Source organism: Polistes dominula, unplaced genomic scaffold (assembly GCF_049000335.1).
Source record: "Polistes dominula isolate Pdom_NZ unplaced genomic scaffold, Pdom_raw_medaka scaffold_35, whole genome shotgun sequence".
In the NCBI taxonomy this organism is placed as follows: Eukaryota; Metazoa; Arthropoda; class Insecta; order Hymenoptera; family Vespidae; genus Polistes; species Polistes dominula.
This window is the reverse complement of record NW_028300968.1, coordinates 813,785-1,095,710: the sequence shown is the minus strand read 5'-3', so window position 1 is coordinate 1,095,710 and position 281,926 is coordinate 813,785. Positions and strand designations below refer to the sequence as shown.

General features: G+C 28.6%; 30 protein-coding genes and 6 long non-coding RNA genes across 77 annotated transcripts; 18 read left to right on the top strand and 18 right to left on the bottom strand.

The window, feature by feature from the left end:
• Positions 1–688: 688 nt before the first annotated feature.
• LOC149032349 (uncharacterized) lies at positions 689–2,922 on the bottom strand. The gene is made up of 3 exons (XR_016176756.1): positions 2,641–2,922; positions 2,264–2,549; positions 689–2,163 (listed from the first exon to the last, which is right to left on the bottom strand). It is a non-coding gene; the product is annotated as an uncharacterized LOC149032349 (long non-coding RNA).
• Positions 2,923–2,935: 13 nt separating this feature from the next.
• LOC149032348 (uncharacterized) lies at positions 2,936–4,506 on the bottom strand. The gene is made up of 5 exons (XR_016176755.1): positions 4,359–4,506; positions 4,133–4,220; positions 3,498–3,980; positions 3,176–3,401; positions 2,936–3,081 (listed from the first exon to the last, which is right to left on the bottom strand). It is a non-coding gene; the product is annotated as an uncharacterized LOC149032348 (long non-coding RNA).
• Positions 4,507–22,314: 17,808 nt separating this feature from the next.
• Positions 22,315–38,998, top strand: wgn (Tumor necrosis factor receptor superfamily member wengen). 4 transcript variants are annotated; one of them, XM_015333180.2, is made up of 7 exons: positions 22,315–22,406; positions 22,539–22,655; positions 23,448–23,596; positions 27,746–28,234; positions 28,373–28,556; positions 30,370–30,498; positions 32,665–33,454. In XM_015333180.2, exons 4-7 carry the CDS (start codon positions 27,749–27,751, stop codon positions 32,823–32,825), a joined length of 960 nt encoding a protein of 319 aa, XP_015188666.2. In that variant the 5' UTR covers positions 22,315–22,406; positions 22,539–22,655; positions 23,448–23,596; positions 27,746–27,748; the 3' UTR covers positions 32,826–33,454. The 4 variants fall into 4 exon arrangements, with proteins under 4 accessions (XP_015188666.2, XP_089029374.1, XP_015188665.2 ...); XM_089173248.1 differs by lacking the exons at positions 22,315–22,406; positions 22,539–22,655; positions 32,665–33,454 and adding an exon at positions 38,866–38,998 and having other exon boundaries at positions 23,073–23,596; XM_015333179.2 differs by lacking the exons at positions 22,315–22,406; positions 22,539–22,655 and having other exon boundaries at positions 23,073–23,596.
• Positions 35,513–40,338, bottom strand: LOC107072877 (uncharacterized). Of its 3 annotated transcripts, none has more exons than XM_015333172.2 (6): positions 40,137–40,338; positions 38,895–39,110; positions 38,525–38,756; positions 38,146–38,414; positions 37,687–38,022; positions 35,513–37,592 (listed from the first exon to the last, which is right to left on the bottom strand). In XM_015333172.2, coding segments are annotated over exons 1-6 (1,515 nt in total). In that variant the 5' UTR covers positions 40,139–40,338; the 3' UTR covers positions 35,513–37,132. The 3 variants fall into 3 exon arrangements, with proteins under 3 accessions (XP_015188658.1, XP_015188659.1, XP_015188660.1); XM_015333173.2 differs by having other exon boundaries at positions 40,133–40,337; XM_015333174.2 differs by lacking the exon at positions 40,137–40,338 and adding an exon at positions 39,664–40,124.
• Positions 39,114–39,929, top strand: LOC149032347 (uncharacterized). The gene is made up of 2 exons (XR_016176780.1): positions 39,114–39,530; positions 39,602–39,929. It is a non-coding gene; the product is annotated as an uncharacterized LOC149032347 (long non-coding RNA).
• Positions 40,339–40,685: 347 nt separating the features above from the next.
• Liprin-beta (liprin-beta 1) lies at positions 40,686–49,874 on the top strand. Of its 3 annotated transcripts, none has more exons than XM_015333170.2 (12): positions 40,686–40,921; positions 41,120–41,326; positions 43,146–43,284; positions 43,432–43,592; positions 46,489–46,650; positions 46,754–46,888; positions 46,980–47,154; positions 47,394–47,689; positions 47,770–47,946; positions 48,016–48,387; positions 48,477–48,677; positions 49,301–49,874. In XM_015333170.2, exons 3-11 carry the CDS (start codon positions 43,155–43,157, stop codon positions 48,633–48,635), a joined length of 1,767 nt encoding a protein of 588 aa, XP_015188656.2. In that variant the 5' UTR covers positions 40,686–40,921; positions 41,120–41,326; positions 43,146–43,154; the 3' UTR covers positions 48,636–48,677; positions 49,301–49,874. The 3 variants fall into 3 exon arrangements, with proteins under 3 accessions (XP_015188656.2, XP_015188657.2, XP_015188654.2); XM_015333168.2 differs by lacking the exons at positions 40,686–40,921; positions 41,120–41,326; positions 43,146–43,284; positions 43,432–43,592 and adding exons at positions 43,650–45,207; positions 45,479–45,690; positions 45,793–45,926; positions 46,014–46,374; XM_015333171.2 differs by lacking the exons at positions 40,686–40,921; positions 41,120–41,326 and adding an exon at positions 41,420–42,120.
• Positions 49,875–50,120: 246 nt separating this feature from the next.
• Positions 50,121–66,853, bottom strand: LOC107072878 (uncharacterized). Of its 6 annotated transcripts, none has more exons than XM_089173243.1 (17): positions 66,773–66,853; positions 66,199–66,266; positions 60,586–60,718; positions 56,290–56,427; positions 55,776–56,115; positions 55,562–55,606; positions 55,142–55,267; positions 54,888–55,022; positions 54,634–54,762; positions 53,435–53,616; positions 53,239–53,347; positions 52,913–53,134; positions 52,401–52,618; positions 52,102–52,315; positions 50,867–51,050; positions 50,646–50,748; positions 50,121–50,553 (listed from the first exon to the last, which is right to left on the bottom strand). In XM_089173243.1, the coding sequence occupies exons 1-17, from the start codon at positions 66,836–66,838 to the stop codon at positions 50,446–50,448; spliced, it is 2,520 nt and encodes an 839-aa protein (XP_089029369.1). In that variant the 5' UTR covers positions 66,839–66,853; the 3' UTR covers positions 50,121–50,445. The 6 variants fall into 6 exon arrangements, with proteins under 6 accessions (XP_089029369.1, XP_089029371.1, XP_089029372.1 ...); XM_089173245.1 differs by having other exon boundaries at positions 60,586–60,900; positions 66,108–66,359; positions 66,773–66,832; XM_089173246.1 differs by lacking the exon at positions 66,773–66,853 and adding an exon at positions 66,438–66,749 and having other exon boundaries at positions 60,586–60,900; positions 66,108–66,266.
• On the top strand, positions 56,589–58,636 carry LOC149032346 (ATP-dependent DNA helicase PIF6-like). 4 transcript variants are annotated; one of them, XM_089173252.1, is made up of 3 exons: positions 56,589–57,270; positions 57,354–57,402; positions 57,511–58,636. In XM_089173252.1, the coding sequence occupies exon 3, from the start codon at positions 57,888–57,890 to the stop codon at positions 58,551–58,553; it is 666 nt and encodes a 221-aa protein (XP_089029378.1). In that variant the 5' UTR covers positions 56,589–57,270; positions 57,354–57,402; positions 57,511–57,887; the 3' UTR covers positions 58,554–58,636. The 4 variants fall into 4 exon arrangements, with proteins under 4 accessions (XP_089029378.1, XP_089029379.1, XP_089029377.1 ...); XM_089173253.1 differs by having other exon boundaries at positions 57,504–58,636; XM_089173251.1 differs by lacking the exon at positions 57,354–57,402.
• A 5-nt stretch (positions 66,854–66,858) lies between the features above and the next one.
• On the top strand, positions 66,859–74,234 carry LOC149032345 (uncharacterized). Its single transcript, XR_016176779.1, has 3 exons — positions 66,859–67,199; positions 72,301–72,384; positions 73,019–74,234. It is a non-coding gene; the product is annotated as an uncharacterized LOC149032345 (long non-coding RNA).
• A 1,758-nt stretch (positions 74,235–75,992) lies between these two features.
• Positions 75,993–83,333, top strand: LOC107072879 (testis-specific serine/threonine-protein kinase 3). Its single transcript, XM_015333177.2, has 6 exons — positions 75,993–77,372; positions 78,877–79,180; positions 80,040–80,593; positions 80,692–80,784; positions 80,859–81,004; positions 81,079–83,333. Exons 1-6 carry the CDS (start codon positions 77,277–77,279, stop codon positions 81,107–81,109), a joined length of 1,224 nt encoding a protein of 407 aa, XP_015188663.2. The 5' UTR covers positions 75,993–77,276; the 3' UTR covers positions 81,110–83,333.
• A 141-nt stretch (positions 83,334–83,474) lies between these two features.
• LOC107072855 (uncharacterized) lies at positions 83,475–91,219 on the bottom strand. 2 transcript variants are annotated; one of them, XM_089173241.1, is made up of 16 exons: positions 91,084–91,219; positions 90,901–91,023; positions 89,102–89,253; positions 88,074–89,021; positions 87,536–87,947; positions 86,989–87,434; positions 86,764–86,906; positions 86,439–86,686; positions 86,107–86,355; positions 85,838–86,020; positions 85,583–85,743; positions 85,254–85,506; positions 84,924–85,161; positions 84,458–84,831; positions 84,090–84,377; positions 83,475–84,009 (listed from the first exon to the last, which is right to left on the bottom strand). In XM_089173241.1, the coding sequence occupies exons 1-16, from the start codon at positions 91,214–91,216 to the stop codon at positions 83,651–83,653; spliced, it is 4,710 nt and encodes a 1,569-aa protein (XP_089029367.1). In that variant the 5' UTR covers positions 91,217–91,219; the 3' UTR covers positions 83,475–83,650. The 2 variants fall into 2 exon arrangements, with proteins under 2 accessions (XP_089029367.1, XP_089029368.1); XM_089173242.1 differs by having other exon boundaries at positions 84,743–84,831.
• LOC107072873 (RWD domain-containing protein 2A) lies at positions 89,567–91,462 on the top strand. Of its 2 annotated transcripts, XM_015333163.2 has the most exons (4): positions 89,567–89,951; positions 90,013–90,459; positions 90,574–90,805; positions 91,348–91,462. In XM_015333163.2, exons 1-3 carry the CDS (start codon positions 89,760–89,762, stop codon positions 90,802–90,804), a joined length of 870 nt encoding a protein of 289 aa, XP_015188649.2. In that variant the 5' UTR covers positions 89,567–89,759; the 3' UTR covers position 90,805; positions 91,348–91,462. The 2 variants fall into 2 exon arrangements, with proteins under 2 accessions (XP_015188649.2, XP_015188648.2); XM_015333162.2 differs by lacking the exon at positions 91,348–91,462 and having other exon boundaries at positions 89,578–89,951; positions 90,574–90,895.
• Positions 91,358–92,323, bottom strand: APC10 (anaphase-promoting complex subunit 10). Its single transcript, XM_015333164.2, is given in 4 exon segments — positions 91,358–91,761; positions 91,842–91,915; positions 91,917–92,095; positions 92,165–92,323. Coding segments are annotated over 4 exon segments (570 nt in total). The 5' UTR covers positions 92,190–92,323; the 3' UTR covers positions 91,358–91,469.
• Positions 92,324–92,852: 529 nt separating this feature from the next.
• Positions 92,853–109,883, top strand: LOC107072872 (F-BAR domain only protein 2). 2 transcript variants are annotated; one of them, XM_015333159.2, is made up of 13 exons: positions 92,853–93,147; positions 95,790–96,101; positions 96,561–96,818; positions 96,920–97,115; positions 97,205–97,531; positions 98,662–98,775; positions 106,156–106,255; positions 106,587–106,848; positions 107,059–107,326; positions 107,430–107,910; positions 108,048–108,264; positions 108,346–108,694; positions 109,271–109,883. In XM_015333159.2, exons 1-13 carry the CDS (start codon positions 93,118–93,120, stop codon positions 109,342–109,344), a joined length of 2,988 nt encoding a protein of 995 aa, XP_015188645.1. In that variant the 5' UTR covers positions 92,853–93,117; the 3' UTR covers positions 109,345–109,883. The 2 variants fall into 2 exon arrangements, with proteins under 2 accessions (XP_015188645.1, XP_015188647.1); XM_015333161.2 differs by lacking the exon at positions 98,662–98,775 and having other exon boundaries at positions 92,855–93,147; positions 97,205–97,330.
• Positions 109,884–113,332: 3,449 nt separating this feature from the next.
• Positions 113,333–116,008, bottom strand: LOC107072857 (prolyl 3-hydroxylase 1). 2 transcript variants are annotated; one of them, XM_015333129.2, is made up of 7 exons: positions 115,783–116,008; positions 115,612–115,732; positions 114,877–115,141; positions 114,447–114,771; positions 114,112–114,237; positions 113,903–114,039; positions 113,333–113,609 (listed from the first exon to the last, which is right to left on the bottom strand). In XM_015333129.2, the coding sequence occupies exons 1-7, from the start codon at positions 115,862–115,864 to the stop codon at positions 113,469–113,471; spliced, it is 1,197 nt and encodes a 398-aa protein (XP_015188615.2). In that variant the 5' UTR covers positions 115,865–116,008; the 3' UTR covers positions 113,333–113,468. The 2 variants fall into 2 exon arrangements, with proteins under 2 accessions (XP_015188615.2, XP_015188616.2); XM_015333130.2 differs by having other exon boundaries at positions 115,612–115,714.
• A 1,382-nt stretch (positions 116,009–117,390) lies between these two features.
• dop (microtubule-associated serine/threonine (MAST) protein kinase dop) lies at positions 117,391–126,797 on the bottom strand. Of its 3 annotated transcripts, none has more exons than XM_015333131.2 (22): positions 126,472–126,796; positions 125,510–125,733; positions 125,348–125,427; positions 125,164–125,266; positions 124,811–124,892; positions 124,545–124,644; positions 124,247–124,449; positions 124,045–124,120; positions 123,730–123,960; positions 123,411–123,642; positions 122,986–123,320; positions 122,714–122,886; positions 122,547–122,617; positions 122,230–122,457; positions 121,932–122,159; positions 121,269–121,836; positions 120,828–121,009; positions 120,503–120,723; positions 120,087–120,419; positions 119,770–119,835; positions 118,985–119,465; positions 117,391–118,902 (listed from the first exon to the last, which is right to left on the bottom strand). In XM_015333131.2, exons 2-22 carry the CDS (start codon positions 125,688–125,690, stop codon positions 117,929–117,931), a joined length of 5,148 nt encoding a protein of 1,715 aa, XP_015188617.2. In that variant the 5' UTR covers positions 125,691–125,733; positions 126,472–126,796; the 3' UTR covers positions 117,391–117,928. The 3 variants fall into 3 exon arrangements, with proteins under 3 accessions (XP_015188617.2, XP_015188618.2, XP_015188619.2); XM_015333132.2 differs by having other exon boundaries at positions 121,299–121,836; XM_015333133.2 differs by lacking the exon at positions 119,770–119,835 and having other exon boundaries at positions 126,472–126,797.
• A 134-nt stretch (positions 126,798–126,931) lies between these two features.
• LOC107072860 (metalloendopeptidase OMA1, mitochondrial) lies at positions 126,932–130,296 on the top strand. The gene is made up of 8 exons (XM_015333135.2): positions 126,932–127,936; positions 128,154–128,519; positions 128,587–128,726; positions 128,829–129,002; positions 129,087–129,194; positions 129,293–129,493; positions 129,818–129,994; positions 130,102–130,296. The coding sequence occupies exons 1-8, from the start codon at positions 127,834–127,836 to the stop codon at positions 130,201–130,203; spliced, it is 1,371 nt and encodes a 456-aa protein (XP_015188621.2). The 5' UTR covers positions 126,932–127,833; the 3' UTR covers positions 130,204–130,296.
• Positions 130,297–131,177: 881 nt separating this feature from the next.
• LOC107072859 (nuclear RNA export factor 1) lies at positions 131,178–139,101 on the bottom strand. The gene is made up of 10 exons (XM_015333134.2): positions 138,839–139,101; positions 138,219–138,550; positions 137,870–137,956; positions 137,341–137,584; positions 137,061–137,254; positions 136,856–136,968; positions 135,845–135,881; positions 135,097–135,332; positions 134,818–134,986; positions 131,178–134,747 (listed from the first exon to the last, which is right to left on the bottom strand). Exons 1-10 carry the CDS (start codon positions 138,915–138,917, stop codon positions 134,277–134,279), a joined length of 1,962 nt encoding a protein of 653 aa, XP_015188620.2. The 5' UTR covers positions 138,918–139,101; the 3' UTR covers positions 131,178–134,276.
• Positions 139,102–141,268: 2,167 nt separating this feature from the next.
• On the top strand, positions 141,269–152,224 carry mon2 (Mon2 homolog, regulator of endosome-to-Golgi trafficking). 4 transcript variants are annotated; one of them, XM_089173184.1, is made up of 25 exons: positions 141,269–141,600; positions 141,822–141,953; positions 142,059–142,241; positions 142,345–142,581; positions 142,659–142,784; positions 142,862–143,059; positions 143,138–143,390; positions 143,470–143,623; positions 143,926–144,165; positions 144,261–144,547; positions 144,763–145,133; positions 145,216–145,428; positions 145,551–145,726; positions 145,990–146,152; positions 146,247–146,394; positions 146,502–146,755; positions 146,839–146,973; positions 147,061–147,311; positions 147,589–147,751; positions 147,837–147,980; positions 148,057–148,211; positions 148,468–148,652; positions 148,734–148,977; positions 149,117–149,199; positions 149,326–152,224. In XM_089173184.1, exons 1-25 carry the CDS (start codon positions 141,481–141,483, stop codon positions 149,493–149,495), a joined length of 4,785 nt encoding a protein of 1,594 aa, XP_089029310.1. In that variant the 5' UTR covers positions 141,269–141,480; the 3' UTR covers positions 149,496–152,224. The 4 variants fall into 4 exon arrangements, with proteins under 4 accessions (XP_089029310.1, XP_015188624.1, XP_015188623.1 ...); XM_015333138.2 differs by having other exon boundaries at positions 148,057–148,370; positions 149,123–149,199; XM_015333137.2 differs by having other exon boundaries at positions 141,270–141,600; positions 143,473–143,623; positions 148,057–148,370.
• Positions 152,225–154,893: 2,669 nt separating this feature from the next.
• LOC107072863 (uncharacterized) lies at positions 154,894–173,152 on the bottom strand. Of its 9 annotated transcripts, none has more exons than XM_089173157.1 (9): positions 172,942–173,152; positions 172,515–172,619; positions 172,139–172,373; positions 171,824–172,022; positions 164,839–164,956; positions 162,792–163,095; positions 159,439–159,734; positions 158,953–159,126; positions 154,894–157,977 (listed from the first exon to the last, which is right to left on the bottom strand). In XM_089173157.1, the coding sequence occupies exons 6-9, from the start codon at positions 163,090–163,092 to the stop codon at positions 157,939–157,941; spliced, it is 810 nt and encodes a 269-aa protein (XP_089029283.1). In that variant the 5' UTR covers positions 163,093–163,095; positions 164,839–164,956; positions 171,824–172,022; positions 172,139–172,373; positions 172,515–172,619; positions 172,942–173,152; the 3' UTR covers positions 154,894–157,938. The 9 variants fall into 9 exon arrangements, with proteins under 9 accessions (XP_089029283.1, XP_089029286.1, XP_089029288.1 ...); XM_089173160.1 differs by having other exon boundaries at positions 171,930–172,022; XM_089173162.1 differs by having other exon boundaries at positions 171,930–172,022; positions 172,214–172,373.
• An 819-nt stretch (positions 173,153–173,971) lies between these two features.
• On the top strand, positions 173,972–178,614 carry Duba (Deubiquitinating enzyme A). 3 transcript variants are annotated; one of them, XM_015333139.2, is made up of 12 exons: positions 173,972–174,718; positions 174,846–174,938; positions 175,203–175,294; positions 175,377–175,504; positions 175,677–175,822; positions 175,899–176,054; positions 176,175–176,331; positions 176,421–176,632; positions 176,695–176,838; positions 176,966–177,121; positions 177,250–177,439; positions 177,559–178,614. In XM_015333139.2, the coding sequence occupies exons 1-12, from the start codon at positions 174,581–174,583 to the stop codon at positions 177,693–177,695; spliced, it is 1,749 nt and encodes a 582-aa protein (XP_015188625.2). In that variant the 5' UTR covers positions 173,972–174,580; the 3' UTR covers positions 177,696–178,614. The 3 variants fall into 3 exon arrangements, with proteins under 3 accessions (XP_015188625.2, XP_015188626.2, XP_015188627.2); XM_015333140.2 differs by having other exon boundaries at positions 173,973–174,718; positions 176,719–176,838; XM_015333141.2 differs by lacking the exon at positions 173,972–174,718 and having other exon boundaries at positions 174,883–175,023.
• A 363-nt stretch (positions 178,615–178,977) lies between these two features.
• On the top strand, positions 178,978–181,593 carry LOC107072856 (serine/threonine-protein kinase Nek5). The gene is made up of 6 exons (XM_089173293.1): positions 178,978–179,286; positions 179,368–179,458; positions 179,539–179,706; positions 180,380–180,540; positions 180,964–181,108; positions 181,195–181,593. The coding sequence occupies exons 1-6, from the start codon at positions 179,228–179,230 to the stop codon at positions 181,474–181,476; spliced, it is 906 nt and encodes a 301-aa protein (XP_089029419.1). The 5' UTR covers positions 178,978–179,227; the 3' UTR covers positions 181,477–181,593.
• LOC107072864 (MAM and LDL-receptor class A domain-containing protein 1) lies at positions 181,521–187,071 on the top strand. Its single transcript, XM_015333143.2, has 7 exons — positions 181,521–182,898; positions 183,057–183,414; positions 183,490–183,666; positions 183,737–184,163; positions 184,242–184,802; positions 184,891–185,291; positions 185,435–187,071. The coding sequence occupies exons 1-7, from the start codon at positions 182,735–182,737 to the stop codon at positions 185,612–185,614; spliced, it is 2,268 nt and encodes a 755-aa protein (XP_015188629.2). The 5' UTR covers positions 181,521–182,734; the 3' UTR covers positions 185,615–187,071.
• On the bottom strand, positions 186,028–208,621 carry nuf (rab11 family-interacting protein nuf). Of its 2 annotated transcripts, none has more exons than XM_015333151.2 (10): positions 208,520–208,621; positions 200,668–201,525; positions 197,824–197,898; positions 196,988–197,026; positions 195,810–195,927; positions 188,460–188,624; positions 187,990–188,359; positions 187,745–187,890; positions 187,395–187,445; positions 186,028–187,313 (listed from the first exon to the last, which is right to left on the bottom strand). In XM_015333151.2, exons 2-10 carry the CDS (start codon positions 201,492–201,494, stop codon positions 187,191–187,193), a joined length of 1,914 nt encoding a protein of 637 aa, XP_015188637.2. In that variant the 5' UTR covers positions 201,495–201,525; positions 208,520–208,621; the 3' UTR covers positions 186,028–187,190. The 2 variants fall into 2 exon arrangements, with proteins under 2 accessions (XP_015188637.2, XP_089029416.1); XM_089173290.1 differs by lacking the exon at positions 208,520–208,621 and adding an exon at positions 207,890–208,030.
• On the bottom strand, positions 192,170–194,392 carry LOC149032344 (uncharacterized). Its single transcript, XM_089173292.1, has 2 exons — positions 193,728–194,392; positions 192,170–193,129 (listed from the first exon to the last, which is right to left on the bottom strand). The coding sequence occupies exons 1-2, from the start codon at positions 194,154–194,156 to the stop codon at positions 192,830–192,832; spliced, it is 729 nt and encodes a 242-aa protein (XP_089029418.1). The 5' UTR covers positions 194,157–194,392; the 3' UTR covers positions 192,170–192,829.
• LOC107072868 (uncharacterized) lies at positions 204,300–212,182 on the bottom strand. The gene is made up of 2 exons (XM_015333152.2): positions 212,032–212,182; positions 204,300–210,641 (listed from the first exon to the last, which is right to left on the bottom strand). Exons 1-2 carry the CDS (start codon positions 212,180–212,182, stop codon positions 209,965–209,967), a joined length of 828 nt encoding a protein of 275 aa, XP_015188638.1. The 3' UTR covers positions 204,300–209,964.
• Positions 210,560–215,616, bottom strand: LOC107072870 (GEL complex subunit OPTI). The gene is made up of 5 exons (XM_015333158.2): positions 215,298–215,616; positions 215,106–215,209; positions 214,890–215,019; positions 214,718–214,808; positions 210,560–210,641 (listed from the first exon to the last, which is right to left on the bottom strand). The coding sequence occupies exons 1-4, from the start codon at positions 215,394–215,396 to the stop codon at positions 214,767–214,769; spliced, it is 375 nt and encodes a 124-aa protein (XP_015188644.1). The 5' UTR covers positions 215,397–215,616; the 3' UTR covers positions 210,560–210,641; positions 214,718–214,766.
• On the top strand, positions 211,108–214,809 carry Prpk (TP53 regulating kinase). 5 transcript variants are annotated; one of them, XM_015333154.2, is made up of 4 exons: positions 211,108–211,299; positions 213,313–213,533; positions 213,600–213,869; positions 213,968–214,809. In XM_015333154.2, exons 1-4 carry the CDS (start codon positions 211,211–211,213, stop codon positions 214,213–214,215), a joined length of 828 nt encoding a protein of 275 aa, XP_015188640.2. In that variant the 5' UTR covers positions 211,108–211,210; the 3' UTR covers positions 214,216–214,809. The 5 variants fall into 5 exon arrangements, with proteins under 5 accessions (XP_015188640.2, XP_015188643.2, XP_015188641.2 ...); XM_015333157.2 differs by having other exon boundaries at positions 211,153–211,507; XM_015333155.2 differs by lacking the exon at positions 211,108–211,299 and adding an exon at positions 211,933–212,071.
• A 1,928-nt stretch (positions 215,617–217,544) lies between the features above and the next one.
• On the bottom strand, positions 217,545–226,413 carry LRR (capping protein regulator and myosin 1 linker 1 leucine rich repeat protein). 2 transcript variants are annotated; one of them, XM_015333145.2, is made up of 24 exons: positions 226,139–226,412; positions 225,669–225,766; positions 225,545–225,595; positions 225,281–225,474; positions 225,019–225,196; positions 224,685–224,923; positions 224,513–224,607; positions 224,338–224,379; positions 223,756–223,943; positions 223,602–223,679; positions 223,167–223,500; positions 222,685–223,081; positions 222,287–222,605; positions 222,103–222,216; positions 221,813–222,018; positions 221,616–221,703; positions 221,333–221,557; positions 221,198–221,218; positions 220,921–221,062; positions 220,596–220,845; positions 219,818–220,509; positions 219,483–219,722; positions 219,230–219,294; positions 217,545–218,849 (listed from the first exon to the last, which is right to left on the bottom strand). In XM_015333145.2, exons 1-24 carry the CDS (start codon positions 226,173–226,175, stop codon positions 218,736–218,738), a joined length of 4,407 nt encoding a protein of 1,468 aa, XP_015188631.1. In that variant the 5' UTR covers positions 226,176–226,412; the 3' UTR covers positions 217,545–218,735. The 2 variants fall into 2 exon arrangements, with proteins under 2 accessions (XP_015188631.1, XP_015188632.1); XM_015333146.2 differs by lacking the exon at positions 221,198–221,218 and having other exon boundaries at positions 226,139–226,413.
• A 3,877-nt stretch (positions 226,414–230,290) lies between these two features.
• Positions 230,291–232,476, bottom strand: LOC149032343 (uncharacterized). Its single transcript, XR_016176812.1, has 6 exons — positions 232,396–232,476; positions 232,086–232,246; positions 231,821–231,908; positions 231,193–231,675; positions 230,870–231,096; positions 230,291–230,775 (listed from the first exon to the last, which is right to left on the bottom strand). It is a non-coding gene; the product is annotated as an uncharacterized LOC149032343 (long non-coding RNA).
• An 8,249-nt stretch (positions 232,477–240,725) lies between these two features.
• Positions 240,726–243,266, top strand: LOC149032342 (uncharacterized). Its single transcript, XR_016176825.1, has 5 exons — positions 240,726–241,039; positions 241,136–241,362; positions 241,457–241,897; positions 241,989–242,274; positions 242,375–243,266. It is a non-coding gene; the product is annotated as an uncharacterized LOC149032342 (long non-coding RNA).
• A 2,404-nt stretch (positions 243,267–245,670) lies between these two features.
• On the top strand, positions 245,671–253,089 carry Mtp (microsomal triacylglycerol transfer protein). Its single transcript, XM_015331458.2, has 6 exons — positions 245,671–246,026; positions 246,756–246,936; positions 247,678–247,701; positions 249,491–249,684; positions 250,288–250,938; positions 251,016–253,089. Exons 2-6 carry the CDS (start codon positions 246,867–246,869, stop codon positions 252,762–252,764), a joined length of 2,688 nt encoding a protein of 895 aa, XP_015186944.2. The 5' UTR covers positions 245,671–246,026; positions 246,756–246,866; the 3' UTR covers positions 252,765–253,089.
• On the bottom strand, positions 252,761–254,520 carry LOC107071957 (uncharacterized). The gene has a single exon (XM_015331455.2). The coding sequence runs from the start codon at positions 254,228–254,230 to the stop codon at positions 253,154–253,156; it is 1,077 nt and encodes a 358-aa protein (XP_015186941.2). The 5' UTR covers positions 254,231–254,520; the 3' UTR covers positions 252,761–253,153.
• A 214-nt stretch (positions 254,521–254,734) lies between these two features.
• LOC107071956 (long-chain-fatty-acid--CoA ligase 5) lies at positions 254,735–265,890 on the top strand. 2 transcript variants are annotated; one of them, XM_015331453.2, is made up of 9 exons: positions 254,735–255,220; positions 256,941–257,089; positions 259,182–259,305; positions 260,275–260,611; positions 260,678–261,146; positions 262,802–263,092; positions 264,822–265,043; positions 265,158–265,475; positions 265,651–265,890. In XM_015331453.2, coding segments are annotated over exons 1-9 (2,049 nt in total). In that variant the 5' UTR covers positions 254,735–255,219; the 3' UTR covers positions 265,789–265,890. The 2 variants fall into 2 exon arrangements, with proteins under 2 accessions (XP_015186939.1, XP_015186940.1); XM_015331454.2 differs by lacking the exons at positions 254,735–255,220; positions 256,941–257,089 and adding an exon at positions 258,153–258,763.
• A 47-nt stretch (positions 265,891–265,937) lies between these two features.
• Positions 265,938–268,602, bottom strand: Vti1a (Vesicle transport through interaction with t-SNAREs 1a). Its single transcript, XM_015331465.2, has 4 exons — positions 268,470–268,602; positions 268,271–268,329; positions 267,490–267,837; positions 265,938–267,322 (listed from the first exon to the last, which is right to left on the bottom strand). Exons 1-4 carry the CDS (start codon positions 268,561–268,563, stop codon positions 267,164–267,166), a joined length of 660 nt encoding a protein of 219 aa, XP_015186951.1. The 5' UTR covers positions 268,564–268,602; the 3' UTR covers positions 265,938–267,163.
• A 409-nt stretch (positions 268,603–269,011) lies between these two features.
• ergic53 (lectin, mannose binding protein ergic53) lies at positions 269,012–274,211 on the top strand. Its single transcript, XM_015331464.2, has 10 exons — positions 269,012–269,567; positions 269,866–269,922; positions 270,004–270,274; positions 270,365–270,464; positions 270,583–270,694; positions 270,778–270,949; positions 271,107–271,303; positions 271,388–271,584; positions 271,699–271,889; positions 271,976–274,211. The coding sequence occupies exons 1-10, from the start codon at positions 269,399–269,401 to the stop codon at positions 272,010–272,012; spliced, it is 1,503 nt and encodes a 500-aa protein (XP_015186950.1). The 5' UTR covers positions 269,012–269,398; the 3' UTR covers positions 272,013–274,211.
• Positions 274,212–281,926: the final 7,715 nt, after the last annotated feature.

Genomic DNA, 281,926 nt, shown 5'->3' with positions numbered 1-281,926 from the left:
TTACATTTCGCGTTTACTTTTCTAGCTCGTGGACCATCAAAGAACTTAGAGTTCATTGACCATACACGAGAACAATTAATCGAATGTCCAAGCAGATAATATCCCTCGATGACCTAATAACACTTCGCACTTCTAACGTCGAGTAATAAAATGGAATTGAAATAAAAAGTGCAATAAATGCAATGTATTTTCTTGCAATACTTTCAGTTCAATAATATGTTATATTTAATTATATCATATATTTCTAGCTGTAAGACAAAATCGCGATAGTGCGTAGTGCTAATCCTGAAATACTTAAAACTAAGTATCAAATGCATCAAAGAATTTGCGAATTTGATTCGACTCTATCTCGTTCGAGATAAAATCGAAGTAGAAATGAATCTTTCAAATGGTTGCAAATACCTTTGAATCATGATACATAATAAAGATCACAGAATAGTTACAAAATAAATTAACAAATCAAGCATAATATAGAATGAGATGATAAAATTTTGTAACAATTCTGTATAAACCAGGAGGCGGAATTTCCACTCCGGAGTGGAAGCAAGAAGTCTAATGCCTTTCCTGGATCCTACCTACTTAAAATTAAAGTTTTCACATTCATTCAGAGAAGTATGCTACCTGCCTGCCTATTATCCATATTTTTACCCATTTTAAGAAAAACCATACGTACCCACCCACTCACTCCACGGTTCTCACACATACCACCAGGGTGCAAAAGCCTAAACTAGAGAGCATGCCCCGGGGCACCTCCGACACCCTAGTTCAACCACGTTTTCTAAACTTATATGCTAATGGGTATACGTACGTTTTGCTGAAATCGACTGCCAAGGCTAATGATTATTGCATACAAAACTAAAGCAAAAATACAAGTATACACTAGTATATATGTATGCATACTAGTAATATACAAGTATATCAAAGTTTCCACAAATAAATGCAGTAACTCTACTATGCAAACGATTATCAAAAAAATGAGAAATATTTAATATAAATATAAGAATGAAGATAGATATGTAGAAGTAATTCTTTAAGTATTTAATGATGTATTAAATGAATAAAAACATATCGCGTAACGATGTACAATACACACTACCTAATACGCACACACAGGTGTAAAGTACATCGTGCAATCACTAGCACAATAACAGCCGCCAATAGGGGAAAAAACTAAAACTAAACCCACGCTAACTGTTTCTCACCCATTCGTGTAACACCTGGGCACACGCATAGATGAGAACGCAGAAAGTATGGGGGGGGAGAAACGGGAGATTAGTATATTAGAAGCTGAAAATCCTGATCTAAAAAATATGATTAAGACATAAACACATAAATACATTTGTATAAAAATTCATCTAAGCGACTAAGGACTCTACAAGTCATTTGGTGAATAATGACTTAAACAAGCGAATGAAAAAAAAAGTTACCCCATATGAAACAATTATAGTTTCGAGGTAAGGATGTATTAAAAGACTCTACAATAATGATGGATATTTTTTGCAAACCTCGGACGACTCCTTTCATTAAGTTGGCTGTTCTAATTAAAGAACTGGGCTTTGAGCCGCCACTTAACTGCCAAAGTCTATCCGTCGCGAATGAGTTTGTCTTCTTGCTCATTTATTTAAAATATCAAAGTATTGATATATCAAAATTAATTTCGATTAGATAAACTATGTACGAAGCAATGCATGTAAGACATTTATTACATGCTTTTAACACGTAATAAAAAAGAGAGTGCATTTATTAATTGCATTATGAATTAAATGAATTTAACCGATGAGACAAGAAAACCTATCCTAAACTAATAATAAAACATACAATAAAATATACAATTTTCATGAGTAGCACCTAAAAAGGAATTACTCATGTGCTCGTCAATAATTTATTTAAATAATTACAACCAGTAACTCGTGCCGATTTGGACCTTTCATCCTCGGCATGATTGAGCACTGGAGGGACTTTAAATAAAAACTCATGGTTTAAGAAGTTCTGCGATGGCTCCAAAACACTCCTACTTCGCAGCAAGTATTGTAGTCTGACGATGGAAGACGATACTCGATTTGCCATTGAAGAAGATCCATCGAAGATCCATCGAAGATCCATCGAAGATCCATCGAGGAATTCATCCAACATCTTTGAAAGGAAGAGAATCCATGGTTATATCTGTAAAATTAAATAGAACAAAACGATAAATTATCTGGAATATTATTCAAAATCATATAAAATAAAATTGAATAAAATGTAAATACAAATGAATACTTACAATGCATTTCAAGAAGATGCAGCTCTATTGCACCATGGTGATGCACCTCGCGTGAATCTAAAAACGCGGTATAAACGAAAATAAGAAACTATAGATGAGTTTCTTATCGCGAAACCGATATTTTATTATACGACGAACAACACTGACTCTAATTCGCGTTTGATTTTAACTTATTACTCGCCCGATCACTGATTCTACAACTAATTCAAAGACTGCATTGCACGCAGTTTGATGATACCACCATAAACACTGCACATATTGCTTCGCTCACTGTTGCAATCTGAAACTGAAATAAAAAACAATACTATTAATATCATTACTATTACAGAAAAACATTAAAATTTTGGAGGAATTATTTAATACAAAAATATACTCACTTTAAATCTTTATTGATGAATGCACAATAGATCTCTTATCCTTAGGATGATGATGCCAATGCACAAATAATGACTATAAAACTGCATTAAATGTAATTAATTCAATTAACACTAGATTTATGGACCGAGCAAATGTGATTCATTTCAAACTTTTTTGTTACATATATATAAAATAGAAATATTTTAATTAATTGTAATTTAATAAAATTTAAATTTAATTACTTTTAAAATAGAATATTTTTTAAAAATATATATTAATTTTTAATGCTGTAATGAAATATGCATAAATATTAATTCCTCTCCTCTACCCACTTTTTCATTTAAACAATGTTTGTAAATTTTAAGTAAATAGTGAACAAAACAATAGTGAAATAATCTAGTGTTAAACGAATTTCTAAATGAATTTAATTAATAAAATATGAATACCATTCCAACGATGATCTGAAACACAAATAAAAACAAAATAATATAAATTGTTGTTATATAAAAATTACAATAATTATTGAGAACATGTTTAATATAAAAATTGACTTACGTTTTTTCTTCATTGATGAATGCACGATGGGTCTCCTACCCTTAGGATGACGATGAGCACACGTTTAAACTTAATAAAAGAAACTTGCGAGTTTCTTAACCGAGCAAACGAAACTTTAACATGCGACGATCAACACTGAATCTACTTGTCGACTTTTTATATTTTATTTTAACACGATGCAACACACGAGAACCTCATTGCCTACGCGCTCGATTGCAATGATTTTCTGAAACAGAAAAAGAAAAAGAACAATTAATATTATTGTTGTAATAAAAATCAATTGAAATTTTCATAGATATGTTTGATAGTAAAGTATACTTACTTTTAGTCTTCGTTGATGATTGCAGGATGGGTATCCTACCCTTAGGATGACGATGTATAAAATAAAATTAAATAAAAAGTCTGAAAAGCTGAAACATACTAAAGACCATATTACAATATTTCCTGTAAATCATTTCTGAAGGCAGGGCACACATTAAAACCATTGAATATTTCTGATTAAATATTCAATATAATCAGAAAACTCAATAAAGAGTAACTTAAAAAATAAACCAGTTTTTATACCATTCTATGCAATGAAAAACTTTTTAAACTATTAAAATCAAAACGATAACTTTAGAAATAAAATTATTAAATAATTTAATACGTCTCTTTTTCGTTTATGTTGTCTCGTCGAAGGATAGAAGACGAATACGAGATACGTTGCTACGTAACCTTGGTAGAGGAGATCTTGGGAATGTCGAACGTTCGGCTACTATACCTATGTTATCGGCTGTTTACGTTTTGTCGTCGACTCGAGAAATACCTACAAATATAAATACACATTTAAATAATAGCTTATATGTAGAGTGTATTGTTTTCTTATTCTTCCTCTCTCTCACACACTCCTTCTCTCTCACTCTTTCTGTAGTATTTCTATATGATTATATGCTTATACTTAAAAAAAATAATGCTCACCTCGCCGTATATGGAGTAGATAAAAAAAGTTGCCACAAGATTAAAAGGTTAGTGAATTCGTGTTGCAACTATCCCCATGCTCAGAAAGCTAAAAAAAAAGTAAAATATGAAAAAACTCACGTATAAAAATTATGCATGTAGTATGCATTTGATATATAACATTCGTTATATATCATTTAATATATAACAGGAAGGTGTACATTAAAATATTAATTGAAACAATTACCTGAAATTAACGGGATAACCAAATCCGCTGCAACAAGTATACAGATCGCAGATTAAAAAATTCGAAAGATTCGCCATATTGCAGTGCATAAAGCAGGCGCATAAGACTGGCGCGAAAATACTGCATGCGCGAAAATGATGCGCAGAATATCTTCCTTCCACCTATATTAAAGAAAAATTTTGAATGATTAAAAATACGATATAGAAGCATAAAAATTGTCAAAATATACTCAAAAAATCAAAATTGATCCTTACATCCTTTATATATTATAATAGGAAGATGTAAACTTTATAAAATATCTTTTAATTACCTGATCTTAACGGGACGATGACACTCCGATGTGTTCTCCACGAATGACGCCATGAAACTGAAGAATTCGGACGAAAGCTTGGCTGTGATTGGCTAATTCATTTTTTTGAACAAGAAAAGGGTCATCACAGCTTCTTACACGGACAGAATCTGACCTTCCTCATGACCACGCTGGTCAAACTACATATGATAATTTATTTATTAAATAAATTAAAAATCATTTCTATTTTTCTAATAAATGTACACAATACTTATAAATATTCTAAAAATAATGAATAGAATAAAGACAATGTAGACATTAAGAGATCTTTGTCGTTTTGCACAAAAGAACAATGTCGTATAGAAGACAATTGTCGATAGAAAAATGTCTAATATGAAATGCAGCATATGAAAGAATAAATTCCCAAAATCTGTATCGATAAAGAATCCTCACAATTGGAATACTTTCAGAGATGCATAATTGTTTTTAAAATATTTACAATAACGTTTATACACGATTCACACACAAAGATTATTCCACATGATTTTCTATGCTATAAGATACTATATTCTCTTTATTCTATTCATTATTTTTAGAATAATTATGAATAACGTGTACATTTTATTTCTAATCGAAAAAAGAAACATAAATTTATAACATATCAAAATTATTCTCCTCTATTTAATGTATGTTAAAACATATGAAATGTTTAAACCAATGTATATGCATAGAAACAATCTGAAATGTAATTAGAGTATATTAGAATAATAAAATAATTGTTAATTAAAGAATGAGATTCCCTATTTTTATTTAAAAGCTTATATATGATATATGTACCTTTCTCTTAAAGATTCACCTTTTAACTGAGGCATTATCCTCTATGAAAATGCTTTTATTCAATGTTGGTTATGTTATTTTCCAAATTTGCCCATGTATGCAACGCAAATAACATTCCAGTTACACAGAGATTCACATTATAACTCTTTAATTTTTACACTATTTTTACTTTACACAATACTTTACACACTTTAATTGTATACATTATAAAAATAATGAATAAAATAAAAAAAGAATACATATTAAAAACATTATCTCATTGCATACGAGAAAATAATCATGGAGAAGAGAAACTTTTTCAATGAAATTTGTAAAACAATTGACAATCTATCGCTTGCCAACAGTATAAAAATAAATCCTCATCATAAAGGCGCGTTTTTACTTTATCGATATTGATAATAGGGACTTTTATACTGTTGGCAAGCGATAGATTGTCAACTGTTTTGCCAATTTCGTTGACAAAGTTTCTTTTCTATATGATTGTTCTCTCGTGTGTAATGAGATAATGTTTCTATTATGGATTCTTTTTACTATATTCCTTATTTTTATAATGTTTAGAAGGGACATATGCATTTAATAAAAATAGTAATAACATAATAGTGATAAGAATGTAAAAATAAGAGAATTGTAATCTGTAATTCTGTTTAATTGGAATGTTATTTGCGTTGCATACATGGGCAAATTTGGAAAATAACATAACCAACATTGAATAAAAGCATTTTCACAGAGGATAATGCCTCAGTTAAAAGGTAAATCTTGAAGAGAAAGGTACATATATCATATGTAATAAGTTATTAGATAACAAAATGCACTTATATTAATTATTTAACAATTATTTTATCATTCTAATATTCTCTAATTACATTTCAGATTGTTTCTATACATATACATTGGTTTAAACATTTCATATGTTTTAACATACATTAAATAGAGGAGAATAATTTTGATATGTTATAAATTTATGTTTCTTTTTTCGATTAGAAATAAAATTAACACTTATTGCTTATAATTATTCTAAAAATAATGAATAGAATAAAGAGAATATAGTATCTTATAGCATAGAAAATCATGTGGAATAATCTTCGTGTGTGAATCGTGTATAAACGTTATTGTGAATATTTTTAAAACAATTATGCATCTCTAAAAGTATTTCAATTGTGAGGATTCTTTATCGATACAGATTTTGGGAATTTATTCTTTCATATGCTGCATTTCATATTAGTCATTTTTCTATCGACAATTGTCTTCTATACGACATTGTTCTTTTGTGCAAAACGACAAAGATCTCTTAATGTCTACATTGTCTTTATTCTATTCATTATTTTTAGAATATTTATAAGTATTGTGTACATTTATTAGAAAAATAGAAATGATTTTTAATTTATTTAATAAATAAATTATCATATGTAGTTTGACCAGCGTGGTCATGAGGAAGGTCAGATTCTGTCCGTGTAAGAAGCTGTGATGACCCTTTTCTTGTTCAAAAAAATGAATTAGCCAATCACAGCCAAGCTTTCGTCCGAATTCTTCAGTTTCATGGCGTCATTCGTGGAGAACACATCGGAGTGTCATCGTCCCGTTAAGATCAGGTAATTAAAAGATATTTTGTATAGTTTACATCTTCCTATTATAATATATAAAGGATGTAAGGATCAATTTTGATTTTTTAAGTATATTTTGAAAGTTTTTGTGGTCCTATATCGTATTTTTAATCATTCAAAATTTTTCTTTAATATAGGTGGAAGGAAGATATACTGCGCATCATTTTCGCGCATGCAGTATTTTCGCGCCAGTCTTATGCGCCTGCTTTATGCACTGCAATATGGCGAATCTTTCGAATTTTTTAATCTGCGATCTGTATACTTGTTGCAGCGGATTTGGTTATCCCGTTAATTTCAGGTAATTGTTTCAAATAATTTTCTAAATTATACCTTCCTATTATCAAATGATGTTATATATCAAATGAAATGATATATAATGTTATATAATCAAATGCTATATAATAAATGTTATATACCAAATACTACATGCAAGATTTGTATACGTGAGTTTTTTCATATTTTACTTTTTTTTAGCTTTCTGAGCATAGGGAGAGTTTTAAGTAATTCCTTTTTAAGAGTTATTCATGAAAATTGTATATTTACTATATGTTTTATTATTAGTTCAGGATAGGTTTTCTTGCCTCATCGATTAAATTCACTTAATTAATAATGCATTTAATGAATGTTTTGTTATAAAGAAGAACGGCTCAGTCTATAGGTGAATTTCGAAGAAGAAGGTACTCCAATAATTTATCTCTTAATTTTAAACAATAATCGATACTTCTATCAATTAATTAACAATTGTTTAAATATTCTAATACACCCTTCTTATATTACAGCATAATTAAACACTCGAAGTTATCACTGCGCATGAACAATAAAATAATTATTTTAGAATAAATAAAATAATAAAATCTGTACGTTATAATATTACATTTTCTTTATTAGAATTATTATTACCGTTGCAGAAATAATCAACATAAGAAAAATCATAAACAACTTTCTAATTAATGTTTTGTTTTAGAGAACAATGGGTCAGTCTGCAAGTGAATTTCGAAGAGGAAGGTACTCCAATAATATATCTCGTACTTTTAAACAATAATTAATACTTTTATCGATTAATTAACAATTAATATAATATTCTTATACACTGTACTTATATTACAGGACAATTAAACACTCGAAGTCATCACTGCGCAGGAACAATAAAATAATTACGTTAGAATAGATAAAATAATAAAATCTGTACGTTATAATATTGAATTTTCTTTATTAGAATTTTAATAACCGTTGCAGAAATAATCAACATAAGAAAAATCATAAACAACTTTCTAATCAAAGTTTTGTTTTAGAGAACATTGGGTCAGTCTATAAGTGAATTTCGAAGAGGAAGGTACTCCAATAATTTATCTCGTACTTTTAAACAATAATCGATACTTCTATCGATTAATTAACAATTATTTTAATACTCTAATACACTCTACTTATATTACAGCATAATTAAACACTCGAAGTCATCACTGCGCATGAACAATAAATTAATTACGTTAGAATGAATAAAATAATAAAATTGGAACGTTATAATATTGAATTTTCTTTATTAGAAATATAATTACCGTTGCAGAAATAATCAACATAAGAAAAATCATAAACAACTTTCTAATCAAAGTTTTGTTTTAGAGAACAATGGGTCAGTCTGCAAGTGAATTTCGAAGAGGAAGGTACTCCAATAATATATCTCGTACTTTTAAACAATAATTAATACTTTTATCGATTAATTAACAATTAATATAATATTCTTATACACTGTACTTATATTACAGGACAATTAAACACTCGAAGTCATCACTGCGCAGGAACAATAAAATAATTACGTTAGAATAGATAAAATAATAAAATCTGTACGTTATAATATTGAATTTTCTTTATTAGAATTTTAATTACCGTTGCACACATGATCAACATATTTGAAGTCATATAAACAACTTTCTAATCAATGTTTTGTTTTAGAGAACAACAGCTCAGTCTATTAGTGCATTTCGAAGAGGAAGGTACTCCGAAAATATATTCCGTACTTTTAAATAATAATCGATACTTCTATCGATTGTTTAACAATTATACTAATACTCTAATACACTCTACTTATATTACAGCATAATTTAACACTCGAAGTCATCACTGCGCATGAACAATAAATTAATCACATTAGAATAAAAATAATGTTTAAATGCGAACGTTATAATCTTGAATTTTCATTATTAGAATTATTATTACTGTTGCAGAAATAATCAACATAAGAAAAATCATAAACAACTTTCTTATCAAAGTTTTGTTTTAGAGAACAATGGGTCAGTCTATAAGTGAATTTCGAAGAGGAAGGTACTCCAATAATTTATCTCGTACTTTTAAACAATAATCGATACTTCTATCAATTAATTAACAATTGTTTAAATATTCTAATACACCCTTCTTATATTACAGCATAATTAAACACTTGAAGTCATCACTGCGCATGAACAATAAAATAATTACGTTAGAATGAATAAAATAATAAAATTTGAACGTTATAATATTGAATTTTCTTTATTAGAATTACAATTACCGTTGCACACATGATCAACATATATGAAGTCATATAAACAACTTTCTAATTAATGTTTTGTTTTAGAGAACAACGGCTCAGTCTATAAGTGAATTTCGAAGAAGAAGGTACTCCAATAATTTCTCTCGTACTTTTAAACAATAATCGATACTTTTATCGATTATTTAACAATTATTTAAATATTCTAATACACCCTTCTTATATTACAGCATAATTAAACACTTGAAGTCATCACTGCGCATGAACAATAAAATAATTACGTTAGAATGAATAAAATAATAAAATTTGAACGTTATAATATTGAATTTTCTTTATTAGAATTTTAATTACCGTTACAGAAATAATCAACATAAGAAAAATCATAAACAACTTTCTAATCAAAGTTTTGTTTTAGAGAACAATAGGTCAGTCTATAAGTGAATTTCGAAGAGGAAGGTACTCCAATAATTTATCTCGTACTTTTAAACAATAATCGATACTTCTCTCCATTAATTAACAATTATTTTATTATTCTGATACACCCCTCCTATATTACAGCATAATTTAACACTCGAAGTCATCACTGCTCATGAACAATAAAATAATTACGTTAGAATGAATAAAATAATAAAATTTGAACGTTATAATATTACTTTTTGTTTTATTAGAATTATTATTACCGTTGCACACATGATCAACATATGAAAAGTCATATAAACAACTTTCTAATTAATGTTTTGTTTTAGAGAACAACGTCTCAGTCTATTAGTGAATTTCGAAGAGGAAGGTACTCCGAAAATATATTCCGTACTTTTAAACAATAATCGATACTTCTATCCATTAATTAACAATTATTTTAATATTCTAATACACCCTTCTTATATTACAGCATAATTTAACACTCGATGTCATCACTGCGCATGAACAATAAAATAATTACGTTAGAATGAATAAAATAATAAAATTTGAACGTTATAATATTACTTTTTGTTTTATTAGAATTATTATTAACGTTGCACACATGATCAACATATGAAAAGTCATATAAACAACTTTCTAATTAATGTTTTGTTTTAGAGAACAACGGCTCAGTCTATAAGTGAATTTCGAAGAGGAAGGTACTCCAATAATTTATCTCGTACTTTTAAACAATAATCGATACTTCTATCAATTAATTAACAATTGTTTAAATATTCTAATACACTTTACTTATATTACAGCATAATTAAACACTCGAAGTCATCACTGCGCATGACCAATAAAATAATTACGTTAGAATGAATAAAATAATAAAATTTGAACGTTATAATCTTGAATTTTCATTATTAGAATTATTATTACCGTTGCAGAAATAATCAACATAAGAAAAATCATAAACAACTTTCTAATCAAAGTTTTGTTTTAGAGAACAATGGGTCAGTCTGCAAGTGAATTTCGAAGAGGAAGGTACTCCAATAATTTATCTCGTACTTTTAAACAATAATCGATACTTCTATCAATTAATTAACAATTGTTTAAATATTCTAATACACTTTACTTATATTACAGCATAATTAAACACTCGAAGTCATCACTGCGCATGACCAATAAAATAATTACGTTAGAATGAATAAAATAATAAAATTTGAACGTTATAATATTGAATTTTCTTTATTAGAATTACAATTACCGTTGCACACATGATCAACATATGAAAAGTCATATAAACAACTTTCTAATTAATGTTTTGTTTTAGAGAACAACGTCTCAGTCTATAAGTGAATTTCGAAGAGGAAGGTACTCCAATAATTTATCTCGTACTTTTAAACAATAATCGATACTTCTATCAATTAATTAACAATTGTTTAAATATTCTAATACACCCTTCTTATATTACAGCATAATTAAACACTTGAAGTCATCACTGCGCATGAACAATAAAATAATTACGTTAGAATGAATAAAATAATAAAATTTGAACGTTATAATATTACTTTTTGTTTTATTAGAATTATTATTAACGTTGCACACATGATCAACATATGAAAAGTCATATAAACAACTTTCTAATTAATGTTTTGTTTTAGAGAACAACGTCTCAGTCTATTAGTGAATTTCGAAGAGGAAGGTACTCCGAAAATATATTCCGTACTTTTAAACAATAATCGATACTTCTATCGATTGTTTAACAATTATACTAATATTCTAATACACCCTTCTTATATTACAGCATAATTTAACACTCGATGTCATCACTGCTCATGAACAATACGAATTCTTTTCGATTATTCAACGATTATTTTAATATTCTAATACACTTTAATTATTTTTCAGATTGTTTCAATGCATATACATTGGTTTTAATGTTACATACACATTAACGTACTTTGAATAGAAAATAATTTTAATATGAATTTATTTCTTCAGTTTATCAGATGACTGTCTTTACTTTGATTGCATTCCCGGATCGAAAGGTAATATAAAATTCTCCAATTACTTACATTGCAAATAAAATTGTATTAATATTCATTAAAATTTCTGTTTCAGAAGCGGTTTAATGGGTAGCGGGTAAATTTTTTGTTCGTAAAGGGTGGTACCATTTACGAATAAATAATTTACTTCAGGTATGCGACCCTGCCCACGCGAGCCATGATTCCATCTTACTCCCAAAGATAGAATCATGTTTATTTAACTTTTAAATTGGAACTACCGTCTTTTTTTTTCTTTTTTTCTTTTTGATATGCATAGATAGATATGCATGTAGCATGGGAAACTGAAGCTTCATTGTAAGGGAAGGCATCTTCCGCTAATTGTTAGACGGACCCAAGGATTTTTTTCCGTAAGTTCGCAATAGTATACGGTGTTGGACTGAACATTTAGTGTAGGTTTCTCCTAAATTTAGAGTCAGTGGACTAGTCCAATCGGGGGGAAACCACTTAAAAAAAAATCGTGAAAAGTTCCGCTTTAAAAGTTATACCCATCCCCCTTTTCTCCTATCCCTTTTATTTTTTAACTCTTTTTTATCCCTTTGTTTTCTGTTGCAGATTGGACTATGTTAAGGAAACGACTACAGGTGGACCAAAGGAGGACCATAAAGGAACAAGAAGTGGACTTGGTAATGTAAGATAGTATAAAATAATTATTTGCATAAATAAAATGAAAATTTTTGTATCTTTATATAATTCTCTTTGTAGCATCTCACATGTGTGATCATTATTTTTAATGTATTTTCTTTATTTATAGGTTCCATGGAACAACTCATAATTGTATACTCTTTTTAATTATTATACTTTATTTTATGGAGATTGAAAATTATGTATATAAATGTATATAGATTGTATTTCTATAAGTTGAAGTTATTCTAGGGTGTGTTAGTTTTAAGTATCATCGATGATTCTATTGAATTTCTTTTCAGATTACACTCATTGCTTATCTCATTCTGTATTTTTTAGTATTGAAATTTTTCTCTGGTATTTTCGATAATAATTTTAACGATTTTTCGGATGGTACTCTTATGGTGGGGCCTAAGAGTTAGGTTCATTCTTTTGAATGATATTCGGATGGTGGCATCTTTAGGATGCACATCCCTCGTGGGTCTTCAGAAGCGGTTACCTCCTCGTGGTTAGACCCGGGCAATGGATATTGCTTTCCGTGTAATGTTTATCATATTTTTATATGCTCTACATTCCATGGCAAGTGAAATCTAGCTAAAGACCGCTTATCATTAATATTATAATAATAATTAGTTTCTTTCATTTTCCTTATTAATATCATATTCACATTCCTCTCATTACTTTCCCTTAAATATTCACCTTCATATTATATTTCACATAATAATACTCGATTTATTTTGTAGTAACTTTAATCATGTACATTCTTTCAGTCGATTTTTTGACGTGTAGTGCGGTCGGTTTAAACACGTCTCGGTCGCGATCGCGTTCGCGTTCGCGTTTGTAATAAAAAACTTTATTATAGTTTTTTATTTTCGTTACCGTCTACTGGTCAACGTCATCTTAAGGGTAGGAGACCTATCGGGCATTCATCACAGAAGACTACAAGTAAGTATAAATTTTCTATCAAACATTTTAATGATAATTCTAATGTATCTTTTATATTATGACGATGATATTAATAGTTCTTTTTCATTTTTCTGTTTCAGATTACCATTGCAATCGTGCGTGTTGGCAATGAAGGGATCGTTTGTTTGCATCGTTCAACAAAATCGCGAATTAGAGTCAGTGTTTGTTCGCCGTATATAAAAATTTCGGTTTTGTTCGGGTAAAGAAACTCCGATAGTTTCTTTTATTCGATTTAAACGCGCGCCCATCGTCATCCTAAGGGTAGGAGACCCATCGGGCATTCATCACTGAAGATAGAAGGTAAATTAAAATTTCTATTAAACATTTACTTTAATAATAACTTATAATTTTGAAATGATAATAATGATTCTAATCGTTTTGTACTTTTTTCTTATTTCAGAAGGGTAAGCAGTGTGAGTGTTTGAATTTTTTGACTGCGTGCAATGCAGTTGTAAAAATTAGAGTCAGTGTTTGTTCGAATAATTAAAGTCAAATTGAATCGCGAAGTAGAGTCAGTGCCGTGTTCGCGATAAGAAACACGTAAAGTTTCTCCGTCGTTTGAACCGTCTACAGCATCGTCATCTTTAAAGGTGGGATACCTGTCGGGCATCATCTAAAAAGATGAAAAGGTAAGTTAACTTTTCTATTAAACATTTCTTCAATAATTTTATATGATTTTTGAAATAATAACAATGATTCTAATCGTTTCGTTTTGCTTTTTCTATTCACAGGTAAGACGTGTGTCGGGTTTTGATATTTCAACTGTCCGGTATGCAGTTGTAAAAGTAGAGTCAGTGTTTGTTCGAATAATTAAAATCAAATCTTTTATCGCGAAATAGAGTCAGTATTTGTTCGTTTATATTATATAATTTTAATATCACGGATTTAGAATCATCAATAACTGCGAGCAATGCAGTTAATTACAATAGTGTATTTGTTCGTATAAAGTTGTTTTTTTTTATTTATAACAGTCGTACAGACTGTTCGCGAAAGTAGAGTCAGTGAAGTGAAGTGACCGGGAGTGAAATTTTCGTGTGTTTGCATTTGACTGCGTGCAATGCAGTTTTTTTTTAAAGTAGAGTCAGTGTTTTTGTTCGATTAATTAAAAAGTACAATTTTGATCGCGAAGTAGAGTCAGTGATCGGGCGGGCGTATAAATTCAATTTAAATCATACGCGTATGTAGAGTCAGTGTTGTTCGCCGTATCAGAAAAATTTCGGTTTCGCGATAAGAAACTCATCTATAGTTTCTTATATTCGTTTATCGCGTTATTAGAGTCACGCGTGTGAGTGAGTGAGTGGAAGGAAAAGTGCATCAAGAAATTCTCCGATGGACCTGGTGGACGAGGGATGCAGCTGGGACCATTTTCTACGAAGTAGGAGTGTTTTGGAGCCATCGCAGAACTTCTTAAATCATGAGTTTTTATTTAAAGTCCCTCCGGTGCTCAATCATGCCGAGGATGAAAGGTCCCAATCGGCACGAGCTACTGGTTGTAATTTTTACCAAAAAAATTATTGACGAGCACATGAGTTTATTCCAAAAAAGGATTATTCCTTTTTTGGAATGGCTCATGAAACTGTATATTTCATTGTATGTATGTTTTATTAGTTTAGGATAGGTCTTCTTGTCTTATCGGTTAAATTCATTTAATTTACAGTGCAAATTACTTAAATGCACTTTTATTTTTTATTACGTGTTTGATTCGCGTTTTAGTAGTGGTGAAATCGAGTATTAATTTACTCGATTTCGTACCAATAAAGCATGTAATAAATGTCTTACATGCATTGCTTCGTATTTAGTTTATTTAATCGCGATTCATTTCGATATTATAAATAAATGAGCAAGAAGACAAAACCCTTTCGCGAACGGATAGACTTTGGCAGTTAAGTGGCGGCTAAAAAAGCCCAGTTCTTTAATTAGAACAGCCAACTTAATCAAAGGAGTCGTCCGAGGTTTTTTAATTATTTTCAATTTTTAATATCTAATATATTTTTTTTTTGAAAGTCTTAAAGACTTGTAGAGTCATAGTCCGCTTAGATTTATTTGAGAATATTTGATTGTATTAATCAATTTTTAGATTAGGATTTTCAGCAACTAATGTACTAATACCCCCTTTTCTCCCCCCTATGCACGCTTCGTTCTCATCTATGCGTGTTACCCAGGTGTTACACGTATGGGTGAGAAAAAGATTGCATGGGTTATTAGTTTTTAAGTTTTCCTTTGGCGGCTGTCATTGTGCTAGTGATTGCACGGTGTACATTGCACCTGTGTGTGCGTGATAGGTGGTGCATTGTACATCGTTCGCGATTACGTGAAATACCGCGCATTTTTGAAAAAGTTATTCAAATAAAAATAACTTGTAGAGTCACGCGTACGATACGAATTTTTTTTTTTTTTAATAATCGTTTTGCATAGTAGAGTCACCCACATTTATTAGTGGAAACATACACGTATATAACTAGTATGCACATATACTAGTGTATACTTGTATTTTTGCAGTAGTTTTATTTGCAATAATCACTAGCCTTGACAGACGATTACAGCAACTGGTACGTAACCTATTAGCATGTAAGTTTAGAAATACGCGGTTGAACTAGGGTGACGGAGGTGCCCCGGGGCATGCTCTCTAGTGTAGGCTTTTGCACCCTGGTGGTATGTGTGAGAACCGTGGAGTGAGTGGGTGGGTATGCGTGTATTCTCTGAGTGAATGTGAAACTTTAATTTTAAGTAGTTAGGACCCCGGAAAAGCACATGGTACACTTGCACTTTGAAAGTGCAAGTCCCATCTCCGGGTTTTTTTATATAGAATTGTCACAAAATGTTATCTTTTTATTTTATCATGCTTACTTAGTAAATTTATTTTGTGACAATTCTATCATTTTTCATATGTATCATGATTCAAAGGTATTTGCAACCATTTGAAAGATTTATTTATCGATTCTATCTCGTTCGAGATAGAATCGAAATTAAATTCGCAAAATCTTTGATGAATTTGATACTTAGTTTTAAGTATAACAGGTTTAACACTTCGCACTATCGCGATTTTAACTTTGAAATGTTTGATATAATTCAATATAAATTCAATAAAAATATTGCAAAGTAATGCATTACACATTTTTAGTATTATTTTTATTTCAATTCGTTTTTATTATTTGATAATAATAGTGCGAAGTGTCATGGATTAGCTCAATTAACTGCTCGGACATTCGATTAAATGTGCTCGTGTAACATGTGCACAGTCGATGAACTCTAAGTTCATCGATTGTCCACGAGCTAGGATAGCTAACGGTAAACGCGAATTTCTTTTGTAATAATTATTTAACAGAGTTATACAACGAACATCGGAATTATTTTGCAAAATGGTATGTATGATAGAAAAATAAATGAAATTATTTCATAGGTATTGTAATATGAAATGTATTTCATTTATATTAGTTTTATAAGCAGTTGAGAATAATTGGGTGAAAATGTCTTGAAGTCGTTTCTAAATTGTAGGACCATAATTTGGCATGTTACAACGATATGGTATTAGAATAGAATCGATAATTTACATGGTTAATAATATTCCTTTCGACGAAGAGATATCTCTCGATCAAAAGGTAATAATTATTTTCTATGTAAAAAAAAGCTCAGGATGTTTTACTAATCACATTTTTATTTTCAGGGTTGTGTTAGGGTTGGTTAGGTCGGGTTTTCTTTTCATTTTATAATTTAGAATCAGGGACGATTCTGATTCTATATCATTGATCGTTGTAACATGTTAAATTATGAGAATACTTTTTGGGAACGATTGACGTTTTTGGTCAATGATTCTTTTCATGCTCGCACGTAGGGAATGTCCGACAGTAGGCATCAAGAAAGAAGAGGCTCATTGCCGAAGAGGCCCCCACTTAATTGTGGCTCAAGAGGGCAACTATGGACTCAATGAGTTATTTGCAAATTCAACAGCATGGTTGAATTTTTGCGAATAGTTCGTTGGTCATTTGATATTTTGATGGTTTTATTATTTTGCTCGTCAATAATTTATAGTGGTTTTTTAAGAATGGAAGTAATTAATATAGTTTTCTTTCTGTTATAGGTGAACATCGTTGGAATTACCACCACCAACTCTATCAGAGATTTTTATTGCCAAAAATAAATCGAGTATTTGATAAATTTGATTTTATAGAGTACAATCCCATTTAGAATCCCCCCTCACTTTAATATCATATCATTTTTTCATTTCCAATTACCCCACACCTTTCTTCATTCTTCATTTTATTCATAGAAACTAATTATTTTATAGTATTTTTTAATATATCTTTTTTTTCTAGGTATAAGAAACTTAATTTTCATTTTATTTTGTTTCAGAATATGATTCATTCTAATGCACTTGTAAGTGCATCGAGTTTTTCATCGGGAACTTGCCCTTCGATGCATTCATTGCATCTTTTCAGACCCCCAAAATAATCTTTTCTTTTTCAGATTCGTTTTCAGTTTCTTGTTTCCATGGGTAGCGGGTAGATTCTTTCTTTGGTTTCTTCGCAAAGAAAGGGTCTACTTCAGGGATGCGACCCTGCCCTACGCGAGCCATGATTTTCTCCTACCTCCAATAATTGGGAAAAAATCATGTCCTTACCTTGAATTTCACTCCACCAACCATCACTCCTTCCTTACTTCTTGATTTTTCTTTTTGTTTTAGATATCTTCTTGTTCTAGATTTCTTATAATATTGGAGTATTCAAGAGGAGAAGGATATGGACCAGAAGAGGACTGAGTTATGGTAAACAAGTTGCATTTTAATTTATTTATTACTTTTTTTATTCACAGGATGAATTGTAAAGACGATGCAATATTCCATCCAAGAATAATAGGAAACAGATAAGAAGAGGACTATAATTATAATAAAGGGTAATATTAAATAATTACTTGTAAAAATAATTACAGTATTTTAATTCTTTTGATTTTATTCTTTCTAGCATCAGATATGTATGATAATTATTTGTAATGTATCTTCTTGTTTTTTACAGATACCATCTAATATTATATACATTTATTTTTATTATACTATATTTTAGGTAGATTAAAAATTATTAAATATAGATTATTCATAACTTGTAATTTCCGTATGTACATATATTGGAATTATTCTAGGGTGTGTTAGCTTTAAGTATCATCGATGATTCTATTGAATTTTTTTTCAGGTTACACTCCTTATTTATGATTTTGTATTTTTTGGTATTTAAATTTTTCTCTGATATTTTCGATAATAATTTTAACGATTTTTCGAATGGTACTCTTATGGTGGGGCCTAAGAGTTAGGTTCATTCCTTTAAATTGTATTCGGATGTGAGCATCTTTAGGATGCACATCCCTCTTGGGTCTTCAGAAGCGGTTACCTCCTCGTGGTTAGACCCGGGCAATGGTATTTTACTTTCAATGTAATGTTTAACATATTTTTATATGTTTTATATTCCATTGCAAGGGAAATCCAGCCAAAGACCGCTTTTTACTTACATTGCAAATAAAATTGTATTAATATTCATTAAAAATTTCTGTTTCAGAAGCGGTTTAATGGGTAGCGGGTAAATTTTTTGTTCGTAATGGGTGGTACCATTTACGAATAAAGAATTTACTTCAGGCATGCGACCCTGCCCACGCGAGCCATGATTCCATCTTACTCCCAAAGATAGAATCATGTTCATTTTACTTTTAAACTGGAGCTACCGTCTTTTTTTTTTCTTTTTTTACTTTTTGATATGCATAGATAGATATGCATGTAGCATGGGAAACTGAAGCTTCATTGTAAGGGAAAACATCTTCCGCTAATTGTTAGACGGACCCAAGGATTTTTTTCCGTAAGTTCGCAATAGTATACGGTGTTGGACTGAACATTTAGTGTAGGTTTCTCCTAAATTTAGAGTCAGTGGACTAGTCCAATCGGGGGGAAACCACTTAAAAAAAAAATCGTGAAAAGTTCCGCTTTAAAAGTTATACCTATCCCCCCTTTTCTCCTATCCTTTTTATTTTTAAACTCTTTTTTATCCCTTTGTTTTCTGTTGCAGATTGGACTATGGCAAGGAAACGACCACAGGTGGACCAAAGGAGGACCATAAAGGAACAAGAAGTGGACTTGGTAATGTAAGATAGTATAAAATAATTATTTGTATAAATAAAATGAAAATTTTTGTATCTTTATATAATTCTCTTTGTAGCATCTCACATGTGTGATCATTATTTTTAATGTATTTTCTTTATTTATAGGTTCCATGGAACAACTCATAATTGTGTATACTCTTTTTAATTATTATACTTGATTTTATGTAGATTGAAAATTATGTATATAAATGTATATAGATTGTATTTCTATAAATTGAAGTTATTCTAGGGTGTGTTAGTTTTAAGTAACATCGATGATTCTATTGAATTTCTTTTCAGATTACACTCCTTGTTTATCTCATTCTGTATTTTTTAGTATCGAAATTTTTCTCTGGTATTTTCGATAATAATTTTAACGATTTTTCGGATGGTACTCTTATGGTGGGGCCTAAGAGTTAGGTTCATTCCTTTGAATAATATTCGGATGTGAGCATCTTTAGGATGCCCATCCCTCTTGGGTCTTCAGAAGCGGTTACCTCCTCGTGGTTAGACCTGGGCAATGGATATTACTTTCCGTGTAATGTTTATCATATTTTTATATGCTCTACATTCCATTGCAAGTAAAATCCAGCCAAAGACCGCTTACCATAAACATTATAATTGTAATTAGTTTCTTTTTATTTTCCAATGAACATATTTTTATTCCTTTCCTTGGCTCCTTCTATCCATTTCATCTTCAGAAACTAATTACACTTATAATGTATTTTAATAACTTTTATATTCTTACAGACATTACACCGAATTAACAAGAAATCTTTTATTGTATAATACTTATTTTATTTTATTTCAGAATAGAATTATTTTTTTTTTATAATGCATATTTTATTTTTTAATGCAGGTTTCTATATTATCTCACAATATGTCGATTTCAATCAAGTCTGCAATTGAAAAGGAATATCATACCTTTCTAAAGATAAATTTGTTACAGAGAACAACGGCTCAGTCTTTAAGTGAATTTCGAAGAGGAAAGTATTCTAGAAATATATTTAATACTTTTAATTATACGAGAGTTTTTTCATATTTTACATTTTTCTTTTTAGCTTTCTGAGCATGGGGAGAATTGCAACACGAATTCACTAACGTTTTAATCTTGTGGCAACTTTTATTATCTTCTCCATATATGTCGAGGTGAGCACTATTTCTTTTAAGTATAAGCATATAAGCATATAGAAATACTACAGAAAGAGTGAGAGAGAAGGAGTGAGAGAGAGAGAGAGAGAAGAAAAATAAGAAAACAATACTAATATATAGGTTATTATAAATGTGTATTTTTATTTCCAGAAGTTTCTCGAGCCGAAGACAAAACGTAAACAGCCGATTAACATAGGTATAATAGCCGAACGTTCGACACTACCGAGATCTCCTTTACCAAGGTTACGTAGCAACGTATCTCGTATTCGTCTTCTATCCTTCGACGAGACAACATAAACGAAAAAGAGACGTATTAAATTATTTAATAATTTTATTTCTAACGTTATCGTTTTGATTTTAATAGTTTAAAAAGCTTTTCATTGCATAGAATGGTATAAAATCTGGTTTATTTTTTATGTTACTCTTTATTGAGTTTGCTAATACAATTATTGTTTGTATTTAGAAAGATTTAAAGATTTTTAATTAATATTTTTATTAACATTACATACTTGGTATGTAATTTAACAAGCAAATAGTTGCATACTTTGATAAATTTCACAAATATTTAATAACTTTAACTTTTAATTATGTCAATTCTTATTGATTATTAAATTATTTCTTTCTATTTATACCATTGAATATTTTATCAAAAATATATAATATATAATATATTTCATTGCAACATTAAAAATTAATATATATTTAAAAAAATATAACATTTCTTTTTTATACGTAAATATATATATATATATATATATATATAATACGTCGGATTATTATGAAAGATTTAAAAACAAATCGTTAATACATTTTTCATCGCTGTTTGATCTTAAGCGCATTGTTACTGCGATTATGAGATATAGACAGTTATTAGGATGACGAGATGTTTATCTTTGTTTTAACAAAATTCCAGTCACGTACGATGAAAGGTCGTCACGAGATGCAGAAAGGAGATGGCCGACGGAACGTCGAGCAAGCGCGAGAGAAAGAAAGAAGGGAATAAAATTCTTTTACAACGAAGATCACATAGCGAGGACAAACCAGCATACCAAAGACAGACCAAGTCCAGATGCTGTCTCTTGCACTAAATGTGGCTGGCTTGGAGAGTACTTTGGTATATCCTGTCTCGGGGAAATGGTTCGAAATGAAACAGGAAGTGGAGACAGATCCTGTGCGAAGTCATACTTTGGAATCCCAGGGGTTAAAACGTTCTACATTACATGCCTGTATATCGTCACTGTTGACTTCTTCTTACTATTTTTTTATAATCTTCTATATGTGAGTTCATTCATGATCTTATCATTTATTTTTATCAATTCATATGATTCGTTAGAAGCTAAAATGAAGAAATTAATTCCTTTTTATTTTTCCTTTTTTCAGAATATATATTTTGAATATATTGCTCGTATACACATTCTATTGTAATCGATTGAATTGAAATTCTTTTTACAATTCAAGTACAATAATAATAAGGTATTTATATATATATCTGTTATATAAATATTAAATATTTTTTAATTTATAAGTATATCCATTTTAATGGTATAATATTTCTTCTTTCAAAAAAAAAATAAGATGAATGCATCCAAGATATTATCTCTCTAGATTCAAGCACGTAGACGATTTAGAAACTGGTTGCTCCCTCGTTATACTCGGAGTTGCATCGGTCAGCCTATGAAAGGAATGGTGGTCACTTAAGAAGAAGTAGGGTTGATTGTCCAGGTAAGAATCATGTATATATATATATATATACATACATATATATGATACTAGCTGGAGAACCCGTCGAGAAACTACTTCAACTTCCAAGTTTTCTATCTCTTTTTTCTCTCTCTCTCTCTCTCTCTCTCTCTTTCTTTTGCCCCTATCCCCACCCCTTTCTCTTTTCACCGACAGAGATTTCCTCTCCTACAATCTCTCCCCTCCACCCCACCGACCTGGGTTACTACCATCTCCCTTTTTCTCTCTTTCTTTTATTCTTTTTACTCTTTCTCTCTCTCTCTTTCTTTCGTATACGCTCTTGCCTCGTCTCTTCTAGTCTCTATCTTCGTCTCTCTCTTTCTCTCTCTCTCTCTCTCTCACTCACTCACTCACTCTAGACTCTCGCGGTTATGTCGTGGGCGGAAATTAGTATAACTCGTCGGACTAGTCGCGTTGCGACCGCGCGTTAGTACGCACGTACTTCGAAATAAACGACGAGAAAATATACGACGAGATAAGAAGAAAAATATCATCACACATCTTTATATTTGAAAAAGAAATTTCCTTTTGCCCCTTTTTTTTCTCCCCTACTTCCTTTCCTTATCGTCTTATCTATTTATCTATTGGACCAGCGGTAATCGTGTGTGACGCTATAAGAACGAATTAATTTTCTTTTCTTTTTGTTTTTTTTGTTTATTTGTGTGCACGAATTATTACAACCTGATATATCAACATTAAATTAATTATCAAGAAAAAACTTATAACGGGTTATTCCTTAGTGATACGTGAATTTGTATTTTTCGTTTTTTTTAGACTTTACATTCAATTTCGGTGTGTTCAATTGGTGCCGTGATAAAACAAGAAAATTATAAGGAATAAAGTAAAGAACATTTGTTAAACTTTTTCAACGATGAATGCAAGGATTACATCATGACAGATCAACAGAAACAACTTAAGGCAGCGTAAGTATTTTTAACAATTGATCATTAATTGATCAAAAAAAAATATACTATAGATTTGTATTAGAATTTTCATCAAACTTATTATAAGATTACAGTTAGATTTAATGTAATTTATAAGTCATTAATATTTTTGTACTTTATTGTTATCATCGTTATCATATGTAAAAGAATGTTAACATTATAACCGATACCTTTTTAATCATGTTTTAATAGAACTCTAGAAAACTATATATAATTTATAACGAATAATTTAATAGTTCATTAGTTGGCAGAGTTTATGTGTAAAAACTTGTGTGTCGAATATTTTCTATTATTAAATTTTAGAATGTATATATTAGTAATATAAACATCTCTTTTTTCTTTTTTTTTATCAATGATTGCGAAAAGGTTTACTGTTTATATGATGGCAGAGAGACAAGCGACGACAACGTGCGTTTATGAATTATGCAAGTAGTACACGTGTTTGCTCTTCCGTATACTATACGCCGTATATTTCACCGAATTCACACAACACTCATGGAATTATTTTGCGGATCCTCATACAATATGGACTCGAGCAAACTGTACAATGAATAGTATTGTGCAACGATGCAACTCGAATGAATTTTTCATTAGAATGTTATAATTCGATGTAATCTTATTGATTCATTAGCGATTATTTAATATTCTTTATTCTTCTAAGTTCTCATTTGTTAGATTTTTTAAATAATTGATATTTATTTGAATAATTTTTATTAAAAAAAAAAAAAAGTATTGTAAATAGTATGTAGTATTTGAGAGAACAACATTTAGTGCATTATAGTATTAAAGTATATTAAAGTAATTTAATATAATTAAACTGTTTAAAGTATTTAGGTATAAATGACTTTTTATAATATACTACATTATTATAGAATAATTAACTAAATAATTAAAGTGCATTATAGTATCATATATAAAATACAGTGTACAAGTAAATTCATATATTTAAAATATAGTATTAAAAGTACTATTATAGTAATAAAATAATTCAAATAAATATCGACTATTCTACGATATTTCGACGAAGTAAGATTTGCATTAGATTGAAAAATGGATTTGAATAATTTTAATATCACAAATGTTTTTTCGAACTATAGATATAAAACGATTTTGTTAAGTGACCGATCAGCAAAATAAAGTATCGAAAGAAAATTCAAAATAGACATCTCAAGCGTGAGATTGCACAGGCATTATTTTCAAAACGAATGCCAACGAAATGAACTCCTAGTCTGTGTTTATCGCGTTAAATTCAAATTCCTCGATCGTATCCTACGTGGTGGTTTAACGTGCACGAAACACGTGGCTATGGCTCGAGCTAACGTAGAGTTATTTTTTTGTCGATGTTTATTGAAGGCTCGTTTGAAAATAAACAATGCCAGACACTGTAGAAAAGCAAGATGAAAAATTCTTTCCAATCTCTTTTGCATCGTCGTGTCAATAAAAAGCAAACTGAGTGTGCCCACTCCTTCCGAATCTCATTCATCGAGTTTCATCTTTAATGGATGTTCAATATTTCTTCACTCTCTTTTGCTTTCAAAATTAATGAACAATCAGATACATTGAATTTTTATCGCATACATATATATTTTTGATATTTAATATTGAATGGAATTCGAAGTATGAATCTTGTCAATAGAGGACACACACATACATACATACGCAAGTATTTAACGGTTTCTCTTATCGATGATATTAAGCATGCGTGTCGTGCAATCTGCGATAGAATAATACAGATTATATTAACGGGGGGGGGGGGAAAGAAAGAAATAAAGAAGGAGAAGAAAAGAAAAGAAAAGAAAATAAATTTCTTCGCCAAGGTTCGCAATGTTTACATCGTTTTCGTGTAAAAAGAGATATTACGTCGTTCGTAACGAAGATTGTTGTTAGTCGGAGCATGACTTTAACACAAGAACCTTCGATAATCCATAAATAAAATAAACAGAGAGATTGAAATACACATCACGAAGAGACGAATTCGGCGGAGGTATTGCATTTGCATCGTCGACTCTCACGAGCGAGCGAATCGAAGCGTTGCATTTTGATTGTGCTTCGGCTGTCCGCACACGCGCATTGAGTTTTTGTTCGCGAGACAGCGAACTAGCCAGCGAATACTTATTGTAAGCATAGAACAACGACGACAATGATCGACTATATATATATACATATATATTATATGTATTTATGTGTGTGTTATATGAATATATATATATATATGTATGTGCGCCCTCAAGAAATATGACACGTGTGCACAGGCAATTTTAAGTAGGCGAAGAGAAACTACTTTACAATGAGTACCATACATGGCGAAGTAACATTGTATTTTCTTCAGCTACTTTCGTTTCTATTTCATATTTGCTTTCGTGACTGCACAAACCGGATAACAACTTACGACGAGAAGGAATAGATCGTTCTAGCATATCCTAGCAAATCTAATGCTTCCTTATTTTTTGTCTATAACGTTACATTTTAAAATTGAAAATTAAATTACGTACAAACCTTTTTTTTTTATATATAATTCGATGTATAAACATATACAAATGATTGTAACGAGTCGATACAAATTGTTATTGATTTAATTTTGTTTCTTCTTTTTTCTTCTTCTTTTTTAAATTTCGATAAATCCCTTTGTAATTTATTCAAAGCGAGAAGCAAATTTTGAGAGAAGGTTTTTTTTACAATAGGCACGAATGCATTTGTAAAGTAAGTACTTGTAATGTACGCGCATTAAAGCACAGACTCGTGTATCAGCGATGACGTAGATGGATTGCGATTCAACTGCGGATGTAATTACATCGGGAACGAGCCGGAAGTGGAAACGGTCCGAACGCTTTTGCCGCTTAAAGAGAGCCTTTATACGGAAGAGTTACGTCGATCGGTTGCGATCGACGTTTGGCTTTCAACATTCTCTCACTCTTTCTCTCTTTCTCTCTTTCTCTTTCTTTTTTTGCTATCTCAATGGGGTTAAAAACTCCCTGTGGAGATTGGATGATGTGCAGTTTATAATTCACAAATCAAACACATAAGATCTGCTATTCGTCTCTCATCTCTCATGAATATATCTCAATGCATCTGTGTATATGTATATATCTGTTGAATTTTATTTTAAGAACAAAATATCTTCAATTTGCAATAACTTTTATTGATTTTCTTTTTCTTTTTCTTTTTCTTTTTCTATACATATATCGGAGAAATTTCATTTTGATCGTAGAACAAAGTCAATTCGTAGAAGTTGTATTTGTGCTTTACGTGCGAACACGAACGTGACTTCAATACTTTGGAAAGTACTACTCGAAGTCTTCCAAGACAAGGTACGATAAGAATACTTCAGCGTTCCCACTTTACACGTCGCCATGAATCTTTAAAATTCTTAGAGAACGGCGATTTCTCTGAACTATGCAACGATTCAAACATTGTTGAAGTTTCTACGAGAAAAAAAAAGGTAAAAAGAGAAAAAAAGGAGAAAGATAGAAAGATAGAAAGAGACAAGCTTATTTATTTGCATGAAACGTTTGAAATACGCGAAAAGAGCTCGTGCTAACGTAATCTTTACATCGAGGCATGTACCGGCTACTTGCATCGATTAATTTGAATAATGGCAAACCATTTGCTTTAAGTTTATGTTCACATATGTAATCTGACCACGCATGCATAAAATTCGAAAACGAGAAACAAAGGGACAAACAAAAGTACTTTATAATGCATCGATTTCAAATGGTACATGTATGCTTACGTGTCTCTGCCTATGCATAAATCATTTTTTATTCATAAGAATATAACAATAAGTTATTAAAAGAAGAGTCTGAGCAAGGACTATGTAATGTAATTCGATGCTAGTGTATTCGTTGATTAACCACATGTGTAGTAATCAATGATTACAAGTGGCACGATCATATAACGCCAAACTGGTACGCCGTCTGCCAACAATAGCGATTCATTACGCATTATAATGACAACAACGGTTTTATAATCGTTGTATGGGATGATAGATCCTTGTCACGTGGTATAGGTCAAAGGAATAAACGAATTTCAATGTATTAATCATCATTTTAACACAAACATTCAATTGACGTGTGATATGCTACTTGTTTTATTTCAACAACAACAAAATATATTGTAATGCATTTTCAGGTGATGCCAAAGGAATCTTGTTGGGGGTTACTGCTAACCCTAGTGCCGTTATTCGTCGGTGTCTGTGATCTCGCCGGCGCAATATCCGGTTCTCAGTATCCGGTGTGTAAGCCAGGTCTAGAATTCTGGTCCACCGAACGTGCATCTTGCTGGCCCTGTACGAGATGCGCTCCCGAATTCACATTGAGCCCTTGCGCAGTGCATAAAGACGCAATTTGTGGACCACTCTCAGCTTTGGAGCTTGACTGGTCTTTTCTTTCAACGAGAAAAAGGCCTGAGAACGGACAGAGACGTCTGGAAGCGGTAACATCAAAGATGCTTTGGCGATTTCCGGAATTAGATCAACAACAACAACAGCAACAACAACAGTCACAGGAGGAACGACAGCAAGAGAAGTTAAAACAGGAAACGAGGAGTCTCGTCGATGCTACTTATGACGACGAAATAAACGTGGGACACGTTGACGAGTTCTCTTCTCAAGAACAAAAAGTAAAGAATGAAGAATCGTAACTGCGCGTATATAGACTTTTAAAGTTTCTCTTTTTTAGTTTCGATAACTGTCGGTTAGTATAATATACGAGAGTTTTATAGGCATAGATTTTACAGACATATGTTTTATTTTCACAGAGGCCATATGACCCTAGAGAAAGGAGAAAATCTAACATCCACGAAGGAACTCTTTTGTGGGATTGGCAGACCGCCGCCCTTGTACTAGCGGTATGTGCCTGTGTGGTCTTCTTTTTGGTAGCGGGTTGTTCGGCCTTGGTTTATGCGAGACAGTGGCGAAGGATGAAAAAAAATTTTGAACCAGGTATATATGTATATATAAATGTATCGTTCATCATATTCTTACTAACTCATATTTTTCCAAATAAATGCAACATTTAAAATCGTCTTGCCTCGAAGGATAAACGAAGATTCACGGCTTCTTCTTCTTCCTCTCTTATCGCCATTGGAAATCGACATCAAGCATGTTGGTCATTAAACGTTATCCTTCCTACTCTCTAAAGAAGGACCGACATCTTATGCGGCAAGGCTAAAGGGCTCGCCTTTGAGCCCTGGGGAAGTACGCGTAAAACATATACTCCGCGAGTCCTTTAAAATGCAAGACAAGATTTTCTTCATTAGAGGGCTGATCACGGCCTCTCCTCACCTTGGCTCGACCTACCGCGCCCGGATATGACGTCTCCACGTCCAACGCGCTCAACGTACCATCGCCCACGCTGTCACTATCGTGTACACCGTTCCGCGTTTACTATATCTACTTATAACCAGGGCCGTATTTAGTACGATCGAATGATGATCGAATTATCAATTTATATATTTATTTCATGATCGACACTATCATTTTTTCTTTTCTTTTTATTATTAATACAATAGTTAAACGACAATCATTGAATTTCTAAACTTTCTCTTACGAATACTGAATAGATAATTTTGATTTAATTATCTTGTCTAGTTTCTTTCAATTTATCTAAGATTAACTTTGATATAATAATTTGTAATTTTTTTTAATAATTATAAATTATAATGTATATAAAGTTAATCAAAGGTAATTCTATATATAGAATGTTGATGTTAAAGTCTTCTTATCTGATTGAGTAATATTTCAAATTGATGTTAAAAGTGAGATTGTATGCAAAATAATACTCTTAAAAAACATTTATCCTTTAAAGTCGTTACTACATAGAATAAAAAAGAAAGAAAAAAGGAATACAAAGAGAAGTAAGTGTAAGTCGCGTAACGTTCTTATGATCTATGGTGCACGTGTGTACGAGGAGGTTACTATATGCATTTGCATAACGAGCATTACGCAGAACTCTTTCTCGCCGGAACACCTTCCTCCCCACTATTGAAGTCGTGTATCGTACCACGTATCGCGTGCACGTTTGTGGGAACCGATTCAAGCACGATTCGTTAATGAAGTTCGCATGAATGGAGCTTCGTTACCGGCGTCCTTTCTACTATCAAACGTGTAGAACTTAAAATCGGTGACACGTAAACTATTATAAACGTGATAATATAAAATATGGCGTATGAATTAGAATATCACGTCTCTATAATGATCTTTCTCTCTATATAAATATAATTAATACAAATAATTAGATAGAATTGTATCCGATTGAAAATTATATTTGAAATGTGATCATGAAATGAATTGAAACTAACACGCAATAATTATGTGACATTTTAATAGGATATAGAAATTGATTCTTCCTAGCGGATTCGATCATAGGTAATAAGTATTCGTTTAGTAATCAGTACCGTTTCATTACGTTTAATGGTCGGCCCACCCGGAGTTACTGATTCTGATTAGATACAATATGGAGAGGACTTATAAAAGACGTCCCGCTTAAGTCTCGACCTATTAGAAGTAACCAGCTGTCCAAAATGGGTCTTGAGAAAGCTAAGTCACGCATTCCATGGCCATTCATGCCACATTCCACCTTGACTAAACTCGATGCAATCGAAGATTATATATCTGAGCAATTCTTTCTACGATTTCAAAAGCATTCCTTATAAAAAACATACATTTTGCAATACCTAATCATTCTTTCTTCATTATTATTATTATTATTATTATTAAGTTATTATATGAATTATGAATTATTTGTATTTTTCAGTCGGTCTCGAAGAAATCTCTGCCCGATTAAATGTTATGGTGAAGGCAGAATTGGCTGAACTCGTTGCAGGTGCACCGATGAGTCCAGGTGATCCAGAAACTAGATGTCAGTACCTTGAGAAATTATTAGGTAAGCGTTTAAACAAATTATACGAGTTGCATAATATTTGTTTAATCCAATTAAGCTATCCATCGGTGAAATTTTATCTCTAGAAAATTAGAAACACCGAATACAATAAATGATTTGTCTTAATTATTGTAATATTAATTGATTTTAATATTATTTGTGTATACACTTATTGGTATTTTATTTCCTTATTTTATTTTCGATAAAAATAAAAAGTAAAATATATCATGGATAGAAAATTTCACTGGTGATAGCTATTTATTTATTTTTTCTTATCTTAATGATAAATTCAAAATCTCGTAGAAAAATAGTAGACTTTTCTAAGATATATATATATATATATGTATACATGTACACGAGTAGAAATATTACATGGTACATATATATATCATTCATGTTTATTCGTTCACTAAGTGCACATTACATTAATCTAAAGCCCCATTTTGATTCTGACCCTCAGTGTAGATATAGTTGCGTACGCATTCGCGACGAACGTTTTGCGAAGAATGATCGAGCTGAGTATACCAGAGATAAATGGATGGAATAAGGGTAGGGATGGGATAGGGTAAAGTAGAATAGAATAGAGTAAAGTAGAGTAGAGTAGAGTAGAGTAGGGAAGTGGGAGGGTAAGGGATTTCAAAGAGGGCGTAAATAACAAATTCATTTGATTCTAACCGTGGTTGAATGTGCTGCTTCACGCCACGTATACGTCACGTACGTTGTGAGTGAGAACATGTAAAGAACTTTATCCTCGATAATGATCCTTGACTAGGACCGACCACCACCTTTTACGAATTTCATTCAATCGATCGTTTCCTGCAACTTGATCCTACCAACTGAATAAAATTCATTGCTTGAATTAAATATATATTCAAAATTATTAATATTACATTATAGTTTTATTACAGTGAATGAAATCTTCCAAAGTTAACAGATTAATTGAAGAACACTTTGAATGTAAATCATCTGATTTATTAATTGAAAATATTTAGAGTATGTCAAAATAAAACTGATATAAAACAATGATTTTATTAATTGTTACAAGAACAAATTAATTGAAGATAATATATCAGAATGAAATTGTAAGTTGTCATCAATAGAAACAAATCAAATTGAAAATACAAATACTTATTGAAGTAGTAGAGGACAATAAACGAAAATCTGATGATTATACGATCTAGCAGGACGCGATGTTTGACTTAAAAGCTTACGTTACTGGTATATTTCAGGAAATAGTTGGGGTTGTTTGTAAGTACTAGTAAAATAGACGAGACAAGACGATGGGGCAACATTGTGGCTAAGTGCCATGGCCTTTGGTAATTTCTCTCTTATGTATTTACTTGGCCTTTAAAAGGGATAACTCATACAGCTTCTTACTTAATTATTTATCACGTGATAAAAACAAAATGACGTGATTGTTCCCCTAACGTTTTATCTGCTTTCATTCATTCTCAACCGGGATTTCGTAGTTCTAACTTTAGAATCTTCATCGTTAAGAGAGAACATGCGTCAGTTTGCATTTTCGAGATTGACGCGCGTGATGCTGAAAATCAAGCCTAGCGTCCAATTTTAGGCTCAACATTAGACGATATATCACACATATGTTCATGTACACATATATACATACATACTTTTCGTACATATATCTCTTTATGCATATGTATAAGTGCATGTACATTGATTCGATCGTTCGAGAACTACGAATACGTTTAACGAATTTGATTAGAAATAAAAGAGAAACACACAGGAAGTATAATATCGTTAGATAAATATCAATTGAGTGAGAATTAAAAATAACGAAAGAGGGTGGTGGGAGAGGAAAAAGAGAGTTCTTATATATATATATATATGTATGTACGAAACGTGTGTATCTATATACATACATAAATTAATTCGATCAATGTCAATAATCAAATCGTTCGATAAATTCTATCACGTTTATCGAATCAATTTGAAATAAAAGAGTTTTAACAGGAAGTATATATCGTTAGATAAATATCGATTGAGAAAGAAAGAGGTAGATAAAGATAAAGATAGATAAAGGGAAAAGGAAAGAGAGAGAGAGAGAGAGAGAGATAAAGAAAGCCCTTGAACAACGTAGGTGAATTGGGGAAGTACTCGGTTTGGTTGATTGGTCGGTCGATCGCACTTGTTTCCTCTTGCTTACAGACCGGAAACGCGAAACTCCGGTGGTGGCTGGTTGGCCGGAAGTGGGTGGGAACCTCTACATCGAGGAAGGGGAGACACCGAGAAGTAAACGTTCACAAATCGCGCGGATTCATCGAAACATCGAAACGATTCTCAGCCACAAGACGAACGTCATTGACTGATCTAACTAAATGCAAAAGAAAGAAAGAGTAAAAAGAAACCGAGAGAAAGAGAGAGAGAGAGAGAGAGAGAGAGAATAATAATAATAATAAAAAAAAAAAATCTTCAAAGGAATTATTCTCTCGCATCTCACCGGATGCTGGAAGAACGATGATGTTGTATGGAAGATTCTTGTTACGGTGCATATAATATTTAGTACACAATTATAGAAAGGTATTATATATATATATCGTTCTTCTTACCCTCCTTCTCCTCTTTCCCCTCATCATCTGTCCTCTTCTCGATCGATAACACGAGAATATATTTTCTAAAGAATTATTTGTAAGATTTAATTCTTCTTTATTGCCATTTTGTAAAAGTAAAAAAAAAACGACGCTTGTTGTTGGTCTGTTAAGATTACGAATGTGTGTGATGTGTATTACGTGTATTATTATCCACCTTTTTATTTCTATACCTGGTTCCTGATAATTTAATTGTAAGAAAATTATCGATGAAAATTTCATAATATTATATCCTTCCTTCTTTATTGTATTATTATTATTATTAATATTATTATTAATGGTCCCCGATACTCGAGTAAAATTCGAGCAACGAGAGAGACCATTAAAACGCTCTTATCTCAATCCACAAATTTATTTTTTTTTTTTCTTTCTTTCTTTTTCATTAACTTTAACACATAAGGAATTTAAAAAATAATAATAATAATAATAATAAGGAAAAGAAAGAGAAATAAAATATACAAAAACAAAAAAAAACAAAGTGGACATTTTGTAATATAACACACGAGCCTTTGTATTCATACAAGTTTCAAAAAATTATTAAAAAAAAAAAAAAACAAATAAAATTTATAAAATGTTTAGAGGTAATCCTTGTTCAATATTATAACACTACTCTCTCTCTTTTTTCTAATCCTTTTATTTGTCCACAAGTTGTACGATTGTTATAGAAGAAATAATTAAATTTATTCTAAGACATTATTTGATTCTTTTTTTTTTTTTTTTAAATATTTCATTTGTTTCATCTTTAAATCTTAACATTAAAGGAACAATATTAGGGATATTGGAGAATTGAAAAATACGTGTCTGATGTGAGAGAGTCTTTCGATATCTATTACTTATATATACATGTAAGAATTATGTATTTAAATTGTACCCATTACACCGTAGTAACATCAACAATATATTTGTTTGTTTTTTTTTTTCCCATTTTTTTTTTCTTTTTTATAGAATTAAATATATTTATAATTTTTATTCATATAAATTAAGAGGGACAGAGGGCGGGCGGGCTGCACCTAAGGCTTTGTTTTTTTTCTTTTCTTTTTTTTTTTTTTTATTCGAAATTGTGTTCATCATATTTTCGTATACTTCTAAATACCTTTACTTCTATCTTCTAGGTTTAAGACTAATTTCTTTGTAAACGTGATCACAGTTGTAAAGGCATTGCTATTCTAAGCACGTGTGGTAAATGCGGGCACGCTTCTGGTCCATATATAGATATATATATACATATAATATATAATATATATATACATATATCTTTCTCTAAATATGGGATTGGATAAAAATCTTTTTTTTTTTTTTTTTCTTTTCTTTTATAATTCTACAAACCGATATCTGAATCAGTTTCCATATTTTTCTTTTTTCTTCTTTTTTCTTATTTTCTTTTACTTCATGACACAAATCAATCATCAAATTGAAGAAAGATAATCATTTAAATCAGGCACTTATTTTCACAATACCATAAAAAAATTCACGACGAACTAATATGATGAACACACAGTGTTGTTGTAAAGGTATCTAAAAAAATTTATACGTTAATGATGCTTCAATAAAGATTGACAGTGCTATTAACAAATACAATAAACACTTGCATATTATTATACAGGTTCTTTATCAAGATACGATATTTTTAAATAATTATATTTAAACTGTTTCAACTTCTTTCAGATATTATTTAATACCAAAATCATCGATGTATGTAATAATGTTAACAGATTAAATATAATCATTTAAAAGTCTTTTATATATATATATATATATATATATATCTCTTTTTAAAGATCCAGTATATAAAATATATAGAATTTCTTCATAGATTTGTTGTTTGATTTTGAAATAAAAATGATTGATCAATAATTTGTCATTAACTTTGAAGATTCTTTATATATACTAATTATTAATTTACGAAGATAATCCCATTGAATTTCTAAAGAAACAAACAAAATTAAAACAAAAAAAAGCACCGTTAACGCTGATCATATTAGTTTACAATAATATACTCTACTTTATCTCTTGGAATGCAAAGCAATAATAAATTACTTATATGCTAATAAATAATATTGATCATATTAAATACTATGCTGAGATATACAGAACAATTATTAAATAACTACAACCATTTACAGCAGTGTCTTGTGTGTGTATCTATCTTTCATTCTCTCTTTCTTTCTCTCTCTCTCTCTCTCTCTCTCTATCTCTATCTCTCTATCTCTTTCTCTCCAAATGTGTATATATAATCGTGTATATTATCCGTGTGTCTCTATTCTTTTCCTTATATAAATATATATATATATATTTTTTTGTTTTTTTTTATTTATCTGTGCATAATATTAATTATTATGCGCTTGCCATGTAACGCAGTAATCACTATTTCGATTTTCTCTTTTCATATCGAATTTGTCTCTTAATAATTTGTTTTTTGTTTTTTTCTTTTCTTTTCTTTTCTTTTCTTTTCTCTGTACAAATATTTATATATAAAATAATCTTCGAAGTAAAGGCAAAGCAGAGAATATGACCCTGTTGTGTTGTAAGTAGTACGGCATATATATATATGTACCGTAAAATAACACACATCTGTAAAACTCTGTTCTTATTTGTCCTCCTTTTTTGTCCTTTTTTAATTTCATGTCAAGGTCAAATCCCCATACCTGCCTTTTATATAGTACATGCCTGGTGGCTTGTGCCCTGTACATGTGTTATCCTCATTTAATCGGTTGTACCGATAATATAACATTCCTACCTAAAACAGGTGAATCAGCAATACGCATCAACTTGCTAATGAAATTTTTAGCTAAGTCAAGTATATTTTGTCCACCTGTTAAAACCCACATATCACCATGAATTAGTAGGATAAACGGCAAATGCTTTTAACTAACCCGATGTTATTGTTGTGTTTATTCTGATGTGTTAAATATGAATGTGTGCAAGAAAGTGCAAGAAAAGGCAAAGTTTAATATATATATATTAAATACATACATATGTATATATGTATATGTTTTATTTTCTGTTATTATTAATATATTAAATTCATATGTGAGTTATATTTAAAGATAATTCGATTAAGAAGTTAATTCAAAAAATACATCGTGTCTGTTTGAAAGCATTTAAGCCGCATTAATAACTAAATAAGATAATCTAATAGAAATGTTCTTCATTTTTCTTGGTAATCTATCTATGTTAACTCTGTTCATTTTTTTTTTTTTTTTTTTTAACAGTCTAAGACTGTTCTAATGTGTTTAATCTGTAAAATATATCGGATGAGTCAGCTAACATTGAAATTGAATTTAATATGTCGCTTAATTTCTCTAAAGAAATACGTTTCATTGAAAATGGATTCCAATATACAGCAATTACAAAATAATATCAATTCAGATTGACAAGCAAATTACAATTTGATCATTTTTAGATAAATGTTATCTACTTAAATTGTATTAATCTTTTCGACTTTAAACATATTTTCAAAATATTCGCAGATTTAGTTTTAGATGTCTCATCCAATATACATATATATATCTAATTGTAAGTTAATACTACTTATAGAGCTTGGAATAATTCTGTAAAGCTCTATGGACGGATCGTTCGCATGATGACAATATGATGGACGAGTAAAAGTCGGCAAATTTGAAAAAAGGCACAAATCCTCCCATTACGCGCAGAATTTTTTAAAGGGGGAAGGCAGCACATGGCTATTACCAAAATTCACAATTTAAAATAACTACGTATTGGGATAAATATATGTATATATATGTGTGTGTGTGTATTTTCTTGTTAAAAGTACTTCGTTGGGGATCGAGTTTTTATATTTGAGTGTGTGAAAATATAAATATATCTATATATATATATTAAATATATAATCTCTCTTTCTTTCTCTCTCTCTATATATATATGCATATATTTATATTTTCGTGGCACATGCTCTTCTCATATATGGGAATATTATTTTACATATAATTTTACGTACCCTTTTTGGATAAGTTGGTTTTAAATAAAGAGTGAAAAATGATATGCCATTGCATATTTTTTGTTCGCTGCTACTGATGACTTTTGCTCAATAAATGCGAATTAAATTGGTACAAGTTACAGCACTGCTCACCACATATGTTGCACTTCCATGGATTGCTCTCACTGTGACAACCCTTATGAAGAAAGTACAATGTCTGATCTGGAAAAGTAATTCTACAGTGCATACACTGTAAACCACTGCTTCGTGGATCGGGTCTCGTCGATGTTGGGGGTTCACCCCTCGAATGTAAATTGGAATTTGAACCATTATTGTTATTAGTGTTATTATTGTTACTGCAACTTGTTGAAAGTTTACGACATAGATCATCTCGCAATAATGTCTTCAATGGTGAAACCTTGATTAACGATGGCAATGACAGATTACTGGATGTTGCTCCACTATCTTCCATACCATTGCTATTTGGCTCTTGTTTAATAGGAATTAAAGAGATTGAAGGTGTGATAGCTTCTTCTCCGCCACCCACACTCCTTGTAATATAAGATTATTTTATTCATATTTTTTAATATGAACAAACAAGTTAAGTGTGTCTCATGAAATATTTTTAAATAATAGTATACTTACCTATGAATGCCACTACTGTTAATGGGTAATTGATGATGACTACTGCTTGGAGCGTTACTATTGCTATCAGCACTTTGTGGACTATTTGGACTATCACCATTTAGTGGAGCAGGACTTGAATTTCGTTGGTTGGTAGTTTGTTCCGGGTAAGGAATGGATATTTCAACGTGAGGAGTAAGAAAGTGCATTGGAGGAGTTGCATTGTCCGCTGATCTATTGCCAGTACTGTCACCACTGTCGGATAGGGGAGCAGATGGCATGGCTTCCCCAGGTGTGCAACTATTTAATATTGAAGTTGAACTGTTTGGTCCTGGATTATCTAAATCTATTCCATGTCTAAACACAAACACGAATATATCTGAATGAAGGTATTCTTTGGATTATAATTATATTTGCACACAAATATAGTAAAAAAAAAAAACAAACAAACAAACGTATTATTTACGATAACTAATATACCTGTTAAAAAAGTGCAACCTAAGACATTTCATTGTAGTCGCTCGATAACTACACAATGGACATGATTTGACCATATCCTGTTGTCCTACATGTTCATTTTGGAAATGTGCCCTCATGGCAATTTGTCTTTGGAAACCTCTATTACATATTGGACAATGATATGGTAAAGTTTTAGAATGAGTGGTAAAATGTTCTGCAAGATGATCTTTGCGAAAAAATCTTTTCTGACATACACGACACTCATATGGTTTTACACCTGTATGCCTCATCTAGAAATGAAAATAATATAAAAAACGAACAACAAATGAATACAATACATACATGTAAGATCATCACTATTTTGTCTTTTGTACAACTATCATTATGTATAGTTTTATACCTTGTGTCTTCTCATATTAGCCCCATTAGAAAATTTCATGTTGCAAACATCGCACTCAAATATTTTTCTATGGGTTCGCAAGCCTGAATGACCCTCGTCTCCATCTCCATCATTTTCAGGTCCATCAATACCCTCTGTGCTTTCTCCTGGTTCACCGTTTCCAATACATTGATCTTGATGAGCACAAAATGCTGTCTTATTTATAGTTTCATAATTGTCACACCTATCACATCTGTAAAAGCGTCAAAGTAATGTATAAAAAATAAAAAAAAACATATTATATTATAGATCAATGTACTGCCACTTCATGTTAATAAATATATTCTTTTTATTTTAATTAGCATCTAAAGGATTTGAAAACTAATCAAACCTAAATGCTGGAACGGCTCCATCGCTACTATCATAATTAGTATTAAGAGCAGCTTCGTTGTCTGGATCCAGTGCTTCTTCTTCTCTGTGATTAGAAGAATCACCAGCCTCTGCATGCGAAGAGGAATGAGAGTCTACCTCGTTTTCCCCGCCGCCACCATCGACTCCATCTGACATGATACCAAACGGTGGAACTATCTTGAATCCTTCATCTAACCTGCACCATTAAGAGTGTCTTTGTAACAAATTACCATTGGAATTTTTATTACAATATAAGATATGTGGCATCTTATATATTACGATTAAATATGACAACACGTCATTAACTAAAAATGACAATAAATATTTATATATATCATTTAATGATATAATTTTACTATTTTAGAAAGGACAAACTTGAAGAGAAACGCCCATGAGATATTTATCATTTATCGATGTTTCGATCTAACATGAATTTCGTCTTTACCAGTATTAAAAAAAATATATATATATACCACACGTACATATACTTACATATATATAGATATAGATATATACATACATACGTATACTCGTATAGTAGGACACGTATCCTTTTTGAATTGAGATCGAAGAGATATAAGAAAATATATTGTAAAGGAGAGAGAGTAAAATACACGTAGGTATTTAAAACGTAGAATACAACCGAATCACATAGTAGACACGACGATAGTACACGTATTATTACAGGTCGAATTTCACGCATACAATTAACTCGTCCAAAAGAGACAATGACGAATGTAAACCTTTACCTGTCAGTCTATGGTACCTAGTTGTGTGTCAAGTCTCTCGTATCGGAGATTGAGCAGGTATTCGAGAGCAAGGTGCAACGGTATGAGTATTACCCAATCCTGAGAAGATTACGGCATAGAAACACCTGGTGGGTAAAGCGCAATGCCAGAGTGCACTGCACTTTGTCCCAGTTTTGACCGAATCCGTCACTCGTGACGTAGTTTTCGCGGCTTTTCCGCGGAAAGACAGCGCCGTTGAAAGCGATAGAGAGAGAGAGAGAGAGAGAGAGAGAAGAAAAAAAAGGGAGAGATAATGATAGAGATAGAGACGAAGAGAGAGAGAGAGAGAGAGAGTGTGCAAAAGACCTAGAGAATGATTGGAGAAGGAGAAAAAGCAAGAGAGAGATAGACAGATAAAAAGAGAAACAGAAAGAGAGAGAGAGAGAGAGAGAAAAGAAAAGAGGTCGGGACACGCGTCTTATTTACTTACTCACATTCCTCAAAGGTGGGTTGACAAGACCTGTTTCAACCCACGGAATTTTTCTTTTCTGTTTCACGACACCACGCTCATCCTCCACAATGTTTATTTCTTTTATTTGTATTTTTCCTCCTTCTTTTAACGACAGACAGGCGAGTGAAACGTAACGGAAGTATACCGAGTCTCCATATCCTCGCTTACCGACATCTGTGAGCATTGCTACCAATCCATTTCTGATAACTACTTCATATATTCAGGTATCTTCTCTATCTCTTTCTTTTGATCTTCTATCGATTTCCCTGCACGTTAAATCGACGATCAAATACATTTTAATCGTTTGAAAATAAATTAGAAAAATCAATTAAAAACAATGATTGAATTCATTCGAATGTACCGCCATTCGTTCTTCGGCTGTTTTCGTATATTTTCGCGCGAAATCTTTCTTTTAAATGGCAGGAACATAACCTAGCTCTTCTCGTTTCTATATTTCTCGACCAATCAAAGGTTGGTAATGCGTATAATCAATTTTAACTTCACGTCGTTGTCGTCGTTGTCGTCGTCGTTCTGTCGTGTCGTCAAACGTCACGCGCAATCTCAACTTTTTCGTTAATTATATTATTTGTATAAGTTTCATTTGGATTTGATAATAACGAAAGAAGAAAGGTTAATAGGATCATTTCAAATAAGCGCGTGACATATCGCGGTATGATCGAAATCGAGCGAATCGAGAGTATGAGATTCGAATCGAATGACGCCAAATCGATCCACCGTGTTAAAGAAAGTGGCGAAGATCTCAAATCGGTACGTGCTTTTTTATTATTATTTTAAAAATAAAAATATATTTCTCAATAATTTCATTAAGTGTCAGAATTATGAAGTATGAAAATATATAACATTATTAATTTTTTTTTTATTTTTTTTTATTAAATTTGGCTTGTTTAATAGTACGCATCCATATAGTACATTTATCGCGCGTTCTAAACTTCAATTTTATTTCAGGAACACCATCGTCGATAACAACGATAGTTCATCTTAATAAAGATAAAACGCTTTTTTCTATGGGCCTATGATCGATGATAAAAAAGGACAAGAAATACATTATTTTTCTTTACAATCGGATACATAAATGTTTCGTTGGAGAAACATACAATAAAAAGGATCATAAAGTTTCATTCATCATTAAGGACATCGAATTTTCATGAAAAGGTAACTTCACGAGATTCATTCGAGATTCAAAAATCGAGATAAGTAATCGATTATCGTATAATCGAATATTAAAAACAATAGGTATTCGTTTATCTTAACAGCGACGCGTAGCGTCAATATCAGAAAACACAAAACACACTTCTCCCATATGTTTTTAATCGGTCATTCGAATAATAATAAATCTACATATATATCGCCAGACATTTTTGCAAATAAAATCATCAAATCAACTGTATAAATAAAGATAAAATTCACGCGCTAGTATTTCAACATTATTATTTACTTTTTGTCTTTCTTTCTTTTTGACATATTATCAAAAATATAACGTTCTTTTTCAGTTATTCATAAGATAATATTCATTGAATATTATTTCTAATTATAATTAGTGATTATTTATATTTTTACGTAATGATAGCATGATCAAAGGTTATAAAAAAATAAGATATGCTTTCGATTGAGAAATGTGTATATAAATATATATATATGTATACATACATAAACAAGTTTATTAGAATGATCTTACGTTAGAATGGAAAATGAGTGTAGTTATAGAGTGGGAGAGGGACAGAGATAGAATAAGATAGAAAGAGAAAGAAAGTGAAAAAGAGACAGAGACAATGTGAAGGCAGAATACGTTATGGTGGCGTAGCCATTGGGCGTTGCTCTTTAGTACCTGTTGACCGTTCGCACAATATTTGCTTATTCACGTTAATATTTATATTTAAATTAAATTAACTAATAATATAATAGATACGTTTAATCATCGATCCAAATGAAAATCATGAAACGACACGGTAAGATTAATCTGTCATTTTGGATTCTACAGATAAGATTGATTGATAATGATCATTTGTTATTGTTGTTGTTTTTTTTTTAAATAACTCTTACTTAGATTATAGATTTATTTAATATCTTTATGCACGTTAGATTAAATACAAACTCTGTCAGATTTAATTGCATTTTATTTTTTCATATGAAATTAATGGGAAATTTGATTTGATATTGTTGATAATGTTGATTAATTACAAGTGAAAGTAGTTTCATTTTGTTAAATCAATGATAATTTGGAGGATGAAGAAAATGATTTCTTGAATGTTTGTTTATTTTTATTTTTAGTTTCTTTGGTCTCACTCGGTAAATATTAGGAATGTGCATCGTTGAAATAAAATCCCTATGACTCATTCCTTTGACAGTCGCGTGCAATGTGTCAATTAGAAACTGATCTGTTTTTAATGTTCTTATCACATTGTTGACCGGTCAAGAATTTATTCTTGTTTGCATAATGCATCCATAATGCATGAAAATTATGTAATTATGAAATAATTATCAAATCTTTTATTAACTTTTGTTTATCACCTTTTCGGTAGTAACACGCTTACCACACCCGGGTCCAAAGGACCTTTAATACTTATATAATACTTTAATACTTATTTAAAAACACTATATAGGTTTTATAGCTTTAAATTAAATTTAAATATGTTTAAAAAAATTACCATAATTGAACAATTGAGATAAATGACTCAAGTTGCAAAAAAGGTCGTCTGGGTCCTTTGGACCAAGTGTGATAAGCAAAAGTTAAGTCGTTATTGTAATATTGTTTGAGATTTATTTTTATATTAATGAACTTGAAATATTTCAAATAACAATTTATATTTTGTAATTATTAAATGATCATCTTTATTTCTTTTTTGGATTTAACAATCGATCAACAATGTGTTATCAAAAAAAAAAAAAAGAATTGAATAACAAAACGATGAAATAATCATTTGTTTAATAAGATTGTTATCATTTACATTAATATTATTTTGTTATTTTTCAGTGATAAGTAATGGGAAAAAGTGAGGAGAGAAACGACACTACGGTGCAGGTGAACGAGTCGAATTTCTTAACGAAAAATTCGAGTGAAGCTAGTAAAATGTTGGAGGCTGCACTATTACAAATGGATGGAATAATATCTGGTAATAATCTTTTAAAATTATACATAAGATATTATCTAATTTTCCTTTTTTTTTCTTAATAATTTTACAAGAATAACATAGAGTTAATCAACGAATTTCTAATTTTTCAAATGAACATTATTTTTAATTCTATTTATTGAATTGTAGGAGCGTGTGCAGAAGGCGTCGTCGAAGGGAACAACACAGAATGGAAGGATTCCGTGAAAGAAGCAACAAGAAATCTCGTAGCAGCGATAAAAAGTGCACCTACACCACCTCCCCCGCCGGATGCAAGCACCATTGAAATTTTCATGCAGTGGATGCAGCCGGTAAGAAGAAGTCATCGTTATCATCTCAATGTTTACTTTCAGCAGCAGCAGCAATAGTAGTAGTAGTAGTAGTAGTAATAACAGCAATAATAACATTAGTAGTAGCTGACACGTTCTGATGTGATTGCAAATTCAAAAAGGAAAAGTTCAGTACCTTAAACAATAGAAGGGAAAACGATGATACATGTCTCTTTCTCTCTTCTTATATATTATTCTCTTTTTTACGTTATCGTTGTTATTATTAATGGCCCATTTCCGGATATACTTATCTTTCGCAATCAGCGCAGATGTCAATGAAAACACGTGGTGCGCATATCCGGACTGATTTCCGGCACGCGCACGTCTCTTTCTACGCACGTGTTACATGTGCTGTGTTTATCCCAGTCAAATGCTTCTCACGTATGTTAGTCTACATCCGGATGTTCTTAGTAGAAGAGACATGCTACTAACGATCTATGATGATACGTGTTTTGTTTATTTTGTAAACAAGAACGTCATATGTAGACATTTTTTTTTTTATATATATATAACTAGGGATGCCTCGCCACACTTTGCTGTGGCTCACAATTAGTCCGATACACACGTCTTTAAGTCATAATTCGCAATAAAATAATATTGCGAATTATAAATTGAGATATAAACAATCCTATCTTTCAAGTTGGATGAAACTGCACACAGTGTGGAAAATTTTATTCAAATCAGTTCAGTAGTTTAGGAGTTCATTGTGGATAAACAACGTGACACGTAATTTATATATTATAATAATTTAATATTTTTATCAAAGGCTGTGATTCAGGTTCATCCTTTCATTGATTAATTTTATACCAAGAGAAATACGTATCTTTCAGGTGCATCCATTCAAAAAAACCATAAAGAGTATAGTTCTTAATCGAACCCCTTCATACAGATATCGTTGATTGATAATATACATGTGTTATCCCTCACATTGTTCACCACTTATATATGTATTTATCTTCATCCTTGATCTCTCATCATTATTGAGAAGAAGGGGCAGCGATCCCGACTAATAAAGAGGGAGAATACACTTGCTCTATTTATAAGTTACAATCTCTCTTTCTTTCTTTCTCTTACTCTTCTTCTTCTTCTTCTTCTTCGTCTTCTTCTTCTTCGTTTTCGTCTTCGTCTTCTTCCTCCTCACCACGATAAATTTTGTGATGTTAAATTTAGTTTCGATGTAGACGAAGTTGAGCTTAGCATATGAGACTGAGTTTCATCTATATTCAATGTGCCGAATAATTTGAAAATTTTCAACCGATATAAAATACTTTCGTCAAAAGTTCTAGACCAGTTATTTTATTCGTTATTTCATTCTTTGTTTGTTTTTTTTTTTTCATACTCTAAAAAGTTTCTAAATACTTGTAGAGAAGTTTCTTTTTTTCAATATTATTTTCTCGTGTTTTATGTGACATACATTTATGCATGATTATTCAGTTCAAGAGTTTAGATTATACGTTTCAATAATGTGGTGCAATCATGATATTTTAAAAGAAGATGTTATTTTTCTAAAAAATGGATAATACGTGGAATAATTATTCTAAAGAATTTAAGAATTTAATTGCTACCATGGAAGAAGATAATAAACTACATAGAAAAGGTCTTTAATTTATGTATTTTTCACAAGTATTATATTTATTCTTATTTCGTTTTTTTTCTTTTATATGATTTAGTTAAATAATTACTAATAGTCATTAATTTCTTTACGATGATACGAATGATACAAAAATAAAATCTTTATCAGTTAAGTAGAAACACTTGGTACTAAATATAGATTAACTGATTTTAGAAGAGAAATTTGAAGAGTAAACCATTCAGTAGTCTTATCTTATGTTAGTAATAGTAAAAACAGTCGTTCGAATTTAATTTAGATTCACAGTCGGATTCGTCAGATGCTGCTTCAACTATAAAACACTGGGATAGTCAATGGACACCCTCAGAAGGATATGATTCTTCTGAAACATCTAATTCAGGTTGTGGTGAGGATTATACTGAAGATTATCAACACAGAATAGCAATTGATCCTTCTAGATTTGTTGAAGATTGTCATAGTGGTTGTAGGTCTCAAACTTGTCTTTGTCAGGTATTATTTGGAAGAATATATTTTATGATATTGTTGTGTTCGTATCTGATATCAACATTTCATTTTCACAAATTAACGTGTACTTGTAATATCACACTTTAGGGTTGTCTATTCGAATACAATAGGATGATAAATCTTCAAGGGAGTGTGTCCAATATTTGTGGAACACCAATAACTAAAACTAATCCAAATCATTTATCAACGATTCCATCTTTGTATAGTACACCATGTCCAAGGTTTATGCGTTTGTTAATTTTTTGACAATATATAAAATAGTAGAACATGCAAAACTAATTTCGTAATGATCTATTTATGTAAATTAGTATCCAGAGTGAGCTGCCACGTCATTATAACAAGGATCATCTTCCTTTAAATTGCAATTGTCATGCAATGTATCCTTGTCATATGCAACAAATTTCATTGCCTTTGAAGGAATGTCATTTACATTCCAGTGACAAAACAAATAGCACTACTTCTCTTTCTGGAAATTCAGTAGGTCGTTCTGGTGCTGGTTCATTGGATAGAAGAAGACGAAGATTTAAAAGTAAAACTGATCATAATCAGAGGACTAAATCCCATAGTGATTTAATATGCTGCCCTAAAGATAGACCACATTACTGTTCTTTACAGCAATTTCAATGTGGCAATAATCCACACATGTATAACTACTATAATAAAACTGAGGTATATGAAATGCACTAAAGAATTCATAATTAATAACAAATTGTTGTTTCATTTCAAGAATGAAGAGTATCAAATTATTTCTAAAATTTTAATGTGTTTGTTTTCTATTCATAGGAACGTCTTCAAAAATTAGAAAATGAACGTGGTGCACTTCACATGGAGGTATCAGTTCTATCAGAGCAAGTCGATGCACAATCTAGCAAAATTCAAGAATTGGAAAATATGCTTAAAGAAAAAAAGCATTCTCTCAGACAAATGGAAGAAGCTTTACAAGAGGTTAAATATTATATTTTATTTAATTTTAATTTACATGTGAAATTTAGTAATGCAACTTTAATGTTTTTTTATTATTATTATTATTATTATTATTATTTTAAAGGAAGTGTTATCAAGAAGTGCATTGGAGACAGAAAAACTCGAGCTTCTTAGTTCTCTTTCCGAACTGAAACTCAAACAGGCTAGCTTAGAATATGAAAATTTAACATTAAGAAAAACAAGTTCATCATTATCCAATGTAAGTATTGTAATTAAAGATTATTTATTTATATATTTGTCTTAAGTATAAATTTACAGTTAATTTTTTTTTTTTTTATATATATATATAGGGGGAGAGATTCAGTAGACATGCCGGTCAATATAGCAGTCTTCCAAGGCCACCAACATCTTCAAAGAAAGGAGTAGCGTTTGGTAAGGTTTCCAATTTAATCTCTGGGGAACACACAACAGTACCATTGGCTGTTAGAGGAATTTCTGCGAGATGTCTATCAGCTCCTATTCTAGGTTCTTAAATGAATCTTTACTTAAGCATGCTTATGTCATGTTTGCTTGTTTCTAAAAACCCAAATTTGTTTAATAACCACATGTTGAACATAGGAGAACTCAATTATTAAAATATAAGCCCAATAGTAATATATTTCAATGTTAAAATGATAATGCCATAAACCAAGATGGTACTTTAAAATATAATATTAAAATGAAATAAATATATATTTCTGTTATTTTGTTTTATTTGTATTCAGCGGAAGAAGAAAAAACGGTAATTGGAGAGTCAAGTTTTCAACCAGAATCAACACCACCAAAGCCCCTTGCAGAATTGTCTATACAAGAAGTTGGTGATTGGTTATCCCGTATTGGTCTGGAATGTTATACAGCAGAATTAAAACGATGGGGTGCTACCGGTGTAAAATTAGTTGATGCAACACCAAATCAAATTGAAAAGGAACTTGATATCAAAAATGTATTACACAGAAAGAAATTATTATATGCAATTGAATCTGAGAGATCTAATGCAGAGGGTTTTCTTGGTTCGGAGAAGGTTGTGTAAATAATGTTTTGATTAATTACTTTTCATGTATTTGATGTATTTTTCATAAATATTGTTGATTTTCATTGTAGATGGACAGTGCTGCGGTATTACGATGGTTAGATGATATTGGATTACCCCAACATAAAGAAGCTTTTCATAATGCCAAAGTTGATGGTAGAGTATTACATAGATTAACAACAGAAGACTTATTGAATCTCGGAGTGACAGCTCAGTTACATGCAGCTAGTTTACGACGAGGAATTCAGGTAATATTAAGTTTAATAACAAAAGTGATAATAAATTAACATTGTATTTTGTGTGCAATATAATTATAGATTTTGAGGGAATTGAATTTTGAATTTGATAATTTGGAGAGAAGAGCAGCAAGTGGGAACGGTGCAGATGGAAGTAACGTTACATTATGGACTAATCACAGAGTAATGGATTGGTTAAGAGTAGTTGACCTAGCAGAATATGCACCCAATATGAGAGGCTCAGGAGTGCATGGTGGATTAATGATCCATGAAGGTCGTTTCACATCAGAGTTGTTAGCAACCATATTAAGCATTCCACCTTCAAAAACTTTATTAAGAAGGCATCTGACAACTCACTTTAATCAAATTCTTGGTAGAGAAGTTGTGCAGCATAAAAGAGAGATGGAAAGTACACTTGGATTCGTACCTCTAACTCTTACGGCTAGATTGAAGGTTGATATATATCAATTATAGTATTAAAAAAAGCAAATTATATTATATGGGAAACATATATTATTATTATTATTATGGTATTATTACAGGCACCAAAGAAGTCTCAGTTCACGTTGAAACGTAAAAAGAGTAAAAACGAAGTGGATTATGGAAATCTGGTTTGTCCTTTGGAAACATCACCACCAGGTACACCATCAACATCTTCGTCAACACCGGGCAGTCCTAATTTGAACTCACCTTCATTCTAACCACATTCACAGATTCATTCAAGCAGTCATCTTAACTAACTCGTAAGTCTAACTCGACTAATATTTCAATATCGCATTGCTTCTTATGATTCAATTTATAAAGGTGCAGGTATTATGTTGTTTTTCTTATTTATAGGAACAAACAAGTTGTATAATTGATTATTGGGCATAGTTGTCTTTATCAAATTCCTTATTTCTTTCAAAGTAATCTATTACTATTCTTTTCTGTTTTACTATTTACTAAATATTTCGCTTGTATTTTATTTTGACTATTTTTAACACATTGCCAGCCGGCAACCTAAGAAACATTTAAAGACTGAGCACCGGCAACGTATCGGCCACTTAAACCCCAAACGCCCCAGCCTTATTCGCTTGTTTCTCTGATCACTGAATAGTCAAAACAATAGCAAGTAAATACAAATCGATGTGTAAGACACTCATATACCAGCAAAAAACAAAAATCCACATCATCGTGGGGCAGCTTACTCAAACGACACAGTCTCAGAAATCCGCGTTTTCGTGGGGCCGGAATTCTGTCAATGTGTTAATATTACCCTTTTTAGGTTTGCTTATTAATTTCTGCATATAATTCATCTCATCATATCTACATGATTAAAATTAAAAAAATGATTTCTACATTTCTAAAAATTGATGATTATTTTCAGATCTAGAGGATACCGGACAAAAGAAAGTAATTGGTTGTATATGAGGAGAAAATTAACGTAACATTTATTTTCTACAATGAATATTATATTATAGGCAATTATTTCATTTTTATACCAAAAAAAAAAAAAACAAAAATTTGTGCTTTTATTAAAATTTGACTTACAGACAATTTATTAGCAAAGAGAATGGTGATATAAAAAAACATAAAATAATGTAAATCACGGATAAACAAACGGGGACCATTTTTTTTGTTTTTAACGAAACGAACGTATATTAACAATTTTTCTAATCAAAATAAAATAACAGGACAGTATAATAGGTGCCTTGCTATGTATAACGTGTTTAGATTATGTCATGTATTTTTCAATACAGATTTGTAATAACCTTATCAAAATATTAATAATAATAATAATTGTTCAATAATAAATGATTGACGCGCTACAAAATTTCTATTTTCATATATATATATATATACAGTAAAATAATTCGTGCATATTATATATACATACGTAGACTTGATTAATTTGTTATTAGAAATAATGATATAATATAATTAATTTAATTGTTAGTATAGATTTTTTTTCGATACTTTTGTATTATAAATAATACATGTATATCGAAAAAATATTTTACTAAAAAAGAAGAAAAAAAACAACAACAACAACAACGAAACATAATTAACCAGTTAAGCGTGTTTGACGACTATATCCGACATCGCTTGATTATCGCGACACACACCAGAGAGCGCACTCTGCGCACAGATCATCGCCACACTTAACTGGTTAATCAAAAATGCTTTACTGTTGCTGCTGCTGCTGCTGCTATATTTGTAATCTTTAAAATGACATATTTATTTTGTGTCTTCTTTGGTTTTTCTTTTTTTTTTTTTTGTTATGTTTACATATAATACGTGATGATCAAAGTAAATACACAAATAATATAAAAAAAAAAGACGTATCGAGAGTACAATTACTCATTTTAGTTTGTATGTTTTTCACAGATGATTTATTTTACACTTGGAGATCATGGTAGAGAGAGGATAAAATATTAAATACGATTTATATTAGTAAATACAGTAAATTAGTATAAGGTGGTGATATCGATCGAAGGTGAACTATCACAGATGATATTTAAAATCAATTTATTAGGCGTTGTCCGTATCTTTGAGCTCCTCTCTTAATGTAACATTAATGAGACCTTGATATTTTACAGGATAAGCTAATAGATTTCCCTTGTTCCATGTATACAGCTCCTGTAAATAATTTTCTTATTTATCTAAGACAAACAACAATTTTATATAATTGAAATATATCATGTCTATTCATTAATTTCAATATTACAAACCTTCGTTTTGTGATTATAGCTGACAGCTGTAGTTTTATGATATGGATTGGAGAATGACAAATGTACATCAACTGTTGAATTTTTGTACAAATCTAAGGCTAATCTAAAGAAAATAATTATTTATTTAGTAGACAATTAAAATATCCGGTCTTTTTTTTATTCTGCGTGCATAAGGATTGTTTTATCTATTCTATGTAAATATATTTATTCGAAATGTTTACCGAATTTTCATAGTTTCATCGGTTACGCTATGAACTGCGTATAAAATTCCACCAGCAATAAACATCTCTCCAAATTTATGGTGATCAATACTGATGTTCCATGCATATTGAAGACTGAGATCAGTAGCGCCCACTTTCATCACGATCGTATTATTTGATGGTAATCCATAAATTACCCATAAACCTATAAAATACAATTTATAGATAATTTTCATAATATATATTGAATATTCTAATTACTAGCACATAATACTGTATTATAATTTAATATTATACTAATATAAATAGTATAATATTAAACCAAACTATATTTTACAAAATACTATAATATAACAATAATAATAATAATAAAAACAATAAGGAATATATATTTTATAATAATAAATTTTATAACACACTTATATCTATATAACTTCTATTATATTTTTCTAATAAAAAAAATATATTAAAAATAATATAAAAATAATATAAAAATAAATCACAACGCCTATATTCATAAATGTGAATTGCATATATGAAAATGAAAGTATAAAAAAAAAAAAAAAAAAAAAAACAGATTTCTTTTAAAAATATCCATCAATGGTACATTATTAAAAATACCAATAGAGATCAAAGGGTGAAAGTATAAACATCATATATGTATAATAGAAAACTCGTTGATATTTATGGCATACGCATATTACTACTTGCTTTCATACACGTGTGTTTCATAACGCGTTATTAGCTGATCTCTATCGGCTTTAGAATATGTGCCGTCTGACCACACAATCCCCGTCCTTTATGTACCCATGGACCGCAAATGCATGTGCGATGCATACCATCTTCGAGGCATAGTAAATCGTGGCTTACCAGACAGATATGTAGACAGACAGACATACATACATACGTACATACATAAATACATACACACAAACAGACAGACATATGGCTTTTATCATGTACACACATAGATCTTTGAAAAACCCATAAGAATTCTTAAGAAAATCTGTAGACACATATTTAACATTAGATTTATAGACTGAGAGATAATTAAATTCATTTAAAATTTCATTATTATATATATATATATATATAGTAATGTACAGTAATATACTGTATACTGTATAGTAATATAATATTCTATATACATATATATAAAACCTCACTAACTTTTTGGAATAAACCTTTAAATAAAACCTTTTTAAATCTAGTGTTAATGAATAAATTGTTATAAACTATTATTTAAATCAGCATACCATTTTCGTCAACGTTGAAGTCCACGTAATTATAATTATGATTAGGCGTGTAAAGATAATTATTAGTGTTAACGTATAAACCAGGTAATTTTAATTCGCATTTGGAAAAAAATATATCACATCCTTGACCATGATAAAGATCGAATCGAAAGATCGATGATCGATTTTTTGGATTGTAAAAAAATGATCCATTATATATTATATGTCCATTTCCCTGTAACACGAGAAAATATTGATGATTTATTAATAATTATAAATATAGAACGAATATTTATTATTATAATCATTTATGTACAAACCTGAAATGGATATGGTAATTCGATTTTTTGTGGTGTCTTTGATTTAAAATGTTCTTTAGATTTATATTCCAATATATATGATGTTTCATTTTTTCTTGTAACCCAATATTTATCTGAAATACCATCGGACCTTGGAGATGGATCATGCATCCAACTACCATAATGATCGTCCATAGTTCCCTTTAATACTGGTTTACCTACTGCTTCTATTACACCATCTATACGTTTACGGATATATATATATATATATATAGTAACTAATAATATTAATATATTATATTATAGTATATATATTAAGTATTTATATATATTTTAAGTAATATACTAGTATATATTATATTATATTATTCTACTATATTATAGTATATATTATTTAGTTACTATAATAAATAATTTATATTATATATATATATAGTAACGGATATATGTATAATACGGATATTATATTATATTATATATATAAAAGTTATTTATATTGGATCAGATAAATATGACGATGAAAAACCACTTACCCACTAATCTTGACGGCAATCCTGTGAAATTGACGTTCCGTAATGGTTGAACATTTACGTAACCATCGATATCAGTGTAAAGACATTTCATGGGATGACATGTAGGACATGCTTCTTGGTGCGGACATAATTCTTCCAAGTCGATATTTTGTGGCATTGGTTCACCATAAACAACATTTTGTTGCTTACCAAATCTAAATCTATCCATGTGTTTCATATCATCTAAATAATATGAACAATATAAACAATTTGTTACATGTTGTTAATATACATAAATAAATGGAATAAATTAATAATGACAAATGTTATAGGTATTGGACACGAACCATCGATTATCAGAGAACCTTTTGTAACATCAATTTCATTTCTTACAACACAATGATAGATACCATGATCATTCGGCATAACTCGAGATATCTTTAAACGCATTTTAAACTGTAAATCAATATTGACAATCCTATCAATTGTTGATTTATTTTTATATATAATATTATATTGATTTTATTATTTATCATATACTACCTTGAAATCCTTTTTATCCGAAATTTCCGTACGATATTTGTCGGGTGTTTTCAAACGACGACCATCCCCACGTTCCCAATGTACCGTTGGTTCTGGAAATGCTTCAACTTCGCATTCTAAAATTGCTGAACTTTGACCTCGTACGAGTATCATTTGATTTCGTATACGAATAAAGGGTGTAACTATAAATAAAGTGAATGGTTTTTTATTTTTCTTCTTTTTTTTTTTATTCTAAGAAATCAAATAATCAGAGATTTAAATTTGATTAAAGTTTAGATTATATGTTTGACTATTATATTCCCTAGTCTGACGACTGTATAAATTCTTTACTACTTAAACAAAAGATTGACTGTAAATTCATGCTAATAAAATTCCATGTAAATATAGTTAATGTAATCGATACAAAAAAAAAATAAAATAAAATAAAATAATTGTTTGTTAGACAGATTAGACGAACGACAATCCTATTACATATTCTGAGATGATAGAGAAGACAAATAGAATCGATAGGATAGTGTATACAGATTATAATAACATATTTGAATTCAGAACACGTGCACGTTTATGGGAAATGTGTTCGTCATATGCAGGATATATAAGCAGGGTGTATACATATGCATGAAATCGATAACATAGTACGTATGTGTGTATTCATAAATATGAATTATTCAATTCATTAATTTATATTTCAATAGAGAATATAATCAAACATTTAGATTTATATTATTTCATATTAATTTCTTAATATAAAATATATACATATATATATATATTATATTAAGTTCATATAATAATAATAATAATAATAATAATAATAATAATAATAATAATATATAATATAATAAATATTGTATTAATAATAATATATTATTATATAATAAATAATGTATATATTATCTTTTATATAATTACATAATATATATATATTATAATTATATTAACTTAATATAATATATATATATATATATATATATATATATATATATATATATATACTATACATATACAGTATTTATATATACAGTATATAATCCAGTAAATAAATATATATTTTAAATATATATTTAAATAATATATATATATATATAAATTTAATACAATACTTTAGAGATATTAATAATAACTGCATTATCATTCGTTTGATAAAGAAAATAAATATCAATATAATGATTAAAATAGAATAAAAATAATATACTTACATCTAATTTGAAGTTTAAAATTTTTTAATGCTCGTGGTGGTATTCCATTGTCTGCAGTGCACGTATATTCACCCATGTGTTCCCTATTCACTACGCTTATATTAAACGTGCTGCCAATTACGGAAGTTACTGTATAACACGAGTTATGCTATTATTTCATTGCTACAAATAACTTATTTTATTTAGACTACAAAGTACATACAGTAGAAGTATATATATATATATAGATATATACTAGTACTTGATGCTCTTACCATGCCAAGATCCTAGATGTATTAAGGTACCATCTTTCTTAGTCCATTGAACAACAGGTGGTGGACTTCCACTCGTTGCACATCTCAATCTTACATTGCTTCCTTCTCTTAATGTAATCACTTCAGTTACATTATCTATTGCAGAATGATTTCTTTTATAAAGTTACATGCCAAAAAAATATGAAAGTAGAACAAATATATATATATATAGAAATACCTTTTTTCATTATAAATGAAAACTTAAGAGATTTTACCTAAAATAGATGGTGGTATTAATAAATCATTAACATTGTCATCATTTGTAGTAAATTTCCAAGTATTTATTCCAGGCTTTCCATCTTTTCCAGGTATTCCTGGCTTTCCTGGTGGACCAACATCTCCTACAATTTATAAATGATACGTTATGTTTCTTTTTTCTTCATCATCTACTACACATTTAATTGAATCTTTTCAAATTAATTGAAGAGTATTATACTTCAACTGAATAAGATGAGATGATATTAAATGAGATCTCTTATTTCTTTTTTTTTTTTCTTCTTTTTTTAGATACCTACGTTCATCAAGAACAGACACTTGAAGAAATTAATAATAATATTGAAGAGAGATTATAATCGTGCTTAAACGAATTTTGAAGATACACTTTTATACAATGACCTATTCAACGCGTAACTTACCGCGCGGTCCCGGTGGCCCTTGAGGACCTGGTTGACCTGGTCTACCTAAAAAAAAAAAAGGGGTTCACAAAGTTAAACGAGATGTTATTAGGTTGGTGCAAATTATTAATAATAATAGGAAAGAATATATTTTGTGAAATAGCATGAATACACCACACTTTGATAGAAGTTAAAGTTTATTTTGAAGTTTAGTTTAATTAAACAAATTCCGTACCATCTGTTCCATTTCTTCCAGGATATCCTGGTATACCATCCTCTCCTGGTTTACCATTCAATCCAGGCAATCCATCGAGACCACTACGTCCAGGTATACCATCCAAACCTGGTTCACCTGGTATACCATCCCTTCCATCTATACCAGGTGGTCCTATTTCACCTTTTGGTCCTCTGATACCAGGAAACCCTGCTTCTCCTGGAGGTCCTTCTGGTCCAGGTGTTCCCGGTACGCCAGGTAAACCAGGTAAACCAGATTGGCCAGGATTTCCTGGTGAGCCAGGTAGACCCGGTGGACAATATTTTGTCGAGGAACGACAAAAGTTTTCTATTGCATCAAACTGTAATCATATTTGACAAGGATTTGTGTCGATTTACGATTTGATCTTTCTCGTTTTTAGAAAAGAATACAATGAAAATAGAAGAAGAAAAAGAAATCAAATGATATAAGGTAAATACGTCGGGAACAATGCATTTCGTTAGCCAATACATGCCATTGTTGCAAGCTAACTGACCTGTATACGAGTGTCAGCATTCAACCAAACCCAATCTTGGCCGCCAGGAGCAGTCGGGGAAGATGAAGAGCCTGATAATGCAATCGGTGGCGCGGTTACCTTTTTCGATTCCTTCGCTAGCTCTTTATCCTCTCGAATCTGATACAAGGGAGCAGAATTGCGATTACACCGGTACTTTTATCAGATTAAATCCTTCGTCGAACGAGCCGTCACGAACGAAAGTTTCTTCTTGAACAAAACGGCTAAAATAATGTGTGTGTATATATATATATATATATCTATCTTCTATCTATCTATATATATATAAAAATCTCGTGTCACAGTTTTCGTTCCCATACTCCTCCGAAACGGCTTGACCGATTTTGATGAAATTTTTTGTGCTTATCCGGTATCTATGAGAATCGGCCAACATCTATTTTTCATCCCCCTAAATGTTAGGGGTAGTCCACCCCTAAACTTTTTTTTTCATTTTTTAGACAAAATTTGTAATTTCTATTTTTTTATGATACAGCATACAAAAATACATACAATCCTTAATTTTCACCCTTCTACGATCAACCCTTATTTTTTAATAGCTATTTTAGTAATTTAATCATTTTTCCTCTCCGGTCGATAACTGATCAATCGTCATTTATTTAGTTATTATTATCCCCGCCAGATGTTTATAGGTGTCACTTCTGACCCAGTAAACAGCACGGAGTAGGGATGAGAACGAAGCCGGTTTCCTTTATTTTTTACTCCCTACACAGTTGTCGGCCATCATTATTGTTTATGCATCAAGTGTAGTAGTAACGTTGACAATTATTATTTTGCTATCTCAGTGTAACTCTTATATTAACTTTTAATCATTCCTATTTTATCAATAATAATTAAATTATCAATTTTGAGTGTATTTTGCACGATTAGTTAATCAAGTGATTTTATAACCTCAAAAGTACTCAACACGTGACACGAGCTTCCAATAACAACGGATTTTGTGTTGTAAGTATACTTTTTTTTATTTATGTTGTTGATCTTATAAAAATGTAATTTTAATTTAATTTTATTAAATTATCAATTTTGAGTTCAAGTGATTACGTGACACGAGCTTCCAATAACAACGGATTTTGTGTTGTAAGTATACTTTTTTTTATTTATGTTGTTGATCTTATAAAAATGTAATTTTAATTTAATTTTATTAAAAAAATGTAATTGAACAATTAAGATTTTCATAGTTTCCAGAAAATCACAATGCCAAGAAAACGCAAAGGGGCTGATTTGAGCCGCAGTACAAGTAAAGCTCGAAAGTTGCGAAATAGCAGATCCGAAAGAACAGAAGAACAAATCCAGCAACAAAATACTGATGCACGTGTCAGAATGGCGCAATTGCATCAAGAAGAGCCAGAAGATACACGAGCTGAACGCAATGAAGTCAGAAGATTAGAACAACGAAAATCACGCCGTTTCACAGTCAATAGACGAAGAACAAGTGACCAACAACGACAACAGGTACATCGAGCATTTATATCTGATTCATTCCTGCGTCTAGCATTCCAGTATGAGCCCGATATTGAATATTATGCTCATTCAAAAGTGGTAATTGGTGCTATGGACAAGGAATGTCCGCATTGTCATGCTCTGAAAAGCACACACAGTACATAAATCATGAATGGCTTGCCGAAAGAGCGATTTTAGCGGCAAAAAATGTAGACGTTGACAATTTAAATCTGAAGATACAAATGTTGTTGCCAGGGAACTTGGTATCATATAAATCTATTGATACAGTTTGCGACGACAGCGAAGCAGTAAATTTTCCCACAGAGTTTTTGAACTCACTGGATTTGCCAGGCATGCCACCGCATAATTTACAATTAAAGGTTGGATCTCCAATTATCTTGCTTCGTAATTTGAACCCGCCCAGGCTGTGCAACGGTACGCGATTAGTCATTCACAAATTAATGAAAAACGTGATCGAAGCCAGGATTTTAAATGGCAAGTTCAGAGGTGAAAATATACTCATACCACGGATTCCTATTATACCTACAGATGTGCCAATTCAATTCAAACGTATTCAGTTTCCGATTAGATTGGCATTTGCAATGACTATCAACAAATCCCAAGGTCAAACAATGTCTGTTTGTGGATTAGATTTGAGAACACCATGTTTTTCACACGGACAATTATACGTGGCATGCTCTCGAGTGGGTAAACCATCCAGTTTGTTTGTGTTAGCTAAAGATGGACTAACAAAAAATATTGTTCACGCTATAGCATTAAGAGATTGATATTGTTTAATAGTGTTACTGTCGTAATTGTTTAATTAATGATATATAATTTTAAGGAATAAATTATAATAACTTAAAAATAATGTTTGCCTTTTGTTATTTTTATATTCCCTCATCATTCACAGCGCTCCATGCTTATTTCACGCATATACCACATTCTTACATACATACAATATACACACTCTAACATACATACATACTTACAAGGAGTAAGCTATTTTTTGTCTGGAATAAAAAATTATATACTGAATTTTATTAATTAATAAATTATCTTTGTTTTATCAGTTTTACGTTCTTTCATTTAACGATTTTTAAATCGATCTGATTATGAAAAAGTTTTCACCTCAAAAAAAGCCACAGCAACGCGTGGCCGGGGCACCCTAGTATATATATAGGTATATATATATATACATACGTGCTTATGTGTACGTACATACGTTTGAAAACGGACGTGTATATGTGTAGGTTGGTTTCGATAGAAAATCGAAGTCAGAAAGAAGAAAATTGATGTCACTGTATTGGAAAACCTAGTTTGCAGTAAATAAGCATCTCCATTCGTCTCTTTCGTGATGGGATAAAATGAGAATGAGAATGAGAAAAAGAAAAAATAAAGGAAACGGTTCTTTTTTTCTTTTTTCTTTTTTTTTTTTATATCCAAAAAGTAACATACGAAAATATAAACTTTCATTTGTTGCTTATCAAAATACTGTGGTTGTTACAATCTGTACTAACGATATAAATGAATGAAGTTGATATGTGTGTAGTAAATTTATATTTAACGTGCACATACACACACACACACACACAGACATATATATATATATATACAAGCACGTCGTCGATTAAAATGAAAATTTGAAATCATATTACTGTAAGTAAATATTAATTTACTGCTAGTAAATTTTCCAATATAGAGTTTTGTGTGTATAGAAATAATGAATGCCGAATGTCAGCTTGCTCTCTCGAATCGCGAAACTCGAACGTCTCTCTACATGATTTCATCAAATTCTCGTGCTTCGTGCAAAAGCAAAAAGCCTTTTTTTATTGTATGGCATTTTCTAAAAAAAAAAGAAAACAAAAAAAAACAAGAAAAAAAAATTCAAATTCGTCGTTCGAGCATGAGATGACGAAAATTAGCGATGCTGCTTTGATTCGTTCGTATTTTATTTATATTTATATATGATTTTTCATTAAATATAATATTATTTATATTTTTATATAATAAAAAGCAAAGCTTTTTTTTTTTCTTTTTTTATGAAGACAAATATTTGAAATATTCATCACGAAATTGCGATCGTCCTTTTTTTATCTTTCCAAATGCTTGTTTTTTTTTTTACAAACAGTGTTTTTTTCTGACATACGTCAGATTTCATTTGAAATAGTTGATTTAAAATACTTGAAGAACAAAACAAATTATTTGTTGAATTTTATCACGTAACGAGAAATTTCATTTAACTCTTTGGGGCACGGTGGGATTAAAAATGTCCCACCTATTTGATACATTCATTTGAACATTTTTAATCCCACCTTGAAATATTATTGCAATAGCTACACATTGCTTATAAGTTCTATATTTCGTCTTATTTATTCAAAACAATTGGTTATTAACTTTTTTTTTATATATTTTTACATTATTACATTATGCAATACCTTTATTAATAAAAAAATATACCAATTGTGTTTAATTTAAAACGTAAATTTTCAAATCGTCTTATTTATGAAAAACAATTAGTTATTAACTCTTTTTTTTTATGTTTCTATACTATTACATTATTTATTACCTTTATTAATAAAAAAATATACCAATTGTGTTTAATTTAAAACGTAAATTTTTCAATTTCTCTATGCAACATAGAACTATTTTATTATTTCAAATTCTGTGCCGCAAAGATTTAAATTCGTGCCACTTTTGCGCGATGGCTGGTTTAATTAGGATTATCTAAGGTTCTATTTGTAATATATTATTATTCGAAAGGGAGGAGGAGGGAGGGTAGGGGAAGGGAGAAGGGGGTTTGGTGTTTGATTAACGTACCCTGGATATGTCTGAAACCGCATTGTCTCCCGCAGTTGGTAACGCGCTGCTTCTCCTTCGTCGAATAAACTTTTCATTTTGTTGAGATCCCTCGCACTCACCACTTCGTATTATTCGAAGCTCCCTTTCAACACTTACCACGTACGTGTAAAGGTATACGGAGGTAAATAATTGTAAGAAAAATTGTGCGAGAATGAGATAAAGTAACATACGTGGTTGTAGCATTCCGTTATCTAACTTTACCATCCTATTTTTCTCATTCATGATTTAATTATCTGTTTTTTTTTTTTTTTTTTCTTAAACTTCTTTTTATTCCTACGAACAATTGTGCACTTGGTTTTTTTCTTTTTCTTTTTCTTTTTCTTTTTCTTTTTCTTTTTTACAGAGATCAATCTTTCGTCTCGTTTCACAACGAATATTTTATTAGATGAAAAACGGAAACGTTTAAATGGATCTTATTTTGTTTTTTTTCTCAAACGTGATCTTTCTTATCCTTTATTTTGTTCTTTCATTCATTCATTCATTCATTCATTCATTCATTTATTTATTTATTTATTTATTTTACCAATTCTTTGTCTATTTCAAACGCAATTTGTTTCACTTTTATTTTTCATTATCTTCTCATATTGTATTTTCAAAACGTAAAAATACGTAAATTGAATTTAATTTATTAATTACACGTTCTTTTGCATTAGATCGAGTTATAAATAACTTCCAATACGACTATGTAGAATCTATTTTTCGTATTTACCTATTATAAGTCACCGAAACAAACAAATTTTTGATATCACTGTATAAATGAGGATTCAGGTTAGTCTTCTGTCAACTTTTTCATGTAATCAATGTTACATTTAACCGTTTTTTCTTAACCATTGAAATGGATAGTAAAGATCAACACGTGTTAGAAGTGAAATCTTGAAAAAAAAACTAAATTTCGAGAGAATTAGACGAATACAAAATAAAAATATCTGCTGTAGGATAATTGTATTCACTTCTTATTTAGTATCGCGACCGTTTCATCGCCTCCCACCGCTTCGTTACATAGCCGCCTACAACTCCGTTACATTTTTTCAAATCACACCCATTCTAAAGAAGTTTTCACTTGAAAAAGTGCATATTCAACATGTAATGCTTTAAGAATTGAAACAAGACAATGCCATTAAAGTGGCAACTGAAAAAATATGCAGCGTATACAGTGCAGAACTGATAACTGATAGGGCAGTCAGAAATTGGTTTGTAAAATTCCGTTCTGAAGATATGATCTTAAAAGATGAACCGAGTTTGCAGGGACATATTTCCAACTTTGATGAACCTTTTAAAGGTAATATTGAAGCAAAATCTAATAGATACGTTGAACAATTGCAAAGAGTGCAAAAAGAAAACACCATGAAAGGTGTCTTACACTTATCAGTGACAGAAACACCATTCTTTGTCTCATAAGAAAACGGAAGTTATTTATGACTCGACCTAATGTATTCTTATCCTTGTTTTTTTTTTTTTTTTTTTTTTACAGTAAGCTTCCATTAAAATCAAACTTTAGCCGCCGCCCCCCCCCCAACACCATTTTTATATATATATACTAGATTTCGTTATGAAAATATTAAGTTATTTCGTCGTAACGTTAAGATCGATAAGTCACCGACAAGTTTCGATATTTTCAAGCTCCCTTTACTTTTCCCTTTTTTTTTTCTTCCCCTTTGCACCTTAAACTTTATCGAATATTTATTTTTAATGAGCTATCGTTGCCATCGTCGACGCCGTTGTCGCTTGTAAAACAAAAAATTTCGAAGAAAGTTTATCTTTCGTTTGGTAAGTGAAAACTTTTACGAATATTCTGCCACTACCCCCCTTCCCCCCCCCCCGCCTCCCCCCATCTCAACAACCCCTTTCCACTTTTCACTCTTAGAAAAGTTTCGATCTAAGCGCAAGTGTTATAAAAAAGAAAGAGAGAGAGAGAGAGAAAGAGATAAAGTGCTTGCAACTTCTATCATCTCGCTGGATCATTAAGGTACCTTTTTTTTTTTTTTTCATTCCATGAAAATTAAGAATTTAAAAAGTTCCATAAATAATAGGATCATTAATAAAATAATTATTTAGGAATATTTTTGTTTTTTCATTAAGTGGATCGAAAAGTAATGGAGCTTTTTAACCTTAAAATTTTAACGAATCAATTCTTCAAACAATTATAATATTATAATATTATTAATAAAATAATAATATAATATATTAATATTAATAATAATAATAATAATAATATATTAATAATATATATATATATATTACAAATATATATTATATATTAAATATATATTAAATAATAATGTATTAGGTTGTCCCAAAAGTTTCTTCCTTTGTTTGATAATAAGTTGAACAATATTGTATGCGTAATATAATATTTTTTTTGTATTTGTATTTTACGATATTTTACTAAAAATAATATTCTACTTTATTTTACATTTTACTATACTTTAAATTATTCAACATAAAAAATATGGTACCTGTAGAATTACTAAAAAGGAAGAAACTTTTGGGACAACCTTAATATTTATAAATATAAATAATATCATTAATAAAATTATAATATTATTAATTAATAAAATTGTAATATTATTAATTAGTAATTAAAATATTTCATTTAAATTAATTAATCACGTTATCAACAATCTTTTTTTCTATCTGTTATGCAAATTGTTACAATTGTAACAATAAAAATCATCAATCAGTTGTTTAATATAAAATATTAATATAAAAAATTTGACGTGCGTAATACAACGACATTACTTTTCGATCCTCCCTCTTACACATTTATCTTTCATTTGAATTAAATGATTATTTAAACGACATATATAAACTTTAATAATAAAAAATAAAAATACTGATGCAATTGACTGGAACAATTCACGCACGAATTGCATCGTATGTTTTTATTAATCCTTTTTGTGTTTTTTTCTTTCTTTCTTTCTTTCTCTTTTTATTTATTTATTTTTTTTTTTGTTATATATTGTGTTTTTGTTTTTTTTTTTCACGTTTAATTAGATTTCCTTTCAATTTGAAATTATCCATCGATGAAACACAAATTGCATACAGAATATTACGTGCATTATTAAATCTATGGGACTCGCGTATAAATAGAAAAAAAATAGAAGAAAAAAAGAAACAATAGAATTTATTCAAAATAAGGTAAAATATCAGTCGCGACATAACAGGTATACATACATACACACACACACCCCGTATAGTTTTTTGGTTGGACGAACTCGAATTAATTCTGGCTGGCCGATTTCCAACAATAAAGCAAATCCGAGTGCAAAGGGTCAGAAAAAAGGGTGGGGGGAGAGGGTGGGAGGGGGAGAGGACAGAAGAGAGACACGTTTAACGCGTGGATAATCCTATGAATATTTTCCGCGGTTGATTTTTCCCCATGCCAAGGATCAAAGGCTTAACGAGTCGTCCCATTCTCTGGAATTCATTCTCTACGAAATAGAAGAATGAGAAGGGAAGAGTGAGAGAGAGAGAGAGAGAGAGAGAGAGAGAGAGAGAGAGAGAGAGGTGAAGAAACTGATAGATATACGATAAAGAGATAATGAGACTGAGAGAGAGAGAGAGAGAGAGAGAGAGAGAGAGTGAGAAATAAAATAGAGAAACATGTTTATTCTATGTAACAGTTGACAGAAATATTTTCTTCAAAATTTAAATAAGAAAACATGCTAAATATTTCGTATGATTTATGAGAAAGAGAGAGAGAGAGAGAGAGAGAGAGAAAGAGATAGAGAGAAAGGGAATGAACAAGGGAAAGGGAAAGGGGGAAGATTTTTGTTTGATTCGAAAATCTGAATATAATATTATCTTCAAATTACTGTAAAATATAAACTCGTTAAATAATTCTAATGATTTATGTAACAACGAATCATCTCTCTCTCTCTCGAGAGAGAGATATATTATTATTAATAATTTAAGAAATTTGAAATAATTTATTAATATATTATTAATATTATTTAATATTATATATATATTTATATATTATCTAATATATAAATTATTATTTTGTATATAAATATGTCAATATATATATATATATAATATATATAATTATATTTATAAAATATAATATAATTTATATATTATTTAATATTACATATATATATTTATATATTATCAAATATATAAATTATTATTCTGTATATATAAATATGACGAGAGATAATATACATAAATATATTAATTTATATATTAAATATATATTTAATAAATACAACATAAATATATAAATATATATATATATATTTATATAGATAGATTGCGTCCAAAAAAAAAAAAAAAAAATAGAAAAGGTTTATAATAAAACTCTCAATGTCCTTACTTCGAATTTTTCAAAGATAATATCATCACACCCAAGCTATTTTCTAATGATTTACGATTCTAATTCGCACCATGATTTCATCTTCCCCCTTTTTCTTATCCTCTCTCTCTCTCTTTCTCTCTCTTTCTCTTTCTCTCTCTTACTCTCTACATATTTCTCCCCTCCATCCCAATTCTTTTCTTTCAAGAAGATTACCGGTTAACCCCCTTGGTATGATTTTTATAACGCGATAAATCTCGTCGTATAATCGCGAATATGTAAATTAGCAGCTACGAATTTGCATAGGGATCTTCGTGCTTACCCTCAACTTTCTCCCCCCCTCCTCCTCCTCCTTCCTCTCTCTCTCTCTCTCTGCCACCCCCTTGTCTTCCCCTTTTTTTCTTCATTTTGTTTGTTTGTTTTTTTTTTCTTTTTTCAAAGCGATCGCGTTATAGATATTCCCAAGTAAATTTGTTGATGTAGTTGAGAAAATTTAAGGTCTTACGAGATTTATTTATATATGTTTATATATATATATATACACACACACATACACATACGCATGTATATATGTTATATATATAAAAGGGGGAATAGATCTTGGTGGATCTGAGTCGATTTTTGGTGTAGTTGAGAAAATTTGAGGTTTTACGAGATTTATTTATATATGTTTATATATATATATATATACACACATACATATACGCATGTATATATGTTATATATATATATATATATATATATAAAAAAGGGGGAATAGAGAGCTTGGTGGATCTGGGTCGATTGATTGATCGTCACGACGACGGAATTGAATTCTCCGTTGTCGTTTATATTCTTCCGTCGACTCTTGCCGTTACTTCTAGTCAACTTGTACTACCAAAGTAAAAAAGAAAAAACAAAAAATGAAAAAAAAAATAATAATAAAGTCATACATACGATAAAGATGAAAAAAAAAAAGAAAAAAAAAAAATCTGATGGAATAAAGAAAAAATACGAGGGGAAAAGAAAAGATCACATCACAGAATTAACATAATCATCAACACTACCACTACAACCATCACTACCATCACCATCACCACAGGGGGTTAGGAGGGAGGGTTAGTTTCTTTTAATCGTTTCCATTTCTTTTAATCGTTTCCGTTTCTTAACCAATTTTCAATAGTATTATACAATTCGTGTTTACCTTAGCGTAGTATTGTAACTCGCGCGGGAAATGGAGGAAAATTCAAAAAAAGAAAAACAATTGTTTCTTTGATAACAAAAAAAAAACCAACCAATCTCTCGTTCGAGAATGATTTCTATATCGATTGTCGATCTTTCCAATTCCACATTTTTCAACGATCTATTATAAGATTATATCTATATATATATATATATCACTTCACTGTTATATTTATATCATTGTGCGCGTAAGTAAAATACCCCGTTGTGAACACTTTTCGTCAAAATCAAATCAAAAAATCAAAAGTAAGAATATTATCAATGAACCAAACAATATATATTTTTGACGTACAAGTTATCGAATGATGTTTCAAATGAAATGATGAATCATTTCAACAACAACAACAACAACAACAAAAATATATCCAATTGTTTTTATCTGAAATTTTTCTTTTTATTTTATAGGATGACAAAAATACAAAAATGGAAGTTAATTCAAAAGAAGAAGAAGAAGAAGAAGAAGATGGAAAAAGAATACGCGAGATAAATCCAATAAATGAATGAAAGTTAATAATAAAAATAATAATAATAATAATAATAATAATAATAATGATGATGATGATGATGATGATGATGATGAAGAAGAAGAAGAAGAGAATGATATTTATTCGTAAACGATGAACGCACGAGCAAAACGCGACTGTCCAAGATAATCGTTCTAACGTAAACTGACGTCCGAGCGGGTGGCTTCATTCAGTACCGCGCATGCGTGTCACTATTCTTGCATTGTATACATCCGTTTACACGGGCGTGCATGCACGGCTTGGAAATAGAAGAAGAGAGAAAAAAGAGAAAGAGAGTAAGAGAGAGAGAGAGAGAAAGAAAGAGAGAGAAAGAGATTGGGTAACTTTCTTTAACCACCCACCCCTCTCTTTTCCCCCGTGTGTGAACGACGCTTGCAAGCCTTGTTTCGTAGGAGCTTTAAAGTGCACTTCGGGTGAAAGAGTGATGGTGGGGGGGAGATTAGTATGAGGGAAGGAAGGGTTTTATGACAGTAGCAAGAGTGCAGTAGCTCTAGCAGCAGCAGCAGTAGCAGCAATAGCACGCGCGTTAAGTGCGTATTTCTATCTTGAAGATAAAACCATTATTTTAAATCGCTTCTATGTACTCCTCGAGTCAAATTATCTACCAAGCAATTTTATCCTATATATATATATATATATATATAACTAGGTACTAGTTAAATTTAACCAACAACAACAACAAGAAGTCCTATTTACTTCTTCATACTGTAGTAATGCAAAATATTGAATACATGTTTATTTAATATTAAAAAGAGATTCTCAATGTCTTTTATAATAATATATTTATTTATTATATTTATAAATATAATTTATTAATAATATTTTAATATTATTCAATATTATTCATTGTTTTGTGCTACTAGGGAATATTAGAAATAATTTGACACGCGTAGATAACGACATTACTTTTCAATTCCCCTAATACATAGTTTTATTTTTATTATGTACAAATTGTTTGATTTGTTTTTGTTTTTTATTTAATTTATATTTATTAATCGTCAATTACAATATTAAAATTAATTATTACTTAAATGTAAGAATTTATTTACAAATTTTGATTAATAATTGTCGACAATCTTCTTGATATTAATAATTAATATTACAAAGAGATATTCAATGTTTTGTTAACACTAGATTTACGGATGTTTTGTTCAATATTTTTTAATGACTTACAAACATTGTTTAAATGAAAGATTTTGAATAGAGGGTAGGATTAATATTTAAATATATTTCATTAGGTAACTTAAGAACAACATGTATTTTAAAAAAATAATATGTAAGTTTTGTATATATGTATTAAAAAAATTGGAGATGAGTCAAATTGGCTCAGTTCGTAAATCTAGTGTTAATATTAAATAGAAATGTTTTGTCCTTACTCTAGGGTAATTTTGTGTTTCACATTTTTTTTTTTTTTTTGTTAAATTTATTTGTTATTACTTTTTTTCTTCCCCCCCCCTTTAATATATATCAAAAATCAGATTAGATTCCTTTGATCATCGTTCTACTCGTTGTTGTTGTAGCTGTTGTCATCGTCCTTGTTATTTTTTTCTATTTTTTTCTTTTTCTTTTTTTTTTTTTATAGGAGTTTGTCATAAAACTCTTTGGCATGATTCTCGAACAATGTGTATATATGTATTTTAGTATATAAGTATGATGTATAATATGGGATGTGTATATGAGTGTGTGTCTACTTATATGTTGTATATAAAGTACAACGTGTAATGATTCTCTCGCGTTTGGTATACAATCTAACCGAGATTGCAATTTCTTCCATATTTTTTTTCTTTCAATTTATAAAATCGTCTTTATTATAATTATAAATATTTTATCTTTTTAAGTTTATTTTTTTTTTGTTTTTCTTTTTTAGAAAAAAAATCCTATTCGTTATCTTCAGTTATTGTGTATGATGAAAAATAGATATTATAGAAAATAAATGAGATAATAGGAATAAAATATAAAAAAGAAACAAAGAGAATAACCAAATAGAAAAGAAAAAAAAAAAAACCAAATGGAGGAAAGAAATAAAAAAAAATGGAGATTAGAGATGATGAAGAAATGTCAAAAGTGTAAATGAAATACGTAAAGATTTGAATCGTAATCTTTCTTGGTCTCGCAAGTAGAACGATTTTAATATCACAAATGTTGAAAGCAAATTTCAAAAGCTATGGGCTGAGGGTGGTGATGGGGGGGGGGGGTAGGGCTAGGGGTTCCATTTTACGAATGGTAATCCTTTTAACGGAACCTTTTGAGCCTTATCGAATATTTCACCAAAACGTACGTTTCATTTTTTCTGATTTTTTTTTCTTCTTCTTCTTCTTTTTTTTTTTTGGTGCTTACTTTAAACGCGATAAAGTCACCAACGTCGAAGTTCATTGGTATTTTCATTCTATTTTCTGTTTTTTCTGTTTTTTTTTTTTTTTTGGTTTTTTTATTCTTTCGCATACTTTCTCGCATTTTTCAACCTTTTTCTTCTTTCATTATTTTTTTTTCTTATTTTCTCATTTCTCTTATTATACCATTTTCTCTCGTTTCTTAAGAGAAACAATCGTTAGAAAAGGAATTCTTTGCTAGGTCGAGATAAGTTCGAGATGAATGGGGGGATATCTCGATGGGGAAGGTCGTTAATTTTCGATGAATAAATCCGTTCTATAAGGACGAGCCTTTGAAAGACTCGCAAGCAACTTCTTGGATTGAGGAAGTTTAGAATGTAGGGGTGAATTTATATTTTAACCTTTCTATCAGAAGATCTCTCTCTCTCTCTCTCTCGCTCTCTTTTTATTTTCTTTTCTTTTGTTTGATTTTTTATAAAATCTAAAAAAGAATTTATTTGTAGATAACAATTTGTTTGGTTATCTCACCAATTAAATGATAAATCACAATGTTACATATGTGTATAAAAATAATAAGAAAGAGAATGACAGAGAGTGATAATAAAATAATAACATTAATTATTATATTAATTAATTAATAATACAATATAATATAATATTATTATAATATTAATATAATAACTATATAATATAATATATAATATATTAGTATAATATTAAAATAAAATAATATATTATTAATATAATTATATTATATCAATTATAATTAGGAATTACAAAATATGTGTATATATATATATATAATACATTCTTTTATTATTTTATTATCACTCTCTGTCTTTCTTTTCAGTTATTATTTTTTGTTCTTCCCTTATTCTAAGCTTCGTTCAATGAATGGGACGTACCCAAGAGTATTGTCATCGAGAAACTGTGAACAGTGGAAACGGAAATGAGAATTCAGGCCGTTCGCGGTCTACTAAAGGTTTACAGAAAACGCTTAGAGACATTAGAAGAGAGATGTACATTACATACATATATATAAATATATATATATATATATTCCTTATCTATCTATATTGGAAACATACATATGTATATATGCATGTGTATATTTAAATATGTATATGACGAAGAAGGCCTTGCAAAAGCAAGCTTTTCTATCTTTTTTTTCTTTTATTATTTTTTTTTTTTCTTTCACTCTGCTACCTTTTTATACATTTACATACCTGTATACATATATAAGTACGTATTAACGTCGATGCATTTTGTTTCTCTTAAACCAGACGCAACTCTACGGTTCTGAACTCTTCCTCTCTCTCTCTCTCTCGCTCGCTCATTTCTTTTTTTTTTTTTTCAATTCGACCTAAGCGTCTTGCTTTAATAAAAATTCCAAGGTAAATGGCAGGTAGATCGATAAAACATCCACCATTCAACATTTCGCATAGAAGACATTTTTACGTTGGACTATCTTCGTTAACTACGTCTCCTATAGCTATTTTCAAACACTATCTTTTTATCTTTATCTTTATCTGTGTGTTTGTGTGTGTGTCTCTCTCTCTTTCTCTCTCTCTCTCTCTCTCTCTCTCTCTCTCTCTCTCTCTCTGTTTTTCTGTATCTTGCTTTATGATTTACAGTTTTTTGAAGAAAAAATAAACCATGTGTGTATATCACACAAGTTAGAAGTGAAAAACGTTCAAATAAACAAATTTCGAGAATAATTTATTATATAATATTATTTGTACTTTTAATTTGTAATTATTTATTTAATTATTAATTTAATTATAAAAAATGCGCGCCTGTTCTTATGCAACCCTCCAGACACAGTTTGAAAATGTTGCTTGCGAGCGACATCTACTGGGACGTAATTTTTTTTCACTCAAAACTGTTTATACACGTATGTATGACGGGTTGCCTATCTTTCGGGCAGCAAAAAAAAAATTCCGTCCCGACAGATGGCGCTCGCAAGCAACATTTTCAAAGTGTGTCTGGAGGGTTGCATTCATACAGGCGCACATTTTTACAATAATTACGAAGAAAGTAAATAATAAAACATTTTAAAAAATGTTTGCAAATTAAATATTTTGATAAATAATGATGATTTATAAATAATTATATATTTGTCTCTTTTTCTCTTTTTATGTAGTGTTAAAGCCGTTTCTTTTTCCCACTACATCACCGCGTTTCATTTTTTCAAATTACACCCATTCTAAAGAAGTTTTCACTTGAAAAATGAGAAATTTAAAAAATAGCTAACAAACATAACTACGTTTGGTATATGTATACATGTATATATATATATATATATATATATATACATCGGGTACATTAATGCGTTTGGTTTATTGCGCTCTGAACTGTGGTTCGAGATAACACGAGTAAACTCGTTTCTACAATGTTAACTCTTCTGCATGGTCCTACCCGAATACCGGACAAATCTGCTTGCTCGCTTCTACGTAACAACGAGTTTTAATCAGGATCGTGTGTTTTCCCTAAATTAACCTTAATGCAGCGTTTCGATGACAATGCCGTTTTCGTGTTGATCGCTTGTATGCTCATACAAATATATACTACCTATATATATATATATATATATATATATATATATATATATTTGTATACGTACATGAGTATGTACATACGTGTACGTACTTATATAAACTTCCCATGAATGAAAATATAAAAATGTTAATTAGAACTTTAATGAAATTCGATAGATAATGAATAGAAATAAAATATAAATTGATTAATTAATTAGAACGTTGATTAGGTAATTAGTACCAAAGTTTTACATATTTGTATAGAGTTGAGATAACATTTTACTCTTTGATGTTTTTATTTATAATTAATAAAAAAAAAAAAAACATTATTTGTTTTATCAATTTTTCTACTTGCATGATTTTTTTTTATAATAAATGAATGTTCGATTATTAAATGAAATTAAAAAAAAAAAATATATATAAATCGTGTCGCTGGTACATAATATATACATATATTATATGGACATATGTTATTCATATGCATGCTCATGTATTCAACGTGATGATGAATTTATTTTAACAGCGTATAGCAATTTCTACGATAAACGATATCGGAATTCGTTATAAACGTTGGACTCATATTGAAAAGGTTGCAATGATTATATTAAAAAAAAAAAAAAAAATTGGAACATCATTTGAGACGAAGCTGTTTGTTTGAAATACGACAAAAAAAAAAAGAAGAAAAAAGAAGTTTTATACAGTCTTCCTTTTTAATACGAGATTAATTATTTCTATATTTTTAACATTTTTGTTTTTTATTACAGAAACAGAGAGAGAAAGAGTTCTGGAAATTAAAACAAGTTATTGAATAAATTTTACAAAAGAAGAAAACAAGGATGTTATGAAAGGTATAGTTAGAACTATAAATATAAACAAATTCTAAAGCTTGTGATTTTACAAACCGAATGGTAAATAATTTATATTATTTTTGTATTTTTAACATTTTTGTTTTTTGTTACAGAAACAGAAACAGAGAGAGAGAGAGAGTTCTGGAAATTAAAACAAGTTATTAACGTAAACGTATAAATTTTACAAAAGAAAAAAAAACCAAGGATGGTATAAACGGTATAGTTTGAACTATAAACAAAGGATGTTAAATTTGATAAAAATAATCAAATTGTAAAGCTTGTAATTTGACAAACTGAACTGTAGTAAGTCATTCTTTTTTATTTCTATATTTTTAACATTTATTTTTTGTTACAGAAACAGAGAGAGAGAGAGAGAGACAGTTCTGGAAATTAAAACAAGTTATTAAATAAATTTTACAAAAGAAGAAAACAAGGATGCTATAAACATACAATTCGAACTATAAACACAGAATGTAATCAAATTCTCAAAATAATCAAATTCTAAAGCTTGCAATTGTACAAACCAAACGATAAGTAATTTTCCAAAAAAATCTTTAATAATAATAATAATAATAATAATAATAATAATAATAATAAAACAAGAAAATGATTAATCGATTTTGAAATATCATAGAAGTCGAAAACCTGTGAACGATGGGGAATATGCCGCATTTGAGTTATATAAAAAAGCTGCAGTGATAGAAGAAGTGGTAAAGGACCAGGAAAACGGTGAAGAGTAAGAGGAGGAGGAGGAGGAGGGGGGGCGGAGGAAGGGTTAGAGGGGGAGGGACCTAGGTGATGTATAAAAGAGAGAAGCGCCAGGGGCTCCGGTTCATTTCTCTCTGAAACGTCAAGGTAAAAATAGGTATCTAGAAATTTGTATTTTTATTTTTATTATTTTTTTTTGTTTTTTTGTTTTTTTGTTCTCTTTTTTCTCTCTTTTTTTTTTTCAGTATTCCCCTCATAATATTCACGTAATTAGCAGGATTATAGGTGGGGAATGAAGGAAGAGAAAGAAGAGAAAAGAGAATTTAACAGGAAAAAAAGACCCAAAAAAAAAAAAAAAGGAAAACCATTTTTAGTCGACTATACATACACACACACATACACTGCAGAAATTAACTTCTTAATAATATTATATTATTTACAACGAATTTAATTCGTTAATTATATTTTGTAAACGATGAAATAATTATTTATTTATTTTTATTTAAAAAAAAAATAATAATGATAAAACAGACAAATAATACAAGAGATAGAGAGAGAGAGAGAGAGAGAGAGAAACTTTGAATAGCCAACGATTGGATATCGGAAATATTCATATATCAACGAATCGTCATTAGAAATGTTAAACGTTAGTTTAGAGAATCAATAATTAATACATATGAAAGCTGAAACCATGCCTATACTAATGATTCACGTTTTGGAATTGTTAACAATAAAGCTATCGATGCATTTCGTGTATACCAATTTCTACTTTAATGTAGAATGAGATTTTAATCAATTGAATAGTAGTGAACAGTATATATTTTCTTTTATTTATAATAATATATATTTAAGTAGTCTATAGTATCTTAATTCCCAGATAAAGGGATGGGAGGATTTGAGGGTGAGGCTAGCAATCTAACTTTAATAAAATACAAAAATAATTGCTCTCGTAACTAACAAAATAGCTTCTTTAGGTTATTTAGTTAAGGATAATAGGATAAAGTTCTAATAAGAAGAAGAAGTATATTATTTTATACTATATTATATACTATATTATGAACTAGACTATATAAATACTATATTATATATATTATAGTATTTTCTATTATAATACAATAAATATTATCTACTGTAATATAGTATATTTTATATTTTATAGAATAATATTATATACACAATATAGTATTCTATATTTTATAGAAAATATTATATATAATATAGTATAGTATATTGTAATATTATAATAATATTATATGTAATATAGTATTGTATATTTTATAGAAAATATTATATATAATATAGTATAGTATAGTATATTGTAATATTAGAATAATATTATATACACACACACACAATATAGTATTCCATATTTTATAGAAAATACTATATAGAATATAATATAATATAATATACAGTATATATAGAATTTTTTAGTATAGTATACAGTAGTATACAGTATTTAGTATATAGAAAATAATGTACATTTTATTTTACTTTCACTGCATTTATTTTTGATACAAATTACCAAATATTAACAAATTAATTATGAACGATAATTTAATCTTAGATGATAATTAAGTTCAGTGTAAACTATTCCATTAGATATTTCTACAAGAATTTCTATTTATTATTCATCTTATACAGTCATAGTTCAACTAAAATATTGTGTATATATATATATAATAAACCCTAAAGTTTATAGAGAGGAAGGGTAAAATGATAGCGTGAAAGTATCGAGAAAGTATCGTTTTCGTAAAAAAAACTTTCGGTATGATAGTGTAATCTGAGAAGCGATCTGAAGTAATCGATAGTTCGATAAAAAGATAGGGTTGAAATTTTTACCGAGGTAAAAAGGAAATAACAAAAAAACAAAAAAAAAACAAAAAATATAGAGAAGAGGTTGGTTTTGGTAGGATGGGGAAGGAATTGATAGGAACATCATTTAATGGTAAAATAAATAGATCCTCTTACATGAGGTATTGACAACAATAACGAGAACTAAATCACAAAGGGATGGAATAGGAAATGGAGAAAGGGAAATTGATGAATGTTCGTGTATATAGACGAATATGAAGAGCATAACACAAAGAGAGAGAGAGAGAGAGAGAGAAGGGGTTGGTTGGTTGTTGAAGAAGGGGATAGTATAGTAGGAAGATTTAACACATGCATACCTACATACGCACGTATACAGAACAACCATCTACCCAGCATCCATAAAACTGCGGAACGCGGACGCTTTGAGTCCAGCGGGGCTCTTCATGAATCGTGCTCGAGGTGACAGAGCCCTTCCCGTTGTCAAACCCGCATGGAATGAGATGAGGATTATGCTCGCACTCGGCTCAGGGTGTACACGATTACCTTTGAGTGCCTGCACCGTAGTAGTTTCGTCGCATGGCAACGCGTATTCGACCGCGGTTAAGACCTAGATTTTAACACGCAGTCGTTGTAATCCAAAATTACACGCTTACTTCGGTAAACTTTGCAAAAAGAACGGAGAACGATGGAGGGTCGGTGTGTTAGTTCACTATTTATACTCGTTAAATCTTATGTTTTAAGCTTTCAATGAAGATACCACCATCCCACAATCATCTACAATTATTATTATTATTATTATTATTATTATTATTATTATAATAAATAATGTATATACATTTTTTTGGTAATGTCTTTGAAATGAGTGAAGACAAAATATGTTTTAAGCTTTCAATGAAGATACCATCATCCCACAAAATTGTCTATCTAATATTATTATTATTACAAGATATATTATATATAATCACATGAATATAAATTATATATTATTATTATTATTATAAATATATATATATATATATAGATTTTTGTTTTAATTCTTTTTTCTTTTTAGGTAAATTTATTTGTTGGTTATATCTTGTATTCATTTACATCATTGCATTGACGTAATTGCAATGATTTTTATTGTTAGTTTTTCTTCTTTTATTTTTTTTATTTTTAAATTCACTTTTATATAAGAAGAATTATTATTGAATGTAAAATATTTCACGTTTTGAGAGTAACTAAAATGAAAACGCGGTGGTAGTCATTAAATATAGCAGTTGCACAGTCTAGTTATTAATATGAAGACAATGGGAAAAGACGATAAATGAAAAGCCGTGTAAGAGCTTCCCTAAGCTGTTTCAGCGTTCATTGTCAATCTCGTATCTCAACGTTAAGCAGTTCCTTTATAAGAGTATATTATATATATATATATATATCATCTTTACAAAAGCTTGCAAAGTTATGCTCTCATGAAAAGATTCTTTTGCGGTAATTAATAAGTTTCTATTGCAAGAGTGATTTTCTTTTTTCCACTGTGTGGTGGTATAGAATTTTGCTTTTGAAATTTACTTGGAAGTTTACCAATTCGTTGAATGACGAAGCATTCGTTTTATGGTTTCAATCATGAACCAGAGAGAGAGAGAGAGAGAGAGAATCTCTGGCAGTGACATATTCGTTATTAATTTCGTCATTTCTCTTTCGAACAAAAAAAAAAAAACAGAAATACTCATCTTCCATTAGAAATTGTCTATTTCAATCAATTTCAAATGAAAGTGTAATTAAGTGTATTAAGTATATTTACATATTAACAATGGCGGGAATTTGGTATTTGCTGCAATGAACTTTCGAGTTCCTAACGTCAATTAATAATAATAATAATTATTATTATTATTATTATTACACGTTGATTTTTAATAATGTGAATAAGATTACCTATTTTAAAACGATCCAAATTCTATTGAATTGTCTTTCTTTTATATTTCATTGGATAAAACGATTATACGTAGATTTCTATTGAAACTTTTTACATCTTGTTTTCGAATGTTTCAATTTAATTAATTAATAATACGATAATAAAAAAAATCAAATTCGATATACGTATTACTATATTGATTTAACGATTATTCGTTATGAAAAATTATTCAATTCGATATCGAATTTTTCATATTGCACATTTAACATAGCAACCCATGAAATATAATCTCTCTTCTCTCTCTCATGGATTTATTAACATATTAACCTCTAACATTATCAAGTTACACGCGTTATATACAAACAAGATAAACTAACGTGAGTTCGTTTAAAGTTTAGGATTAAAGATAGTTACAATTCCTAGTTAATTATGATAACGGAGCAGGTACGATGCAATCTCTTGTTCGTCAAGTCTCATGTCAGATCTGGGTCAAACAGCGTCCGAGGAAGCCATTTTATTAGAACGTGGTTATAAATTATCGAAAAAAATCGGCGAAGGTTCTTATGCTAAGGTGTTTCACTAATCCCAAATCTTATTTTTAATTTATTATTGATATTAAGGATGATTTTATTTAAAAGAGTCAAAGAAAACACACGTACTTTTTATTTAACACTAGATATACCACCATTTTCTACCACACTAGTCAAAATGACTGGTGTACATATAGAAATGCTTTTTGAGACTTCCAGTCTTAATTTATTCTTAAAAAATAACCAAAAATGTTGAACAATAATAATTTTAATAGTTAAATGTATTTATAGACATTTTTCAATTATTTACAGAAATCAAATTGTTACATGAACATAGAAATTGTGAATTAAAATGGCGTCAACTAGACAAAATGACTAGTCTGATATATCTAGTGTTAACGAATGAATGAATAAAAAAAAACTTCGACGAGAAACCAACGGATGATTCGTTAAAGTTTTATCAAAGTTATAAATTAAAGAAAATATACGAATAAATATAAATGATCGATTTGGTCATAGGTTTGTTTTCAACGCGACAATTGAAAATGTCGTATAATTTTGTTTGAAAATTAACGTGTTGCAATAGAAAAAAAAAAAAAAGAAAAAAAAGGTTTCATCGAAAACAATCGTCGATTTTTCATCCCCTTTTTCTCCCAACTCCCTTTGCCTTCAGGAAAATCGATGAAAGTTGGTCCGCTGCATATGACATCGAAGAACAATCACGCGAACACGATGATTAAACGTTTCGGTAAACGAATTTATTGCGATCGTATGATAGAAATAAAGTTTATTTTGAGAAAAACATGAAAGCTCTCGTACGTTCGTTTGTTCGTTCGATGAAATTTTTGTTGTTAATTTATTCGCAATTTTTTACTCGTTTATTTTCTATCTATTCTATATATTTCTTGTTCTTTTTAGCATTAACACTGTAATGGCCGCACGTCTATGCAATCAAACGTCGCCTATGGGGCCAGTAATATTCTTGGAAAAAAAAAAATTAATTTTAACCCTTAAAGTGCACATGGGATGTTTGACATCCTCAACAAATTTGTGATCTCTCGAAAAGGGTACTGAATTCTCGAAAAAAAAATGGGTTATTTGTCTAATGCCATCTAGTGTTAATTTAGATGAATATAAAACCTATTCTATTTTTAAAAAAAGATATATCAAAGTACTTTGACAAAAATTGCGAGGTGTAAATATTAAATAGCGGCTTCAGGAGACGCGTTCAAACACGTTGGGGTGTCAAACACCCCACAGTGCACTTTAACTGATTTTTACCAAGTGTGCACTTTAAGGGTTAAAAAACAAAACTGAAATTAAATTAACGAACAAATTAACATAAAACAACAACAACAAATATAATTTTGTATAATTGTAAATATATCAAAAATTATAAATAAATAACGTCCATTGTTCCGGTTATCATACACATACAACATGGCCGTTGTGGAAGCGGCCATTAAAATGTTAAGAAGAAAAAAATACATTTTATCAGATTGTTTAAAAATATAATATCTTTTTTTTTTGTTTTTGTTTATATAGGTTTACCAAGCCGATTACAAATCACAATTTCGTTCAGTAAAGGATTGCACGTTGGCTTGCAAGATCATCGACACGTCAAAAGCACCGAAAGATTTCGTTCGTAAATTTTTACCAAGGGAACTTGATATTTTAGTTAAATTGAATCATCCCCACGTGGTACATATACACAGTATCTTTCAAAGACGAACTAAATATTTTATATTCATGCGTTTTGCCGAGAACGGTGATCTTCTTGATTATATCCTCAAAAATGGTGCAGTTTCAGAGAATCAAGCTCGCATATGGCTTCGACAACTGGCTCTTGGTATACACACACACACACACACACATCACATCACACATACACACACATATTCTAAAACTTTTTAATCCAACGATAGAGTCCACAAAATTTTAAGAGAAATTCTCTTTGATATTCGTGCTTGATCCTTCAAAAAAGGATTACATTCGTCTGTAAATATTAGATGGTTCGAAAAATCATTTCATTATTCTTTTGTAAAAATGAAGATAATTTTTGCTTCGAGGTTAAACCTAAACCTTTCAAGTGGTCATAAATAAGTTGAATTTGATCAATTTAATCTCTCATCGATCTCATGTTTTACTATTTATCGATTTGCATCAATTAATGCCATTTATTGCGTCAGCAAAAAACGATACGATTTTCCGAACCACCTAATATATTTAAAGGAGGAATAAAAATCCAAAAAAAAAATAAGGAAAAACAATTCACATTTTCTAAAGAAAAATATTTTTTATGAATAAAATAAAATCGTATAGATTAAACATTAATAATCGATATACGTTCGAGAATACAGAACGTGCAAATAACGACATACTCGACAATTCAATTATTGAGAAACACTAACGAACGATTACGTCCTGTTTTATATCATTTTTATCAATCGATAATTTTCCTCCTCCTCCTCCTCCTCCTCCTCCTCCTCCTCCTCCTCCTCCAACTCCTCTTCTCTTTTTCCTTTTTTTTTTCTTTCAACCCTTCAGGAATGTTGTTACGTATAAAGCTAAACGATGTAGTACGTATCTTTCGTGTGTGTATTCGAAACGATTAAAACAATGTACAAATTTCAAATTTAACCAACACGTAAATTGCATTTTATTGTATTTTGGATTTATTTGATTCTTTTGTTTGTTTTATTTTGTAGGTCTTCAATATCTTCACGAAATGGAAATTGCACATCGTGATATGAAATGTGAAAATGTATTATTAACAACGAATTACAATGTCAAATTAGCTGATTTTGGATTTTCACGATACATGATTGATAATCGTGGTAAACGTGTATTAAGTGACACATATTGTGGTTCTTTGTCATATGCTGCACCGGAAGTCCTACGTGGTGCACCTTATAATCCAAAATGTTCAGACATATGGTCCTTGGGTGTAATTCTTTATATCATATTGAACAAAGCCATGCCATTTGACGAAACCAATATAAAAATACTCTACGAACAACAGTTAGCACGTAAATGGAAATTTCGACGAAAAGTAGACGAAACAATAAGTGAAAATGCTAAGACCACTGTTAGCAATCTTTTGGAACCTGACACAAAAAAACGTTGGCAAGTTGATCAGATATTATATTGCGATTGGATAGCAATGGATCCAAGATTATTAATTTTGACGCCTGCTGAACAAAGTGCACTTAATAACGCGATAGAGGAACGTAAAAGAAACGAAGAGAAATTTTCTAAAAAGGTGTATAAACTTTTCTTTGAAAATATTATCAATTATTAATACAAAGTATGGTTTGTTATATTTTATTGTTTTTGTTTTATATATATATATATATATAGAAATCTTCGAAAATCGAAAAGAAGAGTGAAAAGCAGCACGATAATATTATAGATGATCCTGAACATATCCATATTTTAAAGGGTGCTACAAAGGTATTGACGTTATTCTTACAAACTATACAAAATGTATTTTTTTATACGACAATTTGTTCTCATTTCTTTTCTAGGCTAGAGTATCATCTCTTTTACCAACTGCCAGTCTTTTAAAAACCTCGGAACGTAATCGAATATCGTATAGTATATACAGGTACAATTGTAGTATGGTTCTTAATTGCATTATACATATCCCCATATCTTTGGACCTCTTACTATTGTAAGTAAACCCATTTGAATGAGAATAATACGATTTAAACGCAATATCCATTTTTTACGTATAAAACATTTAAGGTATCCATTTTTACTTCGAAGAGTAAGCTAACTGAACAATGGAAAACTGAGGATGCAATTAAATTAGAACGACGATATTGGATAGAAACGTGTATTACGTATCCAACCTGGAATTGTTTTGGACGATGAGTTGAGTTTTCTAGTAATCGGAAAACGATTAAAGTTACGGTGCAAATTCTTCCTAGTAAATTGGTCTTTCTTTCAAGATCTAAACGATCGATTTGATCGTCTTAATTATTATTACTGCAGCAAACCTAATTCATCTTCGTTTTTTTTTTCAAATCTATCCTTTTTCGTTGGCACGTTGTATTTAATTGTAAGAGATCTCACATAAATATATATATATATATGTGCTTAAGGATAGTTTACACGATAACTCAATGATTCTATTCCAGTTTCATTAGTTGGTAGAAATCTGGTAAAAGAACAATAATTCAAAGGGAAACACATTTATATTATATAAAGGCAATTATGAAACGGACTCGTGAACGCGCGCGCGCGCACTTTCCCAATCCCCTTTTCGAACTTCACATTTTGTTTGAAAGTTCGTTATTGCGTTGCCCATGAACCTTCTCTCGTGTAACGAAGTACCTTTTCGTGTAAGGGTAAAAGGTGTTTCCATAAAGTTGTATCGCGTATCGTGCGACCTGCACATTGCAGTAAAAGACTGTTGTGGTGGTAGTAGTAGTGGTGAGTTAACTTGGCATCGCATAGTCATCCTTCGTAATGAGAACCTTCGTAATGTCCTAACGTTATCCGGAAATTAACGTCGTTTGAATCTCACAATCAGCCTTGCCAGGAAACCTGGAACATTTTCAACGATCGAAACATTAAGGATATGAACACCCTTAGCAAATCTACTTACCTACTACCTTTAAACAAAAAGAACAGAAAAGATAAGATATAAGATGAAAAATATAGAATAATACTAGGGGTGCCCCGCCACGTTAGAATCCCGCCCCATCTGTTAGAATCTTATCGAACTAACAAAGATAATCATGACTCTTTGTTAATAAACAAATAATTCGCAATAAAATAATATTGCGATTATATATTGAGATATAAACTATACTATCTTTCAAGTTGAATGAAACTGCACACAGTGTGCAAAATTTGATTAAAATCGGTTCAGTAGTTTAGGAGTCCATTGCGGACAAACAACGTGATACGTAATTTATATATATATTAAGAAGATAAAAGAATTGAAAAAAAAAGCAAAGGGTTGAATTTAGAACAAATAATGCGTGGGTTCTTTTCAAACGTCCAATCAAATTCATGTTGATGAACGAATGAAATGGAAAATAAATCATTACTGTAATAGTTTTATTTAATTTTCGTTGCTTTTGTCCTCGTTTTGTCGAACCAATGTTGAAAAATTCTTTTGTTCTTTTTTTTTTTGGTTTTATTTTATTTTTCCCTTTCATCGATTCAACTCTATAGAAGATGAAAAACACGGAGAAATGTGTATAAATACGTGAGAATTCATAGAAATGTAGAGTACGATTTGAAAAACCATTCGATAAGAGAATAGAAAGGTTTTATAATCAGAGCGGTGGTCCCAGGAGATGATCAATAACCATTCATCTAAAGATAAAAAAACAAATTCGATTGCAAAATTAATAAAACAAGGAAAAATGTTTATTACGTTCCTTTTATTCGTCTTCTTCTTCGTTCTTTTCCTTTTCCTTTATTTTCTCTTCTTTTTTTGTTCTATTTAATTTTCAAAACAATCTGGTGCGTTTGTCCTTAACATTAATTTATAATGAATATTTTATATGCATTTTATTTAGTTAATAATAATCTTTTTTTTCTAAAAGAAAATTGAACTATTTAGTTGATTACATGAAAGTAATTTAATTCAAATTTGGTATTTCGAAAATAAATTTGAAAAATCGCGGGTATAGTATCGACCGATAATATCGTTTATCGTTGTCACGTGACTCTTTCAGAAAACTTCTCATTGATACTTTCCCGCGAAACGATCCATGTAATGAACCGTTTGTTATGAAACAAAAAATTCCTTCTAAATTCTTTATGCTGTAAGTAAAAACTTTCTTATTTTAAAATATATACTTAACTGAATGAAAAACTTTAATAAGAAAATATTTATTCAAAAATAGCAAGACTTCTGAGTTATCGGCGCATGCGCATTAGACTTGTGCTTATCGTACTCGTATGTATACGATACATATATATACCTCTACTAGCAGACTAATGCGCATGCGCCGCTCAGCGCAAGTTAGAGAGAGACAACATCAGCCTTCCATGTTCTATCTCTTTTTATTTCACCGACAGGTTTTATGCTGACTTGTTTGTTCTATGTGTAGTATTTCTATGGTTTTTTAAATAATTTGAATAATAAATGAAAAATGATAATTAAATTGTCACGTATAAAGTGATTTACTAAAATTTATTCTAACATTAACAACATAAATTAATTAGACAAAAACAAATGAATGAATTAACATATGTTTACATCTAAATAGTATTTCTCTCTATAATATTAATAGAATAACGTTTATACATATTACAGATAAATATGTAATATTTTTCATTTAATCTTCGATGCAATTTAATTACCAACGTATACAGGTTTCATGAAAATAGTACCATCATTGATAATATTTTTAAAATAATATTCGTTATCGTAAAAAAATGTTTCTATTGTTCCTGTTAAATTAGTTTGAAATATGTGTCGTGGCCTTCCAAGTTCATTAATATTCCAAACACCATCTGATCGAAGCATTAATAATTCTTTATTTGGTGATATAATGGTGAGAAGCATATTTGAAGGTGGTAAAGTATACTGTTTGACATTATCCCATGAAACATAATGAAATGCTAACATTTCTAATGGTAATTGTAAAATAATCCATAATGAATTTTCTACAGATTCTATTGATGCTTTGAGAATATTTGGTATACAAAAAACTATAAGAAAACAATGAACATTAATTGATACACATTTTCTTATTCATAATAAATGTATAATAATTTAGATAATAACAAACCTTTCTTCTGATAAAATCTTGCATTAATAATATTACCAATTGAAACACAATCTGATTTAATAAATACAATAATTGTAGTTTCCCTGACAGATAAAATTTGAAGTCTTGTATAATTACTTATATCTGATCCAAGACTAAAGTCTTGTATTTCAATATTGTTACAAAATAATGATACATTTTTTAAGTTACAGGAAGAATTCATATTTTCTATATAATTATTATTTAAATTGGTTATTAATGCATTCATATTTTTTACAATTTTTAATTTATTTAAGTAAAAGGCTCGATCTGTAAAAACAAACAAATATATATATATACATAATAAATAATTCCAATTTTTATTATACATTAGAATTGTATATACTAACTGTTTAAAGCAGTTCCTGCCACTTTGACTATTTCAATAATCTCTGTTAAATTATTTTCTATAGATTTTAATTTTTTGTATTCCTTATTAAGATTATTTAATTTAATACCATTATAAAGACCATCAATGAAAATATTACCAAATATTTCTAAACTATCTTTTAAAATAATATCTGTCTCTAATATTTGTACAGATTTATTTTTCTTTAACAGATTACTGGTAAAACTTGTCAAATTAATATCATTCACTAAACCATCAATCAATAAACTTGGCATTATAATATTACCATCGAAAGTTTTCGTGCCATTGATAATTTGTGGTTTTGATTTTAGTAATGCATATTCTATTTTTTTCCCCATTATGGTACCATCCAAACTGTTAACATTATAAATATAATTTATTTTAATATTTAATAATATTTAATAATATGTTAATCATTCTATTTGTTTAAATAATTTCAATTATACCTTAAACTTGAAAGATTAATATCAGCAAAAGTCTTTTGACCTTTAATTACAATTACATTTTGATGATTTGATAATACTGCATTTTGTGACCATTCACTGAAATTTAATCCATGTAAATTTTTAGTAGTCAATCCTAAAACCGTTTTCATTCCAGTAACAACATTTGTTTCACTACTATGTTTCATAACATCTGTTCTTAAATCCATGTTGTTAATTTTTCCTTGCAAATTTACTTGACCTAATGTACAAAATTAATGTTATTGTTTCTTTTTACATAAATCAAATTGTTATTTAAGATTATTTTAAGATAAGATCAATGATTAACAGAACCTGGTAATATTAATTTATCAAAATGCCATTTGCCTGTAATTACTTGTGACACATTTTTTTTAAAAGACTTTTCAATGATATTCTTTATGTTTGAATCAGAAGTTTGTATAGATAGATTTGGAGAACCTTGAATACTGTAAACTTCTATATTATTAAACCAACAAGGAACATTTATTACTTGTGGTTTAGTTTTACTTAATAAATTGTATGACATATTTGTCCAAGAACCATAATGTGGTATATAAAGAGATGTCTGAAAAATATGAATATTAAAATGATTTTATATCATGATCAAATGAAACATTTTCTTTCTCATTGATAATTATTACCTTTGTAATATTATTTCCTAATAAAGTCAAATTTTTAATGACAAAATTATTACCAGTTACAATCATATTTTTATCAATTGTATACATTTCCGAAGAGAACTTTTTCAAATTAATATTATTTATATTTTGTACAGTAGGTTCAGATATAAAAGTTACATTACCTAAAATCAATGTTATTTGAAAGATAAATTTTTACTATATTGCATATAATAAATATTTTAAATATATTATGTATTTTAAATATTATAAATTTACCCTGTATTATATAATTTTTGAAAGTATTGTATGTTTCATCAATGATAGGTTTTGGTATATTCAGCTTTTCTACTTGCATGTTACCCAAAATATGTTTTGAATGTAAATGTGGATAAATTGCTGGATCAGTGATGTTAAGTGATCCATAGGAAAATTGTATATTATTAGATTTTAATCCCATATCTATAATAATAATAATTATAACATTTAAAAAAAAAAAAGGTTTCAATCTCTGAACATTGTCATATTTTACAAAAATAATTACTTACTAAATGTTATATTATTCAAAGAAATTCTATCATCTATTCTAACAACATTTTTCATGAAACGTTTAATATCTTCACCATTAACAATTTTAGCATAAGTATTTCCTTTTGAGATAACATTTTTAACTTTAGTAGGAAGTGGAAATGTAAATCTTGCAGGAACTTGAAGATTATTAACTTTTAAACTTGTTACATTTTGAATATCTTTAAAAATGTTCTTTCCAATCCAGGTATTTAGAATTTCTTGAAATCCTATAAAATATTATTATCAAATCAAATAAATCTATCATACAATTATCAAATATTTCATAAATTGTAGATAAAAATTCAATTGCCTTTTAAATGAAATCCTTTAATATCAAATGGTAGAATATCTTTTACAGTAATAACACCAATGAAATATTTGGTCGATAAATCAATACTATCGATAGAAGTTGTTGTCTCAAAAATAGTAGAATTTAATTCTTTAGCACCAAATACGTGAAAACTTTTCAAATGATTTACAGTCATATTATCTATCAGTACTTTAGATAATATTAAATTTGTAACATTAGCAGTTGAAACGCATAAAGATAAGTTAAGTCTATAATATTCGTAAATAAATTAATATTTAAATAAAAATGTAATTTAAATTCACACAATAACATTCAAATAACATACTTTGGAATGAATGATGGTGTATAAGCCAAACGTGGTAATATCACACCATGATTAATTAGTTTCTTTCCTGAGATGATAACTGTATTATCAGAATAAGCTGTTACCCAATTATTATAATCTTTTATCGTAACATTTTTCCAAATCTACGAAATAATATTTAATTACATAATTATTTAAAAATACAAACAAATACAGAAAATACAAATATATATTTTTTTTTCATACCGCGTTATTAGAAAATATTACATGTCGTGGAAACTTATTGTTTATTAATATTCCATTATTCAAAATAACTTTTAAAGTTTTGCCATTTTGACTGTATATATCTTTAGTTCTCAGTGTATTAATGATGGTAATATTATGGAAATGACGATTCCCATTTATTTCCATAAAATCTGGCACACGTTTAATTGGCATTAATAAACTTGCACCTTTACCTCTCAATCCTCCTTTCAATGTAATTTGTCCTATTACGTTTACATTTTTCACTGTTATACATCCTGATATTTTAGATGGGGGTCCATTTAATGGTAATAAAAATCCATCTTTCTTCACGTGCAATTCTTTTACATAAATCTTTTTTGCATGTACAGTTTGAGTTGTTAAATTTGTAGCAATATTTAATGGAACAATGCTATGATCAACATGTAATTCAACAAAAATGTGATCACCTAAAAGACATATATATATATATATACAGTTAATAACATTTAAACATAATTATAATTGAAATTAAATTATAAAAAGAAAAAACAAAATTAATCATATTAACTTTGAACTATTTGATCGCCACTTATTTTTAATGTATTTTCTTGTAAATCTGACAACGAAACATTATTAATTAATCCTTTGAGATACAAATTTGTTGGTGTTAATGCAATAATAGGACATTTGAAGTTATTAATATTTTTTACTTTTAAATTTGAAAATGTTATATTCTGATTAATATCTTTTATAGATTTTAATTTAAACAATGGATTATCTTTTCCTTTTATTATTATATTATTAACTTTGCATTGTGATTCACATCTCACTTGTACTTTATTTGCTCGTAATGTTTTCAATTGAATATTACTATTGTTTATTCTTTTATTTAAATAATCATTCATTGTTTGTATTTGTGTAGACAAATATTCGTATTGTCTTGTTAAGTTTTGCAATTCTTTTGAATCATATCCATTTATCTACAATAATAATTATTTATTTTATTTTATATATATAAATAGAATATTATATGTAATATATCATGTTTGATCCCCCCTCCCCTCCCCCCTCCCCCCCAAAAAAAACAAACAACAACAAATATTTACATTTTGAGTATCAATTTCACGTATATGACCATTCAATATGGACAATGGTGTTTTTAAAATAAATGTAGCCTTTGGTATTCTTTGGGCAATAGCTGTAGCTTTAACACACCAAGTTTTTATTTCATTTTTCAAACCAATTAAAGATTTGATTTCACCCCATTTTGGTTGTAATAATTTCCATGTAGTAACTCCATGCGTTATGAACATTAATTTATTCTCATAAATATTAATTAAATAAATATTATTAATTTCTGACATGTTAACATTCAATTTAACAAATTTCCATCCATCGTATTGATAAATTGTTACAATATTCTTATTAAGTGACAATAATACAATTGCATTTTTATCTATTAATGGTATTATCTTTTCTGAACTAGAAATTTCTTGAAATGATATCAAATATCCATGTACTTCTTTGTAGATAACTGTATTTTTATGGGTAGACAAACATATATAATATTCTTTAAGATGACCCTTGATTACATCAAACGTAGTAATAGCATTACTAGCAGGTAATGTCTGAATTATTATAAATTTATTAAGATGTAAAGAATGACGTAATATCACTGTACGAAATGAATTACAAATGAGATTCATAAATCCTTTATTTTGAAAGAATGTTAATTTTTCTGCTCCAAAATCTAATGTTTGTATTAAATCAAAGTGTGCATCAGTCCAAATATAAATTGATATATTATGATGCGATGCTATGCCTAAATATAAATCATTCATGTAATGCCATGTATGAATATCAGTTATACCAGGTATTTGAATAGTTTGTACAAAGGATAATGCATACGCAGTTTGAATATAATTAAATTGTAGTATTATTATATTCTCAATGAAAGTTTGAATTATAGCTATGGTATCATGCATAGAATTGTCCACTATTATTCGTACACCATTATATTGCGAATATGTTTTAACATGATTAAATTTTTTATTCTAAAAATAAAAAAAACAACAATTTTTTATTAGTAATATGTAATCTATTAATTTATATAATATATCAAAATACTACATACATTTAATTGATATAAAGATATTCCATTAGAGTTAATGCCTGCCATAAACCAAAATAAATGTCCATTGAATTTAAGTGGGAAAAATGTTGCATGTTTAAAATCTTGTACATTAAACGTCGATATTTCGTCAAAACCTTCCAGAATATTAATAGCTGAAATATTAATGTTTTATTTTTAATTTTGTTTGACACGATCATTTAATCTTTCGATAATGACATTTAAAATTCCCGCGCTTCATTCTAACCTAAAGTGTACGATATATGTTTGTGTATCATATCTCATTTCAAAGTTTAATAAGAAATAATAATATTCTTTTGTTTTAAATTAAATGCAATAATTAATTATTATATTATAAATAAATCTAGAATGTGTGTGTGTATGTGTGTATATATTAAATAAATGAAATTAAAATGAATTATGTGAAATAAATGCATCTTGCTTCCTAAGTACAATTTTGATTCATGGTTATATTATATCAATAATATTTACAGAATCTTTTTTTAGCCTTGAACCTTTAAACTGAACTCAAATTATTATTTTACTTAATGTTTTTTGTTTTTTTTCTCTTAAAATTAGTATTATCTTTTTAAAAGATCAACATAAATACGTTTGTTACAAGTGAACAGTTTCCATATGTCTTATATATCATTTAAATACAATGTCTCTTTACGAAAATATAAAAGAAAATTTAACAGCTCAAATATACGAATTAGAAGCATTACAGTCAGTTTATCCAGAAGAATTAGTCATCGCAGATCAAGGAATTTTAGCTGATATTAATAATTTTATTGAATTTCCTCAAGAACTTCCACAAAGATTGGAATATTCTATCAAAATTTCTGAGAATGAAGTAAGATTTTAATAATGATAACAATATAAATGAAAATATAATATTTATATATTTTATTTAGGCAATAATTGAACTTCAAGTATGTTTGCCGAATGATTATCCTCAAGAAAAACCTGAAGTTTATGCTAGAACTTCTTCATTAGATCGAACACAACAATTACTTTTAAATGAAGCACTGACAAGTTTTTTAAATACAAATGAAAAAGGTGATCCTTGTATATATTCATTAATATCATGGTTGCAAGATAACATAGAGAAATATCTTCAAAATTCGAAAGTTAATAAAGAAGGTAATCATGAAAATGAAAAGAAAGAACATGAACAACCTGGTGAATTAAGTTTTGCTAGATATTGGATTTATAGTCATCATATATATAGTAAACTTAAGAGACGAGATATAATTAATTTAGCGAAAGAACATTCTCTCACTGGATTTTGTTTACCCGGCAAACCAGGAATTATTTGTATAGAAGGTATAAAAACGGATTGTGAATTGTGGTGGCAAAAGGTAGAATAATTATACAGAATTATATTAATTGCTAAATTCAAAATGATTATGAGAAACCTAAACTTACTTTTTTACAAACTTACTTAGTATAACATTTTGTGTTATCATTTTCAGATAAAAGTTATGAATTGGCATAAAATTCTTATTAAATTAATAGAAGATGAGATCTTAAATGATGAAAATAATATAAATACCATGCGTAAATATCATAACTTTCAAGAAATATCTTTTCCTAGTTCAGATCGTCATAATGATATGGGACAATTACTTACATATTTAACCGATCATCAATCTCAGCATGTTTTTAATGAAATTTTTGGTATCAAAGGAAAATTTACCCATTAAAGTAAACATTGAAAATATTTCAATCTCTCTCTCTCTCTCTATCTTCTTAAGTAAAAATATATATTAAGACAAACAAATAATATTTCTATAACATACCGACAGCATTGTTGAATGAATCGTGTCTTTTATATCGATTTATTGGATTACTTGCATTTTCAATATACGAATTTATTTTCTTATCGATTTGGTTTAACGTATCGAGATTTAACGAATGATTTTCTGAAAATAAGTTTGATAATTTAATAACTGCCGAATAAATAAACAAAATTTTTTACATACCATATTTTGTTTTAAGCTTTTCAAAAAATTGAGTTAAATCTTCTAATGCATTAGTCAAAATTTCTGATCCATGACCTAAATGATTATCACTTATGTTGCATATAATTACGAATATTATTAGAAAATTGATCATTTTGTATTAAACTTTACTCGTCACGAGTTACACACTACAAGCAAGTTGAATTTACAAGATCAGAGTTTATATCTTGATTATTATAAGATGATAATATGTAATGTGTACATTTTTTTTTTTTATATAATCAGGTCACATGGATTAAGGATATGATGATACTTTATTGATACTATGAAACCTATGGAATACAATACAAATGTTGAGCGAATTTTCTTACTGTAATAAATAAACTAATATATACAAATACTCTAATCTATCTGACTGTAGCGTAACGTAGAAATTCATTAGTAAGGAATTGTCCTGGCATATAGGGGGCAGGTGGTCCAAAAACATCTTGCGCTGGAGAATGAACTTTAATTTGTCGCATATGAGTATCTCTACCATTTTGATGATTACTTATAACAGCTATTTGAATCATAAATGTTCTGATAGGTCTTTCATTTATATCCTTTATAGGAATAACTACCCATCCACTTGGTTCATTAAGGTCCATAACTTCAACTTCTTGAAGATCATTAAAATTTGTACCTGCTCTTATACTAATTCTACAAATAAATTTTTATCAAGAAGCAATTGAAATTTTCATTGGCTATATTATTACAAGGTAATAATAATCTTTTCTTACCTACTCGGAGTATAACTTTCATCAAGTTTGTAATCTGTATAAATACATATGTCTCTTATCGTTGTTTTTCTTTTTGAATTGTATATTTACCAAATGTGGAAGTTGCCCATCAGATTGCCAATATGTTTCTGTTATATCATCACGTAATTGATCTACTCCAAAACCTGGCTTGCAACTTGATAAACTCCATATCGCATGATTGCCTACTTCTCTTACTCTACCAGCTAATTCTTCTTCCACAGGATCTGTTTCTCCTAATGATACAAATATATTAATTATTAAATTAAAAATTAATCTATTTAAATATATATTCAAATATTTACCTGTGTTATTGGCTTTGTTACTCATTATAAAAGTTAATTTTTAATTAGGAAACATTTTCTTTTTTAAATTTTATATCAATTGTAGAAAAAAAATGGTATATTGTTTTATATTTATTGACAGAGAACCTGCAAGATAATAACACAGATATGTGGCGACATCATTGACGTGTCGATATCTGGAATTAATCTTTTTCGATATGCAGTTAATTTCACACTTATTCTTTAATATGGCAGTGTTTCGTGTAACTGACGTTTGAATATAAAATAGAAAGTTACAAATAATTATATGATATTTCTTAATTCTTTCAATAGAATATTAAACACTTTTTTATTCGTGTTAAAAGTAAAATTCAGTGAAAAATATTCATTTAATTTACTTTATCCCGTGAATCTTTTCTGTAGGTATGTTAAAAGTATATATGTCTATATAAAAATACTAACATTTATTTTATTACAATAACTATTAAGTATCATCTGTCAAATTAATTAACTTAATATATTTTTTAAATATTTTATTATAACATTTTTCAATAATATATTATAATAAAATAATTGTCTAAGAAAATTCGAACGGTTTCTTTTTTGAATAGTTAAATAAATTTGAATAGAAGCATATTATTATGATTATAAAGATTTAATTCTTTGATAGGTCCGGTAGAGGCGCTGTAAGCAGTGAATCAAGATTATACATGGGAATATATGTCGAGTCTGACAAAAACGTAACGTAACTCTCGCACGCAAATTGAGTTACGCCTCCCTGTAATCGTGCGGTGAACGCCTAAACGCGGGTCGCGTGTGTTTCGTGAAGTTTTACATCGTTCCCGTTGCCGTTGTCTACGTCGTCGTGATTATCATCGTCGTCGACGTCGCCGTCACCGCTGCCGTCGTCGTAGTCGTCACCGTGTGATATCTAAAACGTTTATTGGAATATGATGATCTGATCGAAATTCAACATGACTATGAACTTCGCCGATTATTTTTGGGTGAGTGTTTTAATAGATATTAACTGTGAAAGTTAAAATTCATGACACATGTGACAGATAAAGAAGAAAAGGACGCTGCGATATTCATTTATTCTGTTGTCATTTGTTCATCGTTGTATTTCCTGTAATCGAGAACCTTTAGCGCGCGTCGATAATCGTTTAGGTTAGGTACGATTAATGATTCGTATTTTTTGTCAATTATCCATTATATTTAATTTATTTTTAAGAATTTCAATGCAATCAACGAAAAAAAATAAGATAAAAAAAGATGACACGTCTACAGGGTATAATGAGACGACAATGACAATGGACCCAGAACGTAAACTGACAGTTTTTCCTCTTTTTTTTTTTTTTATTTTTATTTAAACGTTTCTCCCCATATACATTTGATTGTAATTAGAAAAAGCGAAAGGAGAAAAAAAAGAGAAAGATTGAGAGAAATCATTTCCTTGTCTCGTTAAGCGAACTTTCAAGCTTTCTCTCTACACGCTTATTTTCAGTTGCGTCTTGCATACGTAAGGGAGTAAGAGTAACAGCAGAACGATGCACGCGTTTACATGTATGGATATGCATATGCATATGTATGTGCATATGCGTAACGTATATACATATATAAGTCCGTCGTATCATGCACTTGCACATGCGCATATGCATCATATATCTAACGTGCCACGCTCGTTTGTTCCGTCCTTGATCGTGCAATCTTCCAACCAACGAGAAGCGACTCGTTCGAGCTTATGCAGCCACCAAGTAGTACATGCCTTTCATTTTACCCATTCAATTTATCTTAGAGATTAGTTCTTTATTATCTTATATAAAACGCATCATAGATAAACGTATATATATATATATATAAGCCCAAGAAAAGTAATTTCTTGTAATCTGCATATTATTCAAATACATTAGGATTACGATGCGTAGTTTGAAGATGACAAGAGTGAAGTTTATAAATGTGAAAGTAAATGATACATAGTACTATCACATTTACTATGGGTAATTTGATCTTTGACATATCCCAATACTACCATAAAGTCGTTAAGTCGTCTATTACATGAATTCCAACGTTGCACTGTCGTTTTTTATTCCTATTTCTTTTTTCTATTCCTCTATTGTCTCTTTAATCTTTCAACTGTTTTTTGTTTCTATGTTTACTTGTTTGCCTTTTTCTTCTTTATTAATATTCATTTATTTTAAAACTTAGAGAGAAACATTTTGATGATTGTAATTCCAATAGAGAGAACAAGAAGATGAAAATATCAAATTATATATATTACAAATTTGAATGTTTACAATGGTGTCATTTTATTAACACTAAATATACCACCATTTTCAGTATACCTATTTCTACCACACTAGTCAAAATGACAGGTGTATACAAAAAAAAAAAATGCTTTTTAAGGCTTCCAGTCTTTATTTACTCTTAAAAAATAACAAAGAAATGTTTAACAATAATAATTTTAATAGATAAATGGATTTGTAAACATTATTAAATTATTAACAAAAATCAAATGTTACATGAAGTAGAAATTTTGAATAAAAATGGCCTGACCAGTCAAAATGACTGGGTCTGGTATATCTAGTGTTAATGAAACAGATAATTTCTTTTTAAATATATAGATATTTCTTTTTATTATCAGGAAACAGTATAAAAACAACTTTGGTCTTGGTAATATAATCTCCATTATTTTTTCATTTTATTTTATTTTTCTTTTGAAGAAGAAGAATACATTGTCACATTCTGATTTTAATGACGAGAGATGTATTTTTCCTTTTGCGTTATATTAAATGTCCACTGTACGATACGGATAAGATAGTGATAGTACGTTGTTTCCTTTTTCCTTTATTACTAATCACATTGAAACACGAAATTAATTTCTGTTAATATTTCACATTTTAAACAGTCATCTTCAATATAATATGTGGTTAAATATTATTCATTTTGTAATTATTATTCTGCATACATTTCGATTAATAGAAAATTGTATATGCAATGAATTATCGATACAATCGATAACTAACGATATAATTATATTATTCATTTATATAGATTATATTGTTATTACTTATTATATCATCGTATATTTTGTTTAAATTCGTAATAATTTTCTTTTATGTGAACTCTGATTGGATTGCCTACAAAACGCGGGAAAATAATATCTGTTTGAAATTGATTTCAATTTATATGCTAATTGAAAGATTACATTGAAAGTATATTTCTGATTAATCATTATTGTAGTAAGGTTTTTTTTATTTTTCCATAAAAAAAAAAAGAATGTTTATACGATTTATAGTCGGTGTTAAAATGATCATAGGTCGCCCCCTCGGAATTGTAATAATAGCCCACTTACGCTTCATCTCTTTCTTTTATTACATTACACAACTGATACGATATGTATGTAGCTTACGTTTATAAATGTAGTCTCTTGAGTAATATTGACATTATTCAAGATATATTTTAAGTACTATATATATAAGTAATATTATCTAATTACATTTACATAAGTTAAATAGAAACATTATTGATTGTATATTCCATTAGTTAATTTTATTCATGTCACAATTTTGATAATTTTGAAAATAATTGAAAACAAAGATCCGTTTGGAATGATGATAGGTAATGACGAATAATTCTTGATTTTAAGGGCGAAAAAAATAATGGATTTGACGTGTTGTACCATAACATGAAGCATGGTGCAATAGCCAGTAAGGAATTAGCAGAGTTTCTAAGAGAACGATCTGCCATTGAGGAGAACAATTATAAACTCTTAAGTAAAGTAGCTAAACAAGCAAGTAACAGCAGTAGTACTCAAGGTACATTTGCACCAGTTTGGGCTGCACTAAGAGGTGCAGCTGAAAAACTCGCTGGTCTGCATCTGCAGATGGCCCAAAGAGTTGCTGAACTTATAAAAGATGTATCCAAATATGCCGATGAACTCCACAAGAAGCATAAAGCTGTACGTAAATAATTATTAACAATTGCCCAAAAACATTTATAAAAAGAACAATCGAAAATTGTTTTATTCGTGAGCATAAGAATGACTGTGTTGAACATATATATATACTAAAAAATAATCATAGAATGATAGTATATTGTAAATAATGGATTATAATTATTATCTTCTATGTACACAAGCATTCTGCCATGCCCCATATGCATACACATTGATATACAATGTTTCAAGATAAGTGTTTTACAATATGTAATGATAAAATTATAAAAGATTGAATCATCAAATGTATTTTATGATTTTCTACAAGTCATGACAGAATCAAGTTTTCATATGTTTCTTTTTTTCTTGTATTATATTTCACTTGTCCTTAAGGCATTATGTATCTCTATGTGTAATATGCATATATATGTTTTTATTCATTGTGAGAATGAATATATCCGTTTATATTGTAATAATATTCAGGTGAAAGAAGAAGAATCCTCGACTTTAGAAACAGTACAAAATATACAAGCCATTACTGTAACTTTACACAAAGCAAAAGACTTATGTACGCAAAAAGGCAATGAATTGGAAAAACTTAAGAAAGACAATGCTAGCCAGAAAGAATTGGAAAAAGCAGAAGCAAAATTTAAAAAGGCACAAGATGACTGCAAGACATTAGTTGAAAAGTATACGTTAATAAGAAATGATTTTGAAACAAAAATGACTCAGGCTTGCAGGGTACTTATCATAATTATCTGTTACACGCTGAATCTTCCTGAAATAATATGGACAAAGATTTGTTATGATACATTAATGAATTTATTGCTTTCATTACTAAGCGATTCCAAGACGTCGAGGAAGCACATCTGAAACAAATGAAGGAGTTCTTGAATGTTTATGCAGATGTCTTACAGTTGAATCATGAACAAGTTGGTCAGGTACACGTGGACTTCAAGCGACAATGTTTAGAAATGACTGTTGATAAATTATTGGAACAATTTGTTCAAAGTAAAAGCACAGGCTTAGAAAAACCAGGTAATAAAAGAAATAATGAAAGAAATGAAATATCGTAAACTGAGAAGATTAGGGATTGGTTATTGACATTTTGATTTTCTACAAACTAGGTGTCATCGAATTTGAAGATGTTATGATGAGTATAGCAGAGGTCACAGGGCATTCCCAATCCGAGGGAGGTGTAGAACCATCCAAGGATACATCAAAAGGAGCGAATGGTGAAACTGGTGTTGCTGGTAACAGTCACGATTCAAAACCAGATATGGGATTTAAAGGGGAGGGTTCTCGAATAAGTGGGGATAGGGAAATGGTGCAGGAAAAGGATAGAGAGAAAGAAAAACAAAGGGACAGGGACAGAGAACTGTCACATACGCAAGCCACCAAGGCTTCCCGCCGTACTACCTCTTTACTCAACCTGTTCATGTCCAACTCCCAGGGTAGGTTCCATTTAAGTTAAGCAAACTTTTATTCAAATTATCGTAATACATTAATCGCGAAAACGAATACCTACCTAAATGTAATAAAGCACGAAATGTTTGGATAAATATAACTTTGTTATTTTAGAGCTTTGCTAATATTGTAAATGCAACTAATCAATCAATGCTTAAATCTTCAATTTGATATTATAATACAATTAATAACAATTGGTCCTTATATACTTACACTATAACATAACTTTTTTTTTATAGAAATAAATAAAAAAGTTACTTCAAAGGTAGAAAATTGAAATATTCGACAAGGCCAATGAAATGTGTGTATATCGTGCACATTATATTTTGGTAGGTCTAGAATTTGAAATTTAACTATTTTATATTATATCATTGATGATATCACTTTATTACTAGTATATATTCCTCACTCGCCTGCTACAGCTAATGGCATTTATAAATTTGGAAATATATACATTTAGAGAAATATTTACAGTACAATTTGCTGGATTTGCAGTTGCTTGCGTGATTGTTGCATTATATCGCTTATGCATTATAATCTAACAGTATAGCAAAGAATAGTGTGCAGAATATAATGCGTTTTTATAAGGGAGAAGGAGAGGGTAATCATGTGGTTTTTTTTATTTTTTCTTTTTTTTTTTTTTTATAAAAACAGATAACATAAAGTGTGAACGTGAAAGAAGTCAAACTTCTAATCCGCAAATTTTCTTCCAAGTTCTATTTTAAGTGACACTCTTTTATTCTTTTTTTTTTTTTTTTTTTTTTTTTTTTGTAATAACTCCATTGACGACTAAATACACACAGCTTCATTCGAAACGTGCCAAATTTATGTAATTAATCTCATTGCTGCATTAATTGTTACACACATATATATAAATACATATATAAAGCATACAATGCATAAATACAAGTATTATATGTATTTGTACATATGTATAATGTGTATAAATAATAAGTTATAAATATCATTCCTCTGGAGTGCAATTACGTTATTGAATCTACAAGGATCATACCTGTTGATAACATGATGTTGAGATAAATAATAACAAGAATAAGCGAGAAAAAGGTTAATGGAGGTGGGAAATGTTCATAGAAGCGAATGATGAGTGCTGTTTCAGACAAGCAGAGACAAGCAGGATCTGGTTCTGCACCTGCAACTCCTCAGGGAAACAATCTACCTCCTGCTGTTCCACCTCCTACCATCTGCAGGAACCCTCTCAGAGGATCTAAATGTAACTGCCTATATTGCGTTTACCTGTGTTCCTACTGTTATCCACGATTATTGCAGAATAACTGTATCAGATTGCCATTTGTATATGTGTTGTTCATAAGGATTAATCATTTTCTTCTTCAATTTTATCATATTTTTGATATTATAAAATAACAGTATATTTATTTTTCAAATATACTGTTAACAAGTATATCCCTATACTTCTCTCATCTTCTCTCATCTGTAAAAGTATCATACAAAATGTATATATATATATATACGTGAACAAAGATAATTAAGTCTGTTATAACATGAATCGTTCGCTTATACTTTATAACAACAACAACAACAACAACAAAAATGTCTTAATCCAAACGTTTGCTGCTTTTAATCGTAAACAAAAGCTAATACTGGTAATCTTATACAGCAATTCTACATCCTAACTTACAAAAATGATATCAAAATTAAATACACTAACTTACTAGAAGATTAATCAATAATATAATGTTGAATACCGATGTAACAGGATTGAATGAATAATTTCTTTTGTTAAGTTTCAGTAAATGATGACAAGTTCTGTATAATTTGATAATTAACTGAACTTTATACAGACTCATTCTTCCTTCGATACTCTTTTACTCTTCTCATTCTTCTCATTCTTTCGCTCCCTATATATATATATATGGTGATTGATTATAAGAAAGCTATTTCAAAATCTTTTTCATTTAGTTTGATTTTAATGTTTAAGGAGGATGTAATAATATGAAATAACGTGTTCTTCAATGGATTTAGCAATGATGATGCACGTTAATACTTTCTTTCTTTTCTTTTGCACTGTTTTTTTTTTTTTTTTTTTTTCAAAACAAAAGGAGTGTATGTATGTTGTACGTATGAAAACATAAATACACTCATATTAAATAAATTTGAAAAGAATTTGTGAACAAAAATATATTTCGTTTTTGAATCATTTTATTCAAGGAATTTTTTTGTTTATTCGCTTGTATTTTATTTTTATGTTACAGAATACGTACACATTAGTATGTGTGTATGTAATTATTTTATATTAACGCATGCCACTCATGCAAATTGTGACCATGACAAATGCAATTTCATTTGCTTTTAAAAGCCTTTAAAACAAAAACATGAAAGAAGATAAGAATTCATATATCATTTTTTAAAAATCAAATATACTTTTTTTTGTTTTTTTTTTACATTATACAGTATGTATTCTTCACTTCTTTCAAAGTCAGACACTAATAATACGAAATATATGTGTGATTTTATTATTCTAAATGAAATATCTCATTGAAAAACAAAACAATTTTAATATTCAATGAAATTTACAATTTTCAATTTATGTGCTAATTGTTTTACAAACTGTATAATTACATCCTTTTTTTTACAAAATGTATAGATATCTATGTTTGTTCTTTCTTATAGATACTGCATTCTATAATTAATCGTCTCTTTCTGTCTCTCTCTCTCTTTCTCTATTTCTATAATTTATACAGTATATAAATACTAATCAACAAAATATATATATATATATACTCTATATTTACTGCTTTAGATCATTTCTATAGTAATTCTGGGGCTTTTATAGATCATAGAGCTGAGTAGAATGATTGTTCTTCAATCCAATAAAGAATTGTATTTGTTTTAGGGGGTGATATACATTATACATATGTGTATATTTTTATGTACGTATATACTATTTATATATATGTATATATACAGTATAATCCGAATATTAAATATATATATATATATATATACGTAAAATTATTTATTGAATTATAAACAAAATAGAAGAAGATACAAATTGATATAAAAGTTGAATTATGAAAATAATTCAAAGTTTACACTAAAATAATTTTTGTATAAAAACCAATATTTGTATGTTTGTTAATAACGCATATATATATTTGTTTAAATCGGATGTACTATATATGTGTGTGTATATATGTGTATATAAATTGTTTTTCTAACAATTGTCTCTGCAAGTATATGACGAGCTTTTTCTCTAATTACATATTATTATTCATATCATTGCTATAGAATAGTAATAATATTATTGTTATCTATCTTGTCTACTAATTTATGCTTTTTACGTATCATTTGACTAGATGCATAATTCATCTTCGTCTTTACTCTTGCTTTGTGCCATTAATATCATCTAAAATGAATCTATATATATATATATGTTTTCATTTTTAAACAAAATTTACACTCAAAAAAATATTATTAACCAGTTAAGTATGGCCGATGATCTGTGCGCAGAGTGCGCGCGCTCTCTGGTGTGTGTCGCGATAATCAAGCGATGTCGGATATAGTCGTCAAACACAGAATAAGTGGGCGCTGTTGTTAAAATATTGGATAGTCAAAAAAGACGACTTTATTTTAGAAAAATAAACAATTTTGTTAGTTATGTAGTATACACAGTTTCTTAATATATGAAGAACATATTATTTATATCATAATAAACAAACAAAAAATTAGATAAACAAATAATCGAATATTTATAAAAGTTCAAAATGTATTCTTGACTTTTTTTTATTTTTTTGTTTTCACCTTTAAACATTTGAAACATATTTAAATTTACGAATATAATTTAGTTTTTGTTACCAAAATGACATTAATTTAAACATGAAATTGTATAAGAAACTTTTACGCATGGATGTATATAGACGTAATAACAGGAAAATTCTTGTCACATCTCCATGACGAATATAGTCGTCAAACACACGCTTTATAACTGGTTATTAATATTATAAAACAACAATATAACAAACATAAAATCAAAGAAAACTCTCACTCATTCTTCACATTCATTTTTATACGTGTTTATTTATATTTTTGAACATTTATTTTTATATATATATATATAAATATTGTATATAAAAAAAAATAATTAATTGATATCGAAAGAAAATTTGAAAATTTTTGTAATTCCATTTTTTTTTTGTATATATATGACAATAATTATATATACATATTGTTTGTTTGTGCGTGTGTATGGCACAACCAACAAAGTAAGAAATAAGTCGATAAAAAATATGATATATATATTATATAATTATGATAAAGAACTTATTAAGAAGCAAAATGGAAGTCTCTGTACAAAAAGGGAGTTGGACTTGAATAATGTTGAAGCTCGAGTGTGGGGTTGTCTCCGACGGGGCCTCAGGTGAGCCATTATTTACGAATCCATGAATCCAAAACAAAATGAAAAGTTTCTCAAATTGAAAATAACTTTATTAAGTAACATGGCTCACTCTTATTGTGTTCAATTTATTTTCCAAGTGCACGTACTTATTTCAATAGCGTAATGTGATTATATTATTATTAATTATTATTATTTATTATTATTATTATTATAATTTATTATTATTATTTTGAGTAGATACGTCCTCATATAACATATCATTGATTGGTTATCCCTTTGAGGAGACTATACTGTTCTTACAAAATATATTTAAACTAACAAAGAGAGTTCTTAAAAAATTAGTAAATATATTAGATAAGAAAATCAATTTAAAATTACTGTAATATTATTTACATCTTACTCGAGCTCTCCTTGTAAGTTACATAAATCGTGTCATCGAGCTTCGCCAGAAAAATGTTTCACGATTATTTCAATTTCTTCTTTGACTTGTTCTTATTCTTCTTCTTCTTCTTCTTCTACTTCTTCTACTACTTCTTCTACTACTTCTATATTTACTTTTCTATTTCAATTTTAATAAGACGTCGTTTTAACCCTTTATAATTTTTAAATTGCACACATTTATAATTATATATTTTATGTTTTTGTTCATATCTATGGTAAGAATTGTGTTATGTAAAAATTATAGTATTATTTGTATTTGTATAATTAACAGTAGATATGCCACCATTTTCTACCACACTAGTCAAAATGATTGATGTATAAAAAAATGCTTTTTGAGACTCTTTCAGTCTTCATTTATTCTTAAAACATTAATATAATTAACAGTAGATATACCACCATTTTCTACCACACTAGTCAAAATGATTGGTATAAAAAAAAAGATGCTTTTTAAGACTCTACCTGCCTTAATTTATTCTTAAAAAAATAATAATAATTTTCATACAAAAATGGATTTATTTATAACATTTTTAAATAACAAATTTATTTACAGAACTCAAATGTTACAGTAAAAATGTGGAATTCAAATGAACCCCCCGACCAGTCAAAATGACTACTCTGGTATATCTAGTGTTAATATTATATAAAGGGAGTATATTATAATAATATTATTGATAATTTTGTAAAATTAATTAATAATTTTGTTGTTTCTAGGTAGAAAAAAAAAAGAAAAAAAAAAGATACAGTTTATTATAGAGGGTTAATACAAGACGTTTGTTTCTTCTTTTTCTTTTTAATCTAATTGTGATCGTACGTTTTAATCGATCCATTTTTTCATCCTAACATCATCTATAAGGATTTGATTAGATTGATTCATACGAATCAGCTAAAGAAACTATTGTTTATTGTTAGAAAAACAATTTACTCAAAATGTTGATTCTTTCGCTGGACTCTGTGTGATATATATATATATATATATATACACAGGAGAGCCGAGTTAAGTATGTATATACAAATTCGAAAAAAAAAGAAAAAACAGAAATAAAACCATTGAGAGAAGATGTGAAAAATATTAATATTACAAAAAGAACAAAAGATAAATAGAGTATATAAATAAATAAATCAGTGGTATAAATATACATAATAAATAATAAGAAAATGAATATTGGAAATATTTCAAAGAAAAACCTTGATCTTTAGAAATATTGTTCGAATGGGTGTATACCAATTTACTCAAGGCTATCCCTCTTTTTTTTTTTCTTTTTTCTTTATTCGAAAAATCTCTCTCTCTCTAGTCAATTTGGTGTTTGGGTTTTTTAATGGATTTTTGCCTAAAATAACGTCGCCTAGCTAATACTGCTCTATACTACTACACTTTCTTTGCTGTACAAAATCAAATATCGTGTATGTACAAGACTTTATACGATTACAAAACCAAAAAAAAAAAAAAAAAGAAAGATTTTAATAATAAGAACAATTATACACACAGTGCTGATATGCGTTTCATTTAACAAAAAAAAACATGTCTTATTTTTCATAAATGAAAAGTCAAAGTAGTATATCTTCCCTAGTAGCACAAAATATTGACAAATATTGAATACATGTGTATTTAATATTAAAAAAGAGATTCAATGTGTGTCTATTTAATATTAAATATAAATGTATTGAATATTTTTCAATATTTTGTTCTATTAGGGACGTTAAACTTGTTCTTCAGGCCACGTGTACCACCACCAGTAGCACAAAATATTGAAAAATATTCAATACATGTGTATAAAAGAGACTCAATGTCTTTTTAATATTAAAAATACACATGTATTGAATATTTTTCAATATTTTGTGCTAATAGAAGTTGTTGTACGTAATTACAAAATCATAGAAAAGAAACTTTGTCTTTTTCCACGTTCTAAAAAAAACAACTATATTTTCTTTGTATTATTTCTTTTTAAATCCTTGTTTAGGAATTCATATCAGCGTTTTAAAAAAAAGAAATTAAAAAAAAAGTTTCATGTAACATTTGCTTAATATACATAATATTAATTAGAATAAAAACTACTTTCTCTTCTTCTAGCTTCTTTTTGATCACGTTGCGCTATAATCTTTGAACACTTGGAAGGTAAAAGTTCTCTGGCCGTTATTAGCACACACATACATACATATTATACAAACATATATATATTTTTTTTAATTTTATATATGTATTATATATCTGTAGTAGCACAAAATATTGACAAATAATTGAATACATGTCTATTTAATATTAAATAATAATATTATATATTATAATAATATTGAACATGTAAGGGGGGCCTTCGGGGTAAACATCCTAAAAGGGTATACCTGAAATAAACTTCTTATCTTATCTTATTATAATAATATAAATATTATATTAATTATAATATTATATTAAAATAATATATTATTATATTTATTATATAATTTAATATTATATATAATTATAATATTAAATATATGTCTATTTAATATTAACTACACATGTATTTAATATTTGTCAATATTTTGTGCTACTACAGTATAATTTATCAATACATATATATATATATATATAATATATAATATTGCACACACATAGCTTCTTACAATGCAACACATTAGATAGATATACTGTATAACTGCGAGGGATATACAACACTTAACAGCGCAAATGTAGATCTCACTTATTTGAATTTTTTCAATAATATATTTCTATTATTCTTAAAAGCTGTTTAGAAAAAATTGTTCAACGAACGAGGATAAGTGAATTTCATGTATAAATTCGATTATAATATAGAATATGTTTTTTCTTTTTTTTTTTATATTTATTACATTTATTATTATTATTTACATTAGTGTGGATAGAATTTAGTACAAAATTCATTTAGCCCCATTCGTATGGATTTTTTTTTTGTTTACTATTGCTAGCTAATATTACTATGCAATTTGATTAGCATATTTAGAGTCTGTTATTGAAAAATAATTCTTAAATAATATATATATATATAATATCTAAAACAACATTAATAAAAAAAAACAAAAGATATTTCTCAAAAGTACATTTTATTTGAAAATGTATCGGTACTCAACAATTTATAATTTCTGTATTTTATTTTTATTTTTGTTTTGTTTTTTTATATTTAAAAAAAAAAAAAGAAAAAAAAATAACAAAAGAAAAGAAAACAAGAAAAACAAGTCAGGCGTAGAAGTTAATTAAAAAAAAAAAAAAAAAAAAAGAAAAAAAAACTGATTTGTTTAAAATGATTTAAAAAAAAATTCTCTTGAATATATAAAAATATATATATATAATAGCTTTATTATTTGATTGTGATAAATAAATATTTATCAGCAGCTTGTAAAATGCAAAAAAAAAAAAAAAAAACTGCTGTGACGCTGCGAAGTATCATCATTGGTTTTTTTTTTTTTTTTTTTTTTTCTTCTTTTGGGCTATATTCCAAGCAAAATTAGTTTAGTTTACAAATGCACCATTTTTTAAAGCGTTAATGTAAAAAAAAAAAATATACAAAACGCTTTTTAATTATATATGCAGCAGCTCTTTTAAAGATAAGGTTACATACAAAATGAAATATATAAATATACGCGAAGCGATGACACTATTTGCAAATAGTATTTTTTTTTTTTTTGTTTGTTTGTTATATATATATATAAATATAAATGTGTCCCTGTTTTTTTTTTTTTTTTGTAATCTCTAGAAAAAGTAAATTGTTGTTTTCTACTAAATTTAAATCTGAATAACGTTATTCTTGTTTCATTGCTTATGTTCAATCTGTCTACAATCTACAGGGTTTCTTCGCAGCAGAAGGGAAAAGAGGAAGGAAAAAAAGGCGAAGAAGAAGAAGGATATTATAGAAACAAGCAGTAACAAAGAAGAAAAGTCTGACCTGTCAGTATAAAAATGTTCAGCAGACCCGGTGCATATAAAAACAAGAATGAATCATATATTTGTTTAGCATTTACATTTATATTTAAACTGATCTAAATGTGTTCATTTATCTTGAATTTCACTTATTTCATTCATGACTTCATTAAATATTTTACTTGTTTCTATTCATGATATAAATTCATAATTAAAAGATAATGTGTGTGTGTGTATGTGTGTATGAATACACAAGGACAAGAAAGAAATAGAGTTGATTTTTTCATAATTGCACTGGGCCTGCTGGAAAATGTAATTGAATAAATGATTAATAAAATTTGCATATTAAATGATATAGGGAAGATAAAGAAGATAGTAGAAAATCTGAAACACCAACGCCAGAAGTAGACGAAGATGGATTTTGTATCAGACCAAAGCCTGATCCTTGGGAAAACGAGAAAGGATTTTATTCTAGTTCGGATACAGATTCGGAGGATGAAAGGGAAAGGAAAATACGAGTTGAGATCAAACCTCTTAGTAATGGAGCAGCACCGATGAGTGCAAGTGTCGATGAATTAAGAGCAACAGTTGAAAATTTATCTTTGTCACCTGCCCCAACAGTGAGTTTTATATTTACAATCTAACCCTTTTTTCAATCATGTTTTTTTTTTCTTTTTTTGAAAACCCTCCGGTATGCAAACGGTTAAATTATATTATATAAATAAAATAAGACAAATAAAATGGTACATATCTCTAATACAACATCTAAATTGGATGTCTTTATATATGATTACATCGTTGATTTGTAATGACTCTTTATTATATACTAGGGACGTAGAGGTTCCAACACTGATTCAGATCATCACATGAAGAGGTCTCAATCAGTATCTCAACAGCTAGGAGGCAAGCCAAGCTCGGATTTACTGGGCCTAAATTTATTTAATCCCAGCAGTACGCCATCCAGTGCCTCTACTCCAACCGGAAGTCATCCTTATGCACCCTTACAAAGTCCACCGCCTCTTTCTTCATCTCCAATACCACAACAACCGCAACCTCCTCAATCTGCGCCACCATTACATCAACATACACGTTTCCAAGGTTTGTTTGTTTTTATTTAATACAATTCATATAATATATTTTATTACGATCAATGACATTTTGTAATATAAATCTTATATTGTTTTTTTTTCTGTTGTTACAGATGGCGATTTATTCTCAGAAGTTGGTGACATTACACCAACTTTACCACCTAAACAATCCGCATCTTCAACGCCTACAGGATCTATCATTATTCCTAGACCGCCATCTCGAAAAGGTGAAGGACCATCCCCAAGAGGAAGAAATTCACCTGCTCCTATATCCAGAGCTGATAGTGTTGCCAGTTTAGAATTTCGTACAGCAGGAGTTGGAGTAGGATCTTCTAGAGGACCTTCACCGTTAACTATTGGCCTTGCCGATACCATTCCACTAGCTGTGGCGTTTCATGAAATAGTTCATTCCTATTTTAAAGGCACTGACGAAACTCGATGCCAAGTCAAACTCAGCGGTGACATGATGTTGTCTTTTCCTGCTGGTATTGTTGCGGTATTAGCAAATAATCCAAGTCCAGCTAAGCTTACTTTCCGCGTGAGAAATAGCAACAGACTTGAAAGATTACTTCCTAATAGCCAACTCGTCAGCATGTAAGTAAGTCATGGTTTATAACGATAAGAATATTTCTTCTTCTTCTTCTTATTATTATTATTTTTATGTGCATTCAATTGTTCTGATAATTATTATTTATAAATAATTTCTTCTTATCTTTTTTTTCTTTTTTTAGGGATGCAACTCAAACTACCGTTGATAGTACAATTTTCGAGTTTAATATGAGTGCCTTAACTACGTTGTTGCGACGACAGGCAGAACAAAATCCGTCGGCCTCCTATTTTAATGTAGATATATTGAAGTATCAAATTAAATGTAAAGAAGGCGCGGGTTCCTGTCCCTTTCAATTAGTTGCATATTGGAAATGTGAATCTACTCATACCGATCTAAAGGTATTTATTATAAGTATAATTTAGAAATATTGACAAATTTATTAAATACTGATTTATATATATATATATATTTCTTTTTAGATCGATTATAAATATAATAGCCGTGCAATGGCCTCACCAAGTCCACTGTTAAATCTTCACGTAGCAGCACCTATCGATGGTGGCTTTAAGACTCTTAATAGTAAACCTACAGCCCAATGGCTCGCAGATACAAATCGCGTATTATGGAAATTTACTGAATTGTCCCAACATAGCGAAGGTAATGGTGTGGGTTCTTTAAAAGCAAGAGTTGAACTTGAACGTGGACCAGGTACTCAGGGAACTATATTTACTCAATTTAATTGCGAGGGGACCACACTGTCAGGTGTTGAATTTGAACTTTTAGGTCCTGGTTATAGACTAAGTTTAGTAAAACGCAGATTTGTATCTGGTAAGTGCAATTATCTTGTTTCTGTAAATAATATTCATTCATTTATAACATCCAAAATATAGATAGAGATAGGTAGATACATTTTACTAATTCCCCGAAGGGTTACACTCCTTTTACAATTATAATCCTTAACCTATCTTAACACTACTCTCTCCTTTGCTTCTCCTTTTCCCCTACCCTAGTCCCACAACCCCACTTCTACCTCCATCACTCCCAACCTTGTTCCTCCTTCCCTATAAGAGAGGAGAACCCTCTCATTCAAAATCTCTTTCATCTTTTCTTCTATTCCTTTCCCGTCCTCCTCACCTATCGTTCTGATGCAGCCTTCCAACAAATGCTCCTCCCACGTCTCTCTCTCTCTCTCACCCACACACCCTGCATCCTCCTCCTCCTCCCTTCCCTCATCTCATTCCCTAATCTGCCACCTCTCCTGCCACCTTTTTTCCTCCTTCTCAATCTCTTCTCAACTCTCAACAACCTCCTCCTCTCTGAACATCCAAAATATATATGTATACTAATTAATTATTTATTAACTTGTTGTATATATGTATATATAGAAAATTGTTATAATTATAGGAAAATATATATGTGATGGAGATTCAGATGCACGTACAAGATATGCTGCACCACCACCATCCAACGCTGTCTGACAATTTCCAGAATGGATAGCTCAGTGGGGAAAGCAACCGATTTAATATTGGTATTTGCTTATTCACTCACTGCCTACTTTCAGGGCATATTTCACAAAGTTAAAACTTTAAATTAACGCGAAAGAAATTGTGTTGAATATCAAAATAATTATACACATGTGATGATATAATTCTACAAAAAAATAAATAAATAAATGAAAGAATTTTTTATTTCTTTTGACAATTATTGTCTTCATATTTTTTTTCATTTTCTTTAATTGTTTTCTTTTTGACTTCTTTTCTTTTCTTTTCTTTTCTTTTCTTTTCTTTTATGTTGTACAAGGATATAATATATAAAACATAAAATAATTATGTTGAATTTTTTTGTTTAAATAATGAAAGAGAACAAATATTTGTGGTTACATGTGTAAGCTTTTTGGATATTCAATACATTACATTCGCAGCAATACTCGCCAGTGTTTTAATCTCTTTTCATAATCAAAATATCTAATATGAATGTTTTTACATGAAGGCTCAACTAAAAAGAAAGAAAAACAAAACAGCAGTATAAAACTATTTTTATCTTATTAAATATTTTTCGTTAATTTGTTTTCTTCGTAGAGACATTACATTATTACATTTAATTACATGAGAGATACTACACGTTTAGAAATTTTAAAAATAAAAACGAAATATTTGTATACTTAGCAGGAAAGGTGTATATACACACACATACATACATACATATATATATATATATATATACTCGAATATAATTTTCAATAGAAAAAAAAAAACAAAAAAAACAAAGAAATTATAATTGTGTACAGAAAAACAAAAAGCTTTTGTGCAAAAGATAAGAAAAGAAAAGAAGAAAAAAAACAACTCGTTTATAAGAATAAATAATAATTCTCATTTTATGGACTACAAACGATGACATATATAATAATTACATAAAAATGGTCATTTTTTGTTGTAAAACTTGTTAAAAATTGTGTCGTGCGTCGTTTATTAATTCTAAGGATGAAAAAAATCTGGATACAAAAAAAAAAGTTTAGATAAAAGTATATAATAATTATTCACTTGAAAAATGATGATAGGATTTAATTGATGATTACTAATTTAATAATTCAATGGAATAGCTTTAATGATATAATACATCTTTACCATATGCAGTTTGATAAGTAAAGAATAATTTGTAAAAAAAAAAAAAGGTTTAACGATGAAAATTTAATGTTTATGCAAGAACCAAAGGTTTATCATTTCTTTTAACACACAGTTTCAATTTTAAGAAATTTTCTTCTTAATAATATTTAAGTTTACAAATGGTCTTCAATATTAATCTTTATTATTATTATTATTATTATTATTATTATTATTATTATTTCACGAGATACATATAACTATATATATATATATATATATATTGAAATAGATTTTTTTATATATCATTAACCATGGTAATAAACCAACGTTTCATTTCCCAAATAATTATCTCAAGTATTACTTTTGCATTTATGCTGAAATCACTTGCCTATACTTGCCTTCCATAATTATATAATACAGTTACACACACATTACAGTTCAATTCAATTTTAAGTTTAATTTCTTTAAATGAAAGAAATGTTTCAATTATATGAAATTATCATTTTGTTCAAACAACTATATAGATGATACTTACAATTATTTACACTCATATATATATATATATATATATATATATATATATATATATATACAAAATAACAACAAAATAATTTTAAGCAGATTCAAATTTCGTATTGTTTTTTTTTTTTATTATCAAAACTAATTTAGATCAATAATATCTGTATATATTCTTTACTGCGTCATACTATATATGGATGATATTATGAAATGGTAACGTATATTAATGTGCAAATTATATGAATTTAAGAAATTAGTTGTGCTTTAATTACGTTACTATAATAAATAACAAAGAAAATAATAATAATAATTAAAAAAAAAAAACAACTAACTTGTATAACCACAAATTAAAATTTAACCAGTTAAGTATTGGCCGATGGATCTGTGCGCAGAGTGTGCGCGCTCTCTGGTGTGTGTCGCGATAATCAAGCGATGTCGGATATAGTCGTCAAACACAGAATAAGTGGGCGTTGTTGTTAAAATATTGGATAGTCAAAAAAGACGACTTTATTTTAGAAAAATAAACAATTTTGTTAGTAATGTAGTACACACAGTTTCTTAATATATGAAGAACATATTATTTATATCATAATAAACAAACAAAAAATTAGATAAACAAATAATCGAATATTTATAAAAGTTCAAAATGTATTCTTGACTTTTTTTATTTTTTTGTTTTCACCTTTAAACATCAAATTGTAAGAAACTTTTACGCATGGACCGGATATATAGACGTAATAACAGAAAAATTGTTGTCACATCTCCATGACGGATATAGTCGTCTAAACACGCTTAACTGGTTAATTGTGGATATTTATGTATAATATTATTATTTGGCCATTTATTATTTGATACGTAAACGGATACTTTTCTGTATCTGTTTTGTTATAAAACAAAATTTAACAACAAAAAAGAAGCTTTCATTATTAATGTTCCTATAATATATATACATATATATACAGGATGTTTCATAATGAATGTAAAGAAAAGAAAAGAAACACAGTTTATCGAGGAAGTCATTTTAAGGAAAAAAATGTCCTACGAACATAGGTCTTATAATTAAAAGTATCGTGTAATTGTACTAAATCAAGATTACATTGTATGAATTTATTATGGTAGTAATAATAAAAATTTGATATTCTATAAAATAAATCTATAAAATTGGACCTATGTTTAGATTATATTTTTTTCTAAATGATTTATTTATATATGCATATACAGGGTATCATGAGGTAAGTGTTAGGCAGAATAACACTTTAACTAATAATAGTATCTAATAGACAAATGTCTATAAACATTTATTTTTATTATTTATAAAACTTTGAAACTGTATTTTTAAAAGATAATTACGATATTATATATTTTACTGCGCTTCTTGCATAATGCTGCCAACTTCATTTCTAAATAGAAGTATCTCAGTACCGTATAATTTTTGAATATTATTTACAATTTACAGTTACAAAAAGTAATCAAGTTATTTTTTTCTTTTTTTTTTTTTTTTTTGTAATTGATACATTTATTTTAAATGTTTTAATATTTTCATATAAAATATTAAAAATATTTCAATACTTTTTATATAAAATAAAATATTTATTTAAGTGACAGATATATATATATCTCAAGATAATCCTGTATATGTATATGTATATGTAATTTCATTTTTATTCATAAAAGAATTTTCTTTAATATACGATACTCATTTTATTTTATTTTATTTTATTTTATTGTATTTTATTTTATTTTATTTTATTTTATTTTATTGAGAGAAATAATATTAAATAACGATAACATTAGTGACCACTCCATTAACTGTGATTCTTTATAAATCAAAGTTCTTACATTTCATCCATCAATTTAATCTTTGATCAAAATATTAGTATTATTAATACTTATTCCCATTATTTATAATAAGTGTATTTTAAAACGATTATTAATGATATTTTTTAATATTATTATATTACTTAGAAATACATAATAATCTTATGGAATGTATACCTTAGATGATTTATAACATCATATATTATATTTAATATAATAATAATCTTAATGTGTATACCACAATTTTGTCATAAGTAGTGGAGTGGTTTCCAATGAATCGACTGAAACTCCCTGTGATATGCAGATGTCACTATAATTTCGTAATAAACATTTGTACAACATGTTCAGATAAATTAATTATTTATACGACCTATAATTCAAATTTATCTCTTATTACTTTTACTTTCAGTTTTTTTAATATATGAAATAACTTATAGATTTTTGGCCTTCCTCTCCCCCTGTTAATAGGCAACATTTTGTACATACATGCATGAACGTTAAACTACATATATGTAAGCACATAATCAACAGTATACAATTTTTTTATTATACATATTTATATAAAATATATGACACATAATGCATACATAGACATGCTTGTATAATACAGACCACAGATGAATAACATTTAGGATTTTAAAAGTGTTATTTTTGATGAAGATTTAATGAACTTGATTTTCTTTATTTTTATTCGTCTTATTAAATGATTGTTTCAATTCTTCATGTAGTAACATAAATTCCTCAGAAATATAACGCAAAATTCTTCGTTCATATTCTTGTCTCTTCACATAAGCAAGTGCTTCCTAAAGTAAACAACAACAGAACATTAATAATAATATATAATAACACATATTTAAATTTTTATCTACATATACATATACAGTGTCATGTAACTATTGGTACAATTAAACAGTGGGTTACATTAAAGCAATTTTTATTCTACATTATTGACTTAGCTTTTCATGTAGAGAAACTTCCTGCTCACTTATACCATCAAATATAAGTTATTAGATAACTTATTGTAATTAGATAAGTTACAAGACATCCTGTATATTATCTTTTATTCATTTTAGATAATAAATAATCATAAGATTACATCACGTGGTACGAAATATTCCTCTCTTGTTTTTGGTAATCCAAGATAATATTTTTTATTGTTCAACATTGTTTCATCAACTGGATCAAATAATAAATAACTTTCAACTGCTTTTGATGCTGCAGCCAAATTTCCTACTGTATAAAACAATATACATTAAATCATAAATCATATATTATTTTATAATTTATCCTTTATAAAATATTTACGTTTGTAATAAGCAAATTGTAAATAATTGTAATGACTTCTCAATAAGTCATCACGATGTTCTCCATTCACATAATTAAGTAAACGTGAACAACTACGTTTACATTTCAAAGAATAAGTAAAATGATCTAAAAAATAAAACAACATATTATTTTCTAATGTTTTTAATGTTTTAAATGTTGTTTAATGTTTTGTATTATTAATGTTCTGTTAAAAATGTAACCCTTTGTATTCTGCACAACTTTCGACATCGGAGTGATAGGTTAGAATCACGATGTCTCATACGGTGTGAGACAGCGGAGTGCAAAGGATTAATATTATATTTCTATTTATTTACTTGCTATTAAAGATGTAAATTCAGGATGCCATCCTTGATCGAAAGGTCCTTCACAATAGATTCTACATTCATTTTCTAAGTTGAAATAATCTCTCAAAGATTGTTCAAACAATTTAATTGATTCCTTATAATTTTCCTTCTCATATTCTGACATACCAGTAACATAAGAATTTAAGAAATGTGACATCTCCAGATTAGAAACATTATCAGCATGTACACCTGGTAAAGTGAGATAATGTCTCAAAGTGTTAACACTGACATTATGGTGAGGGTGCATAACCAAAAAAGTGAAAACTGCATTAGCTGCATCTTGGAAAAGATTTTTCTATGTGCAATTTAAAAAGGATTAGAAGTATACTAAAAATTTATATCTAAATAAAACTATTTTCTATTATAAATATTATAACAATGATTGTAATTATTGAATTACCTGATAATAACATATATGCAAATATTCATAAACATGGTGATCGAGGAATTTCCTTTCTATATCCATTGGTAATCGTTTAAGTTTTTCCTTGTTAGCAATATCCTTGTAATCTTGATTACATCTCATTAAACAAAGTGTTTGACGTATTTTTCTTTCATAAAAATGTAAATCTTCTATATTTTCTGGATAAAATGGTTCCCATCCTTCCGCTTCTATCGCACAATTTTGTCGACATTTTATTATCGTTTTTTTGTAGATTTTATACCTGTGTACATAAAACAATTTTGATAAACAATCATACACAATAATTTAATAAAAGAATTATCACAGAGTTCATTGAATCTGATAGATAAACAAATAGTTAAATATAATAACTATTATTAATGTAATCAAATTAAATGTTACAAAGATTAGTAAATAATACAAATATTTTTATCATTATTAAATCCAATAACCTAACTATACTTAACAATGATTAAATAATATTTGTAAAAATATCTACCTTGTTATAAACTGTTAGGTTATTAAATATGAAATGTCTGATTTCTAGATGAAATAAGAATAATCAGACATTTCATAGTTAACCTAAAAATAATCTCTTGAATATGAGTATGACAAACTTTATCAATAATATCTTTAATGCTAGTAATCAAACATTTCATAGTTAATAACCTAAAAATAATCTCTTGAATATGAATATGACACACTTTATCAATAATATCTTATCAAACGTACCCTTGTATAGCTTCAGTAAATCTTTTAACACACTCATCCCAATCTTCACTTAAATAAGCTTCCACAGCACTCTCGTATAACTCCGATAATGTTAAATTTGTATCTATTGTTTTGAAGGAATCTTCATTTTATATTGAAACATAACCTCTCCTACTTTTCAAAAATTCTTACCAATGTCTACATCAGCGAGTGTCCACGTCAAATAATAAAAAAATATTAATAAAACTGTATAAACTTTCATGTCGTTAAACATAAAATTAATATTATGTAATGTATTAATAATTTCAATTGAATTATCTATTAATAACGATGATTATGGTAATGATGTTGAAAGAAGTAATACAGATTCAAGAAAGGCAATCTGTATTACACTGCTATATGTGTATATATGTTGTATATATGTAGTGCTCACCATAGAATGTATTATCACACATATATATCACATATATATATATATATATATTATACATGATGATCTAGACCTATTTATCTTTTTAAAAGATTATATAGCTACAGTATTTCCAAGATATGCGTTTAATTCGTTCATTTATCATATGACAAAATTTGTTTCCTAATATCTTATTGTTCATGGAGTATACAGATTCAAATGAACAACAATTATTGAAGCATTCTCAAAGCATTCTACGGGTCAATATTATATTGAAGTTAAAAATGTTATTTGTGTTATATATTGTTATATATCAGGCCATATATGTATAATAGAATCATCCGATTAAATATAAATCGATGTATACGCGAATGTGTACCTTTAAGTACACTCTGCCTCAATGATGATTCTATTAATGATAACAACATACTACAAATGTTTCCTTTAAATAATTTTGCACAATGATTTTATAAGTTTGTTATAAAAGGCAAGTTCATTTATCTATAACATTGGTTTCCTGATTATGATCAGTGAAACAGAGTATACTCGTGCAGTCATTGATTATTATATTCTCCGATTATAAAAATGAAACTTGTACATAATATTGTGTATTAGATACATGCATATATACAGTGCATATATATGCACACACACACATGTACATTGAATTAAATTATTATTACCATGCTATTTTCTATAAAAGTAATTGTAAATTTGATTGCAATACATATTTTGTATATATGTATACATATATGTCAATGTATATTTAAATACATTGATACATATGTATACATACGTACATGTTAATTAATGATGAGTATTATTTGTTAAAAAATTATGTTATAAATTAAATGATCGAGCACATGGTAAAGTACAATGATCCTTTCAATAATTTCCATATTCAATAATCCATTAGGGAATAAAATGTGTATGTTAATTAAAAATTTGCAGTGTTTTATCGTTTAATGTTTAAATATCTTATTATATATTGTTAATTTGTATTTCGAAATTTTAATTTTTATATTTTAATATATATATATATATATATATTTATACGTAATATAATGGCGCGCTTTACGATCACAGATTTTACGAATTATTTTTTTTTCACTACCATACAATAGAAGAATTATAAAGTTTCTATAAATCTAAGTTTCTTTTTTTTTGTTACTCTTTTCTTTTCTTTTTTTTTTTTTTAAATAGTATTACCCAACAAACACTTCATTAACTTAAATAAAAAAATTCAAAATTCATGGGATTATTCTTGAAGGTACCTTTTTTCTCTTTTTTTCATTTTCGTTTATTTTGATCTTATTTTTGTTTTGTTTTGTTTTTTTCTTTTTGTTTATTAAGCGTATGGCGGGGACAAAACTATTCTAAGATGTCAGTAATTTACTTCTTTGTAAATAATTATTTAATGGAAGCGTATAACTTTCGACACAAATATTGTTTGTTTGTTTTGTTTGTTAAAATCGTAACTAGCAATGAGCTGAATTTAACAAATTTCACTTGGACAATGATATAGCAAGAGAATATTTAAGAGTATTATCACACAGATATCTTAAATGACGTATAGAGACTTATACATGATACATAATACTTTAACAGTTACGACAAATGGCTCACTTTCTTTCTTTCTTTCTTTCATTCTTTTTTTTTTTTCATCTTTTTCCAAATTTCATTTTCATCATCATCACATCAAAAACACGAACTAGAGATTTTGGTTTATATCCTTATTTTTTTTTCCTTTTCCTTTTTCTTTTTTTGAATAAGCATTATTGATTATAATCAAGTAATGATGCTTTCGCTACTAAATTTGATAATGAACCTATTTCTAAAAAAAAATCAGTTTCTTTTTTTTTTGTTTTTGTTTTTTTTTGTTTTGTTTTGTTTTGTTTCAAAGTAAACCATTATTACACGCACACATAATTAGATATTTTTCTTTTCACTTAAAAACTCACTGTTTTCATCACACGAACGTATTGAATCATCATCATGAGTAGTCAAATTCTCGGAATTATTATCCTTATATTTTTTAAATATTTTTCGACACTCTTCAGTGTTATCTACACTATTCTTATTAGAAGTTGATTGTTCAGGAGCACCCAAATGAAATGACGTTAATTTTAATTCTGTTTCATTACGTTTCAATTGTTTTTGATCTAACGTCAATGGAGATACACCAGCAGCACCATGAGTTGTTGTTGTTGTTGTTGTTACCAGAGTACTCGATGATTCGTTTTGATGAACAATGTCCTTTTTTATCGATTCGTTATTTCGTGATTCTAAATTACTAACACTTATTTCGTTGGGATAAACACTACGGGATTCATTATTATAAGCTACATTTTTATCTTTTAATAATATTCGATCATTACATGCATCATTTTTATCATCATTTTTATCATCATCATCATCATTATCATCATCATTTTTCTCCACAGGCACCACTTCTTTAGATGTATAATCATCGCTCTTAGTTCCAGTTGGTGAATCTTTTTCTTCAGCTATTCTCGGTAATTGTGTACTACCGCATGCATTAGAAATACCAACGTTAGCGATATTAATCGAAATTCCGTGTGTCAATTTTGGATAATCTACTACCACATTTTTTTGTTCTCCGCACACTTTTTTCTCTCCTTTAATATCACTAATAATATCTTTATTCATATCACCTGACTCTTCAAAACTTTCAACGTGAGACGACGTTTGAGCGATTGTCACACGCGGTGTTACTTTAACAACGCTATTTGCTAAGGGAGATATCGATGTTTTGTTTTCAGCTGAACGAGGATGTAATCTATCAGGGCTGAGAGCTCTTCTTAAAAGTGGTGACCCTGGTTCCGCTGATTTTGGACGTCCATATCCTTTTTTCTGGCTATTAGGTGCTGACAAACATACACCTAAGTAATAGAAATAAATTCAACAAGTTATTATATCTAAAAATTTATAACAAAAGTATATAAAATGAATTTGTCGTAATACCTGGGCTATATGATTGCGTAGTATTCGAACTACCAGGTTGATGTCCAGTAGGAAATGCTAAAGGACTTGGACTTCTCGTTGGACTAGCAGGAAGTGGCGAAGGACTGGGTGTTCTAGCTAATGGAGATAAAGGTATATGTCCTACAGACTTTCTACGATTTGAAGAATGAATATTCTTTGCAGCAGTATGTAATTTATGTTTTAAACCGTGCAAAGTACTTGGTCTTTGATAATGCGATTGATTAGACAAATTTCCAATAGAAATATTAGAACCTGGTGAAGAGGAATTAGGACTTGAACATGGAGTTGAATTTCCTGTTGAATGATAGGACTCTGAATTGGTACGATTTGCTGGTGGTGAAGGACTGCAGACGGACTTTGTACATGCACCATAATGAGGTGTAATATCTTGTGAGCGTGTAAAGGATTGAAAAGATCGACTAGGGGTCACCATAGAAGGTGAACAAATTCCTGCAGCCATCTGAAATTAATGTAGACATATTGAAAATGTATAATATCATATTAATAATATATTTTGCCTTATTCTTGTTTAAAAGCGTAGTAGTAAGTATGTGTATTGGTTGCGCGAATTTCTGTAAAATCTACGCATATGTTAATCAAAATCAATTTATCTGTATATATCAATATTGTGTTGTAAAAAAGCTTTGGTATAAATATGAATTAAACAATGAATAACATATATTTAACTGAATAAAAAAGAAAAATAAATAAAACCAATTGCCGGAAGGTATAGAAAGCTAAAAAATGTATAAAAGAAATCATACCATAAGTGGAGGTTTGTTGTCACTGGACAGAATGGGTGCTGACAATGGACAATTGATACTTAATGGCTGCAATAAAACATAAAATGCACTTAACGTAACGAGTGTGTTGTAGGCTTGTATTATGTCGTTTGGCTTTTATTTCTCTGGCACGTGTGTGTGCAAACAAATATGCAGTGAAAATTAAGCGTTATGCCATTATTAAAAAAAAATATATCTTAATGTTTTAATGTGAAACATAAAAGTATTGCAAGTATATATGTATAATAATAACAATTAGACATAATGAAGAAAAAATAAATGATAACCCTCATGTATACCTGTTGCATTTCTACACTAGCACGTTTTGAACTTATTCGTTTAAAGAGAGACGTTTTTCGTTTCTTGTCAGAAAGCTCTCGTTTTTGTTTCCTTTGTTTATGAAAAGTTCTGCGCGCCATTTTACTCTGCGTAAGATCTCTTTTTCTACCGCCAGATTTAATACTGGTATTTTCTAAAGGTGTACTACGTAAAGTAACATGGTCACCGCTACTCAGCATTAATTGGAGAACTTGAGTGTGATATAACCCTTGTACAGGTTCTCCATTTATATGCGTTATTAGATCTCCTGGCCTTAAACCAGCTTCAAACGCTGGACTCGATTGATCAACGGCCTACATTTGGATATATATTTTCATATTTATCAATTTTTCAATTGCATGGACAAATTTGAAATAATATTATCTTCTGAACGTACCATTACTAAATGATGCATAGTGTAAAAATCACTGTCACCATAATATACTCTGATGGTATGCACAGTGAAACCAAACCCACATGGTCCTCTTCTTATAATGATGGGTGGTTTTAAACTGGTTACAAGAGGACTTAATTCTCGACATGGAGATGTGTCTCTTGAAGAAGCAGTAGAAGATCCACCAGGTGATTCGATAGATTGATTACTGACTATAGAGTCATCTAAAAGTTTAAATAATATTAATTAACAAATATTATATAATTAATTATTTAAAAATGTTTAAAAAGAGAACTATATAAAAATCATTATTTAGATAGATACATACAAGTAAATTCACTGGTTGGTATTACCAGTGATAAACCACTAGTTGATGCAGACTTAATAACAGACCTTGACTTAGATTTATTTGTTGGTAAAATGGGAACTGCACTATAAGATTCAAAGGAATCAGTACTGGAATTATGTTTATCTTCCAGGATTTCCTTATTCGCTGCTGTTAAATCCAATCTATAAATACATAACATAACATAAGTAATTAATTTATATTTAACATCAAATAATGATGATGAAAAGAGATGTAGGAAATTGGATAAGTGATTGCTGATTGATATTCAACATTTAATAATATTAAATAATTATTGAAAATAAAATAATATAAGGAAATAATTATAATCAAATAAAATGGCATAAAAAAAATATAAAAATTAGGGAAGGAGAGACTATTAATTTATGTGTATATTGGCAAGGATATAGGTCAATGACTCACATGTGCTCATCATCAATAGGAATACTGAACCTGGGCAGCTTATCACGAGCATGTGTGTGACGTTTCCTTTGTATCTGTGGACTGATATCTTCAGATTCTGTTTGTGAAGAATCCGGAGTACTCAAATTAACAAAAGTATTTTCTGATTGAATATTTTTAACCACAGTCAATTGAGATTCGGTAGTACCACTAGAAATAGAACCAATAGATGATATGTTTGATTTTGTAGGCCTATTTGGATTTTCAATACATGGAGCTGTCTTCATTGAAAGTAACGCTCGATTTTTCTCGGAATTTTGACTTGTATCTAAGAGTTTAGACGTAGTAGTAACAGTTGAAGTAACGCTTGTATTTGATGCAATAGAAAGTTGTGAAACTGTGTTTTCTAATTCAGTATGGAATGGTTGCTTCTTAGAATCCGTTTCTGGTTCTGTATTCGTTTGTTGTGGACGGCTTTGAGAAATTTTTCTTGATTGTGGAGAATATGAAGAAAATGATCCAAATAAAGGTGAATCATCAGTGTCATCTGTATCATCACCTATATCATGATTATATCTATCCATACGAGCTATAAAAATGATTTAAAATAATTTATGTGTGTTCAAATATATATATATATAAAGCAATTTAACAACGTCATGTGAAATACTTTAGACATCTTACTATCAAAGTAACTCGTATCCTCGTCATCAACTAATTGTGGTACAAATTCAGCTTTTTGTCTAAGAAGACTATTCCAATTAACACCATAAAAATAAGGATGATCTTTAACTTCATGTGGACCACCAGTTCCTAATCGATCTCTAGCACTTTGTTGTAATAATGCAGTGATGATATCCTTAGCTTCAGGATGAACTGGCCAATCATTTTCATCTGGCCATTCTATGTCATCTAAAAATAATATATAACAATATTAATATATGTAAGATCAATGTTATTATTTACAAGTATCAATATTAACCATTAACAGTATGAGCAAACAGTTCCTCAGGTGTTTCACCAAAGAAAGGAACACAACCAATAAGAAATTCATAAAGTATAATTCCCATGGACCACCAATCAACAGGTTTTCCATATCCTTGTCTTAATATAACTTCTGGTGCAATATATTCAGGTGTGCCAAATACTTGTTTATCAGAAAATTGTCGAGTATCTCTATCTATATATCCTTCATACAGATTTGTTGCCACTACAAAATTAAATATATGCATTAAATTATTGCGAAAATATATATACATATATATATATATACACTTATATTAAAACACATTTACTTACGAGACATAAGTCCCATTTTGCTAAGACCAAAGTCTGTAAGTTTAATGTGACCCAATGCTGTAATAAGTAAACTATAACATATGAAATTTTAATTAGTAAATATAAAATCATTAAATATATTACTATTTATATATACATCAAAGTTTATATAATATAAATAACCATACTTGTCAGGTTTTAAATCCCTATGAACAATACCATAATTATGTAGGTATTCTACAGCTAAAACAGTCTCTGCAAAATAAAACCTTGCCATATCTGATGGTAGTGGACCAATATTTTTTAAAAGATTCGCACAATCTCCACCCTCAACATATTCCATTACAAGACATAAATGTTTCTGAAATAAACATTTGTATATCACTTATTAATTATAAAAATAATATTGTAACAATAGTTAAATATTGCATAATATTTAATATTAAAATAAATAGTCTACCTTAGTTTCAAAACTACAATACATAGATACCACAAAAGGATTATCTGTAAAACTCATGATATCTCTTTCAGCAAATACTTGTTCAACTTGATTACGGAGCATTAAATTATTTTTATTAATTTTCTTCATTGCAAATCTTTGTCTGGTTGTCTTTTCTTTAACTAAGTACACTGCTCCATATGCCCCATTACTAATAAGTTTGAGTACCTCATAATCACTTTCACAAGGAATACGTTGAGATTTGTCTTCATCTTTGTTAGGACTCGACGTTAATTGTAAGTTACTATCACTAGAACTTGCAGAATCTTCCAACTTGTTCAAATCTTCTTGTAATTCTGTAAAAATATTATAATAAAAAGTATAATAATTATTTGTTCATTCAAGATACAAATTTAATATACATATGAAGTCATTTATGTATGTACCAGTTATTGGATCTCTATTCAAAGAAAGCTTATGGATAATATACTGAGGAATATCAGTTTTAACTCCTGCATTAAATTTAGCTTGACCCTCTGCTTGTTCAAGCAAATGATAAAATTCTTCTGGATCAAATTCTAAACATTCTAATAATCGTGCAGGACGTGAGATCACTAATAAAAGTTTTTTAATTAAACCAGTCAATCGTGTTGCAGCTTCTAATGATTTTTCCTTCGTCTATATAAAGATAAAATTTATTATTAACAATCATCAATTGTTTAAATAAATAATTCATCTTTACATTGTAAAATAATATAAACTTACATCCATCAATAGATGTTCCAAATTTTCGCTCATTTCATAAAAATATCTTGTCGTGATCAATTTCTCTTGTGACTTTTGTAAACAATCTCTTGCCATTTCAATCACTTGATGATGAACAAAACGTAAAATTGGTAAAGAATCTGGAGTCATGTGTGCCTTTACTTCACGTTCATCAATTTCTTTGTTTTCATTAATAAAATTTGTCAAACGTTCTTCCATTTGTTGTGTAGCCTAATTAAAACATATTATTTAATTAAATGACTTTATTTTTATTATTTTTTATATTATATATATTACTTAATATATAAATTATACTTTTGGAAATCGTTCCTTGTACAAAGTATTCATCATGACAATTTCACTATCAAGAACAGGTGACCGACTCGGACTACTGTAATTTCAAAAATATTATTTTATTAATAATATATATTTTGTTTTTAAATCAAACAACATGTTATAATTGTATGTATATATTGAAATTAAATTTTAGGAATTATATTTGTCATGGAGTTTGTACCTTAAGCTTCGTGACCGTGGTCGATGTAATGGCGATTTACGACCTTCTTCATCAAGACTACCAGAAATGGTAGAACCAGGAAAACCTGGATGCGATGAACATGGTGTTCCAGGTTTAGAAAAGTGGCAGGATAACATGCGTAATTCATCTTTAGTTGGAATATTTGGTAATTGATGTAAACGTTCTTGACTCGAACATTGTGACTAAAAGAAAACATATATAATATGTTTATATAATTTATATGAATAATACAAATACATATATTTTGAATGAATGTTTAGTATATAAAAATACGTACAGAAACATTACTTGAACCAGGTGTTGTTCCATAACCGCTAGACGGTAAACTTGCAACTGACCATCTTCTACCATCACCAGTCCCTGTAGCACCCCCAATCCTAAAGTATAATTATCTTTGTATTACTATTTAATATGCAAAACCTAATTTATAGTATATTAATAGTCTGTTAATAAATATAAAAGTATATATTATTAAATAACACAATAACTATGCAATAAACTAATCAATTTATTGAATTCTATTGAAAGAACTGAATTATATACCTTTTAACAGGAGCAAAAGCAAAATGTGGACTGGATGACATCCTAGGACTTTCTAGAGGACTGCCTACAATTGGGATGAAAGCTGTATTTGGAAATAATGAGAGAAAATTAATTGACTATTTTCTAAAAACAATATAATTACAAAAATATACAAAGGAGAAAATATAAAATATTATTATATTTATTTATTTCATCTATTCTACAAATAATAATAATAAAATATTCTATAACTATAATTCTATAAAAAGAAAAACAAAATATATAGATTCTTTTATTTTAAAGAAATCTTTCATCAAAGCAATATTTTGAATTAGGAGAAAATATTGAATGTAAAAACCTAATGCTTAACATACCCGATAAAGGTGAATGACAACGTGGTAGAGTAGGTGATGTTGTAGCAATGAATGATTTACGATGAGCTGCTTTAGCAGATCGACGAGGAATGTTTGGATCACGCTATGTAAAAAAAAAATAAAGATTGCATTAGATTAAATACAGATCTAACTGAATAATAATAAAAATAATAAGATGACTAACCATGTGAACTGACAAAGAAGGGGCTGATTTCCCAATAGCTGAATTCCGCATACGAACTAAATTTGATAATTCTCCGCTAACTATAAAATGTTAGTAACATTAATATAATCAATTAAAAATTGTCAATATTAATAAAGATTATATAAGAAAATAATAATTAACCTGGCCGAACAGGAGCCTCTTTACTTTCAACTTTAGATATTATTGTAGTAGAACGATTAGGTGTTTGTTCCGTACTACAATTTGTTTCATTTGGATCCATTTGATCAAATACAAGAACTCGTGCAGAATTACCGTGTGACCGTAAACGTGGTCTACTTGGTCTATTTCTACTTTGTTCCATATTTGTAAGTTAAATTTTCATTTATTTAATTGTAGACATTTAACTGTAAACAAAGAAGAACTTTTTAATAATATCACAGAGTATCAAAATAAGAAAGACAACAAAATAATAGAAAATAAACGTATTATTGTTAAATCAATACAAAGTTATATATTTTATATATTTATAAATTTGTTTCATTCTTTTTCAATTACATTTCAATATTATCAATCAATACAAAAATTATACGCGAAATTAAACGATTTACTAACTAATTTCTTTTTAATAAATAATATATATATATATATATATATTATTAAACACTTGATTATTGAAAACAATGATAATTTAAAACATTGAATAAAAATATGCAAGAGTAAAAGAATGACAAACGATAAATAATACAAAATTAGATATTCATTTAATGAAAATTATATACAATTCTATAAAAGAATACTAATTTGTCATTGACATAGTACAATGTTAACACATTGAACACGTAAGTTATTTTCCGACGTATAGAACAAGTACACGATATATACATAAATGGTTGCAATCAACAACAACGATCGTTAACATAAAAAAATTACTGTATTATTTGAGATAGGGGTATTTGTAATATGTGTGTGTATGTGTGTATGTGTATCTATATGTGTATATAACTTTATGAAAAAAAATCTATAATAGAAGAAAGTTGAAGATTCAAAATGTATACTAATAAAAAGTGACACGAAGAATATTAGTGAAATGATAGGAAAGAGTGAATGTAATTAAAGATAAAATCGTTGTAAATTTTGATTACCGGGAAGAAAGAATCATCCTTGTGGAAACAGCAATCCATAAGAAGATTAAGAAGGTGTTGATAGTTGTGAGACTAGATTTGCATTATTCTTCTTGACGAAAACATTAAACAAGAAATATGAAAGAACCGTAAATTTTGATTCATGATGGACGTATACAGAGAGCTTTACTCGTGCACGCGCAAATACACGCATCCATGGCCGCACTGTATGACACTTTACGATTGTATATAGTACAAGCATACTCTGTTCGTTTCTTGATGTTTGTCCTATACTTCCCTCTGTCGGACGCCATGTTGTGAAAAGTTACAACTACGTCAGGTGTTAAAACTAATTTTTAACTATATCTATTAATAGTAAAGATTTTATTATTTATTTATATATTATTTTATTTATTTCTATTATATTTATATATTATATACTTTTTTTTTTGCAAATAATTCGTTAGATTTATTTTAATAAAATTTTTTTAATATACTAAATATATTATTCGTTTGATTTAATCATTTGTATGCATTTACTTATATACGTACATTTGTATTCACCTATATCCTAACCATTTATACTCGAGGTCAGATCTGTTTCTATATGTGTACGTACATAGAAATAGAAAATTGACTATATTTGAGAAAAAATAATAGATAAGTGTATAACCATTACTCATGATAAATATGTATAATATTAATTTATCATAAATTTTACCTATTGATAAGTTTCTTTCTATTTTACTTAAGTAAATATTTACTAATAAAAGTTGCACACTGTTTTTCTTCTTCTTGGTTGATACATGTTTGAATATTTGTCAATCGATAATATTTCAATCATTAATTATTATTCGCCAAAAATATCTAAAGTATTAAGATGATACGATGTTTAAAATAAGATGTTTTTCTTTTTATCTTCACACCATTTGTTTTAAAACATAACAGATTTTGTTTCGAATTAATGATATAAATATAAATCGTTTTATTTAAATAGATCTATTTTTATCATTTTAAATAGATCATTAACGTTAACGCAATACAGATTTAAAGTATATATCTTATGAGTTATTATTACAATAGTAATACACAATATATATGCAAATATAAACAACATATATATATATACTTTTTATACAAATGAAGTATGTAGGTAAGGTAGAAAACTTGTTAATTTATTCATTTTTAAATGTCACTTTCTGCCTTACCGACTGTCACTAAAAATGTGCAGTGGCGCTGATATTAAGAACAATAAAAACTAAGAATTATTAATATTATTATATTAATTTCAAGTTGAATAAATATAAAAGCAACGTAATATTTAGATACTATGTAGTTTCAAATAAAATTGGTAGTGAGGACCATTTATGTAATTTTTTATTAATGAGATTGATTATTCAAGTTTATCCATATAAAGGTTATTTTTTCTTACAAATTTATTTAATAATAAAACATTTGAATTTATTTAAAAAAAAGATTTATACATGTAAGTAATTTCTAATATAACTGTAAATATTAATATGTAGTAATATTGTTCATGAATTTATATACAACATATGTTACATGAATATTGTGAAAACAATTATTTCATAATTTACATAATCTCTTTTTCTCTGCAATTATTTTGTTTATATTTAAAGAAAAATAAGATGTCATCTATATTTAAATCTAAGATATAAGAATAATTTTGTTTATTTTTACAGTAAAATATTTCAATATGCTTTGGATACAAAAAGCAATGCAACTTCGGTGCATTCAATTTTGTAAAGTCAAATCTATGATTTGTATAATTTCAAGTCGTCAATCTAGCAGGTATTCTAAAATTTGTACATTACGTACAGAGGTATCTTTGAAACAATTCAAAAATATTAATTATCAAAAGATATGTGATTTTCATACAACATCTAAATTATACGTACCACCAATTTTTGCTGTCATTTTACGTCCAATTTTGAGATTAGGTGCTTTTTTACTTGGACGTGGTATTAAACAATGGTGGAAACGAAAATCTACTGAAGAGAAAGAACAATATAAAATGTTGTTTAAAGAAAATAGAAACATGTTTTTAGGTAAATGAATTCTATTTGAAAAAATATTAATATTAATATATCAATTTCTTATTTATAATGTTTCTAGGATCGTTGAGTTTATTATGTTTTATGTTTATTTTATATTATTTAACACACCTTGAAACTGATCCAATAACTAAACGAAAGAGATTTATAATATTTAATAAAAGGGAACAAGCAGCATTAGGCAAATTAATTCTTGAATTGGTGAGATTCATATATATCTCTTATTATATTAGTTTAATTGTAAACATAATTAACAAGATATTTTATACTGAAACTGTATTAGTATGTTATTAATTTTTTTAGCATTTAGAAGAACATAGAGCATCATTGGTACCATACAATCATCCTGCATATAAAAGATTAATAACAATTATACAAAATATATTGAACAAAAATAAAGATTTGAGTGGTGTTGATAAAACAGAATGGACATTAAGTGTCATTGATTCTCCTATTAGAAATGCATATGTCTTACCTGCACGTATCAAAGAAAAAAAAAAGAAAAAATAGTCTAATATTTCAATTAAATATTCGAATGATTTTAAAGTCAATTATTTTTAGGGAAAAAATATATTCTTCTATTTGGGTGTTTTGGATATTATTGATAATGATGATCAATTAAGTATTATACTTGCCCATGAAATGGCACATGAATTGTTATTACATTCGGTAATTAATAAGAAAAATAAACAATTTCTAATTTTAATGTCATCATTAGAAATTTTCCAAATATAATAATTAATATTGTTTTTTAATTGTATAACCAGGTTGAACAATTTTCACATGCTTTATTAGTAGACGTCATAATGGTAATTCCTATTTTATTACTTTGGGCATGTTTTCCTGATGTATTAGCATTTCTTTTGCAACTGATTGGACAACATATTATAGATCTTTTACATAATTTACCATTTAGTAGAGCATTGGAAAATGAAGCTGATCTTGTGGGATTAGGTTTAGCTGCAAGAGTAAGTCACATATTGTTATAGACCAGGAGGGGATCGGCAATCTGCGGCTCGCGAGCCACATGCGGCTCTCTGCGGCTCTTTAGTTATAACGAGGAACTGATGAATAAATAGATTAGATTTTTTTTTTATTAAAAAACTTTATTTATACGAGTATTATTTATTGTTGGCAAGAACAATATTTGGTGGCTGTTTAAAAACATTGAAATTTAGTAAATTGTAATTTTTGGCTCTTCCAACTGAAAAGGTTGCTGACCCCTTTTTTATAGACCATAAATGTATCATACGAAATTTTGTAAAAATATAAAAAAATATGAATATTTCAAGGCTTGCGTAGATGTACGTGAAGCAGTTGTCTTTTGGGGTATTATGAGAACACTTTCAGAAATGAATTTAGCAATGGATATTGTACCTTGGTTATCAACACATCCTGCTCACGGTGACAGAGAACAAAGTTTGAATAACAAATTACCAAAGGCTATAGAATTAAGATCTTTATCTGGCGTATGTTTATAACAAAATATTATTTTATATCAATAAGAGATAAATTGAATTATTATTATTTCTTTTTTTTTGTGAATGTTAAAATTCATTGCATTGTGTTGTTTCAGTGTCCAGAATTAAGTCCAATTGATCCAAGAAGTAAATTTTACAAACGTTCTATGAAAGATCACGAATATTATTTTAAACAAAAAGGAATAATACCAACGTAACATGAAGAAACATCGAATGTTTATTACACAACTTCGCGAATAATGTATTATTTTTATAATAAAATTCCTTTTTTTTTTTTTTTTTACAGAGAATCATCAATCACAATATTTTTCATTAAGAAAAAATTAATATTATCTCGATAATTTCAATTAATCATTGCAATACAAAACTTTATAATTATAAATTTTGGTATTAAACGTATTATTATATAATTAATATGTATACAGGTATATTATATCAAATAAAAATACAGTATTATATATTATATATATATATAATATAAATGTATAGTATATTTATATTTACAATATTAACAGTGATATGAATCATTTATACATAGAGACAATGATATTTATATGTATATATATATATATACATATACATATATGTGCATATATATATATATATATACATAAATAAGAACATTTATATAATGATTTGAATGATCGTCAATTTATTTTAGATTTTTTAATGGAATTAACATATTATGTATGAGTTGATTTAAAAAGAATTGTGTTTAAAAATATATCAACAAAAAGTATAATTATTCAGGCTATTCAATTTACAGAATTAATATTTAGAAAAAATATCATTACATACATCAGAGAGAGAGAGAAAGAGAGAGAGAGTCTTATATTTATCTATGCGTATTACAATTTAATTTCTAAAAAAATAAAAATTACAAATATAATTGTTCATATTGATATTATTATTATTATTACAATTAGTAATAATTTTGTGTGTGTGTGTGTGCTAAATGTGAGTATAAATTAAATTAATTATTATTTTTTGTTTTTATTTTGCATACCATATAATAGAAACATAATTAATATTATTTTTTAAACTAGATATAAAGAAAAAGATAAATCAGAAAAATCTATTTTTAATAAACATAATTAGCTATTATGCTAAATGCTTTTTTTTTTTTTTTTTTTTTTTTTTTAAGTATCAATTAACGTTGTTTTTCTTATCATGGAAGTTTTTTTTTTCTTTTTTTTGTAGCTTTGAATGCAATCATGGTTCTCTTTGCGTGCATGATGTTTATATATTGATAAATATATTTTGTATATTTTTTTTTTTTTTTTCAACATATATATATCATGTGGTAGTATGAAAACCACTATTTGGTGAAATGGAGGAGGATCTTTGTCGTCGTCCAGGTGCCACTAAGGATATGCGCTGATATTATTTACTACAAAATTGTTCAGCATAAATATGCATTCATTTTGTGTGTGCAATATTTGACATATCCTTATGTATCATGTTTTTTTTTTTTTTTTTTTTTATGGTATATTCGTAATCATTTACAGGTATTATGGGCAATGAATTCTTCACTGTATCCATATATCCTTTAAGATTACTCGACCAGTGATTATTTCTATCACACGGTCTTTATAATTGTTTTAAATATGCACCTGGTAATCATTAATTACATCTGCATTGCATGAACAGAAATATTTAATTAATATTTAAAAAAAAAAAAGAAAAGAAAAAAAAATTTAAAAAAAAGTAAAAAAAAAGATTAAAAAAAAAAAAAATATATAAAATATTAATAATATTTTTTTTTGTTTTTTTTTGGAGAACTTCACGCATTTTCAAATTAAAAATTGTGCACCATATGTGAACCATTAACATTTATGGATAATGATTAATACAAATAATAAGATTATTAAAATAATAATGTGATAATTATGATCACAGATATAATGCATACATATATATGTATGTATGTATATATATAAAAATATTGAAATTTCAAATATTAATTAATTTATACTCGCATTTAAAATGTTGTTTAAATTTGCTTATTTGAAGTATGTAAAAATGTGTAGTACAACCAACACTCATCTAATAATATTAATTTTTCTTTGTTTGTTTCTTTATTTATTTATTCATTTATATGAATTAATTATTCATCTTATTATTGTATGTAAAAATCTATCGAGACTTTGAAAATCAGAATCATTTTCTTTCTATTGTATTGTATTGTAGTCTCTTCAAATTTATCATTATAAAATGAAAATATAATATTTAAAATGATAATTAATCGAAATAATTATTTTACATTGTAATTATAGACATTTCATCTGTATATATGTGTGTGTGTGTGTTGAGTGTGTGTACTTTAATTCACAAGTTTGTTTGTTTGTTTGTTTTTTAATTATTTTGATTTTGTACCTTCATAGGCGTAAAATTAATTTACTTGTATAACTTATTTAAAATTAATTTAAGGATTATCATCCCCCCCTTTTAAAAGCCACTTTATCAAACTGATATATTAGAAATGTTGGTTTGGTAGATGATAGTGAGTACCCCATCGTGGGCCCCCCCTTACAATGGGCCCATGCTTTTCTTTTTTTGTTTGACTTATTTGATAAAGTGACTTTTGTAATACCCATGTATATATATATATATAATTAAATCATTATTTATATCTTACAAGTTATTACATACTGCATTTGTGTAATGTGTTTTAACATTTAACTTTCAGAGTTACCATTCACACATTTCTTATGAAATATTTCAAACATACAATGTTATTATTATTGATGTATGTTGAAGAAAAATGGCAATATATTTCAATGAAATTGTCTTTCTTTCCTTCTTTCTTTCTTTCTTTTTTTCTTTTCTTTCTTTAGACTTAACTTATGAATTAAGAAACTAAATTGGTAACTAAAACATAATCATTAGTATTACTTTAACAAATTTCATAATATTTTTTGTACAAATTAACTTTGAAAGTTAAATAAACAAGAGACAGGACGAATATTATATATGTAAATGACAACATGCAGTGTGTAACATTATTAATAGATTTATATACAAGAAGAATAAGGAGGAGAGAAGTTATGTTCTTTCCTCTTTTATTTTGATGAAGCTAATAAAAAAAAAAAAAAATAAAAAAAAAAAATAAGAAGAAAAAAAAATAAAGAGAAAGCTTCAGTTTATGATAGATAAACTATTGAACCCAAAATTGATTATTCATCATAATGATTCAAATAGTTTTATGCTGAATAATATTTTTTTTTTTTTTTTTTGATGAGAATGTGTGATCAAATATTATAAATCACGAATGAGAAATAGCAAATGGAGATGTTGTTGTGTTAAGTCATGTGATTTATAAAGTCAAATCTTTGTGAAAAATATCATATGGTTACGTTTAAGAGAAAAAAAAAAAAAAAAAAAAAAAAACAACGATTGAAATGATTTTTTGTGTTTTTACTTTTTGATGTTTTTTTTTTCTTGTTTTTTTTTTTTCCATAAAAATATTTGTTTATTCTCTAATGATCATAGATGTGCAAATTAATACACGAAGCAAATTGATTAATCTTTTATTATCCTTCATTGTTTATTTTCTTGTCTTTTCTTTTCTTTTCCTTTGGTAAATTTTTTACTTTCACATTAGCATTACTACCGTGTAATTAAAAAAGTTACATATCTACAAGAATTTTATACAAATATCCTTAGATTTCCCAAAACCCATCTTTGTTTTTTTTTCTTTTTTTCTTTTTATAATACAGATAATGTCTTTTTTAATGACAAGGTAGGAACACAGTAAGTAAGTAATTTATCATCGTGATTTATATCTTATCAAGAAATCTAAAGAATTCATACAGTCGTATCACACAAAAAAAAATAAAAAGAAAAGAAAGAAAGAATAATAATAATAATAATAATATTTAAATAAAAATAATAAAATAACAGTGTTAGGAAAAATCTTTGGCTTCCAATGATAAATTTGCAAATCTATGATATAGAAATATTAACTTAAAACTGACTTTTATATTCTAAATATTGTTTCTTTTTTTCTTTCTCGTAATATTCAATTACAAATGTCTTGGAGATAAACATATTTCATTTAAGGATAATTAAATGTAGAACATAATGGGGTTCTGTGTTTGCATCTATAATTGCAATTACTTTTAGTGAAATATGTTATAGATATCCAAGACTTTTAGCACCTTATTGAAATGAAATAAGATGATTTACAACAAACAAAACAAATCTGGAATATCATTTAAACCTTTTTTGTTTTTTTTTTATATATATATATATATAGAAATATTAAAATTTACTTACTGAATGCTTCTGATGGTATTTGACCACGTTTAAAGAATTCTTGAAATGCGGATAAAGCATTGTCATAGTTCCATTGAACTTCTTGTAAACATTTTAAACTCCATTCCAGATTCATATTAGTTTGTTGGCTCAATGTTACAATCATTTGTTGCTTCACAGTTTCCGACAATCCCGGAACTGTTTCTCCACCAGCAGTTGAGTTTGATGGTTTTGATGATACTGATGGTTCTTCAGACATTGGCTCTTCAGCCATTGGTTCTTCTGATATTGATTCTTTTTCAGTATTGTTCAATAAGAGCTTTCGTTGTGATTCGGTTGTGTTACTGATATGTAATTGTTCATTACAAATACAGTATCCACTACCTTGTGGTACTATAATAAAAGTTCTATTGAAGTAACGAACGTGTTCTTCTTTAGTTAGCTCTTTGAACAGTCCAGTTACTGTAACAAACATCAGTCTTTCCTGTAAAATAACAACATTAATTAGAATATGATGATAAAGTTTTTTATTTATATGAAAATAAGATACTTACAGTAACTAGATTGACGTCCATCGTAAATGTGCTTAAAACGTGTTTAGTTTGTGGCATTTCAGAGATAAATGATACTACAGGCAATTTGCCTTGTTTTAATAATTTTTGCCTTCTATTAGCATCATTTATTCTAAACAAATTTCTATTTTCTCCAGTATAAGAGTTCAATCTGAAAAAAAAAAAGAAGAAAGAGAGAGAAAGAGATTTAATTAACATTTGATTACATCCTAAAATCTTAATGCAACATTCATAAAATCATATTTACAAATATTGACTTACTTGTTAGCATGATGGGAATTAGTATTCACAGTCAAACTGAAGGATGCATGTTCATCATAAGCATCCAATAATGGTTGACGATTGCCACTATCGTAAACCATAAAGTATTGTTGCAAAAATTGACTGGCTATTTCTTGAGCTTTAGCATTTGAAGTAAATATGCGTTGGCTGGAAGGCATTTTTGATGCATCATCCATAACATCAAATAAGATTGGACGTGGTAGTTCTATTCCGTCCTGTATGATAAATCAAACACATATTCATGTTTTTTTAAATATACTAATGTTAACCCTTTGCACTCGAGGCCCTTTTTCACTTGCACTTAACCAGCAAACTCGAAACAATGTCAGCCAAATTAGGGAAATATTTTACACGTACTTTAAAAGTCATTTATATATCAAACAAACGTATACAACAAATAATTACATTTCATTAATTTATTTATTTTTATATCAAAAAACAATGCGATCAGAGTAAACCTTACAGACCCTTTTCAACTCTTTAAGTATATCTTAAAAGAAATATCTTATCACACATCGTAAATAAGCAAATTGAATAACAAAAGACTTTAAATCAGTTACCGGGCGCCGTATCAGCGTCACTCGAGTGCAAAGATTTAAATATAACTGTTAATTTAACACATTCACGGCCAAATAATTATTATTAATATAAACATTTATTTGTTATTTTTTTTTATTTTATTAGTGGTCGCGAATGTGTTACATGTTAGTTTGAAACTACAACTTACCAGTCGTAGAAGTTTGGGGAATCTTCTCCGCACATCGCTGTTTTGGAAAGAAAAAAAAAAGAACCCGGGGGCTCCGCATTAATAGAAAAGAAAAATTAAAAACATTATTAAGAATCTAATATTACATAAAATAGAAACTTACAATCTTTTATATGCTCATGAATTAATGTAAACTTACGTTAGAAAACATTAGAAGTGTTGTTGAATATAAATATGTATATAGTTTTTAAATATGTAATGTGAAAAATGAAATTAAAAATAAAAGTAAATAAAAAAACAAAACAAAACAAAATAATTGTAACAAATTAAAGATAAAACACAAGCTTACGCTGCATTATTATTATTATTATTAACTGGCATTAAGAACTCGAAAGTTCATTGCCGCAAATACCAAATAATCCCGGAGCCATTGTTTCCGTCCCTGAACGCAATCCTTCAATTCGCGATCATCGTATCCTATTTCTTTCAGGTCCCTTCTAATATTATCCTCCCATCTACGTTTCGGTCTACCTAGTGGTCTTTTCCCGTTTGGTATACCGACCAATATTTTGTGCGTCGTTCGATCCTCCCCCATGCACCGAACATTTTACGAACAACTTTGTTTTCGAAAACTCTACATTTCTTTTCGTCCTGTAACGTAAGCGACACCACGATTCGCTACCATAAAGGACTACCGGCAGGATGATTGTCCTATATATCCTGATTTTCAATTACCTAGACAGCAACCGCGAGCTGAGTAATTTGTTAACCGAATAAAAACATGAATTGTCTAGATTGATTATTTTCTTAAGTTCTTCGTTAATTTCGTCAGTCTGGTTTATGATCTGATCCTAAATACCTAAAGTTGCTGATCCGCTCAAAAGTTTTATCCCGGACGACCAAAGTTCCAATACTAGGCCTATTCTGAACTACTCTATCGATTACCATGCATTTGGTTTTACGCAGCATACCAATTATTTTAGATAAATTTCTGTTTCGAACAACAATGGCAATAATTTAACCATACATTACCTAATATAGTCACTCTGTCGGGATTTATACTTGTTGCATACAGGATTACCAGCTAATTTTAATTCTTCTAGTTTAAGATCCTTGACAAAGTCTAAATGATTTATTTCTCTTATCTGTAAATGAAAACATTGATTAATAACACAGCACTACTTTTTGCTTGTTAAACTTGTAAATAGAAAAAAAAAAAAAGAAAATATCTATTTACCTTATTATCGCCTATGTACAATATTTTCAATTTGGGAAACTTTTTATGAAGTACGTTGAGTTTTTCAATTAAGTTCAATTTGTTTCCGTCCAAATTTAAAGCTTCCAAATTAGGGATATATTCTGCGACAATATCCAATACAGTCATTAACATAACTGGACGAAATAATGCGCAGAAATAATCAGAAACAAGATCTGTAATATCAAGATAAATAAATTTAACAAATAATCAATTTATTTTGAATAATGTTGTTTATCTTTTTGTCAAGATTTATTCTTACCAGGATCTTGATGAAATTTAGATAAGTCTAATGCGTTGTTTTCTTGAACATATCGTTTAACCATAGCTTGCTTCATTTGTTCTTTTAATTTATCATTAATTTCACAATGTGGAAAGCCTGGTTTAACTCTAACTTGTAGTTTAAAACCATCAGTGGTTGTTATTTTTCGATCACAGGCAAGAAGTGCACTTGCAGTTTTATGATCATCAACATAAAAAACAGCTTCGGATCCCATAGTCTTGTACTGTAAACAAAATTAATATTAAATAAATTCAATGAAATTATTTTAAATACAAGTAATATTGTATTAATACGTATTATGTAATCTATATTTAATAAAAAGTTATTAACATTTATGTTAATATGTGACAGTGAGAAAAATATGCTTTTCATGAATGCTTTTATATACTTTTGATAATGTAATAGGTTATAAATGTAAAATAAATAATATTCTTATCAATAACGATGAAAATGTAATTAGTGTTTTTAGGTTAAACATAGATGATATGGTATATGAAGTAATACTTACCATAATGGGAACGAAAGTCTCAGGAGCAATATAACTCAAAAGATTATTTATTATGTAATCTTTTGTATACTGTTGTCCATATGGCACCTAAAGAACAATATATATTAATTAACATATTTGTCTTGCATTTCTACCATAGCATGATGAAAATAAATATACATAAAGTTATGTTTAATATTAATGACAAATATATTTGAATATTTGTTGAATATCATAGTAATGCTTTTTAAAAATTATTAAACACAAAATGAATGCAACAATGTATATTTATCAATGATTCAAAGGGTTAAACAGAAAGTTGTAGAAACTGAATTTAGAATAATATAAATATATGTATATTAATACTTACCATGATTTTATACCAATTAGCTTCACCAAGGGAAAGTGGTTGTCTAGGAACTAAGCCACCTCGGAAACCACGAGGTGGTAAAGGGCTGTTTCTTCCCCTAGATAACCCACGGCCTCTACCTCTAACAACAACTTGTCTATTATTGTTGTTATTATTATTATTATTATTGTTGTTAGAATTGCCTCCCATCGGAATATCTTCGTCAATAAGAGCATCTAGAAATAAATCTCTCACTACTCTCATATTTCTAGATGGCCTTGGTTGTTGTTTGAATGAAACACGAGGTCGGGAAGCATATCTTCCATCCCGTCTCAAGTGTCTATCATCGTGCCCTGGAATCATTAAAAAACAAATGTTAATTGATATATTATTTTGCTTGCTTTTTCGATATTTTTAACAATTATTAGAAAAAAGAAAAAAATGAAAAATTCAGAAAAAAATGATTTTTTTTTTTTTTTTGGAAATAGTATATTAAAAAATGAAAAATATATTAATAATTATTACGATATATAGAAATGGAAACAAATGCAAGCGATGAATAAAATATTGAAAATAAGTTTTCTTTGTTCTTAATTCAAGAGCGTTGTGTAAAGCGTAGTTAGATATAAATGATAATTTACCAAAGTAATGTTTTTCCTCAGTATTATTTACTCGTCCACCACGATTATTCCAAGCAGCTTTAGCCGATCTCTTAGGCATTTTGGCAAATATATTTTTTGTTGATACACTTTATAAACTCAAAAATATAAAACTTGTAACTTTGCACCTAATGCAATAGGTTAGAAACCAACACGACACCTTAACGAAGAAACTTACAACTGACCAGTACGAACACAAGAACCTAGACGACCGACCAGTTCAAGTGCAAGACTTAAAATGACGAATTTGGAGAAAATGGCTGTGATGGTCAGTACCTCGAGCCGCCGAAAGAGAAATTAACAAAATTGTAAAACTAAATGATTCTTATATTAAAGACAAATGAGGAAATATTCGATTCGAATATAAATTTTAATAATATTAAACGAACAAAAAAAATAAAATATTTTTATAATTAATAAATATTAATAAAAAAAGGAAAAAGTTATTTGATCGTAGCGCCACCAAGAGGTCACATTTAAAAGTTTTTCTTACACTCCACCACATTGATGACGCATAAGGAACTCTATGCAACAGACTATACTTTAAGGACTACCCGACTTTCTCATCTCAGACTATACTAAAAAATGCTATAGGATTATTCATACAAAAATAAATATGTTTTAAAATTCTAACATTTTAGCAAAGAATTCGAATTTTAAATGAAAATGAATAATAAAAATTAAACAAAACAAGAAGAAAATTTATAAATATACAGGTCTTTATACATATTTCTGTTTGCATATAATTTATATACAGATGAAAAATCGTATAATAGATGCTAGAATAGAAATTAATAGAAAATTCCTTTGTCAATGGAATTTCTATTCTATGAATCTATACAGCTATACAGAATTAAACAATTGAATGATTTTTTAATTATAGAAAAATTCGAATATTTTAATTCAAATATAAATGTTGGCAATATTGAAAGGAAAAAATAAATAAAAAATTCTATTATTATTTAATATTATTTCAAAAGAGAAAGTTTCTTGTACCGTAGCAACATCCTATAGATTTCTAACAAAAAAACCGGTTTTTAGATATTCCCTTCCCCCACTGTGATGACTCATGAAAGGCCCGACGGTACTAACTGTACCTTAGGGGGTATGTTTTCCTTTGTGTATATATCTACCTGAACCTTAGAGGGTACGTTTTCCTTTGTATATATATATATACCTGCAGAAATGCTATAGGATCTGTCGTGAAAGAAACGTATGTGAAAACTGTACATGTTCAAAAGAGAAATCGAATTTTTCTCTTTTCCAAATGTCTATAAACATATTTTGATGAATCTATACAGCTATACAGAATTAAACAATTGAATGATTTTTTAATTATAGAAAAATTAGAAAATTTTAATTCAAATATAAATGTTGGCAATATTGAAAGGAAAAAATAATTAAAAAATTCTATTATTATTTAATATTATTTCAAAAGAGAAAGTTTCTTGTACCGTAGCAACATCCTATAGATTCCTAACAAAAGAACCGGTTTTTAGATATTCCCTTCCCCCACTGTGATGACTCATGAAAGGCCCGACGGTACTAACTGTACCTTAGGGGGTAAGTTTTCCTTTGTATATATATCTACCTGTACCTTAGGGGGTACGTTTTCCTTTGTATATATATCTACCTGAACCTTGGAGGGTACGTTTTCCTTTGTATATATATATACCTGCAGAAATACTATAGGATCTGTCGTGAAAAAAACGTATGTGAAAACTGTACATGTTCAAAAGAGAAATCGAATTTTTCTCTTTTCCAAATGTCTATAAACATATTTTGATGAATCTATACAGCTTTACAGAATTAAACAATTATATTATTTTTATATTAAAGAAAAAGTAAAATGATTTCAATTCAAATATAAACTTTACGATAGGTATCAAATAAATTTAATATTTGTATAATTAATAAATAACATTGTAATTAAAAAAGGATTAATTATTTTGAATCGTAGCGCCAACTTGTAGGCACTTTTAGAAGTTCTAATTTACATTCCCTTACATTGATGGCGTATAGATGGCTGGACTCATCTGATATTTTAAAATTCTAATTTTTCAGTAGAGAAATCGAATTTTAAACAAAATTATAAATAATATTTATAAGTATTTGCTTAAAAATATATTTTCTTAAATTTTCGAAGTAAACTTTGATAATTACAATGACCAATGAGAGAACATAGTTGAGTACAATTTGATACCAAGATAGCCAATCATTGGAAATTACTTAAATATATATTGACAATGATTGGTTTAATTTCAAACAGCATAAACGTCTTATCCAATCGTAGTAAACCTTTAATATGAATATTTTGTTTGATAAGAAATTATCATTTTGATTGGAAATAGTGTTAAGACCAGTTTACACATTTTGTTAAGACCAACTATATAATCATGTTTGCAAAATAGATAATTTCTTAAAGGCTAAATTTAATGGATCGTCACTTAGTTGCTGTCATTTCTGATAATCGGCATACGATATGCCAACTCACCTACTATTATGTAGATATGAATTTTATTACAAAAGTATTAAAATTTGTGACAAAGTATTAATTTATTATGAGCTAGAGTGACGTTTTATATATTTAAACTTATTAACGAGGGAACGTATACTTTGTCACGATGGCGAATTCACTTGTCGCAAGTAGTCAGGATAATACTTCGAAATTCTTAGAATCCCTCCAAGCCGATTTGAAGTTCCTTGCTTCTGAAAGTAAGAAAAAATATCCTCAAATAAAGGAAGTAAGTTACAATTACTTATATTATTTTAATACACTTTGCTATTATATTACTTAGATTAAATGTAGGTTAAGTTTTAAAGAGTGTAACTTTATAGTTACCATTATACCAATAAGCATAATATTATGATTATTTTTAATATAAATAATTATATGTTATAAGTAATAAATATCAATGATGTATGTGCAATAATTTATTAATTAATATGAAATAATTTTTTACAGTCATGCGAAGAAGGAATAACAAAAATAAGGTCTGCTATGAGTGCATCTGGAGGTCCAATATATTATATTGTAAATCAAATCTTATATCCTTTAGTTCAAGGTTGTGAAAGTAAAGATTTAAAAATCATTAAAGTTAGTATCTTCTAATGATATTATATTATTATAATTAAAAGATATAATGAACGTCATATTATTTATACATTAGTACATATTAATAATATTATTCAATTTTTTCAGTTTTGCTTAGGTATAATGCAACGATTAATAACTCAGCAAGCCATAGATCAGAAAGGTGCTCGTTATATTACAGATACATTATGGATGCTTATGGAATTAGGAACCGAAGAAGTTAAAGTTTTACAGACTGTAACTCTTCTTCTTACAAGTAATACTATTGTTCATGGAGATACACTTGCAAGAGTAATTAGAAATATATATAAATATATATATCAAATTATAAAAATAAGATGTTTATAATAAAACGTAAATTCACATTATTATCAATGGAAATTTTTATTTGCAGAATCTGGTTCTTTGCTTTAGATTGCATTTTACCAAGGATTGTACGACTATCAATACAGCAGGTGCAACAGTAAGACAATTGGTATCATTAGTATTTGAACGAGTAGTTGCAGAAGATGAACAGACACTCGATCATCCAGAAATTGAAGAAGTTAATTTGGAGGAATTAAAAACTCCGACAAATCAAGCACCAAAAGGTCTTGGACCTTGTGCTGCTGATGCATATTTAATGTTTCAGGTAATTTTATTTATTTCTTTTGTTTACTTAAGAAACGAATTGAAATTAAGATTAAATGTTTTATGTATTTTTTAAAGGATTTAGTACAATTGGTAAATGCTGATCAACCATATTGGCTCATAGGGATTACTGAAATGACAAGAACATTTGGTTTAGAATTATTAGAATCTGTTTTAACCAACTTTTCGTCTGTATTTTTTAAGGTATTTAAAAAGAACATGTTATATAGATAAATTTAAGTATGGTAAAACATTTGTCAAAATAATTTTATTTTATTTAGCATCCTGAATTTAGTTTCTTACTAAAGGAAAGAGTGTGTGCACTTGTAATTAAATTGTTTTCTCCCAATATTAAATATCGTAACTCTGTGCCAGCATCGGTACAACAAGCAACGCCACTCGATAAACCTTATTTTCCAATTAGTATGCGTTTATTAAGAGTTGTATCTATCCTCATACAAAAGTATCATTCACTTTTGGTAAGTGTAAATAAAATGTTAACATCGAATATAAAAAAATAATTCGATAATATATTAATAAGGATTATTTTCTTTCAGGTAACTGAATGTGAAATATTTTTGTCTTTGATTGTTAAATTTTTGGATCCAGACAAGCCTACCTGGCAAAGAGCTTTAGCATTAGAAGTATTGCATAAGATGACTGTACAAGCAGATCTTTTAACAAATTTTTGTGAATGCTATGATTTGAAACCACACGCAACAAATATTTTTCAAGATATTGTAAATAGTTTAGGTGCCTATGTACATAGTCTTTTTGTTAATCCACAAATGATTGGTCAAACTGGAACAGGTAATTACATGATGAATTTAATAGTAAAATAATATACGAATGATCAATATATATATATATATATGTATATTTTACATAGCAGCAAATACACCAATACCTCAAGGAACTGGTTCTCCAATCTTCACAGGTATGCCCGTTGGTCCTGGCATATCTCCACAACCTGGATTTTATTCGCGTGGTATTTGGCTACCAGTAGTAGCATCATTTACAAGTGGACATACCAAATCTATTTAGTAAGAATCATGTGATTATTATTAAATTCTGTTAAATGTAATTTATTATTTGGCATTGTTCTGATTTTCAATTTTATTATTGCCACCACTGTTGTTATTACTGCTTTTGCTGCTATCATTCTAATAATATAATAGTAGTAGGAGCAGTAGTACTGGTATTTATAATAATAGTCATTATATATGGTTAATATTTTATTATTGCTAATATCGAATTCTTCTAAATATGATCTGTGTGTGAGAGAGAGAGAGAGAGAGAGAGAGATATTTACATAATTATAAGTGTAGAAAAATATGTGTTTCAGTTTGGAAATGCTTGATAAAATTGAACCACCACAAATACCAATTGGTTATGGAATTAGTGTAGCTTATGCATGTCTATTAGATATAATACGATCAATTGCTCTTGCAATTAATGGCACAAAAGAAGAAAATGCTGAAAGTCATTATAAGCCGACTGAATTTGAACAAAAATTGCATGTACAACTGATCACTTCCAGTTGGTGTGGTTTATTGGCAGCATTAAGTCCATTGATCGATGCAAGGTATTTTTCCATTGGGATATTATTTTTCAAATTATTCATATTTTCTTATTTTAATTTGATGATATATTTTAATAAATATCACAAAACATTTTCAGTACTGATGAATCTGCTACAGAAAATGTTTTAAAAGCAATACAAACATATGCAGCTCTATGTGGTCAACTGGATTTGCAAAGTCCTCGTGATGCATATATTACTGCAATATGTAAAGGTTCTTTACCACCTCATTATGCCTTAACAGTACTGTATAATGCACCTCAAGGTATACCATGTGCCCGCACACAAGAATCAAATCAATATAATTTATCTATGGGTGAACCAGATCATCGACATCAAGTTGTTGCTGTTGGAACTCCTTTACCAACGGCTTCTTTACCTGTTGGTATGTCAATATTTTTCTAAATAAATTCTTTATATGTAAATATTACATAATTACTATACTATGATTTAATGGTAGCGTATCACTTATCTTATTTTGGATAACTACAAGTAAAAATAGTGCAACATACTTTTACATTTATTATATTTTATAATTATTCAAGCACGTTGCATTATTATGCCAAGTGATCAAATATTAAATATAATAATTATACTTAGGTGCACATCAAGGTCCTGTTATGTTAACTGCAAAAAATCTTCAATGTATGCGCGCATTGTTGTCATTGGCACATTGTCATGGCAGTATACTTGGTAGTGCTTGGCATTTAGTACTAACGACTCTTCAACATCTTGTTTGGATACTTGGTTTGAAACCATCTACTGGTGGATCTTTGAAAGCTGGAAGATCTGCTGCTGATCCAAATGCAGTATTAACTAATGCTGTAATGGCAGATTTACCTGTACTTAGTGCTATGTTAAGCAGATTATTTGAAAGTAGTCAGCATCTTGATGATGTGGCTTTACACCATTTAATAGATGCTCTTTGTAAACTAAGTCACGAGGCAATGGAATTAGCATATTCAAATAGAGTATGTGATTTGATATCATTTTAAATATTGTATTTATACTTTCATTAGAATATATTTTAATTTATTTATATTTATTTTTTAGGAACCATCACTTTTTGCTGTAGCTAAACTTTTAGAAACAGGATTAGTAAATTTGTCACGCGTCGAAGTTTTATGGAGACCACTTACAAATCATTTATTAGAAGTATGTCAACATCCACATATTCGTATGAGAGAATGGGGTGTTGAAGCAATAACGTATCTTGTAAAAATGGCATTACAATATAAATATCCACAACCGTTGCGTGATAACCAAGTAAATTTTATAATTATTTATTACAATTAATAATTATTAATTATCAACAAGTAATCTAGACGTGATTTACGTTTAATATTGATTATTGAATAGAAATTAATTTTCTAATTGTATTCTTACAGAAATTACAGACGTTACTTTTGGGACCGTTATCAGAATTATCTTCAGTACATCATGGAGATGTTAGACAGCGACAATTAGAATGTGTTTTACAAATACTTCATGGTGCTGGAGAAACATTGTTTCATGGATGGCCATTAGTTCTTGATATTATTGGAGCAGTGTCCGATCATCATGGGTAATTATATATCATATTGTGGGACGAGCGTCTCCATGCCAAACTTATTGGGCATTCGTGAGAAGGATTGGTCGATGGGCCCTGAATAGCTCAATTGGTTAATAAAGAGCAGTCACTCGGAAAGCGAAAGATCCGTAGTTCGAATCCCGGTCAAATTTTTTTCACGAATCCCACAATATTATAAATTTATATTGTAAAATGATATTTCATGATTTTTATACGTAATATTAATAGATATTTGATTAAAAAATCTTTGTTTGTAGTGAAGCCTTAGTACGCATTGCTTTTCAATGCCTTCAACTAGTAGTAACTGATTTCTTACCAGTAATGCCATGGCGATGTCTCCCACAATGTGTTGACACAGCAGCAAAGTTTGGATCACAAACGCAAGAATTAAATATATCACTTACAGCTGTTGGCCTAATGGTGAGAACGTAGTTGTTATTATTAACTGAAAATAATGATTCTATAGAGAAAAATATAGTTATCAATATTTAAAGACTTATTTTATACATTTTAGTGGAATATCAGTGATTATTTCTATCATAATCAAGAAAAATTATGTGTCTCTTTACGTGGAGACTCGTCATCCGTATTTCCTGATTTTCCTGGTACAACAAATATTCCTCCATTTGATAAACTATGGATGTGTCTTTATGCAAGATTAGGTAAACTTTAATATTTCTTTTCTGAATAAATGATATATTTGTTATAGATATTATTATTATTATTATTATTAAAATATATACCTTTTTACAAATATGATTTTTATCAGGTGATCTATGTGTGGATTCTCGTCCTGCTGTACGAAAATCAGCTAGTCAAACTTTATTCTCTACAATTTCTGCACATGGTAGTCTTTTACATCAACCAACATGGCAAGCTGTGCTTTGGCAAGTTCTTTTTCCATTATTAGGCAAAGTAAGAAGCTTATCTAATTCAGCAAGCAATGAAAAAGTTGATACTGGTGGAAACATACTTATTCATCATAGTAGAAATACTGCACAGAAACAATGGGCAGAAACACAAGTATGCATTTAATATATTCTAAAGTTAATATATAAAAAATTTGATATTTGAAGTTATTTTTAAATAAAAATATCATTTTATAGGTATTAACATTAAGCGGTGTTGCAAGAGTGTTTAATACAAAACGTCAACTATTACAATTATTAGGTGATTTTCCTAGAGCTTGGTCATTACTTCTTGAATTTATAGAAAATTCTGCTCTGAGTAAGAATAACGAGGTATTAACACGATCTCTCTTTATATAATTAAACATACGAATAACATTTTGAGCAGATAAAAATATATATAATATAAATCTTTCCTAGGTATCTTTAGCAGCATTGAAATCTTTTCAAGAAATTTTATATTTACAAAAGGGATGCGATAATAATGAAGTAACACATTCAGCTGATTCTGAAGCACTTTGGATAGTAGCATGGCGTGTTTGGCTTAATATTGGTACTGAAAGTACTACACCTCCACAAGAGAATGAAACAGAACCTTATGTTCCTTCGCAAGCCTTTTTGACTGCTCTTGTTCATATATTTCCAGCTGTCTTTCAACATATTAGAAAAAAGTACGTAGTTCATTGTAATTAAAAGGGGTGGCCCGTCCCATGCGTTGCTGTGGCTCACAATCAGTCCGATACACACGTCAATAAAATAATATTGCGATTATAAATTGAGATATAAACTATCCTATCTTTCAAGTTGAATGAAACTGCACAGAGTGTGCAAAATTTGATTAAAATCGGTTCAGTAGTTCAGGAGTCCATTACGGACAAACAACGTGACACGTAATTTATATATATTAAGAAAAAGATATACTTAGATATTTACTTTTCTTTATTACAGATTTACAGGAACTGATTTAGATAAATTATGTGTTGTATTAAAAAATGTAGTCGCAGTCCCAGTACACGGGGAATCAACACCATACATTCTACCTACCGTACCAGATGTTGTTCTTACACATTTGCAAGACGGTGTACTACATTCTATGGAACTTCTTCAAAAGGTGCCATATTATTTTATTAGATAGATACCTTAGTTGGTTTGATCTTCTTGGATATTTAAAAAAAAAAATAATCAATTATAATTAGGAAGCGTTGAATGGACCTGAAAACCTGAGAACAATGATAGTTTTAATATTTCTTCAATTATTAAGTTTCTCAAAGCTTGCTTGTGAAGCTCCTACTTATGGTAGAATACCAACTAAACACATTTCGCAAATTAGAGGTGTATCTGTAAGTATCTTTAATTATTATTGAAACAGTTTATGATAAGTTTTGAAATATTTTTAAATTGACATCATTTATTTAGGCTGACTGGGTGATCATGAATTATGTTCCTTTTGGAGAAAAAGCATTATCCATGGTTGTAAATTTATATCAAAAGACTGCACACGAAATGGCTGTAATTGACGGACAAGTATTAAAACATATAATAGAAGCTCTTCATGTGCCTCTCTCTATGAAGTATGCATGTCCTTCTTCAACAACATGGAAATTAGCTGTTACAAGTTTATTAGCTGTTTTGCATACTGGTTTACCATTAGCACGTAAATACCCAGAGCATTTTCAAAGCATGTGGCCTGAACTTGCAAGCACATTGGATGACTTTTTATTTCCAATAAGGTACAGACTTTTGATCTAATATTATTTTCCCCATTTAGTTTATAAATAATATTTTTATAGAATTGAGAATTAAATTATTTTTATATCATTTTTTAAGTGTAATAAATACAGAACGTGGTGCTGAAGAAATTCAAGCTGATGAAGCTGTTGACTGTCAAGTGATGGAATTACTTAGAGATGAAGTATTACCGCATTCACAATATATACCTCATCAATTTATTTTGCGAGTTGTTATGCTTCTAAACAAAGGATCTATACATTCTGCAACTACAGTTAATATTGGTAATATTATCGTTATATGTTTGATCATATGAGAAATAATTTTTACATTTGATAGAAATAAATATTACTGTATAATTATAGAAAGCAGTGGTGAAGCAAAGTTAAGAGAAGAATTTGCAAAAACATGTTTTGAAACATTATTACAATTTTCTTTATTGGATGGTTTAAATAATGAATTGGAATCTGACTCTAATAAAACTATTGAAAATGATGAAGGTGGAGTTGCAGGTCGTTTAGCAGTTACTGCACTTTTACATAGATTTCAAGAAGTTTTACGGAGATTCATTGAAAATGAAAGGCGTAGTGGGAAATGTCCATTACCTAGGTAACAGTATCAGTATGCTTTCAAAAATAAGATTGGATATTTATAATATCAAATGATATTTTACATCAACTTTAAACATTATAAATTATAAATATTTTCTTATATCTGTAAAATACTTTTTTATGGTGTCTTTTTCTAGGTACAGATTATCAGAAATATCATTCGTTTTAAAAGCCGTTGCTACACTTGTAATATCACTTAAAAAAGCTCCTCCTAATAAAGGTATAATACTTTAAATATAATCTTGATTTATATATAATTTTCATTAATTTAGAGACAATATTATTATTATTATTATTATTATTATTATATGTAAATTATAAAAACAACATTGTATGTATTTTTCAGTTGATAGATCTGTGTGGGAACAATTAATTGCATTATACCCATGCTTGGTAGAATGTACAATTGCATCTGCTTCTGGACAAGTTACTCGTTCTTTACGTGAAGCTTTATTACAATATCACGATTTGTTAAAACCACCTTTAAATAATACACCAACTTCAACAGGTGTCTGACCACTGTATTCATTTCTATTGAAATGTAATATTGACACGTCATATTACAAAGTAATCAAATATCATAAATACGTGAGATATATATTTCAATGTAATTTTATTTGTATATTATGGGCATTTACTTAGAGCACGACAATTAGATAAATATCTTTATTATTACATTGATTAATGAAAAATCAATCAATGAATAATATATGTTTTGTAGTATAAAAGAGGATAAGTGATAATGAGAGTTGAAATTTGTATAAATTTTTTTAGCAAAACGCGTCTATACATAATGCTTGGCAATCAAAAATAAGCTAATATGAATTTCTTAATATAATTCATAATAATAATAATTATTATTATTATATAATAGTAGTACCTGCAATAGCAAATATTATACACACATATAGCATCAATTTACAATTGTGCTAAAAGTTAAATCATATTGTCAATATGTTTTCCTTTATTTTGCAAATTTGATTTAATTTTAAGAAAATATTTTAACAACAAATATTACATGGAATCACAAAACAAAAGTTAGTTTATTGAAAATAAAACAAACTTTAGTTTTTTTTTTATTTCATCAGAAGTATTTGTAAAAGTAAATGAATATCATGCATCTTGTAACATAATTTATAATCAGTGTCGAATAATAACATATATACAATTATACACATGAATGTGTGTGTGTGTGTGTGTGTTAATGATTCAAAAAGTAGTTAGATAAATATACAGAAAAACCAAAAAAAAAAACAAAAGAAAAGGTTGAATAATTTATTTTGATTTTATTTCGTACTAATGATTAATCATTTTTGAATTCCTTTTTTTTCAAAACAATACGTGTAACTTCGATTACTTTCATGCACACACTGAAGTCATATTATACATGTACGCATATACACGTATACGCATATTTTTCAAATCGTGTATATATTTACAGTTGGTCTTCTTATGGCTGGCTTATTTCAAATTGATAATGGTGTAAATATATGAGATAAAACTAGGCAACTACGTTTGTGTATTAATTACACAAGACTATTTTATAAAATGTATGACGTTGATACCTAATATATATATATAATTACTTTAATGTAATAAAATATCATAAGCATAAGTTGTAAATAAACTCATGCAAATTCAATAAAAATATCATAGCTATTAATATTATAATTTTATATCCTATATATAAATATATATAAATATATATATATGTTCATGCATTAATTTTCTTTTTTTCTTATTTAATAGAGGTAATTAACAATGAAAAAACTTTGATAAGAGAGAAGACACATTTCGAAATGTCATTTTTATTTAATGATTTATACACTCATGTTATAATGATAATATTATTATAGTTTTACGACAGATCAGACAATATATAAATAATTATTTTAGCAGAAAATAAGAACAAATATTACTTGATATGCCCTTTTCTTTGATATTGCATTATGATACCTGCGTATATAATATAATTATATTGGTCATAATAAGCATAGAGCAGGGGGGGGTCGGCAACCTGTGGCTCGCGAGCCACATGCGGCTCACTGCGGCTCGCTGCGGCTCTTTAGTTATAACGAGAAACCGATGAATAAATGTAGTTTTTTTTATTTGTTAATCAAAAAGATTTATTTATATGAATTATGCGAGTACTATTTATTATGTTGGCAAGAAAAAATTTGGTGGTTCTTGAAAATCTTTGAAATTTTGTAAATTGTAATTTTTAGCTCTTCCAACTCAAAAGTTTGCCGATCCCTAGCATAGAGTATTATAATTATGAAACAGAGCATATTTCACATTATACTGTTAATAAAAATACTAATTTAAAATATAACTATATTGCTTTTAATATATAATATATATATATATTTAATAAATATTTGTCTCCTATAATAAGATTTATAAAAATTGTTTTGTTGTATGTATCGTAAAAGTTTAAATAATTTCTATCAGAAAATCCTTATCATTTTTCAAATACAGTGTAGTTTTATATTTTTGTTTTTATTTTCAAAAATATACTCTGTATTTATTATATTTGGTAGCATGTATTGTTTTTTTTTTTTTTTTTGTGATTTGTATAATCAACGATCAAATATTTTCTAATTATATATAATCAAAAAAAAAAAATAAAAACAAAACAAAAGATATTTTTTCACAAACAAAGATCCGGGCATACAAAAATAAAACTATAATAATGTGTTCACTTAATATACGACTTGTACCATTCACGATTTATTATTGATTGAATTATAGATAGAATAAGAGATTGCAATTTTATATCAGACTCTGAAACATATAGATGTGTATAATCATTTTCATCTTAATAACTATAATTTTGCAGTAAACTAACAATAATAAGCATTATTTTTTCCCATGTATTATTAAGATCAATTTTATTCATTTATAATTCAGTGTAATGTTACGCAATGATGCACACTAAACATACACACAGCACAGCACAGCACAACACAGCACAGTTCAGTGAAATTGTTTTTACTGAAAAATGTATTTTGCATATACGTATTATTTAACCTTTGCTTACCACATTGGGCCCAAAGGGACCCAAGACCTTAAGCGTTTAAGCGTATTACTTCAGGGAGGTGTGGTAAGCAAGGATTAATAGAGCATGTAAGAGAAATTTAAGGAGACTAACAACTATTTTCCAAAGTAGCACATATCTAGAAATATTTTAATGACATACTTGTAATTGTTTATAACTAAGAAAATAAATAATAATTAATTCACAATATATATCTTTTTTTTTTTTTTTTTTTTTTTTTGAAACGTGCGGATATTTTTCTAATTTGTCAAGGGAGTATTATAATCTAATAGTTCAGTAATTAAATCTAGAATTAGTTTTAGTGACACGATAAAAGTGACATTAATTAATTAAAGCCCACCTATTATTACACATTGATTTATGAATATTTTCATAGATACATTATTATATAATATTATAATATATATTGACATCATCTTCCATTTGATTTTATTGACATTAAGTAATATGGTCATTCATTATTCTCTTTTTTTTCTTACATAATAAAGTGTGTTTATATTTAAAGGCAAGATTACATTGAGTTTAATATGTTAAGAGCGCAATAAACAAAAAACAACAAATGATATATGAAGTATTTTTGTGTAAATATAATATTCTCTTTTATATATATATATATATATATACTAACACAAAACAAAGTTATGGTGAATTTATTATATTAATATATATATATATATATTTCTTAAAACATTGCTTATTTTACTAATAAAATGAAGAATTTCATAATTATATGAAAAAAAAATCAAAAATTAAAAATAGATATACAATCAATGTAATTAATAATCTTGATTGAAAAATTTCGATCATTTGATATTGTGCACAAAAATACAATTATTTGTGTCATGTAATTTAATATAAAGATAATATTATCCTATTCATATTAAATGAAATATATATATATATATATATATTTACGTTTAAATGCATATAATAAAATATATATATATAGATTACAAGTTATCATTTAAACAAATATATTATTTTATAAAAAATATACGGAAACGGCATGTGTAATATATATATATATATATATTTTATGTTTTCATCATTATTAATAACAATAGTAAAAAAAGACAATTGTATATTATAAATTAAAATTAATAATTAAAAAATAATCAAACTTATATCATTTGATTTTAACCTTTGTTTAACACACTTTAGTCGGAAAGGACCCAGACGAATCATTTTTTTACAACTTGAGTCGTCATTTTTCTCAATTGTACTCAACTTTGATAATTTTTTCAACATATTTCAATTTAATTTAAACCTATAAAACTTATATAGTCTTTTTAAGTAAGTATTAAAGAAGTTTTAAAACAAATGTTGAAGTAAATCTATGCAATAGTTTTTTTTTTATAACAATTTTTCTCGTCCGGGTCCAAAGGACCCAGGTTTGGTGGTAAGGGTGTTACCCCCATGAAGGGTGGTAAGCAAAGGTTAATAGAAATACTAATACATAGATTGTGATGCATATTGTTGAAAGAAAATATGATTTATTTTAAGCATGCTATTTGTTTGTTTGTTTTTTTTTTTTATTTATCTTAATTAATAATATTATTAATTTATTAATTTATTAATTTTAATTTTTTTTTTTGTCATTTACTGTTAATTATTGTCAGTAGTTTAGATTGCAGTTTTGTTAATATTAACAATAAATTAGATTCTATTCGTAGGATTAATAAATTATTCAAATTAATATTTAAATAATAATAATTATACATATTATTTTGATAATAAAAAAATTAATTTATAATTTATAATTAATTAAATATATATACTTTTATATATATATAAATAAATAAATGAATAATTCACATGAAAGTTATTCATATATTTTATCCATTTAATTTAATAGTTGCTTTTAACTTTTGTCAGAAGAAGAAGTTTAAGCAAAACATTAATCGCATTTAACTGTAAAATAATATTTATATGAGATTACATTTGTTATACAGTTATAAAATAAAATCCTCCATTATTGTATCTAACAATTACAATTGTTTTACACTACGACGACGACATCGTAAAACACAATTACGCTTAGTATTATTACACTTTCCTTATTGTATTATTTATATTTAATTTTATTGTCATTATATTTGTAATTTTTGTTATAGTTTATTATAGGCATTATTTTATAGCCGGATATTTATATTAATCGATAAAGCTTTTCAGGCGAAAAACCTGAGTAGTTGCGTATTATCATCATCATCATATTATATTATTATTATTATTATTTTTAAATTTGAAATTACATAGAAAACGAAGGATTGCAACTCTCTTCGTTGAATAATAATAATAATTTAAACAAATTCTGATAATAATTATATTAATTTACTTAAAGTAATAATATCAATTGTCTTATTATTAAAAATTAATTATTTCTTATTAATATATACAAAGAAAAAGAATAGATATTTGTGAGAAAAAAAAAGAACATATGAAAATAAATATATTTGTTACGAGTGATTTTTAGTAAGATAGTAATTTAAAAGTAATTTAAATTAATAAATAATTTCTAGTATTATTTTATTATTATTATTATTATTATTATTATTATATTATTAATATATAATATAATAATATAATATAATATAATATGTATTATATATATAAAATATATAATAAATAATATTAATATATAATATAATAATATAATATAGTATAATATATATTATATATATAAAATATATAATAAATAATATTAATATAGAAAATATATAATATAATTAAATATATAATAATATAATATAAATGATAAATAATTAATAAATTTAATAGAAAGTAATTTAAAAATATAAAGAAACATTTCGATAGAACATATTTTTTTTAGTAAAGTTATAATAAAAATAAAAATGATTGTAGTTCAATTTACAATTTATGTTCGCGCGTACGTGTGTAATTATTTATTTATTGATTTATTTATTTGTTTATTTATTTTCTTCATCATCTTTTTCTTTGTTTTGTTTTGTTTTGTTTTTTTGTTTCATTTGTTTTTTTCTTTTTATCTGCGAACTCAGTCATATAATTAATAGTATTATTTGTAATAATATATCGAACACGTTTACGCGGCATTTATTAATGACAAATTGCGAATACACATTTACGTATATATATATATATATATATATATATATTACGATAGTGTAAACGCTTGCGTACGAATATACTACAAATTGTTAATTAAGATTATTATTCAGATATAGCAATATACATTGAATTTGTATATTTATTTATTTATATCCATTTAATTAAGCCAGATTTGTATTATGCAGATAATATTGTCATTTATAAGGCATAATGTAAGCTTTTAATTATTCATTCTCTAAAATCCCATTGTGTTATCATTTCTAATGTATTATTTTTTAAATGTTTATAATATTTATGTTATATAATGTTTATGTACTGTATGTGTTAAATGTACCCATAATTATGAAATTGGTCTATGTCATACATATATCTCTTGTTTCGAAATCTTATTTCAAAATTTATACTTGAACACTGTATAAATTCTACACAATATTGAAATAACAAACATTATCTAACGATTTATTTTTGATAATATTTTCAAATTACATTGAATTCATTTAGTTTATAATAATGTAGTACGTAATAACTGATAAATTCATTTGTTTATATTAATTTTGACTTAAATTACGACCACTTTCATAATTATTGGTAAAAATATGTAAACGAATCCATCGTGTGCCATATTTAAGATTTGTCTTATTTTTTGTCTTCTTTTTCTTCTTTTTCTTTTTCTTTTTATTCTCTTGTAGTTTTTATAATAGTAATTTTTAGAGAACAGTCTCAAGTAGTGATAGTATCAGGCACTGATAATAATAATAAGTCATGTTTACAAATTGTAACTAAAGAATTATTCATTTTTTTTGCAATTTGTATATTTTGATAGATAGATATGCGGATGTATGTGTGTATGTGTGTGTATGTGTGTTGAATATCTGTATATATGAGTATATAAATAAATAGATTATACATCGTGTTCATTATCGTGCTTAATTATTATGTTTAAAAATGATGATGATGATGATTATTATTATAATTATTATTACAGATAAATAAGAACTTTAGAGAAGATACTATTTTTGTTTTTTTTTTTGTTAGTTTAATATTTAAGTGACAAATAAAATGTAATATTTGAATAAAATTAATAATTATATATTGAGAGAAACAAAAATGTATCCTGAGAGTAGGTAATCATTTTTCTTTTTTTTTTTTATTTTTTCTTTTTTTTTTTTTTTATAGATTCTTGCATTGTCAAATTGTATAAGCTTTGTAATATGTACATGAATATTATATGAGAATTTTGCAATTACATTACTTACACATATGCTCTTTTTTTACAAGCTTTGTCTTAAGAATAATTATTGTCATCATTTTTTGCAGTTTTAAATACACGCATATATATATATAATGTGTACTGCAATCACTTGAGTTTTCTTCTTTTTTTTTTTTTTAAAGGTATATATATATATATTGAGTTTAAATATACTATAAATGTAAATATCACTATATATATATATTTTTTTTTATTATTATTATTATTATTCTCCACACATTATATAAATATCATTAAAGATTGCGAAAGAAGTTAAGGATTTGATTTATATTATTTTCTCTCGAACAGATGCATTTTTTTTGTCCAATGTTTAAATGTTCCTTTATCGAACAATATGTTGAACTCTCATCAAAAAATCTTGTTTAGTTTTAAATATACAGTAGTTTTTTTTTTCATTCCTTTGTTTTTTTGTTTGTTTGTTTGTTTGTTTGTTTATTCATTATTTGCTAAAAATGAATTATACGAGAATAGTATAAAGAATATTGCAAATTGGATTGTATTGTCATTATTATTATTATTATCATTATTATTATTATTATTATTACTATTATTATTATTCTTATTATTATTATTATTAGTATTATTATTTTCTTTTCATTCATTCATTCTTTCTTTCTTTCTTTCTTGTTTTCACTTTGAACATTTTAGTAAGAAACGAATAATTGATTAATTACTTTTTCTTTTTTTCTTTTCTCTCAATAATTACGAATATGAGAAACGTAAGAATAGATTACGATACCATCTTCTTCTTTTTCTTCTTCTTCTTCATCATCATAGACAATGCAAGAAAACATAATTATTACATTTTTCTATTGGATATAATAAGAGTTTGATATAATATATTCAGCATACTATTATTGATCTGTGTTAATGGATGTCCCATATAAGGATATCACACTTTAATTAGTTTTCTGCCATTTACGTGGCGTGTTCATATATATATATATATATATGTTCTCCAATATAACTTCTTTGTCCATTCATATGTTCTACGATCAATTAATTATATATATTGTCAAAGTGAATATGTAATATATGATATATATATACATACGTAGGTTGGAACTTAAATAGTGGCAACTAATAAATTCGTCAAACGTATTTGTATAGGTGTATTTGTTGTGTGTGTGTGTGTGTGTGTGTGTGTGTGTGTGTGTGTACATGGACACATTCGTATATGTATGCATGTACATATGTGTATGTATATATGCATAGATATGTATGTATTAGGAACTGAAATACTTTTAGAGAGTGTTATACATATTTATGTATACACACATATCCACACTTATATACATACATGCATACATATACATATATATATATATATATATATAACTTTTTTGTTTGGTGGTGATTTTTTTGAAAATATTTTTCTTTAAGATGTTGGATATTTTCATTCAATTTAGACAAAACAATGAAACAATTGGGCTATATATATATATATATTACTGCCAAGAGATTAGTACGAGAGATGATATTGAAACGTACGGCAGTTCTGTCTCTTCTCAATGATTCCAGTTAAATCTTCGAAATATCATCATTTAACGTAGCATATATTCTGGTGAATAATTCTCGCCACGCTGTAAACAACAAATGTTATGGTATATTCAATTTTGTCAATGTTACAATGATGCTAATTTATTATAAAAAAAAGAAAGTTAGAAGTGAAACTTTCAAATAAAAACAAATTTCGAGAATAATTTATTATAATAATATTATTATATTGTACTTTTAATTTGTAATTATTTATTTAATTATTAATTTAATTCTAAGAAATGTGCGCGCCTGTTCTTATGCAACCCTCCAGACACAGTTTGAAAATGTTGCTTGCGAGCGACATCTACTGGGGACGGAATTTTTTTTCTGCCCGAAAGATAGGCAACCCGTCATACATACGCGTATGAACAGTTTTGACTGGAAAAAAATTCCGTCCCAGTAGATGTCGCTCGCAAGCAACATTTTCAAACTGTGTCTGGAGGGTTGCATTTGTACAGGCGCACATTTTTATAATAATTACAAAGAAAATAAATAATACAACACTTTAAAAAAATGTTTGCAAATCAAATATTATTATAAATAATGATGATTTATAAATAATAATATGTTTGTCTCTTTTTCTCTTCTTACGTAGTATTAAGGCCATTTCTTTCCCTCCACTACATCACCGCGTTTTATTTTTTCAAATTACACCCATTCTAAAGAAGTTTTCATTTCAAAAAATTCTAACATTAAAAAAAGAATAACGAAACAAACATAACTTTATCTATTGGTACAAGTTGAAATTACTTTCTTACAAAACCAATATATAGAAAGTGTTCAAACAACAAGTTCAAACAAAAGTTTCAACAAAGTGTTGAAACTTAATTACAATAAAGCATTGTAAAAAGATGTTACAATTCTACAAATAATAAACTTACTTCATTAATATATTATTTAAACAATTGTTAATAACATTTAACAGATGATTCGTATGACCTAATAAAAGAATGTAAATATTCTTTCTTGATTAGAATATTATAATAATGAAGAAAATAAATAATGATTGTTTAACTTACCGACCAAGCTCGGCTGATATCACTTTTCGGATTTCTATATGGTTGATAACCATCTAACGAATTAGCATAATGTTTTCGCGGCCGTTGTCCATTTTGATAATCATCTTGGTCGATGTTAGGATAATCCTTGATTGTCGTCTTCGCAGATGCAATTCTTTCAGATGCGTATTGCTTCTGAAATGATTGAACAGAAGAAAGAAATAAAAAGATTAAATTTTGAATACGAATGGAAGAAACGAAAAAAAAAAGAAAAATACATTTTTATCCATTTGATTAATTAACCAATTAATTATGATGATAATTGATTGGATAATAATTTAATAATTGAATTAATTAATTAATGAGAGATAATAATTGATGTTTGTTACATCAAATGCTGACATTTGTACAATGTTACGTTTTATTTGGGGATTTTATTTGACTGTTGTTAACATTGTTATTTTATTGATGATAACAAAAAAAAAAAAGAATGTGACTTATACAAACCCTAAGTTCACGAGCCCTATCCCCACGAATTAGGTCTCGTAAATGTTGAAAACTACCAGCTTGGGGAACGTGAGATATGAGTGGGGATCCACCACCGCTGTTACGGGAAGTTGGCCCTTGACGTCGGGGTGGATGTAAATTTATTCTCCCATATAAATATGCAACGTCTTCAAATGCCTTACTTCGATGGGGTATTTGACCACTACGTAATCTACCCCTTGGGGGTACCGTATGAACTATTCCATAAACAGGTGGTGAACTACCAGCAGCACGAGTACGAGGTCGGTCAGTGTAATCTGTTGAAAAAAAAACAAAAACAAATAATACGAATAAATACTATTTTTTTAATCATTTTAATAATAATTAATAATTTAAATCAATAACAATATATAAATTGATAACAATAGGCGCATGTATTGGGTTGTTCGGAAAGTTCGTGCAGATTTTCGATAGATGGCATAAAATTGTTTTGCTAAAAAAAATCGGAGAAATTTTTGAAAAAAAAAAACGAAATTATTAAGTTACCCTTTAAAGATGGAGAAAAGGTTATGGAACAGAATTATTATTATTAGTTAGCATTAGGAACTCGAAAGTTCATTGCCGCAAATACCAAATCCCGCCATTGTTTCCCGTCCCTGAGTGCGATCCTTCCATTCGCGGTCTTCGTATCCTATTTTTTTTTCAGGATGCAACAGAATAGTACTTATATATAATTTAATAAATATAAATAAAAAAAATAATATATAAAAATATATAAAAATATTATAGACATTTTTCAATTATTTACAGAACTCAAATGTTACACATGAAGTAGAAATTTGAAATTAAAATGGCGCGTCTAGTCAAAATGACTGCTCTGGTATATTTAGTGTTAAAAATCTATTATCTTTTTTCTTTTTTATTTATTCCCCTTTGATTATTTTCATAATGAATTTTGTGTAACCCTTTGAAAATACACAGATTACGTACTCGTCATTGAATTTTTCTAACAGCTTTTATATAATCCGCTTTCACAATTCAAACATATACATATATATATATATACCAGTTGTAGTAGAAAAGATTCTTTTTTTCTTTTTATAAGCCCTTGTAGTGAAAAAGTAAGTTTTAAAAAGAAGAAGAAGAAGAAGAAGAAGGTAAAGTTGCTGCTTAGTAATCAATTGAAAATGAAAATATATATGTATATTATTGTTGTTATTTGTAAATGAATAAATATTATACAAAGCAAAAGCGAGAAAGAAATAAAACAAATGATAAATCAAAAAATCCGAGTTTAAGATCAAAGTGATGAAAGTTGAAAAAAAAAACAGATCACACGTGTAAGAAGTGAAATCTTCAAAAAAAAAAAGAAAAAAAAAACTAAGTTTCAAGAGAATTAGACGAATACAAAATATCTGATGTAGGATAATTGTATTCTCTTCTTATTTAGTATCGCGACCGTTTCATTGTTTCCCACCGCTCCGTTACATAGCCGCCTACTATGTAACTCCGTTACATTTTTTCAAATCACACCCATTCTAAAGAAGTTTTCACTTCAAAAGAAAATACATTTCAATTGCTATTAATTTGCGTGTATGTAAAAAATGTGCGTGTGCGAGTGTGTGCTTGTGTAGGTATGCAAAACGAATGGTATGCGTCGTTCATTGAGCAACAAGTAAACAAAAATATTGGAAAGGTGCACTTTTTGTTTTTTGCTGCCGCTTGTTTACATCGACAGGTGCAGATTTGAGATAATAAATTTGTGTAATTTCAATTGATAGTCATCATTATATAATTACAGAACAAAAATTAACCAGTTAAATGCGTTAGACGTGCATACTCGTCGTATCAGATCTCTACTGTGGTGCGGTTTAACGTGTATACTCGTCGTTTAAAATAACAAAATTATCCTACACTATAAAAAAAAAAACTCGAAATTACAATCAAATGTAATAAGAATATTATTTGTTTTGCGTTGGACGTGTATACACGTCGTTGCTTGTTTTTAATTCCGCACCATGTGATGATCTTTTCAAACTAAATTCCACAGTCAACTGGTTACAATTGATTGGATATGATTTTTCTTTAGTTTTTTTTTGGTTAGGGCGAGGAAGATTTTTTTCTTTTTTTTTTTTTTGGTTTTTTAAGAAGTAAAATATCTCGAGCTGTGCTTCAGGTGGCTTTAATGCGTGCATAAGTGCATTGTTATTTTTAAATGACGTTCTAACACTAGCCTGAGGGGGAGGGTGCACGATCCAATCGTATGTCTTCTTTTCCGTTTTCTTGACTAGAAATCAATTAACGTAAATCGAGGACAAAGAGAGCGACCCCCACCTGTTCGTTCGCTCATTATTATTTCATTCATTCATTCAGTTTATATTTCTCTCGATTACGTATTATTTCTGTAAATGAATCTTAACGTTATACCATCGAAATGAATATTAAACAAAAATAGAACTAATATTTCCCTGCTGTCATAATATACAAATTGAATTATTTCACGATTTTATAAATTGTAATCTTTTGCATTTGTATTATTTTAACATTGTTTTATTAAAATGTATCAAAAGTTTGTGTGCAATTTATTGTTATAATTGTTTCAGAAATAATGTTTTAATACATTATTAACATAAGTCAATAAATTGATATTATATGCAAATGAGTTTAGAAACTTGCACTGAACTTTGGATTAATCTTAATATTTTAATTTAATACTTCAAAGATTTTTGTTAAAACAATTATGTAGTTTTGAAATTAGTTTTGAATTAAGTGTATTTGTAAAGAATATTTTATATATTTAACTTTTAGGGTGTTAAATGCAAAAGGTTATATCTTTATCACTCCAATTATATTATTTTGATATTTATGATTTATATAGAATTTAATTAATATTTTAAGTAACACGTATAAATAATTAAATCATATTATAAAATTTATCTACCATTGTTTTTTAATAGAAAAAATTATATATTTAATTAATTAATAATTAATTATATATATAATATAATTAATAATTTATTATTAAATATTAATTATATATATTAAATTTATAAATTATAAATTTTATTATAATAAAATTCTAATTTTATTATATTTTAATTATAATTAAATTATATAAATATAAAATATATTATATATATATATATATTATATAATTTAATTATAATTAAAATATAATATAAAAAAAAATTGTTATAAAAAAAAAGTAAACGGATTATAATATAATTGAAGTAACAACAGTTAAATAATTATACGATAATAAATCTAAACTCTACAAACTAAATTTAACTAACAATATGTTAACATATATACACACATATACATATACATATATATACATATACATTTTCGGATTATTTTGATGAATATCTCACCTCGATAATCTATAGAGGGTTGAGGTGGTGCCGGATAATTATTCCACGCGTCATACGCGAAGAAATCTTGTAAGAATGGTAATTTGTTCATAACTTGAATGGCCCTACTTTGACGATTGCTATACCTCCATATCGTACGTAATTCTCTACACGTGGGTTCTCTATTATCATCCGTAGGATTATCACCCACTTCTGTCATCTGGGTTGACATAGAATCGACGTAACGTGGCCTAATACCTTCGACGAGCAATCTGCTCGACTGGGCCAAAATAAAAGCAGTCCATAGAGCCGTCACATGCATGTTCTGGAATATCAAACATAAAACAAATATCATACATAAAACAAATGTCATACATAAACATCACCTACTCGTATAATATTACTTCCATATAAATATAAATATTTTGTCGTGTTTGTTTGATTTTAAACCTTTTTCAAAATGTTGAAGTATCGTGAAAACAATGCATACTTTTGTTAAATAAAACGTTTGAAAATTTGAGGAAAGAGATTTATTTCATGCTCATAGATTTTGATTCTTTAAAATAAAACTTTAAATTAAATTAGATATTGATTTTATCTTGTTAAATATATATATATATATATATTTATAATTTAAGTAGTAATTATATATAAATAATAATTTTTTTTAAATATACATTTATAATTTAAATAGTAATTATATATAAATAATAATTTCTTAAATATATATTTATAATTTAAATAATATTTATATTTATATATAATTTTAATAATGATTATATTTAAATACAAATTTTTTAAATATATATTTAAATATATATATTTTAAATTAGATTAGATATAGATTTTAACTTTTTAAATATATATATTTATAATTTCAATAATAATTATATTTAAATAATAATTTAAAGTATATATTTATATAATATAATAATAATAATTATATAAAATAATATAAAATAATAAATTTATAGAATATAATAATAATTTTATAAAATATTATATAAAAATATAATATAATGATAATTTAAAATATATATACGTTTAAATTAAATATAAATTAAATGTAGATTTTAATTGTTTAAATATATAAATATTATTTATTTCCGATCCAATAAATTTTATCAAAAATTGTTTCAAAAACTTAATTTCATTTATTATTATATTATTATATTATTATATTATTACATATTAATTTTATTTATTTCAAAAGAAAATTTTTTATTGTATTTACAACATTGTATTATTTTTTGTTCAATAAAAAGAACGAACAATTTTTCTTTGAAACGTTTTTGTTTTTGTCTTTTTTTTTTTTTTTTTTTTTTTTTATTACAAACTTTTTCTATTCTCAACGATATTTCATATTTTTTATTAAAAAATAAGAAATTGTATTAAAAAATGATACGATCTTTTTATTCTCAATAGATTTTTTCATTACGTTCTTTTAATAAGATCGATATAAATATAAAATGAGAAATAAAGAATTTTATTTGTTGAAATATTTGATGGAATTGTTTTTTTTTTTTTAAATCCTTGTTTAAATTTATTTGAAAAGTATTTCAAATGCTCCATCGATTGGCATTGTTCTGTGCATGATTGATTTCAAACCTACGCACAAATTTTCGTATTTTACTTTCCTTTTATTTTATTATTATTATTATTATTTTTTTTTTTTTTTTATGTACCAGCAATATTCGAAAGGAAAATTTTCTAAATAATTTTTTTCATAGAAAATTCAATCGACAAAGTCCATAAGTAATTGAATTATTTAAAAGTGTAGATATAAATATAAATTTAAATTTATTTTTTCTTGTTAAATATAAATAAAAAAAATAAAAAAAAATAATTCATTTACGAATGAACAAAAAAAAAAAAAACAAAAATGGTAAACCAATGTTTTTTCTTATTTGAGAAACATTGCTTATAACTTCCTTTAATTATTGATCAAACGAATAGTTAGAATTTTGATAAGCAACTTGTGGAGGTGGTGGTGGTGGTGGTGGTGGTGATGATGATGGTGGTTACAAGATGTTACACGTTCTTATTCTCTGTAATATAATGTTCATACCAATATGATGATAACTTAAGAGTCCTCTTAGCTTCTGACCTCCGTCTCTGATTAATGGTTATGCTATTTGTCTTGATTGTAGATATGTTATAAGATATGCAGCGTCAACCGAACAAATCTGTAACAAAAACGAAGATTGACGACAATTAGAGAGAGAGGGGGGCGGGCGGGCGGCGGGAGGTTTGGGGGAAACATTGTTTTTTTTATAACTTAAAACAATAATTTTGTAATATTTCTTTTCTTTTTCTTCAACCAAAAAATTTCTATACAATTTATTTCAATCATTTTTCATGAAATAAATCTTGTTAGTTGTTTTAATTGATGATTTAATTTAAAAAAAAAAAACAAAAAAAACATGTCTGAACAAGTAGAAGAAAAAGAAGAAGAAGAAGAAGAAAAATAATTATAAATAGTAGAATAATAAGAAGTTTAATTAAAATGTGAATTTGTAATTAATATACTTGTCTAGTTGATGATGAATATTCAAATATGTTTAATTAATGATAAGATAAACTTGTTGAAGAAAATACTATGATGAGAAAATTGAAGTCTTTTCGTTTGGATCAATACCGCATAGTAGTACCTGTGGAACTATGCACTTAAGATGAGAATATTCGATTACGTTGGATCGCAAGATAAAATAAATTTAAGTTAATGGTGCGGACGTTTATTACAAGCTTCAAGAAAATGTCTTTCTTTCTCTCCCTCTCTCTCTCTCTCTTTCTCTTTTATAGATACGTTATTAGAACGACACTTAACAGAAGAACAGACATTGTTTAATAGCATAAACGTCAGCAGAATAAATTTCAATTTATATATCCTCTTAAATCTAACGAAATGAACAAAAAAAGAAATATAAATAAAGAGAATGATGTATGAATTTGATTTTAATGAAAATAATTTATTTAAAAAAATGTAATAAACTAAAATTCGATTGAATAGCAACAAAGAAATAGAAAGAAAGTGGAATGATGTATGAATTTGATTTTAATGAAATTAATTTATAAAAAAAATGTAACACCTAAAATTTGATTGAATATCAACGAAGAAATAGAAAGAAAGTGGAATGATGTATGAATTTGATTTTAATGAAAATAATTTATTTAAAAAAATGTAATAAACTAAAATTTGATTGAATATCAACAAAGAAATAGAAAGAAAGTGAATGATGTATGAATTTGATTTTAATAAAAATAATTTATAAAAAAAATATGTAATGAACTAAAATTCGATTGAAAAGATTACATTTTAATATTGATAACAATAAAAATTAAAGATCTTTGTATTACATGTTTTACATTACATCGAATAATAAATTTTCCTCGACAAATTGAATTATAAGATTTTAATAAAAAAAGAAAAAAAAAGAAGTAAATTATCTTTTTGTTATTTGCATATTCTATCAAAAGTATCATCTCGATTTACGTCAAATATAATTATTGATCGATATCAGAAAAAATTCGTGGAACGTTAACTTGTTGCGAACCGAATATAGAACACCATATATATATATATATATGTATGTAAAAAAAAAAGGGAAATCGGTATTTCATTCGATGACATTACCTAAAATATTAAATCTAAAATAAATCATATAAATAACAAAACACACAGAAAAAAAAAATAAAAATAAAAAACTAATAGTAAATCAATTAAACATTTTACAAATAAAATCAAATCAAATCAAATCAAATCAAATCAATGTGATGTAATTTAAATCGTTACTTTCAAACATTTATTTCATTCCCCAGAATTCGTTCAAATAAAAATGACATATTTCATAATCTGTGTCAATGTCATCGTGATCAATGAAACTGAATGGAGAAAGAAAAAAAAAAGATTAATTAACAAATATTTCATATCAAAATGATACATATATATATATATATGAATTTATATGTTTTATGTTCGTATGAGTTACCACCCTTAATTCTATCAAAATCAAAACGATACTACAATAAAAAAAAAAAAAAAAAGAACGTACGTGACATTTTTAAACTTGCAAATTAAACACGAATAATAATCATTAACATTTATTAATAATTATTTATAATTCCTAGAAGAAATTCATTGCAAATAATTTAACAATAAATTAATAATTAAAAAAAAATATATATACATGTATAATAAAAAGCAAAATCTTGAGAAGAAAAAAAAAAGAGATAGGAGAAGAAAAATGGTATAGTATGAATGAGAGAAAGAGAAATAGAAAGAGAGTGAGTGAGTGAGTGAGAGAGAGTGAGACAGACAGAGAGACTAGGGTCGTTCAAGTGTGAGGGAGGTAGGAAATATCGTACCGGTGAATGAACGAGACTTGAACGAGGTTGAGAATTCACTAACCTGCCTGTCCGCAGAGTCCGGAAACCAAGTAACAACTGACGATGAGAGGTGGCAGTGCTGAAGCTAGGCATACGAGCATCCACCACCACCACCACCACCACCACCACCTTCGGTACCATCATATTCCACCCTCCACTACCTCACCCTTTGAGATACGACCACCTCCACACTTGCGGAGGAATCCTTACTCTATCTCTCTCCAACTTTTATACTTTACCCCCCTGCCCACACACCAAACAACTACCACCACCACCACCATTACTACCCTACCACCAGCAACACAACAAATTCGAGTTTCCCTACCCTCCCCCCCTTTTTACTATCACCCTCTGGTTGTTCTATCCCCTCTTTTTCTACCCTTCTCCTATCATTCTCAATTCCTTTTATTTCATTCAGCCCTTTCTCAGACTACCCTTAACTTCTTCCCTCTCCTCCTATTCCTACTCTTTCACCCTATTACACCTACACATACTAATACACACACACTATCCCTTCCCTTTCCTCTTCTTATCTTACTACCCTATACTCTGTTTCTTCCCTTTCCCTTTGACCCTATTCTTTCTATATATATATATATATATATATATATATATATATATATATATATATATATATATATTATTCGTTTCTTTTTAGATAGACTTTTTTTTCCTTTATTACCATCACCACGTCTTTTACTATCAACGAAATTTCGTCTATATCCTCTTTTCCTATCGTTTTTTTTTTTTTTCCGTTGACAAAAAATCTTCCTTCAAATCTACCGGAAAACTGCTACTCCCCCCTTTTATCGTCATTGATGTAAAACGACAATTCGAATAAGTCCCTTTTTTCGAAATCTGAGAAAGATATACACACACACTATTATAAATTAGAAAAACGTCTATATTCCTGTTGTATTCTTAATGAAAGAAGACAAAATAAAAGAAGAAGAAGAAGAAGAAGAAGAAGCTTACTAACACCCCTATCGTTCAAAGAAGATTTTCAATACGATTTATCAATGGACTGATTTATAAAATATGAATAAAACATGGGGGAAGGAAGGAAATTGATTTTAAATGGAAATCGTTGTCGTCGTCGACAGTTGAGGGTTGGTTTCTTTTTTTTTTGTTTTTATTGTTTTTTTCTTTTTTTTTTATATTTGCAAACGAACGATGATCTCGTTGACGTTTAATTGCTGAAATTTAATTCGATAAGAAAAGTATAAAGGAGAGAGAGAGAGAGTAAAAAAAAAATATATCTTTCAATTTATCGCTACGTTATTTGAAATGATCAAACAGTTTATTTTTGGAAAGGAAATATAAAAGAGAGAAGAAGAAGAAAAAAAGTGAAATCGACAAATTCTGGTTCCACCGAATGAGGTTTCGTATTCGTTCAAATGACGTAACTATGGAAAGAGATAGAGAAAAATGAGAGGGTGGAAAAGAGAGAGAGAGAGAGAGAGAGAGAGATAGGGGCTAAATTTCGTTCTATATTCGTAAATATGATTGAAAGGGTAAAGTTCCTTTTTTACCCCATTTCATTCGCACGAAGTATTATTAGAAAATTTAAACGCTAAAGATATCAAAATTAATGAAGAAAAATCTGAAATGAAATCCAATGAAATTTTTGATATTAGAAATAAATGAGAAAAAATGATTGAAAGAAAAAAAAAAAAAAAGCAGAATTGGAAATATATATTCATGTTTAAATGAAGAAGAACAAAAAAAGACAAAAAAACAGATGTGTGCAGATTACACACGGTAGATGTGAAACCTTCAAAGAAAATCAAGCTTCGAAATAATTGAATTGTAATACAGTGCCATCTATTGAAAGAATCTTACAGAATCTAGATATAATCTAACTCTAAATAAAAATCTTTAAATTAGTAATAAAAAATAATTAAAAAACAAAAAAGAATTGTGCTATGTGCTAAGTTGGAAAAAATCACGTGAAATAAAATAAGTTTCATTAAAATAAGTTGAATAATTTTGAAATTATTAGTGGACAAACATATTGTGACAGTGAATTTTTATATATTGAATTTTATTAATGAATTAATTAATTAATTATTTTTGTTTTATCGGTTTCACGTTCTTTGGTTTCACGTTTCTTCCGTTTCACAATTTACAAATCACCTTGATTCTAAAGAAATTTTCACTTAAAAATTTAATTTTCTTCGGTAACGAATTGACGTTTTACGATCATATCGATAAATTATAATTGAATAAAACTGTCAATGGATGAATATCACCGACGATGAGAAAAAAGAAAAAGAGAGAACGAGGATATTAAAAGATACAAAAAAAAAAGAAAAAAAAGAAGTAAAAGAATAGAAACGGAACTGATTTAATGTATAAATAAATTTATATGCGGGCTTGTTAATACTGCAATTGCATCCTCCCTCATGGCAAATGGAATTTGAAAAAGTACTTTTTTTTTTTTTATCTAACCGAGAAAAAAAAGAGAAAAAGAGAAATTAATTACGGTACTTTTTTTCCCTCATTCTTTTGAAATATATTTTTCATTATTTTTATCTCGAAACAATATACAGGGTGTAAACGTTAATTACCAAGCAACACTTTTCTTCTAAGTATATTACTATATGATATAACTAATAATCTGATTTTACGAGTAATAATAAAAATTGTCTTATCAAAGTAATAAAGAAATGATGATAAATAAAAATATCATGTGATTTTTATAAAGACAACAAATATTTACAAAATAAATTCATATAAAATTATTTTCAATGTTTTTTCTATTTCTGATTTTGCACGACCTTGCAAATCACTGTGCAGTATACAAAAGAATTCATTTTGACCCACGCTTTTATGTGGTATCAACAAAATATAGAACATTACATTTAAAAAATTAAAGTTTACTTTCATTTCTAATAAAATAACGTTCGTATATATAAAAACGTATATAATATATATATAATAATAATAATATATAAAAATAATAGTAAGTAATAATATATAAAATATATAATAATAATAAAATATATATATATATATTATAACGTTAAAATCTGAAAAAATAAAATTGTAGCTAAAATGTGTAGCTAACTGTACTATTTCTTTCCCCCTGTATCATTTATTTTAATATTTATAATTTACAAGAAAAACGTTTGCTAGTTGCAGCACGTATACACCCTATATATTTATATATATATATATAAAATATAATCGTGTGGTTTAAACGTGAGAGAATTTAAAAGAATTGTATTTCAAATGAATATTTTAATTTGAAACATTTTTCCATCTATTGACATTTAAGGATTTAGAAGAACAAACAACAAAAACAACAACAACAAAAAAATAATGAAAAATGAAAGAAAAAAAGAGAAATAAATGACCTTTACCTAGAACTAATAAATTCTAGTTCCAACAAGACCCTCTTTTCTTCTTTTCGATATATCTCACGTATGCAAATAATTTCAACGACCACCCACGCTCAAAGACGCACGTGAATACGGGCTTTTCCACCAAAAACGTTTGCCTTCGCATATACATATATATATATATATATATATATAAGATGAGATCTTCCTCTCAGCAGTGAGTACAATTTTCAAATCAATTGATTCGAGACACAGCGAGGTCATCGAAATAACAAACGCTTCGTTCTAACATTATCGTAACATTGATCTATTTCTATCAGATATACGATTCATTTACTTATATAGATAAGATTTCTACTACACCCCCTCATTGTTCTTATTGATGATCCTTCAAAGGGAATTCTTATCGTATTGAAAATTGTCTATATTTTTCATCATAAAGATTTACAAATAAAATAATAATAAAAAGAACTAGAAGAAAAGAATAAACAACAACAACAACAAGTATACAACAAAATATCATTCAAAATTATATGGTAAATTGAACAAGAAATATGAAACAAGAGGTATTTCACATACAAAAGCGTGGGTAGAATGAAAATGAAGCATGAATGAAAATTTTCAAGAGAGAAAGGGACAGAGAGAATGAGTAAGTAAGTAAGTGAAATAGAATGAGAGAGAGAGAGAGAGGAGGGGGGGTTGAAAAGGGGGTGGGGTAGGAAAGGGGAAGTAGATTGAGGGAAAACTAATTTTATATGTGTATATATGATGTGTCAATGATAATTGTGTGCGAAAAGCAAAGTGTTCATGAATGAAGTGTAATGCGGCTGAATAGGTCGATAGAGCAACTTCCCCGCCGTCGTAGTCGTGCAAAGATCAGCAGCAGGCGTAGTAATCAATATAGGGGGACGGGGTAGACATGGCGCTGTGGGAACGGGAACGGGAACGGGAACGGGAACGAGAATGGGAATGGGAACGGGAATGGGAACGGGAACGGCCAAGTCCATTCAGAGAAGCTGTAGGCCTTACTATTGATTGTGTGGGTGGTGAGAAAGGGATACCCCCACTCTTGGACCATTCAGCAATAACACTGGGGTAGCGAGGGTTGGTAAGGGAAGGGAGTCGAACGAACCATCAGGGATAGTCGGGGCGACGAAGCGTAGGTGGTTGGAACGAAGGTGAATATCTCTCGCTCTCTCTCTCTCTTTCGTAATTTTTAAGCAACCATCAATATAAAGAAAAAGAAAATAGACTCTTCTCGTTTTCTCTAGAAGTTGCATATAGAGAGAAGAAGTAAAAGGAAAACAAAAAAGAACTTCATACACTTTCTCACCCTTCTTCTTCTTCTTCTTCTTCTTTTTTTTCTTCTTCTTTTCTTCTTTATATTTTTTCTTACTATCACTCTTAGTTGTTTAAAACGCAAACTTACTACTAGTAGTAAATCAGGATATTTGAGAGAACGTTTTTGAAAGCGATCTATCCGATGATCCGTCCATCTTTGACTGTGTTCCCCTTGAATTTCCTGTAGTTAGCAGATATACGTAAACGTATATATATATATAATATGTGTATAGCTATATATATATATGTATAATTTGTTAGAGACACCAGTGTTCCTTTAGATACTAGAGTAATCACCTCATATTCTTCTTACTGATCGTCTACTATGGCCGTCTACTATAATTTAGCGAGATATACCAAATTAAGAGATACCTACGCAATTAACTTGATAATATATTCGTGTTACGTCATTCTACGTGATAGGATTCAATAAAGAGTATGAACATTTTTGACCTCGATCCCATTCTTTAAAATCATCTTTATCATTTTTATTTTCTTTATCTAAAGATCTACATTATTGTCCATAGGTCTCCTGCGAATTTAATCATCGAATTTTAATTGTTTTATATTTAATCAGTTTATTTATGAATTAAATTGATATAATCAATTTATATTCGAGAAAGCATTTAGCGTATATAATCATATTATTATAGAATTTAATGAAAAGATTAACCTTAATCGATAGGATATTTGATAGTATTATCAAAGTATCGTATTATCCATGTTATATTGGAAATGGTATCGATTTTCTGGGTCCCATCATACTGAACAATAATTCCTATATATAATATAATTAAGTTTTACCTCAAATTAATACAAAATGTAATTGTAAATGAATGAGATTAGAAAAGTTTATAAGAACAAAATAAGGTTATTTTATATTCAATCAATTTTAACATAAAAATTCAAAAACCTCTCTCTCTCCCTCTCTCTTCTCATTCACTTAATTAAGGGTATTCTTCTTTATTCATTCATTTACATAAGATATATATATCAAAAGTTAAAATCTTAAATTTGTTAAACAATTAGTTATTATTTATTTTCAAGAGTTTTATTCATTTTTTAATAATTCATATAAAACAAAAGACTGTATCTTATACCTGAATATTTTAATGTAATCCTGCACAAGATTTTCATAGAAAATTCACTAAATGAAGATAGGAGTAGTTGAATTATAAGTTTTTCAATATCTGGTTTAGGATGTTAATAAAATGCATATATGTAACAAAATTATATTGCCAGTTCCCGTAAGTGAAAAAGTCAACGATGAAATGAGATAAAAAAACGTTAGTTTATTCTTTATGCGCAAGCTGTTATGCGCAAGATGTTATGCGCAAGCTGTTCTGCGCAGGATTTTCTGCGCAAGCTGTTGTGCGCATAATTAGCGGTTTAATATGAAATTGAATTATGTCATTGAATATAAGAATAGCATTTCTTTTTTTTTTTAATTGAAAAAATTATGTACAAAGTATTCTGATATATATAAAGCATATTATTATATGTACAGCGACTTTTAGAATACAATTATAATAAAATAAATATTGCAGTAACATATGTCATGGCGGCTACTATTTGATTGGCCTACTGAATGCCAATGCCTTGAATGCATACAATATAAAGATTGATAAAAATAATATAAAATATTACAGATATCTTTGCTGATAAATTATTTCAAGCTAATAACTTTTATTTTTAACTAAAAAATCTACTTATTAATTATAAGCGTTTCTATCAGTGGTTCTTTGTAGCAGTCATTCCATATGCTAGTTGATAGAGGGCGTCCAGAGAGCGTTAGATGACGCAACGATCAATCAGAGCTTATTACCAATATCTCATTGGTTGACTGTTACACCAATAGGAAAAGACGCGTTGGACAAACATCTGCAGTAGTATGCAAATTTAAAGATCTCTTGTTATCAAACCACGTGTCTCAGTTCATTACCAAAAATATTAACTAAAATCTTATGTAGTGAAAATTATAAGTTTTGATAAAATAGCAAAGTGTATTCGCCATATCCTACATGATCATTTATCATTTGATTGGTCTATTCCGCGATCGTTGTAAACTGTGACTTAAATGTATATATATATATATATATATATGTATATATGGACATGTATATTAAAGAGATAAAATAAATAATTCGGACGAAGTACACACAGAAGACATAAACTATTTTTAAGTAGATTATAAATTGATTAAGTTGACAATTATAAATGTTTTATATTAAAATTAAGTTATAGAGGGGAAAAATAATAAAGAATTAGTAATTATATCTTAATTCTTATTGGTTGTTCATTGTTCTTACTGTTAATTTTTGCTAAGTTCACTATTATAGTCAGTGCATGTACTTGGAGAAAAATGGCTGCTAGACAAAACAGTGGAGAAAACAGGAATTGAATCGAATTGAAGGTCGCAAGTGAGATGAACAAATGTATCATGTTTTAGTTTTTCAATATAGTAATGTTGTTTTTTTGACATATCCTAGAAGCATAATACTAAAATTTGAACAGTTATAAAAATTTCCAAGAACTCAATAAGTGATTAATAGATTTCATCGAGAAATTTTAAATGGAAGGGTGATCGTCACGATTGCGAAGCAACAAATTCTACGACCTTCGGCAATTAGTATGTGTAATGTGCAATAGTTTGTCTGTGTTGAATGCGTCGTATATATAAGCGTTACTTGAACAAAAATTATCAAAAATTCGTAAGAAAGTAAAAGTTCATCGTTCAAAATGACTATTTTATCGAAGAAGAAAACGAATGCATCAAAAGACAGACGTGAAGGAAGTAATAATTCCGAAGTCGATGTTCATGGTGTACAAAATGAACATAATCCTGCCTCAATTGCTTTACCAAACACACCATATCAGGTATTAAAGATGATAACGTTTATATTGTTTTGAAAATATTTCTTTTTTTATATTGAATATAAAAAGTAACTGTGTGCCTTATGATTTCTTTTATTTATTTATTTTTTCTTCTTCTATTAATTAACAGGTGCGTGGAACTAATGGATTTGCTGTTGATCTTCATGCCGTACAGGGTGATCATGGTTCTGGCCCTATCGTTCTTAGTAATGGCTCATATGAGGTGAGGAGAAGTGGAAAGTTTATTGATGACAAATTGCTACATTCAATCTATTGTATTATCCTCAGTTACATTTAATACCAAAAAAGTTGAGTAAGCAATAAGTGTGTATGTAAATACAAGAATTACAAATTCACATTTTGTGATTCTTTATCAAAATAATTTTCTTTTGATTTAGTAGAAAAGGGGTTTTTTTTTTGATAATATTATAATAAGTATTAAAATAATATTAGAAAATCATCATCATTATTATTATTATTATTTTAGGCAACAGTAGATCGACGAGAGGAGAAGCATTTTGAAGATTCAAGTGGACCGAGCCATGGCAAACGTCATCGACAAAGAGCTAGTCCTCATAGGTAATTAATATTAAACTATATTTAAATTAATTGCAGTTTATTCAATTATATATTGTTTATAAAATTAAACTTCATTTTGTAGTAGCTGCATTGGAAGAAGTTCACGTTCCAAGAGAGAACGCGAAAGGGATAGGGGTCGAGAAAGAGAAAGGGAAAGGGACAGGGAACGGCAAGCAACACCACCTGCAGCTTCGTGTAGTGGTTTACAAGGTACTTGAGATTAGATTTTCTTTTTAGGATTTTATCCTACTATCCCTAACTTAACAATTATTTTTGTTTTACTGAGAGTAGGTTGCTAAAACTTCGCCCTTAAACCCTCCCCATTATCTGGGACTTGGAATAACAATATTTATTAATATAAATTGTATACAATTCAATATAGGTTCAGATGGAGCTGTTATAACCAACAACCGAATGAGTATTGTTGGTAACCCATCAAATTTAGATGAACTTGCTAATGGTTATAATAGTGGAGATGAATATACTGGACGAACTGGAAATAATCTAACATTAGCAGAATGGCAAGAGGTAGGGATTACAATAAACGCAATATACATAAATGCATCGTACAATGAAATATTTTGTTTGTTTGTTCAATTTCAAGCGTGATAAATGGTTTGAGAAACGTATGCGAAAAATGGGATTTATCGTGAAAAAGATGGGAGAAGATGGAGCATGTTTATTTAGAGCTGTTGCTGATCAAGTATATGGCGACCAAGAGATGCATGGTGTTGTACGAAAACATTGCATGGATTATATTGTAAGTATTATTAATTAATGTTTTGTGTGATTACATTGTTATATGCATTTGCAAATTAATTATAGAATTAAGTGCATTTATTCTATTGTAAATTAACAAAGAATTGATATTACGTTTTAGGCTTCCAATCAAGAATTTTTCTCTCACTTTGTAGCTGAAGATTTTACTACATATGTGGATAGAAAAAGGCAGGAATATGTGCATGGAAATCATATAGAAATGCAAGCTATGTCTGAAATGTATAATCGTAGTATACAACTGTATTGTTATAGCACTGGTATAACTCATCATTTGTTATTATATTATAATTATATTAAGTATTGTTAAAATTAGTATTTGTTAGAACTTTAATATGTTATCTTATAGAACCTATTAATATTTTCCATACAATGGTAAAGAGTGACAATGAACCGATACGATTGTCATACCAACGTGGCAGTCATTATAACAGTATAGTAGATCCATATAAAGCTACTATCGGTGTTGGATTAGGTTTACCATCATTTAATCCTGGTTCTGCTGATCGAGAATTAATATCAGATGCAGTTAGACAAAGTGAAGAGTTACATATTGAACAGGTAAATTAAATGAATCTGTTAATCTAAGATAAAAATAATGAAATCTTTTTATACGTCGTAAGAACACATATGCTGTTTTGAAACAGACAATGCTTGAAGATAAAATAAAAGCTACTGATTGGGAAGCAACTAATGAAGCAATAGAAGAACAAGTGGCTAGAGAAAGTTATTTGCAATGGTTACGAGATAATGAAATGCGTAAAGCAGTAAGTACAAAGTATAAATACCATATGAATCACAAAAGTGTATTATTGATGATCTTAAAGTTTTCCATTAATCATGTTAGAAAAAGAAAAATCAAAACAATATTAATTGAACATATTTAAAATTTAGCGATCAGCAAGTAGCAGCAGTACTAGTACTGTTACAAGTGCACAACACAGCCATGCACATTTTCATTCCCATGGAAATCGTGGACAACAACGCAGTCACACTTCATCACCGACTACTACTCAAACTAGCCAGGACTCTATTCGCAATTCTCCAAAGGTTTTAATTTTTATCATAAGCATTGGTTCTTTTACAAATAGTATTAATATTAGTTATAATTATAATTATTATTTTAGTTATATTATTATTAGTAGTAGTATTTTAAAAATAATTCATTAAATTTACAGGTCTCAGATACTGTATGGTATAAAAGGTCTCCACAACATCAATCACCTCAAGGTTCTAACATTACTCATCTTCCGTCATCAGATTTTAAAGAAAAAATAATGCCACAAGAACCTGTACCAGGAAGTAGTAAGGAAGCACACACATCACCTGATATTTCGCTATTTAATCGTCTTCCTCCGGAAGTATTTGGTAAAATTAATATTCCAATTGAAATACTGAAATTTTAATAATATATTATATATATATATATATATATACATATATATCTAATTAAATTAAATAATAAATTATGACACATGTTTTTACAGGTTTGACAGATTGGGAAGATAGCGATATTCTTTCCAAAGTATTAGCAACATCCCAACAGGAATATTTGGATAGTTTGAAGCAATCATGTACATCAGAAAACAACATTAACATGATACATGAATCTAACAATAGTTAATTTATGTATAAGAGATTCGGTATAGTGATGAGAAAATTTAAATATGTCAGAGAATATACATTTATATAAATATATATATATATAAATATATGTATATGTATATATATTTATATATATACATATATATATACATATATATATGTATTGCAGTATCATCTAATCTCCCATTAAAATGCTAGGGTGTAATAAGGTGGTTTTGCTTTAATTTCGTTGGAGTGTATTATAAAATTCGAAATTTGTTTTTATGTTCTCCTCTATCCCAATTCTTTTATCAAATAATTGTGTTAGTTAAGAACATATACGATGAACGGTTACACATATATACGTTTTTCTTAATTAAAATAGAAAAGAAAAAAAAAATGTTATTCCTTAGTAACATTTACACACTATAAAAACACACACACATATTATTACACATAAAAATATATTTCCATTAGAGATCATTTTCGTTGCAAAAAGATAAGATAAGATAAAAAAAAACTAACTAACTAACTAATAAAATATAGAGACAAGAAATAGAAGAGAGAGAGAGAGAGAAAAAAAACAAAAAGAAAAATATAACAATCAAAAATCATTGCATTAGCAAAAGTGTTTAATAAACAGTCGATTACTACAGTAGTTGTCATTTTTCATGGATGCTTTATCCATTTTTACGTTTTATCGCTGTCACTATTATCTTCTTCTTTTTCTTCTTCTTCTTTTTTTTGTCATCTTATAAAGAAATCAGATTTCTCATAAATAGAAAAAAAAAATAATAATAATAACAATAATGATAAAAAAAATATTCTTTGATAATCGTGAACCGTTCTTTTGTTATAATAATATAATAGGTCAAAATGCTTCAGAAAAAAAAAAAAATCATGATCGTATTATTTGTAAGAAAAAAAAAGTAAATAAAAAACCTATTACCTAATAAATATATACGTCTTATACGATTTTTCCTATTGTAATTTATCGAACACATTTGAAGTTTTACATATATATATATATATATATAATAATATTTTAGAATATAAGTAGTGATGATATAGATTATACGAAACAATAATAATTGTGTTTTGACATACATATATATATATATACATATTAATATTATTATTATATTAATTATTTATATATATAATTCTATATATTATATTATTATTATTATAATATTATATATTAATATAATAATTATATAATTAATATATTAAATTAACAATTAATATATTATAATATTAATATATATTATTTTATATTAATTGTAATTAGGAATTATAAAATATATAAATACATAAATATAAATATATATATATATAGTAAATAATAAGTGTCCTCTGCTTTTATCATTATGTATTGTCATTAATGTATTTTAGTGTATATAAGAGTGTACTTTTAGTGTAAATAATCACATTTTTCTGTAAACAATTATTATCACTTGAGTTATGAATACAATTTTACAAATTTATATGTCGTTTATTTCATTTAATTTTATATATCATTCCTAAATATATCAATTATTAATAATTAAGAAAACTAATACCTTTATAGAAATGAATCATTGTATCAAAGAGTATAAGTTTGAAGCTGTATTGGGTAAAGGAATGTTTGGGTAAGAAAAATATTCATTTTTATTAATTAATTATTTCTTAAAATATGATATATATACATATATGTGTGTGTGTGTTGATAGAACTGTTCATCTAGTTAGACGAACAAAGGATTTAAAACCGTTTGTTATAAAGGAACAAAATTTAAGCGTCAAAACTAATTTATCTTTTAAAGTAAGTTTACAAATATATTTCAATTACTCTCTGATATAATTTATTTCAATTCATAAAATGACATTACGCCTATGTTTCAGATGGTCCTGAGAGAAGTAGAATATTTTCAAAAGATGAGACATCCAAATATTGTTGCTTATCATGCAGCATGGGTTGAAAATAATAAAAGTTACATTCTTATGGAATATGCTACTCGTGGTACTTTGAAAGAATTATTAGAAAAACTTAGTGTACCGCTTAGAGAAGAGGTAATTACATTTTTTTTTTTTTTTTCAAGTGAAAATTTCTTTACAATGGATGTGATTTGAAAAAATGAAACGCGGTGATGTAATGGGGGAAAAAGAAATGGTCTTAATACTACGTAAAAAGAGTTAAAGAGACAAACATATCATTATTTATCAAAATATTTGATTTGCAAAGATTTTTTCAAAGTATTTTATTATTTACTTTATTTGTAATTATTATTTAAAAAAATGTGCGCCTGTATGAATGCAACCCTCCAGACACACTTTGAAAATGTTGCTCGCGAGAGCCATCTGTCGGGACGGAATTTTTTCCTGCCCGAAAGATAGGCAACCCGTCATACATACGTGTATGAACAGTTTTGTGTTGAAAAAAATTCCGTCCCAGTAGATGTCGCTCGCAAGCAACATTTTCAAACTGTGTCTGGAGGGTTGCATACGAACAGGCGTACATTTTTTATAATTAAATTGATAATTAATTAAATAATTACAAATTAAAAGTACAAATAATATTATAACAATATTATTTTAATAAATTATTTCCGAAACTTGTTTATTTGAAGATTTCACTTCTAACTCTCGTGTGATATGCACAAATGTTTTTTTTTTTTAATAATAAAATAATATAAAAATTATCACAGTTATTATAAAACTAACGAGTATTTTAATATTTTCCTAGAATGCTTTGTACTTGTTCTCGCAAATTACACTTGGAGTTCATCACATACATAGCAAGAAAATTCTTCATAGAGATTTAAAACCTGAAAATATTTTATTGACTGGTCGTAAAGGAGAGATTGTTAAAATTACTGATTTTGGTGTTTCTAAAAATATATTAGAGTAAGGATTTATCATTTTTAAAGATATTAGATAATTTAATGCAATATTAATTGATTTATTAATTTAATGCAATATTATTAACATTCTTGTGTACTTTTGTAATAGACCTATGAGCAAATTTCAACTTGTCTATAAGTAAAATAAAGAAATTTGTAATTCTCATACAGTCCTATATACTTTGATGTACATATGAGTACACTTTATAAAGTATATATTATAATTATATTATATATATATTATATTAAATAAATAAAGTTATATTATATTATACTAAAGTATATTAAAGTTATATTATATTATATTAAAGTATATCTTAATATATTATGAATTTCACGATAATGTGATATAGTACTTGAAGGATTATTATTATTATTATTATTATTATTACTATTATTATTATTATTATTTCTTTTAATATTTTAGTGAGTCCATGTGTTGTGCTGGATCTTATTACTACATGGCTCCAGAAATGCTTTCAAATCAACCATACGATTTAAAATCAGACATATGGAGTATGGGTGTTATTCTTTATGAAATGGTGACTAAGAAACTTCCATTTCCTGCATCTGTAATTATTAACAATTAATTACTTAATTAATTCATATTTCGAAGTAACAATGATATAACTTTGAATGATCAATTTATCAATTTTAGGATCTAACTGAGTTTACAAGAATGGTGTATGATAAAAAACCGAAACCAGTTGATAAAAATATTTCAATCTCGACAATACGATTGATATCGAAAATGTTAAGAAAACAATCAATTTATCGTCCAAGAACCGATCAATTAATACTTTGTCCATACTTAGTTCCATTCATTGCACGAGCTTATTTAAATCTTGGCAGAATTCTTCAATGTAACTTAGGGATAAAGGGTAAAGAAAATTTCTTCGATCCGCAAATATTTCAATATTTTTTCAAAACTCAACGTTGACATATTCATATCAAATAATCGTTCCTAATTTTTTTTTATCAATATTAACTATTATTTTTTTTATTATTATTATGTAACTTAATTTCTATAGAAACCAAAAAAAAAAAAAAACAAAAACAAATCAAATAAAGAAAATTTGTACTATTTGATAAATTATTAATTAAAATAAATTATTATTATTTATTAATAATATTTTGTATATGTTTTTTTTTTTTAAATTATTCAACGCGAACAATGCAATATCAGAATTATATGAACATTTTAATCTAAAACATAAATCTTCATTTATTATATGTACGTTTGTAAAAAAAATACGTTTTACAGTTATGGTGTCACAGATGGTTTATTTTTGTACGATTGTGAAATGTCGGTAGAACATGAAAAGCATTTTATTGTTCGCCGAATGACTGTTAAGTTCGGACATAGTATTATTAAAGGTAGAAAGAAGAGTAACATAACAACAGGAAGTAAAGGCCGGAACTCTGGAGAGTTAATTTCATTTGACTCCACTCGCATTAGGGAGTGAGTTCTTCAATAGTAATGTTGTATATTCAGTTCACACCTTGTCAACTAGAACTACTACTCGTCTTCGGTCACGAATTAGTGTTTTCATTTTGATACAAAAAAAAAAAAAAACAAATAAAATAAAATTCCAACTTCTTTTTCTGCCATGAGAATAAACAACGATCAATTTGTTTTCATACTCAATTAATTATGAATTATTAAAAAGTGTATTGACATTAAAATATTAAACGTATGTGTTATAAAAAAAAAATAAATAATAAATAATATTTCAATTGTCAACATGCAATTATTCGTATTACTACTTGTATATTATTTATATCAATGTTCATGGGTAATAAGTTTATCAATAAATTCATATACGACGAATATCACTACGGAATTACCAACATACGACACTCTGGAATCTGAGGATTTGAATAAAGAAACTAAATATTTGTTAAATCCTATTTATCGTGATCTTGATCCTTCGAATGACGTCGAACGTATTGATCTTCAGCAATGGCCAGGAAGATCCACTGTTCTTTTACATCGTAATGATGTTTCATCCACTACTAATGTAATACAGAATAAATTTGTCAACGTCAGTGTACCCTTGCAACGAAATTCAACCAGGTATGCTATAATAATATTAATTAAGATAATATAATAGATTTTTGACAAAATACAACTTCTAATACAACAATTGATTTTCATTAACAGATATCCAAGATTTAGTATACCACTCTCAATTGCAATGATAGACGAACTTTTTTGTGATTTTGGTCCACTTCCATCATTGTCTTTGTGCGAGTGGCAAAATGGTAGTGATTCATTAGACTGGATGGCAGGATCTGGTTTAGGAACTAATTGGTTTGGTGGACCACCATCGGATTCTACTACTGGTACAATGGAAGGAGGGTTTGTGTCTATAATTATCAAAGAAGTCATATTTAATCCTTTGCACTCTGAATTATGAAATGAAATAAAATGTTCATTTTATGTAAAGTGTGTGCAAAGGGTTAAATATAACAATCTTGTAATTATTTCAAATGTTCATTAATGTGATACTTATCTAGGTATGCTTTTGTGGAGACATCGCAAACACCATCAAAAAGTGTAACAGGCAAAAGTTCTGGAGCTCGATTACATAGTCCTCAATTAGGAAGTACTGGTGTATCAGGAACTTGTATAATGTTCAAATATTCATTAGATGGTCTTAGTGTAGCAGGACTAAGAGTACTCTTGCATATGGGTTTTGATGAATACTCCATTAGAAAGGAACCAGAAGATGCAATTACATTTCAAAATGTTACCGTACCACTTTGTAAACCTGCTAAAACGGAAAGCGAACGTGTCATCTGGCATGCTCAGTATTATGACCTTGAAATATGGCAACAAGCTCAAATACTTTACACATATCCAGATGTACATTCGGTAAAGAAATTTATTTAAATGTTATAATTGATAATTTCTTTTGAATCATTTAATGATATTATTATTAATTTGTAGTTGATCATTGAAGGAGTACCTGTTGATTCAACTGATCCATCTCGTCTCTATCGAGGATATGTTGCGATCGATGATATCGATCTTCAACCTGGAACTTCCTGTGTTGGATTTTGTAACTTTGCAGGTGGTTTCTGCGATTGGAACAACGATGCTGAAGATGATTTTGATTGGACAATAGTACGTTTTAATCAAATATTTGTTCTCATCTAAAACTAAAGATTTAATCATTTAGTTGTATTGTTTTCAGAGTCGAGGTAGCACAAATCCAGCGACTGGTCCAGCTATGGACAGTTCCAGTGATCGAGCTACGGCTGGTGGTTATGCTTATATCGATTCTAGATTTCCACGTAGACCTGGTGATACAGCAAGATTAATAAGTACCAGTTTTCCAGCTACCAATCCAGATGCTCCGACTTGCATACATTTTTGGTTTCATATGTTTGGTACAGGAATTGGTAATTTAAAACTTTACTTACGTCACTTTCGTGATCTCGATGCTGTGTTACAAGAAATTTGGGAATTGAGTGGGAACGCTGGTAACGCTTGGTACATGTCTCAAATAACTATTGGTTCTTTGGATGATTATCAATTAATTTTCGAAGCATCTGTAGGAAATACTGGTATGGGTGATATCGCTATAGATGACATTACGTTTACTCATGGTGCTTGTCCTGGTAAGATCTCATATCAATGAAAATAAAACTTGTTCCTAAAAATGAGTGTAATTAATTTTTATTCATTTCGTATAATAGTTTATCCACAAGTAGCAGCAACAATATCAAGAGACTGTACTTTTGAAGTAGACGAATGTGATTGGATCAATACCAGAGATCCAGATCGTGTTGAATGGGAAAGAGTTTCAACTCAAATATTGAGTCCTAGAAATCAACGTAAACCATACAGTAATGGAAATACTGGTACCAGACATAATGAATTTTTCTTAACACTTGGTAAATCTCGTAGTGGTTCTTTCGGTGGTGGTACTGCTCAACTCGTTAGTCGTGAAATGAGTGGTTCTGATAATCCATTGTGTATTACATTTTGGTATATCATGTTTGAGTCCTTTATTGATTCCACTGGACCAAGCTTAGGTGTTCTTCGTTTATACATACAACCTAATGATGAATCACCAGCAGAGCCCAGACCTATCTGGCAATTGTACAACGACCAAGGTCCTACCTGGAATTATGCACAAACAAATATTAATGAAAAGAGAAACTTTAATATCTATTTTGAAGGTGTATGGGGTCCGAATAGAGCAAATGGTATTATTGGTATCGATGACATATCTTTTTACATTGGAAACTGTACTGGTAAACATTAATCAAAATTATATAAATTTGATACAAACAAATATTATGTATAAAGTATATAAAAATGAAATATAACAAATTGTTTTAGTAAGACCACCAGCTGCTACTGTCAGAAATGAGGATTGTAGTTTCGAAAAAGGAATATGTGGATGGGAAAACATTACTCTTTCAAATAATGATCGGTCAGTTACTTGGCAACGAGCATTTCTAACTCACCGGCCAGCTCAGCTCTTAGATAAAACGTTTGGGACTACTGGCGATTACATATTTTTTGATATATATACACCTGATAAAAAATCCACTGAGGTACAATTACGTTCTCCAATTATCAACACACCTGCTGACGAAGAATCCACTTGTTTCACATTTTGGTTTGCTGCTTTTGGCGTTGAAGAGTCTACGATGTTAGAAATTATTAGAACGTCTGATGTTGAAGATGCAAATGGTGGTGGTGGTAATAATGGTGAAAATGGTAACGATGAAATATTGGTATGTAATGATTTTATATTTTTTTTAGTTAATTTGTATTATAATTTCTTTTTTCATGTTTACTTTGGTCTTAACATTTCTATACTCACATATATAATAAATGATTTATATTAATTTAACATTGTGAAATTATTTTTCTTTAGTTATGGTCATTAACAGCAAAAGGATTTAATAATCCAAGACCTGTATGGATGGCAGCTCAAGTAACAATTGATGGACGTTCACCATATCGTCTTATTCTTAAGGGCAGTGCTAGTAATGGTGGCTTTGCTATTGATGACATTAAATTTCAACCTCGTGTTTGTCCAAGTAAGATTATTTAAATTTTAATTTATCATAATATAATAATTACACTTTTAATTTAAATCTCATTAATTCTATTTTTGAAAATATTTCAGCTCGACCATCAGAAGCTCAACCCCAATCAAACTCAAATAAGATGTAATAAATAAATGATATTAAAATGATATTAAAATGATATTCATAATAAAAATCTTACAATAAAATAAATAATAATTTTTTTTATAAATATGTTGATGTGATGACATTGAAATAAAATCATTTATTAAATTATTAAAAAGATATATATAGTTTTTTAAAAGTCAGTAAAATTATGAAAAATGTATAATGGTAATTATTGTGTTAAAGAACACGTATGTAATTAATATATAATATAATTAATTTTGTATATAGGATTATGTTATTAATGGCGTTAATGACAATAACTAGAGACATGAAAATATAACGATTTATTCGCAACTTTAATAGCTTTCTTTTTGTTTTTGTTTTTTTTTTTTTTCAGTATAAAGACCTAAAATATTCTATAGGTGAAAATACTAAATATTAATTTTAAATAGGTACTATTTGTTGTATCACAGATGCGCCGTGACACATAACGCAGTCATACATCACCTCACTTTTGTCAAGTCTATGTAGGTAACTCGCGTGTATATGATATTTTTTATTTTAAAAATTAACTTCGAATCAATTACAACAAGGCGAGAATAGTAGTTGAATTTCTTTCGTAGATAAAATGATGAATAACATTTTATCGTTAAAAGGATGGTATCATCATATTATCCTTAGAGTTGTGACAATATACACTTTTTAGTTAATTATTGATTAATTGGTTCATCTGTACATTATCACATATTGAATTATCATTAAATATTACACGACTATTAAATATAATTGTTGTTCTTGCCAAGAAAAGATATTAAGAAAAAAAAGGTGCAATAATAAATAATTACATCTTTTTCTTTGACGATAATTCAATATCATAAAATTTTCATCCATTTGATATAATAATAATAGTAATAGTAATATTAATATATATATACGAAGGCCTTTTGTGTACTTTCTTAATATAAATATACAGATTCATTGTTTCAAATAATTAACAATAATAATACCAAACTTATGACTTATTTAACCGTGCTCTTTTTCTCTTTCTTACCATTATATAATAAAAAATAGATAATAAGATAAACGAACGAAGATGAATTTAAAAAAAAAAAAATTTTCAATTTCACGCTTTCATCATATCTGGAGATTTCTGGAGTTTCATTTAAATTTATCTGGACGGAAATTATATTTCCCGAATTAATTTTAATATGAGAATAATACACATGTACGCGATATCACAGGTTTTATTCTATGCCAAATTTGAGCAAAATGTTTTACGAATAAATTCGCAGAACAATTTACTACCATTTTAACTCGAAAAACTTGAGACGTATACATGTATACAACTATCAATAGAATAATTTATATATATATATAAATGTATAAATAGTTGATTTCAATAAAGAAATTTAATGTACAATATGCCTTCTCAATTTTGAAAGATTATTTCAAAATTTTCTAATCATTCATCAAAACAAAATGATGATCCACAGTTTAGTGCGCTTGTTTGACTTCAAGCAATTGCGGATAATTTTCAACGATATTTAATAAAATCCCATCGATATATGCTCTTAATTGAGCGTTCACTTCCTGTTGTTCTTTTAAAGCCTGTTTCAGCTAAAACATACAAATAATTTTATTAATAAATAAATAAATAAATGTATTGTAAAATAAAAGAATGAAAATATTTATGCATACTTCCGAAATACTATATGGCGATTCATATTCGTCAATAGGATGACCATCCATCTACAATAAGAACAAAATTTGTAGATCATTATCTTAATATATATATAAATTACGTGTCACGTTGTTTGTCAGCAATGGACTCCTAAACTACTGAATCAATTTTAATCAAATTTTACACACTGTGTGCAGTTTCATCTAACTTGAAAGATAGGATAGTTTATATCTCAATTTATAATTGCAATATTATTTTATTGACGTGTGTATCGGACCGATTGTGAGCCACAGCAACGTGTGGCAGGGCACCCCTAGTTTAATATAATTAACAAGATAGATAACAAATTAAATAATGATATATATACCTGATCCTGACTCATACCAGCCAATAATTCGGCTGCTAGACTAGGTCCTTTCTCGGTTCCATTACTACAAGGATTTAACATTAAAAGTTCTCGACCTGCTTGTACAGCAGCAGCTGCTTGCAACTCGTCTCGTGCTTCTTCCAAACCTATTGATAAATTATATATATATATATATATATATTAATTTAATATATCTACAAATGTGTGTTAAATATTAATAAAAAAAGAAAAAAAATGCAACATACTTTTGTTACGTGCTTGAAGATGAACCACCTGTTGTTCAAGTTCTTCGAGTCTCTGTTGATTATCGGCTCTAATAATAAGTTCTTCTTTAGCCACTTGAAGCATATGATGAGCTTCATTGGCTCTAGCAACTGCTTGCCTTTCATTTTCTCTGGCAGTATTTATTTCACTTTGAGAATCCTTAAGTTCTATCTCAAGCCTAGCTTTGTCGTTCTTAACTCTTTCAAGTTGTTCTCTTAATCTTCCTATTTCATCCCTTAAATTAGAACTTTCTAAATCAATTGCTTGTAATTTAATAGCACAATTTTCTAACTGTAATTGTCTTTCTCTTTCCAAACGACTGACCAATTCTCTATGCCTTCTTTGTTCCGCCTAAAATAAAATAAAACAAAACAAAACAGTTTTATTTGTTTGATTTAGAAATATATGATGGAATAGATCTTACAGATTGAAATAATAGAAATCATCAAACCTGCAATCGTTCTTCTGCTCTAGTTTCAGCATCTTTCGCAGCTTCTTCTAAAATCAATATTCTAGCTTGTAAGTTTCCATTTTCTTGTTTAACTCTTGCATATCTTTCTTCGCCGACCGATTGGGTATCGGCTAATGCGTGCATTTGCTCTTGAATCATTTGGACCTGTAATACAAAATAATATTGTTAATAATACTTATATTTCATTTTTCAAATGGAACATATATAATAAAAGTATATATTATATTTTTTTAAATAAATAAAATAATAATAATAATAATATAATAATGGTATTATTATTATTTATAATTTATAGTATTATGTATTTATAATATTTATACTTATTTTTTAAATGGAACATAATAAAAGTTTATTTGAAAACAAAATAAATAAAATAATAATAATAATAATAGTATTATTTTTGTCTAATTTCTCATATAATTAAAACGTAAGTGTTATGCAAACGGAAATTGGTATTCTAAATAAAATATTCCAAACGCAAAGAACAACATTCCACTTAAAGGCGTTGCACTTATGCATTCTCGTTAGTTAAGAAGACTCATGTGGTTAGAATACCAAATGTGGATATCCGTAGATCTTTCACTTACTATTCTTATCAATGACAATTAAAAAAGAAAGGAAAAAGAAAAGAAAAAAAGACGAAAGACGCATTTCCTGCGAATTGGCATTTTTACAACTAAATTCTACGAACGTGTACATTCTAAAATTACTTAACAATAATAAAATCATTTTGGCGCCATATTCAAAATATATACAAACACGAATAATATCTTATATATGACATAACCTTGACTCAAAGATGAAGGTTATAACAACAACATGGATTAAACATCCTTCTCGTTCTATCGATGATTTATAAATATATATATAACATAATCTTATCTAAATATAGATATCTATAACATATATATATATAATAACCTTGTAATTTAACCAAAAACCAAATATATCAGAAGCCGAGTTAAAGCAACTATCCGATTATCTAAAGCTTGGGAATACCAATAAGAAAATAAAACCAATCGTTAAAAAGGTTTCTTTTATAAATAATTCAACAAAAAAAAAACAAAACACTGCAAATATAAATGATTCAATCATCAAACTACTGTATTTGGCAATATACCAAAATGTACGTCAGTTTCCAAAGAAAATAAGGTTATGAAATACAATATTTGTAGAATTTAACTGTAAATCTTAGAAAAATTAAAAAAAAAAAAAATGATCTATATAAAGAAAAACAATAAAAATATTATGAAGAAAAGAAAGGAAAAAGTTGATAATAATAAGGGGGATGACGTGATCGCTATGATTAAAAATCATACTTGTCCTGTAAGTGAAGGAACGCGTCGTCTAGTGGGCGTCCTAGCAACACGGGGCACCTGGCCGACAAACTGAAATTGTCCCTCCCAAAGGTCGTATTCTAAACCAGCACCTGGTCCGGAGGGTGGACCCTCCCCGAAAGTGGTAGCAACACATCGATAATCTCGATCAATCGATTCTAGATCATCGTCGTCGTCGTCTTCGTCGTTGTTGTTGTTCAATCGTCGAGATTCCATTTCTATTTCTATATTATTCTATTTAAAAATCTATCTATCTATCTATCTATCTATCTCTGTCTCTCTTTCAATATATTTGTTTCTCTTCAAAAAAAAAAAAAAAGAATCGAGTCACGTCATTGACATAATCTTTGTCCTCAATGATCTATTATCGTCCACCGTTTTCTGACTGCTGACGACGACGACGACGACGTCTAGGACGACGACGAGGACGATGACAAATACAAGGCGCATAACACGCGCCATAAATTGACGATGATGATAATAAACCATCGTCTATCTCTGTCTCACTCACACGATCACGAACATAACCTCTTAAACTATAAAACAAACGTAGCGGTTACAACTTTTTTTGATTTTCTTTCACTTTGATAATATACTTTGATTTAATAATAATGAAATAATAATGAAATAAAATGATCGAATAAAAGTAAAGAATAAAAAAAAAAGAAAAAGGAAAAAAAAGAAAAAGAAACGCAACGCACACTTCACGTCTTAAACCGCTGCGCACTTCAAATACATTCGACTTCCTCGTGTCGCGCGTTTTCGACTCCCGATCGTTGGCCGGGAGTAACCGAACGATAGCGAACGATTCTATTTGTGTTCTCTGTTGCTTTCCACACACACACTATCTCATCTCGGATAACTTCCAGGGGATGCGTATATGTATGTTTATATATATGTAACCATGTGAGCCGTGCATTTAAGTCTAATAATACGTGTTTTTAAGGTATATACAACTGTATATACAATATACACGTGTATATATACCATATATATATAAAGTATCATGTATAAAAAGTTCTATATAAATATACACGTGTATGTATGTATGTATACATGTATGTATACATGTATGTACCTATATGTTACATTGCATAGTTTAACGCCCACCCCTTACAAATTCGATGCGCGCGAGTAGGTAAAATACATCCTACTCGAATAAAAAAAAGAAAAAGAAAGAGAAGAGAAATTTCTCACATACTCCTTTTCTTCTTACGTACGTGCTATCCTTTTTAGATTTGCATTTGCATTTTTCTTTTTTTCTTTTTTTTTGTGTGTGTAGTGTGTGCTGTAGTAGCTTTCGTATTCACTGTGTGCATCCATCTCTTTCGAATTCTCTTTCTTTGACTCTCTTTACGTTTAACACATATGTATGTATATATGTTACGTGTATTCCATGAAACGTGTATACATATATGTAACTTTACCTATGATTATATCTTTTATACGTGGGTGAATTCTTGGGACAAGGGATGGGCGGATTAGGAAGTTAACGTGGGTCTCTATATAAGTGTTTCGAGGTCACACATTCTGACTTGCCTTATGCGAAAATAGATAGGAACACGTCTTCCCTCTTCTTCGTTAGATTTCCTGCCGATTTTTATGCGTATTCACAATATGATGCACGTGCGAAATTACGTTGGTGCGAAAAAGACGAGGAATAGTACTATGGCCGCCATATTGGTTCGAGCATATATAAACGTAGATTATCGATTGATGTTATTATTGTTGTTATCGTTATTAGTATTATTATAACCAGATACGAGAAGTATATTCTTTTGTGTTTCGATAAAAAAATAATTAATATAATAACAATAATTGTTTTTTCTTTTTTTTGGGATTAATTATCAATACTTGTTTGATTAATTATTTAACGAATTATATCAATTAACACTAGATATACCACCCACCATTTTCATTATTCTACTACACTAGTCAAGATGACTGGTGTATAAAAGAAAATGCTTTGTGAGACTTTCAGTCTTTATTTATTCTTAAAAAGTAAGAAAAAAAATGTTGAACAATAATAATTTTAATAAATAAATGGATTTATAGAAGACATTTTAAAATTATTTACAGAAATCAAATGTTACATGAATTAGAAATTTTGAATTAAAATGGCCCGCCGATTAGTCAAAATGACTTCCTCTGATATATCTAGTGTTAATATTATATATATTTATGTTGTTATTATTAATTGTAAGTACAATATCAATCTGTGTACCTTTTGTTTTCGTTGAAATTAATCATTAAAATGATTAGAGATGTTTCTTTGTATAAATCACTGGCAAAATTTGATTGTGTCAATTGTATATAATCCTTTTTCATCCCTGTGTATTACTACTCCACTCTTTGTAAGTTTTATATCCGACGTAAGTTATCACTACTGCAATCACCACAAAACTCACGAAGGACCATCCAACCCAACCAACTATACCAGTGCATGACGTTTTAGCGCAGGCCATTCCTCGTTCTAGTTTCGTTTAATGCAAAACCGCTTATCTCGGATTTAACACAATGGATCGATAAACAATTGTCCTCAATTACCGATTATTATTATTATTATTATTATTATTATTTACATCATATTCTTACGAATGAATTTTGATGAAATTTTAATATCAAATTGATCAATATATTTCTAAATATATCAAGAAAATTTTTAATTAATATTATTATTTTTTTTTTTGACGAACAAATGACTAATTTTAATTTAATCAAACAATTGACATACGATTTATCTATGACGATATTATATACATGGGTGTGTTGTAATGTTTTGGAACTTTATTTAACATTTTTGATTGAGTTTTTTTTTTTTCACGTAGAATCATCCCCTGTTCGTTTGTTGTTCCATCAGTTACAGTACACACCCTGTATATTTAAGTATTTTTATTTTCCATACAACCAATAATAAATATTGAATTTTTTTTTAATTCATTAAACGATTAATAATGTTGTTAAATAACGTGTTAATTATTTCCTAATTTTATTTATTTCATTTTGCAAAATTTATATTTTATGATTGGCATTTATTGCATTGAGACTTGACACGTCAGTAGCTATACTAATTTTTGAACGTGGAATATTAATTATTCCCGTATTAAATGTTTTATCATCTTCATCCATTTCATTTGACTTGTTTTTCTGTTTCATAGTTTCAAGAATTTTTGTAGAACTCATCATAACCGGAAATTTCTTACATTGTTCACACGGCATACTGCACTCTTTTCTAAGTTCCGATATCATACCAATACATCGTACAAATTCAGCTGGACAATTTTGTATGGCATCTTTTTTCCTCCTCACTGTCTATTTGAATTTAACAAATTGAAATCTTTTAATTGTAAAATTAGACAAAAAAAAATTAAAAAGTGCTGTATATTTTTTGTTAACCTGTTAACCGGGTGGGACGTATCAATACGTCAAGAGTATTGTTTTAAAGATAATGGTACAAGGTACCTCTCTCTTTGTACTTTATATATATAAATAAATGAAAATGTATATATTTTATAGTCTTTTCAATTATTTTAAGCATAAATAATAATATATAATAAAATAATAAATAAATATATAAAAAATAAATAATAATAAATCATATAATATATAATAAATATAAATATATATATAATAGTAATATTATATATAAATATAATATTAATACTCTACATAAATATAATAGTAATACTATAAATAATGATACATAATAAAATAATAAATAAATATATAAAAAAATAAATAATAAATAACATAATATATAATAAATATAATAGCAATACTATAACTAATAATACATAATAAAATAATAAATAAATATATATAAAAAAGCTACATAATTAAAAAGGGAATTCCCCCCTCCCCCAGTTAACAGGTTACCCACAACAACAACAACAACAACAAACGATTTTACCTGTATCGAAGTAACAGGATTGGTTTGTCTAATTGTTCGAAATCTTTGACTTGTTTTAGAAATAATACGACAAAGTGCAAATCCTAATGCAATAAGAATCACTATAATAAGAATGATTAATAACCATGACTTTCCTTTGCTTTCAATAACAATATCATTAAGATTTTCATGGTTGTTGTTGTAACAGGAAGATGGACAGCTACTCGGTGGTATCGGATGATGGTGAATTCCGTATGGTTCGTATGGAATATAACGGTGATAAGGTGTGTAATAACTGTAAGGAGGATGAGAATGATGCGATGATGATGGTGGTGGTGGTGGTGGTGGTGGTGGTGGTGGTGGTGGTGGTAATTTAATCCGTTCGGTTTGACGTGGAGAATGAGATGGACGAGACGAGGATTTGTAAGATGATTGTTTTGTGTTACACATCAGCTACTAGTTGAATGATTCATAAATTGGTTTTTTTTCCTCCTCTTCTTCTTCTTCTTCTTCTTCTTCTTCTTCTCTCCTTTTTCCTGATTTCTTTTTATGTATATATATACCGGTTTTATTCCCACACATATATACACCACATTGATACTTTATATATTGTTTATTATAAAGAAATAATTTTCTATCTTTTTATGTTTTGATTCCTGTCTTTAACGTTATCAATATATTTATATATATATATATTACTTTTATTTATAGATTTTATATTGTATGTGTATATTATAGAAATTATTTTCTATTTTTTTTTTATTTCTTTCTTTCTTTCTTTCTTTCTTTCTTTCGAAGGAAATATTTATATTAAATTTTTAATGTTAATAAATTAATTGCACAAATTTAGAAGGTTAGCCAAGATGTGTGAAGTTTCATTCGATTGAATTTTGATATTCTAAATGTTCAAATATCAAGCTGGCCAATAACTAATTTTGGAATTTTTTAATAACAAAAAGTACTAAATATTTTCAATATAAATATATGAGTATTCAACGAAAACAATGTTTTTAAATAAATCAAATATCAAACCAATATATAAATAAATCAAATCACTGTTTAAATAAATCAAATATTAAATCAATGTCTAAATAAATCAAATCAATGTTTAAATAAATCAAATATCAAACAAAGATAATAAAAAATATAACATATAAAATATATTTATTTATTGAAAATATAAAATAATAAAAATTTCGACATATTACTCATTGACCAACTTAATAATAATTCCTTCCTACGTGCACAACAGTCTTTGTTCGAATCTAATATCAAGTCAATATATTAAATCATTGATTGATTCAATGAAATATTAAATAAAGTGGACTCATGAATTCTATTGGAAGATATTTTCGTACATGAGTTACTTAATTGATATTAAAAGAATTTAAATTGAGTTGACGAATTTTCTTTTTCTATAATTCAATTATTTTTGTCCTCAGTATTCTGTTTTATTTCAGTATGTAATAATTAGGTCGTCCTAAAAATTCTGTCCATTTTTACAATAAAATAAAATAAAATAAAATAAAATAATAAATTATTCATAATTTGAACAATTAATTAATTAAATTACTTTTGAACTCTTGCCAACATGGTGGCAATTTGTATTTTGGATTTCTGGCAGGAGCATGGCGTAGCTATTCGACCTATTTACTCTAATTTCGAATTTAGCCACCAGATAGCGTATTCAAGTGTTAGAGAGATCCCAATATTGCATTTTAGAAAATGGGACCTTACCCCTAGTGACGAAAAATTGAACTAATGTTTGTTTGAACGGACAGAATTTTACAGTAAACCTAATATATATATATATATATAATGTAATTATACTGTATTACTGTAAAATTAATTAGGTAATTATACTGTATATTATTGTAAAATATGTATTGTATATATATATATATATATATATATATATATACTTGCAATAGTTAGCATATTTATGTAACATAAACTATCATTATTTAAACTTACATTGCAAAATTGAAATTGTTTTTCCTTCGTAATGCTAATTTTCAAAATGCTATTGTAACAAATGTTCTTATACATTAATACATAACGTATAAGTATGTATATGTATATATAAGGTATAACAACACTTACCCTATGATTGAGATCTATAAAGTCTTCTTCAAGAGATACATCGCTGTACATATCGTCAGTATTGTCACAGTTTGAGCCTCTTCCTGAACTATTGAAGCTACCGCTGCGATAAAGCTGACTGTAAAATACAAAATAATATATTATTAAATACAAATTGACAGTATAGTATAACTAGGGTAGTTTGAAAAGTCTTGAGTCTAAGTAAAAATACAAAAAGTGTCGTATGATTTGTTTGATAAATAAAAAAGTTAATTAAACTTGAAAACACAAATTGTTTTAACAGATGATAGTTAAGTTTAGACTGTAAACTTTTGAAAAGTTAATATATATGTATGTATTTAAATTGAAATATATATATATGTATATATATGTATATATGACGCCTACGTATTAGAAAGTTTTCAGTAAGATTGAAGTTCTGTGAAAGGATCAAACTTCTCGAAGCGTCACGAAATGGAGTTGGGTTTTGTTCGAGATATTTAAGAAGAGATCATTGATATACCAATTTCTTTTTCTCATTTTGTATGACGCCATAGACTATTATCATACCATGACGTCAATCTGTGTAAAATCTTTTAAAACGTACGATTGAATTTGTTATTATTTTTTATACTTTTATTTCTTTTCAAATATATTTTATAATATTCATTTTGTATAGATAAATTTTAATTATAAAATTGTCAATTGTTATAATAATATATTTATGGTAAAATTGTTAAATTAATTGTCAAATTATAAAATATATTTGTATATAAATTTTAATTATATATACAACATTTTAAAATATTATTTTTAATTATATATATAATAAATAATATAAATATATATAAAATATATATAAAAATATTATATAGTAAAAATTATATTTATTTAAATTATTTAATATTATTATAAATATTATTTAAATATTTAATATTAAAATAAACAATAATACTATATATAATATTAAGTATTTAATAATAATTTAATTTTTAATACTATTTATATTTAATATTATATAATTTAATTATAATATATATATATATATATATATATATATATATATATATATATATATATATATATATATATATTTTATAATATTACATAATTATTTGCAACGTAAATTCTTCTATTTGTTTTTAATATTACAAAATTAATAAAAATATTGTTTATTATTTAAAGAATATGATGTTTACCTTGCTAATGCATTTGAACTGATCCGTTTCCTCCCGGAACTGTAAAAAATAAGAAAAAAGAATAAATAAATAATCATTAATTAATATTCATAAAAAAGATTCTTAAACAACGATTGATATTTATCAATAATTACAGTCTGATATTGTAATTAACAGTAGCTTCAATAAACTAATGTAAGAATAATTGTACTTAGGTCGACCTCAGAATTAATTTATCGAGTGTGTTGAATATATGCCAAGTTTTTATTTATTTCTGCCATTATTTTTCACAATTCAAGTCCATACACATATATATATATATATATATATATATATATATATATATATAAAGTATATAATTAAATTTGGACGTACATTATATTCCAAATCTAGTGTTGACCTATTGAGAAACGTTTATATATATATATATATATATATATATATATATATATATATATATATATATATATTATATGATGTGATACACACACTGTAAAAGAATTTTTTAAACAGAAACCATTGTACTTTTCTAGGAAAAAAACTTGGACACATTTTTTCTTTTTTCTTGTTTTTTTTTTCTTCTTCTTCTTATCTTTCGTTTAACAGATAGATAATAACAAAAGAAAAAAATAGAGATAGAAATATTTACACATACGATCCTTTTCTCACGACATATTTTCACACGATCTCTCATTGTTTCATCATCGTTTTCTATTGACGGAATTGTTTTCTCGCACGCGCGAAAAAAATAATTAATACACACGCTCGTTTTTGTCGTATGTTAAATATTTTTATTTTTATTTTTATTTTTGTGTGTGTGTGTGTATGTGTGTGAAGTTAAATTTTTTTAATATTACCATGGGGGTGTTCGTCTGAGGGATGTTCGAAGCCAGGAATGCCTTCCTATGGTCGAATTCGGACTTCTCGGATTTCTGTAATTATAAAACAAAAATAATGTTAGTTCAAATTTGTAATATATGTAATATATAATTAATTTGTTAGGTTTATTATATAAATAATATATTATATATAATATACCATTTGATACCAGTTACAAATAGTAAAATAAAATATTAATAATATTTATTATTATATTTTATATTAATAGTAATATAAAATATTTATATATATTATTTATATATATTATTTATATATAATACACTACTATAAATAATATTTTATAATATATATATATATATATATATATATATATATATATATAAATTTATTGTATGAAATAACTTTCTACGTGAAATAACTAAATCGAAAGTTATTAATTTTTTTTTTTATACTTGCATGAAACGCAATTCGATAAAATATATCTATATATATATATATATACGAATGACGAAGTAAAATTATTACATATTTCAATCTCTAATTTAGAATATTGCGAGAAAGTGAACTAACATATGTTCTTAGAGTTCGATTGAATTTAATTATGATAATAATAATAATAATAATAAATGATTGCAATGTATAAAATTTATAAGCGATACGAAATAGATTTCTACAAACGTTTCTTACTCATCGATGTATATCATTTCAATGAATTAATAACAAAATATGTGTGTGATTTAGTTACTATGAGTATTCACCATGTATGATCATCGAAATATCATCATCATCATCATCATCAATGTGTATAATCAAAAATAAATTCTATTAAAAAAAAAAATCTTAATTAGATCATTAATTTATCTTCCCTTTTATACATCTGTGTAATCATACAATATTAATTATAAAATAAATCATGATATTAATTATCGAGAGTCACGCTTTACCTTCAACATAAGTCATTTCATGCCCGAATGATCTTACCCATTTTAATGGCTCAATTTCGTCAAATGAAAAAGCTATTAATAAAAAAAAATAAAATAAAATAAAAGAATCAAATTGGTAATAAATAATATCGTTTAATTACAAATTATTTATCTTTTTAACTTTAAGATTTGAAAAGCTAATATATTTGCATACAAAGATACGAAATAAACATCATTTGTTTGTTATATGTATTATCATTTTACAAATTTGTTTTTTTTTTCATTTAACAATAAAGTAATTAAATATAAATAGATATTGTGTTCGTTCAATATAATTTATATATTTCAAATTTGAAATTTATATATTGTATATATAATAATTTATTTGATTATTATTATATTGTTTTTTTTATTAATTTATTATTATTTTATTATTATATTATTATATATTATATAAATATATATTTATAAATATTTTTATAATATTTAAAAATATTATAAATATTAAAAATATATATAATATATATATTATAATAAATTAAACATATAAATACATATTTATATTTAAATACATATATTATATTTATATTTAATTAATATAATTATATTTGTGAAATAAATAACTCTTTTTGAAAGAAAAAAAAAAATATACCAAAAATAAAATACAACCTGTGTATGAATATAAAGAAAAAAAAAAAAAGAAAAAAAAAACAAAACCATACAAAATAAAAAAAAAAAACTAATCTAATGATCGTTAAACGGAAATGCATCTAACTAATGCATTATATATACTGCGATAATCATTCTCTATTTTTTTTTCTCGAGTAAAAAATACAAACTAGAAGAGGAAGAGAAGTAGAGTTAAGGAATTGAACGCCATTAAGCTTCTTCCCGTGGAATACGAATACGATAAAATTAAATTAATAAACTTGAGGAAGTAATCGGGGAATAATAATGGCATTAGCTTTGTTTTCTCTTCTCGTGCGAAAGTTTCCAATGAAACTTTAATCAAAATCATGAGAACGAGATTAAATTTTTTATTTTGTTACATTTCTTTTTCTCCCCCCCCCTTTTTTTACTTAACACAACCAAAATTTCAATACTCATCAGAAAACAATGATTTGGTGAGTGTTAACAAGAAAAAGGAATTGTATAAAGAAAGTACTATCCATTATCATCACCATCATCATCATCATCATCAACAACATCATCATCAACAACATCATCATCATCATCATCATCATTATCATTATCATTATCATCATTTTGTACATACTTGAAAGAAAAACTTCGTTGGGATTCATCCTAGCATGAAGATAATTAACAACGTTCCAAGCGTGCACGAATGTAACGTAAACAACAATAGACTTTTGGTGTGCGACCTTAGCAAAAGTGGAAAATTAATCTCCTAGACTTTAATTGTTAATACAAATCATATTTTATGCGCGTTCTTTACGATCAAATATGGCAAAAAAAAAAAAAACGAGGAAACATTGGGAAAAGAATTCTCAATCTCTCGAGAGGAAGTTAGTATAAAAAATTGAGGGCAAATATTTAACAGAAAGACAAGAATAAAGATTAATAATAAGAGTAAGAATGGAAGAAGGGGTGAAGGGGGAAGAATAAAAGCGAGCCAGAGGGGTTGTTAAGGGTTGGGAGGGGGGTTGGGAAGACTCGTGGTTTTCATTTTATCATACTGCGGCAATGTGTTCGAACGATGGATTTTCACCTCTCGGACAAATCGATAAGTTGTTCTCAAGGAATAGCACGTTGACCCTTGAATCATAACGATTATGGTCCGTTGTCCTAGCAAATGATGAATTTTCATTGGTTCTAGTCTGCAGTACCGCGACCAGACCAAAAGCGCGAAAATTTGAAACAATCCACAATAGAATCTTCATGAACGAATTAAAGGAAATAATAGATGATGAAATTTACCTGCTGAAAGGGTTGCTACCAGTAGGAGAGGGTGCTGAACTGCTGCCACCAGGTGAATCGGCGTCGTCTCGGCCGTCCTCGGGTTCACCGTCGGCGTCAACTTCGACAGAACCGAAACCAGAACTGGATCCAAAATCGGATCCAAATCCAAATCCTTCGTAACTTTCTTCTTCTTCTCGATTATTACCAATCAGTTTGATATTGGTAATGGATGATGATGATAGAGCGTTGTTATTGGTTTCGGTTGTTGTTGTTGTTGTTGTAGTAGTAAGTGGACGACCACATGGATCAGAAATATTAGCAGTACCAGTAGCAATACCACTACCAACACAACCAGTATCGATATTCGAATAATCTCCGGAATCGTTTTGCGGACTGACGCTACCGACCGGATGATTCTGCAGGTCTAACGACATCGAAACCGACGAAGGTGGTAGCCCGTCGTTGTTGCTTCGTCGTCGGCCCCATTCGACGACGTCGTCGTCCTCCTCCTTGTCGACGCCGGCACCAACACTCGTCCTTTTTTCTCCTCCACCACCTCCTCCTCCTCCTCCCTCACCTTCGGCAACGCTTCTTCTAACGTTTCCTTTCTTTCCCGACAAGATGGCGTTGCCTGTTGATTCGCCAACTAAATCTAACACCTCGACGGTGGACAACGAAGGTATTGAATCAACGTTGTTACTATCGTTGTTGTTGTTGTTGATAATGGTACTGTTGATAACTTCCTCCTCTTCTTGACCCTTTAATTCTTCTTCTTCTTCTTCTTTCCTTTTATTATCTTCGTTCTTATCGTCGATAGCCGTAGATGATGAACGGGAGCTTACCATCCTTCGTTTCTCCAATCACGATATTCCCCACCTTAATTTGTGATTTGATTATTTTCTTTTAATATGAGACAGACATATTTATATACACGTAAAATGATACGAGAGACTTGCATGGACGACTTTATCTATCCAACTAAATTACTAGTCGAATGAGAATAGAGTTGTTAAAGGATGCAAGACTAAAGAAAGGTAATAGTAGAAGGGGTAGAAAGAATGACAGAAGATTAGTAGTAGGGAGAGTTCGTTCTCCAGGAGTGAGTGGAAGGACCGTATGAGTCACACCGAAGACATTTTCTAGAGATAGACAAAAAACAAAATAAAATAAAAAGAAAAAGTGGTAAATCTCTCTCTCTCTCTCTCTCTGTCTTTCTCTTTCTCTATCTATCTGTCCCTTTCTCTTTCGCACAAATTCTAGTGGGGTATCGTTAACTCGAGCTTTTCAGATCCAACTGGCCTGTCAAGTTCACGAATAAGATCACCCAGGTAAAATTAACTTCTGACTGTGTGAGAGGCGGAGCTGTTGCTGCTACTGCTACTGCGTTCCACCAAGATGAGTACCCACAACTGTTTAAAAGCAAGAACTTACATGTCCAACAATATAACCATCTCTCCCTACTTCCTCCTACCCATCTTGTTTTCCTCTTTCTTTCCTTTTTTTTTTTTTTTTGATTTCATACTTTCTTACTCGTTTACTTATTCAACTAGGGATGTAAATAAGTGAACGAGTTTGTGAGAAAATTGAAAGAAGTAGGAGAAAAGCGTGAGAAACTGTGCATCGAAGTCATGCTACGATGAGTCAGGTCTGAGAAATGCTGAGAAACAGGAGGGACAACAACCAAGAGACGATGAAGAAGACTCGTTTGTTGAATAAAAGGGTTGAGCACTTACACATCTTTTATCTTCACCTTCCTCCTCCCTTTGCAATCTTTTCCATATTGCAATTGCGAAAATTCATGCATTTATACTCACACACACACGTGTGCATATGCGTAAGTTGAAGCTAATTAGCTGAAAAGTAGGCAACTTATTTTGTATTATTTTATAATTTCCGGTTTGTTTTTTTTTTTGTTTTTTTTTTAAACGTCAAATATAAGATTATACTTTAGATAAAATTGATAAAAAAAAAAAAAAAATTGCAGTTACTAAGTTAAGACCGGTTTGAAATCATTAGTTATTTATACCTTATCGTTAATTAACATGTGATTTCATCGTTACGTATATATATATATATGTATATATATATATAATCCTTGGGACGCGTTTTCACTTTCTATTTCACGGAGTAAAAAAAAAGGAAGTCTCCTTCTTAGTTTGCACCTTTTATACAAGGTGGGATCGTATTTACATCGACACGCGCATGTGCCCATGTGAAATGTTGCGCGCGTGTAACAACAATAACAACACAACCACGTTTATATCATAAACACTATTTTCTTCCCACGTGGCTTTTAAAAGCCTTACTACTGTAAAATAAACCTCCCTACTATAAGAGAAAGAGAGAGAGAGAGAGAGAAGAGAGAAAATAAATAAATAAAAATAATTATGCGTTCGATAGTTCATCGAACTTGCAATTTTTGTCGCGAAATTCCGACAGACAGCGCTCCTATCGCTGAGAATAAACGTGAACTGAAGAAGGAACACGGAATACTTAAGATAACTAATAATTATATTATTGTTAATTAACTTAATTATTATTATTATCATTATTGGCATTAGGAACTCGAATGTTCATTGCCGCAAATACCAAATTCCGCCATTGTTCCCGTCCCTGAGTGCGATCCTCCCATTGAAGGTGTGCGGTGGTCTTTTCATATCCTATTTCTTTCAGATATTTAATTATTATTATTATTATTATTATTAATAAATAATAAATAGATCTATTTGTGGATAGATGTAATAATTATTAAAACAACTATGATAGTATTATGATATGTATTTTCTCACGAAGTTTGGCGGTCAAGCAACGGGACGAAGCCGTACCAGTCAGAACCGTTCGATGAGATAATCGCAAAAGGGAGTGTCTGTTGATCATTATAAAAAAAAAGGGGCGTTACACGATGTAATCTAGCTGATTTCATTCGTTACATTGACTAGAAAAAAAAAAGAAAAAAAATAAAGTACTATAAATACAGTTTACTTGAAAAGTAAGACAATTCCTCCCTTGAACTTAGTTTAAATTCTTCGGACCAAGAAGAAGATGTGAACCACCACATCTTGGAAACTCGCCAAAAGCTTTTCTCTTTAAATAGTACGAACGTCGATGTTAGTTACTTGTACACGAAAGCTTCCTTTTTTTTTTTTATAGAAAAGGAATAAAGGGATGAATGTGATGCGAAAGAAAGATAGAAAATAAAAAAGGATAAGAGGGAAAGGGATTGAACATAACAGCAACGCGTGCCAGAGATCTTTTCCTCGTTATTCTGGATCAACTTGTTCTGTATCCCCTTTCCCCCTAATCCCCTCTATTCCCCCAATAATTTTTAACTCAATGCACCATTGGAAAGCATCGGGTGAAATCGGATCAAGGATTCAACGTTGATCGAAGCGTGACGTCACGTTAGATACTAGGACAATATCCTTCAGTGTTCCCCTTTTTCTTCTTTCAATGTTTGTTATTTTAATTTATATTAATTATTATCAAAATTTAATTATTATATATTTAATTTATATTAATTACCATAAATTTAATTTACGTATTTAATTATATTAATCTATATCTAATCACGTTTATCTATCTAATTATTTATCTTATCTTAATCTAGCCACGATTGCATTTTAATTACTCGGTTAAATGTTTATAAAACGTTTTGTTTTGTTTTTTTTTTTTTTTTTTTTTTTTTTTTATAAAATAGATCAATAGCAATTAAATGTAAGAATTTTCGAATCAACCGCGTGTTCTTGACGCTTGTTTCAGTCATCGAACGTACGTAGACAATAATATCGTACGTTGGATCATTTATTCATTATGATAGTAACGTACGTAGTTGGTTACGATGAACTGGTGTATATATATACATATATATATATATATACTAGTAGAACGTATACGAAAATAGATAAAAGTGACGTCGCAGAAGAATATAAAAAGCAAGAAAAGAACTGTATACGTGAGTTGCATTAAAATTGCATTACTTGACGAAAGTACATTATGTTTCTTCTTTTTTTTCTTTTTTTTTTTTTTGCTTACGTCGATTCTTTCGATTTATCAAACTCGATATTTCTATAAATCATTTTAAATTTGCAACGGACGTTCGATAAAATTGTCTACGTGTTAACATAACAGTAGAATTTTGTCTCTTACGTTTGACGTGCATGATGATTGTTTTCTTATTTAATTTTTAATTACGTATTCCACGTGAAATTTTTGTTCTTTCCAATTTAATTTCTCTCTCAGTTAACACGTTCCATGCACACAAGCTCTTTTTACCTGACTTATCTTCATTCAGGCCATTTCATTTTAATTTAACAAAATCAATCATTACACATGTAATTATTAATTATTACAAATATAATACAATTAAACAAACTTATGCAATTTGTTTTATAATGCATCAATACTTTAATAGAAATATTTGTTTACTAAATTAAATTTCTTATAAACATATATTTGTAACGCATAAAATGGTAAGTGTACCACTGGTGGTACACGTGGCCTGAAGAACAAGTTTAACGTCCCTAGTAGAGCACAAAATATTGAAAAATATTCAATAAAATGTATATTTCATATTAAAAAGACATTGAATCTCTTTTATACACATGTATTCAATATTTGTCAATATTTTGTGCTACTAGGGGTGTACCACAGGTGGTACACGTGGCCTGAAGAACAAGTTTAACGTCCCTAGTAGAGCACAAAATATTGAAAAATATTCAATAAAATGTATATTCCATATTAAAAAGACATTGAATCTCTTTTATACACACGTATTCAATATTTTTCAATATTTTGTGTACCACAGGTGGTACACGTGGCACGGAACGTGTTAATTGGTTAGGGATATGGTTGTTTTGTTTTTTCTTTCTCTCTCTCTTTTTTTTTCTCTTGTTGAAGAAATTCAAATAACTTTCAGGCTTATTCGCGTATGTTAAAAAAAAAAAAAAAAAAAAAAACAACAAGTTGCACGCATAAATGCGTTTCGAATTGCTGAATACCAGCGGTGTAACTGTTATTTAGAACAAGCTTGAAAGTGCGGTGTTAGCCACAGGAAGGAAATACGTTTGACGCTTCTCGGTTCGTTTAATTATAACATCGTTTTTTGATATCTCTATGTAAATAGTTACGATTGTAAAAGTAGAATATTCAAATTCCTTTTTTTTTTTATGGCCATGATTTGTATACGAGTCTATGTACATATGTATGTATGTATGTATGTATGTTAACACGTGTATCATTTTTGTTGTTGAAATATAACATAAATAATATCAAAACGAAAACGTTCAAACAAATAAAACAATAATGAACCATCTATGAACAATATAAATCAAAATAATTCAATAATTCAATTAAAATGAATGAAAAATGATTACATATCTAACTAATTATTAATTTTTGAGATTATTCACAAATTCTGATTCATAAAAATCAAACACAGTTTCATGAAACATAATATTATGATTCATAACAGAACAACACAATATAAAAGTAACTTTAGAAATAAAAATAAAGACAAAGTAATGTCTCTTTGTGAATCTTCTGTGAAACTTGATTTATACATACATGATGCATTTATGGATAATGAATAAACTAAAATAAAGAAAAAAAAAAAAAAGAAAAAAAACCTGACGTTATCGGCGAAACGTTGAATATATTATAGAGAAAGCAGAACAGCATTATAAATAACAGTTAACAGTAGCAGCCATTACGATTTTAGAACACATACAGATAAAACTAACGAACGTAATAATACCTTGACTATTTGCTTAAAAACGTATGTGTATTATTGTACATATTTTGATATAACAATAATTATGATATAAAATTAATATAAAAAGGAAGACAAAATTATAAGAAAACATTTGCAATGTCATCTCACTTTTTTATCCTCTCATCAAAATGACTTTTACTTTTGTCTTTTTCTTTTTCTTTTTATAATCAAGGAGGATGATATCCCCACAAAAAGGATCAAACTCATTCACTCTGCAAATTTTATTTACATACAATTGTTTCAAATGAAATCTATGTTTGAAATACTTAACAAATCAGAAAATTCAATGTAATATGTTTTAGAAATGAGAACGTTTGAAAGTATTCGAAATGGTTATCTTGTTATATACTAAAGTGTGTATACCGTTGCAAAAATATTCTTACTTGATTATGACAAATATTGTTTGTTAGATACTAAGAGTTCGTCATACATACATACATACATTATACGTGTGTGTGTGTATACATATATGTAAACATTGCATAGACGAAAAATACAACACAACGTTCTTTACTAATCATCTAATTGGAATGGTCGTAAAAGTATCATTAAGTTTAGAAATAAATTCGGTGTGTTGATATTTGTTTTGAATATTTTAATCGAATTTTAAGCAACAAATAATGAAAATTATTATCGTAGAATAAATTTTGTATATATAATATAATAATAAATATATATATATATAATAATTTTAATATTAAATATTAAAAGTAATAATATATTATATAACTACTATAATATTATAATATATAATATAATAATACATTATAAATAAATATTAAATTTGTTTAAAAATGAATGTACACCGTACATAAATTTCTATACTTAATACAATATAATAATATTAATAATAATAATAATTATTATTATACTTTATTTCTTTTGAACATACCTTCTATTATTTGTGTTTATTTTTTAAATAATATCGACACTTGTAAAAATAAAAGGGGTTCCGTGGTAGTAGACTATTTTAATACTCAATGAAAAACTATACACGAGGAGAATATTAACAGTCTGGTATTTTGTTCTCTCTTGAATTTACTTGATCCCAACAGTTTTACGGTTTCATTTTAAAACTAAAGTCCGATGATACGCGACGAAACGACCGACAACCACGACGACGATGAACACAAAAGAAGAAGCGCACGCAACTAAACAAAAAAATGCATACACACTAAGGATGCATCTCTCAATTCCTACAACTTTCGAAAAGAAACGGTCCAAGTATTATATCCGGGAATAAAAGAAGATTGAAAGTATTTTCTTTTTTTTGGTATGCATAGAAACATACCGAAATACTTTCTTCGGTGCATTGTGATTACAGAAAGAGAAAGAGAAAGAGATAGAGATATAGAAGAGAATGAGAGGTAAGAAGGTCAAGGTCGATGATTTGGAGAATCCCTTAGAATAAAAAGCAGGTTCTTTTTTTTTCTTTTTCTTCACCAAGAAACGTTACGAGAGTGGACTCACCTTGAATTAACGACGAATATATACGTATATATATATTTATGGTGATTCAGAAGATGCAAGCCAAGGATGAAGAAGAGAGAGTAGTAGTAGTAGTAGTAGTAGTTGGAATATAATGCTAGATTATATTATATTCCAGTTTTACTTGTATAAAATGTATATATACTTCTGCGGTGTCACGACTTACGAACAAACGAGATTTATTCTCGAATTAGCAAGTTGTAAGATGTTTAGTTATTTCGTAATAGATATCGCACAATGTAAATTACTACTATTATTATTATTATTATTATTTTTTGAAGAGAATCTGTCAGCCGAGAGATTGATATAAACACCTGTAACGTTTAACTCGTCCTCGTTCGTTCGTGCGAGGAAAGAAAAAAAAAAGGAGATGCTTCATTTGAACTAACGGTAATAAGTGGACAAGAGAGAGAGAGAGAGAGAGAGAGAGAGAGGGAAAAGGAAAAGGAAAAAAGAATGAAAAGAATTTAAAGCAAAGAAATAACACACTAGACGAAATAGATAAATTGTAGAAAAATAAAAGAAATAGAAGGAACGATAGAAACAAATGAATGAACGAAGGAACGAAGGAACGAACGAACGAACGAAGAAACAACAAACAATCGTACGTACGAATAATATACTACGGATAAAACTGGACGAGAGAGAGAAATGACGAGTGACGACCGAACGCGGCGCGAGTCTTAGCGCGAAAGCGAGCGAAACGGCCGAACGAAACCGGAGGTGCGCGAGTGGCTACGAACGGTCGCGCATGCGCACTGATTTCTCTTACCGAGCCACGCAAGTGCATATACATGCCGCCTATCTTGGCACACAGGTGCATGCTGCACATTCGTACCTGCAGGTACCGAGCGTACCAGTGATTCTCAACCTACGGAACCTCTTTTTAATACATATTTTACTCCCACGCTATCGACCAGGACCTAGTTTGTCTTTCCTTTCGCTCGATATTCTTTTACCTTTCCCTTCTATTCTTATTCTTTCTTTCTTTATTCCTTTTTTTTCACTCTTCCCAATATACCGTTGGGGTCAACGTTAATTTAAATTTCGCGATCGAATAAATAATACAATTTTCATTTTATACATATCGAAACATTGTATAATAATTGTCGTTTCTTATGCAATTGAATATGAAATTTGTTTCTAGTCATGAAGATGACAATAGTAATAGTAATATAGTTATTAATATGTTCGACAATATTTCTTTTTCTGCAGACGATCTTCCAGCATATTGTATCCTCTTGCACGCGATGCACATTACGACGAACCGACCAATCGTTTTACCGTCGATCATTTTCTATTTACATACATGCTATTTAATATTGATCTATATATATATTGACGGATAAAATTAATGTGAAAAAGAAAAATGCAAAGTAACAATTGGAAGCCCGATCGTGAGCTAGTCATCATATACTATACATGTACTAATTATGGCACAAAGAACTTTCGTTTAAGAGAAATTTGTGCATCCGCTCGTTCGAAAGAACGTTACGCAAGGTTCAAGTTGAACATCGATATCGAATTATTTCTATTTCCTTGATTAAAAAAAAAAAAAAATAAACAAGAAAATTGAAATTTGTACATCAATGTAAAAAACACAAGTAACAAAGATTATTCAAATTATTCGAATAAATCATTACAATGACATTATATGCATTAATTATAGAGAACAAAAATGGATGATATTTGTTTAAAAAAAAAAGTTCCTTATTACCGTCATCTTCGTTTCTATTGTCAACAGATCTCTTCACAGCCAATTTCAATGGTTTTACGAGCAAAACGGAAAGCGTCATTGTTTCACAAGTAGAAATCCACGCATAGAAAGGAACAAAAATGTCAAGACTTATATTTGTATGTATATTTGTTCCATTTTGCTACGCGACCTTTTCCACTTTCGACCAAGAAGAAGAAGAAGAAGAAGAAGACGGTGATTTCGTTCTTGAAGATTATTGTTAGGACTGATCTCCGTTGTTTGATTGTACACGAAAATCGGTCGTTTCATTTTTCAAATTTGTCATTGCATTGGACTGTTGTTGTCCAAGCTCCTTTTCTCATCATGCATCGACTTCTTCGTTACCTTTTTTATAAACTTCTTTGTAAACCAATTCTTCCATTTGAATTCGAAGTAACATTCTTCGATCGGCCGGTAAATTTCTCATGTGTGGTAAAAGACTCATGAAGAAATAATAAGTATCATCAAAACGATTACCTTCCAAAGGATCATTCGTTAATCCATTACCATTATCGCTCTCACCCATCAATACTTGTTCAGGTGATATATTTTGCAACATCATTTCATCGTCCGCTAAATTATCCGTCACATTTTGAAACTCCAAATTATCGAAGTTCTCTTCTGGTTCTTGTTTAACATCAACTCTATGATCGATACCTTCGATTTGCAACGTACCATTTTCACAGCTCATTGACAACAATTGATCGGCCAAGGTATCCCTGTCGTCCATATTTCTTTTCAATGGTGTACCATTCTTGGTCAACATTCCTTCCGATTCGTTTTCTCCTAATCCTTGATCCCCATCCATACCTGCTGCTTTTCCACGTTCCCAAATCGGTGGTCTTGGAAGCATTTGTTCCTTCAAAAATTGTAAACTCTTGAAATGAATCCATACTGGTCTGTTGCGATGATATTTACTTCTTCGAAAAAATTTATCTTTCTTAAGCTCGGCACGAAACGTGTCCCGGAGACCTTTCCATTTAGCCTTTAATACTGGTTCTGAAAGAAACGACAAAATATATTCCAATTAGAAGTCATTCTTTTGAGGATGTTTCAATTGAATTTGCGATTAATGTAAAATACAAAATTACGAAACAAATTTTGGTAAAAATTATTTCAAAATTATAAAAAAAAAAGAAACGAGAGCTTGACGAACTGAATTATTTTCTAACACAATATTTGTGTAGGTGTAGGTTTACTATTTTGTTATACCTGTTTTGTCTACCTGTTATACTATCTGAAAACCCCTAACATTTTATGTATTAAGGGTCTAAAGGTCCCTTTTCTTTTTTATCTTTTATACATAGTACATAAAACTGTATTTTTGTGAATGCAGTATAATAAAAGAAAAAAGTGAAAGTAAGCTAAAAATATTTTCTAGAAAATATTAGGAATTCTAATAAAGAAAATATCGACAAATATTTATTAAAAATTTCACTTGAAACTAGTTGGATCCTTTACTACCTTTAGCTATCCTTTATTATTGACCTAAGCGTAACCTGCGCATGCGTACTCTCGTCGTAGCGAGTCGCGCCTTTACAACTTGAGTTGTCTCGTATCGCAATAGTATGATCGATACGAGATACTTGGTGATCGGTTTCGTTCGATTAAATATTTTTTTCTTATTAACAAAGAAAAATATCTTCGAATTTAATTGGTGTGTATTAGACTCGTCATTAATTCAAACTATGCGAGAAAAATAGAATGAATTTAATATTACAGTTTGAATAACAATCTCTAATTTGATTTTTACAAACTCATTGTCTTTCGCATACGTTACTCGATATTAAACAAAATAGTGTTTTATGACGATTACGAGGATAATCACCTAAAAAAAAAGTCATTAACAAGAAAAAATAAACAAAGTAAATATAGAAATATTAAATTTAAAATAAGATACATGCTAAAAAGTGAGGTTAAGCCGGTACACGATGCGTACGAGCGAGTACGCGACGGTTCGCCACTGTGGAGCCACCACCCCTTTTCGCGTACTACTACACCTTTCTCTTTCTTATCCCACTTTGTAGGGAATATCGCTAGGCAATATAAATTCCTAAAATACAAACAGAAAATAGAGAAAAAAAAAACTAGAAAAGAGATTTAATATTTATACGGAGAGAATTAAAAAAAAAATCGATTTATTGGATTACTTCAAAAGAAGAAGAAGAAGAAGAAGAAGAAGCAAGGGACAAAGTTACTTCAAAGGGAGGGGTGGGGGAAATCGCTCGTAGGTCCAATTTATGCGAGTAAGAGAGAAAGAGAGAGATAAAGTTAAAGAGATTAAATAAAAAGAAAATAAACAAGAGTAATGCAAGGAACGAAAAGAGAAAAAGAGAGAGAGAGTGAGAGACAGAGAAAGAGAGACTTCTTTGAGATTTAATACACGCACTGGGAAGCTTGAAGATCGCTGCTATTTCCATCCAAACGCGGTTGGTTACTTCTCGATTATGATAGGATATGTGTCTCTGGTTCCAAAGCGCGGGTCGTTTATAAACTTCGGCGATGAGCCGATTCGCGTCCATCTTTACTTCGTCCTTCATTTCCCTTAACAAGTAGCGGCAGTGGTGGCGGCGGCGATGGTGGTGGTGGTGGTGGTGAAGATGTTGTTGTTGGGTCTCTCTCTCAACAAAATGACTAATTGTAATTGGTAGAATAGATATTTTTAAATTGACAATGCAATTTGAAAATGATAGGAATTATAAAGAAAAATGTTGTAAAAAAAAGAATTTTTCAAAAGAGAGAAAGATAAAGAAAGGGATAATAAATATATAGATATACACGGAGCGACAAACCGACAACGACAAAGTACGGGCGAATACTAGCGTCGGGATAGCGATTAGCGCGCAGGACGTTCTCACGGACGCTGGACGATCGATTCGCCGTTTCGTTCTTGTCTCGGCTCGCTAGCGCTAGCACGACTTCTCGCATCTTTTCTATCCTCTTCTTCTTCTTCTTCTTCTTCGTCTTCTTCTTACTTACTTACTTATATACTATGTACATATATACTTATATAGAAGAGAATGAGAAAAGAGTAATATCCCACTTTACAATTAGTTGTTTATTCTATGAAGTTTCTCTTATGTTAAGAACACTTCCTAGGATCAACCAACTTATTTGTTTTATTTGATTCTAATTTTCTGAAATTTAAACTCTTTAAAATTAAGCATACCCTCCTCCTAGTAGCACAAAATATTGTAAAATATTGAATACATGTGTATTTAATATTAAATAGACACATTAAATCTCTTTTTAACATTAATTACACATCTATTCAATATTTTACAATATTTTGTAAATACTAGGGTAGATCATGTTTGAATATAATTTGAAAGATATCCTAGAAAAGTTCTTATATTCTCTGACGAATTAATTTTGTTTTAATTTTACTTTAGACTTTTAAATGAACTTTTCAATCTAAAGTATTTATTACAACGTAAAAGAAAACTTAGAGAGTCGTATGTCTTATGATAAACTTTCTTGAACAAAAACTGACTTGTTTTTTTATGATTTGTAGATTTCAAAATGATTAAATGTAAATCATTTTTTCTTTATTTCATAAAGATAAATCTTTATTGAGAATTTATCTTAAGATAAATGCTACTTCTCTTATGTAATGAACTGGTTTATTTCTTATTATTATGATAAATTAATCGCACTTATGTATATGCAGGATTGTATATTCGTTACAAGGAACAACAAAAATCATGCATAATTTTGAATTAATATCGCAAGGTGCCGAAGCCTGTCTTTACAAAGGGACATACTTAGGTAAACCTACCATAGTTAAAGAAAGATTTGTCAAAGGTTATAGACATCCGGATTTAGATAAACGTTTAACAAAAGATAGAATAAAAGCTGAGGCACGTGCTATTGTTCGTGCTAAATCTGCAGGTAAATATTAATTTGATTGTATTGATTTCTTTAACTAATTTCCTTTGTTTTCCTTTTGTATCAAAGGCATACCAACACCTGCATTATATTTAGTTGATTTGAATCGTCGCAGCATTTACATGGAATATATGGAAAATACTATAGTTTTAAAACATTATATAGATGAAAATGTATCAGATAAAGTTAATGTAGAACACATTATTAAGTTTATAGGAGAAGGATTAGGTTTACTTATTGCTAAACTGCATATGAAGAATATAGTCCATGGTGATTTGACGACTTCAAATATTCTTTTGAAAAATATTTCAAATGAAATGTGGACTGAAGAGAAAGATGGTAATGTCTTGAAAGTTTTTATGTAAAAAAAAAAAAAAATAAAATAAAAGAAACAAGAAGAACAACATTTGTATTAACATGAATTTTTCTTTTTTCAGCATTAAATCATTTTGTTATGATTGATTTTGGATTGGCACGAATTGATTCAACCGTAGAAGATAAAGCGGTTGATATATATGTTCTTGAAAGATCTTTGCTTAGTGCTCATTCTGAAGTACCTACACTTTTTCCATTAATTTATGAGAGTTATCAAAAACATTATACGAATAAAACTCAATGCAAGGAGATAGTTAATAAATATGAAGAAGTAAGAGCACGTGGACGTAAACGATTAATGATTGGCTGACCATTAATACAATTATTTTTAATAAAGAATTATTGCTATACATACGAATGAAATTTTTTGTCTTATTTTTACAAATGTAAGTATTTGTTTAGAAATTTCAAAAGAAGTACTTGCATTTATGAGTTTTATTTGTTAAAATTTGTATACTTTGTCTTTCTTATAACAATAAAAATATATTTTTATTAACAAACGTTCGACTTATTCAACTGCGAAAGTTGATATATTAAGAAGAAACTAGTTTAATATAGATGTTTAATATGATAAAAAGATTTGTATACGTATAATTCATTTTTGTATAACAAGTATTATCTACGGTTAACAAATTGTGAGAAGATATTATTTTGTATAATTAATAAAATAATACCTTTCTTTCTTTCTTTTCGTAGAAACACCATTAATACATTCCAGTGTTATATATAGAAAATGTATGCTTATAAAGTCAAGCATATGCAAATATAGAGCACTTTCCAGTAGCGAATATATCAAATGATTTTACACTTACAATTTAATTCGATTTTCAGTCCAAGTGTGTATCACTTTTTATTCCTAAATCAGTCAAAATGTAGCCCAGAATATATGATGATCCACGTTACCTGTAAATAATTATAATTCAAAATGTAAATCACGTCGATGTCAATGAGTTTAATTAATTTTTATGAAATAAATTATTATACCAAGAAACCAGCAAACGAAGTCATAAATCCTTCTTTAGTTAATTCCCATATACCACCATATTCTTCTTCATCGATTTGCTGAAAACTGTTGAAATAAAGATACATAACACCTGCGTTGACTAGTACAAATCTGAAAAATAGAATAAACAATACAATGTATTAGTAGTCACACATGTTAGAATACATTGAAGATAATTCTGTACAGTTTTGACTTACAATAATAGAGCTATAAATCCTTTTAAAGGTATAAGACCCCATCCTATACCAACGATAATACCGATTGCTTGTCTGGCCCAATAAACAACATCGAGAAATTCTTCCTGCATAAGTAATAAATATTAGTATTCATAAAGATTATGATTATGCATAAGATGACATATGAGTTATCAAAAATAAGGTTATATTTACTTTATCTGGCCATTCTGAATTCGCTGTTATTGCACGTGTCCAAACACTTAATTCGCACTTGTTGCTATTCCCATTTTTTTCTGACTTTGATCGTGACATATTTGATTGAAACTTTTCACTTAAAAAATGACTTTTAAATCAACAACCATCAAAATCATGTGTTAAGCGCGCTAGTCACACGCTCTTTTTGGTTCCACGTTTTATGTCGGTACTTCCGTACTTTTTCTCTGCGCATCAGTTTACGCAACACATTCTTCAACACATGTAATCTGTTTTTACTAGATACTATCATACCAAAATTTATAAAATCATTTAATACTGAAGCGCCATATAATTGAATTTTTACACGAGCGAAAGATAAACTTCGGCCATAACCCCTAATTCGTAAAGATAATACAATACGCTAACAGAGATTATTTGTTCGACCAATCACATTCGATGGCGCGTAATTGTCATATTTTTGAATATCAAATTTACAATATGAATCAGATATTAATCGGATTTACAAATTTACAAAGAATTAAAGGAATATTTATAATATTAAAGTTAATAAATCATTAAAAGAATAAATGAAATAATTAAATAAAGAATATTTGTTGTTAATTGACTATGTTGTCTTAATGCAATATTCAAATAATCATAATTCTTTTCATAATTTATACATAGATGAGAGTTTATTCATTGGAGGATTATATCTTTATGATTACTAAATATGTTATATGCATATAAAGTTGCTGATACAGGAATGTATTTGAGTAAAATATATAAATATATCACACATGCACCATCATACGCACAGGGGCATACTGAGTCAGTTGTTTTGCTTAAATATTTACATTAAACCACTTTCATGTTGCAGGTGAATTTCTTATTATTTTTTTTCAGATCTACAATAGTTATTATCTAACTTAGATTCGTATATCTTCGTCACTTGTTCTTTCAGTTTTAAAAAACAAGATCAATTGCTGCTATTAATTTGGCAACGCGTAACAAAACTACTGAATTCTATTCATAATCAATTTTCGAAAATTTCTAATGCCAACGTTTATCCTTGTTTTCTCTTTTTTTTTTAAACTATGAGTTTCACCATTTTCGATTGAATATTGCACTGCATATTCTAATATAGTTCTAATAGTACAAAAGATCACCTGTAACATGACATGCAAAATTTTGTATTAACTTGCATAATACATTACACACACAAACATGACTGAATGTTATTTTTATAATTATATTATATATATATATTATATATATCCTTAGATTTTACTGTCTCTCTCTAAAAGTATCATTATCAAATATTTTATTAATTATCTAATCTTTATCATATTGATTTACATTTATATAATAATAGGTCATAAAATTTAAATATGGAATGTGTTATTGGCATATATTCTGTGGTTGAAAAAACGTAATTTGAATAAAACAGCTACAGGAGGAGAGTTTCTTTCTTGATTTTTTTTTTTTTTTAATATAGTTTAATATTTTAAAGATTAAATGTATGCAAATTTAATATATGTCATCCTAAAGGAGACTAATAATGTACCTTCCAACAATTTATATTAATACGTTGATTTGTATTACCTTCTTACATAGGTTGAGGAATATGTTTTTTTTTTTCTTGTTTCTGTTTAATATGCAACATGGATTTCAAAATGTAACTTGTAGAGATTTGTGTATTATTGTATCCATGTAAATAACAATAGTATATTTTTCAATGATTACAGCTAGCAGTGCAAACAAAGGTCCAATATATGTTTGAACTGTTGCATTTTTATGTTTTTTTGTTTTGTTAGAGTTTTATAAATGTATGTATATATAGGGTGAATCGAAAATCATATTATAATCTAGAAAGATTTGATTTCTTGATTAAAATGATCATTTAGTATTATTTACTTTTAATCAAGAAATTATTTCCATCTTGATTGTATTCTATATTCGAAACATCCTATATATTTATATATAATTTATATATATATGTATATATGCGTATTAAGATACTATCCCGCAATTCTATTTTACAAATGTATATACATATACTTTTCTCTATAAAAAAACCGATCAATTTTCTATATGATTATATATGTTAAATACTTTTTTGTTTGTTTGTTAGAAAAGACAATATATTTAACAGCTTCCTTATCCAAAAAAAAAAAAAAGAAAAAGAAAATATATATATATATATATATATAAAAGATGACTTACTCCAGGTCATTACTTTTCCTTATAACAATGTAAAATATAAAAAAATCAAATAATACATTACGACATAATTATATAATACTCCAACTTAAAATACGACATTTGTATACCGCTTTGTGAGATGTTATATTGTATATTTTGCATATGTTATATTTTTGTATACGTGATTGTTTAATCCCTATTATATTTCCAAACACCAAGTTAGTAACATGATCCAGTTAGAAAGATTCTTTTTTAAACTTGAGATATATATCTTATAGTATGATTTTTAAAATCAAAATGATTAAAAATGATGCGCATATATGCAGCCTTATATTGATGATAACAAACAAGACCTTTCTTTTTTTTTAATTATTGAGATTAAAAGAGATCGGAGAATACATTTTGACAAATGCATTAATATAAAACATAATCAATTGTATAATACTCACATATTAAATATCGGAAGACAAATACATTTTGCTTTAAAAAAAATGAAAAATAGAGTAACACTTTTTGTTTTGTTTTATCATACGTAATAGGCACTTATTACGTTGACATCTATAAAACTCCATCCGATAGTAGGATAGAAATTATATACTTTTTTTTCCGTAGCCAGAACACACTTTCTTTTCTTTAAACTACACAGTCTGTCTCTTATCTAAAATGTACAGAGGCGCGGACAACAGATAAATATTTAAATATTAAAACAAGTTACCAATTTGTAAATTACTTTGATAATATCATACACAATATTATTATATACCAGGCCCTTTATATATAAAAGTTTTCAAGAAATGCAAGAATGCATTGGCTGTGATTTCAATGGAAGTATTTGTTCCAATTATTATTTATATTCATCGGTAGTAATTTAAATTAACTTTGCATGATAAATGTAATATTCTGTTATATAATATACAATAAAACCTTCTAATGACATAATAATAGGAGCTAATACTTGTTATAGAAACTCTTGTTACCCTGTTCCTAATGCAAGTGTGTTAATTTAATAAACGTATATATATATATATATGTTACGTCTGATTTCTTATGGCACGAATATAAACAAACAATGTGCTATTTTATTGTGCAATTCATAGAAATGCTTATTTTCGGAATATTCTTGTATATATATATATATATATATATATTATGTTTATGTATATTACTATTATAATTATTATTATATATATATATATATTTTTTTTGACATACTGTCATAAAATCGATATTCTGGTGTTATATGGAACTGCATTGTTAAACGTCAACAACGTCGTTGTCATAATTAAAATTTGAATCACGTAAAAAAGAAGTGCGACGAAGTTTAAAGTTGAATGAAGAATCTTCAACCGTTTTCGGCACTTCCGTTACCTGAAATTGATAAATATAATGTAAAATAAAATAATCAAAATGTTATTAAATTAATAATAATTTCTACATACATTTCAACATGATAAAATAAATGAAGCAGAGATTTTCAAGGCATGGTTAAAAAAGAAAATTAAAAAAAACACAAAGAAAGAAAGATTAAATGTTACATTAAATATACATGATAGGCATAATAAGAAATCAAATTTTAGCAAATATACAGTATATAGTATATAGCTTAAAATATGATATATGAAAAGCTAAAGGAATTTTCAAGGAATGAACAGTATTGTAAGATATTTACTAAATATACTTTGACATATACAGCTGTCTTCTTTCTTCAGAAGTATAGAAAAGAGAAAGAAATAAATGTCGTAAAGTACCTTGGTAACTGGTCGGTCAGCAGAACGTTGAAGCACCGACCTCCATGGTGCAGGTGTGCTATTCTCTAAAATAATATATACAGCAAGGCTCATGAATTTAAGGCATGTCATGCATTTCCAAACTATTTTAAAGCTTGTAAGAAAAAAAAATGAATATTTTATAACGGTTAACAGTGATGTTCGAATCGAGCAGTGTATGCAGGGTTACAATACACCGAACGATCATGCATCTTATAAAAATGTTTGATTTTACCATTTTCTTTCTTGTCAGCCTTTCCTTTATTTAAACTAGCAGCCAATTCCCTGACCGATCTTTTCTCTACACTCGTGTTGCTCAATGAACTTGCTGTACTGCTTGCAGATAATGTAGGTGGTAATGATGCAGGACCACTAACACCACTATCAGTTGATTCGTCAAGAGCATCACCGGAGTCAGGTGTATTTCCTGCAGATGTATTTGGACTGGACCCATCACTTAATAAGCTAAATTCACCTGTGATTTAGATATTTAATTTATTACAATAAATTTGTTAAACAATTTGTCTACTTGAAAAATAATCGAGTAGAAAATAAGTATGGAAAATATACCAGATTTCCTATCAGCAGCCATGCTCCATGGTCGTGGTTTTGGTGCTGTAGCAGGAGGAATAGGTTTATTTTTTAAATGAGCACCATTATTTTTTCCATCGCTACTAGAATTATTTCCTTTAACAGATTTTAATATTGGTGACTTAGATGATTCAGATGAATTTTTGGTGTTGCTGCCATTGGTCGGACTTCGAAGATCAAAACCAGTAGAACGTAATTTAACAGAAGACATTGCTTGTGCGCTAGATTTATCCTTTTCTAATGACGAATTCGTATTATTTTGTAATTGTAATATTTTTCCACAGTCTTCCCGAGATGTTGGAATCGATCCAATATTTGGTAAAGTATTTCGTTTGGAAGAATCAACGGAAGTACTCATAATACTGTTATTATACGTATCCTTACTACTATCACATCTAGACATTACTCTATCATGTCCTTGAGCATTATCTGTTGTATTTCGACGAGCTAAAGGAGATGCAGTTAATGGCGAATCACCTTGTGAACGTCTTCCTACCAGCGGAGAAAATTTTTCTAAATTATCGCTAGACCTTGAACGTGGTGTTGGTTCAAGTAATGTTTTTAACATCGGTGAATTACATCCATGCTTTTTATCTAGATCAGGTGGTATACTTTTATGACTCGCCAAAGATAAATTTGGACTTCCATCCGTTGGAAATGTATGTAAAGAACTACAAATACAACATTCAAATGAAATTACACAAAAGACTAATATCAAAGATTATTATAAAGATATATATATTTTATTTTATAATACCTATCATCGCTCGTAGGCGATATAAGTGGTGTAGTTGGTGTTGTAGGCCGGAAAAATACATCTAATCCTTCACCAAGAGCTAAACCATCTACAGGTTGATCTGGTCTTAACATTGGTCTTGTGGGTGCTCTAGTTTTTGTTCTTCGTGGTCTAGATTTCACTAAATGTTGTAATTGTTGACCCACTGTATTAGGTAATTCTGAGACAGAATCTAACGATTCTGTCAAGGAATGTTCAGTTTCTGAAATAGCTGTGAAAAAAGTTATGTAAAACTGTATACATTCAAAATTTATTATATATTGTTAAATTATATATAAAAACAAACCTTCTGCCTGACTTTTTGGCAGTGATGGAAGTAAATCAGGTATATCGTCTGCTGACAATCCTTCTACAGAATCTACTACCGATTTTGGTCTTAATTTTCTCCCATGTAAACTTTTCCTTTTATTAGATAAATGTGGAGTTGCCTGAATAAAAAAAAATAATGCAATGTAAAAGTTTTAAAATAGAAGAAATATTTCAATGATTGTTAACCATTAATGTAAGATTATATAATAATTATGTATTATTAATTTTTTAATTTTTTTGTTTACCATACTTACAAGATTCAAATAATCCAATTTCTAGTCAGACATAGGAAAAGTAACGACAATTATATTATTAATAAAAACTATCTTAACAATAATATACATACATAGAAATATTGATTGAATTCAATTCAATTGAATGACAATTACCATTGGGGATTGTTCACTGGAACAATGGCTAAGAGAATTTTCCAAGGAATACGTTTCTGGAGGACACTCAACTTCTGAAATAAGACTAGTCCTTCCACCATGCAATGTCATAGAAACACCAGTAGCACTTGTAACACCAATAACACTTCCACTACTCATGGAACCTGCACTTGGTCGTAATACATCTGGAGTACTACTTCTTGTTCGACTGTCACAATCTCCAATCTATGAATAAAAATGATATTACAATATATACCAAATATATAAACAATAAATCACTCACCAAAGTCTTGTAACTACGTGACAAAGATTCGATTACTTCATCAGTGGTTCTATCAGATACATACGCAGCAACTGCTAAATTTAACTCACTACGAAAACAAATGTTTTTTTTTCATTAATTTAGTTTACGTTAGATATGTCAGAAGTACAGACACAAATATATTAACACAGTACAATAATAAGATAAAATAAGCTTACTTGACTCTATTAATAATATCAGCACCAGCTTGTTCTGTAATAGTGGTATGAATAAATTCTGTGCTTATATGATTTTTCTCCTTACAAATATTACGAACATCATCCTCTACAGCAATAGGTTCGCTTTCATCTCCTCTAATTACTGTTTGTGAGAGTATAGTTGGACATTGTTCATTTGCACATTTAAGCATTGCATCTAATGAATCCTATATACAAAAACATTATTCTTTATTATATAAATTGTTCATTTAAATGATTTATAGTCTGATTAACTGTTTAATAAAAAATACCTCTAAGTACATAGTAACAACTTTGTGAAGTTCGCTTGCCATATCGTGTAATTTTAATTCAATTGGATTATTTTCATCTCTTCTTTGTAGTACTTCGTGTAATCTTGGAAGAAGCTATTAATAATACATATATTAGATTATTCATAAGTTTATATTTGATTGTAATGCTTTGTTTTGTAGATACCTGTTTAGAATTATCAGCATCTTGTATTAGACCGGTAGCATAATTAATGTCATTATTTGCATCACAGCTTTCTGCAGCTATAGCTTTTATAGTATCCTGAGTTTGAACGACAAGTCTATCGACCATCTGTTGTGTAGAACTTAACAAGAAACCTTGCTGAAGTCTAAATGCTTGTCCATGACTGTATTTACATGGTGTTACATTTCTCTGCAGTAAATCTTGAATTTTTTTAGCTAATTGCTCTGTTTTTTCAGCAGACGTTTTCATACACGGTTGTAGATCAAAAATTGGAAATGGCATATGCCTGACGCTACAATTTCTGTAATTAAATAAAAGATATAAATATAATTTAGAAAATAAATATATTAATTAATAATTATATAGTAAAATAAATTTACTTTTCCAAAGCATGCACGATATCAGCATAACCTTGAAGCGTAATATTATTTTTATCATAAATGATGGTCCTTAAATGGTTATTGATTTGTAATGCTTTGGCTAATAATCTTGCACCAGGATCACCAATTTGATTTCCACTTATGTCTAATGTATGAAGACAGGTATTACTTCCTAAAGCGTTAATCAAATTATAGAGATCAGATTTAAGACGAGAATCAGGTATATGTAATGCTTGTAAAACGCAATCATCCTCTTGGAGCATTTGGACCAAAGCATCCATTACAACGGCAATGTGTTTGCTTTTCATGCCAGTTGTATTTCGACCCATATATAATTGTTTGATAGACTTGTTTTTACCTATGGCTGTTATTACTTGCGCTAAATCAACATCCATATCTAAAAACATACGTCATTTATGTAAGACAAAAAATGTGATTATCAAATAACAGTTATTAATTCACAGAATTTAGAACGTACGTACTGCTGTCCGAAATATCCAATGATGCTATGCATCTTACACCATGTATACATGATTCCAAAACATGAGCACCCATAGAACCTAAATTATTTCCACTCATATCAAGTTCTAAACCTACTGTACTTTCATTACATGCCAATCCAAGTAACAAATGTTTTAATGCCTCCAGAGGTAATTTACAGAATGAGATGTTTAAGTACTTTAATGAAAGTGTCGCTGTAAAAAATTGCTTAAAACTGGGAGGTATTTCTTTGGTCTTTTTACTTGAAAAAGAATTGCGAGCAACGTTTAGATGGACTAGATTAGTTGCACAACCTCGCAATAAAGCACCAAATAGCTATAAAAAGAATTAATATGAATAATAAATTCCCAAATTTAAGGGGAAGGGAAGAAAAAAGAAAAAAGAAAAATATTTTAAATTTAACAATTTATACTTACACATTCTAAGGTTGTATCTGTACCACTAAGATCTAAATGTGTTAAACTATTAGGCTGTGCCAGAAAGTTACATAAATTCTGTAATTAAATTATATCTTGATTAGATAAAGATATTTAATAGAAGTGTAATAGATTATGCAATATATAAACTTACATTAATATCATCTTTCAAAGTATTTTCTGAAAGATTTAAGTATTGCAGACTAGTTGGCATACTCCTATTTAAACTTAATGCATGTGCTATTTGACCAATGCCTTTTCCAGTTAATCCACAATGAGCCAAATTTAATTTTTGTAATCCTTTAGGTAATTTTCCAATAGGGCCACTTAAATGTGTAGCTCCTTAAAATATAAATAATCATAAATATTTTAGAATTAATTTTACATACATTTCAATCATCATATTGTGTAGCTCAGCCACCAATAACCTTTTTACTGTAGTTTATATTATCTCATATAAATTGCTAAAAATGTAAGAACATAATATATAGTTGTATTACTATGTGTGAAATAGTAAATTAAAAAACTTATAAAAAAAAACATAAATAATTATATAGCATATAAGTTAGTTCTAACTACTATTGCAAATTGTGAAACATGCATACAATTTTGTTGTTTATAACATATATTAAATTAAATACAATGATTATATAACATTGCAACAAACTACATTATTGTGCAATAAATACTATCAATAAATATTAATTGTAATAAAAATATGTGGTTATTTGCACACCTTGCATTAACTTGGCAATTATCCCACACAAGCTAGATGCTCCTACAAAAATATAAAATTCATACAGAGGGATTCCAGTACACATGAATAAATATTGGGAAGATCAATGCACAAAAATGGGTGTACTAAAACATAAGCTGCAGATAGAAAATATCAGTGCCTGGATGAAACTTGCCTTTGTCCTCGATCATATTATGTGACAAATCTATTGTCTGTAACATTGTATTAGCATTAGAAATCAAGGCTAATGACAATTTGTGTGCAAAATCCCTATAAACGGAAATCTAATGTTTATAAGTGTTTTCAAAAGGGATATTTTCTACTCATCGTTTCATTCATATTCTTACCATTTAACTCCAAGATTATCCAAATAGAGTTCTTGAATAGACAATGACCTACGCATAACATGCAATAATCTTTCAAGTGGTTCATGGCTTAACTTAAGATGCGACGCTCTCAACTTAGTAAACCATGTATTATATTCCAAGGCTGATATTATCGGTACCAAATCTTTTTGATCTAAATGGTCAAAATCCCTTAAGTTAAGTTCTCTGGTATCGTGGGATAAATATATTGTGTCTACATCCTAAAATTGATATTATCAGTATAGAAATTACATATAGATATTTTTTATTCTATTATATATGATTTACTGTTACACAAGAGTATGATTAATCTTACCCAAGCAACTTCTTCTCTATATGGTACACCATGTAAATCGCACATACACGCATATTGAGTGGAAAAACCACCACAAGGCCCAGTGTGTCTTGTTGCTTCCGTGCTCCTGGCTAATTCACTACCTCTTATGGTTTGTAATCTGCTTGCTGGGATTACCTCTATCTTTCTTATAATATAACTGTTAAATAATATATAAATATATATGTACTTAATGTATACAATATATTGATAAATAATTATATTTTATTTGATAAATATATACTTTAATGGTACTGTAGGAAAGATATTGCGAATAGCAGTATGTAAGGCCTCGATCATTGCATCGACTTCGGTAGTATCTGCACCCACACTGGTTGTAGTAAAATTGTAAAATCTTTCTCCTACAGTTAAACATAATTGGTTTGCTCTTTTGGATTCTATAGATACTATTTCTAAGTAATGGAAGTGGCAGTCGATCTGTAATTAAATATTATTTCTTAAATTTAGATTATTATAATTATTTTAATTTTAAGAAATATAAATTTACCCTTGTGGGTACTTTGGCCGTTAAAAGAAAAAGACGGCATGGTGAAAATACCTGAAATAAAAGATATTAATGAATCAGTGATAATAAGTTTAGATTGCCGAATTAGTTAAAATCTAATACTCACAAGAACGCGGTTTTCTTGCTTATCCTGCTTGGTTTCTAACTTGACAACATTTTTTAGTAGTATCTTGACATGCTTACCAAGTAATGCTTTCACCGATTCTGTAAATAATTAATTATTCGTGACGTTACATATGCAATAATACATTAATTTAGAATTACAAGATATAAATATTTTAATTGCAAAAGAATATACATATATATGCACATTATGATATATATATATTCTTATATGTAAGTATATATATATACTTTAATGGTACATATATATGTATACATATATATCATAATGTGCATATATATATAAATAGGAATCGTATTTTGGAATAACAAAATTGAATAAAAATATATGTCAACATAGAAGAAAAATTTCCTGCAATGAATCACCGGTCTTTTGGATCACCCGCATGTATCTATACGAGAGATGACAGATCACTGATTTATGCGAACGTAAACATTGGGAACGAGACTAACCGTTTAAATCCTTAGTGAGTTGCGATCTCGTTGACATTTTGCTAAAGTTAATATGCTTTCCATATATCCTGAGCCATTTAAGACATTGTTTTTCTTGTCACTTTATTTCCACTGCTTTAATAAGCACTTAAAACGATATCATTATACAGGGCGATGTCGCACAAGTCCAGAGCGCAACAATCGCCATGTTGGCACCTGCCTGCTGTCCATTGATTCCATACCATTCCGTTCCGTTCCTTTCGTTTCTTCCTTTCATACAATTCATTATGGCTGTTCACCACCTTGCGACTACAGCGACATATGTGGACAAAATTTGAACTATAAGCATAACAAAAGATAACTGTACCCACCATGCACTTATTGCATTGGTGCATACACTTGAATAGAATAAAGTATTAGCTTGAACTCACACTTTCCAATTCCTCGTCTTTATGTTAGATAAGATGCAGGATCGAAAAAATTTTGATTAACGTTAAATCTATTAATAAATAGATAGATAGTCATCACTTATAATATTTATATATATTGTAAATTAAATAAAAGAATAAATGCAATATGAATTTGCATTAATATGCAAATGCATTTAAAGAGTTTAAAAAGTTTTACATTTGAAGTAGACTTTAATTGAGTAATATAAAGTAAATATAAAATCATATTTAGTTTTTATGTGTACCTTCAGAAATGCCATTATACATATATATTTAAAAAATTTGCAATTATAGAAACTCAAGTAGAAGAAAGTCGCAAAGAAGTTTGTTGTTAAATCCAACGATGATCACCTGTAACAAAAAGAAAACTATATTAATCATTCAATCGAGTGATATGAAGTAGCCTAACATATAAATCGTCCAATTCGTAGATGCACTTTTCAATTGAATTCTTTATCTATTTTTATCAAATATCTATTTACCGTAGCAATAAAATTAAATTTAAACGCGTGATTTTACATTTAGAAAAAATAAAAAAAAATAAAAAAGTAAAAGTACAAATATTAAGTTACTAAAGAAAATAATATCTATTATAATTATTATAGAATATTTTAAAACTGCATTATAAAGAAAAGAAAAGATTACAAATTTAATAAAATACGATCACAGTTGATAATTTTGAAGACGAGACACAAAGAAAAGAGAAATTACTGTATTATTTACCGAACATTATTAAAGCTTTCAAATTTTAAAAAATACGAAAATATTCAAATTTTTGACTCGAACTAACTAAACACATGTGCACCTTTTTGACGATATAGACACAAATTTGGTGTTCCAAGGAGATGGAATGGTCCATCATCTCCACTTACAACTATAAATTAATGACGAGCAAAAAAATAAAACAATAAAATATGACTAGAAAGCCATTCTCTACAGGTTGGAACTTGCTGTTGAACCCTTGAAAATAACTCAATAGCCTGTAGTTGCCCTCTTGAGCCACAATTAAGTGGGGGCCTCTTCGGCATTAAGCCTCTTCTTTCTTCATTCCATGAAAACTGCATTTGGACATTTTCTACGTACGAGCAAGATAAGATCTTTCATACTAATTTTGCAAATGAGCTAGTACTTTGTTATGATTCTAATTCTCAATTATTCAAAAATTAATTTACATTTTTCGAATGTCCAAGCAGATAATATCCCTCGATGACCTAATAACACTTCGCACTTTTAACGTCGAGTAATAAAATGGAATTGAAATAAAAAGTGCAATAATAAATGCAATGCATTTTCTTGCAATACTTTCATTTCATTAATATGTTATATTTAATTATATTAATTATATTTCTAGCTGTAAAACGAAATCGCGATAGTGCGTAGTGCTAATCCTGAAATACTTAAAACTAAGTATCAAATGCATCAAAGAATTTGCGAATTTGATTCGACTCTATCTCGTTCGAGATAAAATCGAAGTAGAAATGAATCTTTCAAATGGTTGCAAATACCTTTGAATCATGATACATAATAAAGATCACAGAATAATTACAAAATAAATTAACAAATCAAGCATAATATAGAATGAGATGATCAAATTTTGTAACAATTCTGTATAAACCAGGAGGCGGAATTTCCACTCCGGAGTGGAAGCAAGAAGTCTAATGTGCCTTTCCTGGATCCTACCTACTTAAAATTAAAGTTTTCACATTCATTCAAAGAAGTATGCTACCTGCCTGCCTATTATCCATATTTTTACCCATTTTAAGAAAAACCATACATACCCACCCACTCACTCCACGGTTCTCACACATACCACCAGGGTGCAAAAGCCTAAACTAGAGAGCATGCCCCGGGGCACCTCCGACACCCTAGTTCAACCACGTTTTCTAAACTTATATGCTAATGGGTATACGTACGTATTTTGCTGTAATCGACTGCCAAGGCTAATGATTATTGCATAAAAAACTAAAGCAAAAATACAAGTATACACTAGCATATATATGCATACTAGTTATATACAAGTATATCAAAGTTTCCACAAATAAATGCAGTAACTCTACTATGCAAACGAGATTATCAAAAAAAAAAAAAAAAATTAGAAATATTTAAAATAAATCTAAGAATACAGAAACACGTATTTTTCATATCACACGTGATATGTAGAAGTAGTGCTTTGAGTATTTAATAATGTATTAAATGAATAAACAATATCGCGAAACGATGTACAATACACACTACCTAATACGCACACACAGGTGTAAAGTACATCGTGCAATCACTAGCACAATAACAGCCGCCAATAGGGGAAAAAACTAAAACTAAACCCACGCTAACTGTTTCTCACCCATACGTGTAACACCTGGGCACACGCATAGATGAGAACGCAGAAAGTATGGGGGGGAGAAACGGGAGATTAGTATATTAGAAGCTGAAAATCCTGATCTAAAAAATATGATTAAGACATAAACACATAAATACATTTGTATAAAAATTCATCTAAGCGACTAAGGACTCTACAAGTCATTTGGTGAATAATGACTTAAACAAGCGAATGAAAAAAAAAAGTTACCCCATATGAAACAATTATAGTTTCGAGGTAAGGATGTATTAAAAGACTCTACAATAATGATGGATATTTTTTGCAAACCTCGGACGACTCCTTTCATTAAGTTGGCTGTTCTAATTAAAGAACTGGGCTTTGAGCCGCCACTTAACTGCCAAAGTCTATCCGTCGCGAATGAGTTTGTTTTCTTGCTCATTTATTTAAAATATCAAAGTATTGATATATCAAAATTAATTTCGATTAGATAAACTATGTACGAAGAAATGCATGTAAGACATTTATTACATGCTTTTAACACGTAATAAAAAAGAGAGTGCATTTATTAATTGCATTATGAATTAAATGAATTTAACCGATGAGACAAGAAAACCTATCCTGAACTAATAATAAAACATACAATAAAACATACAATTTTCATGAGTAACTCCTAAAAAGGAATTACTCATGTGCTCGTCAATAATTTATTTAAATAATTACAACCAGTAACTCGTGCCGATTTGGACCTTTCATCCTCGGCATGATTGAGCACTGGAGGGATTTTAAATAAAAACTCACGATTTAAGAAGTTCTGCGATGGCTCCAAAACACTCCTACTTCGTAGCAAGTATTGCAGTCTGACGATGGAAGACGATACTCGATTTGCCATTGAAGAAGATCCATCGAAGATCCATCGAAGATCCATCGAGGAATTCATCCAACATCTTTGAAAGGAAGAGAATCCATGGTTATATCTGTAAAATTAAATAGAACAAAACGATAAATTATCTGGAATATTATTCAAAATCATATAAAATAAAATTGAATAAAATGTAAATACAAATGAATACTTACAATGCATTTCAAGAAGATGCAGCTCTATTGCACCATGGTGATGCACCTCGCGTGAATCTAAAAACGCGGTATAAACGAAAATAAGAAACTATAGTTGAGTTCCTTATCGCGAAACCGATATTTTATTATACGACGAACAACACTGACTCTAATTCGCGTTTGATTTTAACTTATTACTCGCCCGATCACTGATTCTACAACTAATTTAAAGACTGCATTGCACGCAGTTTGATGATACCACCATAAACACTGCACATATTGCTTCGCTCACTGTTGCAATCTGAAACTGAAATAAAAAACAATACTATTAATATCATTACTATTACAGAAAAACATTAAAATTTTGGAGGAATTATTTAATACAAAAATATACTCACTTTAAATCTTTATTGATGAATGCACAATAGATCTCTTATCCTTAGGATGACGATGCCAATGCACAAATAATGACTATAAAACTGCATTAAATGTAATTAATTCAATTAACACTAGATTTATGGACCGAGCAAATGTGATTCATTTCAAACTTTTTTGTTACATATATATAAAACAGAAATATTTTAATTAATTGTAATTTAATAAAATTTAAATTTAATTAATTTTAAAATAGAATATTTTTTAAAAATATATATTAATTTTTAATGCTGTAATGAAATATGCATAAATATTAATTCCTCTCCTCTACCCACTTTTTCATTTAAACAATGTTTGTAAATTTTAAGTAAATAGTGAACAAAACAATAGTGAACAAATCTAGTGTTAAACGAATTTCTAAATGAATTTAATTAATAAAATATGAATACCATTCCAACGATGATCTGAAACACAAATAAAAACAAAATAATATAAATCGTTGTTATATAAAAATTACTATAATTATTGAGAACATGTTTAATATAAAAATTAATTTACCTTCTATCTTCAGTGATGAATGCACGATGGGTCTCCTACCCTTAGGATGACGATGAGCACACATTTAAACTTAATAAAAGAAACTTGCGAGTTTCTTAACCGAGAAAACGAAACTTTAATATGCGACGATCAACACTGAATCTACTTGTCGACTTTTTTATATTTTATTTTAACACGATGCAACACACGAGAACCTCATTGCCTACGCGCTCGATTGCAATGATTTTCTGAAACAGAAAAAGAAAAAGAACAATTAATATTATTGTTGTAATAAAAATCAATTGAAATTATCATAGAAATGTTTGATAGTAAAATATACTTACTTTTAGTCTTCGTTGATGATTGCAGGATGGGTATCCTACCCTTAGGATGACGATGTATAAAATAAAATTAAATAAAAAGTCTGAAAAGCTGAAACATACTAAAGACCATATTACAATATTTCCTGTAAATCATTTCTGAAGGCAGGGCACACATTAAAACCATTGAATATTTCTGATTAAATATTCAATATAATCAGCAAACTCAATAAAGAGTAACTTAAAAAATAAACCAGTTTTTATACCATTCTATGCAATGAAAAACTTTTTAAACTATTAAAATCAAAACGATAACGTTAGAAATAAAATTATTAAATAATTTAATACGTCTCTTTTTCGTTTATGTTGTCTCGTCGAAGGATAGAAGACGAATACGAGATACGTTGCTACGTAACCTTGGTAGAGGAGATCTCGGGAGTGTCGAACGTTCGGCTATTATACCTATATTATCGGCTGTTTACGTTTTGTCTTCGGCTCGAGAAACTTCTGGAAATAAAAATACACATTTATAATAACCTATATGTCGAGTGTATTGTTTTCTTATTCTTCCTCTCTCTCTCTCTCACTCCTTCTCTCTCACTCTTTCTGTAGTATTTCTATATGCTTATATTTAAAAAAAAGTAATGCTCACCTCGCCGTATATGGAGTAGATAAAAAAAGTTGCCACAAGATTAAAAGGTTAGTGAATTCGTGTTGCAACTCTCCCCATGCTCAGAAAGCTAAAAAAAAAGTAAATTATGAAAAAACTCACGTATACAAATCTTGCATTTAGTATTTGGTATATAACATTTATTATATAGCATTTGATTATATAACATTATATATCATTTCATTTGATATATAATATCATTTGATAATAGGAAAGTATAATTTAGAAAATTATTTGAAACAATTACCTGAAATCAACGGGATAACAAGATCCGCTGCAACAAGTATACAGATGCCGGATTAAAAAATTCGGAAGATTCGCCATATTGATGTGCATAAAACAGGCGCATAAGACTGGCGCGAAAATACTGCATGCGCGAAAATGATGCGCAGTAGATCTTCTTTCCACCTATAATAAAATAAAATTTCGAATGATTAAAAATACGATATAAAAGCATACAAATTGTCAAAATATACTAAAAAAATCAAAATTGATCCTTACATCCTTTATATATTATAATAGGAAGGTGTAAACCTTACAAAATATCTTTTAATTACCTGATCTTAACGGGACGATGACACTCCGATGTGTTCTCCACGAATGACGCCATGAAACTGAAGAATTCGGACGAAAGCTTGGCTGTGATTGGCTAATTCATTTTTTTGAACAAGAAAAGGGTCATCACGGCTTCTTACACGGACAGAATCTGACCTTCCTCATGACCACGCTGGTCAAACTACATATGATAATTTATTTATTAAATAAATTAAAAATCATTTCTATTTTTCTAATAAATGTACACAATACTTATAAATATTCTAAAAATAATGAATAGAATAAAGACAATGTAGACATTAAAAGATCTTTGTCGTTTTGCACAAAAGAACAATGTCGTATAGAAGACAATTGTCGATAGAAAAATGTCTAATATGAAATGCAGCATATGAAAGAATAAATTCCCAAAATCTGTATCGATAAAGAATCCTCACAATTGAAATACTTTCACAGATGCATAATTGTTTTAAAAATATTCACAATAACGTTTATACACGATTCACACACGAAGATTATTCCACATGATTTTCTATGCTATAAGATACTACATTCTCTTTATTCTATTCATTATTGTTAGAATAATATATGAATAACGTGTACATTTTATTTCTAATCGAAAAAAGAAACATAAATTTATAACATATCAAAATTATTTTCTATTTAATGTACCTTAAATCCTATGAAATGTTTAAACCAATGTATATGCATAGAAACAATCTGAAATGTAATTAGAGTATATTAGAATAATAAAATAATTGTTAATTAAAGAATGAGATTGCCTATTTTTATTTAAAAGCTTATATATGATATATGTACCTTTCTCTTAAAGATTCACCTTTTAACTGAGGCATTATCCTGTGTGAAAATTCTTTTATTCAATGTTGGTTATGTTATTTTCCAAATTTGCCTATGTATGCAACGCAAATAACATTCCAATTAAACAGAATTACAGATTACAATTCTCTTATTTTTACATTCTTATCACTATTTTTACTTTACACAATACTTTACACACTTCAATTGTAAACATTATAAAAATAATGAATAAAATAAAAAAAGAATACATATTAAAAACATTATCTCATTGCATACGAGAAAATAATCATGGAGAAGAGAAACTTTTTCAATGAAATTTGTAAAACAATTGACAATTTATCGCTTGCCAACAGTATAAAAATAAATCCTCATCATAAAGGCGCGTTTTTACTTTATCGATATTGATAATAGGGACTTTTATACTGTTGGCAAGCGATAGATTGTCAATTGTTTTGCCAATTTCGTTGACAAAGTTTCTTTTCTATATGATTGTTCTCTCGTGTGTAATGAGATAATGTTTCTATTATGGATTCTTTTTACTATATTCCTTATTTTTATAATGTTTAGAAGGGACATATGCATTTAATAAAAATAGTAATAACATAATAGTGATAAGAATGTAAAAATAAGAGAATTGTAATCTGTAATTCTGTTTAATTGGAATGTTATTTGCGTTGCATACATGGGCAAATTTGGAAAATAACATAACCAACATTCAATAAAAGCATTTTCACAGAGGATAATGCCTCAGTTAAAAGGTGAATCTTGAAGGGAAAGGTACATAGATCATATGTAATAAGTTATTAGATAACAATATGCACTTATATTAATTATTTAACAATTATTTTATCATTCTAATGAACGGCTCAGTCTATAAATTTCCGAAGAGGAAGGTACTCCAATAATTTATCTCGTACTTTTAAACAATAATCGACACTTCTATCGATTAATTAACAATTATTTTAATACTCTAATACACTCTACTTATATTACAGCATAATTTAACACTCGTAGTCATCACTGCGCATGAGCGACAAAATAATTACATTAGAATGAATAAAATAATAAAATTTGAACGTTATAATCTTGAATTTTCATTATTAGAATTATTATTACCGTTGCAGAAATAATCAACATAAGAAAAATCATAAACAACTTTCTAATCAAAGTTTTGTTTTAGAGAACAATGGGTCAGTCTGCAAGTGAATTTCGAAGAGGAAGGTACTCCAATAATATATCTCGTACTTTTAAACAATAATTAATACTTCTATCAATTAATTAACAATTAATATAATATTCTTATACACTGTACTTATATTACAGGACAATTAAACCCACGAAGAGTCATCACTGCGCAGGTGTGATAAATTAATTCTATTACAATGAATAAAATAATAAAATTTAAACGTTATAATATTATAAATTTTCTTTATTAGGATTATTACTACAGTTGCACACGAGCTCGACATAAAACAAAGTCATATAAACAACTTTCTAACTAATGTTTTGTTTTAGAAAACAATGGGTCAGTCTGCAAGTGAATTTCGAAGAGAAAGGTACTTCGAATATATATTCCGTACTTTTAAACAATATTTGACACTTCTATCGATTAATTAACAATTATTTAAATATTTTAATACACTTTACTAATATTACAGCATAATTTAACACTCGAAGTCATCACTGCGCATGAACAATAAATTAATTACGTTAGAATGAATAAAATAATAAAATTGGAACGTTATAATATTGAATTTTCTTTATTAGAAATATAATTACCGTTGCAGAAATAATCAACATAAGAAAAATCATAAACAACTTTCTAATCAATGTTTTGTTTTAGAGAACAATAGGTCAGTATAGAAGTGAATTTCGAAGAGGAAGGTACTCCGAAAATATATTTCGTACTTTTAAATAATAATCGATACTTCTATCGATTATTTAACAATTATTTTAATATTCTAATACACCCTTCTTATATTACAGCATAATTTAATACTCGAAGTCATCACTGCTCATGAACAATAAATTAATTACATTAGAATAAAAAGATTGGTAAAATTGGAACGTTATAATATTGAATTTTCTTTATTAGAAATATGATTACCGTTGCAGAAATAATCAACATAAGAAAAATCATAAACAACTTTCTAATCAATGTTTTGTTTTAGAGAACAACAGCTCAGTCTATTAGTGCATTTCGAAGAGGAAGGTACTCCGAAAATATATTCCGTACTTTTAAACAATAATCGATACTTCTATCGATTAATTAATAATTATTTTATTATTCTAATACACTCTACTTATATTACAGGACAATTAAACACTCGAAGTCATCACTGCGCAGGAACAATAAAATAATTACGTTAGAATAGATAAAATAATAAAATCTGTACGTTATAATATTGAATTTTCTTTATTAGAATTATAATTACCGTTGCACACATGATCAACATATATGAAGTCATATAAACAACTTTCTAATCAATGTTTTGTTTTAGAGAACAACAGCTCAGTCTATTAGTGCATTTCGAAGAGGAAGGTACTCCGAAAATATATTCCGTACTTTTAAACAATAATCGATACTTCTATTGATTAATTAACAATTATTTTAATATTCTAATACACCCTTCTTATATTACAGCATAATTTACCACTCAAAGTCATCACTGCTTATGAACAATAAATTAATTACATTAGAATAAAAAGATTGGTAAAATTGGAACGTTATAATATTGAATTTTCTTTATTAGAAATATAATTACCGTTGCAGAAATAATCAACATAAGAAAAATCATAAACAACTTTCTAATCAAAGTTTTGTTTTAGAGAACAATGGGTCAGTCCATAAGTAAATTTCGAAGAGGAAGGTACTCCGAAAATATATTCCGTACTTTTAAACAATAATCGATACTTCTATTGATTAATTAACAATTATTTAAATATTTTAATACACTTTACTAATATTACAGCATAATTTACCACTCAAAGTCATCACTGCTTATGAACAATAAAATAATTACTTTAGAATAGAAAAAATAATAAAATCTGTACGTTATAATATTGAATTTTCTTTATTAGAATTATAATTACCGTTGCAGAAATAATCAACATAAGAAAAATCATAAACAACTTTCTAATCAAAGTTTTGTTTTAGAGAACAATGGGTCAGTCTGCAAGTGAATTTCGAAGAGGAAGGTACTCCAATAATATATCTCGTACTTTTAAACAATAATTAATACTTCTATCGATTAATTAACAATTAATATAATATTCTTATACACTGTACTTATATTACAGGACAATTAAACACTCGAAGTCATCACTGCGCAGGAACAATAAAATAATTACGTTAGAATAGATAAAATAATAAAATCTGTACGTTATAATATTGAATTTTCTTTATTAGAATTATAATTACCGTTGCACACATGATCAACATATATGAAGTCATATAAACAACTTTCTAATCAATGTTTTCTTTTAGAGAACAACAGCTCAGTCTATTAGTGCATTTCGAAGAGGAAGGTACTCCGAAAATATATTTCGTACTTTTAAATAATAACCGATACTTCTATCGATTATTTAACAATTATTTTAATATTCTAATACACCCTTCTTATATTACAGCTTAATTTAATACTCGAAGTCATCACTGCTCATGAACAATAAAATACTTATTTCAGAATAAATAAAATAATAAAATCTGTACGTTATAATATTGAATTTTCTTTATTAGAATTATAATTACCGTTGCACACATGATCAACATATATGAAGTCATATAAACAACTTTCTAATCAATGTTTTGTTTTAGATAACAATAGGTCAGTATAGAAGTGAATTTCGAAGAGGAAGGTACTCCGAAAATATATTTCGTACTTTTAAATAATAACCGATACTTCTATCGATTATTTAACAATTATTTTAATATTCTAATACACCCTTCTTATATTACAGCTTAATTTAATACTCGAAGTCATCACTGCTCATGAACAATAAAATACTTATTTCAGAATAAATAAAATAATAAAATCTGTACGTTATAATATTGAATTTTCTTTATTAGAATTATAATTACCGTTGCACACATGATCAACATATATGAAGTCATATAAACAACTTTCTAATCAATGTTTTGTTTTAGAGAACAACAGCTCAGTCTATTAGTGCATTTCGAAGAGGAAGGTACTCCGAAAATATATTCCGTACTTTTAAATAATAATCGATACTTCTATCGATTATTTAACAATTATTTCATTATTTTAATATACTTTAATTATTTTTCAGATTGTTTCAACGCATATACATTAATTTAAACGTTACATACCTATTAACATACTTTGAATAGAAAATAATTTTAATATGAATTTATTTTTTCAATTTATCAGATAACTGTCTTCAACTTGATTGCGTTCCTAGATCGGAAGGTAATATAATATACTCCAATTACTTACATTGCAAATAAAATTGTATTAATATTCATTAAAAATTTCTGTTTCAGAAGTGGTTTAATGGGTAGCGGGTAAATTTTTTGTTCGTAAAGGGTGGTACCATTTACAAATGAAGAATTTACTTCAGGGATGCGACCCTGCCCACGCGAGCCATGATTCTATCTTACTCCCAAGGATAGAATCATGTTCATTTGACTTTTAAGCTGGAGCAACCGTCTTTATTTCTTTTTTTCCTTTTTTTTCTTTTTCGGCTTTTTGATATGCATAGATACATATGCATTTAGCATGGGAAACTGAAGCTTCATTGTAAGGGAAAACATCTTCCGCTAATTGTTAGACGGACCCAAGGATTCTTTTCCGTAAGTTCGCAATAGTATACGGTGTTGGACTGAACATTTAGTGTAGGTTTCTCCTAAATTTAGAGTCAGTGGACTAGTCCAATCGGGGGGAAACCACTTAAAAAAAAAATCGTGAAAAGTTCCGCTTTAAAAGTTATACCCATCCTCCCTTTTCTCCTATCCCTTTTATGTTTTAACTCTTTTTTATCCCTTTCTTTTCTGTTGCAGACTGGACTATGTTAAGGAAACGACCACAGGTGGACCAAAGGAGGACCATAAAGAAACAAGAAGTGGACTTGGTAACGTAGGATAGTATAAAATAATTATTTGTATAAATAAAATGAAAATTTGTATCTTTATATAATTCTCTTTGTAGCATTGCACATGTGTGATCATTATTTTTAATGTATTTTCTTTATTTATAGATTCCATGGAACAACTCATAATTGTATACTCTTTTTAATTATTATACTTTATTTTATGTAGATTGAAAATTATGAATATATGTATATAGATTGTATTTCTATAAGTTGAAGTTATTCTAGGGTGTGTTAGCTTTAAGTATCATCGATGATTCTATTGAATTTCTTTTCAGATTACACTCCTTATTTATCATTTTGTATTTTTTGGTATTGAAATTTTTCTCTGGTATTTTCTATAATAATTTTAACGATTTTTCGGATGGTACTCTTATGGTGGGGCCTAAGAGTTAGGTTCATTCTTTTGAATTATATTCGGATGCGAGCATCTTCAGGATGCACATCCCTCGTGGGTCTTCAGAAGCGGTTACCTCCTCGTGGTTAGACCTGGGCAATGGATATTACTTTCCATGTAATGTTTAACATATTTTTATGTTTTACATTCCATTGCAAGTAAAATCCAGCCAAAGACCGCTTACCATAAACATTATAATTGTAATTAGTTTCTGTAATTTTCCAATGAACATATTTTTATTCCTTTCCTTGGCTCCTTCTATCCATTTCATCTCCAGAAACTAATTACCTTATAATGTTTTTTAATAACTTTTATAATGTTACAGGCATTACACCGATAAAACAAGAAATCTTTTATTGTAATATTTATTTTATTTAATTTCAGGATAAAATTATTTTTGCTATAATGCATATTTTATTTTTTAAAGCAGGTTTCTACTATCTCACAATTTAACATATATTAAATAGAAAACAATTTTGATATGTTATAAATTTATGTTTCTTTTTTCGATTAGAAATAAAATGTACACGTTATTCATATATTATTCTAACAATAATGAATAGAATAAAGAGAATGTAGTATCTTATAGCATAGAAAATCATGTGGAATAATCTTCGTGTGTGAATCGTGTATAAACGTTATTGTGAATATTTTTAAAACAATTATGCATCTGTGAAAGTATTTCAATTGTGAGGATTCTTTATCGATACAGATTTTGGGAATTTATTCTTTCATATGCTGCATTTCATATTAGACATTTTTCTATCGACAATTGTCTTCTATACGACATTGTTCTTTTGTGCAAAACGACAAAGATCTTTTAATGTCTACATTGTCTTTATTCTATTCATTATTTTTAGAATATTTATAAGTATTGTGTACATTTATTAGAAAAATAGAAATGATTTTTAATTTATTTAATAAATAAATTATCATATGTAGTTTGACCAGCGTGGTCATGAGGAAGGTCAGATTCTGTCCGTGTAAGAAGCCGTGATGACCCTTTTCTTGTTCAAAAAAATGAATTAGCCAATCACAGCCAAGCTTTCGTCCGAATTCTTCAGTTTCATGGCGTCATTCGTGGAGAACACATCGGAGTGTCATCGTCCCGTTAAGATCAGGTAATTAAAAGATATTTTGTAAGGTTTACACCTTCCTATTATAATATATAAAGGATGTAAGGATCAATTTTGATTTTTTTAGTATATTTTGACAATTTGTATGCTTTTATATCGTATTTTTAATCATTCGAAATTTTATTTTATTATAGGTGGAAAGAAGATCTACTGCGCATCATTTTCGCGCATGCAGTATTTTCGCGCCAGTCTTATGCGCCTGTTTTATGCACATCAATATGGCGAATCTTCCGAATTTTTTAATCCGGCATCTGTATACTTGTTGCAGCGGATCTTGTTATCCCGTTGATTTCAGGTAATTGTTTCAAATAATTTTCTAAATTATACTTTCCTATTATCAAATGATATTATATATCAAATGAAATGATATATAATGTTATATAATCAAATGCTATATAATAAATGTTATATACCAAATACTAAATGCAAGATTTGTATACGTGAGTTTTTTCATAATTTACTTTTTTTTTAGCTTTCTGAGCATGGGGAGAGTTGCAACACGAATTCACTAACCTTTTAATCTTGTGGCAACTTTTTTTATCTACTCCATATACGGCGAGGTGAGCATTACTTTTTTTTAAATATAAGCATATAGAAATACTACAGAAAGAGTGAGAGAGAAGGAGTGAGAGAGAGAGAGAGGAAGAATAAGAAAACAATACACTCGACATATAGGTTATTATAAATGTGTATTTTTATTTCCAGAAGTTTCTCGAGCCGAAGACAAAACGTAAACAGCCGATAATATAGGTATAATAGCCGAACGTTCGACACTCCCGAGATCTCCTCTACCAAGGTTACGTAGCAACGTATCTCGTATTCGTCTTCTATCCTTCGACGAGACAACATAAACGAAAAAGAGACGTATTAAATTATTTAATAATTTTATTTCTAACGTTATCGTTTTGATTTTAATAGTTTAAAAAGTTTTTCATTGCATAGAATGGTATAAAAACTGGTTTATTTTTTAAGTTACTCTTTATTGAGTTTGCTGATTATATTGAATATTTAATCAGAAATATTCAATGGTTTTAATGTGTGCCCTGCCTTCAGAAATGATTTACAGGAAATATTGTAATATGGTCTTTAGTATGTTTCAGCTTTTCAGACTTTTTATTTAATTTTATTTTATACATCGTCATCCTAAGGGTAGGATACCCATCCTGCAATCATCAACGAAGACTAAAAGTAAGTATATTTTACTATCAAACATTTCTATGATAATTTCAATTGATTTTTATTACAACAATAATATTAATTGTTCTTTTTCTTTTTCTGTTTCAGAAAATCATTGCAATCGAGCGCGTAGGCAATGAGGTTCTCGTGTGTTGCATCGTGTTAAAATAAAATATAAAAAAGTCGACAAGTAGATTCAGTGTTGATCGTCGCATATTAAAGTTTCGTTTTCTCGGTTAAGAAACTCGCAAGTTTCTTTTATTAAGTTTAAATGTGTGCTCATCGTCATCCTAAGGGTAGGAGACCCATCGTGCATTCATCACTGAAGATAGAAGGTAAATTAATTTTTATATTAAACATGTTCTCAATAATTATAGTAATTTTTATATAACAACGATTTATATTATTTTGTTTTTATTTGTGTTTCAGATCATCGTTGGAATGGTATTCATATTTTATTAATTAAATTCATTTAGAAATTCGTTTAACACTAGATTTGTTCACTATTGTTTTGTTCACTATTTACTTAAAATTTACAAACATTGTTTAAATGAAAAAGTGGGTAGAGGAGAGGAATTAATATTTATGCATATTTCATTACAGCATTAAAAATTAATATATATTTTTAAAAAATATTCTATTTTAAAATTAATTAAATTTAAATTTTATTAAATTACAATTAATTAAAATATTTCTGTTTTATATATATGTAACAAAAAAGTTTGAAATGAATCACATTTGCTCGGTCCATAAATCTAGTGTTAATTGAATTAATTACATTTAATGCAGTTTTATAGTCATTATTTGTGCATTGGCATCGTCATCCTAAGGATAAGAGATCTATTGTGCATTCATCAATAAAGATTTAAAGTGAGTATATTTTTGTATTAAATAATTCCTCCAAAATTTTAATGTTTTTCTGTAATAGTAATGATATTAATAGTATTGTTTTTTATTTCAGTTTCAGATTGCAACAGTGAGCGAAGCAATATGTGCAGTGTTTATGGTGGTATCATCAAACTGCGTGCAATGCAGTCTTTAAATTAGTTGTAGAATCAGTGATCGGGCGAGTAATAAGTTAAAATCAAACGCGAATTAGAGTCAGTGTTGTTCGTCGTATAATAAAATATCGGTTTCGCGATAAGGAACTCAACTATAGTTTCTTATTTTCGTTTATACCGCGTTTTTAGATTCACGCGAGGTGCATCACCATGGTGCAATAGAGCTGCATCTTCTTGAAATGCATTGTAAGTATTCATTTGTATTTACATTTTATTCAATTTTATTTTATATGATTTTGAATAATATTCCAGATAATTTATCGTTTTGTTCTATTTAATTTTACAGATATAACCATGGATTCTCTTCCTTTCAAAGATGTTGGATGAATTCCTCGATGGATCTTCGATGGATCTTCGATGGATCTTCTTCAATGGCAAATCGAGTATCGTCTTCCATCGTCAGACTGCAATACTTGCTACGAAGTAGGAGTGTTTTGGAGCCATCGCAGAACTTCTTAAATCGTGAGTTTTTATTTAAAATCCCTCCAGTGCTCAATCATGCCGAGGATGAAAGGTCCAAATCGGCACGAGTTACTGGTTGTAATTATTTAAATAAATTATTGACGAGCACATGAGTAATTCCTTTTTAGGAGTTACTCATGAAAATTGTATGTTTTATTGTATGTTTTATTATTAGTTCAGGATAGGTTTTCTTGTCTCATCGGTTAAATTCATTTAATTCATAATGCAATTAATAAATGCACTCTCTTTTTTATTACGTGTTAAAAGCATGTAATAAATGTCTTACATGCATTTCTTCGTACATAGTTTATCTAATCGAAATTAATTTTGATATATCAATACTTTGATATTTTAAATAAATGAGCAAGAAAACAAACTCATTCGCGACGGATAGACTTTGGCAGTTAAGTGGCGGCTCAAAGCCCAGTTCTTTAATTAGAACAGCCAACTTAATGAAAGGAGTCGTCCGAGGTTTGCAAAAAATATCCATCATTATTGTAGAGTCTTTTAATACATCCTTACCTCGAAACTATAATTGTTTCATATGGGGTAACTTTTTTTTTCATTCGCTTGTTTAAGTCATTATTCACCAAATGACTTGTAGAGTCCTTAGTCGCTTAGATGAATTTTTATACAAATGTATTTATGTGTTTATGTCTTAATCATATTTTTTAGATCAGGATTTTCAGCTTCTAATATACTAATCTCCCGTTTCTCCCCCCATACTTTCTGCGTTCTCATCTATGCGTGTGCCCAGGTGTTACACGTATGGGTGAGAAACAGTTAGCGTGGGTTTAGTTTTAGTTTTTTCCCCTATTGGCGGCTGTTATTGTGCTAGTGATTGCACGATGTACTTTACACCTGTGTGTGCGTATTAGGTAGTGTGTATTGTACATCGTTTCGCGATATTGTTTATTCATTTAATACATTATTAAATACTCAAAGCACTACTTCTACATATCACGTGTGATATGAAAAATACGTGTTTCTGTATTCTTAGATTTATTTTAAATATTTCTAATTTTTTTTTTTTTTTTTGATAATCTCGTTTGCATAGTAGAGTTACTGCATTTATTTGTGGAAACTTTGATATACTTGTATATAACTAGTATGCATATATATGCTAGTGTATACTTGTATTTTTGCTTTAGTTTTTTATGCAATAATCATTAGCCTTGGCAGTCGATTACAGCAAAATACGTACGTATACCCATTAGCATATAAGTTTAGAAAACGTGGTTGAACTAGGGTGTCGGAGGTGCCCCGGGGCATGCTCTCTAGTTTAGGCTTTTGCACCCTGGTGGTATGTGTGAGAACCGTGGAGTGAGTGGGTGGGTATGTATGGTTTTTCTTAAAATGGGTAAAAATATGGATAATAGGCAGGCAGGTAGCATACTTCTTTGAATGAATGTGAAAACTTTAATTTTAAGTAGGTAGGATCCAGGAAAGGCACATTAGACTTCTTGCTTCCACTCCGGAGTGGAAATTCCGCCTCCTGGTTTATACAGAATTGTTACAAAATTTGATCATCTCATTCTATATTATGCTTGATTTGTTAATTTATTTTGTAATTATTCTGTGATCTTTATTATGTATCATGATTCAAAGGTATTTGCAACCATTTGAAAGATTCATTTCTACTTCGATTTTATCTCGAACGAGATAGAGTCGAATCAAATTCGCAAATTCTTTGATGCATTTGATACTTAGTTTTAAGTATTTCAGGATTAGCACTACGCACTATCGCGATTTCGTTTTACAGCTAGAAATATAATTAATATAATTAAATATAACATATTAATGAAATGAAAGTATTGCAAGAAAATGCATTGCATTTATTATTGCACTTTTTATTTCAATTCCATTTTATTACTCGACGTTAAAAGTGCGAAGTGTTATTAGGTCATCGAGGGATATTATCTGCTTGGACATTCGAAAAATGTAAATTAATTTTTGAATAATTGAGAATTAGAATCATAACAAAGTACTAGCTCATTTGCAAAATTAGTATGAAAGATCTTATCTTGCTCGTACGTAGAAAATGTCCAAATGCAGTTTTCATGGAATGAAGAAAGAAGAGGCTTAATGCCGAAGAGGCCCCCACTTAATTGTGGCTCAAGAGGGCAACTACAGGCTATTGAGTTATTTTCAAGGGTTCAACAGCAAGTTCCAACCTGTAGAGAATGGCTTTCTAGTCATATTTTATTGTTTTATTTTTTTGCTCGTCATTAATTTATAGTTGTAAGTGGAGATGATGGACCATTCCATCTCCTTGGAACACCAAATTTGTGTCTATATCGTCAAAAAGGTGCACATGTGTTTAGTTAGTTCGAGTCAAAAATTTGAATATTTTCGTATTTTTTAAAATTTGAAAGCTTTAATAATGTTCGGTAAATAATACAGTAATTTCTCTTTTCTTTGTGTCTCGTCTTCAAAATTATCAACTGTGATCGTATTTTATTAAATTTGTAATCTTTTCTTTTCTTTATAATGCAGTTTTAAAATATTCTATAATAATTATAATAGATATTATTTTCTTTAGTAACTTAATATTTGTACTTTTACTTTTTTATTTTTTTTATTTTTTTCTAAATGTAAAATCACGCGTTTAAATTTAATTTTATTGCTACGGTAAATAGATATTTGATAAAAATAGATAAAGAATTCAATTGAAAAGTGCATCTACGAATTGGACGATTTATATGTTAGGCTACTTCATATCACTCGATTGAATGATTAATATAGTTTTCTTTTTGTTACAGGTGATCTTCGTTGGATTTAACAACAAACTTCTTTGCGATTTTCTTCTACTTGAGTTTTTATAATTGCAAATTTTTTAAATATATATGTATAATGGCATTTCTGAAGGCACACACACTTTTATTCACTAAAAATTAAATATAATTATTTAAAATTCTATTACAATATAATTATACTATATATATAGATGATATTTTAATTCGAAAGATAATTTTTTGTAAAATAGCCAATGCTTATTTATGTCGGTAAATTGGAAAATGAGTTTCTGTTATTACTCGTAACTATGCTTACTAGACTTAAATTTATTTAAGTAGTTATTAAAGTAATAAGAAACAGGTGATAGTACGTAAAAACATGTATTGTCGGAAGCTAATCAATTAGTGAGTTTTCTGTTATGTAATAAATGTACTTAGTTATGTTTTTTTTTTAGAAATACTAAAGAAATTGTGATAAAAACTAGGAGCTTATAGCAAGATAAGGAGGTTCATTCCAAGTTCAAAGATCAATGAAAAGCGATAAGTTTGTTATTAATAAATATAGATTGTTTAGTTTTACGTGACAAGTTATAAGTGCAGCAACTCGATTGTCGACGCTCTTTACATTCTCATGAGTTTTTCTAATTCGAATTTATTTTGAACGAAACAATTTAATTTATTTTAAAACAGAGTGTTTAATAATTCATGAAGCTATATTTTAATAACGTTAATCATCGACAGGTATCGTAAAATAATCTCTATTACATTTAGAAACGTCAATATTTTCGCAGAGTACAAAGGTATCGTTATTATATTTATACATGCAATTGTACGATCTGCATTAAAACAGAATAAGCGGCAGGTGTTTTTATTTTTTATTTTTTTAATTTTTAAATAAAATCTGGAATAATTCGATTGGCTAATAATATTACTCGACGAATACATCCTGTATAAGATATATAACTCAGCATAGTTTATATACAATCATCTTTTTCCTACAATACGTAGAAGAATCAACTAGACTAGAGAGAAAAGTTCAGTGGCGGCACAAAATGATGACGGACAGACGGACAAAGTATGAACTAACTAACTAACTAATGCAGGAAAGAGAGAGAGATAAAAAGAGGAAGATAAAGAGAGAGAGAGAGAGAGAGAGAGAGAACGAGAGAAAGGGAAGGGATAAGTTAGACAAAAAGGAAAAAGTAAAAGAAAAATAAGTGGTGGATAAGAGAGAGAGAGAGAGAGAGAGAGAGAGAGAGAGAATGAGTGAGAGAGAGAAAGAGAGTGAGAGGAGGTAGCAAGGAGGAGTATGGGGGAATGGGTAAAGAGGGGAATGGGTTAAGGGGGGAACGGGTGCCGGTACCGTCACGATAATACAGTGCTCTGTTCTGTTCTGTATTTTCTCTCCTTATTCTGTTCGTACTTCTTCTCATATTCTGTGCAACTTAAATTATTCCTGTTTATTCGTAGAAGTAATTAAAGAAGAAAGAGAATATACCGTAACGTAATAGAACGTAGAAACTAAGGAAAGTAGTAACAAGAAAGGTCTCATCGATAAGAAGAAGGAACGTGGAAAAAGATATGGCCTGTCTCAGGAAGCCACCGGTCACTACTCTGACCGTTTACCTCGTCTACCTTCTAGCACTCTTCGGTAAGCAAAGAAGACCCTATTGGCCTTCCCTGCTATACACAACCTGTCGCTTCCTACCTTACCACGCGATTATTTTCTTTTTCATTTTATCTTTTAACACACGTGTGCGCCCTCTCTCTTTCATTCACTTTTTCTCTTTCTCTCTTTCATTTACGTTTATATTGTGACAAGATAACTCCCATTGGTAGATACATTATCAAAATTGCATTCATCGTTGTATCCATTGATTAGAAATTAAAGGGAAGATAACACGTGCTTTTGTTAGAATATTAAATAATATTATTACAGTAGTGGTGTCTTTTTTTTTAAATCTTTTTTTAATAGAAGAAAATCAATAAATATTATCAATTTGAATTAGAGAAAGATAACTTAGCCAATGGCGTTGTAATAAATAGTAGAATGTTTGATTTGTGTCTTGTTCATTGGTCGAAATCTTTTTTACATATTATTTTAAATGTACCTCATTTGAATTCGAATGTAGGTTTCATTTACGTTTATAAAATAGTTCTACAAAAATTCATGCTTTTGTTTTTTTCTTTTTTGTCACTATTTTAAACTAATTTACATTAATATCACAATGCATATTTTACGTACTGACCTGTGTTCTCGAATTTTAATTACTTTTTTTTATCTTAGAAAAAAAGCAATACCGATGCTTGAATAATTTATATATATATATATATTATAAAGCATATTTTACATTAAATTATTTTGGTTTTCTATTTTTTTTTCTATTTACAGGTTCCTACTGTCAAATGGCACCAGGTAATTGATCAATTTTTTGTTTGTTACTACGGTGATATAAAAATATATATATTTAATAATATATTAAAATGAGATATTACATTAGAAATAATATGCAATATGTAAATATATTTCACATATTAATTAAAATATTATAATCGTAAGTATATTATAACGTACACACTTACGCAGAGTTTATTAGTAGTTCAGTTGATATTTAAAAATAATTTCCCGCCAGAATACAAATCCTGTTTGACGAGTCAACTTGTGGTTAGATGTTCAAACCAGTTCAATATCTTAAGATAAAATGTAAGATTATTCAGTTGCAGCCGATAAAACTGAGTATATCAGTCTGTTGACTTTTTGATCGAGTATCCTTCTATACACGCACAAAATTCATTTTCGAAATTGGTAGTAACTTTGACATTTTTCATAGTCTATATTTTGTATTTTATTTACCAAAAAAACAAAAATGTAGTAAATTCTATTTCATTTTAATAATCTAATAATATTTATAATACAGAGTGTAAAATAAAATCTGTTAATTTGTTACATTTGCAAGACACATTGTATTATTGATATGAACATATATAAATTTTTGAAAAAAATCAAGATAAAAAAAAAGGAAAGTTGAAAGAAAAATAATGCAACTGCAAATAGCAGGTGCATTATTGCACTAGAGAAAAAAATATTATCGTGAATATATAATCGACCATTTGTGAAATCATTCATCATTTTTCTATAACATTTTGTTTTAAATTTTATCTCGCCCAAAAAATATGGCTTGTTTCAGTTAAATGATAAATCGTCCTACATATACCGTGATATATGAACCCTTACATAGGTCAAAGAGATAATGTTCCTATCCGGAATCTTTAAAAAATGTTTGATACCAAGACACTTGATCGATTTACTTTTTACTTTTATAATAAATTATTTTAATAATCATTTTGTCTAACAAATGAATATTAAATGATAAATAATTGTATTAATTTATTCTAATTTTTATTTTGTGGAATTATAATCGATTTAAATCGTAAATGAACGTTAGTATAAACAATAATATTATTGTCTTCGGATAATCTCATATCTCGTATGCAAAAGAAAGTGTAAGCGTTTGAATTCCACAAGAATACGAATTTATTTACGTATTAGTAATTTATATACGTATATAGAAAGATAAAACATATATTTACTGTTGACACGTCTACTTCATTATTATTTTCATTGAATCTATTTAAAAATTATTTTCAATCTTTTTATCGTAACAGTAACAGCAATTGATAGAATTTCGTCACAACTTAACGGTGTATCCTGTGACTTGTTAGATATGTGTGCTCTCGTGCCAGAGTTACAAAGTCCCACCGATACACATAGTAGATATATACACAGATATATACACAAACACATAAAATTACTCTCACATGTTAGCTCATTCCAGCATTGACTCATGAAGCGGTTCTTCGACGGTGAATCTGGCAGACGACGCGTAAACTTGTAATCGGTTGCCTCGTGGCTCTTTCCTCGTAGCTTGTTCTTAAATCGAAAAATTCCGAAAAAAAGAAATTGTATAATAGGATCCGATTTAAAATTGTTAATCAAACAACTTTGAATTTAACGTATCTTTTTTTTCATATTATTCTTTTTGTTTTAATTCGTTCGGGGTTTTGTCTCAATATCGTAATAAAAAAGAAATAAAACAAGGAAACAATGTTTACAGTTAGATCGTAAAAGAAGATTTTGTTTACTTAGTGAGAACATAAAGGGAAAAGAAAAATGTATTGGAAATTATTGTGCATTGTAATTTTAGCGGTAGCTGGTGCCACCAAAGGTTGGGATGTCGGAAGTGGGCTCAAATACGAGCTAACGACAATAGTTTTGTTCAGAGAGGCTGGACCCTCCAAGTCTGCTGGTGACGTCGGCTTTCAATTAACTGCCGAGCTAGATGTAACCGCAGTTTGGAGGGATCCTAACGATCCAGAATCTCTTCTTTTAAATATTGAGGTAATTTTTAAATATTTGATTTCATTCAAAATGTATCTGATTCGTAGGGACATGCTTGTTATTTTCAAATTGATTCAATTTTAATATGATGCACATTATTTCAATAACGGTTAATGATATATAATATCATGTCTTTTGTGTGAGTGGAATTATAATTTTAAAATCCCGTTATTATGTCACATTGTGTTCCTTTTTTTTTAATTCTTTTTAATATTTTAAATTATGATTCTCATACATCCAATGAAAAGAATGTTATATATTAAATTATACAACGTTATTGTCTTCATATTTCATTGTTCTTTTTAATACGATGTTTTATTATCACGTTTCTATTGTTCTTTTGAAAAAAAATAATTTATATATTTTTTTATAACAAAAGTATTTTTTCTGTCTCTCACATAAATTTAACGTATGCACATACGTTTATTTTTAGCAATACAGTTTCACGTCGAGATCGTGCTAAAATCGATAACCTTTTACGTAAAAACATGTTAACTTTTGAAAAAGATTATCTTTAAAAATGTTTATATAATGAACTTATATAGAACGGTACGAATTGATAAATATATTTATTTTATTTTCTTTATTTTTTATTTTAAATAGATTTTATCACCACAACTGTTGATTAAATCGCGGAAAGCACCAGAACCGGAGGGTTTCGTAAAACATTCTTCCAAAGTGGATGAAATATCTCAAAAACCTGTCATCGTTTTATGGAAAAATGGTGAAATTCGAGCAATTTATCTGGACGAGTCAGAATCCATTTCATCGAAGAATTTAAAACGTGGACTTGCTAGTATTTTTCAATACAAAACTTTGGACGATGAGATTCGTCAAAAAGATGCTTCGGGTCTTTGTACCGTTTCTTACGTTTCTATGGGACCAAAAACTATATTGAAAACTAAATCTAATTGCAAGCACAGTTTAACGCCAAAGAAACAACATCCTGATTTTATTTTCGGTGTAAATCTTGTTAGTTCTCGCAAAGTTACTTATGAATTGTCATCAAATTTATTACCAACGAGTATTAAAGAGGAAGAAGAACACGAGTTGACTTTGGTTACCAGACCGGAATTAGGGAGTATTGTTACCTCGAAAAGATTATTAGTACAGATACCAAAAGATATCAAAGTTGATAAATTAGAAGCCAATTCCGTTAAACACGCGGTAGCTCTTTTACAACCCGGTTACAGAGAAACCAACATCGAATTGGAAATGGAACCATTTACTTGTCCAGATTCTCGATGTCCAATGGTAATTATATTAATTATAAAACGTTTTATTTAAATTCCTTGTATGTAAGATTAAAGACAACAAATAATTGATTTTAGCTTGAACAAACGGTGGAAGAAAATCGTGAGTCTCTCAATAATGCGGCATTGGGAACAACGAAATCCGCGTCAGCATTTTTGAAGCTGTTACCTCTAGTCAAACGAACGCCTTCTGATCAATTAGAAAAATTATTAAAAGTTCCACGTTATCGTCAATTAAAACCGCAACTTTTAGATCTTTACGGATCAGCGTCGACTCCGGCAGCACATCAGGCTGCTATGAAGATACTCAAGAAAGATGAGAAAGGGGATGATACTGAGAGGTATCTTTGGGCTTTGTCCATGTCACCAACTCCGGATGCTGACATAGCCAAAGATATTTTGAAAAGATCCGAGGATATTGTGCAAAATGATAAAGTTTCGGAAACGTTTGCGTTAACGGCGGCAGCAATTGCACGACATTATGGAAACCAAGCTGTGATAGAAAAGGCACGAGTTAGTTTAGAATTAGGTTTAGATACGTGTATATTAGAAGATTGTAAGATTAAATATCTGCGCGCTTTTAGAAATTTAAGAAGTAAAGAAACAATTCCGATATTGTTGAAATACGCCACAGAAGAGAATCGTGCTATCAGTGTTGTAGCTTGGCGTGCATTGACCTCTCTTCCCCGCGAATACATAACATCTGATGTTAAGGAAGCAGCATTTAAAACTCTTTATCAAATTGGTGGATCTAGAAAAGATAGCAGTGCTCGTACTCTTGCTTTGGATATTATTCTTGACAACGGACCGTCAAAGGATGAACTCGAAGAACTCGTTAAATTTTTAGCCAATACCGATGTGGCATATGAGATACGTAAATATTTGAATCAACGTTTTGAACAATTGTCGGAAAAAAATGAAACATTTGCGCGCAATTTAAAAGAGAATTTCAATAAACTTCAACAGAAAATAAATAATTATAACGTTTTAGCGCAAAAAGGTTTGAGTACGGCGTTTTCACGAAGTTTTTTGAAATCGGTGGGTAGCAATGGATCTCTCGTAACCGTACAAGAAATAAACGGTGGTTTATTGAAACGTGGTACAGTTAACGTAGTGTTAGAAACTAATGGTCAAGAGGAAACAATGTTTTCTCTTGGTCTTTTCGCTCGTGGACTCAGTAGTTTTGTTTCTTCCGGTCAAGATGAGAATACCGATGCGGATGAAGAAGCAACAGCTACAGCTGGTATGGAGATTGATTTATTAGGCGTTGGTATAAGACCTTTCGTATTCTTTTCCGGCCAAGGAGAATTAATGGGACACGTTTGGTCTGGAACAGCATCCGAAAGAACACCAGCTTACCAAGCGATTACGACACTTCATAGTCATAGCGAGTATCTACCACTTGCTGCTGGTTTTGTTACCGAAATGGATGTTCAAGGTGCCATGAGTTTCGATCTTGCCGGACAAATTCAACTAAGTCTTTGGTCGAGAAATGCTAATTCGTTGGTAGACATGAGTGCTGGTATCGTAATTCAAGGTGGTAGCAAATTACGATCGAATTTCGTTCAAAGTATGGCAGAATTTTCATTAACCATGGAACCAAAATTGGAACTTACGACTGACGTTGATTTTTCCGGTCAAGTTTCACTTTGCATGAGATTAAGTCAACCGGACACAATGATCAGACAACAAGTTTACAAAATTGAAAGGATACCTGGCAGTAGACACAGATTAAGAAAAACACGAAGAATAAAACTCTTTTCTCCTGGTAGATCGTACTTGCTTAACAAAAAGAACAACGAAATGTGCTCTAAAGTGTATAGTTAAAAAAAAAAAAAAAAAAAAGAAATTATATTTGAAAAATTAATCCAAGACTTTTAACATACATTGACGGTGTCATAGACTTAGGATATTTAATTTACACAAAGATTGAAGAGACTAAAAATAATGATCTGATAGTATGCGTGCGTATGTATGTATATCTTATTATTTTTATACTATTCACAGGAGCTCACTGAAGGATGCTATTTATAAGACGTAACATGTTTTTATTTGTATAGATAAGGTTTAAATATTTTATTAATATAAAGAATCTCTCTTTTTAAAGTTATATTACATACTTTTTATAACGTATAAACGATAATAATTATTATGTCTTTCATTTTTTAATTTGAATCGTATAAGAGAAATTAAATTTAAAAATTCAATTTACACGATCACCGACAACCACATTCCGCAACTACCATATCCTCGTATCCATACTGATAGGTTAAAGTACCAGTAGAATCGAGATAAAGTAAACTCGTGGGGGCCAATCTCGTTGGAACGCAGCATGCTCTGCCCACAGGTTTGTTACCATTAATACCTTCGGTTCCTTGAAGTGCACCATGAACGAGAGTTTGCACTATCGCGTGTTTCGTTGGACTTAGATGATCGCCGAACGGGTAATAACACTTCCCAGCACATTGATATGCTTCATATCCCGGGGGTGCAACAACCCATTTATCGTAAGCGATCAAAGAGAAATCAACGTAAAGCGGACGTTTTTTACAAGAATTTTTACGTCTAACGCGTCTAATTCCGTCATCATCCCAGCGTATATTTTCTTCCCGATCATCCTGATTCAAGGATGTAGAACGACGATATCTCTTCTTTCTTTTAGGTTTCCTATAACTCAATAATAAAATTGGACCGTCGTTTCTCGTTCTGTAAGATATTCTTCCGTGTACGTGAAGTCTCACGAGATTTCCGTTTCTTGTAGCAACCGCTGAAGTTACGTTGAAAGCTCTCCAAGTTTCATCTCTTCTTGACCTTGTAATTTTTTCACGTGCCTGTCTCGACATCATCTCATCCATGTTTCTTACTCTAAATATAGTACCTGCTGTACTAAGTAATTCCGCAGTTTCCAAAGTTTCCTGAGAATTAACGAAAGGTATAGAAAATTCGATGATCCTACCACCACCGGTGACAGGTGCCGAAATGTGAACAGGCTCGAGTGCCCTGACGACGTCATGTTCAGGACGTAAATGGTAAAGTCTAAGCATATATCTCGATACCGTTCCACGATATTTCTTACGATTTTTATCAGCAGTTCTTCCAACCGATGATGTAGAATTAAAGATACGAGATCGTGTGATCGGTAAAGCTGAAGAAGCCAAGTTGAGATCTAATCTTATCGACGCTGTCGCTCTTACGGTGGAACGCGGTGGCCACGAGAGGAATCCAGTTTTCCAAGCGCAGGAAATTGCGATTATTCCGATAATCAATAATGTCCAGGAACGAGGATAACACATGGTAATTTGTATACAAAGAAAAATATTATTCGAAATGAAATTTGTTCGGTTCTGATCGATCTAGTCTACCCGTTACGAATGAAATACTATAACGAAATGAGAGTTACACGTGTCCTTTGACCGAGGTCTGGTCTGCGATTTGGGAAGGGTCGTTTCTTCAAATAGCTACCAATGGTGTGTATGATGAAGAGGAGAAGAAGAGTGCCGATGGTAATTTCTTATCAACTGCAGACCACCTAACCACTCGACCGAGCATCAATGGTTCAAATCTACCCTGCCAACTGTTCAAAGAAAATCGAACTTGTTGAGAACCGGTTGGAGAGTAATAAGAGAGTATACAACTTTCCATCGTTGTTGTGTTGTATCGTGCCGTGTCGTTTACACATGCAACGGGGTTATTATAGTCGTCGTTACCGTTTGGGGGTGCTGGAGGGTCGGCTCGCGGCATTCGTTCATCGATTCACTGCATAGTGACGTCAGAAACGGTGGCGGGTATATACGCTAACGAAAATCCGCAACGCAACGCAAACCCATCAACGTCGCAGTCGTTGTCGTTGTCGTCGTAGTCCCTAGTCTTCTTAGTCTTCCTTTCGTCTTGTAATAATTTTAGAGAACGATCGAAATCAAACAAAGGAGGAAAGAAACCACGTTTATTAGAGAGGAGGAGGCCATGCCGTGGCCCTGACCCAAGTTTTTATTCCGGCCCGAACAATTGTCTTCGGTGCCATTCGGTGGGGTTCAAACCAGTTGTTTCTACGTTTCCTACGTTTTTACGTTATCCTTCTTCCTGAAAACCAGGAAACCCTTTCCTAAAAGAAAGAGAAAGAGAGAGAGAGAGAGAAGAAAAGGAGGATCATTCGTCCATTGCAGTTTATTATCTAACGTGAATATCAGGAAGATTGTTAGTTTCTTTTATTTTGGTGTGTTCTGTGTTTTGCATTTTTTACAGTGCCACACACCACGCTGTATAATTATTATATACGTCCATCAGTAAGTATTTAATTGTATATTGAAAATTCATTACACGTTTGTATTAAATAATAACATAAGAAATTGTAACGCCTTACGAAAAGGGTTAAGTACACGTGTGTAAAATAATCCATAATTACGTTCGTTTAACTTTTTCTTTGTACCGTTGGATATTGTTAGCAACGTGTCGTTGATCTGTCACGCGTTTTATTATCAGTCGTCTAAATATCATTCTTCTTCAACACCATACACACATACACACACACTCGTCGTCTTTTGTTATATGCATCGTCTTCTTCTTCTTCTTCTTTCTCTTTTGCTTGCATCGATAAGATAAGACGAAGAAAAAATTGTTTTATACAATTCCAAGTGTCCAAGTTGTTTATCATCTTTTTCTTTTCTTTTCTTTAGCTGTTTTTCTTTTTTATTGATCGTCATTATTTCTATGCAAACGCGATCAAACTTCAAAGAAAGTAGAAAGAAGAAGTTGTGAGTAAATTAATTGCGTTGTTAACAAAATTATTCTCGCTTTTTTTTATACGTTAAACAATCTATTGTAAAACCAAGTACATGTGTGCTTTCAAATTTCGATACTCGATATCGCAAATTTATCGTTTGACGGTTGCAACTAGCGCTTGCGCAATTTTAAACAAGTAAATTTCTTCTTCTTTAAGTATTTTTTTTTTGTTTTCTTTTTTATTAGGTCGTCCTAAAAGTTTTTTCTTTTTTTTAGTAATTCTACGGGTACAATATTTTTTAGGTTGAATAATTGAAAGTATAGAAAAAGGTAAAATAGAGTAGAATCGGTATTATTTAATAAAATAACATAAAAAATATTACACACGCAATATTGTTTAACTTATCACCAAAAAAAAGGAAGAAATTTTTGGGAACGATCTAATACATTGTATAGGATCCTTTAGAATCATTTTTTTTTTTGATACGATAAATAGTAATTCAATTAAACACCCTTTTTTCTTTATTGAAATAATACGATACCGATAATGGGATATTTAAAGAAATGAGGTCTTGAAACAATCTTAACGTTAAATACAATTACTTTATTCCTTTATTCTGTTTTCAATAATTGTTTCATATTAATGGGAATATTAAGAAAATGGTATTTTAAAACAATTATGAAAGTTATTGGAATTTCTAAGTTGACGTAATATCTGCAATGTTGATGAAAGGATGGATTTTTTCTCTTTTTCAATATGACCCCAAATTGACCCCAAATACAAAAATCGACTGCAATCATAGGCCGGGAAAATACTGCATTAGGTCAAGTATTATTATAACGCAATGCGTATTATAGATATATATTTGTACTTTATTACGAAAAAGTGATTAATGGAGCCGTTTATTTTGAGAGTAGCTTAACTCCATTCATGGTTAAAAAATGCATATTATTCATTTAATAATTGCCACTATTTTAATAGGAAATATAAATTTAACACCTTTAGATATTAGATTTAGATGAAGTTGGGCCACTTTCAAAATAAACGGCTAATTTAGATTTCAAATTCTAAATGCTATTATCTATCCTATCGTTAACAAAATGTAAACAGAAAATCGTTGAGTGATCGAAATTATTTCTTAAGTAAGGAGAATTTTCAGTTGTATCGCCGACTGTTACAATCCTTTTTTTAAAAGTAGGAATTTACTGAAATACCAAGTAGTACGCAAGAAACAAATGATTTGTTATTATATGTAATTAAAAGTATTATAATTGAAAATCAAGTGTTACAGTCAAACTTCGAAGATTACATTCCATATTTAAGTGGAGCAGCTGGAGCCCTTGTCATCACAGGTGTAGCTGCATATTATGCAACCAGACCTAAACCGGAAAAACCATTGTGGCCTCTCGACTCTCAAAGTATTTTACTTCCGGTAAGAAAAGTATGCAAAATGTGCACCCACTTGATGCACATTTTGATGCATAAATGTTATTATATATTATATTTACGTATTTATAGGTTGTTAATTGTTTTGTTTTTTTATTTTTTATATTCGTCCTTTTTGAAATGTTTTTGGAACTTTAAAAAAAAAAAAAAATAGAAAGGACGTTTACAGGTATATTTAATTTCTCGTAATTCATTGCATGTATTGAACGTTTTCTATACCTTAATAAGCGACTCTCGACGAATTTGTCCAATGTCTAATAAATCAAGTTGATGTCGTATCGCCTTAACAGTAAAATGAGATAATAGAGCGGAGTGGTGAATTACGTTATTCACTAGATAAACGTATATCAACATATATGTACGTATGATCTTTGATGATGCGAATTCAAATTTTATTTTCTTCCTTAAAAATGTGCAATCCAAAAAATTGTATAATCCAGGCAGGTAGAGTATTCGTCAGTTGTTCGATCAGTTTTTTCAAAGTAGGGGGACGTTGTCCTTTTTTTTTCAAAAGAAATGTTGCACAGAAATTTTATTTTAAATTGTATAAGATTGTTTTATTTCTTTTATTTATTAATAAGGGAATAACCTATTATAACAAATATAAAGAAATAATAATTCAATGAAGTTTTTTGTCGGATACGCAGAGTCCTCAACCTTGTTGCAAGTTTAGACTTAAAAAAAGGCTGTGGGGATACTTTTAACCCTTAATGCTCCAAGTGTGCCTCTTAGGTACCATCGAGTTTCGGCGTTCTGCTTCAAATATATCGTTGGGTCGTTATTGGTAATTATTACTGTCACTGTAGTATTTAAAATCAAAATTAACACGTCATTTTAGTATTTCAAATCTGACACTTAAAATTTTGTAAATCGAATTATGATAATTAATTAAAATTCGAAGCGTTTTAGGGGTTAATACTGGGGTGCTTCAAAGTATCGGTACTGTTGATCAGAAGACAATTATCCATCGAGTTCGGTTTTCATCGAGGACGACGCTCTCTACCAACGGGGAACACTATATTTAAATATAGAGAGTGTAGTTTGCTAAGTTAGATTAGGCCATGCGCGCGTCTTACGTATTAAAGTCAAACTGTTGAAGATTAGACTTCCCTATTCGTCAGAGTAAGCAAGCAAACAAGCAAGCAAGCAACCAAGTAACTGAACGAGTAACCAAGCAAGCTAGCAAGCAACCAAGCAATAGTAAAGCGAGATCACCTCGTGACAAGCTAGGTTAATGCCAAAATTTAGGTGTTTCGAAAAGTTGAGAAGGGATTCAGTCATCGCGGGCGTATCGCCCCGTTCTGGTCTCCCAAGACTTGGCTCGTTCGTCGTCGTGTTAGATCAGTGCGTGTCGAATTTTCTTTAGAACACTTACCTATTCTCTTTCTCTCTATCTATCCATCTATCTATCTATCTACCTGGTGTTCATTTGAAAGTGCATATTATATATATATAAGATTGCAGTCATCAAGGAATCACGCGTTTAGTGGCGTGCGTTAAACGCGTCCGTAAAACGCGTTTTCGTACACGCATTGCCCAATTAAAAAAAAAACATTAATATAAGTGTGACGAAGGGAAAATTATGCCATCGTCAGGCTGTTTTTTCCACGAGCCGATCCGCGTGCCGATCGACCTCAGCGAGCAATCTGATACCTTCAAGGTGTAGTGTCTCCTCATCCTATCACACAGAATTTTCCTTTTTATTTTTTTAATCTTTTACTTTCTTCTTCTTATTATTATAAAAGGTATCTTATATTCTAAGATACCATTGGTATCTTATTTAAATCTGATATATCATACTCTGGATTCCTTTTTCATGTGAATTTTCTCATGGAAATTAATCTTCCCCAATTGGAGAGATGATTTTAATATACGATCCGAAGTTTGATCTTACCTGTTATTCAATTTTTGTATTCAAATCCTCAAGATCGGTAGTGCTCTTACGCGGCATTGCGGTGCCACGCACGGTGGCTAAATTTAGTGTTGCACTTGCCATTTCGCGTTATATAACAAATACCGGAACAACCCAGGGATTACTTAGAGAATATGTCAAGAAAATTCTCTTGGACGTTTTGCAGGGTACCGATTTGATAAGGGTCTCGCGATTCTACAAGGACAGCAAGGAGGGCAAATTCGTGAGTTACTTGCACGAGGACACTAGGACGCTTTACGATGGATTTCGCAGAGGCGCCAAAGAATCCAGTAGGTTATTACAACCTGTCAGCTAGGTTGATTTCAAATAATCCTCGATTATTTTATTTTATTTTTTTTTTTTATTCAAACGATACATATGATTTTTCACGTCGTCTATATATTATCGTGACAAGATTTTTTTTGTACAGTTGAATTAAAATAATCATCATCTCTCTTTCTCTCTTTCTCTCTCTCTCTCTCTCTCTCTCTCTCTCTCTCAATCGTATCTCGCACGCGGTCGTGAATGTGCGTTTGGCAAGCAACAACAGTTGCTATTAAATCTTGTAAACAATCGCGAAAACCATTGGAATCTTAGCTAGACTTAAACTGTTACACTAATGCACTGATGCACTCTGATGTACTGATGCAAATTTTTCTTATTAATTTATCATCGATTTTCTTGATAATATTTAACAAATATTTAACACGACCTTTAACTAGAAGGCTGCTGTCATCTATTTTCAATCTTATTTATTTTTACATCGAAGGAAATTTAAGAAGATAGAGGGAGAGAGAGAAAAAGAGAAAGAGACGACTTACGCCCACTACGAGATGTTACGTTGACCACCTGTCGTTTCGTAAACAACATAATAACTTTAAAGTTCTTTTATAAAAAGTAGATAATATTTTATTGTGTGTTTGTGTCAAGTGATCATGACAAAGTTGATAAGTGTGAAAATCTTATTATTTTGTTCGACCAATTCTCATTGGTAACAACCGATCATTATTGTCGGTACAAGCTTTAATGAAACCATATACTCGAGTTTCTTGCCAGAAGAACAGATGTGTTTGTCAGGCATAGCATCGCGTGACAATTTAAATTCTTGCGTTCCCACAAAGTCTAGCCTCGAATGTTTCTCGGGACCTGGCAATTACTATATTTCTTTCTATCTCTTTCTCTCTCATTTATCTTTCTAACTCTATCATTTATGAATCTACGAGTAAAGTACTGTTGGCAACTGTTGTTTTGATACGTAGACAACGGTCCGTGTCTTGGCTGGCGAGATGGACCCAACAAACCTTACCAATGGATTCATTACAACGAGACTTTACTCAGGGCAAAGAACTTCGGTTCCGGTCTCGTATCATTGGGATTGGTCCCTGGTCAGCAAACACTTGTGGGCCTATACAGTCAAAATTGTCCCGAATGGATCTTGACGGAACAAGCATGTTACACTTATTCCTTGGTCATAGTACCTTTATATGACACACTCGGACCAGATGCGTGCGCTTACATTATCAATCAGGCTGATATCAGTATAGTAGTATGTGATGATGATAAAAAATGTAATCTGCTACTCGACAAAGCTCCCAGGTAATTTATTGAAATATAATTAATAATAAATATGATAACGTTATATTAACAAAAGTTGTTGAACAGGTGTTTAAGAAAATTAATCGTCATTAAAGAAACGAGACCGGCAACGAATCAAAGAGCGAAAAATCGTGGGGTTGAACTTTTAAAGTTTGAGGATGTCGAACGACTTGGTGCACAGAAGAATCAACCAGAAGTACCACCAAAAGTTACGGATCTTTGTACGATTTGTTATACTTCCGGTACTACGGGTAGCCCAAAAGGAGTTATGTTGACCCATCAAAACGTTATGTCAGGTGTATGCGCAGTCCTATTACAATTGGGTGATCATAAACCTACCAACAAAGACACGATGATTAGCTTCTTACCATTAGCACACATGTTGGAACGTTGTTGCGAGAATGGTCTATATATGGTTGGGGGTGCAGTTGGTTTTTATACAGGTGACATCAAGAGGTTATCGGAAGACATGAAAGCATTGAAACCCACCGTAATGCCGGCGGTACCCAGACTATTAAATCGCATGTACGACAAAGTGAGTAGTTAAAGTGCTTCTTCGTTTTCTTCTTCTTCTTCTTCTTCTTTTTTTTTTTTATATAATATTCATCAGTTGGACAAGGTATCCTAATAATCCTTGGCACTTAACATCAGGAACTACGTAACGATCGGCTTTAGCCTCGCTCCAAAAAGTTAACTCAAGAATATATCTTTACATCAGACAATATTAAAAATGGATCATTACCGTAGGACGGATATCTCGGTTAGGATTTTGTGTATTGCTATCTCTTCTCTTCCGTCATTTTTCAAACGGGTGCTGCGCAATATCTTTCTACGTGCCAATGGCAATTGCTACAGGGCGTAAAATGTTCCGGCACACACAAGCACGACAGGTGGAAAGCAAATTACGGCGCGTCATCGAGTAACCCTGAAAGCGTACATTGAATGGAATATGAACGTATTTGTTATATTAAACGCGAGTTTATAGTTTAATACAAATCTTCAACCCCATCTCGCAATAGGGTGGCTTATTATTCACGTCACGAGAAAAAACGAACATTAAATAAACTTACGGTGTAGTGATTTTTTTTTTTTGGAATAGCATGGTTTTGATTTTTTTTTTTTTTTTTTTTTACACGCGTGAATTATTTGCCGACAAATTCGAAGGCCGTGCGTACATATCTATAGATTTTAGAATAGATCTACTCTTTACTATTCGAATATTTCACTACTCGGATCTACGAGTTAATATTTAGATTCTCCACGGATTTTACGTGGGTTGTTCAAAAGAGAAGATTTACGCGAATTCCTGGCATATAGCTAATATAAGAATACAATAATAATACGTTACACTTTACTACACCTACATATATATACATGTATACGTACAAGACAAGGAGTAATTCATCAGAATACTATGATTTAAATGTAACACTTTATTTTCATTTCTGCACCTCGTTCATCCATCCATCTATCCATATACATTCGTCCATCCATCCATCCATTGCGAGCAAAAATAAAATCTAATTTTAGATACCCTATATATATAACAGATCTATAATTATAAACGAAAAAGTAATATTTGTGATACTCTCGGAGAAAGTTTAATCATTAAGATGAAACAATAAAAGCAACGTGACTCCGACACGAGCTAAGAGAAATCAAAGGAAATTGAACTTGGTTAAGGTTTATATAAGGCTTCCTCACATTGAAGATCTAAAAATTGACATTACATAAATTTATTAACAGTAAATGCAAAAACAAATAATCTATTTCCGTTACGATCCATATTACGAAGGTTGAAAATAACGGGATATCCGGTTCGAAAATCTTATTCATAATTTTGGTCGATAATTGGTAACGTTCAGTCAATATGGGCCTTCACGTTGACAGGTTCACGAGTTTAAGCCGTTTAGCAGTCAAATCGATCGCCGTAGTAGAAGCAACGGACTTGACGTGCCGGTTTAAGTCGTTTGCCAAAGAACATAGATATAACTCAGCCAGTCAGAAGATGCACACGCATACTACACGCACATACACATTGGTGCTTCCCTAAATATAGAATATTCTGAGTGATGTGTACGGACAATTTTTTTCTTGTTCGTACTTTATCATTTTTATTATTATTATTATTATTTTGTTTCTTCTTCTTTCTTCAATTTATTTCGTTTTGATTCGATTTTTTTTTTGTAGGTACAATCGGAACTGCACAATTCATTTTTCAAAAGGATGTTATTTAATATTGGAATGCGTTCGAAGGAGAAAGAAATAAAAAAGAGTATAGTTAGGAACAACGGTGTTTGGGACAGATTGGTGTTCAAGAAAATTCAAGAATCTATGGGTGGCAGATTGAGACTGATGCTTGTTGGTTCTGCACCATTGGCTGGTAATGTCCTCACTTTTACGAGGTGCGCTCTTGGCTGTCTCGTCGTCGAGGGATACGGTCAAACGGAATGTTGCGCACCGATCACTTTAACTATACAGGTTCGAAGAATACAGATCGATGATTTTATCGGTATATCTATCTACAATGTGTTCGAAAACGAAAACTGAAAAATACAGGGGGTTTTATTTTATTTTTATATATTAAAAGAACCGCTTTTGTCTTATTCTGTTATTTTCAGTACTTAACGTGAATCTTGCTAATCAAAATCGTATTAGTATGAACCAAAAGGTTCGTGCATTTTTTTTAATTAACATTTTGCTCAGTAAATTTTACAAAAAAAAAAAAAAAGAACAATCCATTATACGGTTTATTATACAATTTGTAACACAATAAACGCGCGAACTTTTGGTTCACCCTAATAGTAATAAACACTTGCAAGGGTTTTTTTTGGGTTGCAAGAGGAAACTAAGTATAGGGGGATGATTGAAGTATGTTTTTAACGACTGGTTTTTCGTTTTTTCTTTTTTCTTTCTATTTCCTCTGTCGTAGAATTATTTATTTTTTTGTTTCTTTTTATTGCCAAGTTGTCGTTTCGTAGTAGGTTTCTCTAAGTGTTTCGAAATTCTTTTTAAAAACTTGTGTGATTTTTTTTTTCTTATTCTCTCTCTCTCTCTCTTTTTCTGTTTCTTTCAGCGCTGTCAATCCGTTCTTTGAGATATATTTCGTAAACGAGAATATATATATATATCTATATAGAGAGAGAGAGATATTATTCGTCAGAAGTAAATTCACAAACAGCGAGGCGTGTTTGTGAATTTGAAGTAGGTACTCGTGATTCAAATGAGACGGTCAATAAACGCGCCACAAATAAATCTCTCGTCGTGTGCACAACATCAACTTTTAATATACATCTTACTTTAATCACAGAAAAAAAAAAAGAAAAATTAAGCACGCGGAAGTTTGTTAATAGCAGCGAGGAACACGATTTATGCTTTCTGTCGTTATCGATGTGTATACACATGTTATTTTGTTTGATTTTTTTTTCCTTCCCTTTAAATGCATGCATATCATTTTTTTTTTTTTTTTTATAAGTGTACCACACCTTAATTATTATTACATACATGCGTCTATAGTTCACGCTTTCTTACTTTTTTTTCTTTATTTTGTATATACATATATTTCTATATATATATATTAATTATATAGAGAAAAGAAAAAATTTGTTTAATCGACAGAACGTCTGAAACCGTTTCTTCGCAACAACATGACCAGACTATTCGAATAAAGAGAGCTGACAAATAATCAAGTGACATACACGCGAGCACACTATTTTTGGCAAACCTTTGAGGATCAATATAGTAGTCGGACAGCTGTATCAGCCGGTAGTTACAACGCTGTTAAAGTACCTTGTGCGGATTCATTGGATGAAAATGTAGTGATGCATACATACGTTATAGCAAACGTAAATACGTTAATAACGATCTCTTTCTCTCTTTCTCTCTTTTTGTCTGATGCTTTCATTTTATTTTTTATTTTTTTATTTTTTTTTTTTGTATCGCATGAATAACTGTTTATTAAATGTTATTTTTTTTCTTTTTCACGTTGAATTTTAATAAAAATAAATAAAAATCGTCGCGAATTGATTTCACATAAATGTTATAATTAATTTTATCGAATAAATGTGTATAGTTTATATGATGATGACGATGACGGAGATGATGATGATGATACGATATGATATATTGGCTTGATAAAATATCAATTTGTGTAATACATTTGTATAATGCATTATGATTAGGATATAACGTGTAATTTTTGAACTCCAAGGGTGATCATGTACCAGAACACGTGGGACCACCGGTAGCCTGTTGCTGCGTTAAACTAGTTGACGTGCCAGAAATGGAATATTTTGCTGTAAACAATCAAGGCGAGGTTTGCGTTAAAGGTACCAATGTATTTGTTGGATATTTTAAAGATCCAGATAAAACGGCAGAAGTAGTTGATGAACTTGGATGGCATCACACGGGAGATGTTGGCATGTGGTTACCCGTAAGGATTCATATTTCAAATGATCCTTTTGTGTTTTATCTTTTATTATGAAATATAATACTTACAGAAGTTTCTTCGTGTATATATATATATATAATGTAATTTGTTTTTCAGAACGGCACATTAAAAATAATCGATCGAAAGAAACATATTTTTAAATTGTCCCAAGGGGAATATATCGTTCCTGAAAAAATAGAAAATATCTATTTACGTAGTCAATACGTACATCAAGTATTCGTCCATGGTGAATCTTTAAAATCGTGCGTAGTAGGCATAGTTGTACCAGATGTAGATGTAGTTAAATGTTGGGCAGTAGAAAATGGTATACCTGGCACATTGAGCGTTCTTTGTGCGAATCCAGAAGTCAAAAGGTTAATATTGGACGATATGCATTCGTGGGGTAAAGAAGCTGGTTTGAGGTCGTTCGAACAGGTAAATTTTATTTTCTAATAAATAATACATTTTTAAACACGTCCATGTGTTTCAATTCATTCGATCATTTTGAATTTTCGCGCAATACTACGTAATATAAAATTTATGATGCATTTTTCGAAATGTCGTAAAATAACGTCAAACGAATGATACATTTGATTATTTTTGAAAATAGGTCAAAGATATTTACTTACATCCGGATCCATTTTCAATGCAAAATGGTCTTCTAACGCCAACGTTAAAAACGAAAAGGCCTCAATTAAAAGCGTACTTCAAGCCCCAAATAGAAGATCTTTATCAACAATTGAACTGATCGGATTAATGAAAAGCAGTATCTCACTTTGTCGAACGAATTATTAAAAAAAACATTTAAAAAAAAAAAAAACATAAAAAAAAAACAAAAAGAAAAACAAAACGAAGCGTTTATTCTCTTCAATAAATTCACATCTATATCGTATCAAATATTCGTTAAATTCTTAATACTTTTATTATCAATCATTTTCTCACAGATATTATATATAGATCATCGCAGAAGAAGCACCGTTTAATTTAATGAGGTACTTGATAATATTATATCTAATAAAATGTGTTATATATTATTAGGCGCGCCTAGTACTTTTATCTCTCTTTCTTTCTTTATTTTTCTAACAGTGTCTTCCTTCGTTACATTTTTTTTTAAATTAATGTTGTTAATGTTACGTGTGCATCATTGCTTACAAATTGTTACCTCATCGTCATTTTATAGCAATACTTTTTTTAGTTTTATTTTATTTTTGTTTTTTTTTTGTTCAAATAACAAGAAAACTTTCTTATACAAAATGTCCAAGTTTTTTTTTTTTTTTTAGATAATTAAATACTAATATTGCAACGCTTTTAAAAGAAAACACATAAGAGCCAAATATATATATATATTTATAGAAATATTATTATATTATATTATAGAGATTAGGAAGAAGATAAAAAATTAGTTATAATTTTTAATTAGTTCATTGGATATGATAAGAATAACGCGTAGAACGATTTCTAAAAAATACGCAATAAAGTAACGATAAAGTACGAATTAATTAATTAATTAATTAATTTAATAGCAATCACAACGTCCATAGTGTTATCAAAAATTTCAACTAATTAAACTAGTTATCAATCACGTTGCAATTATATAATAATTAATAATAAATAAGAAAAGCTTTTTCTCAATTATGTTTCAAGATAATGTGCCTGAAGTGCCTATCTCAAACTTGTTTAAAACTTTGGAAATATTCAATTTGAAGATATTGTTAATACTTTTTTTTTGTTATTGTATACATTTATAATATACATATAAGAAATTCTGAGATAAATATATATATATATATAATTTACTATTGATACAATATCAAATCACAATTACGCGCGCAAAATTGTTATAAGCAATTGATAAAATTGAAAATTACAGATGAGACACGACATTTCGCGCACTCTTGTACGTGTATGTGCGCGTACGCACGCGTATATAATTTATAATTTAATATAATTATCTAACAATTGTGTGTATGTGTGTGTTTGCGCATTTGGTAAAAATAATATTTGCAACAAAATTTGACTAATTATAAATATGGCTTATTATATATAATCAATCTGATTGAACATAAAGCTCTATTTTTGCATTTTCTTTTCTTTCTCACATGAATATTTCTTTTTTGTTATTTTTAACTTTTAGATTTAAAACTATAATACAGAACAAAACAAGTAGCTATTATTAATGCTAAGGCTATTACTACTAAAATTAATCTTTGTTGAAGACTTCGAATAATCATCCCTGATAACAAACGAGATCCACGTCCTAGTTCTGCATCCGTGTCTCGTAACTAGAAATAATAGATATAACTATTTATTATTGAAATTATAAATCCATATTTACTTTTAATGAGAAAAGAAAACTTATTGATTATACTATAACGTTTTTAGAAATTTATATATATATAGTATATAATATAATGTAATAATGTGTAATATAATATAATATAATACTAACCCGTCCTCTACCTCTCTGTATTGTTTCTCTTTGATCATGTAAATCTTTTAAAACTTGTGATCCAATTTCCTCAGTCTCTAATACCATACGATAACCATTCTGCAATGTTCTTCCAGTTCTATCTATTCTATCTGATGCATCTAACAATCTTTTCTTTTGATCTTCTGTAACATTGTTCTCCCATGACTCTTCCACAGCTATATCAATGCTATCTTCTTTTGGTCTTTTTGCTGAATGAAATTCTTGCGTTAATCGTTTTAATTCTGCTCTATGACTTTCCACGCGACCACGTAAACGGTCACGTGCATTTCCACTCATCCCACGAACTTCCAGTTCCATTTGCTCAAGCTACATAAATTTCATGAAATTTAATTAATTATAGAGGTCTATATTTTATACCATAATAACATAGTAACAACACATTCACATTCTTGTGATATTATTAATTAATATAATGAACAACACGTATTGTGTATATGTATATATGTATACAGAAATATTCTACAATCAATAATGTCATGTAATAAATAACTAATGAGAGTTAACATATCAAAATAATTATATTCATATTTTTTATGTATGACACATGCATACTTAAAATATTAATCAATAGATGTTAAAAGTAGATTTAAAAAATCTGAGCATGATATAGTTTGTTTGTTTTTTAAATCAAACTTTTGTTGTGTGACATATCATTTTATGATTGGTTAGGATATTAAAACTATTCATTTTAATGCATTATGTTTATACGTATAAGAAAAAAATGGTTTTTTTTTCTTACCAATTCTTGAGCCTCTTCAATTTCTCGATCAACATCTTGAATAAACGCTCTTTTTTCACCTGTGTATATTACGTCACATGTGTATGATATCGATTATTATTTAACAATGTCAACGTATAAAAAGAATATATACATAATTGTTAATTAATTGAATAACGTAAGTAAAAGTTTATTTTATATACAGACAAAATATACTTACTACCACTTTGAATTCTTATTCTACCAATTTTTGCAGTAATGTCAGCTGTCAAAACAGCGTATTGTTGTTCGTAGTTGTCAATGAGCGACGCCATCTTTGGATATATTTATTTTTACATAGACTTAACAAATGATAAGAAACGAAACTATTTAAGGTTTGATGATAATTTAATTAATATCTTTTATTTCGAACATAATCAAAATGTTCTTTCATAAGATCAAAAGGAAAGTTGTTGTTTTTTTTTATATTTAATTGTATGTAAATAAAAATGATGAAAAATAATGAGACAAATGAATAATTATAATCAAATGAAATTTTCTCAGGTATTTAATTAATAATGAGAAACACACAAGAATCAAATGTTATTTTTTAATTAAGTTTTAATACATTTGATATTATAATATCATTAAAGTCATATGTAATTGAATTTGATTGGTTACAGAATTTGGCAAACTTTCATATTGCTGAAAAAGCAAATGGTGAACAGTAGGATTTTATAAGTTCAGTTTTCAATCTATCATGTTACCATCTCCTGGGTGACACGTCCTCAAATTTTATAACAGTATATATATATATATATAATTTATTATACATACATATAAATAAGAGTTGTACAATTTTCAATAGGTTTAAGATAAGTGAATGAAAAGGTGTTAATTAAAAGATAATATTTAATAAAATAACAAAGAATATAATCTCATGTGTAGGTGGACATTTGTATGAAAGAACAAATATTTTAAGTGCCAAAGTAATAATGACGTTTGAACTAGTTTTGTAATGTGTGGATGTAGCCACGTAATTGACACGTCACTTGTAACGAACCAATAATATTCAATTCTCCCGATTTTCTTTTTAAATGTTACTCCAATCATTTCTTTTTTAATTCATAACTTAAGTTGATCCATCCGGACATTATTAAACAGTTCAAAATGAAGATGGCCGCCGAGGTGAGGTGGCTCTTAGTATTTATTGCATTTTCGGCTTTTTCTTTGATTTATGCCGAAACTCCTCATGGAAAATTTGAATACAAGTATTCCTTCAAACCACCTTACCTAGCACAAAAGGATGGGTCAGTACCTTTTTGGGAATATGGTGGAAGTAAGTAGAATGATTAACCTAACCAAGTTTTCTCATTATTGATACCGTATGTTATTTACATCATATCGGCTTTTGTAATTATTTACATGAATTATATTATTATATTAATTGTTTGTATTAGATTTAACATTATTGTTAAATTTGATATTCAAAATTGTTTGATTATATTAAATTTATATGAGAATTTGAGTAAATAATATACTTTTTAAGTCACTGATTTCTTTCAATATTGTTTTTATTTTTTACTTTAAGATATATATTAAATATTTAATGTAATGTATAATAAATTATATTATAGATGCCATTGCTAGTGCTGAAAATGTTAGAGTTGCTCCTTCACTGCGGAGTCAAAAAGGTATGTCTTAACAACTTACCATAATGAATTATTTTTATTGTATAATTGTGTGATTTATTATTAACTTTATATTGGATTTAGGTGCAATATGGGTCAAGAATCCAATTAATTTTGATTGGTGGGAAGTTGACATAATGTTCAGAATCACTGGTCGTGGTCGAATTGGTGCAGATGGTTTAGCATTTTGGTATACCAGTTCAAAAGGTGCCTACAATGGTACTGTTTTTGGTAGTTCTGATCAATGGAATGGTCTTGGAGTTTTCTTTGATTCTTTTGACAACGACAATAAACACAACAATCCATATATTATGGCTGTCCTTAATGATGGTACCAAAATTTTTGATCATTCCAAGTAAGTTAGACCACTCCATAATATAAGTATAATATAATAACCACAAATGTTTATAATTTTAATTCAATTTACTTTGTTCTCAAACATAAGTGATGGTACAACACAGTTGTTATCGGGTTGTCTGAGAGACTTTCGCAACAAACCTTATGCTACACGTGCAAGAATAGAATATTATCAGAATGTGTTAACGGTGTGTAATAGTTAAATTCTCTTAATTCTTTGATGTTTATATATTATTTATTATTAGTTATTTAAAAAATGTATGTGTGTGTATGTCTTCTTATAATTTTATGTTTTTTTTTTTACAGTTACTTTTTCATAGTGGTATGACAAACAACGAACAAGACTATGAAACTTGTTTCCGTGCAGAAAATGTATTTTTACCAAAACAAGGGTATTTTGGTATATCAGCTGCAACAGGTTGATATTAGTATTATTATTATTATTATCTTTCATTGAATTGTATGATATATTTACTAGTATATAATTCTATTTATTCAAAGGTGGTTTGGCTGATGATCATGACGTTATACACTTCTTAACGACATCCTTGCATCGGCCTGGTCAATTACCTACTGATGGTTATCAAGTTTCTGCGGAAGATCAAATTAAATTAAGTCAAGAATACCAAGATTATCAAAAGAAATTAGAACAACAAAAAGAAGAATATCACAGGTATTATTGTATAATTATTTGATCAATGATTTGTTCATATATTGCAGTGATTCGTTGCAGTCGTCCTCACAAGGGGACGGTAGCGTCCACTTTGGGAATCACTGACATCTATTATAAATAAATAGAATTCCTTTTTTAACAAAATGTTAATTCTCAGAGAACATCCGGATGAACGTAGAGATAAGGATGAATTCGAGGAATATTTTGAAACGGATAATCAGAGAGAATTGAGACAGATTTTTGGTGGTCAAAGTCAAATGTTCAATGTATTAAAAGAACTTGGCAAAAAGTTGGATGAAGTTATTGGACGACAAGAAAGAACATTAAGTTTGATTTCTCAAGTTCAAGTGGGTGGTACGTTTTAATTGAATACTTTATTTTCTATTTGTTATAATAATCTTTAATAGAGATAATCATAAAGTGTATTAATTATTGTAGGAGTTGTAGGACAAGTACAAGGACAGGGACAACCAATACAGTTAATAGATACCATTCGTCGACAAGAAGTTGATGCTGTTTTGAAAAATCAAAATGTTTTAATTAACGCTGCTCAAGAAATTAAATCATTTATAGGTGATGTTAGTAGCAAAACGGAAACCATTTTGAGTAATCAAGCTCGTAATCCTACAGCTCAAGTAATTATATACATATATATATATATACTTAATAATATTTTTATATGTATATGTTTGCATGGTTTATACAATAATTACAATGATATATATATTGTGTTATAAAATTATTTATAGGTAAAACCAATGGGTTATGACTATCAAGCTATCATAGTCGAAATGCGGGACAAATTTAATGTATTATCGAAAGATATTGCACAAATTAATTCAAAATTAGGAGATTGTCCATCTAATTGTTTAACAACCATGATGTTCCTTATCTTCGTGGGTCTACAAATGATAATATTGCTAGCGTATAGTTTATACCGGTATAATAATATCCATATAAAATTTATCTTTATTTAATATTACATTATTCTTATATAAATAATTAACATTTTATTATATTTTACAGGGAAAACAAAGAATTACAGGCTAAAAAGTTTTATTAATGGTATATAGTTAATAGTCTAAAACAGAGCTAATAGTGAATGTGTGACGACGAATCTGTAAGAATGTTATTGAGTTGGTGTTCGTATTGCTCACTGTTCGTATTCACCAACTATGATTTTACTTGACATCTGTATAATAAATGCATCATTTCATTGATCAGATTGATCACATTATCATTCAAATCAAATGGACAAATCATTTGTCTAATTACGAATAATTCAGAACTTGAGATTTTTCTTGAAGAATTTAGCGATTTCAAAGCTATTGGTTTAATATAATTATGTACGTTTACGTACATATACATATGTATATGTTTATTTTTAAATATTTTTCATTTTCATAATTATAATATTAATAATCAATAATAATAATAATTATAATAATGAAAAAAGAAAAGTATAAATACATTTATATATATATATATATATACATATATATTATTTTATTTTGAAATTTAATTAATGCAAACATAATATATTGTACATTAGCACTTACTGTTCTTAATAATTTTCAACTCGTTCTTAATCTATATTTAAAATTGTTATGTATAATATATATTTTTTTACTGTTTATCGTTGAAACAAAAGAAATAACAAAACAACGCAGCGTTTTGCGCTACGCGCACACATGTCTTTACACACTGTTTCTTTCTTTTTTTTTTTTTTTAAATTAAAATCTTATTTTGTTTACTTTTTCTGTCTTCATTTCTCTCTCTCTCTCTCTGTCTCTGTCTCTCTATCTTTCTTTCCCCCCTTTCTGTCTCTTTCTTTCTACATTTATTTCTTAATATACAATGTACTTTATTACAAAAAAAATCTTTATACGAGATTTTGTAACACTTTTACATGACGTAGTTTTATGAGTGGATATATAATATTTTATTATTTTAAAATAAGGTAAAAATATTATTCATAAATTTAGAAATTTTTTTCAAATCAATTAAAAAAAGTACCATTTCGCATTTACTAATTTGATAATTAATTTAATGTAAAAAATAAAAATAAAATTAAGAAAGGAAAACTTGTTTCAGCAAACAACGCAATTTTATTACGAATTTTATATAATCTGCTGTAACGAGTTTTTTTTTCTCTCTCTCTCTCTCTCTCCTTTTTTTTTTTTTTTTTTTTAATTATGCATATTCGCATTATTTGGTCAGTACGTTTAAAATCGTTGACAGAAATTTGCTAAATTTTTTCGATTTTATTTATACGAAATGTATAGAAGAAAAATTAAAGTAGCTATTAAATAGAAACAATTAATATAAGTAATGATCATTCTAGATAAAAATATTTGGATATATATATATAGTCATGATTCTCATTGCATTTGTAAAAGTTTATGGAAGATTATAAATGTATAAGGAATTATATCTGATAATAAAACTTAAGGAAAACATTTTAATCGATCATCATCCCTTTTTTTTTCTCAATGCCAATCTTTTCTTTGAAACTATTTTGAATTTTCCCATTTTGTAATTAATTTCTTTATTTAAAAAAAATAATTGTATATGATAAAACAGTTTGTATGTACTGAAACGATATAATCATTGAGTTTAAATATTGCATGCATAGTATTATATTTTATTATAATGAAAATCATGTGATGATAATAATAATAATAATAAAAGAAAAAATTATAAACATAAAAAATATCAATAAATTTGACTATCACTATTTGTTTAATTAATGCATTTTTCAATTATCGATTAAGATAGAAAACTAGTCGTGAACATATTAAGAATAATAATAATAATAATAATAATAATTTATCTCATCATTTTTATAACATCAACGAATATAATTTTTTGTGTTACAATAATCTATGTGTATATTGTATCAAAAAATAATTAATTACAACAATAATAATAGAAATAACATTGTAATAATATTAATTAGAGTAATAATAAGCCCCCTGCGGATTTGGGGGATAAGAATAAACCGCAGTAATCCCTGCTTGTCGTAAAAGGCGACTAAAAGGGAAAAAGGAGAAGGGAAAATTCCCATTAAAAATGAAGACAACAATTTTTAAAAAAATTGTTTAACGGAAACAACCAATGATCAGAAAAAGCAGATAAAACTAGATAACTCGTGAACCGAATAAATTAAATGAATAAAGATGTCATGCATTTCTAATTCTAAATATAATAAATCTCGAAATATATATAAATATATATAAATAAATTATAATAAATAACTAAAGGGTATATCTAAATATATATAAATAAATTATAACAAATAACTAAAGGGGATACCTAAAGTAAATGAAAAATATTTCCGAGTAAAAAATCGCAGATTAAAAACACGTCGTTATTTATAATTACAGATTTATTTTTACAACAAATTATAGAACCGATATATTATTTAAACAATTCGTGCAATACATTAAAAAATTCATACAACACATTAAACAATTTTAGTTTAACACGAATAAAAACATTTAGAATCTTTATAACATGCATAAAAGTTCGATCATTTCTAAAAAGAAAAACAAAACAAGAAAGTACTGTAAAATACAATCCATTTACTCTTAAAGAAAAATATGTTAATAATAATAATAATAATGATTAAATAAAATAAATTCCATTTTACTTTAGGAAGAAGTAAAAGAGAGAGAAAAAAAAGAACAAAAGCATAGAAAAATCATTGTTGAATTTAGCCGACGTAAGGGTTTTTATATTGTCGTCCATTTTTTTTCTGAAACGTTTCTTCATTGTAACTAAATGTTTCAGCCCCTTAGGTGAAAGTTCAACCAATCAGGAGTATATATAAACTACGCAGAATCCGTCAGCTCACACCCTTTCTTTGCAAAACGAGCGACTATTGGCTTGATATTGGCCAACCAGAAAGCATCATCAATTATTGATCCTTGTTGCTGCAGTCTAACAAAAGTTTTTTTTCTATTTCTTTTTCTTTTTATTTATTTTCTTCCTTTTTTTCTTTTTTTTTTTTATCAGCGAAGTTGTAAAGTGTTTTACGACAGCCATAACTACGCGACTACCAAGCATGTTATATGAAAACAGAAAGAGATAGAACTGTAAGTTATTAAAATTGTTTGAACTGGATTTCTACGTACGCTATAACTATGAATTAATAGATAAAATTTGCGACAAAATGACCGTCAACTGAAATATCATTTCATTTTAAACGACGTCGTTAGATCAGTTCTATTATATTGCAACGATTTTCATCAATGCGGCGGCATTCGTGTAATCACATTTCAAATAATAATTCAAAAGTTTATTATATTAGGTAAAAATAAATTTATTAATTAGAATTAATTAGAAATTAAGGGCCGTTATAACGGCCCTACGAACTTTTCCTAAATACCCTACGGACATATCGGAAAAACTCTACGGACATTTTAGATCAAGTAGACGATCAGTTATCGATCATCCTGTTTTTTTTTTTTTTTTTATATAATAAATATAAGTATTTCAAATTTTTGTTGCTTAAGCACAACCTTATTGATAAACAATTTTCATATTATGGTTTTAGTACCGTCTTATACACTGCGCAAGTCATATATGCTTTTAAAAAAATTTAACTATGCGTTATCAATGTAAGAAATGAAGAAAAAATCGTCTTATGTTTGTTCAGGATGAGATTGTTATCTCAACGAAGTGGAAATGCGGACTGCGTAATGGGCGAGTAATATAAAAGGGGTTGTTTCCAACCATCTAACCCCCTCCCTTCGCTAAAATTACGATTTAAGGAAAAATTACTGGCACTTTGCTGTGCAAACAAGCCAACCAACTTCGTAAATATGTCTACTCTAATGGCGCAAAACGTTACATTGAGCGAGAAAATATGCGTGGGAATTAAAAACGTTTCTGCAAGTGTGCGTTTTGTGAACCTAAATAGAAAAAAAAAACAAAAAAAGGATAAAAAGACAACGCGAAGAAAAAAATATATCTTAGGTCAATACACGTGTATCTTTTTCTGATTTTCGTTTAAAAAGAAATACAAGATATTATAAAGATAAGTAAACAAAAAATACTCGTACGATTTGAATCTTTTTTATTCAGGTGCGTTGCTAATTAATGAAAAATAATAATATTTTGTTTATTTATATTTTGTGTTTTTAGTAAGATCTCTGAAAAATAAAAATTAATACAATTTTTGTTTGTTTTTTGTAAGATATTATTTTACTTCATTTATTATAAAATAATTAAATTAGAGATAAATTATTAGGATTAGGAACCAAAATTCTGTAGTATTTTTTTTTTTAGTAATATTTCCAAAATTAATTGTACAAAAAAGCAATCCATTATGCAGTTTACATAACAGAATAAATTCATCAATTTTTCATTCACCCTAATATATTTTTTTTTGAGACATTTTAAATTTATTATTGATTCTTCCACAAGAGTGCATTATATTATAAATATTTTTTATTATTTTACATAATTCATTACTAATACATTATTTTTTTTTTTCATACATGATATACTCCTGATGTAAAATCATAATCATATTATCTTGATCATTTACATAATATAATAATATACAATATACATGTTTGTTCCTTTATCTATCTTTCTCATAGATAGTTTAACTTATAAATCTGGATAATATCTAACGTGATTCATAAAGTGCATAAGAGGGTGAGACAATAATAAGAGAGGGTGGGTTTTAGGTTCGATAGAAACTGTAACGTTGGTACTTTCGTTCGATACTACTGTGACAAATCAAAATATATCGAATTGATCGACAACGCGTTTGGGGAGATGGGAATGGTTATTTTGTAATGGATATATTCGTGAATTTGTACACGTTAGTTCGTACATTCGTATTAGGAAGGATTCTCATGATGGATATGTGGAAGAAGAAGGATAGATGTATGATTTAGGGGATCGTGGGTTTAGGTAATTCAACGAGAGTGATTTGCTTGATCGAATTTAGTGGAACGTGGTGGTGGTTGCTCGTGTGTATCGGTTCGATTGATTAAAAGTCCCCATGCACTTTTTACGATGCAACGATCGATTGAAAATCATATTTCCGATAAAATAGAAAAAGGGGGACTTAGATTGACTTTTATGCAAGGAAATTGTGTTATCACCCTTTTAGATGTGATATACTTAACGTATTATATATATATATTGTATGCTGGTACATATATGTTTTATATATCTGTTTTTATTTATTAGGGAAAAAAATATTCACGTATGATTGATTCATGGGATACAATAGTTTCTATCCTCTTTTAATAATATTAAAATATAATAATATATAATTTCATTTATATATTTACGTAATAATTTTATATATAAAAATAATTACAATTAATTTTGTTAATAGCATATATTTTTTTTTTGGGGAAAGTAACCTGTTTCATCGATTGTGATATTGATATTATAATGTGAATCTAAATTTATAGATAATTTATTTCCTTCATTTTCTTAATTGCAGTTTGAAATGCTATTGTATTGTTAATTCATTTATTCATAAAGTAAATATTAAATTATTATATCGTATAAATCGTCGGTAGTAGTAGTTCCATTGTGTTATTGAATTTTGCTGTTGTAATTTGTCTGATATTTTCATACAATTATTCACAGTTTTGTAATGTTATTTTATTTTTATTTATTTATTTATTTTTTTTTATATGATTCCTCTTATTTTTTTTTATTATCTTTTGATCACAAAAGATATTATTATATGTAATATAAATAATTAATATATAAGATTATAGTGATCGCGAGATAATTAATAATAAATAGAAGAATTTCTGAAGAGACATAAAACAACGGGGCTTCCCTTTTGTCCATCAGGGCCGAATATATTACGAGAGATGACAATTAATAATAATTAAATTCGAATTCAACATCGACTATTCTTGTAAAAGGTCGCCGCCCCTTTCATTCGAGCAAAAACATCGTTGATCTATGTCCTATGCGAAAGATTACAAATGTCATCATCCCTATTTATGTAGACATTTTTTTTTTTGCCTTTCTCTCTTTTTTTTTTTTTTTTTTTTAAAGTATCCTCCTAACTATGCATTCTATTTTTTTAAGGGGTTTTTTTTTTTTTAAGCAAACTTTTTGTAGTTTGTTCGACGAACCTTGAAGGTAACGTTACGGTACAGCTTCCATTCTTTTTTTTTTTTTTTTTTTTTAATCGTAGTGTGAACAATACAAATTTCTTTCTTAAAAAAGAACAGTTTTATTTTTTTATCTTCTAAATATTTGTATTTAAAGAAAAAAATACATATGAACAGTTTATTTTGAAATTAGACGTAACTCAATTTATTTTCAAAAAAAAATCCTGAATTTATTGTCACATCTGAGTAGACCAAACAAATTTGACAATATTATATTAACACCATATTATATATATATTTATTATATATTATAATATATATTGTAATTTAATAATTAATTTTTATTTTGTATTGGTAATAGAATAACGATAATATTTATTTGAAAATAAAATATAATAATGAACGAATAAGAAATAAAGATAAACGTAAATGAATAGGAATAAAATAAAGGATACGTGTATGTGTGTGTGTATGTGTGTGGGTGTGTGTGTGAGTATAGATAAAAGAATGAAGGAAGCACTTAACGATGAAGCATCTAAACACTTAAGTTGTAATCTATCGTCAAGAATGGTCTCTATTTAGGCGAATCAAGGGTAGCTTTTGGATACTGTCACAACCCTTCGAGTGTATATACGGTCACCCTTCTCTCGTATTGGGCGTAGTCCGTTTCGTACACGTTTTATACGACGGGGTAAATAACTTTTGTCCTTTTACGAAGACGCATTTCTATCTTCGTATATATATATAGATAGATATATCTAGAAAAGGGTCGAAACAACATCCCTTTTATAAAAGAGAAAGAAAGAATGAGAAAGATGGATAGAACGAATCGCCATAGCCCACTCAGGATGGTTAGTTTATGTGGTTTTCTAGTATTTATGGGGTGCCCTGAGTATTCTAAGGGAAGTTACGCAGTTAGATCAGATCATATATCTTACAAATTGGATACGAGAACTCTTGAAAATGCGATTTGTTAGATCACTTCTGATCGAAGTCTTTTATTTTTTATTTTTTCTATATTTTATTTAAAAATTTTCCAACTTTTGTAATATATAACTAAAGTTAAAGGTTTTATTAAAAATTAGAAATAATATTTTTTTTATTAATTTTTTGTTTCTCATAGTTAACTTATAATATAATATAAAAATAATATAAAAAAACAATGAAATATTTGGAAGGTTAATTATCAAAAAATACATCAATGATCAATATTATAAATACTTAAAATATTTGAAGAATAAATATATATATATATATATATAAATTGTTAGAAACTTTCCAGACAATTGACTTAAATATCGAAGGACGATTTACAAACAACTCTACGATTACTAAATGTAATAAAACGTTAGTTAACAAGCAGTAGGTTGCATGATTGAAGTGCATGAGATGGTCATACCAAGAGTAATGTGTTCGGAGGGTGTTAAGTACAATATACGGGGTAGTTAACTACCTTCGGCATTTAAATCGGTTTGAACATTTGGCCACGGTGTGCATTAGCTTGCGAGAATGATCATGGATCGTCGAAGGGATAGACAGAAATGTACCGGGTGTGGACATAAGTAATGAATACGTTTCGAAAAGGGGGAAAAGAAATATTAAACTATGCGTGTCCGCGTAAGTATTTGTCCGTGACTATATTCCTATTCGTGTGTTGTCGTCATCGTCATCATTGTCATCATAAAATATTATTGTCAAGTTTTTTCCCTTCAAGTATTATTGCAATTGTATATACGTGGTAATAGTATTGGTGTTTTTCTTTTTTCTTTTTAAACAAATGTTCTATTGTTTTTTATTTGTATTATTTTTATAAATATATATAATAAATATAAATTAAATAACAAAATACAAATTATATATTATATATATATATTATTAATAATAAAATAATAATTAAATAATTATATTATTATATAATTATAATTATAATAACTAATATATCTATATATAATAATATTCTATGATAATATATAATAAATATAATAAAAATCTATAATAATACCTATAATAAATAACTAATATATCTTAATTTTTTATATAATTCTAATATTTTAAATGTATATATTATAACCATATTATATTATTTAATAATAATTATAAATTAAATATTATATTTAGATAATAATATAATTATAGAAACATAATTTATAATAAATATATATTAAATAAATACAAATTATATATATTATATATTTTTTAATATATTTTAATTTTATTTTTTTTTTTATTAAATGTTTTATTTTTATTATTATTATAAAATAATATTATAAATTAAATATAAAAATATAATTATACATTATAAAATAATATTAAATTAGTTCGATATATCGATAGTTCGATAGATCGATATATCGATAGTTTAATAGTTCGATATATCGAAAGTTCGATATATATCGAAGTTCGATAGATCGATATATTGATATTTCGATATATATCGAAGTTCGATATATCGATATATATCGAAGTTTGAGAGATCGATATATATCGAAGTTCGATATATCGATATATATCGAAGTTCGATATATCGATATATATCGAAGTTCGATATATCGATATATATCGAAGTTCGATAAATCGATATATATCGAAGTTCGATAAATCGATATATATCGAAGTTCGATAAATCGATATATATCGAAGTTCGATAAATCGATATATATCGAAGTTCGATAAATCGATATATATCGAAGTTCGATAAATCGATATATATCGAAGTTCGATAAATCGATATATATCGAAGTTCGATAAATCGATATATATCGAAGTTCGATAAATCGATATATATCGAAGTTCGATAAATCGATATATATCGAAGTTCGATAAATCGATATATATCGAAGTTCGATAAATCGATATATATCGAAGTTCGATATATCGATATATATCGAAGTTCGATAAAACGATATATATCGAAGTTCGATATATCGATATATATCGAAGTTCGATAAATCGATATATATCGAAGTTCGATATATCGATATATATCGAAGTTCGATATATCGATATATATCGAAGTTCGATATATCGATATATATCGAAGTTCGATAAATCGATATATATCGAAGTTCGATATATCGATATATATCGAAGTTCGATAAATCGATATATATCGAAGTTCGATAAATCGATATATATCGAAGTTCGATAAATCGATATATATCGAAGTTCGATAAATCGATATATATCGAAGTTCGATAAATCGATATATATCGAAGTTCGATAAATCGATATATATCGAAGTTCGATATATCGATATATATCGAAGTTCGATAAATCGATATATATCGAAGTTCGATATATCGATATATATCGAAGTTCGATAAATCGATATATATCGAAGTTCGATATATCGATATATATCGAAGTTCGATATATCGATATATATCGAAGTTCGATAAATCGATATATATCGAAGTTCGATAAATCGATATATATCGAAGTTCGATAAATCGATATATATCGAAGTTCGATATATCGATATATATCGAAGTTCGATAAATCGATATATATCGAAGTTCGATATATCGATATATATCGAAGTTCGATATATCGATATATATCGAAGTTCGATATATCGATATATATCGAAGTTCGATATATCGATATATATCGAAGTTCGATATATCGATATATATCGAAGTTAGATAAATCGATATATATCGAAGTTCGATATATCGATATATATCGAAGTTAGATAAATCGATATATATCGAAGTTCGATATATCGATATATATCGAAGTTAGATAAATCGATATATATCGAAGTTCGATATATCGATATATATCGAAGTTCGATAAATCGATATATATCGAAGTTCGATATATCGATATATATCGAAGTTCGATATATCGATATATATCGAAGTTAGATAAA

Excerpts from the sequence above, each read along its gene's own strand:
- wgn (XM_015333180.2), top strand. The coding sequence starts at position 27,749 with ATGCCAAAGGAATCTTGTTGGGGGTTACTGCTAACCCTAGTGCCGTTA. Across the intron at positions 28,235-28,372 it reads TCTCTTCTCAAGAACAAAAA|AGGCCATATGACCCTAGAGA; the intron begins GTAAAGAATGAA and ends TTATTTTCACAG. Across the intron at positions 28,557-30,369 it reads GAAAAAAAATTTTGAACCAG|TCGGTCTCGAAGAAATCTCT; the intron begins GTATATATGTAT and ends TGTATTTTTCAG.
- LOC107072877 (XM_015333172.2), bottom strand. Across the intron at positions 38,757-38,894 it reads GGAGCCGTTCCAGCATTTAG|ATGTGATAGGTGTGACAATT; the intron begins GTTTGATTAGTT and ends ACGCTTTTACAG. Across the intron at positions 38,023-38,145 it reads AGGTTGCACTTTTTTAACAG|ACATGGAATAGATTTAGATA; the intron begins GTATATTAGTTA and ends GTTTGTGTTTAG.
- Liprin-beta (XM_015333168.2), top strand. The coding sequence starts at position 45,123 with ATGGATAATACGTGGAATAATTATTCTAAAGAATTTAAGAATTTAATT. Across the intron at positions 45,208-45,478 it reads TAATAAACTACATAGAAAAG|ATTCACAGTCGGATTCGTCA; the intron begins GTCTTTAATTTA and ends AATTTAATTTAG. Across the intron at positions 45,691-45,792 it reads CTCAAACTTGTCTTTGTCAG|GGTTGTCTATTCGAATACAA; the intron begins GTATTATTTGGA and ends ATCACACTTTAG.
- LOC149032346 (XM_089173251.1), top strand. The coding sequence starts at position 57,888 with ATGTCCGCATTGTCATGCTCTGAAAAGCACACACAGTACATAAATCAT.
- LOC107072878 (XM_089173243.1), bottom strand. The coding sequence starts at position 66,838 with ATGAAGCCACCCGCTCGGACGTCAGTTTACGTTAGAACGATTATCTTG. Across the intron at positions 60,719-66,198 it reads CATTCTCGAACGAGAGATTG|TGTTGAAAGGGAGCTTCGAA; the intron begins GTTGGTTTTTTT and ends GTACGTGGTAAG. Across the intron at positions 55,023-55,141 it reads AATACCACCATCTATTTTAG|ATAATGTAACTGAAGTGATT; the intron begins GTAAAATCTCTT and ends ATTCTGCAATAG.
- LOC107072879 (XM_015333177.2), top strand. The coding sequence starts at position 77,277 with ATGTCAGATCTGGGTCAAACAGCGTCCGAGGAAGCCATTTTATTAGAA. Across the intron at positions 77,373-78,876 it reads GCGAAGGTTCTTATGCTAAG|GTTTACCAAGCCGATTACAA; the intron begins GTGTTTCACTAA and ends TTGTTTATATAG. Across the intron at positions 80,785-80,858 it reads TTTTAAAGGGTGCTACAAAG|GCTAGAGTATCATCTCTTTT; the intron begins GTATTGACGTTA and ends TTTCTTTTCTAG.
- LOC107072873 (XM_015333163.2), top strand. The coding sequence starts at position 89,760 with ATGTCTCTTTACGAAAATATAAAAGAAAATTTAACAGCTCAAATATAC. Across the intron at positions 89,952-90,012 it reads TCAAAATTTCTGAGAATGAA|GCAATAATTGAACTTCAAGT; the intron begins GTAAGATTTTAA and ends TATTTTATTTAG. Across the intron at positions 90,460-90,573 it reads GTGAATTGTGGTGGCAAAAG|ATAAAAGTTATGAATTGGCA; the intron begins GTAGAATAATTA and ends TATCATTTTCAG.
- LOC107072855 (XM_089173241.1), bottom strand. The coding sequence starts at position 91,216 with ATGATCAATTTTCTAATAATATTCGTAATTATATGCAACATAAGTGAT. Across the intron at positions 86,907-86,988 it reads TAATATTTTCTAATAACGCG|ATTTGGAAAAATGTTACGAT; the intron begins GTATGAAAAAAA and ends ATTATTTCGTAG. Across the intron at positions 86,687-86,763 it reads ACACCATCATTCATTCCAAA|ACTTAACTTATCTTTATGCG; the intron begins GTATGTTATTTG and ends CGAATATTATAG.
- LOC107072872 (XM_015333159.2), top strand. The coding sequence starts at position 93,118 with ATGACTATGAACTTCGCCGATTATTTTTGG. Across the intron at positions 98,776-106,155 it reads CCCTCTCAGAGGATCTAAAT|GGTTTCTTCGCAGCAGAAGG; the intron begins GTAACTGCCTAT and ends TACAATCTACAG. Across the intron at positions 106,256-106,586 it reads AAAGAAGAAAAGTCTGACCT|GGAAGATAAAGAAGATAGTA; the intron begins GTCAGTATAAAA and ends TAAATGATATAG.
- LOC107072857 (XM_015333129.2), bottom strand. The coding sequence starts at position 115,864 with ATGTTTAACGACATGAAAGTTTATACAGTTTTATTAATATTTTTTTAT. Across the intron at positions 115,142-115,611 it reads TTTACTGAAGCTATACAAGG|GTATAAAATCTACAAAAAAA; the intron begins GTACGTTTGATA and ends TTATGTACACAG. Across the intron at positions 114,772-114,876 it reads TGCATATATGTTATTATCAG|AAAAATCTTTTCCAAGATGC; the intron begins GTAATTCAATAA and ends AATTGCACATAG.
- dop (XM_015333131.2), bottom strand. The coding sequence starts at position 125,690 with ATGGAACAAAGTAGAAATAGACCAAGTAGACCACGTTTACGGTCACAC. Across the intron at positions 121,010-121,268 it reads CCTATTGATGATGAGCACAT|ATTGGATTTAACAGCAGCGA; the intron begins GTGAGTCATTGA and ends ATGTATTTATAG. Across the intron at positions 120,420-120,502 it reads CTATGCATCATTTAGTAATG|GCCGTTGATCAATCGAGTCC; the intron begins GTACGTTCAGAA and ends ATCCAAATGTAG.
- LOC107072860 (XM_015333135.2), top strand. The coding sequence starts at position 127,834 with ATGAGATTGATTATTCAAGTTTATCCATATAAAGGTTATTTTTTCTTA. Across the intron at positions 128,520-128,586 it reads AAATAGAAACATGTTTTTAG|GATCGTTGAGTTTATTATGT; the intron begins GTAAATGAATTC and ends TAATGTTTCTAG. Across the intron at positions 129,995-130,101 it reads AATTAAGATCTTTATCTGGC|TGTCCAGAATTAAGTCCAAT; the intron begins GTATGTTTATAA and ends GTGTTGTTTCAG.
- LOC107072859 (XM_015333134.2), bottom strand. The coding sequence starts at position 138,917 with ATGCCTAAGAGATCGGCTAAAGCTGCTTGGAATAATCGTGGTGGACGA. Across the intron at positions 134,987-135,096 it reads AATTCCCATCATGCTAACAA|ATTGAACTCTTATACTGGAG; the intron begins GTAAGTCAATAT and ends TTTTTTTTTCAG. Across the intron at positions 134,748-134,817 it reads TGGACGTCAATCTAGTTACT|GAAAGACTGATGTTTGTTAC; the intron begins GTAAGTATCTTA and ends GTTATTTTACAG.
- mon2 (XM_015333136.2), top strand. The coding sequence starts at position 141,481 with ATGGCGAATTCACTTGTCGCAAGTAGTCAGGATAATACTTCGAAATTC. Across the intron at positions 143,060-143,137 it reads AAAAGTATCATTCACTTTTG|GTAACTGAATGTGAAATATT; the intron begins GTAAGTGTAAAT and ends ATTTTCTTTCAG. Across the intron at positions 145,429-145,550 it reads AACCGTTGCGTGATAACCAA|AAATTACAGACGTTACTTTT; the intron begins GTAAATTTTATA and ends GTATTCTTACAG.
- LOC107072863 (XM_089173158.1), bottom strand. The coding sequence starts at position 163,092 with ATGCATGTGACGGCTCTATGGACTGCTTTTATTTTGGCCCAGTCGAGC. Across the intron at positions 159,735-162,791 it reads ACCCTCTATAGATTATCGAG|ATTACACTGACCGACCTCGT; the intron begins GTGAGATATTCA and ends TTTTTTCAACAG. Across the intron at positions 157,978-158,952 it reads ATATCAGCCGAGCTTGGTCG|CGTGGCGAGAATTATTCACC; the intron begins GTAAGTTAAACA and ends TGTTGTTTACAG.
- Duba (XM_015333139.2), top strand. The coding sequence starts at position 174,581 with ATGACTATTTTATCGAAGAAGAAAACGAATGCATCAAAAGACAGACGT. Across the intron at positions 175,823-175,898 it reads CATTAGCAGAATGGCAAGAG|CGTGATAAATGGTTTGAGAA; the intron begins GTAGGGATTACA and ends TTCAATTTCAAG. Across the intron at positions 177,440-177,558 it reads TCTTCCTCCGGAAGTATTTG|GTTTGACAGATTGGGAAGAT; the intron begins GTAAAATTAATA and ends ATGTTTTTACAG.
- LOC107072856 (XM_089173293.1), top strand. The coding sequence starts at position 179,228 with ATGAATCATTGTATCAAAGAGTATAAGTTTGAAGCTGTATTGGGTAAA. Across the intron at positions 179,459-179,538 it reads AAACTAATTTATCTTTTAAA|ATGGTCCTGAGAGAAGTAGA; the intron begins GTAAGTTTACAA and ends CCTATGTTTCAG. Across the intron at positions 179,707-180,379 it reads GTGTACCGCTTAGAGAAGAG|AATGCTTTGTACTTGTTCTC; the intron begins GTAATTACATTT and ends ATATTTTCCTAG.
- LOC107072864 (XM_015333143.2), top strand. The coding sequence starts at position 182,735 with ATGATAGACGAACTTTTTTGTGATTTTGGTCCACTTCCATCATTGTCT. Across the intron at positions 183,667-183,736 it reads ATGATTTTGATTGGACAATA|AGTCGAGGTAGCACAAATCC; the intron begins GTACGTTTTAAT and ends TATTGTTTTCAG. Across the intron at positions 184,164-184,241 it reads TACTCATGGTGCTTGTCCTG|TTTATCCACAAGTAGCAGCA; the intron begins GTAAGATCTCAT and ends TTCGTATAATAG.
- LOC149032344 (XM_089173292.1), bottom strand. The coding sequence starts at position 194,156 with ATGTGTAACACAAAACAATCATCTTACAAATCCTCGTCTCGTCCATCT. Across the intron at positions 193,130-193,727 it reads ATCCTGTTACTTCGATACAG|ACAGTGAGGAGGAAAAAAGA; the intron begins GTAAAATCGTTT and ends AAATTCAAATAG.
- nuf (XM_015333151.2), bottom strand. The coding sequence starts at position 201,494 with ATGGTAAGCTCCCGTTCATCATCTACGGCTATCGACGATAAGAACGAA. Across the intron at positions 187,446-187,744 it reads CTGGTATGAGTCAGGATCAG|ATGGATGGTCATCCTATTGA; the intron begins GTATATATATCA and ends TTCTTATTGTAG. Across the intron at positions 187,314-187,394 it reads CGCCATATAGTATTTCGGAA|CTGAAACAGGCTTTAAAAGA; the intron begins GTATGCATAAAT and ends TGTATGTTTTAG.
- Prpk (XM_015333154.2), top strand. The coding sequence starts at position 211,211 with ATGATCGATACGAGATACTTGGTGATCGGTTTCGTTCGATTAAATATT. Across the intron at positions 211,300-213,312 it reads AATATCTTCGAATTTAATTG|GATTGTATATTCGTTACAAG; the intron begins GTGTGTATTAGA and ends ATGTATATGCAG. Across the intron at positions 213,870-213,967 it reads GTGGACTGAAGAGAAAGATG|CATTAAATCATTTTGTTATG; the intron begins GTAATGTCTTGA and ends TTCTTTTTTCAG.
- LOC107072868 (XM_015333152.2), bottom strand. The coding sequence starts at position 212,182 with ATGAAGGACGAAGTAAAGATGGACGCGAATCGGCTCATCGCCGAAGTT. Across the intron at positions 210,642-212,031 it reads AGCGATCTTCAAGCTTCCCA|AACCAGTATTAAAGGCTAAA; the intron begins GTGCGTGTATTA and ends CGTTTCTTTCAG.
- LOC107072870 (XM_015333158.2), bottom strand. The coding sequence starts at position 215,396 with ATGTCACGATCAAAGTCAGAAAAAAATGGGAATAGCAACAAGTGCGAA. Across the intron at positions 215,210-215,297 it reads ATTCAGAATGGCCAGATAAA|GAAGAATTTCTCGATGTTGT; the intron begins GTAAATATAACC and ends TTACTTATGCAG. Across the intron at positions 215,020-215,105 it reads GGATTTATAGCTCTATTATT|ATTTGTACTAGTCAACGCAG; the intron begins GTAAGTCAAAAC and ends TCTATTTTTCAG.
- LRR (XM_015333145.2), bottom strand. The coding sequence starts at position 226,175 with ATGTCAACGAGATCGCAACTCACTAAGGATTTAAACG. Across the intron at positions 224,380-224,512 it reads TAATATGATCGAGGACAAAG|GAGCATCTAGCTTGTGTGGG; the intron begins GCAAGTTTCATC and ends ATATTTTTGTAG. Across the intron at positions 221,219-221,332 it reads CCAGTGAACAATCCCCAATG|AAATTGGATTATTTGAATCT; the intron begins GTAATTGTCATT and ends ATGTCTGACTAG.
- Mtp (XM_015331458.2), top strand. The coding sequence starts at position 246,867 with ATGGCCTGTCTCAGGAAGCCACCGGTCACTACTCTGACCGTTTACCTC. Across the intron at positions 247,702-249,490 it reads CTACTGTCAAATGGCACCAG|CGGTAGCTGGTGCCACCAAA; the intron begins GTAATTGATCAA and ends TTGTAATTTTAG. Across the intron at positions 250,939-251,015 it reads CAGATTCTCGATGTCCAATG|CTTGAACAAACGGTGGAAGA; the intron begins GTAATTATATTA and ends AATTGATTTTAG.
- LOC107071957 (XM_015331455.2), bottom strand. The coding sequence starts at position 254,230 with ATGTGTTATCCTCGTTCCTGGACATTATTGATTATCGGAATAATCGCA.
- LOC107071956 (XM_015331453.2), top strand. Across the intron at positions 257,090-259,181 it reads CTCAAAGTATTTTACTTCCG|GGTACCGATTTGATAAGGGT; the intron begins GTAAGAAAAGTA and ends GACGTTTTGCAG. Across the intron at positions 259,306-260,274 it reads CAGAGGCGCCAAAGAATCCA|ACAACGGTCCGTGTCTTGGC; the intron begins GTAGGTTATTAC and ends TTTGATACGTAG.
- Vti1a (XM_015331465.2), bottom strand. The coding sequence starts at position 268,563 with ATGGCGTCGCTCATTGACAACTACGAACAACAATACGCTGTTTTGACA. Across the intron at positions 267,838-268,270 it reads TTGAAGAGGCTCAAGAATTG|CTTGAGCAAATGGAACTGGA; the intron begins GTAAGAAAAAAA and ends AAATTTATGTAG. Across the intron at positions 267,323-267,489 it reads TACAGAGAGGTAGAGGACGG|TTACGAGACACGGATGCAGA; the intron begins GTTAGTATTATA and ends TATTATTTCTAG.
- ergic53 (XM_015331464.2), top strand. The coding sequence starts at position 269,399 with ATGAAGATGGCCGCCGAGGTGAGGTGGCTCTTAGTATTTATTGCATTT. Across the intron at positions 270,465-270,582 it reads ATTATCAGAATGTGTTAACG|TTACTTTTTCATAGTGGTAT; the intron begins GTGTGTAATAGT and ends TTTTTTTTACAG. Across the intron at positions 270,950-271,106 it reads CAAAAAGAAGAATATCACAG|AGAACATCCGGATGAACGTA; the intron begins GTATTATTGTAT and ends GTTAATTCTCAG.